This window comes from Centrocercus urophasianus, unplaced genomic scaffold, assembly GCF_019232065.1.
Source record: "Centrocercus urophasianus isolate 14NV4802_14NV808 unplaced genomic scaffold, USGS_Curo_1.0 seq_41, whole genome shotgun sequence".
Taxonomy (NCBI): Eukaryota; Metazoa; Chordata; class Aves; order Galliformes; family Phasianidae; genus Centrocercus; species Centrocercus urophasianus.
Genome location: NW_024884989.1, coordinates 1,578,699 through 1,790,049, shown reverse-complemented (window position 1 = coordinate 1,790,049; position 211,351 = coordinate 1,578,699). Strand labels below are relative to the sequence as shown.

The 211,351-nt window shown below is 49.3% G+C and overlaps 6 protein-coding genes and 2 long non-coding RNA genes across 18 annotated transcripts; 4 read left to right on the top strand and 4 right to left on the bottom strand.

Annotated features, from left to right (window-relative positions):
* Positions 1-1,857: 1,857 nt before the first annotated feature.
* On the top strand, positions 1,858-12,439 carry LOC122168230 (bMERB domain-containing protein 1-like). Its single transcript, XM_042833397.1, has 7 exons — positions 1,858-1,933; positions 6,620-6,740; positions 8,750-8,823; positions 10,284-10,398; positions 10,531-10,604; positions 11,028-11,178; positions 11,485-12,439. Exons 1-6 carry the CDS (start codon positions 1,858-1,860, stop codon positions 11,144-11,146), a joined length of 579 nt encoding a protein of 192 aa, XP_042689331.1. The 3' UTR covers positions 11,147-11,178; positions 11,485-12,439.
* Positions 12,440-16,828: 4,389 nt separating this feature from the next.
* Positions 16,829-20,048, bottom strand: CCDC42 (coiled-coil domain containing 42). The gene is made up of 7 exons (XM_042833206.1): positions 19,960-20,048; positions 19,539-19,644; positions 19,329-19,433; positions 18,665-18,862; positions 17,767-17,976; positions 17,271-17,429; positions 16,829-16,900 (listed from the first exon to the last, which is right to left on the bottom strand). Exons 1-7 carry the CDS (start codon positions 20,046-20,048, stop codon positions 16,829-16,831), a joined length of 939 nt encoding a protein of 312 aa, XP_042689140.1.
* Positions 20,049-59,644: 39,596 nt separating this feature from the next.
* MYH10 (myosin heavy chain 10) lies at positions 59,645-152,784 on the top strand. Of its 5 annotated transcripts, XM_042833372.1 has the most exons (42): positions 59,645-59,691; positions 61,543-61,920; positions 73,675-73,831; positions 92,136-92,163; positions 101,820-101,922; positions 107,297-107,326; positions 110,929-111,021; positions 115,837-115,900; positions 117,486-117,584; positions 118,529-118,672; positions 118,962-119,057; positions 121,850-121,968; positions 122,380-122,532; positions 122,938-123,111; positions 124,741-124,914; positions 126,094-126,208; positions 129,709-129,902; positions 130,251-130,372; positions 130,677-130,746; positions 130,844-131,004; positions 131,609-131,717; positions 131,800-131,931; positions 132,834-133,040; positions 134,258-134,395; positions 134,972-135,095; positions 137,398-137,569; positions 138,226-138,438; positions 138,555-138,699; positions 140,134-140,340; positions 141,347-141,451; positions 142,453-142,605; positions 143,079-143,327; positions 143,872-144,084; positions 144,526-144,738; positions 145,342-145,503; positions 146,905-147,033; positions 147,918-148,006; positions 148,153-148,276; positions 148,371-148,579; positions 149,709-149,817; positions 150,281-150,453; positions 151,162-152,784. In XM_042833372.1, the coding sequence occupies exons 2-42, from the start codon at positions 61,576-61,578 to the stop codon at positions 151,304-151,306; spliced, it is 5,961 nt and encodes a 1,986-aa protein (XP_042689306.1). In that variant the 5' UTR covers positions 59,645-59,691; positions 61,543-61,575; the 3' UTR covers positions 151,307-152,784. The 5 variants fall into 5 exon arrangements, with proteins under 5 accessions (XP_042689306.1, XP_042689302.1, XP_042689303.1 ...); XM_042833368.1 differs by lacking the exon at positions 107,297-107,326; XM_042833369.1 differs by lacking the exons at positions 59,645-59,691; positions 107,297-107,326 and adding an exon at positions 59,974-60,068.
* LOC122168220 lies at positions 75,613-79,262 on the top strand. The gene is made up of 2 exons (XR_006171211.1): positions 75,613-77,580; positions 78,907-79,262. It is a non-coding gene; the product is annotated as an uncharacterized LOC122168220 (long non-coding RNA).
* Positions 152,785-153,908: 1,124 nt separating the features above from the next.
* Positions 153,909-176,980, bottom strand: NDEL1 (nudE neurodevelopment protein 1 like 1). 7 transcript variants are annotated; one of them, XM_042833295.1, is made up of 10 exons: positions 176,903-176,980; positions 169,232-169,329; positions 167,707-167,860; positions 166,372-166,520; positions 165,158-165,294; positions 163,513-163,686; positions 162,688-162,779; positions 160,617-160,768; positions 158,705-158,836; positions 155,381-155,466 (listed from the first exon to the last, which is right to left on the bottom strand). In XM_042833295.1, the coding sequence occupies exons 2-9, from the start codon at positions 169,315-169,317 to the stop codon at positions 158,740-158,742; spliced, it is 1,041 nt and encodes a 346-aa protein (XP_042689229.1). In that variant the 5' UTR covers positions 169,318-169,329; positions 176,903-176,980; the 3' UTR covers positions 155,381-155,466; positions 158,705-158,739. The 7 variants fall into 7 exon arrangements, with proteins under 7 accessions (XP_042689234.1, XP_042689229.1, XP_042689231.1 ...); XM_042833297.1 differs by lacking the exon at positions 176,903-176,980 and adding an exon at positions 176,575-176,633; XM_042833301.1 differs by lacking the exon at positions 176,903-176,980 and adding an exon at positions 176,209-176,269.
* Positions 176,981-185,541: 8,561 nt separating this feature from the next.
* Positions 185,542-187,212, top strand: RNF222 (ring finger protein 222). The gene is made up of 2 exons (XM_042833339.1): positions 185,542-185,654; positions 186,366-187,212. Exon 2 carries the CDS (start codon positions 186,397-186,399, stop codon positions 187,027-187,029), a length of 633 nt encoding a protein of 210 aa, XP_042689273.1. The 5' UTR covers positions 185,542-185,654; positions 186,366-186,396; the 3' UTR covers positions 187,030-187,212.
* Positions 187,213-193,362: 6,150 nt separating this feature from the next.
* Positions 193,363-197,607, bottom strand: LOC122168197. The gene is made up of 2 exons (XR_006171205.1): positions 197,463-197,607; positions 193,363-195,260 (listed from the first exon to the last, which is right to left on the bottom strand). It is a non-coding gene; the product is annotated as an uncharacterized LOC122168197 (long non-coding RNA).
* Positions 197,608-203,956: 6,349 nt separating this feature from the next.
* On the bottom strand, positions 203,957-207,820 carry PIRT (phosphoinositide interacting regulator of transient receptor potential channels). Its single transcript, XM_042833439.1, has 2 exons — positions 207,787-207,820; positions 203,957-204,696 (listed from the first exon to the last, which is right to left on the bottom strand). The coding sequence occupies exons 1-2, from the start codon at positions 207,787-207,789 to the stop codon at positions 204,274-204,276; spliced, it is 426 nt and encodes a 141-aa protein (XP_042689373.1). The 5' UTR covers positions 207,790-207,820; the 3' UTR covers positions 203,957-204,273.
* Positions 207,821-211,351: the final 3,531 nt, after the last annotated feature.

Below are 211,351 nucleotides of genomic sequence, written 5' to 3'. Positions count from 1 at the left end.
TCCCTTCCCTTCCCTTCCCTTCCCTTCCCTTCCCTTCCCTTCCCTTCTTCCTCTTCTATCTGCTGACTTCAGTTGTACATTTCTCTGGGCACAGATACATTTCTTTGTGCATCACTTCTCCACTGCTTTTGCTGTGATAGGAATTACTTTTTTGGCCAAAGGCAATTTTTTTTCCCTTGAAATCAGATGTGTTGACACCATAACACTGCGCACACAGACACAGAGCTGAGTAGGAGCTAACTGTAAAATTAAGCTCTGTTTCACCTTTCGTATTAAGAAACCCTGCCTGGAGAAATCGAGCAACAGAAGAAGTGATCTCATGCCAACCTTATCAGAGCAGAGAAGGACGTTGTTGGCAGTAGGGCTGTGGTTTTGGACCTTTGAAAGCATTTCCAGCTGTAATCAGGTTGGGACTGCAGAGGGGATGATAGCAGTGAGAACAGCAGGCCTGTGCTGATGGGAAAAGGAATTCTGAGCCAGGAAACACAATCACACGCTGGAGTCGTGTTAATAGTGGATTGAGAGATGTGAGCTTGAATTTTTGACAAATCCCAAGGAAAAGAAGCTCATGGAATTATTTAATAACTCCCATCTTGTTATTCTGGCCAGACATACATGCCCTTCTGCAGGAATAGGCAGTTCAGTGCTCTTTGTGCTTCCCAGTACCTTTCCAGTGTCTGAGTGGATCCATTAAAACTTCTTTACAGTGGATTCGAGGACGTAGAGCATCTTCTGCAAGAGAGGTTTGTACACAACGATAGCATTGGGCAGAGCAGAGCAAGCAGTGTGTGCAATGGGTGTGCAAACAGTTCTGAGTGCGACTGCGCTGCTAAAGGTGATCCTGTGTTTTTGGGGAGAGCAAAGCAAACTTCTGGAGTGCTTTAAATGCAGAGCACAGCTGATCCAGGCACTCATTCCTTGTGGCCACGGTGAACAAGCATTGGGGTGGTGGAATCACCATCCCTGGAGGTTTTCAGGGAAAAGGCAGATGTGGCACGTAGGGGTATGGCTTAGTGAGCATGGTGGTTGTGTCTTGGTGGGTGGAATAGATGATCTTAGTGGTCTTTTCCAATCTTAATGATTCACAGAATCACAGAATGGCCAGGGTTGGAAGGGACCTCAAGGACCATGAATCTCCAACCCCTGCCACACGCAGGGCCACCAACCTCCACATTTGATACCAGACCAGGCTGCCCAGGGCCCCATCCAGCCTGGCCTTGAACACCTCCAGGGCTGCCCCGGGCTACAGCAGAGTCCCCATCCCTGGAGGTGTTCCAGAGGTGGCAATGATGGATGTGGCCTTGGGTGGGACATGGCAGATCAGGCTGATGGTTGGACTCGATGATTTTTTCCAAATGAGGTGATGCTGTGATTCTATGATCACTAAGATCCCTGCAAGGTTTTAGACCCATGCCCAGCCCCTGTGCTCCCAAAGTGCTGCCAACCATCTTTTCTTTGTCCCGCTTTTGTCGCACGGTTTATTTATCTGCAGCGAGCCGTGCCCCGCTGAGAGACACAAAGGATGCATTGGGCTGAACGGGACCGTGTTCGTGCTGAAGCTGCTCAAGTCTGTGGCACGGAACTGGAGAGGCAGGGGCTGTGGCTGGGCTGGGGGTGCGCGGCGGCAGAGGACACCCAGCCGAGCTCCGAACCGCCCCGAGAGAGAAAGAGAGAAAGCGGCCGCGGTGCGGGCGAAGGGCGGGGAGCGGAGCGGGGCGGCGGAGAACGGCAGAGGGCGCGGCGGGAGCGGAGCGGGGGGAGCCGGGCGGAGGGGCGGGGAGCCTCGGGAGCCCCGAGCCGCTCCGCTCCGAGCGGTGCGGACGGGGGAGAATCGAGGCGGCCGCAGCGCTCTGCAGGATGGAGGGGAAGCGGACCCCCCCCCGGTACGGCTCGCTGGAATCCACCCGGTGGCCGCCCGCCAGCACGGCGCCAGGTGAGCTCCAAACTTTCCCCCGGGTGGCTCCGCTGTTGCCCCCTTCCCAAACCCCCCAACCTACGTCGGGTCGCGGAGCCTCGCGGTGCGTCTCGGAAGCGAGGGGAGAGAGGATGGGGGAGCCGCTGAGCCCCCCGCTGGGTGGGAGGGCTGCATGGGGGGAGAGAAAAGACGGAAAGAAGCGGATGGAGGGATGGCTGGGGGAAATGAAGTGGTGGAGGGGGGATGGAGCCCTCCGCACGGCTGGTGCAGCCCGGAGAGATGTGGAGGCACCGTGCTGTGGGCATGGCTGTGATGGGCAGCCTGGGGTGCCCGCACGGCCCTTTGCTGCCTTTCCCCACTCTGAGCAGTTCCTCCTGTAGGAAACGGGATCTGAGCCGGGTGTCACCCGCAGTCGAGCCCCAGGGCTGGGAGGCAGCATCGCACTCCGACATCTCCCCCGTCCCCTTCTGCTCCCATCTCGTTCTGCTCCCCACCAGACCTCTGCGTGCAGCAGGACAGCGGCAAGCAGCCAGAAAGGCAAAAAGGGGAGGCACAGAGCAAACTTCAGCATCCAGCTGGATGCGAGTGTGCGGGTGCTGCTCAGCTCCATGGGGAGCATCCTGAAGTTTTTATCTTCCTCTGTATCTTCCAGCACAGCAGCACTTATCCCTCCATCCTGCCCCTGCATGGCAGGTATCTGGGTGGGGGACCTGCAGGGATCTGACCTTGTCCTCCAGGTCTGGAGTGCCTGTGTGTGCTGAAGATGCTGCAGGCACCAGGGGTGTGAGCACCATATCACCTCTGCAAACACTGCCCAGAGCTGGGCAGAGAACTGCGATTGCTCTCATTATCACATATGCACTAATCAACAAGGGTTGGTTTTGATGAGCTGGATGCCCCCTGCTCACACTGCTTTTCCTGGCAGAGAAAACCCGCAGCTGAATTAAAAGACTCTTGGGACGGAGCCCAGGTGAAGACCTCTGCCCTCCCTCCCCAGAGCACTGCCAATCTATTGCCCATCTTTAATCATGAAAGAAATCACTTGCAACTCAACCCTGCACTGGCTGCTGCTGTGACTCATCCTGGGCTTGTTGCTGGCTGTCTAAATGTTTGCATCAAAGCCATATGGAGTGAGAGTCTCCAGCTATTATACTCCTCATTAACGATACTCTCTTCCCCTGGGCTGTGTGTGACGATCAGAACAGTCCCAAGTTGAAATCAAAGCCTTCTCCTGTTCTTCAGTTTGCCAGGTTGAAGCAGTGGCTGTTGGAGAGCTCTGTGGGCAGTGTGGGGCTGATGCCTGTGCCTGGTTCCATTGGCGTGTGCATCTGTGGGAACTGCACACACGTGGGTCATCCTGCATCCCTGAACGGATGCTCAGCACCACAAGCATGGGCCCAGATGTAAGGAGGCACTGAGAGTTGGGTGTTACAGACCCGTTCAGTAAAACCACCTCCAGGGAAGTCTTTGCCCAGCTGCCTGCTGTACCATGTGCCCAGGTTTAGTCCCTCCTGAGCTCTGAGTGTTCCCACTTCCCACACCTGCAGTGGATGCATGGAGCCCTGGGGACCCCAGGCTGCAAAGGGAAGCTGTGCTTTAGCCCATGTGTGTAGCTGGGGCTTCAGGAACTTGATATCACCCCACATCTGTCTGGAGGAGGCATCTCCTGGTCTAGTAGGGAAGAGCCAAGCAAAACTCAGTTGGTCTTTGCAGATTAACTTGGATCAGGAGGGAGCTCTGCAGATTTCGAGTCCAACTCCCTGCTGAAAGCAGGCTTAGCAGGTAAATGGAGTTGCTCACAGCCTTGTCCAGAAGGTGTCTTGGACCAACGATGCAGATTCCTGGACTTCTCTGGTAGCCGTTCCAGTTTCCGGAAGGGTTCCTGCCTTTTGGTCTCTTGCACAGATTCACTGGTTTCTCATGAGGTTTGGTGGATGGGTTTCATGCAGAAGTGTAGCAGTTTGTCCCTTTCCCTGGGTGTTCACACAGCCTCTGGTGTCTCTGGCCCCACTTCCAGAGCCCTTGGGCAATCTTGGTGTCAAATGCAGCATGAAGGATTGGCTGATGCTGGCCTCACCCTTACCCAAAAGCACAGCAGCAGCTTGGCATTTATGATCCCGAGGATTTTTCCCATTCCTCATTGAATTTAGAAGGTGAGAAGGTGCTTGGGGCAGATTTTAAGGAATCAGTGGGGAGAGTGCACTCCCCCAGAGGTCCACAGGCTTCCTTTTGCAGGAGCTCTCACTTGGAGCTGCCCCTTCTCCTGTTTTAAGCAGCTCTTTGATTAGAGCTCTGTTGACACCTTCCCTGGTGTGTCTGAGGATAAGTCTCACCTTTGGGACACAGAGTGCCACCCCATCACCAATGGGAGCCTCCAGCTCAGCTCCTGCAGCCATGGCTGTGCTGTGTGATGCCCACCTGCCCTTGGTTCACAGTACACTCCTAACCTTCAGCCTCTGCTGCTGGAAGTGACCGTGGGCAGAAATCATCCAGCCTCCTCCTCCCTTTGGTACACAGGTGAGGATTTGCCTCTTCCAGACGGGCTGGCTGCTGCTAATGAGGTTCTGGGATGAAAAGGGAGAAGGAGTGATGCTGACACCTGTTCCAAGCCATTGTGCTCACCCACTGGGAAGCAGCTGGCTGATGACCTGAGCCAAGTACTTCTGCCACCGATGATCAAAGATGTTCTGGGCTATTCCCTCACCCACCCAGACCAGCAGTGACAGCCTCCCTCCCCCAGACCCACCCCTGTGCTCCAAGATTTGTTCCTGGCTAATGAGAGCTGCAGTGAGCTCGTTTCTTTGTTTACTGGAGAACGTATAAAATAATCAGCCTTGTCATTTCAGCCTGGTTGCAGAAGTGACGCTGAGCAATGCAGCTTTTTCTGACAGATCTACAGCCACACTGAACTACAGCCGAGCCCCAGGGAGCCTACAGGCACACGGTGGCTGTTCCATCTGCAACCTCGCGTGCGTTGTTACCTGCTTGTCCCCGTCAGCTGCAGGGAGATGTGACCAGGGCCACCTGCCTGTCTTCAGGTGCACGAAATCCCCTGGGCCACGGGCATCCTGGGGTGGCTGAGCAGGTGGATGCTTGGGACAAGGGAGCTCAGCATCCCTCTCCCCTAGCAACCATTGTCCGGTCCCTTAGCAACAGCAGTCCGGTCCTGCAGAAACTGCATCCTTGGTCCCATAGCAACCACAGTCCAGTCCCCTAGCAACCCATTCAGGCCAGTAGAAAGCAGGCTAAGGGTAGGGTTTCCAGCACCCGTTTGCAGCAGGGACAAGAGCTGCCAGAAGGCAGCCCATCCCACCCCACTCTGTGCTCAGCTCACATATCCAGTGGTCCATCAGGGTGGGGCTCCTGAGAGCATCCCAACAGCTTAGGGTGGGGAATGTTTAAGGATTCCATGTAAAGGTGTTGGTAGAAAGTACCTGCATGGCTGGAAGAGAGGGAGATGTGCTACAATTAATCCTCATGAGTTTCTAAGCCAGAAAGAGTGGAAAGCTATTCCCCAAACCAGTCACACCAACCTAAACTACATATATTTCTGCTATTCAACTTTCTCCACCAGCAGCTTCAGAAACATGCCTCGCTGGGGACAATTTCTCCAGCAGTTCTATGCGATGGGTAGAGAACCACTGTGTGGAGTGTTCTGCCTTGTGCCTTCACAGCAACCTCTCCCTGCTCTACAGGGCTGCAGAAACTCTCCGAGCAGAGATGTGCCTTGTGGGGATCCAAAGGAAGCTCAGTTTTCCCCTGATATATGTGATTGTTAATGTTTCTCATAGCCTGGCTTTGCTGTAGCTGCTGAGCCCCCCACCCCCCACCCTGTGCTGCCTGTACATCACAGGAGAGCTGGATTAGCCACTGTGTGATGAATGCACTGCTGCACATCAGTGATAACAAGCTGGGTGATGTGATGCTGGGAGCTGGGCTGGCAGGAAGGTGGCAGCTGGCCTGGGAGCAGAACCTCAGCTGTCATCCCATAGAGCAGGCTGGGAGCTGTGGGACATCAGACTTTGGCAGAGACAAAGCTGGTGGTGAGAGCAGAGCTCTGCTTCTGGGCTCTCATCCTGCCTATCCCTGAACTTGCCACTAAAAAACAACAGCCTCTTTTTCCTGTGGTTGCTGGGATGGTTTTGCCTCTGGTCTGGAGCAAATGGCATCCCTTTTTCCTGACTCAGTTTCCCCAGGTGGGTTGCAGAGATGATGCTCAGCACTTCAGGAGATAAGGAAGCTGAACTGCCCTGCCAGGTACTTTGGAGGGGTTCACCCACCCTGCAATGGAATGGGAGCTGCAGTGGGACCTTCACCTCTATGACTTCTTGTTGGTTTTGTGTTATATGGGCCCTGGCATGTCCTGGAGGAGGAGGCAGACACAGGCTTGTGTCTCTGAGGTTGCTCAGCCAAGGGGTCTGATGCAGCTGCAGCAGTGAGCAGAGCTGCTCTGGTGCTCAGCTTTGTGTGGAGCACAAATAAAGGCAAAACACATCTGCCAGTAGCTCAGTGCCCCTGTATCTGGTGGTGACTTTCCATGTCGGGCTGTCTCCTCTTGCAGCTCCTGGTGGGTAGCCTGGAAAAGAAATTGAAGCTGCATGTGTAGCCTGGTGATGCTGCGTAGTGTCTGCTGTACAGCCCTGTTGTCCTCAGCACCTGGTTAACATCTGCTGCTGGCTGACGGGGCTCCTGCTTCCTTTGCAGAGGATGAGATCATTTCCATGGCTGACTCCTCCACCACTATTGATGACATCGAAGGGGAGCTCTTCAAAATCGAGAGGATCAGGGAGATCCTGGTGAGGAGGGAGTCAGAGCTGCGATACATGTGAGTGCTGGGAGCCAACCTGTGCGGATTGGGGGCATGAGTTTGACCGAGCTAAAACGTGCCCATGGTCCTCTCTGAGCACTATGTCTTCTCTGCAGATTGATGCTCTTGGGCTGGGCATGGGAAGGTACTCGAGGTTTGGGGCTCACTGCTGCTCCCTGACATGGGCAGCCACAGAACCTGAGTTTATCGTCGAATCGTATCACATCATGGGTGGGTTGGAGGAGACCTTATGGTCTCCCAGCCCTTCCTCCCCTTTTGGAGCATCAGCATAGAGGATCTGTGTCCACAGAGTGCCAGAATCAATGTGGCCCTGCCAAAGAGGCAGAAATAAAGCCACTGTAACACAGAGGGATGGTGACAAGAGAAAAGCCAATGTGACAGAGCTGCACGGCTCCTTTGGAGCCAATTGGTGCACACAGTCCTAACACTGGCTTAGCAGACAGGGAGGGAGCTGAGAAAAAGCAAAGGAAAAAGCAAGGCTCATTTGCAGCATGGAATAAACAATACTCTCAGCACTGGGTTCTGAGCCAGAGCCATGGAGACAGGGCTGCCAGCACTGCCCTGGGCTGACCCCAGAAGTGCTGGGCTGGCACAGGGAGCGCACACCACACACCTGGAGCTGAGGTGTTGTTGTTGGGATTGCAGGGGATTTCTGGGAGTCACAAAAGCTGAATTGCTTGAATGTTTTCCATGGCAACTGGCACCTAAATCTCACAGGTGCTGTCAAAACTCACAGCTCGTGGTTCTTCTTACCTCATTGTTTGTTTTCTTCCTTGGCTTGCACTTGGGAATCACCTACAGAAAACACATCCTGGGGTGGATACAGCTGCAGCATTCATTGCTTGGGTGTTTTGGGGAACAGCAGGGCTGCACATCAGAGCTTGAGCATCAGACCTGTGGTGTGAAACTATGGGAGCATCAGCTTTGCTGGGCAGGAGGAGCTGGGGCTGCCCTGCTGGGGGCACAGGAACCTTCCGCACACCAGGGCTACAACGGATAGGGCTTGGGGGTTGGAGTGGGGCGTTTGACACAGTGGGGGAAATAAAAGTCATATTTAAGGTCAGGTGGACTGTAGGACTCAGGGAGACGTACACCTCTGTTGTGTGCCACCATACAGGGATGTGAGTCGCCTTGTCAGTAGATAGCAATCAGTGTTTTCTTGTTGAAAATGTCAAACCAGTACATTCCAACGTTGCTGAGATGTCCATGCTTGGAAGATAATGAAACCTGCTGCAACGAGATGTCTCAGGTGGCAGAGACAACCCCAGCTCCAGCAGCAACGACCCGGCTGCTTGCCTTTGCTATCTCCCAGATTGTACTGAAATGACAACTTTTATTATTGCCAATTCATTACTTCTGCCAAGAGGAAAGGCTTCCTCCACTTGGGATGTTCTCCTCCTACAGCAGTATCACACAGGGTTCCTCTTTGTCGCTCTGTTGGTTTCCCTCTCTCTAATTAATATTTCTGGTGCCCCCAGCTCCAGTGTGACTCATCCTGACGGGGTGACTCAGCGAAGGGCTGCGGGATTACTGGAGAAGCAGACAGGGCTCTTAGCAATGCACACCGCACAGGGAGCCAGGGGCACATCTGTGGCAGCAGCTCGTGGATCCAATCGTGTGTTATCTGCAGACACGGAGCGTGAATTAGGGCTTTTGCACTGCTCACAGACGTGGAGCTTGTGAGAAATCTCAACTGTGTGGTGCCAGGTTGGCTGCTCTGCCATGTGCCTGCAGTGTCGGTGCATTGCAGCACTGGAGGCTTGGATGGCCTTGGGAAGGTCATGCTTCATGTTGGCTTCTTGGTAGAGCTTGGGAGGACTAATGAAGTCTGTCGGGATGAAGAACAGATCACAGTTCCTTGATTTCAATGAGCCAACAGCCCACACCCCATTTCCATGCTATCCATGCTATCGCCTGGCGCACATGCCAGGTTTTACTGAGGTGTTGTTGTCATTGATGAGATTTCTGCTTCGCTAACCGCCCTGATTCCATTTGTGTCTCTGCAGGATGGATGACATTCAGCTCTGCAAAGAAATCAGCCGGCTGAAAAAGGAGCTTCAAAAGCTCCTTGCCCTTCCTGGTAAGGCTCTGTAGAGCTGCACCCTGCCATGCGCTCAGCAGAAAGATCTCCATGAAGCCCAGGAAGCTCTTGGCCAGCTCCCACACTGGGATGCTCCCGGAGATGCTGCTGCTGAAGGCAGCAGTGAGAAGCTTGAGCTTAAAGTGCCCTTAGTAGTTCAAAGGGGTGGTCCTGATGGACTGTGACATCAGCAATTTGGAAAAAAGCAGTGTTTGTATGGAGGGTATGTTAACTCTGATGTGCTCTAACCCAGGAGTGCAGACCATTAACTATCCCCATGTAGCTGGTATGTTTGTGCCCAACCTGATGTTTCTGGTGGCATCAGAGTGAAGTGCCTTATTTGCACCAAAATATCACAGCAAATTATTTTCTGGGGATCTTTCTGACAACACAAAGGTTATAAGAAGTTCCTTCTACCCAGACCCCTGCAGCAGCACCTCCCATCAATACAAAGCAGACTTGAAGCTGCAGATCAATACACAGCTTAGGGAGCTGCTGAGACCCTGCCTGCAGGCTGGCTCCATGCTGTGAATTCTGCTGCATTTTTATTTAGCTGAAGGAAGACAGGAGATTGATCCATCCTGAGCTGGATTGATTTTGGAGCTGGCTGCTGAATTCAGAAATTGTTATTAAATAGTGCTACACAGGCATTTACCATTTCCACCCAAGCTAGCTGTCCATATTTAACACTCCCCAGCGCTAGCTCTGTCATCTTATAGAATCACAGAGTGCTTTGAGCAAGAGAGAACCTGTGAAGATCCTCTAGTCCAATCCCCAAGGATTTTTGTGCATTCTGCTTGCTGCTATATACTAGTTTGTATAGAACATGAGTTTGCATGATGTGAGAGTTTCCCAGGGCTTCACTAACTCTCTGCACAAGGAGGTGGTGGTGCCCCATCCCTGCAGACACCCAGGGTCAGGGGACGGGGCTCTGAGCACTGATGGAGCTGTGGGTGTCCCTGTTCAGTGCAGGGGAGTAGGACCAGATGGGCTTTGAAGGTTCCTATATGTGTGACACAAATGGGTCATGGTGCTCAGAGGCAGCCAGGTGGGGTTTTTGGGGCTCTCCATGGGTCAGCACCATGCTGGCACTGCAGCTGGGTATGCTGGTGTGGGAAATGTGGGTTCAGCACATCTTGGCAGGAGGATGACACCTGAATCTGACTTTGTGACCCTCTGCCTTGTGAAGCTCACAGTTACATCTCATAGTGCTCATCCCCATGGAAATTTCAGGGGCAAAACTCAAAAATCTGAGTTTGATGACACCAGACCTGGGTGGGTTGAGGTGAGATTTTTGCTTATTTAGCAGCCTGTATCTGGATCCTGGAGCCTACTTTGGGTTGGCTTTTACCCCCACTCTCATAGGCACTCCCAGGTGGAGCAGAGCACAGCAAGCTTGGCTTGGCTCAACTTTGCATGGGAGGGTTGCAGAGGAGCTAAATACACTTCTTGTGCTGCAGAGACTGAGAAGTCCAATGAGGAGAAGCAGAAGGAGGAGGAACTGGTGCAGCAGATCCACAAGCTGGTGGAAACACGGGATTTCCTGGTGGACGATGTGGAGTTTGAGAGGCTCAGGTAGCTGGGAACAAGTTATTCCTTGCAGTGAGGACAGTGCAAGCTTTCCTCAGATCTGTATTACGCTTTGACAGATGTTTCTGGATGCCTCGTTGCTCCTTTTCCATGTGCTAAACAATCTCTTTGTTGCAGGGAGAGAGAAGAAGACAAAGAAATGGCAGAATTCCTGCAAAGTAAGCTCTCCAAAAGCTACCTCCAGAAAGCAAGTAGGTGGTCAATGAGTTATATTCCTTGCACTGAACCTCCCTGGCAGTTTCTTCCCTTCCCTAAGCAGTCTGGTGCCAAGATTTCATCCCTCTGTGTAGAACTAGCTCAGTGTGGGGAGGTGCTGGTGCTGGAAACATCACCAGTCAGTAGAGATGCAATGCTTCCATACGTTTCTCAGCCAGCATGTCCTAGGAGATCTGGGATGAGCAGGTGTCACTTTGTGGTTCGTGTACTTCATCAGGCCCTTTCTAATCAGCTCCTTCCATTTCGTCATGCACTGACTAAAGCAACAAGTCGTGCCATCCATTCAGCCTTCCTCTGGGGCAGCAGTGCTGTGCTGAGAGGACCTTTCAGAATAAGCAGTGGGCTTATGTCCTTGTCTCCAAGAACACACCTGAAGCTTACAGTGCCTCTTTCTGTAGCTCCTGTCAGAGAGAAGAAAATGACTTCCAGGGGGCAGCAAACCTCCGCACCGTACATGACCAAAACGGGCCTCACCCTGCTCAAGGAGTGCTGTGGCTTCACCTGCTCCATCATGTAGCTCCCAGCTCCTCTGCATGGGACGTGACCACGGTAGTGTGCTGGGCTTTGTGACAAGGACTTCTGGGGGTGCTGAAGCTGCCAAGTGCGGGGAGGGTTGGTTGGCACTGGTATGTGGGACACACAAAAGAAGCAGGGTGTGAGGGACCACCTGGCTGCAGCCCTGCTCTGTGGGTTGGTCACTGCAGAAAAGTGTCAGAGCCCCACTGAGTCCTGAGAGAGGGTTTGGAAGAGGAGCAGTGGTCATTGCTGGGAGGATGCTGAGGACACGGAAGGAAGCACCAAGGGGATCACACACTTGCGACCCATGGTCTCCTGTTTCTTTCCTTTCCTGCCCAGGTCTCCAGCCAGAGTCCACAACCTGCTCTCCTCTGAGAGTTCCAACCTCCCGTCATTATTCACGCTTCCCACTGCAGCACTGCTACCGACGAGACTTTCCATGCAGGCTGGTGCAAGCTTGAATGATGGCATGTTTCCTTGGTGCCACATCAATGGCCAAACCTCCATGACATCAACAAACACTGAATTCCACCTTAGCTCAGCTTGGAAGAGATGTGTGCAGCAAACAAGAATATCCAGTGATATTCTTCACCTGGACAGGGCAACTAAACAAGCATTGGAGCTGATATGTGGGGAGCATCCACCATCCCTGGACATGTTGTTGTTGCAGATCTCATCCTTGGCCTTGTACCACCTTGTGAGTCTCTGTGGGCTGATTCCAAAGGATTCTTCGTGGGGAATGTCTCTGGTCAGGGTTTTGTTGTGCTTGCATTGGTTTTATGGCTCTGGGTAGGGCTGTGGGAGGGAAGGGCCATCCCTAAAGGCAACTGAACGAAGGGCTGATTTTTGTGAAGTTGTCACCTGAGCACAGACGTGGTGTGTTGAATTACAGGCAGATGAGCTGCCCTCCCCAGCTCACTGTTACTGGGTTCAGTTTCAGCTCCAAAGGAAAAGGAAACCAGAGCAAAGCAGGAAAGGAGAAAAAAATCAGAAGATCAGGGGAAAATGCAATGGGAAATGGAAACCAAACAGGAGATGAGAAACATGGCAGGGATGGTTGGAGAGAGCAGGTGAGGGACACCTGCACTGCCAGGAGGGCATTCAGCCCTGACCACCAGTGCCCACCAGTGCCTCCAGGCCTGGCACCATGACCAGCACGTAATCCCTGTGTGAAAGATCACAGCACCACGAGGTCTCCCAGTGCCTCAGATGCTGGTGTCCCCTCTGAGCATGTCAGCATTTTGATCCATGTTTACATGGCACAACTGGAGCTGCTAATGGCTATCATGACAGCACAAGGGTTCTTCTTTATAGGATGTGAAGAGCTCTCACATCTCCAAAACCTGCCTGCCCTGTAGGATGGGTGGCTCCACTAGGTGGTATGTGGGGGCCATTTGGTGGCTGCCCAAGAGCTCTGGTTGCCCCATAGCCAAGCTGCTGAGGCCTTCAGCTCAGTGCTGCTGCTGTTTGCTGCAGTCCTGAGATGGTGTTCCTGCCTGGGTCACTGTCCTGCATGCCCAGGTCAGTGAGATCACAACCATCAGTCTCATTTCCTTGCACCTAATGGTACATTCATCTCAATAAAACTCAATGCAGGTGGAACCCTGCTTTTGGTATCTTCTGAGGTCTCAATGTGAAGCCTCCTTACGTGTTGTGCTGTTGTTGGTGACCTCCTGCATCCCACAGTACCTGCCTGCTGTTCCCTGTACCCTTTGCTTTGGGGATGTGGAACCCTGGAGGAAGCACTGCAGGTCAGAGTGCTTCCCTCTGCTCTGCCAGCCCTGTGGAGCAGCACGAGGTGCCTCCACACTGCAATAAGGTGCTGTGCCTGTTGCTCAAGAAGACGGACCATCTTCAATAGCATCCAGCCTGGAGCTGGTGGGGCAGATGAGGCTTCTCTTACTCCTTGCTCTTTCATTCCCCGCCCTGTGGTTGGTTGGCTTCATCACTCTGCAGCCACACACATGGTGCAATGTGGGCATTGACTGTGGACAACAGACCTGAAGAACTAGAAAGGCCCTCCCTGTGCTGGCCTTCCCCTGGCCTTCTTTGGAAGGGGGAATAGCAGAGCCACTTTGCTGGCTTGGGCTGACAGGGAGCCAAAGGCAAGGAAGAGCTCTTGATTCAGTTTGACCCCCAAATTAATCCCTGCTTCCACCCTATGAGGCCCCAGGACCCAGTGCTGGTAGGGCAGGGAGGATGGCCAGGAAGGAGGTGGGAAGGATCCTGACTCACTTTGCTCTGTTGATGGCTGTGTTTGTAAGGCTGGTCATGGAGAAAGGCTGCAGTCCTGGCCGTATGATCCCAGTTGGCCTGTACTGAACTGACGGCAGAGGTGTGCAGCACACGGGAGCGACACTCCTTCATGTGCATTGATTTCAACCCAAACTAATAAATGTCTGTTGGAAGCTTCATTTGTAAATGTCTTTTCCTGCTTGGAACCTTTGCAGGGGTGTATCAGGTGGTGTCACAGCAGGGTGGTTGGAGCAGAACGTGAACCAAGTCCCCTAAAGCCAGGCTGCCTTTGGGATCCCCTAGTGTTGCAGGAGTAGAAACAAAAGGGTTGAGAAGCCTGACCCTTCTCTTTCTGGCTGGTGACCTAACATTTCATTTCTGGATCAGGCTGAAAAATCTTTGGGAAGGCAGGAGACTCCCTTTCTGGTTCATAAACACCTCATGGTGGCCATAACGAGGAGGAGAGAGAGGCAGTTTGGGGGCAGAGAAGCAGGACAGGCTTTGTGCAGATGTGTAGGACCAAGGAGCTCACAGTCACTCACAGACATGATGTGTTTTTACTCCAGTGACTGCTGAGGGGGGACCAGGCAGCTCTGGCAACCACATTCTCTCTTGAATAGAAACTACATATGCAGAAACAATGCTCTAATTTGGGTCTAATGACTCTCATGTCCGCCATCTGGCATCTGGTGATGCTTGGCATGCCAAGTCCTGGGTAAGTGCTAATTATGGGGTTAACAAGCCAGCAATGTTTTCTGAAGTCACTATGGAGGACAGCAGTTGGTGCTAGCATGGGTTGTCCTAGGTCCTCACAGAGCACCTAAGATGGGAGAAGCATGTCTCCAGGTGACAGCATCATGGGGTGACCCTCTGTGTCAGAGCCTGTCCCATCACTTGAGTGTGCAATGGCACCAGGCACACCTGGCTTCTCTGGACAGTGGAAATGCCACTATCACTGGTGGGGTCAGAGCAGGGGGACCTGCATTTCCAGCTCCTCCCACACTGATGGAACAGAGGAAATGTTAACAGAGTCCAGGTTAAACCAGTGACAACATTTCAGTGTGACGGGGATTTTCTGTCAACAGTCTGTGGATTTAGTCAATGCTTAAGTCATTTCTGTGCCAAGAGAAAGAAATCTTACAAAAAGAAAACAAAAAAAACAACACAAGACAAAACAAAAAAACAAACACCCCGACACTCAAAATCAAGCAACACAATGCAAACAAACCAAAACCCTGCAATTCTGCAAGGAAAAGACAGGCTATTAACAGACACACACACAAACAGTTGGCTGTATGCAGCATCACTGAGCTTAAACCCTGACATCTGATCAGGTAATTTTAGTTTTTGCTTCCATTTCCCACAGCAGTGTGAGTCACATTGCTTTTGCTTCACCCACCACCACAAGGCAGACGGGGTAGACGGTAGGCAGCACTGCAGTCATTGTGATGCTCGGGGAAACACCTTGCTCTCACACTTTCCCACCTGGACGCCTCCTGTGTCACCCCCCTGTCCTTACAATTTGGTTGGCATTAGGCTCAGCTCCGTCCCCCCACCCTGCTCATGCCAAAGCCATCCGGCAGGGCTCTGGGAATAACTCTTTTCCCTTCTGGAGATGCACAGCTGCTGGTTTCTCCCTCCAGTAGCCTGTTTGCAGTGGACAGCCTGACCCTGAGACTCTCCAAGGTCTTTCCATAATTACCCCATGCAGGCTCAGGGCTGCAGCCCCCATTTCCCTGGGCACAACCACCCCGTTCCCATCAGCCCCCAGCAGCTGCCACTGATGTTGGAGATGGTGAGGGGGTGGCCATGGGTGGAAGAAGAGAGGACAGCTGAGTCACCTCTCAGGGTGGGTATAAATGCTCCTGGTCCTTTTGGATGCATCTCTGCAGAGAGGAGATGCAAGGACACAAACACACAACCTCATCTCTGCTGGGATGAGTCATGAGATGACTTTTTCAGCAGCTTTTTCTATCGTCACCAGTGCCTCTACAAGACATTTACCAACCTCTGGTACCCTTGAGGACCTCACCAAGATGTGCTCTCTCCTGTAATTCTCTCTCCCTTCTGCTGCTGCTGTTTGGTCTCACTGGAAAGCAGAGCCCAGGATGCAAGGCAGTGCAAGATAGGAAGATGCAATGGGGGAAGGGCTCTCAGATCCTGCACTGGCATGGAGAGCTGCTGCCCAAGGAGTTTCCAGCAAAGACGCATGAGACTCAGCGTGGGAGTTTTGGTCTTTGCCTTGCAGGAATGCCAGTGCATGGCCTTATAACTGATTCTCATCTTGACCTGCCAGCTGGACTTTCTACCTTGATCTTGGAGCTGCACATAGCCTGGCCATCACTCATGAACCTCAGCCATGAACCTCTCCTTGGTGGCATACCATGGGGCAGCCACCTCAAGGAGCAGCCCACCCCTGCTCCTCCTTGACAGTCACAATCCCCATTCTACAGAAGGAACATAATGAAATCATTAAAGTGTGGGCACACGGTGGCTGCATAAAGTTGCAACATCTTTTCCTTGCCAGCTGGAATGCGGAATGCCACTCACCTCCCACTGCTCTGGTGATCTATTCAGAAGAACACAGGGCCTGTCTTGGCCCACACAGCATTAACACGTCAAGGTTTCAGAAAGAAATGAGCTCTCTTTTCACACACAGTAGCTGAGGAGCAATTACTGCCCTTGCCTCTGCAATTGAGTTTTTCACTGTTGTGTTTCCTTCTGCGTTTGCGTCGCACCGAGATGCTGCACAGGGTGATGTTCTGCTGCTGAGACCTGAAATCCAGTGTGAAAGTAGTCCTCTGTTTCTGTATTCATCATGTTAGGACTCACAGTGAACAAGCAAATGCTTGCTGCGATTCATTCATCTGGTTCATCCTTCACCTGTCAACACTTCTAACAGCAGCAGGGGGGATGGGTTTGGGTACACAGTGAGTGGCTGCGTAGGGAAATCCACATTCCCATAGGCACTGGGTGTGGTGATGCAGGAAAATCTCTGAAGCTCTCTGGAAGGACAGTCCTCCCTCCTTTGTGGTGTTCCTGTTGAATACCTCAGCTTAAACTGAGTGGTACGTCCAGGTGTGGACGTGAACCCCTATCTGAGCCTATATCCTGGGATGCTGTACTCTGCAACCAGCATCCCATCTGCCAGAGAAGGCACTGCTTGGATGAAGCTGTGGGATGGAGCTGTTCCAATGGTGCCAACCACCCCAAGAAACGGATCCATCTTAAAACATATTGTTTTTAATAGTGTGAGAAGGTGCGAGTGACAGTGCAGGAGAGAAGGGCAAGAAAGGTATGAAACTTCACTGACGTAACCTATAGTAAAGTCTACAGCATCTGTGGGGCTCTCTGTCCTTTTCTCACCCTTCCCACGCTGCTGGGCCTTTGCTGGCAGACCAGGTCAAGTTTGGCATCTTCCTCGCAGCCCCATAGGCATAACTGCATGCTAACGGATCTGTATGCTCTTTCTTTTCACTTCCATTAAGATGTCCATGAGGTCTTGGATAAACTGTTGAATCTAGGGTAGGGAAGAGAGATGGTAGAGCTCAGAGTGCTGGGGAATGTGTCTCACGGTAGGGATGGGAGCAAGAGGCAGGGGAGAACTTATTGGCCCTTTAGGAAGACAAGGGGTCAATGAATCCAGACCTTGGCCATGGGCTGACCCGCACATCCTGTCCCAACCTGCCAGCCTCCCACCCCTTGTCACCCTGCAGCAGGGACCCACACCCAGGTTTTCCTGATGTCTTCTGTCCAAGAGAGGACTCAGGTGAAAACGTTGGTATCTGCTGGGCATCTTGGTTTCCCTGGGCTCTCCCCTCCCTTTGGGCAGCTGAGGGTCATTACTGCTCCTCTTTCTGGGCAGGGAGAAGTGGTCTGGCTTGCCCTACCACGCTCAGCTGTGTGTAGCTGTCATCCACTGGCACATTCAGGCTTCTTTTCATCTGCTTGCTCACATGCTGGAAGAGGCCAAGGATGGCCATCTTGATGGTCCCCAGCTCCTGGCTTTTCTTGGCAGCTGTTTTCTGCATGTCAGCCCAGAGACACTGCTGAGAGGAGAGGAGACAGGCAGCATGTGGACATGACCCAGCAAAGATGCTGCCTTAGCACTAGAGACCCTGATTTGGGGAGATTAATTTCCACAGTTGACTGGTTTTCTGAGAAGATCACGTGCTTGCTGGAGGTGGTCCAGCTTGGCATGTTTTCACATGTTTCTCATCTCTCCGCTGGCTCCTGCAGCCCTCGCTCTGGTGGGTTTCACCCCATTTGTGACCTCTGGGAACTGGGAATCCTGCTGCCACCCTCCCACTCTCCCGTTCTGCCTGATGGGACTCAACTCATTCCAGGCCTGGGAGGTCTTCCCCTGCCTGCCCCATCTTTCCTCACCCTGGTGAGAACATCCCTTTGAGCCTGATGAGAACGCAGTTGAAGCTGATCCAGGTCACTGTTGTACTGCAGGCTCTCATCTTCATCATGCTGGCTGAGTTCCTTGGCTTTCTGCTTTGCTTCCTTAAGCCCACGTTCTGCTTGCAGCAGGGCCTTGCGCATCCTCACTAACCTCTTGTAGTGCCAAATGATTGCCTGGATCTCCTCAAACTGCAGCACAGTGGGGTTAGTAATCCCAGCCCTCCATCATAATGGTAAGTCTTGCACTGTTCATGAGGTGCAGCACCTGCCCCAGTTGGAATGTCTTCCCTCTATAATGGACTGCCAGCCAAGTTGGGCTGTGAGCAGTGCCTCGTCCCTGGTAACTTCTTGTTGTGCTCTTCCCAGAGCTGCCATAAGCAAGGTGAGGCATTGCGCCTCTTCTCCAAGGGGGCAGCGCTCCAATAAAAGCACAAATGCAACTGCCTGTGCTGATCTACCTGGACCTGGGAGGGGGCAACTGGCATCCCAGGAGGAGTGATGCATGGAATAATTCCCAGGCTTCCTTGAAAGGATACAGCCTGGGTTCCCATCTCCAGACAGCATTTTACTCCTCCCACACCATCAGTGTGATATGAAGCAGTGACTCAAAGTGTTCCCCATTCCACTCATCCCTGTGCCTTTTCCCTTTTTAATAGTTTTCCTTTAGCTTTCCCAAGCCTTCCCCTCCTTTTCTGGTTCTCTTCCTTTAACTCTGATTCCCTTGGCTCACCCTGGTTACAGGGAACCTTTTCTCATCCCATCTGAGGCCTCTGGGCTTGACCAAATGCTATGATTTTCCTGGATGTACCTTATCTTCTCTAGATTTAATGCCCAAGTAAGGCCCTCCCTGAGGCCATGAGCTGCCTTCCACACTCACCTGTGAGACCTTCACCACATCCTCCAGATAGGTTTCAAAGATAGAGTAGTTCTGCACTCTGACACTGAGTTTCTGGTGCTTAATTTTCAGGGCTTCCAGTACCTTCTTAGCTCTCAAGAGCTCACTCTCCTTTTGCATCTTCATCTTCCTTTCTTTACCAGCTTTCTTTAGAGCTTGGATTCGCATCTTATCATTTTCCTGTCAGTGTTTCCCCATCAAGACACACACATATATATGTGCACACAGGGAAAGGAAAGCAAGAGAAGAAGGAACTGTGTCATGCAGAAGTGCTGTGAGAAGTCGTCTTTCCCCTGGAACACATTTCCTTTCTGCTTAATCAGGCCATCTCATTAGCACCGGCACTTTGCTGTTGGAGACAAGCCTCTAGGATGGCATTTTGCTTTTCAATCAGTGGGGACAGTATGAGCCCTTCTGGGGGTTGCCTGGAGCCCTTGGGGTTCACAGTGGGGCAGGATGAGCTGGGTGCTGCACTGGCCCTCCCAGGGCCTTCTGAGTCTGGTACAAAGCTGCGAAGGCAGCTCAGGGCTCAAGGGAGATCCATGCAGAGAGGAGTTCCCTCTGCAGTCCTTCTTCCCAGGGGAGGGGAGGAGTTGGCCGTGCATCTCAGCGTTGTGTCGGATGGGCGGAAGAGGGGCAGCTGTACCTTTAGGGTCCTCTCAGATTTCTTCATGTGAGCCTTCAGCTCGGCCTCCTTGGCCCGGAGCTCCTTCCACTTGCAGGTGATGTCCTCCATCCTCACCCTGAAGGCCTGGAAGCACAGAGGGGACAAGGCTTGGCTGTCCATGCTCACTGCCACCCTCCAAAAAGCCATGGGCCATCCCAGCCGTGACCAGAGCCCTTCCACCTTTCTCACCTCTTCCTTATCCTCCAGAACCCTTTGCATCTCTTGGGCTTCTTTCTTCTTCTCCTGGAGGCGAATAAATGGAGACAGAGAGTCCTCCTCGGTCAGTTTGAGTTTCCTGCCACAGAAGCATTCAGTGTGGTGACTGGCTGGGCTCAGCACCTTGGCAGGATGCTGGCTTGCTGTGCCCCATCACCCCACCCAGGACCTGTCTCAGAGCTGGTCCAACAGCACGAGTCTCCCAGAACCGGGGTGGAAAGCTCTACGGAGGGGATCCCATGGAGACAGTGAGGAGGGGTTGCAGGGCTGAGGAAGGGAGGTGCAAGGAGAGGCTGAAGTGGTGGAGGTAAGGAGATGAGTGGGGGAGATAAGGGATGGGAGCTTGCAGGGGTGGAGGAAACAAGCGGATGGAGGGAGTGGAGGAGCTCCCTACTTGAGCAAGAGCAGCAGATTCTGCCTGTATTGCATGCTGAAATAGCCTGAGAGGTCCTCACTGTCCACAGTGGCCGTTGCTTCAGCCATTGCGTGGCCCAGAGAGTTCAGGTCTTCCTGGTGCAGCTGCTGCCCCGTCACCCTAGGAGCTGCCCTTCCAGCCCACGGCTCAGCAGTGCAGAGGAGAAATGCTCAGGAAGGGCTGTAGTCCTGAGAGCCTCCTGCTTCTATTTTCTTGGGGCATTCTATGCCCTGGTTGTGCCTACTGCTGCTGTTGGTGGTTGGTTGGCATGGAACAGGTTCCAAGGCAGTTAGAAGATGCTCAGGCAGTTTAGAGACCAAAGCGGTGTGATACCCCACATCCTCATGGAAGGGACTGCAGAGTGCATGTGGGCCCTGCCCCCTCTGCAGTCTGTGCTGTGCCCAGCTCCCTGCAGTGCTGGGCTGCCAGAAGGGCTCTGCTGCCCCATGGGCTTGGGACGGTGCCTAGTGATGACACACTGCTCCCAAAGGTCCCCCACTCACAGATAGCACTGACCTCCAGGTCTGCTCCTTCCACAAAACATTTCACCCTCTATGTTTGCCAAGGGCAACCTCTGCCTTCCTCAGCCCTAATGTGCAAGATCCATCTGCAGGCTACTGCATGTGAAATGCCCCTGCTCTGGTGGTGAGACTCTCTGCAGGGAGAAGTCTTCATTTTGGTTACAACCCTGACCTGTATCAGGGAAATTACTTTCAGGCAAACATCACCCTGTGCTCATTATGAACGGGGAAAGGCTGCCAGCTCTGTCTGCTTTAAGCAGCAGGAAGATATATGGTGCAGGTGGGGACCATTAGTTATGCGAGAGATGCTTCATTTAGAAACAAATGACCAAGGCAAAGCCAGGGATGCATTTGGCTTTTATTATGGAGGTTAAAATCAGCCACAGGTGTCTTCCCTGTGGACAGCACTGAGCTATTCCCATATCAACAGGTCAGGCAGACACCAGCTGGGCTTCTGGGGGAATGCAATCATTTCAGGGGAGAGCAGAGCAGCCTGAGGTGGCTGCTGGGTGCTGGGATCAGCAGCTCAGTCAGTTTAAGTTCTTTACCTCTATGAATAATTGGAGGCAGGCGTTTCCAAGGGAAAACACTGGCTGGCTTCCCAGTCTCGCTGAGAATTCCCCGCTACACGACACGGCCATACAAATGATAGGCAGGCTGTGGGGAGCAGGCGGTGCCATCAGCTGCCTTCCTGCTCCCAAGGCACGTCTGCCACCAGGGCTGCCCCTCTGCCTTGGCCTCTACAGTATTTCATTGCTCCCTTGGGGCTGCAATGCCCATCCATTGGGCAGTCCATGGGGTTTTTGCTCACCACGCACTGTTGTTTCAGAGGAAGCACGCAGATCCCATTCAGAAGATGCTGGTCCATCCATGCCTGTGGTCCAAGAGCTGTGATGGACAACGCCATGCCCTGTCCTGGTAGGTCCACTCAAACCTGGAACAGTATTACAGCTGTGGTGGAAGTGCCCTCAGATGCCTTTTTTTCTTTTTTAATGTCCCTAATCGCTGTTTGCTGCTTTTATCCTCTCACCAAGGTTTTATCTTTGACAAATGCTTCCCTCCTCAATAGACTATGCATTAAAAGAGTTTCTTCCTATCATGCTCTCCATAGCAACTGCATCAGCCTGCCATGAATAAATTACCTATGACTTGACATCTCTTATTAGAATGTAGAAAATGCCATATCTGAGTCACAGCAGCCCAGCAGAAAGCTCTTCTGCTCATCCCTCAGGTTCATCCCCCACCTTTCCACTCTTTGAAGGAAGCTACTTCTTTTCCTTTTAAACCCCCTGTACTCCCAAGGTCCCTGGAGCTGAAGGCAGACGGAACACTGACGCAGCCTTTCCCTTCTGGCCTGCAGAATAACCAGGTATAAAACACTGCTGGTGAATCTCCTGTAGATCTGGGTTTGCCTGGAGCCCTGGGGAGGTCCCAGCGCTGCTCTGTAGGCTGCTCAGCCCGAAGTACCCCCGATTTGCCTAAAAAAACTGGATTTTCCCTGGGATGGTGTGGCCACAGCCCAGGAGAGGGAGCACTTAGGAAACAAGTGTGCAGTCGCTGCGCAGCCCGTCCTGCCTTACCGTCGCCTTAGCAGAACTCCACGAAGCGTTCCTGTGCATGCAGCAGATGTGGGAGGAATCTGCTGATCCATGAGGGGAGGGGATGGGGGGACCCCAAGTCACCACTCCACACTGTGCTCCTCTGCTGCCTGCTCTGCATTGCCCAGCACTGCATTAACCCCAGGAGCTGAGGCTATAGGAGGTGCCCATCAGTGCCTCTTCCACTCTGCAGGGCGGTTCTCCATCTCCAGGGTTCCCCAGCACTGGTTTGTCCCAAGTCCTCTACTGCACCCCGACCTGGAGGTACCTGGGGGCTGCTGCAAGGAGCAGGCAGAGCTGAGAGGTGGTTCCCTGTCTCCCTGTTACCTCTCTGTGTGTTTCTACCTGTTGTTTCTCCCTGCTTTACCCACCTGTGTCCATCTGGGCTTTTGGCTTCCCTGCATGTCACACCCCTGCGCTGCCACGTTGGGTTTCTGCACACATCAGGCTATGGTGACTTGCCCAGCTTCTCTCTTGCAGTGTTATCTCTATCCTCATTGAGCAGGTTTGCCAAAATTGCCCCGGAATGAAATTGCATCTGGGTGTGTAAGCTTCACTGGAGAGGGCTGCCCCGCACCTCCCTGCCACACCTGCTGCCCCTGCTGCTCCTTCCCATCCTGCTGTTCAGCAGAAGGGTGTCTGCAAATGGCAGTGACACCTGGAGATGGGGAGGATTTGCTTCCAAAGAGCAGCAGCCCAGGTGTTTGGGTGAAGAAGGCAAAAAGGGAATGGGCTTTCCTGTTGCAGAAGTCCAATTCAACACAGGTGTCTGGGGAGGCTTCCATTTTAAGACCTCGTCTGCTTTATAGCAGGCAAGGACAGTTTGCTCTTTTGTGCACAGAGAGGTCTGTGAATCAAAAATACGAAGATGACTCGTCACAAGGAGCAAACCATGACTCAGTGCTTGGACATGCCTGCAGCACAGGCTGCACAGACCCTCGAGGTGTTCAGCACAGGGCTGCTGACACTGACCCAATCTCAAAGGTCCTCCTCCCACATTTAGCAGTTTTCCAGCATGTCAGGTTGTTTCAGGGATAACAAACTCCCCATTCCCTTGCATCAGACAAAGCTGTCACTTCTGTCACAGCTGCCAGAAAGGTCTTCCTTTCCTTCCCTTCCTTCCTTTTGTTCCCCATCAAAGGTTTGATCACAGCTCTACAGGAGCTGAAACACACAGCAGAGTCACTGCAAAGCTGGAGCTTCTGGGGTTTCTTGGGCAGCTTGCAGCTTTCTGGTAACCAAGAGAAACCCAAAGCCCTTTCCCAAGAGCTCTGTTCTGGCTCAGTTCTTTCCATTGGTGTTGAAAGTCTATCTGGTGGCAGGCAGTTGATGTGTCACTGAGCTCATCAGAAAAGATCTGGGCAGAAATGGGGCTGCGGAGGGATCACTAAACGCCTTCCAGAGGAGGAGGATCCCGGTGCAGGCAGAGCCCAGGAACAGCCATGGAAGGATGCATGTATCTCTGCTGTGGTCATGACTGCTGCAGAGGAGCAGACCTGAGCTGTGTGACGCGCCCCTGGGGATGCTCAGAGCAATGAGGTTGATGGGATGGGTGACATGCAGGGCTGCTGAATCACACCACCTAAACACGGATGTGTAGGGCAGGGTATTTCTGTGAACCACGAGCCTCCGTCGCTGCTCCCAGTGCTGAGGAGGGCACATTTTTGTGTGCTGCATTTTTCTGAGTGCTGACAAAGCAAGCAACACGATCAGTCAGCAAAGCCATTTCCATCGTGTTGCCTCACCCTTGGTTGTAGAGCAATGGTCTGATGCCATCCCAGCACGCCAGACACAGACCCAGGGGATGCAAGGGTGATGTGGGAGCTCCTTGCAGCCTGGAATCCCTCTGGAAAATGGATGCTGGGGGTTTGGTGCCCACCATCAGGCCGTGCAGGGCTGTGCAATTTTGCTGATCCCCAGCAGCCTCCCTGAGCTGTCCCTGCAGCCAGGCCGGCTGGGTTCTGAGGGATGTGTTAAGCTGCCATAATCCGTCCGTGATGCAGCAAGGCCCCTCGCCCTCAGCTGCTCATTCCCAGCCCTTCACACCCCCATGCTGGCAGAAGTGTTGGGTAGCCCTGACCTGGAACCATCTGCCTGGAAAACATCGTGGCAGGAAGGACAGAGCAGCTCAGGAGCCTGTTAGCACATGCATGGGTGGAAGCTTGTGTCCAGCACTGGGTAAATGCTTGGAGAGGGGCAGGAGGTGGTTCACATATTGGTGGCCATGCTGATGCCTCCAGCATGTAGATCTCCCCAAGTAGGGCTGATGTTGGGATCCCCTTAAGCACTTTGGACAAGTATAGCAGCTCAGTGCACTGATGCACAGCATCACAGCTTCCCTTCTTCCTCGCCACAAGCCCTGCAAAATGAGGACATGAGGCTCATCTGGTGTGAATGGATCATATTAGCATGTAGAAACCATTTAATAATTCACCTTGATTTGGTCTGACATTATTGTAATGATGGGTTCATAGCCCCTTTCTTTATTTCTGGCCAGGTTTGCTGCTCTCCGCCTTGTCCTCTCCTCTGAAACACCCCCCAGACCTCACAAAATGAACACTCCCCACACATCTGTGTCTTTTTTAACCCAGCCACTACTCTTCTGATCTATTTTCTCTCCTCCCCTCTCATTAGCTATCTGGTCACGTCTGGATGTCTATGAAGCTTAAGCTAAAAAAAGGAACCACCAAACTGTTCTGTATTCCCTGCATCCTCCCCTAGTAGTTCCTCTTCCCCACTGAGGAATGAGCTTAAGCTCTACTTCATCTTCCTCCCTGCAGGTGTTCTTCCTTCTGCCTGCACTGACTCTGCAAGCAGCAGCCTCTGCTCTTCCACTCCCATCCCACTCCCTCGTGCCATCCCTCCAGGGTCAGATTTGCTCGTGTGCAATTCTTCTGGTGCTCAGGCAGCCCTCCTGCCCTCACATTTCAGCTGAAATTCACCCTTTAACTTTTCCTTTCTCAGCCTTTGCTTGAAGCTGAAAACGATGAGTGAAAAGCTCTGACTGAAGCACCTTTTTGTTCTCTGCCCAGACCAGCCCCTTCCATCCAACCTGCCTCCCTCTCCATGCTGTGCAGAGGACACAGGAAAGCTGAGTGCATCCAGCTGCTCACCACAGAGCCAGAAAAATGAGGAGGCGATGCCATCCCCAGGCTCTGGGAAAAATAGCAGAGCATTGGAGAAGCAGGGAGGTGGGCAGCCGAGGGCAAACCCAGGGACAGGGGGCGATAGAGGCACTGAGGGCCAGCTGCATGACTGCCTCCTCCACCCCAACCCCAGCATCTCTCACGCACCCTGCTGCAGGGAGAGCAGGCAGAGCTGTGCTGGCCTGCAGGGACAAAGTGCAAAGGGAGGGCAAGATCTCTGGTGTGAAGCAGGGCACAGATGTGACATATGGCTGCAGCTCCTCTGGCCTTCTGGTCCCTCCCCCTCCTCCTCTTCTCCTGAAGTCCCCAGAGCTCACTGTCACCCCCCAGGAACCTTGGCAAAGAGGGACCTCGGCTGCCCCTAGGATCTGGGGGATGCTATGACAGGGCTGGGACCAACCCCTAAAACAGGGCTGTACTCCCCAGCTACAGTGTCTCTTCTCTCCCCTCCTCTATCTTGGTTCCACACGCCGCAATGGCAGATTAATTCTCCACCCCTTCTTCTCCTTTATCACCCCATCCTTCCCCAAAAAATTGCCCTCAAATGCCACAGCTCCATGAAAATGAACTGATGGGGGGGGAGGGGGCAGCCCAATGCAGGGGGGTCAGGAGGATCTCCTTGAGCTGGAGCACAGTGTGAGATCTGTGGGAAGAGCAGCTCTGGGGAGGAATGGGAACCTCCTCCCTTGCAACAGTTCACCCACAGCCCTGGTGGGATTTCTTGCCTGAGGCAGCACAGCAGCCTTCTTGGACTGCCTGTTACACACAGCAGCTCTGAGGACACCTCCAGCTCCTGGGGTGGAGGTTTGGTTGGCATCCCAATCTTCCATCAGCAGCGCTGGTCCCTGGATGCCTGTCCCTGGGGCAGAGAGGGAAACTGCAAGTTGTGGGCATGTAGCCCCGTCCATTGCTCCAGGGCACGGGCTGATGTTGCAGAGCTGCCCCAGGCTCATTGCTTTGTCCTCTGCTGAGCTCCAGCAGCCTCAGGGCTGGGGTTCCACAGGGCTGTGAGGATGTGGAGCCCTCTCTGGCTGCTGCCTCTATGTTTCAGATTGCTGCACTCGATATATAAATCAAGGGCCATGCTGGAAGCCATGGCCAGGCCTCCAGCCAGGGGCTCCCCACAGCTCCCGGCTCCTGCCCTCCTCAGCCGTGCTCTGCTGGGATGGACGTGCCTGGGAGGTGCGAGCGCTTGAAATCCTGCCCGAAAACAAAGCATTTCCCATGCTAGGGAGCCAGAAGAGATGACACAGCCAATGCTGAGCGCCGATCCTCAGCCTGATAGAAAGGGCAAGGCTGGGAGAACCCATCCTGCTCAGCACACCGGTACCCAGCCCATGCCCAGCACCCCATCCCATAGGCACATCCTCACAGCCCATCGCTGTGAGCAGCACTAAGGGCACCAGCACTGGAGGTTCTGCGCTGCCTGGAAAAGTCTCAGGGAGTGAAAAGAGGAGCTGTCCTGCAGAGTGCGGCACATCCTGATTCACAGTAAGGAAATGCAAACTATGCACGGGGTAGAAGAGTTCAGAACAAGCCCAAGTCTCCAGCCAGTCGTAAAAGTCTGGCCAAGATGAGGCACGAGGAGCTCTGTGTGCTCCTCAGCACCGCTCTGGGATGGGCTGAGGCCAAGGGAAGAGCAGGGGCCTGACCCTGCTCTGTAGAGCTCTGGAGGAGCCAGACACAGAAGTGCAGCCAGCATTTCCCTTCCAGCTTTTGCCAGCAGCAGGGCAGATGTGGAGCCCTGGGCTGATACTGTCCAGAAGACGTTTTTCCTTCCAGTCCATGGGGTTGCTGGAGGGGCTATAGGGGACTTATCCCTGGCACAGTCTGATCTTGGCAAAGGATCTCAGGAGGAGAAAGAGGTGATACAAAGAAATTAGCAGACCACTGTTTTCAAGCCGAGGAGCAGAGTACCAAGGCTCAGCAACCCAGTGGGCAATCCCCCAAGCCCTCTGAATCCTTAAAGCAAGCTGCAAAGCTGGTCAGGAAGGAACTTGCCTGGGAACAAAGTGCAGATGAGCACATTTCGTGTTTCACCCTGCCATTAAATGGAGAAGCAAGACCTGCCTGATGCTGCAGAACAAACCTTGGCCACCCTGGGAGGCTGTGCACACAGCAGGGGGTGGGACCTGTGCAAAACACAGAGGCTGAAGGAGAGCACTCCAGCCCATGCTGCCAGGGCCTGTCCAGGAGGTCAGGGGCAGGAGAAGGGCAAGAATTCAAGAGAAGAATGTGTTTGCTGTTTGCTTTTTTGGTAATATGTTCTAGGCTGTGGCTTAAAACTGATTCCAAAGTGCTGAGCCTGTTGTGAGAGCTGGGAGTGACCCACGGATGGAGGCAGGGGAAAAATACTTGTCTCTCTTGGACAGGCAGCTCCATGCTCCTTCTGCTCATCTCTCCAAACTGGGCAGTAAGTTGCTCCAGGGACAGGTTGGATCCCAACGCTGCGGGGTGTGAGGTCCCAGCAGGTCCCAGCAGCACCCCACAAACTGGGCAGCAGCTTCCCCAGCTGGAGCAGAACCCATTCCTACCCAAGGTGCCACTCAGGAGCACATGCTGCTCAGATCACACCTTCAGCAAACTCACACCGATGTTGGGAGGCCATGTGGAGACACAGAACTCACTGCCGGCACTTCAGAAGCTGCTGAGCCCAAACACCCTTAGAGCCATCACTGCTGGGGCAGGGAGCTTGTTCCGAGGGTCAGTAAGAGCTTAAGGAACCAGAAAGGTTGTATGTTTCTAAGTGGGGGTGTGTCTATAAGCATGAATAAGTGCTCTGTTTTTTTTGGAAGAGGCCCAGACTGGCAGGAGGACCAGAGCCAGTGCAAGGGTCGCTGTGAGTCCTGGGGGGAAAGACAGCTGTGCCTGTATCCTGCAGCCCTGTCTGCTTTGGGTCACCCTCAGAGCAGAAGCCTAAAGAGCTGTGAAGCCTCTGTTTAGGAAGAGAATTGTTCAAAGCATTCATCTCAACCATGAACACGATGTGCTCCGCTTGGTGACTTTCTTCCAGCAGATGTCCCTTGGCTGTCATGGGATGGAACAGCATCAGTGCAACCCCTACCAACCATATCCATGCTGGAGCATCACTGGTGCCTCGTGGGACAGCTGGATGGAGCAGGGCAGCCCTGAGGTTCCCACACCACCCATCCCCTCACTCCCACCCCACAGAAATGTGCCTGGGGAAGGAGCTCACAGAGTGGCCATTTCCTCAAATGCAGCTCAGGGCTGTGCCCCCACCTCGAGCTGCCAAATCTCTTGCAATAATCAGAGGATTTTCCCAGCTCAGAACTCTCGCTGCCAGACCTCAGCTTGTGCCTTTGTCTCTCCCTCCCGACCCCCTCCCTCCTGCTCACTTTGCCTTCACTCTGGAGTTGACCCCCCTTTGTGTTAGGGGTGCACTGGCAGAGCCCTGACCCATCGTGGCGTGTTTGTTTGCACGGCCCCAGGAGGGAAACGAAGGCGGGAGCCAAATCCGTGCCCACCGGCATGGAGAGCTGGCTCTGAGCAGGCTCCAGCAACAGTGGCTAAATTGTCCAGTTTTGGCTTCCGTCCCCTTGAGTTTTTCACCTCCCTTGGATTTAAGGCATTTGGGGCATCCTCTGTGTCCAGCGTGGCCTCCTCCTGCTGCAAGGACAGATGGATGGAAAGACAAACAGCAGGGAGGGGTGGGGATCGTAGAGGCTGTCCCACATCTTGGGTGGTAGAAGTGACTTAAGGTGAAGTCCTGAAGGCAAGGGAGCACCTGATCAGGGTTTGCAGCTCTGGGTGCCCATCACAGCCCCACAGCAGTCCTAGATTCAGTAGCGTCACCCCAGAGGGAAGGAGCCCATAGTGGGGATTTCACCTGGGACAGGAAGGGACAGGGACAGACCTGCATCTCTGCCCAGGCCCTGGGTGCCCTGAAGAGAGAGAGGAACTGGGATTTGGAGCACAGAATGAGGGGCAAGATTCTCTGAGCTCAACCATGGCTTGAAACACTAAACACCCAACACATCTGTGGCACTGCTGAAGGGTTTCCCTGCTTTCAGTACCTATCCCTGTACCCTCCTGGGTCCAGGCATGGAGCAGTGTGGTAGCCATGTCCATCAGGGACAAACCAGGGTGGTCAGCTGAGACTAACAGTGCTGCACAGGGTGAGACAGCATTCTGAGGATACCAACTCAGTTGTTCAGTCTGCAGGGAGTGAATTTACCTCCACGTTTCCGTGTTGGCAGGATGGGAGTTCATCATGAAAAAGCTCAGGTAGAAATCCTCCCTGGGTTCCATACCCAGAACTTGCCCCAGCATTGCAGTGCATGAGCCGCCAGGGGAAATATTTGCTCCTGGCACAGTGAGTTGTAGAAAATGCACAGGTCAGCGCCATGAGGTCATGCCCAGACACTGACTGCTGCAGGGCTTCATTAGTGGGAGAGGAACCATAGCCATCCCATCCCAATACATCCCAACCTATCCCTTCCCATTCCATCTGCATTCGATCACAACCCCTCCCCTTCCATCCCACTTGATCCCATCCCATCCCTCCTCATCCCAACCCAACCCATCCCATGCCATCCTATCCCATGCCATCCCAAAAGGGCTCTGCTTTGCTGCAGCTCTGCAATTTGCATAGAGCCCAAGTGGCAACAGCCCAAGAAAATGAGAGGCCTTGGGAAGAAGACACGTGAGGGGCCCACGTGGTGAGTTGGGTGGAGGAGACGGTGAGAACCTTTAGCAGAGAGGGGAAAATCCATCACAGGCTCCAAAACTGCTTCATACTCCTGGAAAGCTGGCAGGATGGGAAAGGAACAGGCAAAGGGAGAACTCTGGATTTTTGCTATTAAACTGCAAAGCAAAGCAGAGCAGAGTCAGTGTTTCCACTCCACTTGGAGTCCTGCTCATTTGGCATTGCAAACTGGGATGAAAATAGGATATTTTTGCTGCAAAACTTCTCAAATATTTCCCCTCGGAGGAAATTGGTGATATTGCACTGTTTAAAAGCAAACCTCTCCCAGCACCCTTCCTCAGAGGAGATGGCTTCTGAGTGGCCTGTGCCATGGTCCCATCCCTATGCCCTGCGCTCCCGTGGTCCTCACAAGGCTCCACATGTTGCTGAGGAAGACTGGAGAGCAGCAAGAGGGGAGGTCATTGTTCTTGTCCTGAGGCTGGAGAACTGGTTGAGTCTGTTCATGTGACTCATCCCAGAGGAAAGAAGCAGCTCTCAGGAGCCCCATTTAGCACAATCTCTGGGATGCAGGCCTGTCCTCAGTTTCCCAATAGCATTGCTTTGTGCCTGTACAGTCCTCTGGTGTCTGCTGCACCCGGGCTTGCTCAGACAAAGAGAAGAAGTTATCACCCAGCTGTGCCTGCAGGTTGTCCTCAGACAGCAGAGGAGCCAAACCTTGCTGCTGTCTGCTTCCTAACCAGTTTCGAACCAAAAGAGACATCAACACCAGACTCCAGGGGTCCAGCAGGAAGGAAAAATCAGAGACTCAACAGGGGTTGGTAGTGAGCAGATCTGCATCCTCCCATTCTGCTCCCACCTGGGCTCTCCCTGCCTCCCTGCAGAGCAGCACATCCTGCACAGCCCCATCTCAGCACTGGGCTCAGTTTTGCCCCTGGACCTGGCTGCAGATGGACACCAACCCCACAGGGCTGGGCCCATGAAGACCCACACACGTCCCACATGCTGGAGGTCCGCCACTGCCTCGGGCTGCAGAACCAAAGCCCAGATGCACAGCTTCGTGCTGGGAACCACTTTTAACCAGCGAATGGCTGTTTGCAGATGCAGGGAGACAGGAAACATCTGGATTGTCATGGCTGGCGGGTTCTCCATAAACACAGGATCCGTTCATTAAACAGCCCATTTCCCTTCCCTGCCTGCGGTGGGTGCTGGCAGCCTTTGCTCAGGTGCGATGAGCCCCAGCACCAGCTCCCCTCCAGCACTGCACACCTCCTCCTTGGTCAGGGCTCAGGTCTGGCAGTGCTGGGGCTCAGGCTGCCCCCAATGCCCCAACACTCAGGCCCAGCATTTGGGATCTCAGAAATCATCTTCCAGAGGGGGCAGAGCAAAGCCACCGCACGCATTAAGCGCAATGCTTTGGTCCCACCGCCTGGGATCCTCTGGGCTGGGTTTCTCCATGGCAAATCCCTCTCAGTGCTCCCTGAGGATGCTCCAGATGCCCCCACAGCCCGGGGGAGATGCAGCAGAGGAGTGACTGCCCGGAGTGTGCAATTCACCACCTTTGGACACAAATGGAGGATTTGTGAGGCCGCTGAATTAACCTTGAAAAATTCATGTCACAGCTGACTGCAGCAATTAGCTGCTTTTAATGAGCTGCTTCACCAAGGTTGATGCGCGGCGGTCCTGGAGGAAATCAGCATCAGCTGCACACGTCCTGCTGATGGGTGGCTGATAGGAACCGGCAGCCCCTCCTGCCTCCCCACCAGGAATTCCTGCATCTCAGCACTGCACACGGCTTTCCAACCCCAAGCGCTGAGATGAGGGCGTTGCTGGAGTGCTGGTGCTTTGTGGGACAATGGGAAAGGCAGGTGCTGGAAGGACAGAGCAGAGCGGCACTTTGTCAGATACAGCTGTGAGAATGAAACAATCTCCAGGGATTCCTTTGAATGTGGTGTAAAACAAATCCTAATAAATCTGATACGAATCTCTTTTAAGTGTAACCTCACCCAGTGCCTGCCCTCCATTTAGCACTAAGCCTCCTAATTCTCTGTTTCAAAAGTTCTAACCCCATAAAATACCTGCTGTCCAAAAATTCACAGCAGATAAATATTTACTCGCTGACCGCTGGAAGAACACCAGTATTTTCTTTTTCCTGCTCAGTGCACTGAAGCCTATGCTCAGTGCTTGCACTTAGGACAGCGGATACAAAAAGAGCTGCAACCCACCCGAAAGCCTTGCAGCAGATATCTCTGCCTACCAGGACTGCAGAAACAGAAGGGATGTGTGTGAGTTTGTCTGCAGAAGAAAGCTTTACGACACAGAGATCACTGCAGAAGAAGCAGGCAGCAGCCCATGGGCAAAAGGAACAAGTTTTGGGGGGAGCTCCTTTCTAAAGACAGCAGGCTGTCACTTCATAAACTTGGAAGCAGTGGCATCAAATGCAGCGTGGGGCAAAGCTGGGTATAACTGAGCCTTGGCAAATGCTGCAGTGGCAGAAGTATTGGAGAGGTGAGAAGAGCCATGCTGGGACGTTGTGGGGTTTTGCTGTGATTCAGCAGTGCTGCAGGAAACAAATCCATGCAACAACCCGAGGTCCAGCAAGTCAGGATCCAAGGTGCTGGTTTTGCAAAAGCTTTCTCATTTCTTGGACAGTGTCATCAGAGAGCGTCCAGGACTCACTCCAAACGCAGAGGATGTTGCAGTGCACTAAGTATGCGTGTGCTTTGCAGCAGAGTGCTCTGAACAAGGGCAGATCCTTCCAAGTTTGGCACTGTTTGTTCAGACCCGCTGAGCACCTCCTGGGACCCCATGTCCCATCCCCACATGGACCACCACCATTCCTGCAGTCCCACAAATCTCCAGGGCTTCGTAGAATGGATGGAGTTGGAAGGGACCCCTGAAGGCCACCTGGTCCCATTCCATGCACTGAGCAGGGACACCCCCAGCTCCACCACTGCTCACAGCCCCGTCCTTCCTAGCTTCATGGCTGCCAGGTTTTCTCCTGGTGGCAGCCCAAGCGTGGGGCTCTCTCCTTTCCCAGGTTTTCTTGCAAGAATAAAACATTCTTGATGTTTTAATGTCTCTGTTAAGACCAGTAGGAAGTGGACAGGATATTCCAGCTGATAGGACAGAAAACAGGCAGGCAAAGAGGCAGCAGGACGGCTTCATATCTTCAGCCTCTTGATAAGAGATTTTACAAGTATTCCCAAGGCATTTCTCCCTTGCTCAAGTTCTTTTTCTGAATTATATGTTTTATTGCAAGGAAATAACAGTCTTTTGGGCTTGTTTCTATTTATTTTTTTTAATTTCTATGTTAAAAAATCCAGAATTTTTTCCAATTTAGCTCACCTCCTCTGAAAACATGATTAACAGCAAGTTGACAGAAACAGCCTTTCCTGTGTGATTTGGGGGAGGAAGTATTTAGAAATTGCTCACATTGTCAAAACCAGAATAATGAAACCCAAATGGAAGTGAGATGTATCTGTGGTGAGAAAAGTCATACAGGAATAGGAATAAAGGTGGGCTCTGCTTTCAAGGCCAGGTTTGCAGCCCTGCATGCACCCCAAAGGATCTGTGATGGTGTTGGTGTGTGATTGCCTGCAGCAGATTTGTGCAGCCCCCACATTCCTGGGGTCCCCTCTACCTCCAAGCCCTTGAGGGAAATAGCTGTTCTGTTTTCATACAGTCATAGAATGGTTTAGGCTGGAAGGGACCTTAAAGTACTCTGCAAAGCCTGGTGCTCTGGTGAGTGAAGAGCAGACATGAATGGCAGTGGGGATTTAGCCCATGAACTCCTGGAGGTGGAGTGTTTTTCCTAGTCAGGGAGTTTAGGATCAGGAAAAGCCAACAAATGCCTTTGGTTTAGGTCCACTACTCCTTTGGGATGGAGCATCTGCCCCTCCTCCAGCTGGCACTGAGTGGCTTTGGCCCCAAACCCTACATCCTGGGGCATCTGCCAGGGCTTCAGCTCTGCCCCACAGCCTGGGGACAGGCCATGCACCGAAGCCTCCTCCGTGGGCTCCTCATTAGCAAGGCACTGTGTGCTCTCATCAGGGCCAGCCCAGCCAGAGGTATGAGGAGCATCCTGCTGGGGTGGGTGCAGCCCTACAGGGTGGGCGTCTGTTGGCAGCAGGATGGAGGGCCTTGCAACACCTCCACCGGTACAACCAAGAGGACAAAAGGTGAATTCCTCCCACCTCAGCATGTTTGTACTGAGCCGGAGACCTGCTGGCTCCATCCCTCCAGAGTGGCTCCCTCCTAAGCAGATTCCTCTTGCTTTGCCCCAGGCTCTCCCACCTACATTCTGGTTAGAGTAGCCCTCACCTGGGAACATCCTCCAGTATGTGTACAAGTGTGCAAAGACACAAGGATCTCATCTTGGTCTGTCCAGTCCAGGTTCCACTTTCCAGAGTGTGTTTCTACTCTGCTTGTGTCACTACAGAGCAGAGATGTGGGGAGTGGGATGGGATGGGATGGGATGGGATGGGATGGGATGGGATGGGATGGGATGGGGTGGGGTGGGGTGGGAGGGGGTGGGGGGGGGGGGGGGGGGGGGGGGGGGGGGGGGATGGAATGGATGACACAGGAGCAAAGTGGTAAGATCAGCAAGGGGCTCTGGCTGTGGGAGAGGAGAGGAGAGGAGAGGAGAGGAGAGGAGAGGAGAGGAGAGGAGAGGAGAGGAGAGGAGAGGAGAGGAGAGGAGAGGAGAGGAGAGGAGAGGAGAGGAGAGGAGAGGACTTCTCTCGGAGAAGAGGAGCCAAGTACTTTTAGGCACTCTGCATGGCCCTGGTTGGGTTATTTATAAGGTCTGAGGTCAGGATCTCTGGATCAAAATGCATTCATTTCTGCTGCATGTGTTAAGGGCTCTAGGACTCCAGGGCCCTGAGATCAGCTTCCAAATACAGCCCAGACCCTGCAGGCACAAGCCACCCTGCCAGCCCTGCTTGCATCCTACTGTGCCTCAGCTCATACAAGAGAAGCAGGTGTGGGGTGAGGTGAAGCAGAGCACAAACAAGCCCTGATGCCTACTGGTGCTAATCAAAAGCTGATGTTACACAGCCTGGCCAGCAAACATTGCTGGGGATCTGTGGGAAAAATAGGAGCTGCAGCACAACTTCTGCTCCAGCTGCTGCCTTATCTGCTGGAAACGTTATCTCATGCAAACTGGAGCTGGAGCTATTTTATTTTCAGCTGAGTAAAAATGTGTCAGTTTTATATTTATATATGAGGCTGCAATCTCATGGGAAGTCAATTTGCTCAACAGCAGAAATTCTGTCATCGCGGACATCAGTCAGTCTGGGAATGGGGATCTCCAGACCTGGGCTTGAAACTGGGGGAACAGCTTACAGTAATAACCATGGGGGGAGGTAGGGGAGTGAGTATATTATGAGTTCCTTCCAAAATGTGAGTACATTTAGGGGGCACTTAATCCCCATGCCACTTTGGACACCAATAGCAAAGTGGGAACCTCCCCAGGATGCTCTTGGTTGCACATCCCTGGGCACACCCCTGCAGAACAGGGTTCAAGACACAAACACAGACAACACGTCACTCCTAGAGGGTACTGGGGTCAACGTGGTCCCCTACATCCCACCTCCCTGCACAGATGTTCACTGGGCACAGAGCATCCCATGCTCAGTTCAGCCTACAGAACAAGGAACAGCCTCTGCAATATGGCAACCTGGCCAGATGGATGGGCAGTGTGATGGCTGCCAAGCCACATGGAGACCTTTGTGGCCAGACAGTATAGCCAGTGAAAGACCTACGGGGATGGGAAGAACATTTCAAGGGTTTTCTCTACCATTTCATCTTTGAAACTTCAAATAGCACAGGCTGTAATGGAAGGGGAAAGGGAAGGGGAAGAAGGAGAAGGAGAAGGAGAAGGAGAAGGAGAAGGAGAAGGAGGAGAAGGAGAAGGAGAAGGAGAAGGAGAAGGAGAAGGAGAAGGAGAAGGAGAAGGAGAAGGAGAAGGAGAAGGAGAAGGAGAAGGAGAAGGAGAAGGAGAAGGAGAAGGAGAAGGAGGGGAAGGAAGACCAGCTCTGTGGTAAAAATGGGAAATCCAGCTTCTCCCCAGACCTGCATCCCCATGCCATAGCTTCCCCCAGCTTAAGCCCCATTTATTTTCCAGCAAGCCACCTCCAAGCACAAGACCTTCTTTACCCAGCAGCCATTCATCCTCAATTGCTCTCTCCATCCTCCTCTTTCCTTTTCATACATCCCTAAATCCAAAATACTCCCAGATGGGGGTAACCTATCCACCCTTCCTCAGGGCTCCCAGTCTCAGCCCAGTTGGGCCTGAGCTGCTGGGATCAGCTGGTGGATAGGAATGGGATCCCTTCCCTTTGGATGCCTTTGCTGCCTTCCACCACTTCACTACTTTGCAAATAAATGACATTTCTTTCTTCTTACCCACAGCCTTCCTTTAAGCCTGCAAATGTTACTGGAAGTTTTTCTCCTTCCCTCCCTGCTCTGACCCACAAAGTGAGAATGTATTTACAGCCCTCCCTGCCATTGTGCAGAGCACACGGGCTGGGCTCGGGCACTATCATCTTGCCGGTTCATAATGCAACCAAATCCCTGAGGTTTAATGAATAAATCCAGGATGTTTTCTCAGAGAGACACTCCCACCATTGAAAGTACCCAAAGTGAGTTGGCGGCAGCCTGATTTACAGCCAAAAACACCAAGGCCACGCCAGACGCTGCTTCTTCCCTTGTGTTGGCTTTTTTTTTTTAAATTCTACGAGGGAAAACCAATTTGGGGGGTTGGCAAAGAGGGAGATGCTCGTGCAAATAACAGGGCTTGGGTGGACCCAGAAGTTCCAGTTTCACACGGTAAAGGGAGAGATGCAGCAGTGCGATCCCGAGCAGCTCCAAGGCTGACGTAAGAGCAGCCCCAGAGCTGGCTTGCTCACCACATACCTAATTTTCCCATATAAGGCCAAGGAGAGCAATAACTCTCCTGGCAAGCAGATCAATAAAAACAGATGGTGGGCTTACAATTAGAGATTAAGCACATACCAATCCAGAACAAACAGGCCATAAATCATACGTGAAGGAGGGTATTTATAGTTTAGATCGCATTCCTTAATTACTTCAAAATGGCCCAGGAAAAAGAAAAATAATACAAAACTGCTCTTTTCTGCTTTGTTCTCTCGTTGGTTTTGCAAAGCTGCATTCTTGTCTTGGCGGGGGGGAGCGGGGCCGTGGCAGCCGCAGGAGGTGGTGGGAGGAGCACTGTCTGCTGGGGTTGTTCCCATTTGTGGGGGCTGCCCTGGGTCACTGTGATGTGAACAATAGCTTTGCAGATTGCTCTGGCACCAAGAGATGTGCTTTGGTGCCACAGCCTTGCATTTCCTTGGTTTTGTGGGGAGGGGTGTGGAGCAAGAGGTGTGATCCCAACCGCGGCGTAGTCGTGATGGCCGTTGCGCAGGCACTGGCTGACAAGCGTGCCTAATCAGCGTGCAGAGAAGCTTGTTAGCTGCCCACTATCAGAACCAATCTGTTGACAGGCAGGGCTGGTGTCATAAATCAGGACTTCAGATCGGGAGGCTGAGACAGGGCTCTGCGTGCTGCCTGTGGGCGGTGGGCGGCAGCTCCGCACGCATTCCCAGACCTGTGGGACGCAGAGGGCTGGGGGACAGGTGTCATCATGGGCCGCTGGAGCTGACACTTCTTGGTCACACAGCTGGGTGGGCTCCATCTCGGAGCATCACTGCAGCAGCTTCGTGGGCAGCCATAAAGACAAGGACCAGGATCTTCACCAGTGGTTGATTAATTTACCAGCAATCAGAGAATCACAGAATACCCGGAGCTGGGAGGGACCCGCAGGGATCGTGTTTGAACAGGGTGTCACAGTCTGAAACTGATCCAGGTCTGCAGAGACCCAGCAGAAACCCTCAGCCCGTAGCATCCAGCAGGGGTGGTTGGAGGGCTGGTACCAACCCAACGTCTGGCACGCAGAGGATGCTGTCAGCAGTGCCTTGGTCCCACAGCAGGTAGGGACAGTTTGTACTGGGGCAAACCCACACTGCAGTGGAGAAACCAGATGCCCAGAGCTGTTTTTTGTTCTTTTTTCCTTAATTTCTCCTGCCATTACTCTCATCCCAGTAGCACACAATGTCCCTGAGACCTCACTACATTTGCAGCCCCAGCAGTGAGTCCATTCTTTCCCGGGGAGCAGCAGCTCCTATCTGGCTGCTTTCATCTGCTATTAGATCACTCCAGGAATCCTCCTTCAGCAATTAGGCAGCCTCTTCTTCCCTCCTGGAAAACAAACAAACAAAAAAAAAGAACTGTTTTGTCATTAAATGTGATAAAAATCTCCCCTTCATCTAGATTCAAGGAGAAGCTAATCAAAATATTTGCATAATCCTCACGATACTGCACTCATCAGGGCTTTTGTGGTGTCCTGGTTGCAGCAGGTTGAGCATCGTCCCAGCCCAGAGGAGGAGAAGATGGGATGGGTGCTGCAGATCCTGGAGCCCACAGGCATCTCATCTCCTATTGTCCCCATGGCCAAATCCCCAGGTTCTGTCAAGCAGCCCAAACCTTTGCCCATCCACAGATGCAGAGCTGGGGAGTTTATTCACTGGGCCATCTTGATGGGCTAGAGTAAGGGAAAGAAAGGAATTTTGATGTCTGTCATTCCGCAGTTTCTCAGGTGAACTCCAGCCACGCTCTCCCCAGTCCCACGCTGCCCATCCAGCTCTTGCACATCCCTCACTTTGCTGAGCCCATCCTGCTCAGGGCGTTGGGTACCAGCAGCCAGCACCGCCTGGGTGGGTGTTGCAGTGGTGAATCGCAGCCTCCCTTGGGTTGGTGCCTGGGTGCTCCTTCCTCATCTGTTCACATGCTGAGATTCGGAGTGATGGAAAGAGGCCAGTGGAAGTCTTGGCCAGTGGAAGCTGACGTTTCCCATGTCCCACTTTGTGAACAGTGCTGGTGTCGCAGACCCACAGCTGTAGCAACTCTGGACGACTGCACAATGCCCAAGGGCAGCCCTGTCACGGGGACCTGCTTACCACCTCTGGGCCACCTGTAGACCAGCAGATGTCTGTCCATCCATCTATAAATTCAACCATCCATTCACTCTGCTTCATCCCGCCATGCCCAACAGCTCTCGGTCCATCCCACCCAAACATATGCGACTTTTGCCAGTCATTTCCACAGACTCTCCTGATTTAAATCCCCCTGGTGGCCTCTTCTCTTCTGATGTGCAGAATTTTTCAGTAGTTTTCTGCCTCATTCCCCCACAGGAAGGCAGGCTGCCTCCTACAGCCCCGTCCAGGTCGATGCCATTGTCCTTGCTTAAATGTATTAGCATGGCTGTGCCCCTGGCAGGGCAGGTGAGCCACATCCTCCACAATGCTTTCCATTTGCATCCTCAGCAGCTGCAGTGGATCTGTATGAGTCTGTATGAGACACCTGAGAACAAAGACCCACGACAAGGTCATCTTTTTGGTTTGTTTTTCTAGGCAGCATAAATAAATCTGTGCTACTTTGCTCCTGGAGATAATGGCTCTTTTCCTTCATGCACACTATTTTTGGCACAAGCAAGAAGCCTTCATATCTTCCCCTATCTATGGAGCCCACTTTAAAATGTTTCAGCCCTTTATCTTCTCTTTTCCAGCCTGGAAACGATACCATACATCCTTTAAATTTATTTTTGTCTTATGAATCACAAACCTTTAAACAACACCCTGCTGGGTACAAAGAGCCCCTGCTCAACACGAGGGCCATACGGCCATGGCTCCCTGCTGTCCGCATCCAGCAGCAGCTCTGGCACACAGTCCACGTCCTGCTGGAGCCCAGACAAGGCTTTTTGATCCCACAGAGAAGTATTAGTTCAAGCTCTGGACTTTTCTCCTACAGATTTTTGTCAAATGCTCTTGAGGTGCACTGGAAACCATTCAACCTTCTCCTGTTGACAGCCCATTTGCAGATGGAAAAGATATTTCTGCCGTCTTGTGGGGGCAGTTTGTCAGCGCAGGTTTCATTAATGTTTAATTCATTAATATCGGCTTCCTGTAAGTAAAGGTGGGAAATATTTGTTCCAGTTTCCTTCTCTGGTGCTCCAGCAGCGCACGGCTCTCTCGGTCCAACCACGATAGGTATCAGCGTGCTGGGATCAGTGGCTTGTGGGGACATCTGGAAGTGCTTGGACATCTCCATGTCGCCGTCATTCCTGCTTTAAGTCAGGAGTTTCACAACCAAAGCCTGAATGTGGAGCTGGCAGGGGAATTCTTCCCAAAGGTTGCTCTTCTGCTCCTTACACATGGAGGTTGTAGGGTCCCTGCTTGTCGGTGGGACCTCTGCTCACGGCTCTCCTGCCCCACAGTGTGCTCCTGCTGCTCAGCACTGCGGCAGTGAGGTCTTCTCTCTCCAGTCTGCACTCCTTTGCAGTTTCATGCCCATACCTCCTGAGGAATGAGATGTGTTTACTCACTTTGGGGCAGTCTGTCTGAAGCCCATGCCTGTTGCACAGCTGTGATCCAAGCCACTGGGATGGGAATGCAACTCCCAGCACCACTCACACTCCAAGGCTCTCTGTATCCCATTTCCTCCTTTGTATCTTGTAATAACCTCTCACTTATTTCCATTGTAGGTTACTTATTCCACTATTTAACAGAGCCTTAGCCCAGTAGTTCTGGCTCAGACCCACGGAAATGTGCTCTTCTGCTACTTTCCACCTCCAAACATCACCCGTATAAAATGAAATGCCCCAAGCCCCACTGTAAATTTCACTATTCACCCCTGGTGCTGCCTGCCACCCAAATGCCAGAGAGGTCATTGCATCCTACAGGAGAGCTCATTGTGTGTGAGGTCACTCCTGTTTCTCCAAGCCCACCTACCAGAGCCCTGCTAATGCACACAGCACACACATACGTGGTGTGCCTCACCTCCCCCAGAATGTCGCCCCTTGAAAGCAGTGGAAATATTCCTCTTAGATATGCAGTGCATTGGGGTTGGGTGTGAGTGGAGAGTTGTGTCAGCTGCTTCCATGCAGCTGATTGCTGCACACTTCTCCCCTTCTGTGCAATGTGGGGTGATGCTGGCTCTTCTCTCAGCCCTTTCTGTTGAGTTGGGCACCACGGGGCTCTTCTGCCTCTTTACACAGCCCTGGCTGTTTCTCTGGTTGGGACAGGACCAATTCAGCCTCTTCCTTTGCAGCTCCTCTCCCTCCAGCCTGCTGTACTGTTGTGAAATCCTTTCTCCCAGCACTATTTTTGCTTACTTTCAGGATGTGTTCACTCTTGTAATACACTCAGCAAAGTATTTTTCAGTTTATATCTACTTGAATGCCCAGACCATACAACTTGCCATGGGAATGAGTCTTTGATGGCAAATCTGCTGTCTCCAGGTGGGCCTTTCAATTCACTGCCTGTATCTGTTTGTGAATTCACCCTCGGTTCTAACCTGGAGACAATACCTGCCTCAGTGCTGTCATGTTCTCCCTGCTACTGACTGCATCCCCAAGGAAGATAGCCCCAAGCTGGACCCTGTAGGAGAGTAAACTTCCAGCTGCTCAAGGAACTGCTCAGTGAGATCCCCTGGGACACTGTCCTTAAGGGCATGGGCACAGAACAAAGCTGGCAACTCTTTAAGGACATCCTTCTGAGAGCGCAACGGCTCCCCATCTCCCAGCAGAAGAAACTGAGCAAGGGAAACAGGAGACAAGCATGGCTGAGCAAGGACCTGCAGCTTAAACTGAGGAAAAAATGAAATGTACAGAAAGTGGCAGCAAGGATGTGGATCCTGGGAGGAATACAGGGCTGCTTCTCTGTGCTTGTAGAGATAGGCTAAGGAAAGCCAAGGTGCAGATGGAAGTGAACTTGGTGAGGGATATTAAAGATAAAAAGGAATTCTACAGGTACATAAACAGGAGGAGACAGGACAAAGAGAGCATTCCCTGACTGATCAAAGGTAATGGGAAGCTGTATTCCTCAGATATAAAAAAGCTGAGGTACTCAGTAAGTGCTTTGCCAAAGTCATCACAGGTGGTCAGGCTTCCCGTGCCTGCCAGGACCACTGAGCCTCTAGGTGAGGGTGTGCGAAAAGGTTTCTATCCCAGTGCAAGGGTGGAACAAGGCCGAGTCCTCCTGGTGTAACTGAATGCATGTAAATCCATGGGGCGGGATGATATCCATCCTGGGGCTCTGAGGGAGATGGCTGATGTGGCTGCCGAGCCGCTCTCCATCGCATTTGAGCAGTAGCGGCTGTGCGGTGAAGTCCCCGGTGACTGGAGAAAGGGAAACGTTGCTGCCATGGTTAAGAAAGGGTGAGGGCGGTGAGCCTGAGCTCTGTGCCTGGGCAGATGATGGAGCAGATCCTCCTGGAAGCTGTGTTAAGGCACATCCAGCAGAAAGGAGTGATTGGAGACCGCCAGCGTGGCTGCGCCAAGGGCAGATGGTGGCTGAGCGATGTGGCGGCCTTCTATGGTGGAGTGACGGCGTTGGTGGACGGGGCAGTGAGATGAGCAGAGGGCTGGAGCAGCTCTGTGTGAGGAAAGGCTGAGGGAACTGGGCTTGTTGAGCGTGGGGAAGAGAAGGCTGCGGGGAGACCTCACTGTGGCCTTCCAGTGCTTGAAGGGAGTGTATGAACAGGAGGGAGAATGGCTGTTTGTGAGGGTGGATGGTGATAGGAGGAGGGGAATGGTTTTAAACTGAGACAGGGGAGGTTTAGGTTGGATATTAGGAGGAAGTTTTCAGCCAGAGGGTGGTGAGGCACTGGCACAGGTTGCCCAAGGAGGCTGTGGATGCCCCATCCCTGCAGGCATTCGAGGCCAGGCTGGATGTGGCTCTGGGCAGCCTGGGCTGCTGGTTGGCGACCTGCACACAGCAGGGGGTTGGAACCAGATGATGCTTGTTGTCCTTTTCAACCCAGGCCACTCATTCTGGGCACCTCATCTGCTTACTCTGCACTCTTCTTCAGGGGATGGCAATGGCAGGGTGTTACCAGCCCACAGCTGGGCAGCCGGGATGGGGCACTGTCAGCAGTGATGGTGATGTACACCACCAGTGAGGAGGAGCTGCACTTCTTGTCTTGCTGCAATCGCAGCTGTGCCTCAGTGTGTTGCCCAGTGCCTCTGGGCTCCGTCCTCTTTGCACCTCCCTGCAGGGACTGGTGGCCATGCCTGGGATCCCCCATGGCCTGCTCTCCTGCAGGCTGAGCCACCCCAGCTCTCCCAGAATCCCACCCCAACCATTTACCATCCCTACATTCCCAATGGTGCTGACTGAGGAGGTGAGGGGATTTTGGAGAGGATTTTGGAGGGGAGGGATGGCGCTGCTGGGAGCAGCCCTGGCACACGGCCCTGTGTGCTGCCCTGTCCTGCCCTGCAGGTGGGCACAGGGTAGGATCATGAGCAGGGGTAACTGCTGCCCCCCAGGTTGGAGTTGACCCACAACTGTGGGCAGCCCCTCAGGAGTGAGCTGAACCACAATGGGAGGCACCCCCTGAGGTGGGAGCTGACCCACGGTTGGGGGCTTCCCCGCAGGTGGGAGCTGACCCATGACTTAGGGCATCCCCCCAGGTGGGAGCTGCACTCCCTGTCCTTGGACACCTGGTGCCCCAGGCCAGACAGAAGCCTGAGGCACCACGTAGGTGACGTTGGGGACAGGGAGGGTTTGGGTTGACACTGGCACTGCTCCGCTGCTGTTGGTCTGCATTGCAGCAGTGGCCAGTGGACGCACAACGGATCCAGGGATAATCGCGTCGGGTGTCGGAAGCACTGTCGGCATCCGTGGAGAAATTCTCTCTGTGGAGAAATGCCCACAGCGGTAATGCTGAACCATAAGCACGGGCTGTGCCCTTTGCTCTCCCAGTGGGTGCTCAACCCAGCCCATTCTATGATTCTGTGATTCCCACAGACCTGGGGTTGTTGGCCAGGCACAGCCCTGTCAATCTGCAGGGGTCACTGTGGTTTGGGTTTGTTCGCCCATAGCCAGGTCTGGGGATCTGGGTTTCTCATGCCTGCTCTGTGCTGCAGACCTTGCTGGGTACTTTTCACCTCCTAGCCAAACTGCACGGCAACCCTACAGCACAACCACAGCCAGCTGTCCACCAGCACACTGCACTCAGACCCAGCTCCAAGCCCGTTGGCAGACCAGAGGGTGCCCGTGTCAGGAGCACAGCAGATCAGCAGAACCTCCTCCAGCTGCATCTCTGCCCTGTGGCAGAGGGACTTAACACAGATGCCTGGCTTGGCAATGAAATCATCCTTCAAGAGGCAAACAGCTGTGCTCCCCCCAGACGTCTGCTGTGGGCTGCCGGATGGTTGAAGGGAAGGTCCTTGTGTGGATGCCAGCAGTGAAGTGAGGAGCCCAGTAAAGCCAAGAGAGCAAGAGAGGCCCAGCTCAAAGGTCAGACTCAGGTGCATCACTAAAGCAGCCAGGGGTGCTGCTGCTGCTTGTGCAGCTTCTGCTGGCAGGGTTTGGCAGGCAGCAAGCTGCAGTGCAAAGTGGGCTCTGAGAGCTTCACCACCTTCCTTGGTACCATGACCACGTTGTTGGTATTTTCAGTGTCAAGGGGTCATCCACTGTCAGGAAAGACCTCGTTCTCCTCCCCTGCACTTCCAGATGTTTTGTTTTATGTTTCCCTGATGGTTTCTCGTGCTCAGCACGTTTCTGCAGAAGAGGGTCAGGTTGGAAGCTCTCCTCTTTGCCCGAGCTCAGCCCATCTGTCTTGAAGCTTTCTGTAGTTTTCTGCTGTTTAGCAGCCAGACTTGGGGCAGGAGCACAGCTCAGCTGAGCCTGCTTATTGCCATCTGCCTTGGTGGAAAGGCTTTTTGGGTGCACAGGCACTGGAAACCTTTGCACCTCTTTTTGGCCTTTGGTATAAATTCCTCCGGCAATTGGTCTGCAAAGTTCTCAGCTTGGTTGCCATGGTTTTACTCTCTCCCACTACAGTGTTCTGCTTCCTGTCCAGAGCTGGGCACGGATGTGGACTGATATGTTCTGCTGGCCGATCTGCTGCTGTTTTGTATGCAGAACATCTCTTGAAATAGCATTTCTCTTTTGAACCATATTTTCCCCTTGGAGTTTCAGGGAAGTGACTCTGGTTGCTTTCCTTACTTAGCCAAGTTACTTCTGCCATTGCCATTTTGTTTTGAGATGGCATCTTCCTGAGCAACAGTCCTTGGCTTTTTTTCACTGCTTTCCCAGCCTGCCAGGCTGAATCTGCAGAGCTGGGAGATCGAAGGCGGCTGTGAGCCACCAAAGGCAGATGTTGGTGGCTCCAAGAAGTGCAACAGTGCACTCTGCACTGCCCACCGCTCCTGGCTGAGCTGACTCTGATCTGCATGCAGCTCAGAGCTCACATGTTTGAATGGCTCGCATACAGAACCAACGCAGTTCACTCTTTGGCTCACCGGTTCAGATGGCTTGTGTTTCTGCAGTTCGTGGTCGGCAGAGCCAGTGGTTTGGGGTCCATCTTTGATGTACATCTGCTTGGCTCCAAGGCCCAGCCGCATGATGCACAAGCACAACTCACTGACGTCATCCTGCAGCGTGCTCGAGGTCGGAGCCGTGCTGTCAGTGCCACAGCGATCTCTTCCAGCTGGAAGGCTGGCACGGGCTGGGGGATGGCTCTCTCTGCACTTGGTTGGGCTGATAAGTCTTCTGCCCTCAAGGCAAACATGGCCCAACAGACAGCTTTCTGAAAGCCCCTGTTCCCAGACGCCGTTTGTGCCCTGTGCTCTGTAGGCTGTCTGCCACTCGCAGCAGCAGCAAAGCTGGCTTCTGGTCAGATCTCTTCACTTGCAGAGCCTGGCAAGAGCAGGAGCACTGCCAAGAGGCGCTGTTGCTTTTGGTGGGCTTGTTGCCACGGCCGGAACCCTGGTGTGCCTTCATGGCCTTATTGCTTCTTCCCACCCCCCCTTACTGCCTCAGCTGCTCCTGGCTTTTCTGGCTGGAGTAAGATGTAACTGTGACTACAGGTTGATATCTGCTAGCCCACCTCTAACAGGAGGCTGATGATTTCCTTGGTAAAATCCCTTCACATTTAATTTTACTTACTCTCCAGTCATCCAAACTTTAACTGTAATGTGAAGTCCCAGCTTCCAGTCCATCCTTTTATTGCAGCTGTCTTTCTATGCTTCTGTGCCATATTTTCATTGATAGGAAGAGCGTAAGTACAGCTGTGTTGTAGAACACATAGGTGGTCGATAGGCCACAAGGAGCTTGTGGAGGATGAATACCTCTGCTGCTGTGCTCTACCATGGATGCTGTCCTGCGTGTAGAGGGAACATTCCAACACTTATTTTTTTGGACACTCCTTTTTTAAAACAACAGCAACAAAGTGGAGTCTCGCCTACAAACTGAATCAAAGGTCTCAGACAACGTTAAGAATTACCACCATCTTATCCATTCCACTATAAATTCCTGATGATCTGCAAGTCCTTTGAGGCTTCTTAATCCTGACCTGAGATCGCTCTGAGAGTGTGCCCAGCAAAAGCACAGCCAGTTTGCTTTTCCTTCAGTGAAATATCGAGTTCAGTCCATGCTGTGAATACCACTGAGCCAACACTGTATTCCTCCTGATTCACCCTTGGGTGACTGCCCCAGAGGCTGCGTTAGAGCAGCCTTAAACAGGTTCCCCACTGACCTCTTCTCCACTCTCCTATTTGATTCTCTCTCTGTACAAACTGGCAAAAAGCAATGGGCTCAAGATAATAAACTCTCCATAAACACAACCACACTGTGTTGACATTTTTCTGTGCTTCCTGCGTATGCAGAGAGTAAATGTTGTTTTTTTGGGGGGGCTGCTTAAAGGTGAGTGAGTTTTGCTGATCATTCCCTGTCTCTCTGGTTGGCGGATCAACTTCTGAGTGGGGAGCAAGGAATCCCTGTTGGTACGGTGCTGCTGTCTGCGCACTGGTTTTGTAGCACCGGTTTTGGTGGTTGATCGTAGTTCTGGATTGGGTTTTTTAGGCCACTCCTTCATGTCTTCTCCATTCTCACACAACCGCACAAGACACAGATTTCCTGTTGTTGAGCAGGAAGACGTTTGCCTTTAATAGTCGAGATTTTTGATGGTACAGGAGCAGCGCTCACCACCTTTGATCAGTTTGATCAGCTCCTTCAGTAGATTCTTCTGATCATCCCGATCTTCATCAGGTGTTTCTGATAGCACCACGGGTTCATCCCAGTTAATCAGTAGAGACAGTTTCTCCAGCATACCGTCCTGCTTCTTCTCCATTTTATCTAGTCTTTCTAGATATCTTGACATCTAGTCTTTCTTGGTGGATGAAAAACTCAGCATGAGCCAGCAGTGTGATCTTGCAGCTCAGAAAGCAAATGGTATCCCAGGATCCATGAGAAGAGGGGTGGCAGCTGGCACAAGGTGATCGTCCCTCTCTGCCCTCATGAGGCCCCAGCTGCAGCACGGCGTCCAGGTCTGGGGTCCCCAGTACAGGAAAGACAGGGAGCTGTTGGAGAGGGTCCAGGGGAGGGACACAAAGATGAAGAGGGTGCTGGAGCACCTCCCCTACGAGGACAGGCTGAGGGAGCTGGGCTTGTTCAGCATGGAGAAGAGAAGGCTGCAGGCTGAGCTCATTGCAGCCTTCAGTACCTAAAGGGAGCCTACAGACAGGAGGGGAGTCAACTCTTTGAAAGGGCAGATAACAGCAGGACAAGGGGAAATGGTTTGAAGTCGAGGGAGGGAAGGTTTAGTTTGGATGTCAGGGGGAAGTTCTGAACGGAGAGAGCAGTAAGGAGCTGGAACAGCTGCCCAGCGAGGCTGTGGATGCCCCATCCATCCCTGGAGGTGTTCACTGGCAGGTTGGATGGGGCCCTGGGCAGCCTGGTCTGGTATTAAATGTGGAGGTTGGCAGCCCTGCATGCAGCAGAGGGGTTGGAGCTTGATGTCCCTTCCAACCCCTGCCATTGAGTCTATGATCCTATGAATTCTTCCTGCACAGCTGGGGTGATGAAGCCAAATCTATCGCTCAGCCCTGGCTCGGGGCTGGGCAGTGGAGCAAGCACGTGTTCCCAGTTAGCAGGCAGAGATCCACCTCCTGCAGGGACTTCCGAGGCCACAGGCAGAACCTGCTTGGTGGAATGCTGAACATACCTGAAACAGGAGGTTGTGGAGGGCTGGGAAGGGGCAGGATAGGGAGGGAGAAGAACTTATGGGAAGTGCTGGGGGAGGATGGCCAGGAAGCTGCTGAGCACAGGGAGATGGACGGGAAAAAGACAAAAGCACAGGCTGAAGAAGCTGTGAGATTTGATCCTCTGCTATTCAGCCATCCCCTGCTGAATGCTCCCCGCTGCCTGTGCCTGGTGCCCTTAAAAGGAAAAAGTACATCCAGGGATGCTCCTTCCCTGTGTGAAAATGGGGCTGCTCACACAGCCTTCGCTCTGCCCTTCCTCCCCTCTGCCAAAGGCCTCCATTCCCAGCGCCCATTCATCCTGTGCTGCCTCTGTTCGAGGAGGAGTTCCAGCTCCTGGAAGACACGAATCTTCCCAATGTATCACAAGCTAACAAGCTTGGACAAAGTGCTCCAGATTTCCCTCCGGGGGGATTCAGCAAAAGCTGTGATTTATCACGTTCTGCATGCAGCACTTCCGCAGGCTGAGTGTCGGCCCCAAACTGTGCTTAAAATGTTCCTCCTGCCGGTTTCCTGACCTGAGTGTGACTCGGTGAGCAGGGTGGGACAGCGAGGATTTTATCCCTTCATTCAGGAGACCTAAAGCCCTCTGTGAATATTCATCATCTCTCCAAGGCACTGGAACACTGCTGCCACTTTGGAGAAGCATAAAATGAGTCAAGGATGGTGAAGTGACTTTTGTACACTCACATTGGAGTGGACCCAGGAATGTCTCTACGAATTTGGGGAGACCCAATTCTGAAGCAGGAGATGAGTTTTGAGGATTTTGCCACAATTCCCAAAGTTCCTCCAGTAATGGGATGGTGTCTCCTTTCATCCTTTGCATCCCTGGTGCAGAGCCTGGGCTCTGCCAAGGGGTTTTGCTGATGAGTCTCCAGCACAGAGATCCTTTGGTTGAACATATTACAGCTATGGAAGCTGCTGGAGCTCTGCCAGGGCTACCATGAGCAGGAGACGATGTGGATTTGTGGGCACCTGGACAGCATGTTCCCAGTGACACACAGTGATCGGGACCGGTGAGAAAGTCTCATCTATCTCCAGCTGCATAACTGCAGATCTGTGTGTTCTCCCTCAATCCCAGCTCATGTTGGACCTACAGTGTGCAAGCAGATCAGCCAACAGGTTCATCCCACATGAAAGGTGTTGCAGGTAAAACCAGAAAATACAGTTGTCTCGCCAGCAACCAGCAAGGCAACGACCAAACCTGCTGAGCGGGATGGAAACCGGTCAGGTTGCACCACTGAGCTCAGGGAGGCTGGGCTGGGAGCAAGGCAGCGGGAAGGTTTAGAAATCACTTGTCAGCCCACTTCCAGATGTGTGTTTGCATGTCCAAATGTCAGTTCGGAAGGCATAGGAGGAATGTGTGTGACCTCTCCCTGCTCTGTGTCCAGAACTGCCTGCAGCTCCTGGGCACGTGGAGTGCCTTCTGAGAGCTGCTGGAGCGGTGGTTCCTCAGAGGACTGGGGGTGATGGAGGGGTGAGCTCAGCTCATAGGGCTGCAGGATGAGGGAAGGAATCAGAGAGTCATTAAGGCTGGAGAAGACTAAGATCACCAGGGCCAACCCCTTCGCATTCCCACCATGCCACTAGCTCATGTCCCTCAGTGCCACATCTCCACGCTTCTTGAATACCCCAGGGACAGTGATTCCCCACCTCCCTGCGCAGCCTGTTAGTGCAGCAGCACACTTTCCAAGAAGAAATTGTTCCTGATAGTCAACATGAACCTCCCGGGTGCAACTTAAGGCCGTTACCTCTTGTCCCATCGCTAGATCCCTGGGAATCCCCTGCATTCTAGATGGGGACTGGGACGCACACAGGAGTGTTGATGGAGATGGCATCACTTGTAGGGCTTGTCCAAGCTCTTCCCTTTCAGTGGGTGATGGCTCAGCTCCAGTTATTTCTTCCTTCAGCTCCTCTGGGGTGAATTCTGCAATAGGAGCTGTGCCTTTGGAGACATTCAGCCTGGACTGATGGTGGCTCAGAGGTCTGGAGAACTCAGAGATATTCCCAAAAATGGAGGGGATCTGCTGTCCCCTTCTGCAAATCTACGGGCCGTTGGCTGGAGCTGGCAGAAGATGAACATGGGACACATGAATGCACAGTTCATCCCACGAGGGCTGGCAGATCTGTGGAGCTCCTCACCAAAGGACATTGTGGCTGCAGAAAGTTTTCATGGATTCAAGGAGATGCTGAATAAGCATCTGAAAAAAAGAGATCTGTTGAGATTTGCTAAACCAACAAACCACACCAGGCCCAGGAAATGTTGCATGCAGAAAGAATCCGGAGAGTGGGAAAGTGTCTGGGGAACAGACTGCATCTGCTTCTCCTGATGTTACTCCTCCCTGGTCACCTTTATTCTATTGCTGTTTCATTGGATTTTACCCGCGGTTTGAGTGTCAGCTCCTCCAGCAACATGGAACCTTCCTCTTTCCTTCCTGAGGTATCCAGAAAGAGAAAATAATGTGATTATAGGAATTGATGAAGGGAGGAGAAGTCAAATGTTCAAAACTCTTAAACTAGGGGCACGGGGTGGAGGAATACCAAGATAAGCTGCTCCCATGCTGCGTGCCACCCTCAGTGACTGCCTGGAGATGTGATGGCAGAGGAATAAGGATAATCCCAGTGTCAGGGGTCTCCTCCAGGGGATAGTCAGCTCCAATGGGGCTACGGGGCATAGAAGGGTCCTATAGCACAGTGGGACTTCCAGTGGATCAGACTTCCATGAGAAGGTGCAAAGATCTGCCTGAACCTCATCAAGAGCCTCTGCAGGAGGCCAGGCATTGATGGAGGCAGGAGGTGGGCAAACCAGATATGTGGTCTGAACTAACAGGAGGAAAAAGTCCTCCTGTGTCTTCAATTATATCAGCAAAATCACATCTTGGACCTTCCTTCTCTCAGATAAAGGTGGTGGCAGGGACCTCAGGCAGGGCATTGCAGCTCTGTCCAAATGGGGTTCCAAGCAGGATCTAAAATGTGTTGGATCTAAAATGTGTTGGAGCTTTCATCCCTAATTTATTTTGCTGATGTGTGACCACAGCTAATGGGAACCTCCCATGCAAGTCACTCCTCTTCCCTTTAATCATTTGGAGGGGCTCCTCAGCAAGCTGCCTCATGACCTGTAATGCATTGCAGCAAAACCTACACATCTGGACACAGTCAGCCCCATGTGGCCATCAGGACTGGGAACGGGACCCTCCTGTCCCTGAGCCCTGGGCAGGACAGCATGGGAGGACATGAGACGGCCCTCAGGGTGCTGGGCCAGGGGCAGGATGCACACAGACCTGAGGAGCAGGAGAGTTTGTGTTTCTCCTTGAAAGATAATTTCACTTCGTGGTGCTTTATTTTTAATATAAAAATCTGAAACCTGAAACATTTCCTGTTAAAGGAACCAAAGGAAAAAAATACCATTTTGGGGACCAAACTGCTTCCAGTAGGAAAGCTTTTGCTCTGCTTTTGCCTGAAGGAAACTGCAGACACGGTACTGAGGAGGTAGCGTCCCGATGGGGAGCAATGGGGCTGCATCCAGCAGTGTGTGTGTGGGAGGGGGGACGTTTCCCATTCAAAGCAATCTTTTCCAAGCTACTGAGATATCAGGTTTAATAGATTTAATAGAAGCAGGGAGCTGAAATTCTTGAGGCAGCTTTGGCAGTCTAACGAATGTATATGTTCCATGCAGAGTATTAGGGCAGTGTTACAGGGCAGCTCGGATAGCAGCAGTCTGGAGTGAATAATGTTACAAGTTCGTTGCTATTAACCTAAAACCAAGTGTTATAAATCCAGGAAATTTGGAGCTGAGGTTAAGCATCAAGGAATTCCAGGCATGCCAGGAATGCAGAGATCCGGCACACAGCACCTGTGGTGCACCCCGGGGGAGGGATAGGGGGGGATGGGGGGTTACAGCTGAGCAGCCCCAGTGAAAGCAGCTCCATGCAGAGAAACGGGGAGGAAAAACAAATGCATTTGCACAGAGCTCTGTGCATGGCTCTGGGTGGCTGACCTGCCTGCACACGCTCAGCCCGCTACACGTGCAGGCTGTGGTTAGTGCTCAGCACAAATGAGAAGCAGCGAGCCAGCGGACTAAAATGAGGGAAAAATGAGTTTTTGTGCCTATGGAGGGGATGTTTGGAATGGGTGGCGGGGCTGGGTGTGCAGAGAGCCAAACCGAGCACGTGGCAGATCCATGGCCTTTCCCAACAGCTTCCCACCAGAGATGCTGCCAGGTGGGCGTTCCTGCAGCAGGGCAAATCTGGCCACAGTAGCTCTGGAAGAGCAGCAACCGGCCCAGTAAAAACCAGCAGGAATCGGAGCAGCCTGGGAGGCTGGCAGGTCACAGGAAGGTCCAGCTTTGCTCTGTGCTTCTGCTGAGCATCACCAAAACACACAGGGACCCTGAGGCGATGCTGGAAGGGCTCCGGTCAGACTGAGGTGCTGGGGCACAGCAGTGTGTGGTGGGGGGCTCTGATGGAGGACACTGCTGCTTCCCACTGTCACTGATGATTTGCATGCAGCCCCGCACCGTGCAGCACCCCGATTAATGCCCGCTGACAGCTTGCTGTGTGATGCAGCAGCATTAACCCCTGCAGTGCCAGCAGCAGGCAGGCAGGAGTTAATTAGATTGGAATGCAGTTTAATCGCAGGTTTCCTGAGCTGCTCACTGCCTGCTCTTACAAAGCGATGGAAAATGACAAATATTTATCCCCACTGTGGCTGCAGCCCTTTATCTTCCCACATCACCATCAGGCTTTTCCAGCCCGGCGTTCTGCAGGGAGCGTGTAAGCAGATACTATATAAGGGTAAAAGCTGGTTTGGGCAGCTGTCAGCTTTTGCATTCGCTGCATTCCTGGGAGGAGAGGCCTGGGGAGGAGCAGTGGGGCAGGGGCGCTCCTGGCATCCAGGTGTTGCTTGGATAATGGGAGCACGATGCCCTCAGTGGGAACAATAAGGGTTTGTGGGCCCTGATGGGGGATGCAGCCAGTGCCAGGTGCCCCTCTGAGCCCTATAGCTGCTTCCTTTGAGAGCCTGGGTTGGGGGCTGGGAGGGGCTCTGTCCCCCAGGGTCACTCTGTTCCCTGCTGATGTACTAATGTCCCTGGGTGCAGTCTCTGTGCTGGCTGCTGGGATGTCTCCTCGCCTGCTGCAGGGCTGAGATTCGACGCTTTCTGTCAGCCTGGAGCTCTGCAGGCCCTCCTGAGCTGTTCCATCCTAAGGCAGTGTTTGCACCATGCAAAGCCACCACTTCTCAGTGGGTGCTATTCAAACACAGAACTGTGAAAGCACTCTCCCTCTCTACTCATTTCCACGTGGTTTTGCCCTGAAAATTCTCTTGACTCATCCAAGCTGTCCTGGAGGCATCTGTGGAAGCTGAGCAGAGAACGATGCAAAAAAGTGGTATTTTATTTTTCCCAGGATCAGGTTTAGTTTCCGCTCAGTGATGAGATTTGGTTCTGGAATAACCATGCATATGTCAGCTCACAGCACAGTGCCCCATCTGTGGCACCTGTGGGCTCTGCAGCTCTCCCATGACACACAGATACTCACACCAGGAGCTGTGCCCAGCTGGCAGAACACAGCAGGGTTCATCTTCCAGCAGGAGCAACCCTTCCAGCAGTGCCTTCAGCAAAGTCAAAGGAGACCAAGGTTATATCCAGGGTAATTAATAGCCTGCATGTTTGTATTGCAAACAGCCTTTTCAGACAGTCAGGCCCATCTTAAACAGGTGAGAAAAGGCACAAGTCCGATTAAATATAAAATCATCAAATCATTTGCAAATCGCCTTTATCTTCTTCCTAAGGCTCTGCAAAGCATTGTCACTATGGTGCTTGGCCTTCATCTGCATGTCTGAGCTTGGAGCACTTTCTGAGGAATGCAATTCTGGTTTCTTTGTGGCCTGACACAGGCTGCACCCACAGCAAGGTGGGAAATGGGAATGCTACCTGCATGGGAGCAGGAGGGTGTCATGGGAGTGGGGGAAAGATCACAGGAATGAGGAGATGGTCACGGAGATGGGGAGACTATGAGAGGAGTGGGGAGATTATCACAGGGATGGGAGATGGGCATGGGAGAGGGGAGGTGGCTGTGGGAAAGGGGAGATGGGCATGGGAATGGAGAGATGGCAGGCACGGGGCAGTGATCAGAGGAATGGGATGACCGTGGGATGATCACAGGACTGAGGATATGGCTGTGGGAATGGGGAGACAACCAGGGAGCACAGTGACGCTCACAGAAATGAAGCTGTGCTGGGGAGATGGCCACGAGAACGGGGTGATGCTGATGGGAACGGATCATGGCCATGCTGGATGCACTCTGCTTCCTGGGAAGCTGTGCTCTTTCAGCCCCTGCTGCCATTCCATGTTTCCTCAGGACTGGCATTTCAGTCCCTGTGGGAGCCATTTGGTGGTACCCAAGCCCTTCCAGCCCTTCCCTCTGTTTGACTCCCCGTGCTCTATTTTCAGGGCACACAACCTGCTGTTGTGCCGCGGGGGTTGACTGCTCCCACATCTGCTCATCCTTGCCCCCAGGGAACTCAAAGCAGAGATTGATTTTCCCATCCCCTCTCTCCAGCCCAGGGTTTGGCACAGGAGCCAAATCTTTCCCAGGTCGATGACCACTGATAGCAGAGTATTGGCTTGCTAATTAAACGGGTAGGGTTCAGTCAGTCATTAAATGGGATTGAATTAAATTGAATTAGATCATGGCTGGGGGCTACATCCCAGGGTGAGCCCGGCTGTCAGGGCTCCCTGCACAGCGTACCCAACTGGCACACGTGGGCTGAGATTTGCTGCGATAGGGGTGTGATGGAGGATTGCACCTGGCAAGAGCATCCTCAGGAGCAACCTGAATGCACTGCACTCATCAGTGAGCTTCAGGGGAGGGCTTCTCAGCTGGCCTCAGCCAGCAGCAGGATGCTGGTGTTGGAGAGCCCCAGCTGTCCTGCTCTGAAGCCAAAGATAAAACAGGAGCAGAGGAGGATTATAAAGACCAGCTGTGTTGTACAGACCAGATCTGTGAGTGTGGTATGATAAAACACTGCGATAATGGAAAGAGACCTCCTTTTCCCCTTTTATCTCATCCCTTGCACAATGGTGAACTGGATGATGACAGATATCCTTCATGCCCGAAGGACCAAGAAGTGATGCATCAGCACAAACAGAAAAGACTACGCAGCAAAAGAAGCATAACTCACAGGAATGGGATCCCACTGAACATGGGAGATACGGGCGGCCAGGATGTGCTCCTCTGGCCCTGATCTGCACTGTTCCATGCTGGTGGCACTGGGATGTGCCTGAACTGGGGGTACCTGGAGCCACCATCCCATCTGGGTTGTTCCCAAGCACAGCTCGAGCCCTGTGGGATGGCAGAGTCAGTACTGAGCCTGGAAGCACCGAGGACTACGAGCACCTCCCAGCCAGAATTTGGGTCTCCTCGTGGACACCTGGACGCTGGCCCAAGGGCCATGATTATTTATGTGAAGACCAGAGAAAGGTCAGCGTGCCAGGATGCTCACGTGAGCAGGCAGCAGCACGGCTATAAAAAGCCCCGTGATCACTTTCCAACTGGTGATTCAACAACAAATGCAAAAGTAATATTGAAGCCGCCTGCTGTGCCAACTGCTGGCTGTCGGCAGCAATAAAAATGCCGTAAATCAGCTCCAATTAAAGGCTGTATGGAGCCGGGCAGGAGGCTCTGGCTGAAGCTGGGAAACTCCCCGGCACGCCGAGATCACCGCGGCAAACCTGCACGCCATTACTTGCCGCATGCAATGGGTGATGGATGGTGCTGCAAGGCTGTGGCTTGCTTTGGGTTTTATAGAGTTGGGAGAGTTGGAAGAGCTGGTGTCTGAGCACAAGGTGAGATTTGGGAATGCTTTTCCTTCTGGAGCTGGGATGTACAATGATGAGTTCAGTTCCCAGTGCAGGTCCTGTCCTGCTCTGCCACTGACTGTGTCCAGCGGTCCCCTGAAGCTGAAAACAGCCTGGCCAAGTGTCCCTGCAGCTCTCAACATCTCACTCTCTCACCATGAGCCCTGTACCTGTGTCCCAGCTTTGCTTCTCCGCTCATGGACACAGCCAAGGCTTTGGATACCGAGGGCATAGGAGGGCATTGGATATGGGAACTTTTGAATGTGACGCATCTCAGAACAATCACTGGGTTTGCCCAGCTATGAATGGGACATTCACTTCAGATCAGAAAATGCTGTGGCAGCGTGGGGAGAGGGGCGAGCAGGACAGGGAGAGGACCACCAAGCAATAAATAGGATCTACTGCTGGGACAGCCAAGGTGGCTGCTGTGCACGTAGGAACAAATCAGTCGTGCTCATGGAGATGGTGCATGAGGAGCACGCTGCCAATGAACCCTACATTTGAAAGAGGGAAATCTTTCACGTTGGGCAAGGAAGATGTGACGAGCTCATCCTGCTGGCATCCAGGCACATAAATCACAGTTGTGCTGGGTGGAGGCTGGTTCTGGGTGAGGCAGAGCCCCACCAGGCAGCGTGCCCTGTACAGGTGCATACACGGGAAAATGCCACTGTTTTTTTCACTGTTTTTGAAGTCTGCAACACCACAGCTAGGCTGGGATAGGTGGTCTTCTGAGGTCTGTTCCATCTTGAAGTACCCTATGATCCTATGATGCCTCAGAAATGTTTCTTTCTGCCTTTTCACTAATGGCTGAATCCTTTCCTCTTAAAAACAGCACAGCAAATGGGAAGCACTGCTGCAATACGAGCAGGAGGAGGATCTTGTTGGGGAGCTGCCTGCTCCCAGCCAGCCAGCAGTGGCCAGCAGCTCCCAGCCCTCCGGCGCGGTGCTTCGGGGCCAATCTCAGACATGGTGAGCTGTGCGGGAGGAGGAAAGATCTGGCAGACACGTTCCTGCTTCCTGGGGAAAGGGAGGCTCAGGTTTCGGGTTTTTTAACAGGTTTGTGAACAAGCCCTCCTTTTCCTCGAGGGAAGAGAAATGCATGCCAAACCCAGTGCGGAGGGTGGAAGGCGAGGTGGTGAAAATCCTGTTCTACCTTCCCAACCTCTGCTCCTTGCCAACGGGACGGATGGAAGAAAGGGGAAGGAAGAGAGGAAGCAAGGAGCAGGTAAGCACAGGTCCCCACCCAGGTCTTGCTCCCAGCAGGATTGCAACAGGTTGATACGAGCCAATCTCATCCCACATCCTTCACGTCACCTGTTCTGCTCTGAAGGCGCCAGTTGTGCAGAACATCCCATGTGTTGCACAAGCCGTCACACATGGCCTCGTGCTTGTCGGAGGCTCGCTGGGACAGAGCAGCCGTCCTTCACTCTGCTGCTTGGGCCTCGCCTCGGTTGCTGCAGAGGTGGCTATTTTTGCTGATCTGACATCAGGTTCGCAGCAGCCTGCCCGACAAACCATTGTGCAATCCCCTTTGTGAGTAAGAAGCAGACTTTCCATTCCTGATTTAGCTAAGTTTTTAAACTCTCCAGGCCTAAAATATATGGTGGGTGAGACAATGAAGCTCATATTTGGTGCTGATCCATGCTGAGAGAACACCTCCTGTTTCGAAACGTTTCCTATTGACATATGCGATTAAAAAACCAGCATGGCCCTAGAGGACAGCACGCCTGGAGAAATAAGTGTAACCTCATCTTACTGTAATTTGTTACATCCTGGAAGGCTTTGAATCTCAAGCACGAAGCACGAGGCTTGAATTTTCAATTCCTTTCAAGCTCCTGCCGTGTACATGTTTACTACAAAGTCATTCTATTGTAGAATAACTTTTATTTTATTCCTACAAACACACTTGTCTGGGTTTTGAACCTATGTAACAAAGCTGCCAGATTTTACGCCAGCATTTCTGCCTTTTCCTCACGCCTTCTTTCTGAAGGTGTCAAAACACATCAAGCACGATGTGATCTCACCACTGAGATGGCCGAGGTGAGAACAAAACCTCCTTATTGCGTGGAGACTGAAGGGACGGAAAGAAACTGCATCAGCCCGGAGTTACAGCAAGCCAGGATTCAAATTAGAAACCAAATTCACATGGATTTTATTCCCACGTCCCTTGCCGCCACCAAGCACAGATCACATCCACGCATACACAAATCCTGCATTTAAATGTTTAATTTTGGCTCGGTATTGTTCAGTACTTGAAGTTACCAAGGACAGTTTGACCCAGAAAGGTGCTGAGCCGTCCTGCTTAGCAGGGCTGGGGGTCCCTGAGGGAGCCTGGAGCCAGGCTGCAAGTCCTGGAGATGCGCCCAAACGCTGCTGCAGCCAGAAAGCAGGGCAAGGAAGGGGACACAGGGCCCTGCAGGGAGCAGCCATCAGAGGGCACAGGATGAGGGCTGTTGGCTTCCTCGTGGAAGCTGGGAGGGATGTGACACCCAACACACAGCTGCTGCATGTTGGCCACCAGGTTTCTCCTTGCAGAAGTTTGCTCTCCCACCTGCACGGTCTGGTATTAAATGTGGAACCCCCTGTGGCAGGGGGTTGGAGATTTGTGGTCCTTGAGGTCCCTTCCAACCCAAGCCATTCAGAGCTGCGGCTGGGCCCTGAGCTGGGGGGCAAACAGCCCACGGAGGCTGCCTGGTCCCTCCCAACTCAAACCATTCTGGGGTTGTGAGATGGAAAATGCTTTCTACCTGCCCTTTCCAGACTTGTGGAGAAGACAACAGCGTCTCTGTGTGTTAAAGACACGCGGTGGGTGTGGGGGGTGCCTCCAGACACCGGTCTGCATATCAATAACGGCGTGATAAGAACAAGAACTCCGTGCTACGTCCCTGACACGCACTACGACACATCTGTGGGATCCCCAAAGGTTTTCCACAGAAATCACTTTCTGAAAGACAAGTCATCACGCAGCATGCCATAGGGCAGAGTTTTCTCCACGATGCTTCTATTTTTTTTCCTTTTAAAAGATGCCACATGCCTAAAAATGGAAGTTCTGTGAGCGCAGCAGCAGGACGCGTGTGCGCTGCGTGCTTCCACCCATCACCGCCGCTCTGTGGGAGCCGAGCGAGGAAGGGATGGGAGCCCACAGAGCCGTGACCCCAAACCCGGCACGGAGCCACAGCGCTGTGCCGCTCCGGGAGCATCGGGCTCTGCCGGGAGAGCCCTGGGCTGCCGCAGCGGGTCAACGCCCTCATTTCTCTGTGAAACAGGAGGGATCCCCGCACCTCCAGCGCTGCCCTCCGCGGGGTCGCCGCCCGCCGGGCCCGGGCCCTCCTGAAGGGGAGGCGCGCTCCCGCCCCGCGCTGCGGCACCGCGCGCACCGCCCGCTGCAGCGCCGTGAGCGCGCCGCGCCCCCCGCCGGACGTGCTGCAGCGCGGGGCGAGGCCCGCCGCGACAGGCGTGGTGAGCGCCCAGTGAGAGGAGAGTTTGGAGCAGAGCGGCCAATGAGAGCCGCGGGGTGGGGCGGGGCGAAGAGGCGGGGTTTGGAGGGTAGCGTGCGGAGGTTGCTATGGCCGTGGCCGCGGAGCGGCCGCACGGCGGGCCAATGGGCGAGCGAGCGGCGGCGGACGGACACGCGAGGGAACCAATGGGCGAGCGGCGTGCGGCCGCGGCGAGGGCGGGGCTCGCGGCGGCGGCGAGAGGGGGGCGGAGGGCTCGGTGTGGCGCTAAAGGCGCGCGGCGGGCGGGGGGCGGAGCGGCGCTGTGCTGAGAGCCGGCGGGCGGCGCGAGCTGCGGGGCGCGGCGGTGAGCGGCGCTGCACAGGTGGGGCGGAGGGCCCGGCCGGGGCATCTCCCGCTCCCGGGGGGCGGCCAAGGGAAGGGGGGCCGGCGGCCGGGTTCGGGGCGGCGGGGGCGGCGCCGAGGCGCGGGTCCGGCACACAAAGACCCCTTGTGCCGCGCGGGCCGCCCGCGCCGCGCCGAGGGGAGGTGGCCATTTTCTGCCGCTCCGCCGCCGCGCCGGGCCGGGCAACGCCGCCCTTTGTGCTGCGGAGGGGTCCCGGAGCGGCCCGGCCCCGCGCCCTGTTGTTTGAGGCCGGAGCGCTTCTCTCGGTTCCTTCGGGTTTTTTGGTTTTATTTTATCTTTTTTCTCTCCTGCCGTCGGCAGCGCCGGATCCCTGCGTGGGAACCGCTCTCATTTGGGTATTCCATGTAAATGCCGTCGTTCGCGGCGCGGGGCGAAGCGGGGCGGCCTTTGTTGTGCGCCGCGGGGATGGGAGCGGCGCTGCGGGGCGGTGGGCGCTGCGCTGCGCTTCTTTCGGCCCCGCGCGTCCCCGAGGCCCGGCGCTGCGGCTCCCGTCGGCTCCCGTCCTCCTCTGGCTGCTCGCTGCTTTTTCCTGGCTGAAAGCTGCGGTTATTCCGCACCGGGTCCTGTCGGCGTTTTCCCTTCTTTTTTCTGGAATGCTTTAAATGTTGAGTCATCGCCTCTAGGTTTGAGTTAGACGGTCTATAGCGAGCGCTCTGCTCCCGCACCGCGGGTTCCGTGCCTTGCGTTGAGCTTAGCCGACCTCACGATCCTTCTCGCCTTGCGCGGACCACAAGCGTTGTGCTTCGTGCGCCTTGGGCGCGTTGCGGAGCTGCCGTGCCGTGCTGCGGTGACGAATGCGGTTCGCAAAACCTTCTCTGCTTTCACGGCTCGCGGTGTGCTCCGGTAGTATTCAGCATCTGTAGCGAGAGAGGGAACGGTCAGGCAGATCTGTGCGAGGTGTCTGCCTTGACCTTGATGCTCTTTGGGCAGCTGCAGATAGGACTGCAGAGCCCACGAGCCCTGGATGTAGCAGTGTTGCTGAGTGAGGGTGCCGTGCCCTCCCTCCTAAATAGATGCACTTAGATAAAACGGGCATGCAGAAGCTCCCATCAGCAGTTTTTCATTCACCTTCATCTGTGAAGCTGCTGGAAAATCCAACATCAGTACTGAACTCGCTGCCTTGTGCCTCGAGGTAAACTCGAGAGGCAGGCATTCCTTATTCTTTATGTGGTCACGTCATTTGTTCACAGTTGGCAACGGAAGCGGGCTGTGAAAGTGCAAAGTCTTGGAGCTTTAGGATGACGATGAGCTTGAAGGCTTGTTGGAGCTTCTGAAGTTCTTGTTTGTAGTTGAAAGTCAACTCTTTGTTAAAGTAAACGGCCTGGTGTCACTCATTCTGCTCTTTACTGTAGTTAGCTGTGTGTTGAATGTTATTTATGTATCGTGTTTGCTATTCAGTAGAAGTTGTGCTTCCTGGTAAGCTGACGTTAGAATCACCTCTCCTTTTTTTTAACCACCAAATAAATATAGGTGCATGTTGTTCTTATGGTTCCTGCCATTGCTGCAGTGTCTCTCTCTGTGGTGTACAACTGGACTTGGTTTGTGCTGCTTTTTCTGTAGCGGGTCTGGGATGATATGTGAAAGATCACTGACTTCTGGATAGTGATTTAATTATTCAGAGGGCCACTGCTGAGAGGGGCTCCCAGTTGTATGGCAGTTTCATGCTATGGAAAGCCTTCACACTATGCCATCACCTGTGGGAAGATGCAGACGTTGGTGGCAGACCATTTAATTGGTGTCACGGCTCCGTTCGTGGGTAAGAGTGCAATGTGTAACGTGCTTCTTGCTTCTCTCCTTTGCAATGCACAGGGTAACTGATAGAGGACACCTTCCCTTCCCACAATGGCACAGAGATCTGGGCAGGAAGATCCCGAGAGATACCTCTTTGTGGACAGGGCTGTCATCTACAACCCTGCCACCCAGGCTGATTGGACTGCCAAGAAGTTGGTGTGGATTCCTTCAGAGCGCCATGGCTTTGAGGCAGCCAGCATCAAGGAGGAAAAGGGGGACGAAGTGTTGGTTGAACTGGCAGAGAACGGAAAGAAAGCGTTAGTCAATAAAGATGACATTCAGAAGATGAATCCCCCCAAGTTCTCAAAGGTGGAAGACATGGCAGAATTAACCTGTTTAAATGAAGCCTCTGTACTGCATAATTTAAAGGACCGGTATTACTCTGGGCTCATCTATGTAAGTACTAATTACTGGGTTCATTACGGTTGCTCGTTCAGCTGAAGTTTATCTGATTGCCATTCCTTTGCTTATTTGAAATGGAGGAAGTGGGTCTTGGCTTTGGTTTTGATAACGTAAATGCTTTGTGTCCTTTGCATTTAGATTAGCCCTGTGTCTTTTTCCATGCTGCGTGCAGGTTAGGAGCTCTGTTGTCATAAAACAAATAATAAAAATTTCTCCTATGGAAATAATTCTGCAAGCATCTTTCAAAAATAGAATGCTAAATGGCAGCTCTGGGTGCTTAGCTCATGTGGCTCATTAGAGCACTTGCCTCAGACATGCTTAACTGATACAGTGAATGGTATCAAATGGCTTGTTTGAACTGAGAGATTACAAAACCTAACTTTGCTGAATAACTGCTCTTTAATTGCTCATATGAATAAACAAGTATCTTGTTTTAACTTGCTGTCTATTAAAAATGGTAATAAGAGGCGAATTAAAAGCTTGGAAGTGCTAGGAATGCAGAATGTCTAATGTCAACTCAGTGGGCCAGGAAAGAATGTGTTCAAGTGCTTAAAATCAATAAGATAAAGCTTTCTTTTTTCAGCAGTTTTGAAGCACTAATTGAAAGATGTGGTTTATTGCCATCTTTCTTTCGAGTCAGGAGTCACAAAGGCACTGGGGCATTTCTCTGTTGAACAGCACTGAGTGCTGTCTGTGGCATGCAGCTCAGAGCAGCTCCTTGTCTCTTGGGCTGACTGCACAGTGGCTCGTAGCTTTTGGTGATACTTGGGCTCGACGAGCAGCCCTTCTATCTCAAGTGACTGGAACATCTGCTTAAACACTTGGCTCACTTTAATAAATGCTTGTTCTAAAGCTTAAATCCATTTTTATGTAGTTCTGCTAGTTAGTTGGCTCATTTCCCCTGTCTGCCTAGGCCTCAGAGGACCCTTGGTAATGCGTGGATTTAATAGATCTCCTCATACTTCTGTGTTCACTTCTGTGTGGGTTTTTGCTTTTTGCCATTCCGAGGCCTTCCACCAAGAGACTGAGCTCAGCAAAACATGCTTCTGGAATGCTTCCTCTAAGCTTAAAAGTAAACTAAATGGATAATTAGTAAGGACTGGATTGAGAATTAAAAGTAAACAAGTTGATAAGTCAAATATTCTATGTGTGTATCAGTCATAGTACTAGTTATGGAAGTCATTACCTCCTCTCTACCAGTATTCCTTTATAATGAGAGCTGAAAGGTGTAGACCTTACACTGGTGCTTGCTTGGATATTTAAGGGCTCCATACATCAGATGTAACCACAGATCTTTCTGGAGGCTGGCGCTGAGAACCTCTCACTCTTCATACAGGCAAATGTGCTGCTGTGTTACTTTGGATGAATGACAAACCAAAAAGCCCTCTGTCTTGCTCTTGTCGTACACAGGAGTTTGTGGTAGCTTACAGGTAGCTCACCTATTTCTGACCCTCTCCTGCTTCCCCAAATGGTGCTTTCTGTTTTCATGCTCGAGCTGTGGAGGCGCAGGCTCTGCGACTTGGTTCCTTGGCACTGAGGGACTGCTGTCACATAGGAGGATTACTGCATCCGTATGTTAGTGGTGACCTCCCCGCCCCCGAGCTGGAAGTTGGTTGGGATCAAGAAGCTAATGGATTTGTTGGCCTTAACTGGAGGTCTGAGCCACAGCAACATTGCTGGAGGATGCTGCTTTTACCCAGAATAGTGTGTGTCTGTGCACCCGGAGTAATTGCTTATTTGAAGTTAAAAGTCTGCTCACTTTGTGGATGGGAGGGAGCCACAATTGGAGGCTGAACGTTGGCAGAGAATAGGCCACAAGAATTTCAACAACAGCTTGAGCTGGTGGGATTTTTAGTGCAGTTCTGCTCTATCTCAAGGATCCCCCGTTTCCTCAGCCTTGCACCTGCATTGCTGCTGCTGCTGACTGCACACCCAGGAGCCGTTGCTATTGTCTGGTAACCTGCTGATGTGCATCTGGCTTGAAAAGCCAGAGTTAAGAGCTGATGAAGTGAATTAAAGGAAACTGACCTTGGCAGGAATTGGATTGAAGCATGTCTGGATTCCCAGGTGCTTTGATAATAACCAAGCTGGTGTTCATTTTAGTGCTGACCTTGAACAGCTGAGATAGCAACGATGAATCTGATGTGCTTTCTATTAATTGCTAGCCAGTAGCATACAGAGTTGCCTTTCTAGGAAGTAGGTGAGACTGTCCACTGGAGTGGAGTCCTTTCAGTCCCTGGAAAGGAAACAAGCTGTTAAATCTGACTGACAAGTCTAGTAATCTATCATTTACCTCTGCAGAATGAAACTAGTGGAGGAGCAGGGAGAGGTGACTACATCCAGCAGGTGCCGAGTTGCACGAGCTGAGCGCTGCTGCTTGTCTCATTGAGAAGGGTTCCATGCAGTGTTTAAGGAGGGATGGTGGGCAGTTCTGCAACTGGTAGCATCTCTGGTATCTGTCCAGTGGCATGATCTTGTGTGCTGTATCACTGTGCGGGTGGTGAGCATGAGTGGAGAACTGAACACTGGTGGTGTGTGAGAGTGTGTTGTCTGTTCTTGGTCCTGTCTTTATTGCTGCTCTCTTCATGATGACACAGAAGACAAAAAGTAGCAGGGTTTGCATGGGATCTGCTGGGAAGAGTGGTTGGAGTGTGAACTCTGGTGAGCCCAGCCATGTGGAGGAGACAATGATTTCATTTCTTCCTCCATCTTGAACATCACCTGTTCTGCTTCTTGCCATAAGGCTTATTTTCAGTGTAGCTGAAGAACATTAAGATATCTTTCCTGGAGAAAATGTATTATTTTTGCAGTTTATTCTGAAGCATACTATATTCACACCAAAAATGTGGCAAACCTGTCATTATGGCTTCTTGTACATGGACTTTTCTCCTTGACCCACTGACAGTTAAGCATGATCCCACACAGCCTCGAGTTCCACAGATGATCTGTGCTCATGCTGATTTTTATGGTGAAAATCCAAACCTTATGCTTCCCTAGGTATATCCACATTCCTTCTGGTAGGGATATGTCATGTGGATCTCTGAAACTCTAGATTGCATACTCTGCTCTGGAATGGCCAGCCTTAACCCTAGCCTCAGGCTGTAATTAGTAGCCTCTTTCCTTGCTGTAGATCAAGAACTGGAGGCAGTTGGTTGTGAGTGTAGCCAGGGGGATCCGCAAGAGCTGAGAGGTTGTTGGGAAGGTTTGGATCAATAGGACTTTGCTCAGACTGGTTGTGTGCCAGTTCTTCGTGTCCTTGTGCCTGATGAACTGCTTTCTCAGTGCTTTCTGAGGATGCTGCTGTAAGAGAGGAGTTTGCCTTTGGGCATGAGCTTTAGGTTTTTAGCTTGAGTGAGGGGACATCTTGATGTTTGCAGTAGTGTTCTACATGCAGGTCTTGCAAAGAGTTCTGGCTACCAGCTGTAGATCAGCGTTTCTGTTCACATCAGGTGACATGATTTCAGAGGGCAGGCTGAGGGGGATCTTTAAATCAAATGGCAAAATAGAGGCATCCACTGGGAAGAATCACTTGTAAGGTTCTGTCAGCTCTGCACGCTGCAGAGTTCTGCAGACCTTTGTGGCCTCAGTTGTAGGCTGTTTGCCTCGTTACTTCATGAGGTTCTGGGTTCCCTCTGAGCCAGCTTCTGGCCTCCCCACCGTCCAGCATGGTGTTTGAATGTAGGAATTCACTCTTTGCCTACTGACCCGCTGTGCTGTGAGCTGGGGAGCCGGGAGCTGTGCCACTCATGACTCAGACAGCTGTGGTGTCAGTTTGCTGCTTCAGAGCAGGGGCTGAAGCTGTGGCTTTGGCTGTCAGAGCTGTAGCTGTCACCTTCCGTTGTGTCCCCTGGACACAGGAGATATTTGAAATGGATATCCTGGTGGGGAGCGATGGGGCTGCCAGGGGAGATCACCAAGAAGGCAGAATTTAGTCTGGAAGCAAAATGCAGGGGGAAGAGATGCTGCACGTGATAATATGGAGGGGAAAATACAGAGCTGCTTTGATGGGGAGCTGCAGATAATGCTCCAGAGGAGTTTCTGGTGTAGGAGGAAGCATTTTCTCCATCTTCATTTGTGTGCTTCATTCTCAACAAAGCATTAAAGATCACAATTCAGACAGATTGTATATAGGTTATACATAGTCATGTCAGCTGTGTTCAAAATGAGGTTTCTGCAGAACTTACTATCCAATTTGACTCATGGCTGATGTGAAGAAGAGAACTGTTGGCATATATGTGGTTGGTTTTTTTTTTTTTTTTTTACCATTTTCTTCTGTCTGCTCTTTGAAAAAAGGGAGCTTCAGCAGGTGACTAATCATCACACTGCTGAGAGTCCTTCCATTTCAGAGCAAGATCTTACTTTTTCTTGAGCTCTGAATTGAATTTCGTGGCATGCTACACCACTTCAAGGACTGTGCAGAACAGAGCTCAGGACTGTTCCTGCTCACTTGAGGTGTTTGAGTGCTTTGGTAGGCAGCAGTCTGGATTCGGTTCTTGTAATATCTTGAATATTTAAGTCGCTCTGAAGTGTTTTAGTAAATAGAAATGCAACTGACTGCGGAGATCAGGAGTGTGAATACCTCCGTTCTGCTGGGTGGAAGGTAAGATGTCTGCAGTACTGCAGCTTGGGCAGGAATTGGGAAGAACAAGCTGATGGCTGTGCTGCTGAGGTAGGACTGCATGGAACTTCCCAGCAACAAGAAGCTCTGCTTTTGTCTCGTAGTTCCTTGGTGGAAAATGGAAGGGAAAAAGAGAGCTCCATGCCCAACTCACTAACACATATTTTGTTAAAGCAAAAAGACTCTAAGTAAATGAACTTGAATGGTGTGGATCCTGCACGAGTTTGACACACCTGTCTGCTTTTCTAGGAGAGAAGAGAGCTGAGTGTCACATCTGAGTTGCAGGGCTTATTTGACTGATGCATGTGGACAAATAGCTGAGAAGTTCCTAGAAAGCTGTGTGTGTCTGGTCGAGGGCTCTGTGGAAGTCCTGGTGTTTGAATAACTGAGGGGAGACACTGCAGGCCCTGAAGTATCTGCCTTGTGCAAAGATTGCCATTCCTGTGCCTACCAGGATGGAATGAAGGAGCTGCCCGTTTAAACTATGGGTGGTGTTGATCTGTCGCTAAGGCTGACCATCAGCATCTTGTAGGGTTTATAAAAACCATATTCAAAATCCGTTGCCCTGTGTGTTCTGCTCTGTTCCTTGCTCTCCTGAAAGGAGGGGTCGTTGCCTGCAGTTAATGTGGCTTGCTGATATTCCATAAGTCTTGGCAGTAACTGCTTCCTGACCTCGTTTGGTCACAAGGATTGGAGCAGCTGTCTGAGAAATTCTGTTGGTTTTGGCTTCGCCTGGTTCTGCTGTTCCTGTGGAAGAACAGAGGGATGCTGGGGCACATGGAGGAAGGGTTCAGGTTCAACTCTCAAGTCTTTTGAACTCAAAATATGGATCGTTTTCACCACCCACCACTCAGTTTCATTTTAGCAAAGACTTTTCCAAAAGGGTTGGAAGCTGTGCAACTCCAAGGGCTTCTGGAACTTTCCTGCTAATTACTGCTCTCTGCATATGCTGCTTTTTCCTAGCAGCAAAGAAGAAAACATGCTCGCTATTGTGGTTACAAACACTTCAGTAGATATTTCTTAGAATTACAAGTATTACCTCCATAATTGGTCTGCAGCCCAATTTTTTTTTTTTTTCCTATACTTTCCATTTTATTTAGGCAGAAGAGGGGGCAGAAAATGACAAATGAGCTGCAGTCCCCAGCTCCAGGGCCTGCTGTGCGGAGCAGGTCTCAAGCTGTAACCTGTTTCTTCTTATGCCACTGCTCCTGTGAGGCCAGAGCATAACCTAGAGCAGTCAGTGTAATTATATAAGCTGCTGTATTCTAATTGTTTCAATTTTTGTGCTGGTCCAGTTGGGAGAACTTCAGATCACTTTGTAACACACTGCTAACAACAGACCCTGCAGGAATCTCGAGTCAGTACCTTCACTTCATCTTCCCATGAAGATGACCCAGCTGTGTGGGCTCTGGTACTTGATAGCACGCAGCAGTGCTTGGGTTCAAACTGATGACTGCTTTGACCTCAAGTTGTTTTTAGATTAATTCAGGTTTGTGGCAGACTCAAACGTGATCAAGTAGACTCTTGGTGTACTAAAATCTCTCATCCCTACGCAAGAAGGAATACAAGGTCTGATGTATTCTCTGGTTCCTTTAGCAGTGGTAGCATAGCAGCCCACAGCGATGCAGTAGTTTGGATATGGACTGGTAACACAGTGCCTTTCTTCAGCTGAGTGCTCCATCCAGCAGAGCCTTTTGAGCCCAGTGCCTGCAGCAGGCAGCCTGAGGTGGGCCCTGCTGTACGGCTGTGCAGAGCCTGCTGGGGGATATTAATACTGCACTGCCCTGCTGTGAGCTGGGATCATGTTTTCTCCTGTGAGGCTCGGCATGGTTGGGGCATTTGCACTGTGCTCAGTGACACTGCTGTCAGTCTGAGTGGGGAGCTCTGAGCGGGGCATAACCTGTGCTGCCAAATTACATTGTTTATTCTCTTTTTAAACAATCTGAAGCCTGTAAATGTGGCAGTGTAGTGCTACTGAGCTCCCTGTCTACAGCACCGGCTGCAGAGAACATCTGTAGACAATGCTGTTCTCCAGTTTGGGCAGTGTTTTTGCTTTAATAGCTGTATATGTGTTCCCTTTGTCATCCCCACGGAGATCTTGCCCTTCAGCTGTTTGAGTAGCGGCCAGGGCTGCTGTCCTTGTCCAGCCCAGCTTCTGTCAGGCTGAGGCTCCTGCTGCCCTGCTGTGTCTTTCACCCTTGCTGGTGTCTCTGACCTCTGCTTGCTGGATGCCAGTAGGACTGAATTGTTTTAGCTAGAGTTTGTGCAGACATCTGGGTTAATTCAGGTGCCAGGCTGCCAAGTGCTCTGACTGGGGAGCTTGGGCTGGGGGTGATGGTGATGTGCCAGATGCTGTCTGGGCTGCAGCTGCGCATGGTGGAGGATGTGTTCCTCTCCAGGCCACAGCTTCTGGCTTCTCAGGGGCTGAGGAGCTCCATCCATTCTGTACAGTGTGAATTTCAGGTTACCTCAGTGAGTAGGGGAGGCAGGCTGTCTGTGAGAGGCTCACCCAGCTCAGAGGCTTAAGTAAGGTGTGGAGAGTGGAAGGCAGCAGCTGTGCAACCTAAGAAGGTAAAACTGGACAAGGGGCCGATGATGTAGTGTTGCAGCTTTCCTATCTGGAGGATGGGCCCTACACTTGCAAACATGGGATACAGGTCTTGTTTTCTAGGCAAGACACTAGTGGGTTACACTGCAGTTAACAGTAGGGGATGCCTAGAAGCTTATTTCAGCTTAATTATTGATGTAGTAGTGGACTATGTCTATCACTTTCTGCATTTGAGGAGCTGCAGATAAACATTGAGCCTGGGTACTGCAGCAAGGCAAACTGTTCCATTTCTCCCTTTAGAGAACTGACCTGCATCTTGCTGATGTGCTCTGAAACCATTCTTTACAGAGGCCTTTTTCTGGTGTTGCAGCAGGAGGCACCAACCTAGCCATCATAACAGCATTTTCCTTGACAGAAGAACTGCAAGGCTGGACTGTGAAGCTAGGGAGCTGTACAAAGGTTTGGGCACTATTGCCATTGTAAAGGTACACACACACAGTGATGTTTTGATGTGGCTTTAAGGAAAGACAGCACCAGGGAACCTTTCCTGCTCTGAAGCACTGGTACCAATCAGTGGGAGTGATCCTGTAGTCTGCAAGTTGAAACTTTCTTTTGTGTCTGAAGAGTTCAGATAAAGTGAGAGGTAAATCTTCTGTTACCTGTGTGGCACTGGTAAGCTGCTCTCCGAGAGACAAGTGATGATGCACGATGTCTGACAGATACGTATGTCTGGCTCTTTCTCAGGTTGCTTACTGCTAGGAATATACTGTAGCTTTCAGATAGGCCTCTGCAAGCAGGCTGAGCTCTGCAGTCTGGGGCTGCATACCAAAATCCAAATTATTAAGTGATATATTACTGGATTAAAGCTTGTAAGCATCTGGGAATATTCAAACGCCACAATTAGTGTCCTGAAGGAGAGTTTGTATACTGCACTGTCAGAGCCCTGCTTTGCTGTTTGTCTCTGGAGCCTTGCCTGGAGAGCATGCATTCCAGCAGGCAGTGTTGCTGTTGCTTGATATTGTCTATATCCTGTTCCTGTGCGAAGCAGAAATATGTTTCAAGCAGCAGGCTTAGTTTGCAGCTGATCACACAGTCCTAAGGTGAGTAAGCATCTATACTTCAGTTTTTCAATATACAGACCTAACCCTGTAAGCTGAAACTTGAAGTCTGGTTCCTCATCCAGGACAGTTGCTGTAGCTCTGCAGTGCTCAATTCTCATTCTGGTCTCCTGGCAGAGTTTGGGCCCTGGGAAGCAGAGGAGGCTCAGGGCATCACTCTGCCCTGCCTGGGTCTGAAAGCTTTGGGCACCTGCAGCAGCTGCCTGGGGCTGATCATTGAGCAGGGTGTCCATTTGTAAGGCAGGTGTAAATATGTATATGTATTTTCCTCTGGCAGGTCACAAAGGACTTCATCAAAACATCTTAAACAATCTCAACCTATTTATCTTGCCTTCAGGTTACATGTTATCTCTCCTTTGGGGGACCTTGGTGCCATCTTTCCTCAAATAAATGAATCTCTGTAGCATTGTGGTGTTTTGAAAGAAGTGTGACTTCAAATTCTGCAGGGAAAGGGCAGGAGAGTGAACTGAGTGACAGGTATGCCGGGCAGCAGGATGGCTGGGTTTGTGGTACTGCGTGTGGAAGAGCTCTCTTATGGTGGAGATTTAGTGGTCAGTGATACAAATTTATCCTCCAAATGAATGAACCTCAGCATTGGTGAAAGTGGTGAATAGTTCATTTGCTTGTTGGGGTCGTTCCAGATTCTCTGATCCTTGCAATTACTGCACTGGGAGGTGGTCTGGAAAGGCTTCCAGGTTAGGTGTCATCAGTAGAGCTCAGAAACTTGCTAAGTTTGTGTTTATAAGGCGTTAGTTAGACAGCTGCATCCTGGGTAAGGTGTATCCCAGAGAGGTGAACCCAGGTCTGTGGAGCTGGATAGCAGAGCAGGGCCCAGGTGGAGCTGGGTGAAGGGTTCCAGAACCACCTTGTATGAATGAGCTGCACTGGATGATGCCTAATTAACTGTCCGTGTGGCTGCAGTGATGGGAGGATGTGCTGGGGCAGAGCTGGGAGCTGACCTGGCTGTAGGAATTCTTTTCTCATGACCAGATCTCATCTGCAGTCAGCAGTGAGCTGGTCTTCGTCATCCAAAGGGACCATAGCAAGCAGCAGCTGTGCTGCATTTCCTTGCTGACTTGAAGCTGGTGGTTGCAGCATGGGTGGATAAATATGTGCCTTACTTCTTGCTATCGCTGCTTGAATGCTGGAATGATAAAGAGACTTATGGTGATCTTTTGATGTCTTCATGCTATTGGTACTGCTTGTAGATGAGTGCGGGTGACCTCATTTGGCTCCTTGGTCTGCTGAACCGTGCTATTAAAATAACCATCCTGCCTTCCCTCTCCATTGATCTCACTAGTGGCCATGATGCATTTGGTCAGGCAGCTCATTCTATTACTAACCAATTCTTTTAGGAATTTGTCCTCCAAGAGGCAATGCCTGCTCATAAGTCACTGCCAGGGCAGCAGTGCTGGTGGGAGGGGTGGTGGTAGGGCTGGAAGGGAGGCCGGAGAGGGACTGCACTCTCACCAAAGGCCCTTTGCTTATGTTGAGTTAATAATAAGTTGTTCTTTGTGCTTGGGTCAACTGACCTGATAACATCTGTTTCCTTTCTTGAGAAATACATACGTTATTCCCAAAGATATTTGGCTAGGTAAGGCACTGCAGTTCTTATCATCCAGCATATCAGAACAAAGCAGAGATTCCTTTCCAGTCAGGACGTCTGATGTAACACCAAGTTCTTTTCCTTTACTGATAGCTCCTGGCTCAGAGATGGCCTTCTGCCTGTACTTCCAGGATCCTTTGTGCAGAAGGAATAAAGTTCCTCCTCTTCCAAATAGAAATTGTTTTTGAAGTAAAAAATGCTGTAAGATTCTTGTGTTGTCTGCTTAATGCTACGTAGGCTCCCAGTGGCTGTCAGTGAACTCTGGGCTAGCAATAGCTATCCCTCTTCTAAAAGTCTGTAAAGGCAAGGCAGTCTTCCTGACCCACAGAGATGCTTGTTGCCTCTGGCAGAAGACAGTTGCTCTCTCTTGCTAACGTTCCCATGGTACTAAAGATGCTAATGGTGTTAAAATGTGCTTTCAGAACTTGGTATAAAAGAAAATCTTTCCAGTAATCTTCATTTCATAAGGAAACAACACTAGGTGTGGGTTTAGAAAGGGGAGGAGCCATTCTCATGCCTCAGATACCTCAGTTGAGGGAGATGACATGAGCTTTCTTCTGGCAGTGCACGAAGTTGTCTTTCTGTTACCTTGCCTTTGTTACTCAGGCCCTTGCAGCCAGTCCATGTTTGCATATCCTCCTACTGGCAAAGGGAGGACTGATTATTTTCCATCTCTGTATATTGATATGTGCAACTGCTGATGTTTATGTATATCACTTACGTGTGATAACTTCTGTAGAGCAGAGGTTGAACTGTTCCAAAGTCATCTTGATACTTAATTCATGTGGAAATGTGGGCCTTTGTGTATCGCTTGCAGTGTACACTCAATTTCAGTAGCAGTAAAAAAGAAGTGCCTCAATACGAGTGACTTCAAAGAGCAGTGTAAAAATTGTACTTGAATGTTTTGATATGTTGGCAGCTCTGATGATTTCTGTTCAGTATCAGCTCTAAAAGCAGGTGACAGAACGCTGTCTGCAGTGCCTGCTGCCCTGTGCCCAGGATGGGGGAATGGAAGGAGCAGCATCTCCAGGAGGAGATTGCTTTGGGCCTCTGCAGAAGGAAGACATGGCATCATAGGAAAACAGCAGGATAGCAAGAATAGTGGTTGGGAATAATAGGCTTTTTCCTTATCCAAGTTACATAATAGAATAATGATACATTAGCCTAAATAATAGGGTTTGCTCTTGCACAAAGTCTCTGCTCTCTGTCCTTATCAACCGCTGCCAGTCCCAGCTAAAGAATGTGTGAAGAATGTGATGTCCTCTCTTTGCTTCTTTAAACTCTGGTCTTGCACAAGTGGTGTCTCAGTACAATGTACATTTCTGTGTCAGTGCAATAACTCTGGAGATATTTAGTAGTTATTTTTCTCCTCTGTGTTGTGTGATAGGTAAAATCACTGTTCTCTATTGTAAGCTCTTGATTTTTCTCCTTTAATTTAACAGTTTTTAGAGGATGATTATAGGGTAAATCAATATTGCAGTTCTTCCAAGTATAAAAGTGAAAATACTTTAGCAGGCGTGCTACTGAAGGAGTAGAACATCAAAAGGTGCCCTTAATTCTTTAACTTTATAAGTAGAAAAGAGACTTAAATATCTGTGGGAAGGAGATCAGATGTTCCACTTCAATGTTTATTTATGTTGATTATCTTTAAATGACTTTTAATGCAGGTAATTAAAGAGCTTTGTAACAGAACTATAAACCAGTGGTCTGAGGATAGCATGTACTTAAGGTTCTCCAACAGAAAGGACCTTAATTTTGCTCTAAGAGAAATCCAAAATAGCCTGTGAAAAACGTCTTGCTCCTCGTGTTTCTAATTCAATTCTGTGTTGATTAATGAAACCTCTTTTTCTTTTTTAAGACCTATTCAGGGCTGTTCTGCGTAGTTATAAACCCGTACAAGAACCTCCCGATTTACTCAGAGAACATCATAGAGATGTACAGAGGGAAGAAGCGCCACGAAATGCCACCACACATTTATGCCATATCCGAGTCTGCCTACAGATGCATGCTGCAAGGTAAGGGCGTCAACATTTCTTACAGTCATTCAGTGAGCCTCAACTCTTCTATGCACTTAAAGCTCCTGAGTTTTGGAAGTTCAGCAGTGTATTTTCCTGCTGTGTTGTAGTTCTTAACACAATCTCTGTTTCCTCTTGTACTCAAAAAAAAAAAAAAAAAAAAAAAAAAAAAAAAAATGCTCTCTTACCTAGAGACTTCAGCTTTTAGACCAGAAGTAACTTGGAGCTTGACCCCTCATTGGTGTGTTTGTCTGCCTTACGGCTCAGAAGCAAATGGATGCCAATAGGAGGTGTGCTGTGCCAGCTGGGGGCACTGGAAGTTGTAATGGAAATACTCCCTTCCAAAAGAAAAAGAGATAAGATTGATGTCAAAAGTTGTAAGTGCCCTGGCATTGAGTGAAGTGAGAATGAGACAGTGCAATGAAAGGGGGAAGCTGAGGTGTAATGGCTTGTTTCTGTGCTCCTTTAAAAATGGTGACATCTTGGCCACTGGAGGTAATGGTCTGAAATGACAATGAGACACAGCCAGGTGCTTCACCTTGAAGATCCAGGTTTGTTTTTTACCACCAAACTCACATGAGGTGTATCTGTAGCAAAGTGAGCAACTTCATGGTGGACACTTGGAATTATGGAAAATGAGCATCTGGCAGATAAATACATTGAAATAAACACCACTGTGGTAAGTATGTTGAAAGATAAAGCAACAGCATCAAACTTGTACAACTGCACTGACACAGTGTTGGATGGTGCTGTCTGCACTGGTTCATGGCTTATGCTGGGGGTACCTTACTGATCCAGAAACACCAGCTTGCTCTATCTAGAGAAGTGCATGTAGGATAGAGAGAGGCCTGAAAAACGTGCTGTGTTCTGCTGCACGTGTGGCTGGAAGAGAAGCTATAGCCTGTCAGCACAACATGAACCTCTCACAACTCAGATCAGAGTCTTCCTACTTGGAAGACAAGTGCAGACTTTGGGGTTGTATACATACACACAGTGTAAGTCAACATCAGTAGTTCTCAAGGCTCAGATGCTCTCTGTGTATCTGTTCCCCAGTACCAATTTGTGTCTCTGGACTTCTTGCTGGGTGTACAAATTTTGTCCTGAATTTAGGAAACTAGGTTTAAAAAAAAAAAAAAGCTTTCATATGACAGTCTGTGTTTAGTTACAGTTGTTTTCTTTTCATACTGATATATCTCTGTGTTTTTCAGTGCTTACTTGCTTTGTGATTTTGATAGTGTGAATTTTTCTCTCTCAAAAGAATGAGGGTGTGGGTTGGAATTAAAATAGCTGGGGGCTGTGCAGCAGGACCAACGTGTTACAGAATGATTTCTTCAAGGTTAACAATGTGTTTCTGGTATCCTTCACCTGTATGGAATTGTTCCCTGGTTATTTTTGCAAGCGATTGCAATCAGGCAGTGAACTTTCTGTTGGTGGTTTGCCTTCACAATTCCTTTGCTAAGGATAAGTAAGAGCTCAGGAATAGGTATTGGCAGTTATACAGTAGGCAAATATTTTACTTTAGCAAATTGTTCTTGCCTAATCGGGTTAGATCAGAGGAGACCTCCAGAGGAAGGGAAAAAGCAGCCACAGCTTCTGATTTTTGTAGTGCCCTCAGTGAACTGTTTACAGACATTGCTGTGCTGTAGGAGAAAGGTGGAGTACAGAGCTCTGGAGATATTTGCCTGAAGTATGAGGCATGGCTATTTGTATTGGTGATTTGCCTGGCTTCTCATATTCTTGTGAAGCAGCGATGGGCTGTGATGAGAATGGCTGGTGAGCATTTGTGTGAAGTGGGATAAGTGGAAGGGAGGGGCGGCTCTGCTGCTGCTCAGTGCTGGGCTTTGGTTGCAGGGCCTCTAGATGGGACCTGCTGAGCAAAGCAGTGCTTGAGGGAGCTCAGTTTGAGCCTACAAATACCTTTAGCTGTTACAATTGCAGTTTGTCTAATCTTTCAGTATCAACTAGTACTTACCTTAATAGTAGGAGTCAGTAACAATATTCAACTTATTTTTTGGTTGCCAGTTTGCAGTACAAAACCAAGTGTGGGATGTGCCTGTCACTTGGTAGGGACAGTTAGGTTTTTCTTCATAGCTGAGGAGTTGATACAGTTCAATTTCCTTAATCTAATTATTCCTTACATTTTGCTCTAGACTTTGTCATAAACTAATGGAACAGAAAACTTGTACTGGAAGCTTTTGGCTAGTAGGATTAGGTCTAACCAAGAGCTAGCTGTCTTCATTGCAGCACTTCAGGTGAAGTCATGAGTGGTCTCCACTAACACAGCCTTATTTAAGCATAGTCTGACAACGGTGCTTCTTCTCAGCAGTTGCTAATGTGGCTGTAAAACTGTTTCTGTAGCTCCCATCCCGGTTTGTGCATGCAGTTGCTTTGGGAGGTGTAGATAGGATGGCAAAGGCAGAGTGAACTGGGGGTAGAGAGTTGTTATTCCAGTACTACTGCAAATAATTGTTGTGCTACTGTAGTTTCTTTTGATATAGATGACTACCGTGTCCAGAATTTGGCTTCTGGAATTTAATTATTAGGATTCAAAACTGAGATTGAAGCCATAGGAATGCTGTTTCGTTGGGTAATATGACCATAACCTCAGAGAATACCTTAACCATTAATTTAGGCCAATGAAAGCGGGTTGGCTGTGTTTTCCTGGCCCGCTCAGTGGTATTTTGTGCAGTGTAATCATGTTTACTTTTCTCGTAATCATAGCTACTAATTTTCCAGGTGTTGGTGAAATGTGTTTATGCTGATCACCAGGATACTTGGACCTGAGCTGTGTCCAAACAACCAGATTTCTTACAACACAATTCCTGTGTGCTGGTAGTAAAGGGCAGCAAGTAAACTGCTACTCAGTAGTTTAGCCCTTTTATGCCATTCATTCAGAGCTCATGATGAGAGATCGACTTCACACTCCTGCTGAGCTGAGGGTTGGTGTGTTGTGTGAGCCTTAATATTATCTTAAGCAAAAAGGAAAAAAAAAAAAAAAAAAAAGAAATAGACTTAGGTTGTGAAAGCAGAGGGGTTTTTTTGATCAGCAGAAACAGAACTGATGCGTGTGTCTGAATAGGTGCTCATCATCTTAGGCACTGCTGAAGTGCTCCATTTTGTTAAGCTGGTGATGTGCACTGCGTGTTGCATTTCACAGCACTCTTACAGAAGGGCTGTATGTGGGGAGTGCTGCAAACTGCCAGCCATAAAGCTGCTGCTGCGCTCATCCCCGTGAAGAATTTCCTGTTTGGGAGAGCTGTCATCGCAGGTCAGCTCTCATCTTGCCCTCCAGTGGGAAGCAGAATGGGCTGGAATTCGTTTTGGAATTTGTTAGTCGAGGAGGACAAAGGGGGAAGGAGGGGAAAGAGCAGGGGAAGCAGAATATGCTCAGAAAGCCCGGTTTCTCATTTCTGAGAGCAAATAGTAATCTGCAGAGAGATGTGACAGCTTACACTAATTCAACACAAGAAAGAAGGAAGTGGAAAAATCATTTTTAGGGCTGTGTTGCAGCTGGCCAGTTCAGTGCTGGTGCAGCTGTGATGTGCTGAGGATTTGAGGCGAGCTTTGCAAGGAAAAGCAAATCTCAGTGATTGCTTGATCTCATAAGCATTGACTTTCCTGCAAGGCTTGCAGTAAAGATTGAGTGCAGGCAGTCTGTGAGTGCCAGGCGGGACGCAGCGCGCTCCGATTACGGCAGCCCGGGTCTCTCTTCCGGAAGCACTCATTACCTGCTGTCCTGACCTCAGAAGGTAATAACCTGCAATTCTGCTTTACATGCTGGATTTCCCCTCTGCCTCCCCTACTAATTAGTTTTCAAAGCATTGTGGTGGGAGGCTAAGTGCTACTTCACAGGTGATTTAGTGGATTTCCCTTGTGCTTTCTCTTCATTTTCTTAATGTGAAGTTGAAGCAGTGAGTTCACATAACCCAGGGGCTCCCGGCTTATTGAAGCTGTTTGGCCCTAGACAGAAATCCTATGCATTCATGCATAGGGCCGGGGTTGGCATGCTTCACTGAGGAATCCTGGGCAGAGCTTTTCAAAGCTGCTGGGCGGTTGACATGGTCGTAAGGAATTGGTGTCCTAATCCCTGTGACAACATTGACCTTAATTCTGTTTGGTAATACAATTTGTAAGACTTGCTGTGTTCCTCTGCACTGCTGAAACGTACAGGCGATGAGCAGCAGAAATATGGATAGGAGCTAGGGTTTTCTTTAGGAAATGAATTCTGACTGCTAATTCCTCTATGACTATCTTTTTTTTCCTTTTTTAACAGAAGATGCTTGACCTGATTGTGCAGGCAGCACTGACATAACTTTCCTCTGGTGCTTTTCCCATATGAGGCTCTCCTCTCCTGCTGTACTTTTTGAGGAAGTGTGGCATTGTCTTCTTATGCCTCTTTATTCACTGAATCTGAAAAAAATACATTGTAGGATGTGTTGAGGCAGAGTTGGTTTGCTTCTGGTTGCTGAAGACCTGCTTGCCTGCTAATATTACTCTTGTATAATTATGCTTAGTCTCTCCTTTCTATGCCGTTTCCCTGAGGACGTCTTGGTCAGCCCTAAATTAGCACTGGTATTTTCAGACTGCTTTAATCCTGTTCCAGGGGAGCTTTATCAGAAGCTGTGCAATAGGTGAGGGGAGCGCTCGGTGCTGGAGGAGCTGGCACTGCCACTGCTGTTCCCTGCAAAATAGCATACTGACCTATATCTCCAGTTAATTCCCTTTGAAATGCTTCTGGGAAGTGTTTTTATTGTATGAAATAATTTAGAATAAAATGTGGCAATTCTTTTCTGTGTGTTACTGAATATTGAGGTGGCAGGGACAGGTTGCTGTGAGAGCGAAGAGCCTGGCTAGCATTCTCCATGGTGGGAACAGCACATCAAACCTGTTAAATGTGCAATTAATGTTGTTTTTCACAGTATCTTTTTTGAGTTATCAAAACCTCAGAGTTCTTGAGCTCATCACAAAGTGCAGGATGGCAGGAACTGAACAGAGCTAACTGCTTGGCAGATGTGATGGGAAGGATTTCTGGGCCTCCTTATCATTGCACTGCTTTGTGTTTTCCTTTTATCCAGCCAGGCTGGTGTGGAATGTGAATATTTGTGTGACAATAACATGGAAATGTGATACACGATGATTTTTAATGGCTGGAAAGAGGGATGGAGAATCATGAAGGAAGAATTGAAGCAGAATAACTGAAATCCATCATGCTGAAACAGTCTTCTGCCTCATTTCTGAGTTTGAAGGAAAATGAGAAATGCTTCTGTCAGCTGAACCTGTGGTGCAGTACTTCATTTCTCCTCACCTCTTTGTTCCTTAGTATCAGATCTGCTTCAGCTGGGGCTGTTTTGATGACTTTGTGCCATATTAGCACATCTCTGAATGATGTCAATAGCAATTATTGAATAAAGCTTGATGATGCTCGCTGTTAGAATGATTGTATTCTATCATTTGTATGTTAGAATGGTTGTATTGTACCACGTGTTTTTTCTCACCTTTAGTAGTGTATGAAGTTCTTCAGTACTGCAGTACTTGGACAACAGTTCTTAACCTTTGTCTTTTTCTGTGTCAAAATGTGTTTGGATCTCTGCTCTAATTGGAGCTCAACCTCAGGTTACAAACTTAATTAGACATAATAGTATTTAGAGTGAACTGCTGTTTTCTTAACTCTCAGTTCCTTAGAAGTGTTACTTGAAGTGGTTGGCTGTTAATTTTTTTGGCATGCCTTCAAGAAGGAGCTTTGGCACTCTCCCTGCCCCTTTCCCCGAGGCGCCGTGTTGCACAGCCCAGCCTGAGCCTTCTGGTCAACGCTGCGACCAAGCGATGGGAGCTTGAAGATCTGCAGAGCAGGCTGAGCTCATAGCTGGTTTGTGACTGTGCTAGCAGGCAGACAGGAATTCAAGAGCAAGTGCATCCAACTTATGAAATCATTTGTGAGATGATTCATTTGTACGTATTACTCAGCCAGCACCTGCTTCTGGTAAAACTCTATTCCACAGTTTTAGTTTAGATCAAACTTTATTTCAGGGTGGATGTGAAATAAACACTATTTTCTGCTTTTTTTTTTTTTTTTTTTTTCTCATTTGGTTTTATCCTTCAGATGCCACAAATGAAGGTATTACTTCCTGCACAGCAAAAGCTTCAATGAATGGTGTTCCTGAGAGCACTTTGCTTACAGCAGCTCTGCTGGTGATGCATGCAGTCATTTTCTTGGTCAGTCATGTCTGCGTTCCTCTGGAGTGCTGAACGAAGAGTCCAGTTGTGCTGGAACTGCCAGCAGTAGCAATTGCAGTAGCTCCTTTTTTATCCACCCTCCTATTTATTAAATGTTCTTGCTGTGTTCTGGCACAGAAACAAGAAGTAGGAGCAACTGCGAGCTCTTAGCTAGCAGAGAGGAATGGTGAGTGTTCTTCTGTTCTTTGTCTCCAGTAAGCCAAGGCTCTCATCACCAACATGATTATCAGTGCATCTCAGTGCAAGCTTTCAGTGCTTCCCTAGCTTCCTAATCAGGAGTGATGGCATCATCTAGTATCCATTCACTTGTCTGCCCTTGGTGCTTCCAGGCATTTGGCCAAATGGAAGCTTTTGGCTTTCCAGATGCTCAGGGGCACCAGGTTTCTTTTATTCCAAGGCTTTTTCAGAGTGCTGGCAAGACCATCAGCTTATGTGTACAAGGAAACTCAAAAGAAAAGGAAAGTGAGACTGCAAGCACCAGATTTCTGAGCACGGAGAAGGAACCGCTGACCTACTCGCTGTGGCTGTGTGTGGATGTTTGGCACAGAGCTGCCCCAGCACCCAGATGTTAGCTGCTGTCTCTGAGATTCTCTTTCAGATCTGCAGATATGATAGTGGTATGCATGATGTCTGTCCAACGTGTTGGTGGAACCTGTTCCAAAGTATCCAGCTAGCCTACACAGGAGTGTGTGCGTACGTGAGGTGGTGTGGGCATAAAGACTCAAAGGCTTTTTAGGGAGAGAGCGTGCCTCTCAGACGCACTGATCTGTGAATGAATCTGAGTGGACAGGAGGTCATCTGATAACAACCCACGTGAGTTTTCAAATGTAATTTTGGTAATTATCATAAGCACAGGCTCTGAAGTAACTGCAGTGTGAGGGAAGGCCCCATGTAGGTATAGATCTGGTTATGTGGCTGATCTTATCCCTTGTTCTCTGCTTTCTGTGGCTTGGCAGGGTCACTGCTGGAGACATAAACCAACCTGTGCTTGTGTTCATGCCCCTCGTTTGTAGATTTTTTTGCCTGCAAAATGCAAAGTGATTCTAAGATGACACTTGGCTTATGTGGATTTATTTTTTTAGGACAGCAAAAACAGGAGCCCAGGACGAAGGGCTGTACCTCGGCTCACAGCAGAGGCCACACACATGAGGTGTACGATAAGGAATAAATTGCTCTGGTAGTGCTGGAGCTCTCACTGCTTTGGCAGGAGCTTGTGAGGGTGAAACAGATCTGTAGCAATCTAAATTAATTGTGCAGCAATGGTTAAAAATCAGAGAATAGGATCAAAGTGGAAAACACTTTACTGCCCTGAACTTAAAACTGCTGCCCCAAACTTGACATTTGTACCTTCGGTGCTTTGTGCTGCTCCAGCCTTTCCCTCCTTTGGGAGGAGAGGAAATAAGTCAGGAAAACATTTAAAGAACAGCTGAAGTTATCAAAACTGTGTTCAGCATGGGAATGATAATTGAGGTCAAACAGAACGAGTCTACATCTGAAATGGCACAGGGAGGGGGAATGGTGCTCACATCTCCCACCCATCTCTTCCTATGCGAGAACAAAGGGTCATTAATTGGCAATCACAAGTGACCTGCAGAACAATGAGAAAACATTTCTTAACGGGGCAGCTAAATGGTAACAGCCATGTCTCAGGATATAGGGCTGCTGGAGTTCTGTGCTTCTTGAAAAACTGCTGTTGGAGTGTGATGGACCAGAGACAGAGCTCCTGTCTTGCTAAGTCAGTGCTTATTTGTGCCCTGCGTGCGGAGGCAGCCATGGCTGGAGCTGTGCCTGTGCTGTGACTTGGCAGGGCTCTGCTTGCAGCTGGCTGTTAGCTGGTCCTTGAAAGGGGGGCATCTCCTGAGCTATCCACTCTTGAAACCTCTTACAAGATAGTAACAGTGGCTCTTAAATATTCTCTGAGGACACTGTTTTGTATTTGTTACAGTGATCAGTGATTCTAAAAGTAACAACTTCATTGCTAGAGAGCAGAGCCGCAGTAAGTCCATGCACCGCATCTGAGACATCAGATATTTTGAGGTGAAGCCCCTCAAAAGACTTGTTATGGATCCTAGAAAACACTCATTAGAGAAGCATCTACAGCTGCAATCCAGCAGCTGCTAAACCATGCACTGAGGTCAGCTCCACTTATCCCAGTTACTGTGCTGGTGTGGGATGTGCCTCTGGGCTGTGTCCTGTCCCCTCTGTGACTGAGGATGAAAACCCAACTGCTCAACTTCCTGTTACAGTCAGAAAGCCCAGCAAAGTCCTCTGCTCTCTTTCCAAACCTGCGGAGTTCAGGCAGAATGGAGTAACTCGGGAAGAGCCCACTTGGTTCATAGCCAGTTCTCTTCAGTGGTTTGTGCCTGCTTAATTGTTTGGGAGGGAGAGGAGCAAAAGTGAATTAGTGAGCCTCAGTGGCAGATATTACTGTCAAAGGACCTCCGTGAGTTATTGTTTCAGTTGACAATGTAATCTTTGTCTAAACAAAATTGTGCTGCAGAGGAAGCAGAGCAACTTAAGCGGGGTTGCTGGAGATTAGAAACCACTGCTATGCTGAGCACTCTGCAGTCCAAATAAACCCTTTTCAGCCTGTGGTTGCCAGCTACCACTAATCTTAGGTTACTGTTAAGCAGTATGCAAATATCGCTGAGAAGTAAGCATAGGGATGGCCCCAGCAGAAGGTTTAGGAGTTGCTCATTTCTGCTGGGAAAGCTCATTGGGAGCCAGAGAGCAGCCTGTGTGTGTGATGTGAAGAGCTGTGAGCAGAACAAGCGAGGCCTGGCAGCTCCGGAACCTGGTGCCTGATGGGCTGGGACCTCTCACTGCTGTGGCTGTGAAGCGGAAACAGGAGCTGCTGGAGGCCAGTGGCTGTGTCCCATCCCTGCTGCCTGCAGCCCTTGTGCACGCTGTGGCCCAGCCCTTGTCCTGCAAGCTGTCCCTGCGCTGCCCTGTGCTGAGGGCCAGCTGTGTGCTGCAGTCCTCCTGAGCTGCAGCAGCTGCCCCTTGCACGGGGCTGCTTGCATTTGGCTTCCCATTAGATAGGATAAATGCACATCTGTTTGAATGGATCTGTTCAGGAATGCGTTGTCTCTTAATTTCTCTTCATGTACTTAGCAAATATGTTTTAACTTCTAAATTAAACATACAGGAGTCTCTCTTAATGGAAATAAGTGAAACTGCTGGAACACTGACTGTGAAAACATTGTTTGAGCTTCTTCAAACTTGGTGAGGACTAGACAAAAAATTCTTTCTGATGTATAATGGAGAAGCTGCCCACGGTCCCACAAAGTGGGCAGGATGCAGTCTGGCAGCTATTTGTTTTCTCCTTTTCTGCTGATTAAGCCCTGGCTAGCAAGTCAAAATAAATGTCACAGTTTTATTTGGGAATTTGGGTAATTTCAAGCTAACGTTGCAAATGCTTAACACTCAACTTCTAAAATGGTCTCAATTCTAGCTTGGTTTGTTTTCCCAAGGCTGGGTGCTGTTAGGTTGCACTGTCTGTGCTGGAGCACTTGTGCAGCAGCCTGAGCTCTGAGATGAGTGAGTGAGTGATTTGTGGCTGTGAGATGTGCAAGAAGTGCTCGCACCCAGGCAGCAGTGGGGTGAGCCCTGCTGGGGCTTGCCTCACCTCTGCCATGCTTCATTTAATGATCAACTCAGTGCATAAGGCAGTTGGTCAGCAAGCAGAACTGAAGCAGTTGTGATTTATCTCAAATCTGGCACCTTTTGGAATAAGGTACAGAACCACAGGTTTTTTTTGTTTTTTGTTTTTTGTTTTTTTTTTGCTGCTTCTGTTGTTTTTTAAAACTTCACCACTTGCAGAAACATCCACACAGTGCCTTTGTCAGTGCTCACCTTCATAGCGAAGAGATCCTCTCTCAGTCCTTTGTGAAAGACTTGGGCACATCTTGAGCCTTGGAGTAAGAGGTAGGAATTGACTTACTGGACTGCCAAAAGCGGCTTGTGACCATGAGCCTCAGTGCTTACTCCTGTAGACTGTACTCCTGTAGAAGAAATGTAACAGACAGTGCCTCTGTCTTGTGTTGTGCCATGTCAGAAACAGTAAACAGACAAGATCAGGAATTAGTAATTGCTTTAGAGATAGCAGTGCTGTTCTGTCTTCACTTGGAAGTGAAGGGTGTTGTGCTGGAAGAGGAGTTGTGCTGTAATTCTTTGTGGCCTGGTGTCTGAGCTGGCACAGGGGTGTTCTGTGTTCTGTGGGACAAGTGCTGAAAACAAACCGAGCACTGTTATTAATCTTAAAACCACTGGTATCTGGGGGGAGGGGAGGAAAGAGGTGCACCTGAATTTCATCTTTGAGGATAAATTGCAGTGTTATGCATTTCAGGACAAGTGAGAATCTCTCTGCAAGTTCACCTCGATCTCAGTTTCAAAGCCATTCAACTTGGAGATAAGAACTTACAGCTTGTCACTAAGCTGATGGTGATGAGGCAGGAAGAAAAGGGTAAATGCAGTTTCAAGGTGTATCCCTGCTTCCCTAAAGAGAAGAGGTCACTTCCAACTTCCAGTGGCACCTGTGTGTATGTGGAAGAATCCTGTGATTCTCCTGCTTGTCCTAATGATGTCCCTGACACCTCTCCTTTTTTGTTTTAGCTCCTGAGACCTCCTGGAGTGAGTTATCTCCTGAGGTGTGCTTTGGCTCCTGTGGCACTGGTGGATGGATCTCTTCTGATCCTTCGGCCACGTGGAGGTTCAGGTTCATTAAGGAGTTCATAATGGCTGCTTAAATTGAGGTGCTGTAACTTTCCCTGCCAGCTTCATAGTGTTGGCAAATTACATGCTTTCTGAAACATTCACTTGCGTGTTTAGTGGGCTGTTGTTGGCAAAATACTGTATTCCTATGAACTGTGAGGCTGCAGAAAGTACCCTGACGAACACGACTCAGCTGTGTTGCACAGCTGAAGGTAGAGGTGAAACGTAGAGTCTGCAGTGCTGCTGAAGGAATCTCCCAGGAGCAGAAGTGTTGGGGTGTATTTGCTCTGCAGTAAGATAGGTACTCAACAAAACACTTGTGCCTGTCATTCTTCCTGTGTTATGCTTTTGGAGATGTTTGTTGCAAGTCACTTCATGGTGTAAAGCGTTTGATAGTTTATGGAGTATCCAGGCAACATTTTAGTGATAAACACAAAATATAAAGGCATGCTTCGTCTCTGTAACCAGATCCTTTTCTGTGCTTAGCAGTCCAGTAGGACTTGGTTATTCAAAGGTTACTCAAAGCTTGGAGTTCAAGAATGGCAAGTTATCAGACCACCTGTCTCCTTTACGACCCAATCCTATCAATCCTAAGCAGCAAAATCCCTGTGGATGCAGGGTCCCTCTGCTGTAGGCAGTGACCCACTTTCATAAAACCTGTCAGGAATTCAAATTTTAAATCTCTTGGAATTGTCTGATATTTGAGCCTGCTGCTCTGCAGTGGAGGACAAATACCAACAGAGCTTCCAAACCCAACATCCACAACAAACAAGGGAATCAGCCAGGTAACCAAGCTTTTCTTTGTTTATGGACCATGGCACCTGAATGTTAAGTACTATCTAAAATTGTAATCCCTCTGTTTCCCCATCATCATGCTCTGGAGAAATAAATAGGAGGGGTGCTTTAAAATGGATCATCTGGAAGAGTGTGGCGCTGAGGAGAGATGACACTCGACGTAGCTGCAATGGAGAGCAGTTCCCCTGTCTGTAGGTTCCTGCAGGCTGAAGGGTGGAAGTGCAGCACTGCGTGGCCTTGTCTTTAACAGGACTTGGGAAAAGGTTAAAACCATGTTTGTCTCCTTTCACCTCTTCTCTGGAGTTAGCCGTGCTGTCTTGCACACTTCTGTTCACGTTCTTACCTAAATAAGGATTAAATGCTGAAAGGACGTGTGGAAAGGGTGGAGGGATAGCAAGACAGTCAGTGTTTGTATGAAGGCTGTGACTAAATGTCATCTCAGAGCAGGGAGGGATGCATTAATTCTGGAAGCAGGTAATAGGCCTGTGGAAGTGTTTTGAATGTGTATTTGTTATTATGATAGCTCAAAACCTGGCTTTCTAGTTGGGCAGTTTGCTGTGGCCCCGGATGGCTCTGCCTTTCTTGTGAATTGAGTTGGGAAAGGCAGATCTGGGCAGCTGCTGTACTTCAGTGTAGTAAAGGGGAGCAAGGCAGTTGCAGAGGGCGGGCATTCATTTGCTCACAAGCTGTGCTCTGTAGTTTGGTTTCTGTCCTTCAGTGCCACTGCTTGTGAATATTTCTAGGAAACTTGAAGACAGATTCTTCCTTTTCTGCTTATCTTCTACCACTTTATGAATGACCATAGTGTGAGCACAGCAGAACTAAGGCATGCTTTTAAGAAAAGCTGCTCTGTTAAAATACAGTAATTCCTTTGTAGGCGGACTCTAGATTGGAGCAGTGGCTTTTCTGAACATCCTGCCTGAACCAATTACCCAACAAATGCGTTTAATGCACATCTGGAACCTTACCCAGAGTTAGCAGGGGTTGGTTAGGGCTGGTGTGTGTAGGGGGGATAATCCTTTTATAACTTGGAGACAGAAGGGAAGGGAGGAATAAAACATTTCTCTATCCAAACTCTCAAACCTTTTGATTTTCTATACTTGTGTAGTAAAAAATAGATCCCAATGTTTATATTGATAGATTTTTCATACAGGAAAATATTGCAAATGTTTGGCAGCCAAGCAACAGCTTTGTTTGAGGAGGTGCCAATTGTTGTCCTCATACTCAGTGAGATGAGTGAAGTAAGTTTAGGGGTTTTAGGGGAAATAATAGCTTTCAAAACTGTCATTCTTGTCCTTGTATTCTGGTGTTTCTCCTTTGCTTCAGAGTTTGATCTGTTCAGCACTGGACAAGGTGGTTCCTACCAGGGCTGCAGCCTGCATCAGTCAGGTGTTAAACACAGCACTTGGTTCTTGCCTTGGGAGTGAGAGTCAGCTTCTGGATGGAGGGGAAGAGGAGACCCGATAGTGATACCAGTGCTTCAGTGCCTGATGCCTCCAGACTCTGAATAGTTTGGTGTCTGCAACTGATGTAACGATCAGCTGCTCCCAGAGGGAAAGACTTGCTCTACGTTGCCACATCTGCCTTGTGCTGGCTGCTCTCTTTCCTTTTATAGATATATTTTGGTAGGATAAAATGTCTGCTTGCGCAGCCCCTGATGTGCAGTGCAGACATGCTTGGGATGGAGGAGCTGGTGGCAGGAGCCCTCTGGCTGGGAGCAGCACAGAACTGAGCACTGAGTGTCCTGGTGGCTTTGGAGAGTGCAGTGCACAGGCTGCTGGTGGGGTGGGTGGTTCCATGCCTTCTGTGCACTCAATGCAGCAGTGCTGTGGCACAGGCTGGTCAGGGTGCTGAGCAGCTTGAAAGTGAAGTTCCATTGGTTGGCTCAGCTGCTTGAACTGGCAGGACTTGGACGTTTGGTTGCTGGTCCAAAGTGGAATGGACTGGGGGATGTGAGCAGGGGAAGCAGAGGCATTGGCAGCAGCTCAGGTTATCTCCAGCAGTAGGGGAACTTTAGCCCAAGGCTAATGTCAGACTGTGTTGTCTTTGTGCTTCGTAATTCCTCCATTCAGAAGGACGTGTTATTTTGTAGAAATATTGGCAAGCAGATAATTAAATTTTGTTTTTATTCTTAGGCTCTGTATGATTTTGGAACTTGTATTTCTAATTAGAAAAACTGTAGTAAGCTTTCCATGCAGCTTGAATGTTACGACCTTCAGTGCTGTTTGGAGACCTTGAGATATATTTAAATCCAAGCTGCAGCCCTCTGGAGTGATAGATTCCCATGGGACTTCACTGTTTGTTTAATAACAAAGGGTTGGTCTTGTGATGTGGGTCAAACTGAGTCAACAACTTGCTCTCTTCTTCATCCCCTCGTACTGCTTGCTTGTCCCTGTGCCTATATCCATCTCAATTAAATTGACTTTGTGCTAAATGAGTGCCTTTGATTAGTGAGCTGAGCTGCCTCCACCTGGGAGCAGAGCAGCACCCAGAGCTGCTGGGGCGGCAGGAGCTGAGCTGCTGCAGCAGAAGGGGAGGATTTTCCAAAGAAACCAGAAGTTATCTGGCAGGTACTGATAGAAGAAAGTGTTACTGACCCTGTCTCACAGATGCTTCTCCTTGCTAAAATTATCTGGTAAATCATGTGCTCAGAATGCATTGTGCCTTTGTCCAGAGTATCCATCATTCCAGACAGAAAGCCTATGGAGCCGTGGAAATGCCAAACTTGCTCGTCCTATTGATGAAACTGAGTGACTTGTATTCCCTGTCTCAGTTGCTATAAAGGTTGGAGGAGCTCATAGCCAAACTCGTTCTGCTTTTTGCTCCTGGAATTTTGCCTGCATACGCCATGGGATTTGTTGCATGAGTTTACTCTTTGCATATTTCTGCAAGTCTCTGTCTCGTGGTGGTGTGAGATGTTATCTCATGAAGGCCTTGCTGGAGAGATGATAGTTTTGGGCCTGTTTTTAAGAATCACAAGACTTAGAAGGAAATTTGTTTTCATAACGTATACAGGTTTCCATGAACAACCACTTCAGCTTTAAAAACAAACAAACAAGAGCAAAGGCTATTAAAATCACTGCAACGGATGGTAGATCTCATTCTCTGTCATAATAATAATCTGTTCTGTGGGCTGAGTGCTGCACTTTGTGTTGAAATTGAATCACAGAAAACAGCACAGCCTGGTGAAAATATTTTCACATGTAAGCACAATAAAGTGGTGGTGCTTCCATGCCCCAGATGAGTTCCCAGCGGTTCAGTTCTGTCAAAACACGGCCAAACAGATGCTAGACTGCTCTACGGGACCAGCTCTTTAGGAAGGAACCAGCTGCTTTGAAATCAAGACCCTAAGTGAACTGCTTTATTTGGGGAGGGGAAAGCTAAACCAAATGAACTGCAAATGAATGTTCTTTCTTAGTCCCTTTGCTGTGTCCAGATGGACACAGGAGAATGAATTTGGAATAACATACTGCAGAGCTTGGCAGCTTCCTTGTGACATGTGCCTGTGCAGGTTCCTGGACATAGAAAATGGAAGAGGTTTTGTGCACTTGCTGAGGTTTCTGGTAAGGTTAGGATACCTGCAGCTGCCTGGACTTTTAGATAATCTTTAGGATGAAAAACTCATTGATACTGCCTAGCTTGTTGTGAGCACGAGCTCTGTGTGGTAAACCCACAGCTAAAACGTGGAATGGTACAAAGCAGTAACCTGTGCTCACTGCTTTCTGCCAAACTGGTTTTGTTTTCAGGGCAAGCGCTACCTGTATTCCTGGCTGGTTAAGAAGTGATAAACTGAAGAGCTGTTCTTCAGAGGAATCTTTTTTGACAAACAGCAGTGACAGCATTGTGGAGAAGTTATTTTGGGGAAAACAAAAAGGGAAAACTGAATTACCTCTTTAGAAAACGTCATTGCTAATACTACAGTCGGGAAATGCTACCTTTGCACTCCACTCAGGATACTAACTTTGCATTCACTCTGCAGTTTCTTCTAAGTGAGGAGCTGACTGGTGCTGTGTTACCTTGGCTGTGCTGGCATGGAGATGCCAGTGAAGTTCTGCAGTCATGGTGCTGCCTGGAGGCAGGCTGGGTTGGAGCTGCTCCTCTTTCCCTTTGGAGCTGACAGCCCCGAGGCCTGTCTGACTGCAGGAGCTCTGGGCTCTGTCTCCTGCCGGTACCTGAAAGTTATTTCTGATGGAGCTTGCAAGAGCAGCTGCCCTCTATCAAAGCCAGAAGAACACAGAATTTTATAGACCACACTCTTAATATTTCTGCTGTTCTCCTACTGCTGTTGCCTGCTGCCAGCTTTTATTTCCTGCAGTCACAGCCTTCAGCCTTCTTTCTGGTGCCTCTGGACAGGAGCTGCTGCATACCAGGCACGTGTAGGAGGCCAGGTGTCAGCACTCATGTCAGCAATACCACCACTTCTTGAATCCCTTCATTCCCCCTTCTAATAATTTGGCTCGTGTTCCTATTCAGAACTGTTTGAATATTAGTTGCTGTCTGTGCAACAGGTAGGAGAATCACTGGTATCTTTTGTTCTTTCTGAGCACGTAGTTACAGGACGTTGAAGTGCAAATCCTTGTGTGCTTTAATGTTTTCAGTGAGAACACAAAAGTCCACCAGTTGCTGGTGGTGCAGTCCCAGGCCTCTGGTATAGCTGTAATACTGTGCAGCAGCATCTGCCTGCAGGAGTCCTTGAATCTGTGTCCTCCAAATGTTCTATTCATATACTCATTAAAATAGCAATGTTCTGCTTTCTTTGGCTGCTTTGTCTGTACTGGCCATTGAAGGCAGTTTGGAGCTGCTGTCACAAGGGGCTCTCAGCTCTCCCCCCGCCTCTGTGAGTTGTGCAGCTCTATGCTGAGGTGCCTGAATAGACCTGCAGCTCAGTGTGGCCCAGGCTGCTGTCCCAGTCCCCCCTCAGCTTTGTGGCACTGCTGACGTGAATACTGGCAAAGCTAGGAGAAGGAGACAGAACACATGCCTAGCACCACAGCCTGCTGTAGCTGCCACAACACTGATCCCAGCCCCTTGCTTTGTCCCCGCAGCAGCTCTGCAGCTTGAGTTTGTGCTGCTGGGCAGCGGGGAGGCTGAGGACGAGGCCTTCCTGAATGTGGGCAGCTTCTGGGGGAAGTGTGGTCACCTGCTGGTCCTGAGTGCTGGCTGAGGCTGTAATTATGTGTTAACACCTGCTGTTTCACAACAGCATCCTGAGCTTGGCTCACCTCATAGGTGAGGTGCCTGGTTTCATGCTGGCTGCAGAGTTGAGCAGTACCTTACAGCTCAGTGTAAGAATAGTTTCTCTGGACCTGTTTTGAAACTATCTAAAATGGTTTACACGCTCACCAGAAATAGTCACAAACACTGAGGTTGTATGCACAAATACAGATCTACTTCAGATCAATCAGGCACGTGGGGAAGGTGCCTCGCAGCCACTGAGGCTGTGTGCTCCTAGTGTGGGACTGAAACCTGTGTCCTGGAGGGAACTGTGGTGGTTCTCCTGCTGGTTGTTCCCTTCCTGGGCTCCTTCACAGCTCATGGTCAAAGAGAATGGGTAAGGGTTGGGTCAGTGGGGAGCCCAGCTTGTAGCTTTACATCCACAGAAGATAAAATGAAGCTTGACTTTGAGTTACTGTAAAGTGGAAGGTCTCAGTTCTCAGGAGGCAGCTGTGTTCTTTTGGAGTAAGTAATGAACGTCTGAAGGTATAAAAGCAGCAAAACTTTGTTGGAAACTTAAGGAAAGAAATGTTGAGCTCACTGAAAAACTTGGGCACAAAGAGGGAGGAGAACATCCTTCACTGCAATGCAATGCTTTACTTTCTGCAGGTATACTTGGATGTTTTGATTATAGAACTTTTAATATAGAGTGCATGATGAAATATATTCTGTTAAGACCCTGTAATTATGGAATACCTCTTGCAGGGTATGACCTGTCTTCAGGCATTCTTTCCAAAGGTCGTAAGCGCAGCAGCGGGTGTCACAGAAGCTGCACTGTATTGTAGAGCTCAGCTGTGTTCAGTATTTCCCTGGCTGTCCTTTTGACAAGTCTTTAGTGAATGAGCTGAATTATGGAAGCACTTTAGGCTTGCATGTTAATTAAAAAGAATAAAAAGCTAAAGGGGAAAGCTTCTGCTTGCTAAAGATGCTGGTGCTATTTCCAAGTAGTTATTTCTGGTCATTAGCATTGTGTACTTGAACTGTTTTCTTTCTTGATTAATACTTTAGTATTTTAAATGCTTTATCCAGTGGATCTCTGAAAAGGTGCACACAGAACAAAAGGAATAAGGTCAGCTTTGTCTGAAAGTGTTTAAGAACATTCGTAGTCTGCATTAAAGCAAAATCCTGATTTCATGACATCGTAAACTGAATGTCAGATGTGTTGTTTGCTGAGCAGTGTGTGTGAGAACTAAATTATTGAAGGCATCTTACTAAAAATAGTTTGAGATTGTCCTTAAATTGTTAAGCTGAAAAGTTGAATGTCTAAATGTTCATTTAAAACAAACTGTCTTGCAAATTACAGGATAACAGAGGCAAAACTAACCCTGTTCATTCTTGTTTTTTGCAGACCGTGAGGACCAATCCATTCTCTGCACGTAAGTGAGCTCTGCTTTTCACTTGGGCACTTCTGGAAGTTTTTGGTGAGAGAGGGGAAGGTCTCAGGTTAACATTGTTGATTAAAGCTGTGGTTGTTACAACTTGGTCTTCTGCCTTGACAAGCAGCAGGTAGCTGTTAAAGGCAGGATGAAGTGGTGTTCTGTGTAGGGAGATACTCTTAATAATTAATTCTCCTTATTGAGAGTTCTTACAGGTGTGTGTGGCACTGAAGAATTGCAGTTTCAAAAGTGTCAGTCAAGATGCATGAATCGGAGAGAATTCCCGAAATGTGTGTGTCTGTCAGAGAGCCCTGTTACAGCTCTCAGTGTAGTGCCTTGGGAAGCATGAATCAGTGCTGGTCTTGAAACCCTGCTGAGCAGCAGCAGCGCCTTTGACTTGCTTCAAACAAGAGAACTCTGGACAAGCTGATGCTAAGATTTCCTTCTTCGCTTCTGTGTGGGTGCCTGAATTTGCCCCACCCAGGAGCAGGTTTCCAGCTCCAGTGTAAGTGTGACGGGGAGCTGGCCATGAAGGCCGGGGTAGCAGAGCAATGCAAGTGCTGCACGGTCTGCCTTATGGCACTGCTGAGTTGGTCTGTCCTTGGGCTGCTGCTGAAAGGGGTGATCCAGTCTCACCTCCTTTCACATGCTGTGTTTGTGCTGCCTTTTAAGTTAGCACTGTGTGCTGGTGCTCCATCATAAGGCAGTTTAGGGAGGTAAGCTAGCAGAAAACCACCCTGACCACAGAACGCTGCTTTCCATCTGCTCGCTTCTCCGGCCAGCAGTGCGTGAAGGAGGGATGAACGTGAGGAAGGAAGGCAACAGGGAAATGTCACAGTTGGTAGCAGCCAGCTAGTTTGACTGGTTTGTGTGTTGTGAAACCACACCATGGCTGTGCTGAAGCTGCTTGCAATTAGCTGTCTTGGCTATAACTTGGATATACTCCATTATCTGAGTGGAGCAGGGAGGATGTGGTAGCTGCATGCTCCTGCCTTGACTGGGTGAGCAGTTGGCCATGCGTTGTGCCAGTGCATAGCAGCTGCTTTGAGGCCATAGTTGGTGAGGATGCCTGCTTCCTGAAATAGCTCGACGGTGAGATTGACTGCTGGGAAGGTTCTGTTTAACTGCCTGACTAACTGCTAGGTACAGTTTGTTCACTGACATGAAGTTCAGATCTTCCACCTACCTCCTGTGAAACAACCTTGACTACCAAACGAGAGGATCTGTCTTCAGTCTTGCTGATAAGGCTATGCTCTTTCAAACCATAGATACTATAAATACAAGCTGCACGGGCCTAGGGACACAGAAGCAAATGCAATTCTGTTGCTAAGGTCAAGGCACAGTCAGCTAATACAGACTTGCCTCGTTCTCTTGTCCCTTCTCTTAGTAGAACTTGTTTTTGTGATAACTATTTTACATGTGATGTACAAGACAGCCCTCGAAGCACAAATAAGATCCTGGAACAAAAAAAAAAAAAAAGCTTTGTTCTCTGCATGTTTGTGGATGCTTCATGTGGGTGCTTCAACATATGCTTGCCCCAGGTGAATTGTTTTGAAGTAGCTTTGTGGCTTTGGGCCTGTGCATGAACTTTGCACTCAATATGGTCAGCTGAGACCACAGCGATTGGAATGACAGTGCTGCAGGATTTACTGAACGTCTGATCTGTTCATTTGTAAATTGAAAAGTCTTCAAAATCTAGTCTTCAATTTTGTTACTGTCTCACCTGTGGAGTTACCATAAGCTTTTGATCCTTCTGAACTGAAAACACAATTGAATTCTCTTTTGTATCTGCTGCAGTGCGCTCAGCATGGAATATATGGGGCTTGTGACATGTTCTATGTCTTAGGTTCTAGGCAATTGGCATGCTGCTTAATGAACAGCACCAGCAGAAGACAGGATTTCAGTACTGCCCTGGAATGATATTGCAAAATGTAACATTGAAACTGCTAGTGCCATGATACTACACAAGTGTTGCTACCTGTGATTCAGTGTGTTAGATACTAATCAAGGCTGAACTTGGTAGAAGTGTGACAGCATCTGGCAGAAGCTGGGATTCCAGGTTCTGTTGGCTGTCTTGTTGCTTTAACTCATATTTATTTTTACTTTTTTACTGAAGTACCCACAGAGCAGTATGCAAAAGAGAAATCCTCATTAAAAGGATCAGTGCCAATGAACATGTATTACAGAGAAATATACATTGCTATTAACGTGGCCTCGGAGTTACAAAGGGTAAGGTAACAAACCTCCAAAGCGGCCAGATAAAATTCAGTTACATCTTGACTTTTGAGAACGGAGAGACGTGATCTGCTGGTCACTGGGTACAAGTATTCCGTGCTCTTGAGCATCATATTTCCACCACAGCCCAGAAGACTTTGCAATGCTGTCCAACCATTAACACTATTTGGATGCTGACTACAGAAGAACTTAGTAGGTGTTACAGACTGCTGTTCAGGTTAACCTTTTTCTTGAAATAATTTGTCTTAGTGCTTTTCTCCAAACTGGACACAGACATAAAAAGCAGCACATCAAAACCACATATATTCCCTTGCATGTATCTTTTGAACAAGTAGGTTATAAGGACAGCTGCTGACTACAGCACTGCTCCAGAGGTGGTTCTCCCATGGCCTTCGGGACAGAACTGTATTCTTTCATCAGGTTTGCATTTTAAACTCATTACGTGACAACTGGTCAGGTGGGGTATGAAATGACCTCCAGCAAGACCACGGCAAACTTGTTTGTATGGCTGACCAAAAGGACATCTAATATGTTTTTCTCAAGTGTGGATTAGTGTCCAGGACTCGTTTCTATTGCGTTACTGCTTCTGCATTGAAAAGACAAACTGGGCATTTTCCTGCCATGCCACTGGTTTTACAGGTCTTTAACTAAGGCAGGTATAAATACAGTAGGAGTGTGTCTTAACCACACTGGAGGTGGTTTCAGAAACTCCTTTGGCAGTTCATGAAAGGCTTGATGTCTTCTCATCCCAGACATGTCATCTCAGGACCTGATTCATCTGACTGACCCCAATCTTTAGTAAAGTTGAAGATCTTCAGAATAATTTCTCTCTTCCCCCAGGGGTGATTTAAGCTAGCTAGTGAGAAAGATCTCTTGCTTGTGCACGTGGATGGGCGGGGAGTTGTAGTGTGTCCGTCGTTCTCCTCTCTCCCATTGCCTTGACCCTAGCTGTCTTTATGTGCATCATGGAGGTAGGTCCCCCGTGTGGCTTGCTGAAGGTCTGCCTGGTCAGCATCTTCACCTTTGTCCCTACTTCCAGGTGATGCAGTTTGCTATAATTTTGTTCCCTGTTGTAAGGATCCAGGTCAGCTCTCAATGCAGCTGGAATGGCACTGTACCGAGTCTCACTCAGACTGCCAGGACAGATGCCCTTTTCCTCTTGACAATCAGGAGTGCTCTTTTGGAATGTCTTGACTGTAAGTCCGGATCTTTAAGAAATTCCAATCTGTTTCTTCTCTGGGGAATCTCTGGAATTGCAGTTATCTTCATGCAGTCAATGAAGTAAATAACTACACATCTAAAGCTGTCGTGAAACTGCAAAGGTGATTACTTAGTGTAATGTCTAACACTCTAGTTAAGTGGCTTCTGTAGCTGTGTTAAGAACTTCTTGATCTTAGACAGTATGTAGACGTTTGAGGACTCACACTTTGCTGGAGGAGTGACAGTGGCTAACAGTGCAGGGTGGTTCAGCATTTGGTAGAGGCTGGTCACATCTGTGTGACAGCACACGTACATGGGCAGTGTTTGTAAAGGCTAGGCTGATGGATGGCTCTCCAGGCATGCCTCTTGCTAGCATCTCACCGTTCTGAAGATAGCAGGGTTACTTGGAGGCTACCTCACTCAACCTAACGATCTGCTGACATTGTGTGAGGACTTTGTGGTCTGTCATCCCCAAAAGATGAGCTTTGCATAAACTGATGGTATGTAATCTCTTCTCAAAGTTGGACTCCACACCAGGAGTGGAAAAACACTGCTGCTTTCTCTGGATGCTTGTGTCAGCAGGACATCGTGTCCTTTGCCTAACATGGAGGCTGGAGAGCATTACTCACATTGCCAACTGGTGTGGTGGTTGTTCAGTTCTCCAATCCAGACTTGCTGATACGGACGAATTTTTGGTCTTGGTGTGGAAGTTTACGTTAAAGTGTAGAACAGTGTGCATTCTCTTTCTCACTGTTACTTCATTCCACCCTCTTCTTTTCACCCACATGCCCATACTCCATCTTTTAAGGAACCAAATACAGGCAGTGCCAGCAATTTGATGTTTCTTCTGGCTTAGAGGTTCACTGTAGGCCTAGCATCCATAAGAAATCAATTACAAAAAGTAGTATAACTTCATGCTGTGTGTATGCTGAAACAAGAACTCATACAGTGAGGTAGGATGTGAAATTGTGATGAGAAGCTGTGCAGGCTTTTCTGTCTTGAGAAGCTGCAGCTGCTGGAGTTTTGGGAAGTTTTATTGTTTTTCTTTGGATATTATTCTGTTAATGTTAAATAGAAGAGCTGCCAGGCCGTTGGAGGCTGATGACCAAGATGAAGAAATTTCTTCTGTGGTATATTAGGAATATGAGAAATATTCAAACCTCTCCTGGATTTGTTGTCTTTAACTGCAAGGCAGCTTTTGGAACTTCAAACATGAAAATGTGCCACATTGCACTTTTCTGAATCTAATAGATTCTAAATATGAGAATCTTACCACAAGCCTACGGTATTCTCAAAACTGAGACTAGGCTCGATAAACACTCATTTAGCAGATGCTTGCAGCCATACAAGGATATCTAATCTGAATTGGCTTCAGGAGGAGTGGTGGGGTGTGGAGGGAATAGAGGCTGCTTATTAAAGGACAACAGCAGCAAATACCAAGCATTTTTGTATACAACCTCTGGCCACAGTCCAGCTTGTAACATTCCCCAGACAACTGGTGTTGAGATGATGAGAAGCATCTAAAGGGGAATGGAGGAGCTGTAAAACAGCCTTGTAAACAGCAAAGCCTGTTAATGCCTCTTCTGTGCTAGTCCAAACTATCACTTACACCTCTTCATTACAGAGAATTAGTAGAGTGATTAAGGCATTCTTGTAATTGCAGGTCTCCACTGTAAATATCTGTTTGTTTATAACTGGCAGAAGATCTACTCGGTTGTGTCTGAGAATAAGTCTCTTTTGTTCTTTGCAGCCATTGTTGTGAGCACAAAGGCCTGTTGTTGGGCCTCTTACTTGCGCAGTCACTTACGTGTGTGCTCCCATGCTTGGGTGCCTTGGGCCTCTTTGCATGAAGCGAAGCGCCGCTGCCTGCAGGACTTCTGAGCAGCACGGCTTGTGAAATTGCTTGCTGAGGAGAACTGCTGCTCCTTCTGCCAAGCATTCAGCCGGGAGCACCTTCTGCTTCCACATAGCTGCCCATCCCTGAGCAGAACTGACACACTGAAACTCTTTGGGCAAGAGAAAGGTTTCGATCCAGGCTCCCAGTGTGCTGACCTCTTTGGTTAGTTCTTTGGTATTTTGAATCATGGAAGGATGACTGGTAATGGGATGTGTTTGGCACATTTGATCTGATCACCCAAAATATGTTTCAAACGCTTCACAAATGTTTTTGTTCAGCAGGAACTTGGTGTGTGGGCAGCAAAGCGAGGGGAAACCTCTGAATTTCAAAGCTTTCTTTGTGTGTGTGTGTGTGTGTGTGTGTGTGTGTGTGTGTGTGCACTCCTGTCCTGTGTGACTGGCAGTGCTGCATCTCACAGATGCTGCCTCACACCTGGTCTGCAGGTGGAACAGCTGGAACTTCAGGATGAGATGCTGGTGAGGTCCTGTGCTGCACTGACACAAGGTCACCTTGTGTCAAAGCTGCTGGGCAAGATGAGCGGCTGCTTCAGTTTGATTTTCCTTCAGAACAGTGTTTCCCCTTGGCACAGGTCTTCACAGCTGCAAGTTGTCCTGCTGGTGTAATTGCTGCTGCTATAGGCTCTGCTCACTGCTCTCCTGGAACTCAGATCTCTGCCTCTCTCCTGCATGCTGCCCCCTTGCTTTCTGACTAGCGGCTCATCTCTCACTGTGTTCCTTTGCCTGTCTTCTCAATGTCAGTCTGTCTAGCAGAAGAAATGCCTTTAACCTAAAGCTTGTGTAGTGGAAGTAGCAGCTTTGGGGGGGGTGGAAATAGTGCAGCTGGTTGAGAACTCAGTCGCTCATCACTGATTTTTTACCAACCAAATTGTAGCTGAGATGAATTTGCCTGAAGAGTACTTCCCTTCTTGAAAATGACAGCAGGTTTACATCCAGTGAGTTTAAAATCATGCAGAAGCTTTGAAGTGGTCATGCTAGCCAGTTTTTACCAATTTTTCCACGCAGGTTCGATGCTTATTCAAAGAAAAAGCTTTGCTGTTTTGTAGTGCTTTATCTCTAGAAACTATATTAATTTTCCTGTCAGGCTTCTTAACCATATCTGTAATGTCTGCATCAAGGGATAGCACCTTCAGTTAATTAATGGCACAGTGTTACTCATCCGACTGGAGGCCATTGCTAAAGATGGTCTGCTTGGATGATTCCACTTGATGTGCTTCTTGGCATGCTCCATAGTCAGAGCTGAGAGTTGAATTCATCTCACAAAACCTTGTTTTTGCTCATAATGGAATCAAGGCAGAATTAAGAGGTGAAGTGGTGACCCTGCTGGAGTCATTAGTGATGCTGCCATTGACTGAAGTAAGGCTAGGAGCTCAGCCAAGGGCTTTCATTGTTTAATTTATGGTAACATATTAATTGAGTTGTATTAAAACAAGGTTTTGAAAAAAGTTAATCTTTAGCTTTGTGATACCACTTACTCCATAAATATTGTACATAGCGTTACTGAAAGTTTACCTTTTTTGGGCAGGTTGGTAGAGGTAGAAGGCTTTAATTTATGTGTATAATTTATGTGTTTGACTTTCAGGGAAGGATCTAAAGTATGCAGATGTCCTTATTTCTATAAATGAAGAGGACTTCATCCTAAATCTTCTAATTCTTCTAGAGTGCATGGCAGCAGAGCTATCTAGCTTGGTATCTTGCAGGAAATATTTGGCATATTTGTAAGCTCCCAGAAGAGGAGAAGGAGGATGATAACATCCATCAGTATTGCTTTTGAATGAGAGCTCGTATAAAGACCTCTAAAAATCACTATTAGATCTAAAGGCTTTTTAACAAAAGGAATGTATCACAAGCTTTTGACCTTCCTATGCTGTGTGTATGCCAGAGAAGTGATTAGTGGGCTCCTAAAGCTGCGTGCTGTCCTTCTGAAGGCTGACATCTGGGCTGTGCTTGCTGTGCTATTTTCTTTGCACTAGGTGTTTCATCTGGTTCATCTTTTAAAACTTAATACATTGCTTTTGTAGTAGGTTGTTAAGCTCTAAAGTCCCAGCTAACTGTGTGTTTCCAAGCTCTGATGACAGTAAGAACAAATGGTATTGCTACAAAGTGTAAACGTTTGGCTGTGCTTATTTACTTCTGTTACGTGCTGGTACAGTTTATATTAACACAGCTTCGCCACCACGATCAAGGGGAAGCTAAATAAAGGGGAAGAAATAAAGCAAAAGTGAGAAGTAACCATGGGCATCTGAGGTTTACTTTTTCCTTCTCAATCTTCATGATTATCTGTTACAGTTTTGCAGCTTTCTGTGTGACGTCTCGCTGGGTAGAAATGGAACTTTCCTTTTTTTCCCTCTTTCTTTTAAATTCAGCAGAACCCCATGTATTTTCCCTTGTGGCAGTCCCAAGGTACTCAGCTTCTGTGCTGGGTATTGATGATTTCTTGGCAGAAAGGGAACCTGGTTACCCATTAGCTAATTCTCAGCGCAGTCTTTGTAACCAGCTCTTCAGATTATACATCCCAAGGTTTTTTGTATTGCATGCATCCAGCACAGCTGGTTTATTCGGTGAGTCCTGAGGGACTTCCCCCTGTCTCCTAAATGTTTTTCAGTAGTCCAGTGCCAGTGATTTCTACATGTTCTTATGGTGTTATTGTGCAATTATACTCATTTTCTCATGATGAAGGTCTGCAGCAGTGGGGTGGCAGTAGGTGGTGGCTGCCACGACTGCAATCAAGTGCCCTGGGTGACCCCCAGGCTGTGCTGCACATCCCCCTCGCATGGTGCAGTGCTCTCAGCTAACACAGCTCTGCCAGCTCCAACAGGCAGAGTGACCCCAGCATTCCCACCCAGCTCTTTCACGCTGCTCTTCCAGGCTGGCTTTGCTCAGGCACTGGGCTGCTCCTGGCCTGCTGGTGGAGCAGTGCTCACCTCCTGCCTGCTACCACAAGGTCATCTCTCCCAGCGCAGTTCTGTGTGGCGCCTGTGATGTGAGGGGATGGAGGGTGGATGGAATCCATTCTCTATGAAAACATGGGGTAATGTTGTCTGCATATGCAAAGCTACAGTTTCAGCTGCTGTGTTGTCCCATTTTTGTAGATGTTGGGTGTAACATGAGGTAGGGTGCTTCCGAGTTGCCTACCTGACCTGATTTGGAGGTATCCAATACCAGGAGGACACACTGCCGCAAAACCAACACGTGCAGCTTGGTTAGGAAGGGGTTTATGGAGGCTGCAGAAGGATGCACTTGGATCCCCCTAGGAAAATAAGTTTCCATTTAAAAACCTCAAGTGAGAAACCTGCAGGCAGGCAGCATGTATCCTTGCGGTTCTCAGAGCTGGTTGCTTTCTGGATGCTGGGAACCACCATTCAATGACAGAAGAGCTTCAGCTCTTTCAGTGCAACACCATGTAACAAAATGCCTTTTAGTTTGCTGTTCTTGACATGTGAGTCCCTGTTGCACTTGACATGAAATCTCTTTGCAGTGATTAACAGCCAGTTGCATCATTAAGGCAGACCTGGTAGTCTCTGTGAGTGGATTTATTTAAAATAACAGTCCATAGCATCATTTGTGTTTGCTGTGCTGTGGGCTTGGCCAAAGCTCTGCCTGTACTGTGTAGGCAGTTGAGTTTAGGGTACCCCATATGGAGACCTTCCAGTGCATTCTGATGTTCTGCTTTCAATCTGTCTTAAGAATAACAGTATGTCAGCTGCCTCTATTGATGGGAGCACCGTACCTCTCTGCACCAGTTCATTTCGTAATGAATGGATGTAGCCCCGTGGCTACAAGTGTGTTTGAAGCCAGCTCACAGACTGAGAGGAGCCGTGGAGAGTCTGAGTGCTCAAAGTGTGCCTTGCTGTATTTTGAAACATCTGGAGATGTTGAGAGTTTCCGTCAGCTTGGTAATTCTCATCACCAGGTCCTGGAATACGAGATGCACTAAATGTTTAATAGTTTAAATGTATGTATTTGCAGTCTGGAAAAAAATCTGTCTCTGGGCAAAGAACAGGTCTGTTTCTCATTACTTACAGTACCATAGGAATTCAGGCATCTAGTCAGAAGCTTTTAATCAAACAAATGTTACATATTGTATCAACATCCTAATGCTGAGGAGATCTTTAGGATGAAGGAGGCATTTTAAACAAATACTTTGCAGCTCCTTGCAAAACTCCGGGGTTTTGGTTGTAGATGGTTACTGAAGTTCTGTTGCACAGTTTGAGCTGTGAATGGAATGACTGGGGGTTGTCATTATCAAAGCATTGACAAACTGTTGAAAAATCAATTTTGAGGAAAATGTTTAAAATGTTTTGCAGAGGCGAATCTGGTGCCGGGAAGACTGAGAACACTAAGAAGGTTATTCAGTACCTTGCTCACGTTGCTTCCTCCCATAAAGGAAGAAAGGACCATAATATTCCTGTAAGTTGGGAAATCTTCTCTTTCTTTATTGTTCTACCAAATTCTATTGAAAATAAAATAATAAAATTAATTAACGATGAGCTGTAATGAAATCCTTGCATCTTTGATCAACCATTTTCTCTTTAGTGGCTGAAACGAACACCTAGCGATGGCATTTCCATTTCATGTCAGCTATTTAACTTTTGTGAGATAATAGGCTTTATGCAGGAATTACTATTAGAAACAGTATCAAAACTTTCTGATGCAGTAAATCCCAGTTTCCTAAAGGTATTTCATTAGCATGAACGATGGACTTGTTTCCTATCAGATGCAGTCTTTAATACTAGTATGTGTGAACTGGCTTGCATAGTATCATAGAATCACCAATGTTGGGAAGGTCCTCCAAGACCTTCCAGTCCAACCATCCACCCACCACCAATATTTCCCACTAACCCACATCCCTCAGTAAAACATCTGACTGTTTCTTCAACATCTCCAGGGATGGTGCTTCCACCACCTCCTCAGGCAGCCCATTCCAGCGCCTGGCCACTCCTTCAGAGAAGATATTTTTCCTAATATCCAACCTGAACCTCCCCTGTTGCCATGCAAAGCTGTTCCCTGTCATCCAATTGCTAGTTACACGTGAATGGGCTCAAATATCTATTACTATGAGCACTTGGAGCACTTTGCAGTGAAGTACTTACTTAACTTTACTGTCAGGCAAGTAGGTAGCTCTCACCTGTGCTGGTGTGTGCACACCTTTCTCCAGGAGTACCACAGGTTGAAAGCTTTCAGGGTGCATTTTCTGGCTTAGCAGCACCTCCTGCTACTTCCCTGCTGCATAACACTAAGCACTAGGATGCTCAGAGCTGTCAGTCTTCCTATGTCAAGGCTTGAATTTCTGGAGAAACAGATATTGAGTTGGGATGAATTTATGAAGAAAGGAAAGCCAAGGATTTGAAGGGAGAGAAACAGAAAGAATACTTTGGAGATAGATTTGGAGAAATCTAGTTGAAAGCAGGGGGAAACTTGAATCTTCCCTCTACTTGAAAGCAAATGACGTGGCTCTGTAAGTTACTGCTTATTCAAATTGTTGCTGGTTTATTGCACAGAGCAAATCAATGTTAGGTTTTCTCAGAGCATGTCATGCAGTCTGAATGGACTGCAGGCTGTCTCATCTGTCACAGGCCTTAAAGGGAAGTCTTTGCGATGGAGCATCAACAGTACTGGACAGATTTTTGTACATTACTTACTAGGGGTGTGTGTGGGTTTGCAGAAGGCTATTTAGAATGTCTTCCATAAGATGTGGTTTTCTGCATGGGTTCTGGCTTGTGGGAGTTATTGGCTTTCCACTGAATAACCTTGAGCAGAACCTGCACCTTTTACTATTTCTGCATGAGTAAAATTGTCCACACCTTTCTGGGGGTAAGGGAATTATGCAGCCTGGATCTGTAACAGCTATTCTTAAATATGCTGTGATAGCTTAGGGTGCCTCTGTTCAAAAGAGACTTCTGCAACCCAGAGACCTCCTGCCAGCTGCTCTTTTGAGTGGATCACGCTTGTAAGTTAGATGAGGTTGCTCAAGACTGCTGAGCTGTTTTGGAAAGCTCAAGGGATGGGGATTACACAGCCTCTATGGGAGCCCATTCCAGTGCCTGACCACTTGGAGCCTCATTTCTGACTGTGTAAAAGAGATTGGATATTGGCCTCATTTGTGCTGTGTTTCCACTTTGTGCCAGTATAGTTGCTAAAAGAAGCACCCCTTTGTCAGCATAACAATTCCTGTGGCCACTCACTGGCTTGGAAACTGATACAGGCTCAGGCTGTGCTCTTAATGTCAGCCTGGCTTCAGCGGAGATGAATATTTGTATGAATTGAGGGGATACAGGGAAAGGGGTAAGCTGGGTGCGACGTGTTGGTGAGGGGGAGGGTGAGCTGCTTTCTTTAAGGCAATGTTGGCAAATGCAGTTTAAAGCACAGTCTAACCAGGAGTTTAATTTCCTCCCCCATGAGATCGTTTGTGTTGGTGATGTTCATCCCCAGAGTTCTGAAGGTGGCTGTTGTGATTGGCTGCTTTGTGAACCATCGTTGGCATGATGGAGACTGGGGAAGCTTTTATTTCTCACATAACATAGTTTTACCCCCCCAAAAAGGAATAGGTCCTGAATGAAAGTTGGATGCTTTGACTGTGTGCTTCATTCACTGTTGTGCCTTATTAAGCACCAAATGAAGTATTTCTGAAACACACAGACTGTGTAAGCAAAACAGCTTTGGAAATGAATTTCCCTTTCTGTAACAACTTGTTTTTACTTATTGCAGACAGCACCCAACCTACATAACTAACACCCAGAAGTTTAGAAGTGTCAGAACTGGAGTTGTATACACGGCCCCAGTTTGTTCCTGTTGACATATTCATTGAAAACTGCAGAGGTTCAGTAGTGATCTGCAGTACTGCTCTGTACAACACTTGTGTTCTCACAGAGGAGATGCTAAATAGTCTTGTTAAATAGACTGTGAGTTAGGGATTTGTTTTTATCCATCCTCATAAATTACTGACACGCTTATTAGTGAGATATCTGAGTTCTGCATGGCTTTTTTTATGAAGCACTTTGCACGGTGATGAAGGAACAGTTATTTTCCCAGTGCTGTTCTAGGGTTACCTTCAGCCTGACAGACTTGTGAAGATGCTACAAAAACTCAGCTTCCAGTTGGGCGCCTCAGGTCTCACTGGAGTAACACTTCAAATTCTACATCACCAGGTGCGTTCCTCAGGAGCACGTGAGGAGCAGCACACAGAGCTGTACTGTCACTTGGAGCACAGCGTGGCCGTGTTTGGTATTCAGAACTTGGCTGCGAGGCTTTTGCCTCAGTAGGGCTCTCCTGTGCCCCTGCAGTGGGTTGGGTGAGGTCCACTGTGAAAGAGAAGCAGTATTAACTGTGGATCGTGGCTGAGCTAGATGATATCGAGTCTCTTATCTAGGAGTGGAGTAGGCTTTCTAGAGACACGTGAGGGAGGGAGCACTAAAAACATGAGCTGAAGGTGGGGTGGCAGTGAGCCTGGATCATTCACAGCGAGCTTGGTTGGCTTCACAGAGGGCACACGGGCTGCTGGGTTGGTGTGCAGCAAGGGAGGAAGCTGGAAGGTGTTTGTTGACAGCTGAAAACTTACAGCTTCACGTTCAACAGATTTGACCTCTGAAGACTGCGGGAGAGGGGGATGTTGAGAACTTTGCAAGTAGATCTGGTTCATGGTTTATTCAGTTGCTGACTGTGCCGTGTGTAGAGCAGCCTTACAAAGAGTCATGGTGCTTTAACTCAGCTGTCTCAGCCTGGAGGTGACCCACACTGTTATCTCCTGCTGTGCTCAGCTGCCCCTGGGCCATGTGTAGCACCTCCTCTGCTCTCAGTTATTTTTCTGGGTGGTGAGGAGATGTGGAGGCGACGTTTGAAATGAGAAGAAGAAAACAAGGTTGGGTAACTGGACAGAGTAGGGTGGGAAACCAGTGAGAGAGGGATTTGAACAGATTGAGGAAGAAGACATGGACAGAAAGGAGAGTTCTGTTTAGCTTTGTGACTCATCAGTCACCAGCGTACTGGGGGTAGGAATAAGAAAAAAGACTGGAACGTGTTAATGCATGTGTTACAGAGCTGCTTTACTGCAGTTGTGTAGTGAGCCCTAATTCTAACTCCTGCATTCTGCTTTGGTTTACAAACACCATGGGTTTAGTTGCTGCAAAATACAGAAATAAAGTAGAATGCATACCCAGCTTTCCAAAGGGATGAAAAAAGTGCTGCTTACTGCCCAGGGATCACTGCTAACTTGCATGTATTGCAGGCTATGTGGGGTTGGGGAATGCTGCCTATGGGCAGATCTGGACCCTATTTGTGGTCAGGTATTTGTAATCAGCAGATAATGTAATAGCAAGACTGAAAATAAGTAGCCGAGTTCTATTAATGACATCCATCACTACAGACTCTATTTCTACTCTTCTGAACCTGAGCTGGGCAGTGCCAGAATGAAAGGAATGCCTGTTTTCTTTCTCAGTAATCAATACAAGACCTCTATTTTCACTAAAATCTAGCTCTCTTGCTGATGCTGCTGTAAGCCTCAGAAATAGCTGTGATTACTTAATTACTGCATTGGCCTTTGAAGGTGAAATGCAAAGTTGTTTAATTTGTTTCATTAACTTCAGAAGAGATATAATTGGTTTTGGAGCACAGGACCTTGGGTTGGCTGGCTCATATGGAGGCTCCCCTTGATGAGGATTTCCCAGGTGTGCTGTAACTGCCCTAATTGAATGGGAGATGTTAAATGTCTGATGGTGCTCAGCCCTGTTCCTAGTGAGGAAATGAGACCTGGAGAGAGCAGTGCAGTAAGCAGCTAAGCCTCTGAGTTGTGCCTGTCGTTTCCCACTGTTTGAGGTCTGCTGGTCTTAGACTGCAATGTTGAACCTGATTTTCAGATGCCAGCGTTGTTTTCCAAGCAGGTATGATTGAGCTGTGCTGAATTCACACAGCTTATCTGAATGAGGTGAGGTTCTGGCAGCTGCTTTGAGGAACTCTGTGCAAATCTGTTTTCTTGCACTAAAGCAGTTCTAGAGCTTCAAACTAAGAGGCAATCAGTGGATACCAAGTATCTGACTTTGGTGTGGAGCTCTGTGTCGTACAGTATTTCTCCCCCTCAGGCTCTGTGCTGTGAAGCTTAAGTTTGGAAAACTTGCAGGTGGAGTCAAGAATATAATAATGAAACCAAAAACGCGTGCTGCTGCAGGAACTGTGCAGAGTTGAACTGTGGGTTTATTTCCCATTCATAGCCCCTTTCCTGGTAAATCTTGTAGGTATTTCAGTTTAAGATTTCGCTTCTTTTGATGCTTGCTCTTGAGTGAAAGAAACAAACCTGGTCTTGGTTGGAGGCTCTGCATCTGTTAAATATTTGATGTGCAGCCCAGAAATAAAACTTCAGATGTTTTAAGGATTGCTTTCCTTACAGGTTCTGCCATAACCTGCCTTATTCTTTAAGGAGTAGCGATCATTTCATTCATACAAAACCACCTTACTGGGACTGTAGAAATAGTTGTTTAGCATTATGGGTGTTTATTTGGCAGAACTGTGGAAAGCTGTAAAACAAATCACGCCATTGCCCTTTTCTCTTGCTGCTCAAGGTCCCTCTGTCATCTTGTATTGTATTTGAAATTAGTTCTTTGCATAAGAATGGGTTTTAGCATTTTGAGCATGCAATGGCAAGTGAATAACTCCCTTTCTAAAACCAAATAGTTTGTATGAAGTGAGTAGTATATAGTTAAACTAAACCTGCTGACATGAATAATGTGGGATGTGACTTGCAGCTGGAATGCCTGCTTGCTAACATGTGCGTTTGTTTGTTTGCAACGAGCAGCCCGAATCACCCAAACCCGTGAAACATCAGGCAAGTGGTTTTCTTTATGCTTTTAAAGTTATGTAGGTGACCTTCATCTCTATTTTCTGTCGATTTCCATTTATCTGCACAAGCTTTCCCCCACGTTCTATACTGTAATAGTAATTTCAGTAACTATTTAAGTGGCTTTGTTGAGAGCATGGGCTGGTGAAGAGCTTACAGGCTCCAAGGCGTTGCAGAGCACTGCTCCTCACACCATGGGTGTCCCTGTCCTGGAGCACCTGGGTAACCTCATCTTGAGCTGAGCTTCTCCAGGGTGCTGTGTGCATGCTGAGTTAGTGTGCCGTAAGGGAGGACAGCAGTTCTTTGTGCTAAATAAAGGATGGGGGTCATTGGAGCTGGCAAAATGCTTCTGGTTAACATATGATTTTCCCTGAATGTTTTTATAGCTGCTCAGGTAACCTGGTCAAAGCTTCAGTTCTCAGGTGTGTAGGGCTTGGTGTATCTGTTTGACTCCAGAAGTGGAGCATCCCCATGGCCCACCAAACTAGGTGGTGTAAGTGCCGTGTGCCTGCCCAGCTGAGTTAGCACTCAGTCCCAGCTGCTGTCATCTCGGGCTGGTTGGAGCTGCAGGCTCATGCTGCCCAGCCCTGTCCTGGGCCAGCAGCCACCCCACTCCAGCTCACCTTGCCCGTGCTGTGCGGCATTGCTTCTGAGCATCAAGAGGAGAATAAGATGGAAGCTGTGGGTAAGACTGGGGGAAGAAGAGCTTGTTCCCACATATCATGCGAGATGCATGCTCCAGTCTCTAACCTGAGATGGTAAGTGATGCCTCTTTGTCGTGGGCATGAGCTTTTCAAATAAGGAGAACGCTTTGCAGTGGCTCTGTGTGATACAGACGAGGCCTGGTAACTCAAGAACTGCCATGAGTTAAGTTAGCTGGTTGCATTCTCCCCCCATTTTCTGAAAGCTGACCGTAGTGCATCTCAACTCCCAGTGGGGAAGGGGAAAGGAGGGAGCTTTGGTTTACTGGAGGCAGCAGGAAGCCACACGGACAGCGGTGGTGCCTTTGCCAGTGTGTGGTAACTCCTTAAAGCCCTGTAACCCAATCGTGTGTCGGAGCCCCGTGGTCTCATTTTCAGAAGTTACAGACATTCTTCATATTTAACCTGATCCTTCCTCCATCTAAACCTCAGACAATTCAAAGTTGTGGGCTTTTTCTTTTTACTCAAGAATTTCCTTGTTCCAGAAATAAAGCACTGAGTTAACTCTCCTTTAGCTTAGACTCAGCGTGCAGTTGAACTGAATTATTTGTTGGCAGACATTTGAAATGTATCGGTGGAAACGTGCTAATCCAGAAGTGTTGATATTGCATAAACCGTAATCATTAACATCTCTGTTTCGATGTCATTTTGAACTACAGAGTGGACCCCTGTTGTATGTGAGTAGCATGTAGCTCCCTGCTCCCCAGTCTTCACAACGACCCAAGCCACTGGGATGCTGGTGTTTCTGAAACTGAGACAACAACCCGTCCTTATCTTAACGTTGTCCTGCATGATGTATTGCATGACTTCACTTTTTCCACGATTTCAATACTGCTTTTTCCAAGTTCTGGTTAGATGCCTATGCTGGAGATATGCCTGTAGACCAAACTTAAACTGTTTCCAAAGCACTGAATGCTTCCTTAGAAATGTTTTTGACTCTAAAGCAATCTATCTAGAAATGAAAACCACTAAATCCAGTTTAAAATGTTCTACCACCGTTCTTTTCAGCAGCTGTTCTGCACTGTGCAAAGGTTTGCACGTAGCAATGGCTGTGGAAAGTCCACGTGTGAAGGACAGCAGCAGAGCTGGCCGGGCTGCAGTCACTGCTTCTCACCTCTCTGATGGCACTGCTGAGTGCTTCCTTCAAACCCCCTGAGATAATCATAAAAATGCACTACAAAACTGACTGCGTTGTGCTGGAGAACACCAGTGGGGTGATTTCATGTTGCGTTGCAGGCGTTCCTGTGCACAAGGCTGAATTAGTGCTGTGGTGCACAGAAGCACTTAAAGCATGGTCAAAGCATTCTGGAGTGCAGAGCTTTCAGGCAGCACAGCGATGCTCTGTAGAAAAGCTCAATTCTGAAGTCAGTATGCTTTCTTTTCCAGAATAGATAGAATTTGAAATGTAAGCTGTGACATGCTTGCTGCGTTTAATATACGTAGCGTGGTTTGTTTCAAGCTGTGTGCAGCATGGTAAGCAAGCTTTTCATTTTTATTTGGTGTCTGAACAGGAGCTGCAGTGTGGTTGGGAGAGGGGATGGGAGGAATGGTGTCAGCAAATGCTTTTTCCTGTCTGACACCTCTGTGTAGGAATTGCTTAAGACTATGAACTGCTTACGTCCACACAGCAGCTGTAACAGTGATCTTATTTCCTTCAAACTGCACGTTTTATCGATTTAAAAGTACTCCTAAGGGCTGTGATGTTGTCAGCCCCAGCTGTGGTTCATTGGCACTGTGGCCCAAGTGTGGTCAGGGCTGAGCTGCATGCGTTTAGTTTTTCTCAGTTCTTTGGAGTCCATAGAATATGTAGTCCCAAAGGAATGTTTGGATGTAACCAAGTTCTGAGCAGGTCCTGTTAGAAAGCAAACAGCCATTTGTTTCCCGAAGGACTTGAAATACAATTGAGTATTAAAAATCAAAGTCTCAGGTGTTAACCTGTAAAATTCCTGTGTGAGAATCTGCCTCGAGGAGGTCTAAAGAGACTGAAGTTTCCATTCCAAAATGCTCAGTGTGGGGCCTGTGTTCATCTACACTATAAACAGTTGGAAAAAGCAGGTTTATGAGCACAAACGTCAGTTTTTGAGACTACATCCCAGAGAGATGCAGCTTCACTTCTAATTTTTTAAACTATCTTTTAAAGCAGGAAAACAGTGTCATACTTTCCTGTGTGCATCCGTGCCTCTGGGGCTCGTGGAAGCAGCACAGACTTCTTTTGTTAGCAGAGCTCCTCGTGGGCAGCAATTGTAAAAGCTGTTGTGCAATTTCCTCAAGATAAGTGCTTTGATTTCTACATCCATTGGCTTGGGCTGAAGGAAGCACTTAAAAAAGAAATATTAAAGATGCCTAGCAATTTTGGCAGAATTGGGCAGTTTGAAAATGATCTTTGCATTTGGTGTTACTCAATTCCCACTGTGCCGCTGTGACATACTTGTAGGTGCATTCAGGTCAGAGATGTTACAGTGACATGAGTGTGTGACTGATGGGAAATGAGCACTTCACCGATTTCAAATTCAGTGTGGAAAATGAATGTGCTGTCAAATAGCTAAAGAGAGTGAAAAATCTTTAATTAGTTTTTTTCCTCTCAGGCATTTGAAGTCTGTGCCTAATTTCATCAGCCCTAGATGTGAATTTTTGTTTTCCATCTTCAATGATTTGCAATATCCATGGAGTCCTGTTCAGTCCCCCCTGTGTGTGTATTAAACGAGCACAGAGCACAATCTTCACTGGATGGAAGAGACTGCAGTGAGGGGAGGGCTGATGACCTCCTGAAGATGGTCCCACTGCCACCAGCTGGGTAAAGTGACTGTCAGGAAGAAGCAGGATGTAGGAAGCTTTCACCACGTGCACGGTGTTCATGTCCATGTGCTATTCTGTTTGTGTGGCTTTTAGGGGGAGCTGGAGCGTCAGCTTCTTCAGGCAAATCCCATTCTGGAATCCTTCGGGAACGCGAAGACGGTGAAAAACGACAACTCCTCCCGCTTTGTGAGTGATCCCTTTTCTCTTGGAGTCTGTAAATCGCATGACTGCTTGTGGAGAAATTCCTCTTCACAAGTTTAGCTGGTACCAAAAGGTTTCTTCACTATTTCCTTGGTGGCCTCAGGTTCTGCTGTAATGCCTTCTGAATTGTGCTGGAGTCACTGAGGATGCATCTTTGTTGGCTTTTGACAAAACTTGCTTTAATTTTACCCAGTCTGTAGTGTCCACTGTTGTTGAGCTGCCAATGGTATTCGTAGTGTAACAGATACATCTGTGCCATGGAGCTGAACGGTGACTTGCATGCACAAATCACTGCTGAATGATGATAGAGTCTGAAGAGATGCAGCACCTCTGGGATTTGGCGGAGTGTGTTGCCTTCCTGTCAATAGCTGCTGATTGGTTTAGGGAGAATATCCTCAACTTATGGAAGAACAAGGCACCAAGCTTACATATAAAAACTGCTCTAAATTTCAATGCCCTTTTGACTGCTTTACTGAAGGGAAGCCAGGAAGATAGCATGACTTACATTTGAGGGCAGAGCACTGCTGTAGCTGATTGAGTTTGGATGGGTTGGTGCCTTCTGCTTCAATGGTAGGTGACTTCTTTTCTTGTGTTCCTTTGAAGCCATTGGTGGAATTTGGGGTGAAAAAGCTGTCTTCTGTTTTCAGGGAAAAGTCGTTTATAGTGCAGCTTTAAAAGTGTGTGGGAGGCATTAAATCTTTTCTCTCGCAAGAACTGAACTAAAATTTACAGAATAAATGAAAGATTTTTGGCTGCCTGATCTTTCAGCGGCTGCCTGGATTCATTTGTATAAAATCAGCTCAAGCGATGAGGGCTCTGGGGGGTTGCATGACTGAATCCTTCTGTGTTAGCAGTCAAGAAGGGAGAGCAGAGTACTACAGAAATTCAACTTTTTGATAACTTTATAGCCACGTTGGTTGCAGTACTGGCTGATACTCATACATGTTATGATAGGATTTATAATATCAACAGGTCTGGCTGCCCAGTAATTCTTTGTTCCGTTGCTTGAATCCATCAAACACTGCACTAACTTAACAAAGATACTTTTCTTCATGGAAGTCGTTAGCATCTGCTCTGTATTACGTTGAAGTCTGCACTGCCATCGTGGACATAATCGCTCAGATGGCTCCAGCTCTCTTTTTGTAAAGGAGCAAGTTTAATGCACTCCAGATGGTGTCGTCTTTATGTTAAAAAAAAAAAAGAAAAAAGAAAAAAAAACTACTCATAAAATCTTTAGCAACAGGCATTTCAAAATCCGACTTGAAAAATGTGTCCTCCCACAAAGTGGGAACTGCTGTTGTTCAGCACACACGGGCCTGACAGTCTAAGGCTGTTCTGATAATCCAGATAATACTGAAATGAGGCTCGTGTCAAGGCATTTTCTTCTTCCCTCTCCTTGACAAAATGCAGTGTTCTTCTGTATTTCCGGAAATAAATTCTGGAGGTTGCAGTGGATGGGAAAGTGGTCTTTGTTGGGTTCCTATTCCAGCACTGAACGCTGCTTTCCCCCTTGTGTGGTTTTCAAGAAGCTGTGTACTTCAGTGCTATAACAACAGTGTAAACAGAATTTGGTTGTTAGATACAGTAGTGGTGGTCATCCTACTGATGAGTTAAAGATTTCACAGCAAGATTTGCCTGAGCTACAAGGATATTAACATCTTGCCTCATGGGAGATAAGCTAGAGAAGCAGCCCATCCCGTGCAGACTTCAATGGGAGCTGAATGTCGAGGCTGAGGGTGTGTGGGTCTCCTCCTCTGTCTGCCTGCATTGCCTCCCAGTTAGTTTCATTCATGGAACTGGGGACTGGCAGCAGAAGTTAAATAACCTCTAAGTGTGAAATGGAGTAAAGCAGTTGCTAATTATGCCAGAAAAAGCTACGGGCTAGACATGATGTAGTGCTTCACGTTTGCTTTCACATGAAACGTGGCAAATTCAAGCCGTGTCCTTCTGAACAGGATTTGTCATCAATTATGTGTGTGAAGCTGTCCGCTGCCACTGCTGACACAGGTGCTGACACACGTTCCATCTAGCCAACGGGCTGTATTTCACAAAGTGCCAGTTTCCCCATTGTAACAGTTACAAGCATAGCCTTCTGGACTTGTTACTGCACAAAAAATTAAGTGCTTTAAGTTGAGCCTAGATATTCTCAGAAACATGAATTCTATTGCTGCTCCATGACAGGATGCTTGAAAACGTGCCCCACTCTTTACCGCAGCTCTGACTTCCCAACCACACTGCAGGTTAAGCAGCAGGGGCAAGCACTGAAGCTAATTCATAGTATTCCAACAGTTTTAAGAGAGCTTTGAGAACTCTGTATTAAAAGCTGTAGAAAGTAAGGCTTCAGCTGGTTTTACGTCTCTTTCGGTCCCTGACGTGGCTGGGTGAGAAGCATGCTCAGCCTTGTGTGCAAGTCTCTGACATGACTGGGCTTAACTGGGAAAGTTGAGAAGCTGAAGGTGTTCTGCTAAGTTGTAATTATTTGAATGACTTTGGTAATGTGTGCAGGTGTTGTAATAGTGCAGCGTGGCAATACATTCCAAGAACATCAACTACAGCGAGCCATCATTAGAACACATCTATTCTCCAAGCTTGTAGAGTGGAATTTTTAATGTGGAAATCAGTGGTGTGTTCCCTGAGCTAAATAGATCTGCCAAACAGGAATTCTTTAACATACCAATAAACCAATAATAGCAATAATCTGCCAGACCTGAGGTTTGTGAGGATTTGGATGCTGCATATCAGCAAACTTTCAGAAATCTGTCTCTTTTCACAAGAGGTTGGTAAGTGACTCTCTGCAGCTGTCATCCAAAGATGCACTTTGGTGGCTGTTAATAAACTGCCATTGATGCTCGCTGTGCTCCAGAACCTGTTTCTACGTAGGTAAGAGTATAGACACTGGATGTGATGAAAACAGAGATCCTGATGTGGTTGCTGAGTGTTCCCACCGGTTTCTTCACATTTGCAACCAAGGCAATACTTTACAGTTTGTGCTTTTGAAACCTGTAAGTATGGCAACAGTACTTTTAGAAGTGGTCCAGCTCCAAGCCAGAGGCAGTGGGGAACATTTGTGGCTGAGTGACAGGCCAGCCTACTGATGTGGCTTTAAAGTGTTTTAATTTGGTTGGACTCTGATACCTGATGTAAAGCACTCACTCACAGCCTCCTTCTTCCCAAGATCCACTGTGTGTGTGGGAAGTGTGATCTGTATCACAGAATCATTAAGGGTGAAGAAAGATCTCTAAGATCATCACATCCAATTGTAAGCCCATCACCACCATTCCCAGTAAACTACGTCCCTCAATGCCATACCTGTGTGGTTCCTGAGCACAGCCAGGGATGGTGACTGCACCACCTCCCCGCGCAGCCTGTGCCGAAGCCTGACCACTCTTACAGGAAAAAATGTTTACTGATACCCAGCCTGAACCTCCTCTGGCACAAACTGAGGCCATTCCCTCTCATCCCATCACTCTTACCTGAGAGAAGAGGGCTCCTGCTGCACCACAGCCTCCTGTCATGGAGGTGTAAGGGAGCAATAAGGTCACAGCCTTTCCCTCACCCAACAGGCGGATGACCTGGTCACAGCAGGAGGTCGGGTCGCTCAGACAGGAACTTTGTGAACCCTGTTGGCTGGGCCTGATCCCCTGGTCATCCTGAAGATAGAATTGTAGAATCACTCAGGTTGGAAAAGACCTTGAAGATCATCGAGTCCAACCACGACCTACCCAAACTACCTAACTAACAGCCCTCCACTAAATCCTGTCCCTGAGCACCACATCCAAATGCTTTTTAAACACATCCAGGGATGGTGATTCAACCACCTCCCTGCGCAGCCCATTGCAGTGCTGAACAACCCTTTCTGTAAAGTTTTTCCTGATATCCAACCTACACTGGCTCAGCTTGAGGCCATTTCCCCTCGTCCTGTCACTAGTGAGCAGAGACCAGCCCCACTCTGCTGCAAGCACCTTTCAGACATTGGAAGAGAGCAGTAAGGTCTCCCCTCAGCCTCCTTTTCCCCAGACCGAACAGCCCCAGTTCCTCCAGTCTCCCCATAGGCCACATTCTCCAAGCCCTTCACAGCCTTGTTGCCCTTCTCTGGACCTGCTCCAGCACCTCCATGTCCTTTCTGTACTGAGGTGCCCCAAACTGAACACAGCACTCGAGGTGAGGCCTCACCAGTGCTGAGCACAGGGCAGGATGATTTCCCCAGTCCTGCTCACCACTCCATTCCTGATCCAAGCCAGGATGCCGTTGGCCTTCTTGGCCACCTGGGCACACTGCTGGCTCATATTCAGCCCACTGTCCATCAGCCCTTTGTGGAGAAAAGAAGATGTACACTGAAAAGAGGAGTCTGTTCTTTCTTTACAACTGCTAGGGAAGAGAGGGTGTGAAGAGAGATAGCAAGCACCCTAGTTGTGGAAAAGGAAGAGTTGTGATGGTTGAGGTGGGCAGATAAAGCCTACGTGGGTTACAGCCTGAAGATGTGGGGATGGGTACATTTAGTATAGCAGTGCTGAGCTTTTATCACTTAAGGACTTTTGTCAACAGGAGAACTTGAGCTTCTCTCTTAGAAAAGTCTTTCATAAGTCTGTCTTACAGACATACCTAAAATCTTAGTGCTTTAACCTTCAGAAAATGTTCATGTGCATAGAGACGTGGTTCAAGTGATGAGTGCGTTGAATGGAGAAGATTTCATTTTGGCTTGTGTGAAATGCCTGTTATTCAATGTGCAAATGCCGTTGTTCTCAAATAGTTGTCATAATCCCAAAGTAAGTACTTAACAAACATATCTTTTCTCTACAGGGCAAGTTCATTAGGATTAACTTTGATGTTACTGGTTATATTGTTGGGGCCAACATTGAGACGTGTATCCTACTTAATGTCATATCAGCATTGGAATGCAGTGAAAGGTTACCTGATTTCTGCAGTCATTCCACCGTGTCCATCTCTTCCTTCGTTTCAAAATAACTGATCAAGTATCAGAGTCAGCATGCTTCCTTATGCTTAGAAACCGGATATCCCAGCGTTTAACGCTCTGAAATCCGCTGGATTTTCTGGCCAGCCTTAAAAGCAGGGTATGGGAAAGTTAAGCAAGTTATTTCGAGTGTTCTCACTCTGTGACAGTGGTGGAGGAATACACTGCTAATTAAAATTGCCCACACTACTGTGCCCAGTGCTCACTGCCCTCACTGCTGTCTGCCAGGAAGGAGGAGCTCAGCAACAGCCCTGGCACTGCAGGTGTCGTTGTACCAGGTCAGCTTCTGGTGTCCCAGGCCTTCTGGATAGCAGGCAAGGCCAAGTAACACAAGACCTACTAGCAGTTAATGCTGAAGCCTAGTTTAGTTTTAGCTTTGAGGCCCGTTTTTATTTATGACTGCCTAAAAACAAGTGAGAACACTTACACTAAAAGCCTTTCTCAAGTGGTTTTGTTTATGCTAAGGATGTGTATGTAAACTTTTTTAGTCTGTTTAGACTATTCTGGGGGAAATAGCAGCAGGGTGGTCATCAAGTTATGAAATCAAAAGCTTTGGTCAACAATACCTTGTGAATGTTATTCATAAACAGCAATATAACTCAGCTTTCATTCTGTGCCTACAAGTTAACTGCTTCATGTGAAGTGCAGTGTGTGTTTGCTGCTCCACAGAATGTGATTTCCCAGTAATGCTGGGGAATGCCTACAGTTAGTTATTCAAAATACAGTTTAATGCTGAGTGATTTTCTTTCTCAGTTCAGTATTTAGCACAGCAGTGATGGCAGCTGTTGCTTTTATGAAAATGCAGGTAACTGTTTTGCCTGGGGCTTTGTGAGGACAGGAGGACTTTGCTCTTAGGGAGTTGTTTTCATGGCAGGATCTGCCTTTGTGTCAGACATTTCAAGTAGGATATCCCATGTCTGTGTTACAGTTTGGGACATCAAAATGTGAAAGCATTAACACCTTGTGGCAGCTTATTAGAAGTTACCTGCTGCACATGGTTGAATTTGAAAAGTGTTTAAAGGCGATGGAGAATATCTTATGAAAATGCTGCCTTGTGAAATTGATAAAAGTTCTGAATGCACCTCAGCTGAAGTACTGCAGAGTTCAGCAGCTGCTGGGTTTTTGTTCTTAGAGTAGCACTGCCATCCTCAGAGAGGAATGACTGAAGAAGAATGGCCAGCTCCCCTCTCACTTAGGCTCCAGTTGATCCATTACAGTGGTTGTCAGCTGCATGCAGCAAGGAGATACAGGCACCATCCAAGCAATGAGTTTGCTGCAATTAAAGTGAGCTTCTATCTGAATTTGAAACCCCTCATTGAGCGTTACTGAAAGTTTGTGTTGGGTTTAGTCCTGTCATTACTATGAAAGTCCCTTTTGCTCCTTGTAGAATTACATAGCCTGCTTTGAAAGAGTTCTGTTTGCACAGGATGTTCTTTTTACCAAAAAATGTAGAAGATCCTTGACTAGCTGTGATCAGACCTGCTGGAGAAGTCTCGCGCTGTTCGCCAAGCTAAAGATGAGAGGACATTTCATATCTTCTACCAGCTGCTGGCTGGAGCAGGAGAGCACCTCAAGTGTAAGTGAAGATTCCCACTCTTTGATCCTGTTTCTTCTGTGTCCTGAGTTTGGTTTTTTGTTAACACAATAATGTTTGAACTGTTGTTTGGTCTTGAAACTGAGTTTTGAAAGAAGAGCAAAGGAAAAGGCCAGGTGGCTTTATTTTGAAATAACTTCTGTGTTCTGTCAAGCGTGCTGTCAAGCCACAAGCAGATGGCTGCTCCAAGGCAAAGTCCGCTTCGGGCAGGGTGGTGGCTTCGGTGTCCGGCCAGGATTCACTGAAGTGAAACTGCAGCACTTCTCACTGATTAATAATGAATCCTGCTGGCAGTGACAGCCAGACCCATTCCAACAGCTCCTTCTAACTGGGGGGAACAGCAGCCATTTTGCCAAAATACAACGAAACCCCGAGGCTTTCTCCACCCTTTGCAGTACTGTGTTGATCCTCTTTTTCTTTGGTACCTGGGAATTCCTGCTAGGCTGTGAGAAGTGAAGCTGTATGAAAGCACAGACTTCTGAGAATTGATCCATTCCTTCTATGTAAGAAAAATTTGTATTTGACATTTCTGATGTGGTTATCATCAATACCAAGCTCCACTTCTGCCAGTATCTGTTAATTTTCAATAGAGATGCTTGTTTTGGGATACTTTAAATAGGAATTCATGATCGTGGTAGACCTGAGTAAGGTGATGTTCTTTTTACAGGCATGATGCATTAAACAGCTAGTGTAGGTTGCTACAGACAGAAGCAAGAATCCCAGAATTTCTGCTTTTAGAATACACTCTGATGTTTAGAGTTTTAAAAAGAACGAATTACTAAGCTGGTATGGTGACATGCAGTCATATCTGAGGAACTTTATTTTTTTGTAAAGCATGGGTTATTCCTCTAGTGAAAGCAGAGCACAAGTGGGTGTGAATAGCAGTTATTTAGCTTGTTCTTCTCTTCTCCTTCCCCCCAATACAGCTGACTTACTGCTTGAAGGATTTAATAATTACAGATTTTTATCCAATGGCTACATCCCCATTCCTGGGCAACAAGACAAGGATAACTTTCAGGAGACAATGGAAGCAATGCATATCATGGGCTTTTCACACGATGAGATCTTGTGTAAGTTAAACCTCTTGCATTTTTAAAGTGTACTTTTTTCTCTCTTGCACACACTCACTACGTTAGCCACCAAATTTAACATTGCTTCAGTATCTTGACAGCCTGCAGCAAGCATTTGCTCAACATAAGCTTACAACTGAGTTAAAACCATTTGCTAAAAAGTGTAGTACGAGCTTCATTTCCTTTGTGAACTTGTACTTCAACTTTGGAAGGAAAGTGTCTTAAGAGGAAAAAATTGTGAAGCTGAGCCCTTTTCAATAAACTGGTCTGTATGTCTTTGTTGATACAGCAATGCTGAAGGTGGTGTCTTCAGTGCTACAGTTTGGAAATATTTCCTTTAAGAAGGAGAGAAATACTGATCAAGCTTCTATGCCGGAGAACACTGGTGAGTGGATTGCATTTGTTTGGCTTCCATTAACTAGAGCTGGGGTTTTCTTCCTATCATTTGTTAGTGCATATCTCTTGGAAGTACAGAGCAGTCTTCTGAGCTTCCTTGCTGAAGTTTTGTGCCAAAAAGAGGCCATGATAGTGATGGTAGTAGCCAAGGGGCAATTAGTAAAATTCTCTTCCATTCTTGTAATACAGACAAATTTAGGTATCCATCAACAGAATTTATGTTGTTTGCATTGCTTTAAAACTTTGGATAAGCATTTCAGTTCTAGTCTTGTTTATTGCTATCTACAAAGACTTCAGCACTGGGAGAAAGTGCGTGCTTAAATGGAGTTGTTTTCTTTGGTTCTTGACAGCAGTTTGCTTGCCAATGATAAGAACCCTTGAGCCAAGCACAACTTCCATAGTGAAATGGGGGAACTTAAGAATGCTTTGTTTCAGAAAATCTGGTTTCTAAAGTGGTATGGTAGTGTGACTAGAGACGAAATTCTCTTTTAGTGCCTTCACTGTAACGCAATCAGCATTTTCAGGAATTCTTCCTTCATTAAGCTGCTGAAATGGTTGTCAGATTTTTAACTTAGTTCTTAAGTTCTGGCCTTCTAAAAGTTGTGGTGGAAAGTCAGCTTTGAGAGCTGCCTTCAACGCACAGAGCGGGAAGAAGAATTCACAAGACCTGCTGCACACACACAGCTCAAATTCTCGTCCATCTTGTTCCATAATTGCCCTAATTTGCTGTGCCTGCTTCCTGCTTGTGGTGTCCAAAACTTGTGTCATTCCCCAGCAGTGGCCTTCTGCCCAAAGTGTTCCAGCAGGCAGGTATGGATTACAGCTGGGTAATCATTGACTTGGCATTTGGCTGGCAGTTTGCATTTGGGGTTTTTCAGGGAGAGAAAAAGGTTGGGTGTGGGATTGGTTTTTGGGCTGAGGCAACTCAATGGAGTTGGGTTTTTTTTTCCATTAAAAAAAAAAAGGGATCTACAAAAGAAATAGATGTTTCTTCTTTCCTGACCATCTTCACTTTTGCTTTATTACTATCAATTTTGGACATTATATCCAATATTGTACTTAAGAATTTTGATATATTTATGCTGTTGAACAGTTGTAACACTGGATATAAAATTCTGAATTTAAAAGAGAAGATGCTGAAAAGCTCAGCTGGGTAGTTGAAGCCTCTGGCTGTTGTCCTGCGTTTAAGAAGTGCTGTGTTGGTCTACTTGGTGATTCTTACCACATCTTTTTGAAGGCACTTTTTGAAACTGATCTTTACCAGCTTGTCATCTGTATTGTCACATCTCGCTGATGGCTTTCCTCAGTGTCCTGCAGAGAACTGATGGTGCTGAGTTTAGGTGTGTTTTGAATAGGCTGGGAAGACAATTGTGTGGGTGGTGAAGCAACCTGTATTTAGGGGAAAAAAAGTGGAAGATTTTACCCGGTGTCATTGATAAAGGTATTAAATAGTGCTGATCTACTTCTCTTTGGGTTTCCACCTGGGTGTCAAGCAGTTGACTGCAATGCTTTGAGTTCTACCCTCCGGCCTTTTCCTTGTCCACCAAGTGAACCGTGCATCATTTCCATGCCTCTCCACTTCAGGGACAGGGATGCCGTGCAGCACAGCATCAAACACTGTGCAAATCCAGGTAGATGGTGTCATATCCCTCATCTACCAGTGCCATAACGCCATTATGGAGCAGATCTCAGACATGATTGCCCTTAAGGAAGCCGTGCTGGCTGTCACCAGTATGGCTTCCCTTAGGGCATGTCGTACCTGACAAATGTCCGTGCATGCAGCTAAAGTGAAGGCAGTGCTCTGCTTGTGGTGCCACGTGAATTTCACCACAGCTGTGTTTGTTTTAATTTGTAGGGACAGGCAGAATCTTTTAAAGGAAGCGGTGTTTTGAATGCCACCTGAAGAAAAATATAGAGGAAGCTTTTGTATGTTGGTATCCAGATCTACTTTTAATGAGGATTTACAAAAACAGCTCTTTTTATTTCTATGATAAATCAATGAGGTGCTGGATTAGAAAGCTGAGGGTTTGAAACAACTTCCTGGACAGTGTGCAGGGCGTCCTGCTGCAGGGCAGCACTTACCAGGCCTAAAAATATCCACAGTGTCAACTTCATTTTTAGAAATCTGGAATCATAAGCACCTAACCTGTTGGAAAGGTGGTGTGGAAAAAGGATTGGTGCGACAAAAATATGCAGTGATGGTGTGAGTGATGCCTAATGTCAGATAACAAGGCTGACATCAGGAGTTTTTGCTGTCTAAAAGTGAGCTGCTCTTTGCTCAGTTCGAAACTTGACTGTGTAACACGTTGTACAGTGTGCTCCATATGGACTGTAATACAAACATGCATAGCTTTATGCTGACACCTGTCTGTACTGGAAAGGTTTGTAAGCGACCTTTAATAAGATGGAGTTGACGTGTGGCATCATGCTGTGTTCTGTTTTTTGTTTCTGGAGGTGAAAATGTTTCCACTCAAGACATGAGGATGTGTCTGCAGGCAGTGGTCTGCTGCAATTTCTTGAGCTCTAGCATTTTTCACATTTCCTTGAGGGAAGTCGGGGTCTTTCTGTAGTCACTTGTACCAGCTTTTTGAAGTCCTGCAGACCTGGGCTCTGCAGTCGGGTCTGTCCCCAAAAGCAGTGCATCTCCCTGACAGCTACTTTGGACAGCTGTTCAATTCTTAAGCCAGCTCATCGAATGCCTTTATTCAGCAGCTTGCTTCACCCGTGTTGCTGGCTGCTGTGCAGGATTTAAGTGCTGACATTTGTTACTTTTATACCCAGTCGCACAGAAACTCTGCCATCTGCTGGGAATGAATGTCATGGAATTCACCCGGGCCATTCTGACACCGCGCATCAAGGTCGGCAGAGACTATGTCCAGAAAGCCCAGACCAAAGAACAAGTAAGTTTGGGTACTGAAAATTAAGTGACAGAGTGCCCCATCCTGGTTAGCTTTTAATACAGAAAGGCGGTATTAAATGTGTACTGCCTCCAAATTTAAATTTAGTTTTCATTAGATGTTCTTACATGGTAGAAGTCTGTGGGAGACTATGAGGAAAATCTTCCTTTTCCTTGGCCTTCTGCTGGTTTCATCATTTCACTTGTTCTTATCAAATGCATAGAGGTCTTTTTATGCAGCAGTTTAAAATGACATCTCAGTAACTTTGCAGAAACCTGCTGCTTGTTTTCATTCCTCAGTGGCGTTAACTCCATTAAACTTCTTTTGTTACTCAGCCATCCTTGGTAGCATCCGTGTCTGTGTTCTTTTGATGACTTTTCCAGAGTCAATAAATCTTCCTGTTTGAATTTTCAGGCAGACTTTGCAGTGGAAGCTTTGGCAAAAGCCACCTATGAACGCCTCTTCCGCTGGCTCGTTCACCGCATTAACAAAGCTTTGGACAGGACCAAACGACAGGGAGCATCTTTTATTGGAATTCTGGATATCGCTGGATTTGAGATCTTTGAGGTACTTTACAACTTTAACCAGACTTTCTTTTCCTCTCCACGTTGCTGTGCGTTCAGGCTTAACTGTAGAACCTCTTAATGCGTGCATGTTCCAAGGCTGCAGGAGGGCTTTGTGTTTTGTATTGCAGTGCTCTGATAACCTGAATGATAGTGCCAGGAAGTCACACTCTGGTCTAAACCATTCTTCTATGTGTATGTGATGTTCTTGTATGTGATGGTTTGACAGTTGTTTTGCCTATGACATGCTAGTTTCATGTATGAATAATCCTTTTCCACTTGTCTCTACAGCACACTTGAATGCTGTGTAGTTTGGGGAATTGCCTCATGAAGTAATTTCCATTTTTACTTCCAAATGTGATAAATATTGACACTGAATTAACGTTGCTTCCTAATGCTCTTTTTGCAGTTGAACTCCTTTGAGCAGCTCTGCATCAACTACACCAATGAGAAGCTTCAGCAGTTGTTCAATCACACGATGTTTATCCTGGAGCAAGAGGAGTACCAACGAGAGGGCATAGAGTGGAATTTCATTGACTTTGGACTGGATCTGCAGCCTTGCATTGACTTAATCGAAAGACCTGTGAGTTTGTGCAGTAAAAATGCTCTAAGACAAAGAGATTCAACCTGGGGGTTTGTTGTTTAATGCCTGCAAATTTATACAGAGATATTTTGAATAGCAGTTGCAGAAAACAAGTTAATTTGAAGGATGGGTCCAAAGACTAAAATACCATGTATTAGTAAAAGGATTTATCCTGAAAGGATTTTGCCCTGATGTCAGCATAGAGCACCGTGGTATTAAGCTACTATTTTTACACGCTTTCCCTTATACTAACAAAGACTTCAGTCCTGTCACTTTCATGCTAAACCATGGCAGTGCATTATAGAAACTTTACTGTGCATTGGTTAGAAGGCCCTGTAAATAGTTCAGCAGTGTTTTAAAGGTGGTGTTACCACAGTGTTTTTATGTTCTGGTTGCCCAATATATGGAAGCTTAAGGCTTTAAGCACAAGCTGGATTCAGGAGTGGGCAGGGGTAACAAAGATCACCATTCCTAGAAGGTTTTCTCTCTTTCCACATTATAAGTAAGCCATCAAAATTATTTTGAACTTTTTAATTTACACCATGATGTTGTGGTTACTGTTCTGTACATTCAGCTGTGTGTCTCGGGTGCACAAAGTCATCACTGCTAACAATTCTGTGCATCCTGAGAAGAAGAGCTGTGCTCTTTGTTTGGTGCTGTTCAGTTTTTTCTTTGTGTTGGAGTAGGAGAAGGGAAGTCTCGTTTCAGTTATGACAGTTCTGCTCTTGAAATGCAAAACTTTGGAAAGTTTTGTCTCCTTGGAAGGTAAAATATCTTCCACAAAGGCTGGGGAGTGCTTTCAGTATTGCAGATGTTAAGTGAATATCCTATCCTCAATCCAAGTGCATTGAGTTACAAGAAGTAGCTCTTAAAGCAAATGTTGGTACTGTCCTAATTTTTGACACCTGAAATATTTTATGTCACGCTGTAGGTAAATATAAACACCTCTTCAAATGTGTTAGCTTCATGTTCATTAGATGCTTTAGATATACAAATATTTATGACCAGTTTTTCCATTGCATTCCTGTGTGCATCACTCTGTCTTCCCCGATTCTGTCAAGCTTTTCTGCAGCTGTACAGCAGGTGTTGGTTCTTCCCCACTTCATTTTAAGAACAAGCAAACCCTCGAGCAGGGTGCAAAGTGAGAGCTAAGCCTGCTGGATCGTTCTGGGTGCTGCTACTGCATATCAGCACAGGGGTTGGTGTGGTGGCTCAATACCCAGGGGTACTGAGTGCCTTTGGGGGATAATGATCTGCAGTTTTGCCCACATTAAAGCATGACAGTAACTGCTGCAGAAATAATGAGTGTGCTGCTGTGTACACACACGTTGCAGAGATGTTTGTATGGAGCTCTGGAGGTCATCTATTCCAGGCTCTGCTGAAAGCAAGGCTCTGGTCATCGCCAGATCATGTCAGCTGTTTGTGAGCACATCTCCATTGGAATGAATGGATGGAACCAGTCACAATGTCTTCGTGGAACTAGATTCCCTCACAGTTTGCTTTAATTTAAATCAAGTGTGAATCAGCTGGACACGTTTTTATTGCAGCATTCAGTGGGGTGTCTTAAATGCAAAATATTAAGAAAATAAATGTGTATTAAACGTGGACGTGAATCCATCTGTATTTCAGGCAAACCCTCCTGGTGTGTTGGCGCTGTTGGATGAAGAATGCTGGTTTCCTAAAGCTACTGACAAAACATTTGTGGAAAAACTGGTCCAAGAGCAAGGAACCCACTCCAAATTCCAAAAGCCAAGACAGCTGAAGGACAAAGCAGATTTCTGCATTATTCACTATGCAGGGAAGGTAAGAGAGTGATGTTGAGAACTTGGTTAGAAATGTTCACTTGGGGAAACTAATATGAGGTGTAGGTACCTAACTGAAGAAATACTTGTGCAGGAAGGTGGCCTCATTTTATTTCCTTGGGCATATTCAGAAGCACTCTGATGGAACTGTTGTTACCACACAGCAGATAGCAGTGATATATATTAATATTAGATTAAAATTTCAGTTCCCTTTAATTTTGCTGCCAGTTCTTAAAGGTGAGTTTCCTCAAGGTTAAGAGGAATCTATTCTGAATATCTCTGCAAGTTGATGGAAGTGCTGTAAGGCTGTGCCAGTGCTAACTTCTTCACTTGTGTTCCCTCCATTCAGTGGAAGGCTTTGCGTATCCCTGTTTATAACTTCATCTTTACTGTTGATTCAGTCTTTGTATTTCTGCTGGGGGATGGAGATCAGAAGCAGAGTGAACAGGTCCATGGGGTAACCATCCAATTCTTGACAGCATTTTGTGGAACCTCCATGATCATGCTGTCTGTACTGTAAGGCCCTGCTTGTAAGCAGATTCATGATTAGCTAAGCTTAGTCCTGGTACTGTTTGTTTGCTCTGATTTAGAAGAAACTAACTCTGTGAATTGAACTATCCTTTAAATTAAGTGTTAATAGCTGTTATTATCTGTTCGGTGTCACTGCAGCCGACTGGATAATTACAGTAAAAAGTGAAATAAAGAAATTGGATGTGTTGTATCAATATCTAAAATATTAGCTTAGAAACAATCAAATCATCATTTACTGCAGTTCATAGTAAATGAGCTGTGAAATGAAATATTACCTTTAGGTAATCAAAATGAAGTAAAACATCTTTGTACCTGACTACAGGGAAGTAATAGATCTGAAGAGGAGTTCAGCTGTGTCACACTGAGTGGGTGTTTGTGATACTGACAGTGCATTGCATCAACCTTCTGGGATAGGAGGCATTTCTCAGTTATTAACCAGCATCTGTGTGTCCTTCTGAAATTGTTTGTAAAATATCTTTTCCTGCAAGAAATACAACAATGAAAGGGTTTATGTAGAACTGCTACATCACAGTAAAAATCCTCATTTTTCAGCACATTCTTAGTTGACTCTTGAAACATTTATCTGAAGTAAATGAAAAAGTGAGTAAAGATAATATGCTCTGATTTATGGCATTTGGCTGCTCTGCAGGTAGACTACAAGGCAGATGAGTGGCTGATGAAGAACATGGACCCACTGAATGACAACGTGGCGACGCTCCTGCACCAGTCTTCTGACAAATTTGTTGCAGAGCTTTGGAAGGATGGTAAGAGATGGTGCTCTGAGTACGACTGGTTAGAGCCTTCTTGTGGACCAGTACCTGTTTCTGTGCCTGTGATCTCCTTACCCTCATCTGTACATTGTAGATACCTACGTTTTCTCTGTTTAGCACCAGAGGTACAGAAGAAGCTGCGTGGCTCATATGGTCTGTGCACATAATCCCATTTCTGAGTAGCTGCTTCTCATATTCATTATTTGAAGAGATACTCACTACTTGTCAACCTGTGTCAAATTTTATCTGTAATGTCACATCCAAAACTCTTAATTTGACTTGCTGCTTTGAAGTTCTGTATATAAACAGCTGCAGTACTACTTGCTATTAGCAAAGTGTCTCATCTTATATGAGCACCAGCACAGTGCAGTGGTGACTAATACCATGGGAAGCAGCATTTCCTACAATAAAATCCATTAGCAGTCATGCTAGTGCTTAAATATTGCATATTAAAATCAGACACAGTATTTTTCCTGCATAACTGCACATTGCTGTTTAGATAGTTTTATGTGCACTCTAGCTTTAAGTATTTCTTGCTGTTTTCACTGAAATAATCCTAGAAACAGCCAAATAAATACTGAGCAGGGACTCCTCTAGTCGCTAACATCACAGTGTATTAATAACAATATGCTTATCACATAATGTCTATAGTTGCTTACTCCAGGAAGAAAATCAAGCTTATAAGATAAATGATGCTGTAGGTTTCTTCTGGGTTTCCACCTTCTCAGGAATACTGGCTTGGCTCAGCTGCAAAGAGGTGTTCATTATATAATGAATACATATAAAGAACTTTTTGGTGGAGGGTCTATTCCTTTCCCTTTGAGTACATGCATAAAAACGAGTGTTTGGATCCGAATATTCAAAACCTGCTTCCACAGATGATTGAAATGTGCATGGAATATATTGTGGCCTAACAGCCTTCATAGCACGATTAAGTCTGCTTGCAATTGATGAACCTGTTCTGTATACTAACTGAAGTGTCTTATGTATCTGCTCTTCTGTCTTTCTGTTTTTGCTGTTTCTCTGCCTTAGAGATTCAGAATATTCAGAGAGCCTGTTTCTATGACAATATTACTGGTCTTCATGATCCACCAGGTGAATGGATGTAAAACCGTAGGCCTACTAAAGGCAGGGCTGTTGTATCTACAGGAAAACCATTCTTGCTCGTAGGCTTGCATGAACTTTTCATTTCATGCTCTATTTAGGTATACCTCCACCAGGCCGATGTTCTGAGTGCATATCTATTCAGTTGCTGCTGCATACATATAGCATCTATATTTTATGCATTGCAGATGAGAAGGTTTGTTGCTTCCTGGTTCTATGTTGAGATGCAGAATTGCTGCTTCAATAATAATTCTGGTAGCTCCAAGTATTTGAGACAATGCATAAGCTATATGACACTATCAAGCTTCTTTCTGCAGTCCAACATTGACAAAACTCTGAAAAGCTGTGGGACGTAGATTGTGGAGGGGAGGTGAAGGATCTCATAAATAGAGTGCTGCAGTGGTGGTAGTCAATGAGAAGTTTCTTTTAGATTTGATGGAATTGTCCTTTTACTAAAAACTTTGTGAAATGTTTCACTTTGTGGAAGTTGCACTCTTTTTTTCCCCCCAAAGTATTGAAATCAAACCATTTAACTACTTCTTAAAAAAAAAAGAAGTATTTAATCAACCTCTTCCTCATCATTCCCTTGTTCCAGTTCCCAAGTTTTGAAGCACGTGAAGTCTGTGCATTCAAGCCTTCCCATTTTTACTCAGAGCCCACTGTTTTCTGTACACTGCATGCTGTAGGAGGTGATATTTCCTAAGGTAATTACTAGACAGTGTGAGTTGAGAGACCTTTGTCTGTGGGTGATCCCAGTTGTGCTGTTGGATAACTGCTCTTGGCCTGAGCTGAGATGCATCTTTAAGCTTCTGTGAAGATGAGCAGCCTCAGTATAGTTGGTGAGAGACACAACAAGAAGCACAGTTAGTCTTCTACAAAATTGAAACAGCCCAGTGTCTCAGAGATGCCAAAGGCTGAGTGGGGTCCAGGCATCACTGGTGCCTGTTGGGTGCTCCATTCTGATATACTACAAATTAAGCTGATGTGTTCATCTTCTGTAAGGCTGCTTCCAGTAATTTCTCTCCCACTTCTGATGTAGAACTCAGTTCTGCTTGAGAATAAACATTTGGGATGTGATCTTATGAACAATTTTCCACCTACTTGCTCTTAGCTTTAATAAGCACCTTTGGTTCTTGCATTTCCAACTGCCTGTGGAAGATGTGGGCTCTGCACTACATGAGACTTGCAAGTGGGTATTCAAACTTGTTGCTCTGTATGTTTCAGCCCTTAATTTTCCAGCTTTGTACAGACCTTTGAAAACCAGATGGGTTCAAGTATGAAACAAAATACTGTAAATACTGATTAGTATATACAAAACTAATCCTGGTAGCAATTCCCTTTGCTTTGGTTTGAACGGATGTGAAGATAACCCAACAAAAATGTAAAGCCTAGATATAGCTGCTTCTTTCTGGCTGGCCAGCTTGTATTTTCTGGAGAACCAACACATCGTGTGTTTCTGCTCAGCATTAAGGACCCCAACTATTATTAAATGCTAAGCCACCCCCTTCTGCTTCTGAAGCAAACTGTTGAACTGATTGTTGACATGAATGTGGAATCCCATTTTTGTTCATATTTTGGCCGTAAGGTCTTACTGCTGGCAGTCAGATTTGCCATTTGTGAAAAGGAACAAACAAGCAACACACCCAAACAAAAGAAACCAACAGCAGGGAGATCCTCACCCAACATGTTTCAAAATCAAGGAAAAGAGTTGTCTCTACTCTGGTACTTCCTGGCAGCTTTGAGGTGCTCTGTGTCCAGTTTTCCTGTGGTTAAAGTGCTCTTTTGGCAAGGGAAATCTTTTCAGGTAGATATAAAAATTGAAAGAATGATTCAGAATTGCTCACTAGCGAAAGTCTGGCAGACAGGTTTTTTTTCCCCCCTCTTGTCACTGGAATAATACTATTTCCATCTCTTCTGTAAGTCATTCCTTTCTCTTCTTTGAGTATTCAGTAATAGTCGTGCTTAACAAGTATAGTTATCCGACTCTTCATTTTGAACAGCTATGCCCAGATAACTAATTCCAAATGGTCAACCCAGAGGTACTTCCTGCTGGAGGAATTCTAATCATTTCCAGTTCCTAGGCAACAGTCTCTCTTCTGACTGTGCAGGATGTGTGTTTACTGGTCATGTAGAACTGCAAGTAAAGAGCTGGATGTTTTAGTAGGTTCCTACTAAAGCTACACTACTCTGCTGTATAAGCTTGTGGCTTCTGGTTCCACTGCTTCTGCACAACGTCCCTGGTACATGCTGACTGCCTTGCCTACTGGTGGCATCTCCTGTCATTTGTCCCACAAAGCTTTTGCTGCTGCACTGTTGCTCTTCTCTCTTCGCATCTCTTTATCCTGACAAATATTAAGGTTCACTTCACTGTTTTCTCTTTGCCTTCCCAGTGGATCGTATCGTGGGTCTGGATCAGGTCACTGGCATAACAGAGACTGCTTTTGGCTCTGCATACAAGACCAAGAAGGGCATGTTTCGTACTGTTGGGCAGCTGTACAAAGAATCTCTCACCAAGCTGATGGCAACGCTCCGAAACACCAACCCCAACTTTGTTCGCTGCATCATTCCAAATCACGAAAAGAGGGTTTGTGCTCCAGTCCACTCCTTGAATTCTTTCTCTTTGTTAGCGTTGGATTTATTCACGCTGTCCTCATCTTCTCTTTGAAATCAGAAGCCAGGCTTTGAAAAGCTTTCCACACTGACCAAATATGGTTTGGGCGACCTGACCAAGTGGGAGATGTCCCTCCTTGCCCCGTGGCAAGGAAGTTGGAATTAAATGGTCTTTAAAGTCCTTTCCAGCCCTATCTCCGTGGTTCTATGAAGAAATATCTTCTCAGTATTCCCAATACATCCCTTATTTAGATAGTTGGCTGAGAAATTTAAACTGAATAGAAATTAAAGTGTAAAAATCATGTTTGTTTTGTTTATCCAGGCTGGAAAATTAGATCCACACCTTGTTCTAGATCAGCTTCGTTGCAATGGTGTTCTGGAAGGAATAAGGATTTGTCGACAAGGATTTCCAAACAGGATTGTGTTCCAGGAATTTAGGCAGAGGTAAGAATACATACAGTCTGCTGAGGTTTTTATTTTTAAGATGAAGTTCCTTGTTAAACACTTGAAGGGGGGGAACAACATAAAAAACAACACAGCTGAAACAGAATCCAAAACAGTTCTTCTGAAGTGGTTTGAACTTAAATGCTACAGGTTTACTCTAAAGAGAACAGATAAGTGAGAGCAACCTAAGCTGCATGTCTGGAGAGTCTCCTTTGCCACACACTTGTTGACTGTAGCTTTATGGCTTTATAAAAATGTTACTGGTTATTGGTGAATGTAAATATTTGTTACATTTGCCTTGAAGGTATGAGATCCTTACTCCCAATGCAATTCCAAAAGGCTTTATGGATGGCAAGCAAGCCTGTGAGCGCATGGTAAGTGTTCATGCCTGAATATTGTTAAAATGTTGAAAAGTTGAAACAAAAAAAATTGTTGTTAATGTAAAAATGATGTACATTCCTGTCCATTTAGATCAGAGCCTTGGAGCTGGACCCCAACTTATACAGAATTGGACAGAGCAAGATCTTTTTCCGAGCTGGTGTCCTGGCACACTTAGAGGAGGAACGAGACCTGAAGATCACAGACATTATCATCTTCTTCCAGGCAGTCTGCAGAGGATACCTGGCCAGAAAGTACGTGTGCTTTTGAGACTGGCTTTTCTTGTGGTCATCTTAAGCCTCTTTGTTAGGGAGCTGGGCTTCAGAGTTTCCATCTGAGGATTTTTCTTAAGAAAGCATGTTGCTTAAAGTATTGCAGTTATGTCCAAGGCAAGTAGGTCACTTTTACCCACCCGTTCTAACAACAGCTGCTTTTCTTAACCTTACCTGTGTGGCACATGTAGCTGTTTACAATTTAGCTACTGACTGCAAAAATCTCTCCTCCTGCTCCTTAAGTTCTCAGAAATACTTTGGAAAGCTGTTTTTATTTTTAAATTAAAGAAAGGTTCGTTGTTTAATTCACACTTTATCTTTTTGAGGACAAAGTCTGTTAACAGTAAGAACAAACAGCTTTTATTGTTATTGTTCTGAAAGCAGAGACTCCAGCTCTTTCCTAGCCTTTTTAATATAAGGAATGAATACTCATAAGTCAGATAGTCACCCAAACTCAAAAATAAACCTTTTATGGTCTACAAGTGTTCAACGGTTGGATAACCTTTAAAACAAGCAAGCAGAGCCCTTGACAGATGCTTTATTTAGCTGTATTTAACATTAAATGTTTTGCTTTCTCTGTCTTCAGGGCCTTTGCAAAAAAACAGCAGCAACTGAGTGCACTGAAAATCCTGCAGAGGAATTGTGCTGCATATTTAAAGCTTAGGCACTGGCAGTGGTGGAGGGTCTTCACAAAGGTTTGTTACATTCTGTCACTTTCTCTGACTTGAGTAAATAAGTGAATGCAGATTCTCACGTGTTCATTTTGAATCTTTGTAGGTGAAGCCTCTTCTCCAGGTGACTCGCCAGGAAGAGGAACTTCAGGCCAAGGATGAAGAATTAATGAAGGTTAAAGAAAAACAGACAAAAGTGGAAGCAGAACTTGAGGAAATGGAGAGGAAACATCAACAGGTTTGTGCCCCAATCAGCTTCTAGGGTATGGAATTTGTATTGCAGTACCTTCTGGGTGAGGGAGGCATCTGTGATCAAAGCACTGTTCTCATCAGGCAGGTTAACTGTTTTCTTAACACTTGACTAAAAGCTGAAAGCGGGAGATAAAAGCAAAGCATTCCTTCAGGAATAGAGACAGCGTATTGAAAAGAAAAAAAGGTGGTTCTGTTGTCATTTCCTGGTGTTTGGAAAACCTCAGTAGCAGCAGCAGCTTTTCCATCTTCAGATACGTTTTCAGGGTGAGGTACTTCCATCGTGTGCCAGTGCTGCTTAAGGCACAGGGAAACGATTACGGCAGTTGCTGGGCAAAGCTGAAAATGAATTTATGGTAAGACTGATACCAACTTGAAGAACAGCTGAAGGAGTATGTCAGTGGAGGCAGACCTGTATTTGTCACTGTCATTTGAGGCATGCTATTACTGTGGTGTGGATATCTTGAATGGGGGAATGTTAATTCATGTTTACACAGTGTTTACACAGTTTACACAGTGACTGCAAATACCAGTTCAAACACACTGCTCTGCTTCTCTGCAAGGCCAGTCCTGCAAAACAGGCACTTCCCTCCTCTTTGTGCTGCTGGTAGAACGGGGAAGTGGTGCAAGTGTCCTGCTGGGGTCTGTGGGGGGTGGGGACACAAAGGAATGAATATTGCTGTAGTGCTGCTTCTAGGGTTGGTGCCTTCTGGCCTGTGCTAAACCCTTGCTAGAGATGTTCATTTTTGCATGTGGACCAGGGAGTCTTGAGCTGGAGCAGAACTTGACATTTAGGTAACTCTGTAGTTGCCATATGTGTGTAGTCTCTCATGAAAGACTTCAGAATGTGAAGTTGCTACTGCTCTGCTACTTTTTCCTTAATATTTGCAGCTCCTAGAAGAGAAGAACATCCTTGCAGAGCAGCTACAGGCTGAGACGGAGCTCTTTGCAGAAGCTGAGGAGATGAGGGCTCGCTTGGCTGCCAAAAAACAAGAGTTGGAAGAAATTCTCCATGACTTGGAATCCAGGGTTGAGGAGGAAGAGGAAAGAAATCAAATATTGCAGAATGAGAAAAAGAAAATGCAGGGCCATATTCAGGTATGCTTCTTGGTAACTGGAAATGGAAAAGAATACAAAGGGAGCAGTTAAAAGGGTGGGAATGCTTACTTACCATCTCCACAGTATGGAGGAAGGTAGATCCTTAGCACCACGTGTGGAATGCAGTCAATTTGATTCTTTATTTCTTCTTACTGTCTCTGTAATTCCACAAGTATGAGAGTGAGGGAAGAAGGAGAAATGTAAAAAATGCAGTGTTGGATTTATTGCATGTTCAGGTGGAGGATTGATGGCAGCAAGCACTTCCTGGGTGAGCAGGAGCCTGCAATGGCTGCTTGCCTGCTTTCTTCTGGAGACTGATGGGATGATACCAGTTCTAAGGGAAATGTTTCTTTTCAACATAAATGTAGTGAAAATCCTTTAGCTTCTATGAAAGAAAGACAGCTTCATCTCCCTTGAGTTGCTTGTTTTCTCTGAAATGTTTGAAGATGAGTTAGATGTTTCCTTTTGGACATCTGGGGACTTCAAAACCTTTACTGATTGAGGGGTTCCCCAAGAGCTTAACTGTCTTTCAGCAGAGTACTTGGTGGAGAGACAAAGCCCACCTCCCTCCCTCTTGATGCCCTTTAGTAAGTATCCACGGATGAACAGGAGCACAGTACATCACTACTTTTCTGCTGGCATCGAGGTACTTGTGCCAATCTCAAAGCCATTCAGTTGTAGGATTGAGCTCTAGATTCATACAGAAATCAGAAATCAGCTCTAGATTCATACAGTTTACTGTGTAAACTGGTGTCCTGTGGCATCTTTTCCCCACCATGTGTGCTTTTATACCCTATTTGGATGCAGTATCCTAGGAAGTTGTTGACGTGCAGCCCAACCTATCTTGGTTGTAATTAATAGTGCTGGGTCCCATTTCCCCCTGTGGTGGATTGTTATTGTATGTGAAGAATTAGGTAGGTGAAAGATTGTGGTGGAGTGAGAACACGTTTCCTAGGCAGCATGCTGCAGCCAAATCTAAAATACAGAGTATAAAGGATTCCACCTGTGTCACATGACACTTAATTTCTTTACCAGCTTGCTGATAGTGTAGCTGAATCTGACAAAGTGAAAGTATTTTTTTTTTTTAGTTTTATTTGGGGCAACTGTTTGCTTTTTTTTTCCAAAATAATGTATTTTTTCCACTAAGTAAAAGAAGAAAAATATTAACACATGGGTAATCTGGAAAATACACACATGCAAATTGCCTCTCTTGCCAGGACCTGGAGGAACAGCTGGATGAGGAGGAGGGAGCTAGGCAGAAGCTGCAGCTTGAAAAAGTGACAGCTGAAGCTAAGATCAAGAAAATGGAAGAAGAAATCCTACTGTTGGAGGACCAAAATTCCAAATTTTTGAAGGTGAGGCTAGTTTGTTTGGTAGAGATTCTCCTCAGAAATAAATCAGAAATAAATCAGTGATACCAAGTGACAGCAGCAGCTTCAGATATTTTGAGAGCTCTGATAGCTTCAGAGTTTGTGCCTGAAGACTTGTGGGGTTGCAACAGGTTGAAGCTGAGACTTAAAGCTGCTTTAGAAGTGGCCTTTAGGAGGGTCACACTTGCCATGTGTTTCTAGTGCTCTCAGTCAGTTTGATGCAGTTTGTCATAGATACTGTTGTTCTTTGGTAGCTCTGCAGATGCTACCATTATTCTCTGTGAACTATACAGATGTTCTGAGACTTAAGTGATAAGCAAAGAAACCAGCCCTCCCAACCATGAATCCCATGTTCTTGGGAAACAGATGTTCATGCTTCCATTTTATTTCAGTTTATTCCAATTGAGCCTTAATACTGATGGATCAGGCACATGCAGTAACACCTGTATAGAATGCTCTGTGGGATCTCTGTGGATTTTGTGCCTTCAATTGTTTGTGCTGTTCAGAGACTCTTTGAGGCACTGAAGTTTTTCCCCTCCCACTCACTTCTCTCCTAACTAGGAAAAGAAGCTGATGGAGGACAGAATTGCTGAATGTACTTCTCAGCTGGCTGAAGAAGAAGAAAAGGCCAAAAACTTGGCCAAACTGAAGAACAAACAGGAGATGATGATCACTGATTTGGAAGGTTTGTTCTTTTACATCTGCCTATCAGCAGCTTTGAGGTCGTGCTGGAAAGGAATGGATCACTTACAGCAGTGTACAGATATCTGGTTTGGTCTTCTAAATGTACCCTGACACGTGCATACCTCAATAGCTGTTATTTGTTACCTAAACCTTGCAGGAAATGTTGTGCTCTTGCAAGGCTTGTTGCATCTGGCTCCTCCTTGTTGTTCTTCAGCTCACGTTACAGTTTTAAGAATCCATTTCATTTACAGATGCAGTCAGGAATTCGTGATGTTGCACGAATCCCTTGCTAACAAGGTAAAGCATCTGACTCTTAGGAATTCCTGTGCTTTTCTGTAATAATTTCTTAAAGAACATTTCTGAAGGAATGTTATTTGCCATTCATTTATTCAAAAAGAAAAAAAAAATTGGAAGCCTAAGCAAACATGAATTATTTTGTTTTTCTCAGTGTTTTGTATATCTGAAATGGTTCCATTTTTCTGTCCACTTTGTCTGGATTGTTCAACTGTTTTGTCACAGATTGAAGCTGCCCTACGTATGCACATAACCCTGCTTAATTTGAAAAGGAAAATAAATGTATGAAAAACCCCTGTGATTGTACATAGCTATTATACAGTGTGAGTAGAGTGCCAAGTTGAGATTGCAAGGCAGAATTACTCTGTGTCCTAATTTGGAAATAGTTTTGCACCAGCTACATGATGGCCTGTCTTGCCACTTTTAAAACTGAGGTGCTTATGGAGGAACACCAGAGCTGCGTGTTCCCTGTGTGGGTGGGTGTTGAGCTGATAGGGATGGAAGGAGGTTGATGTCCCTTTTCTTTAAAAATCAGCTTCTATGGCAGAGGCCAAGAGTTGGGAATGAGGAAAACTGGAAAATAATTCTGGAATCGTTTGCTTGACTCAGGATCAGTGGTTTTGAAGCTATTGGGCAGATGTGTTGGTTATGGTGCCATTCTGAGATGGATGACTGAAAAATGGAAATTGAAGCTGAAGTGTAAGGCACGCGATTTCTTGGCTGGCAAAGCACTATAGAATAATATTTACTCTTGGCAGTGGTTCAAGAAGCCTTAAAGCTTTCTCTGCCTCGGTCTTGGCGCTGTTGGGCACTAAAATTTAGACCAAAAAAGCAATTGATTTTGCTGTGAGATTTCTTGTGACTTCTCACTGTCTTGTGGCAGCGTTCTGAATAAAGCTCCTCAGAAATATGATGTGAAAACAGAAGAAAAAATGCCTTTTTTTTGTTGTTGTTTTGTAAGAAACTTTTTAGAGGGAGAGGATTTTCCAGAGAAACGTACTGATGGTCTGAATTACCCTGCGAGGCTGTGACAGATCATTCTTGAGCATCATGGCTCTCCTTCCATATAAAGAAGATGAGGGCCTGAACCAGGAGCAAGCTTAGAAAGTATGGGAAAGAAATCTATGCATAAAGAGGACCCACAAAATATTAACTAAGTCTAATAATTATGTTTATGCTCTTGTGTGTGGAATTGTGCTAAGTCTGCGCTAAGCATCAGTGGTTTGGAAAACTGCTGTGGCTCCAGTGTTACACAGCTGGCCATCAGCTGGCTGCTGAGCAGTGCTGAGGCAGCGACTGCCTGCTCTGTCACAGGCAGGGGGGTGAGGTGCATTGGTGGAGCACTGATAAGGGGATGTTTTTCACAAAGAAGTGCCTCAGGGCAGGAGTATCTCAACTAAGGAAGTTTAAAGATTGCAAAGCCTTGCAGAATATCCATGGGATGTGTTTGAAATATCCATGGGATGTGTTTGAAATATCCATGGGATGTGTTTGAAATATCCATGGGATGTGTTAGTGGCACAGATGCTTCCAAAAAACTGTTTGTCCAAACTTTCTTATGCCTGTACTTTCCAGTAGATGTTTTGGAGCCTTGCCTCCCCCTTCAGAAGCTGTTGCACACTGTCATTTTTTCCAGACCTTTGCTGATCTTCATTTTTGAATCCTTGTGCATGTGATCATCTGACCTGGCGCTTCAAACTGCTCTTCTGCCAGACCCCATTCCTTACTTTCTGTTAAGGCTGAGTTGTTTCTGTTCCCTTACTTCCATCTTTTTGCTTCCTCCAAGGTGGCTGATTTCCTCTGAACTTTTTCTGCATCATGAAGTTTTGCTTCTTTATTTTCTCTCTCCCAGTCAGCATTCCAGCTAGAAACTGGGTGAAAAATTGACTTAATATTAATTAAACTTCCACCCCTCCTGCCACCCTCTTCTCTTGTCCCCAAACCATTGGAGCATTATTAGATTTAAAAAAAAAAACAAAACAACTTACAAATCCTTGTCACTTCTATAGAGCGCCTAAAGAAAGAGGAGAAGACACGTCAGGAGTTAGAAAAAGCTAAGAGAAAACTAGATGGTGAAACAACAGACCTACAGGACCAAATAGCTGAGCTGCAAGCCCAGATTGAAGAGCTGAAGATCCAGCTGGCCAAGAAGGAGGAAGAGCTGCAGGCTGCTCTTGCGAGGTCAGAGCACAGTGGGGTTTAGGAGGGATGGTAGAAAGCTGCTTTCCATGACTGCTTTGTGTTAACTGTAATCATGTTGGGCTGGGAGCGTTAGCACAGACACCAGAGGGAACCTGTAGATATCAGTGTGCTGTGAGCAGGCATGGCCAAACCAGGATTCAGTGTTTTGTGTGTCCTTGCACTACAAAGGTGCAGCACTGTACAGGAGTTGGAGCTCTGGAAGCTGTTTGGTCCCTAGAGTTCAGACTCAAGAGGGAAAAACATTTAATTGTCAGTGAGTCAGAGTGCTTTCCATGGCTGGGTGGGAAACAAATGATCAGGGCTGTGTGGTAGCCTTGCTGGTGGAACAATCTGATATAGATGAAATGCATTTTTATTTTTTGAGTGGTGTTGCAGAAAGCATTCAGCAGACGGTGTGTTTCTGGGATGGTGTTGAATGAGATCTGCAGAACTGAAACGTTTGGATGTGAACTTGAAAAGTTGGATCGTTCTTACAGTGCATCTTATGGCACTGTGCTTGTCGAGACATTAAGAAAGCTGCTGCACAGTTTATCTGAAGTTTTACAGTGTGTTTTTTTAAGCCATTGCGTATGTAATTAATGCCAGGCTTACGAGAACAGAGAAAAATGATTGGCTGTTGTGCCTTTGTTTAACAGAGGAGATGAAGAAGCAGTTCAGAAAAACAATGCACTGAAAGTGATAAGAGAGTTGCAGGCCCAGATTGCAGAACTGCAGGAGGACCTTGAATCTGAGAAGGCATCACGCAACAAGGCAGAAAAGCAGAAAAGAGACTTAAGTGAAGAGTTGGAGGCTTTGAAAACTGAGCTGGAAGATACCTTGGATACCACTGCAGCACAGCAAGAGCTGAGGTGGGGTCACGTACCTGTGTAATAAAGCACTGATAAAATTAACCTGTCATTCACTAGAGATTAAAATGGTGTTTTTGGTTGTTTTTTTTTTAATTTCTAACTGATGTTTGCTGTAGGACAAAACGTGAGCAGGAGGTGGCAGAGCTGAAGAAAGCAATTGAAGAGGAAACCAAGAACCATGAAGCACAGATCCAGGAAATCAGGCAGAGGCATGCCACTGCCCTGGAAGAGCTCTCTGAACAACTTGAACAGGCCAAAAGGGTGAGCAGAAATGAATTACAGCAATGCATTGTTCTGTTTCTGGGTTTTACATAAGAATGTAACTGCTCTGGGACCTTCTGCTCACATCTGCAGAGCTGAATTGTCTTTATTTGTACATGATTACTGTCACAATTGAACCAAATGTGTTTCATGTGAATGTATTGAAGCTCCTGGATTTGGCGTCTGTGAAAATCCTCGATTGGTCCTGGGAAGAAATACACCTAGAGATCAAATCATGTGGGAGTTATCAGCAGCCCACATGCTTATTTGGTGAAAAGCAGTTCACAGCGTGCGTGATGAGCAGAGTGCTTCCAAACATGGACACTGTAGCATCAGCACTGAGAAATAAGGAGCTCTGAGTGCAGGTGCTGTGAAGTGCTTCCAGCCACTCCAACTCTGCACTTGTACTGGGAACTCCAGTGCCAGGTATGTGTGCAGCATCTGGCCCATCTGTGCAGCTCTTGCCTTCGGTGGTAACCACCAGCAGAGCAGGTAGGAGCAGGCACTCCTTTGTTATTACCCAGAGGTAGCATTATTTCTACTGGTGGGTGTTTTGTTCAAGAGCAGAATTATTCCAGTACTGACAAAAAAGAGCATTTAGCTTTTGTGATGGCAGTGTTGGTCACTCACAAATATATTTGTGGACAGTTTGTGAGCTGTAGCCCTATTTTTATATAGGGAATAACTCACAGGATTCCTTCACTGAAAATAACTGAATGAGAAATGCAGCAGTTAAACTGCTGGAAAATGAGTTTTTTTCACTGGAAAGTCTTGCATACTCTGCTTCTTGTTTAATAAATGCCAACAGCAGGGCATGAAAAATGAAAAAAATGCCCTGCAATCTTCAACAAGGGTCCTCTGAGAAAATGGTGTCAGTTTTGGTGAGAGTGGAACTGACAGAACTAATAATAAGAATGGGACTTAAAAATAATTGGCAGAAGAGGTGTTTCAAAAGATTTTTTTGACAAATATCAGTGCAGTGGTGGGAAGTGCTTTGCTGTGCACTTGCTGCCTGCTACGCCTACTAAAATCAGGGCAACTTCAGCTGATATCTTTCCTTTTATTTCTGTGAGATGAGCCATGCTGCTCTGTTAATGGGCACATTCCTTCCTACTTACAGAGCCACTCTAACAGTCATTTTACAGCACTGATGTCCCAGATCTTACTGAAGTCACAGAGGAGCCTTGTGATGCTCACTGATACCTGCAGTGTCGGAAAGTGGATTAACTGGCATTAACTCATATTTGTCTAACATACACAGAATGTTACCTGGCAACATGTTAAGCACTGGACTTGCAGCTTGCTGAGTGCTTGTTTTATCTTTGAACTTGTAAAGTGGATTTGCTGGACTGAGTTACAATTTTTTTGGAGCAGATTTCTCTATTGATACATGTAACAAAGTGTTGAATTTCATTCATTTTTTTTCTTTCCTAGTTCAAAGCAAATCTTGAAAAAAACAAGCAAGGCCTGGAGTCTGACAACAAGGAGTTGGCCTGTGAAGTGAAGGTGTTGCAGCAGGTCAAGGCAGAGTCTGAGCATAAGAGGAAGAAGCTTGATGCTCAGGTACAAGAACTGACTGCTAAGGTGACAGAAGGCGAAAGGCTGAGGGTGGAGCTGGCGGAGAAAGCCAACAAGCTGCAGGTAAGGCTTTATGGAAGTCCTGGGCTGCTGAAAAATAGGCAAGGAAGTGAAAAACTTCAGATGTCTGCAGGAATAACTGGGCGAAGCGTCCTTCAGAGATGCAGCTGGGGCTGCGGGAGTTGGGCTCCTGGGTGCCAGAGGTGGGCAGTGACCTCATCGTGTTGCTGGTGGGGACTTCAGGAGCCTTAAAGTGATGACCTCTGAAAAAAATAGCCCCAAAAGCTCAGGCTTATGTTCTGAGTGTCAGCTGTGTAATAATTAATGGTGTCTTCTGAGTGCGTTTGCATCCCGGAGACCAAATCCTGAAGGAGGCTTTGCCAGCTGCTGGCCTTCAGGTTTGATCTTGGATGGAGGGCTGAGCAGACTGGGCTGTTCTCATGTGGAGGTGCGAGCAAAATGCGCTGAAAGTCACTGGTTGCCTTTTGTGCTCAGAGTTGGGATCTTGGCAGGTAAGGATTGCAAGTCCCATTATTTGGGAAATAGAGAAAATGAGCAAAAAAGGACCAGGCTGACTTGTGAGGTGAATCAACATAATGCCCTTCAGAATGGGGATGGCCCAGTTCATTTCAGAGGAAGACTTCATGCATCCTCATACAGTAGCCCCTAAGAAACACAGTCTGAAGTAACTGGAGTTGGCACCTGACGTTGGTGGCCTTTGCAGAGGTGCCTTAAAGCCAGATGTCATCATGATAATCCTTGAATTCATGCTTCCATATAGTCCCATAATTAAGAATAACACTTGACTATGAGTGCAGAATATTGGCCTGCAGATACTGGAGTGACATATTCCATTAAATGGCATAGCTGCCCTCTTACACCACTGAAGCTCAATACTGGCATCCAGCTTAAGTTTACATTTAGTTTGTGATACCTGTATACTGGGAGCTACTGTTGTCACTGCATACCTGGAATCTGAGGCTGGTTCTGAAGCTCCAGCTCCCAGTGGGATGCAGGATTTGCCATGAGTCAGCTGCATGCTGTTACCTTGAGGCTGCTTGCTTTGCAGAATGAGTTGGATAATGTCTCAAGTCTCCTGGAGGAAGCAGAGAAGAAAGGCATCAAGTTTGCCAAGGATGCAGCTAGTTTGGAATCCCAGCTTCAGGATACACAGGTGTGTGTGCAGCAAAGCCTGAAATCTGCACTTGACCTTTGTTCCTTACCAAACTGCTGACTGCAGAGCAGAAAACACGTTTTCATTCGTGGCTTTGAAAGTCCACTGAATAGAATCTGTACTTCCTCTTTGTGTCCAGTGAAATATGATGTATGAACGACTGCTCAGCTACGTGTGAGGCCAGTTTTTCATGATCAGAGATGCACTATTTGATAGACAGTAACCTTCCAGTTTCTGTTCTGTTTTGTAGTCTGTGGGAGATAAGTGTTTAGTCAGGAAGAGCTCTCCCAAGTAGAATGTTGATGTGAATGAGATTCTTGAAGGATATGGAAGGTGCCTCGAGGTGAGGGCTGGTAGCATTTCTTACAGCTTAAGGTCTTAAAACTGCCTGTAGCTGTTGTTTATTTTAAATAATGTATGTTTCATGGCATTATCACTCAAACACATTTCTTCAGGTGTAGAAATGCTAATGGTGACTACCTGAATGATGTTAAGCACAAAGGAGAGTGAGGAAGGGGGCTGAGGGAAGGTTGCTACACCTTCATTAATTTCTATTACGACAGGTTTTATTACCACATGACAGCTGTTTTTTCAACTGACTTTTAGATTGCTGCAGTACAGCAAAGCTTCGGTGTGCTGCCACTGCAAGATTTACTGCTGCTTTTTTATTCCTAGGACATTTCAAATAGGTTTCTATGCTCGTCCTAAAGAGGAAAAGCAAATTCTAAAGATAATTTCTCAGCTCATCCCTTCTAAACAAAGGAAAAATATTATCTATGAACTTCTAGAATACTGTGGCATACATTCCCTTATCAGAAATAAGCTTTAGAGAGGTTTGCCCCAAGTGAACGTTTACTGCCTTATTGGAAAACTGAATTTCAGTTGTTTTCATAAGCGTGTCACTGAACGAGAATCTTGCAAGAAAAATAATTAAGCCTGAAACTCTTAATAGAGCAATGGAGGATGGTAGTCAAAGTGAGCTTTGAATATCTGTGTGACAGGAACTACTTCAGGAGGAAACCCGCCAGAAACTCAACCTGAGCAGCAGAATTAGGCAGCTAGAAGAGGAGAAGAACAACCTGCAAGAGCAGCAGGAAGAGGAGGAGGAGGCCAGGAAGAACCTGGAGAAACAGATGCTGGCCTTGCAGGCACAGGTGGGTTGTTGCACAAGGCAGGACGTCTGTAAGGTCTGAAAACTGGGGAAAATGTCATCTGAAGTTGCCAAGCCAGGCTGTGTGTGGTGTCTGTGGGGCTGTGGGTGCCCTGTCCCTGGAAGGGCTCAGGCTGGGCACAGCCTTCAGCAGCCTGCTGTGGGTGGAAGGTGCCCTGTTCATAACAGAGAATTGGAACTGGGTGATCTTCATGGTCCCTTGCAATTCAAGACAGCCTGTGGTCTAACTTGCAGAAATGGTGGATTGCATTTCTGAATGGTGCTTCCTGTGTTCTTCCCCCACTGCAGCAATGATTGGCACAACCAACTGTAATGGGCAGAACATGGCTCTGTTTTGTTTGCTGCTGGCTCACCATTTTTGTGTTACTTTAGCCAGTGATAGCAGCTGTTTGTGGTTTTGTAGTCTGGGCTTGACGCTTTTGTTAAGCACTGTTATCTTTTTCTGATACGTTTCAGTTAGCAGAGGCTAAGAAGAAGGTAGATGATGACCTGGGAACAATTGAAGGTTTGGAAGAGAATAAGAAGAAATTACTGAAGGATATGGAATCCTTAAGCCAACGCCTGGAAGAGAAGGCAATGGCTTATGACAAACTGGAAAAGACAAAGAATCGCCTGCAGCAAGAGCTGGATGACTTGATGGTAGATCTGGATCATCAGCGCCAGATTGTGTCTAACCTGGAGAAAAAGCAGAAGAAATTTGATCAGGTAATCTCATTTCCTGTCATCTTACTACAGTCTTTAAATGGCGTTTGCTTCAGTAGTTACTGCATTAATGTTGGAGATAGAAGAATCCAGCCAGAGCACGGTGGTTGTTGATGACTCTGATGGGAGCATCGTGCCCCTTTTATGGGTGGGCACCCCGTGAGCTACGTGTCACCTTTGAGTTCTGTTTCATCACGAAATAAGCTCCTTATGTGTGCAAAAGGAAATGATATTGGAACAGAAACTCGACTTAAAAAGCTTTAGTTAAGCTTGAGGGATTACAGTAAGAAAGGACAGGAGGACCAAAAGTCAAATTGAACACATTCATGTTGACTGACAGCTTTCTTTCCTCATCTCATCCCTGAACAGCTTCAGCTGTTTCCTTAACCAGCGCTCTGAGCACGTCCTAAAAGGCCAGAGAGAACTTCTGAAGGCTGGTTAAACCTAAACCATTGACCACTTGAATGACTGTAACACACAGGGCTGTAAGGAGCTGATTACAGAACAAGGAGATTGATTTTTCTGTTTGTGTGATTTTGTTGTTCAGATGCTGGCAGAAGAGAAGAACATTTCTGCTAGATATGCAGAGGAGAGAGATCGTGCTGAGGCAGAGGCAAGGGAGAAGGAAACAAAAGCACTATCTCTGGCTCGGGCTTTGGAAGAAGCCCTGGAAGCAAAGGAAGAATTTGAGAGACAGAACAAACAATTGCGTGCAGATATGGAGGACTTAATGAGTTCTAAAGATGATGTGGGCAAAAATGTAAGTACTTCTCCTCCTTTTATTTTGTTACACTACATGGGGGATAGCACAGTAAAACTCCCTCACTGGAGGGGATGTTTGACACGACAGAAAGCATTGTGTAACACAAACTACTCGAGGTATGAATGCACAGAGTCTGGAGGTAACATTTCAGGCTTAATTACGTCCTCCAAAGAGACCATGGAGGGCAGAAGTTGCTGGCTAAATGGCTGCTCGAGATTCAAGAGCTTGTCTCAGTGTGTTCTCTTTGTCACATTGACTGCGCAGCTCCTCCTCCTAATAATCTACACAGCTTTTTGTTGTTGTGCAGTTAGAAAAGCTTCTCTGCTGTTCTGATTCAGACATCATCACAAAGCAGAGCTGCTGTGTCCAGGCCTTCCTTCACTGTTACTAACACTCTTGTTTAGATAGCTGAGGGTCTGATAAATGCTTGTGGTTTAGGTCCATGAGCTGGAGAAATCCAAGCGAACTTTAGAGCAACAGGTGGAAGAGATGAGAACTCAACTTGAGGAACTGGAGGATGAACTGCAGGCCACAGAAGATGCTAAGCTTCGTTTGGAGGTGAACATGCAAGCTATGAAAGCCCAGTTTGAGAGAGATCTGCAAGCCAGAGATGAGCAGAATGAAGAGAAAAAGAGGATGCTGGTGAAACAAGTATGTCTGGTTTACTGCACTTCATTGCACTTCATTTAGGGAAGGGTGTGAGGCCTGTTGCCAAAGTTTTGGGCTTCCTTAGTAACCTACTACTAGAAAATAAAATCATTTCCTTAAAGACCCCACCCTATAAAAGATCTCTAGCATTGATCTTACTGAATAGCTGAGAATCTCTAATATGTGGATCTTGTAGAAACAAACAGCCTTGGAAGGCTTCTGAAGTTTTACAATGCAAAAATTGTCATTAACTTGCCTAGGATGGGAGCCCTTGATGTTAACATAAGGAGCGAAGTTGGTTTTTATATACAAAAAGAGAAATAACTCATGATCACTAAGTAGCTGAACAGATGAAATGGGAATGATTCTAACAGTGAGTTATTGTCTGTTTCCTTCTTTGTCAGATCAGAGATCTCTGCTTCCAATTTGTGGATTTGTTTTTTGCCATCTGCAATGTCTTCCCCTTAGCTTGCATTCTGTAGCCTCTTCCAATCAAGTCACATTCATTCAGTTGTGCAAAGGCCTTTTGGGTTCTCAGACCATTAGTTGGGACTTGGTGTTGGTTCCACTGCTGGCACAGATCTGCTAAATGCCTTCACCTCACAGGTGCGAGAGCTGGAGGCAGAGCTGGAGGATGAGCGCAAGCAGAGGGCTCTTGCTGTAGCAGCCAAGAAGAAAATGGAGATGGACCTGAAGGACCTGGAGGGTCAGATAGAAGCTGCAAACAAGGCTCGAGATGAAGCCATCAAACAGCTGCGTAAGCTGCAGGTAAGCCCAGCTCGTGAGCTGTGCTCTGTCCTCTGCTGACAGTCAGTCACGTCTGCTGCTTCTCATTAAACACATCTGTAGTCAGGAGGCAGCAGGAGTGTCGAAACTCGAGTGCTGGCATATCAGAGCATCCGGCCTGAACACAGCATCTCTTCTCATCCTTCTGTTGGTACGGAGTTCAGGCTGCCCCCATGGACTTCTGGCCAGTCGTGGTCTTTTCCTTTGTTTCAACACTTTTCTGAAGGATTTGCTGAATACTGCTTTACAGAGCACATTTTTTAAATTTTATGTCTTTGAATTTGCTGATTTGGGCTCAGCTGTTCCTGATTGCTGCTTCCTCAAGAACATCTTAAGGCATTGTCAGCCAAAAGCACTTCGGAGAAAAAGAAGGAGTAACTTCCAGTTGCTTTTAAAAAGCTCCAAGTTGCTCATTCTCCTTTGGCAAGAGATCCCAGTCCTTGCACTGAGGATTTATTTCCCATTCCCAGAAAAATATTCAACATTTGGTAGAGTTGAGTTTTGCCAAAGATTTCTCAGTGCCGTGGTCCAAAGCTGCAGAAGTGTGAGATCGTGGCAAGGCCACGTGAGGCACACAGCAAATTAAGGTGCCTTTCTGCCCTGTCCTCTCTGTGCCTTGCCAGTCCAACAGAACAGAGACAGCTCTGGGCCAGAGTCCAGGCTGTGGGTGAGGAGGGAAGGCTGAAGCAGGCCGTGCTGGTGCCTGACAGCATCGTGCTCCCCTCCAGAAGGACAGGTCAGGTAGAGATCTTGTTGCTGAGCTCTGTGTGCCTTCATGCAAGCACCCAAAATAAGTATTCTCGGGATTGGAGGCATTCCAAAGATGCAAGTCTAATTTAAATGCAGTTTCTCTCCAGCTTTCATGCTCTTTTAGTATCTTAAGTCAAACTGGTGCAGCTTAACACACACTGAGGTCTTAGCAGTGTGTGTAAGTAGAAGCTAAGCACGAGCTTCTAGCCTGTCTGTACAAAGTGGGTTTGGTACTGCTGCACTGAGGTCAGTTTTACCTTGTATAACTGAAATGCTTTTCCAGTCAAAGTACATAGATTTTTTTTCCCCAAATCACTCCAAAAGCCCTATCTTTTCCACGAGTTCCACAACGAATGTAATTGAACAACTCTTTTGAGTTCTTTTCTCGACAAGAAATATACCAAACAAATGAAGGAAAGCCCTACAATATCCAATAGGATATTTGTGATGAGGAATGCATGATGGAGACAAGAAAATGAAGTTAAATTATAAAAATAATTGAAGGTGCATTGAAATGGAATGAAGTCGCTCTGGGGGAGGGAGGCCTTTCCTCTAAAGGGTCAGAAATGCTTCAGAGCTCCTGATAGATCTCGTGGCTCCCTAATGCAGCGTGGCTGTGGGACTTTTCCGCAGGCTCAAATGAAGGACTACCAGCGGGAGCTGGAAGAGGCGCGTGCGTCCAGAGACGAGATCTTTGCTCAGTCCAAGGAGAGTGAAAAGAAACTGAAAGGTCTGGAAGCAGAAATACTTCAGCTCCAGGAGGTGAGAGTGAACTTCACCACGCTTGTTTTCCTTGGTAGAGTAAAGAGAAGGTTGGGCAGTAGGAGTGAAAATCTGTCCTACTGTGTTGAACAGAAATGGGAGCCAGGAGAGCTTTCTCTTCCCACCCCATCACCCTGCTTCCTTCAGCAGCTCTCTGGTGAGCTCGGGCTTCAGTGGAATCATTCCAGCTGAATCCTTTACTTCTCTGTCTGAGCTGCATGACAGCTTATGAGATATGAGGCCTCACTGAACTTGCAGGGAGGTTCAGGAGTCTCTGCGAGTTGTGGTGCACACTGTCAGTACTGACACTGGGGATTGGAAATGCAGAAATGCCAGGAATCCCACCATCCCACCTCAGTGCACCACTGAAGTCTGACTTTCTGCCACGTAATACAGCTTCAGATGTGAAATTCAGTGCTGTTTATTCTACTGTGCTGAAGCCCCACAGTGTGTTTTCTTTTCTTGCATTGGTGCTCTGTACTCTGGAGGTGTAAGAAACTCAGCTTGCTTAACGTAGTGCCCGTTTTACATTGAGCATGTAGCACACTGTGATCAGTCCAACACTGTCTGTTTGTTTTCTTACTTCTTACAGCTTCAGTGTTTCTGTTGTTCATGTGTTTTAGAGGCTGTGGATGCCCCATCCCTGCAGGCATTCAAGGCCAGGCTGGATGTGGTTCTGGGCAGCCTGGGCTGCTGGTTGGTGACCTGCACACAGCAGGGGGTTGGAGCTGATGAGCACTGTGCTCCTTTGCAACCCAGGCCGTTCTATGGTTCTGTGATTGCAGCAATATTACCTTTCAAGCATCTCCCAGAAGCATCTGCAAGGACAAACTGTTTCCAGGCCTTCTGAGATGCATAACACGTCTCTTCTGAAACCTTTGCAGGAGTTTGCAGCATCTGAACGAGCCCGCCGTCACGCTGAGCAGGAAAGGGACGAGCTGGCTGACGAGATCGCAAACAGCGCTTCAGGAAAGTGAGTCGTCAGCGTAGCAGCGTCTGAAGGGCTTCAGGCAGCAGCAGCTGCGGTGCTCAAAAGCCTGATGGCAAATTCTGTGTTCATTCGTCTTCGTGAATGCAAATCGCACTGAACGTGTGCTGAGCCCAGTGCTTCTCTCCTAGGTCAGCGCTGCTGGATGAGAAGCGCCGGCTGGAGGCTCGCATTGCACAGCTGGAGGAGGAGCTGGAAGAAGAGCAGAGCAACATGGAGCTTCTCAACGAGCGGTTCCGGAAAACCACGCTGCAGGTGAGTTGCTGGCGGTTGCTGTCAGGACAGCTCGTGCTTGGGTCGAGTGGAGGCTGTGAATGGCATCAAATGATCCGTTCCCCTCCTCTGAAAGGTTGACACGCTGAATTCTGAGCTGGCCGGGGAGCGCAGCGCCGCGCAGAAGAGCGAAAATGCACGGCAGCAGCTGGAGAGGCAGAACAAGGAGCTGAAAGCCAAGCTGCAGGAGCTGGAGGGATCGGTGAAGTCAAAGTTCAAGGCAACGATTTCTACTCTAGAGGCCAAGATTGCTCAGCTAGAAGAACAGCTTGAGCAGGAAGCAAAGTAAGGAAAAATCTGTGTGCTGTCAGTAGAGTGTCTGAGACATCCGTGCCTTAAGGTACTGTGGGGCTGAGGTGTGAGCTCACAGCTCCAGCACAGCTAGTAGGTTTTAGTATTTAGAAACCTGTTGGAGGGACTGACTTGAATCAGATGCACTGGGGCTGAAAGTTTCAGTATGTGCTCCTTGACTGAAACTGCTGATGTATTTCTTGAAGTTAACAAGTGATTGTGGTTGGTGGCCCTGCATGTGGCAGAGGGTTGGAGATTCATGATCCTTGAGGTCCCTTCCAACCCTGGCCATTCTGTGATTCTGTGACTGTGTGGACTGGCAGTCTCAGAAACCACAGCTGCTTTAGTAGGAGCTTCTTAAGACCAAACATCTCCTTGAGACATTGGTCTCTATGGGTTAGGCTTTAAAGGGAAGGAGGGCCACAGGGATGCAGAAGGACCTGGAGCTTCCCTCCTGTGAGGAAGGGCTTAAAGCTGTGACTGCAGAGCCTGGAGGAGGACTGGGGACACCATCTGTGCACACACATCCGTCAGAGAGGTGCAGAGAATGGAGCCTGGCTCTTGTCAGTGGTGCCCGGGAACAGGACAGAAGGCAGTGGGCAGGAGCTGGAATACAGAGGGTTTCCACCTGAGCATCAGGAAGCACTTTTTGTCTGGGGGTGACGGAGCACTGGCACGGGTTGTGGAGAGATTGTGGGGTCTCTTCCTTGGAGGCATTCAAAAGCTGCTGGGTATGGAAAAGCAGCTCTGATGGCCCTGTTGGAGCAGATGGCCTGCAGGGGTCCCTCCTCACCTCAGACATTCTTTGAAGTAAATCTTGTGCTGTGGACAAGTCGTCTTTCTCCAGACTGCTGCTTTCCATCTCAGTCCTCCAACTTTTTTTTCCCCTGCCTTGTCTTAGGAAGATTGAAAGTGGGCTGTTTTATCCCCACCTTCATTCCTCTTGGGCTTTTGGCTCAGGACCATGACATTGCTTAGCACTGCTCTGTTGAATCTTGCTGTGTAGAAGCACATCCCTGTGCCTCCTTTCAGCCCTCTGACGGTACTTTGCTGCTCAGTGCTCGTACTGCATGCTTCTAAAGCTGGTGCTCACAGCCTCCACGTGGCTTCTGATCCTTTCCAGGGAAAGAGCAGCTGCAAACAAACTGGTGCGACGCACAGAGAAGAAATTAAAAGAAGTCTTCATGCAGGTGGAGGACGAGCGCCGACACGCAGACCAATACAAGGAGCAGGTGGGTGGAGGGGCTTAGCTTGTGCTTGGGAAAGATGGGAAAAAGCCTGCTTTGAGTGGAAAGGCATCGTTAAGAAGCTTTTTAATGAAGACGTGAGGGAATCCCAGTCTCGATAGGTGAACTGGCAGAGTGGTTCCTTGCCTGCTCCCTGTGATAGCCCTGCTGTGCCCCTGCAGCTCAGCTGAGAGCCGTCAGGGCAGCGTGAGGACGATGCAAAGGCTGTTCTCTGCTTGATGCTTGCAGGAGGGGTGGCCCCATCACATCACATCACATATGATGATGTGTTATGCACATCTCTGAGACCCAGGAGTTGAGGGCTGTTCCCAGGAATCCAAATGGGAGTCTGCACTGAGGCTCCGTCTCCAGCAGGGGTGGTTGGGGCGCTGGAGAACCTCTCTGCCTTTCCACGCTGCAGGGCTGCAGCTGCTGAGTTTGATCCTTACAACTTGATTTTGTGTTTTAGATGGAAAAAGCAAATGCCAGGATGAAGCAGCTGAAGCGTCAGCTGGAGGAGGCTGAGGAGGAAGCCACACGTGCAAATGCTTCCCGACGTAAACTGCAGCGTGAGCTGGACGATGCCACAGAGGCTAACGAGGGCCTGAGCAGGGAGGTTAGCACCCTGAAAAACAGGTTAAGGTACGTGGTGCAGGAGTTGGCAGGGCTTCATCTGGGTGCCCTCTGACCGTGTCTGTAATGCTGCGTCCTTGGGGGCCGCTCAGCTGTGGAGCTGTGGAAGCAGAGCTGTTGCTGTTAGGGGATGGGCTGCACTGGAGTCTGCTGGGAGCTGATGCCTGAGCCTGGTGTGATGGTTGAGGCAGCTGCTGGCTGTGAAGATGTTCCTGATGGCTCTTGAGCCAGCGCTCTTCACAGCGTATATCCTGGGTTGGCTGGGGCCGGTGCCTAAGTCCAGCAGCAGGAGGCGACATGGCTCAGTTATGCTCTTCTAGTGGCAAGCACTGATTGTGTTGCTCCCAGCCGACTCCAGGGGAGCTTTTCACACTTGCAAAGCTCTGCTCTCAGCATTTGTATCCAGTACGGAGCGGGGCTGGAGGAGGGGAGGCCGCAGGAGGAAAGCCATCCCGGGCTGCTGCAGGGCCAGCAGTGGCAGGAGGGGTGCAGCGCAGCGCTTCCTAAGCAAGCTGCTTTTGAAGAACCCACCCTGCTCAGTGCGTGGTGTGAAATAAGCAGAGCAGCAGAACGTCTGTGGGCGTCCTGTGATGGGAGCAGTGCTTCCAACGCTCCTCCTGGGAACCTGGGGCAGCGCTGTGCCCCTGCAGCTCAGCTGGGAGCCGTCAGGGCAGCGTGAGGACGATGCAAAGGCTGTTCTCTGCTTGATGCTTGCAGGAGGGGCGGCCCCATCACCTTTTCCTCCAGCCGATCCGGCAGGCGCCAGCTGCACATCGAAGGGGCCTCCCTGGAGCTCTCGGATGACGACGCGGAGAGCAAAGGCAGCGACGTGAACGAGGCGCAGCCGAGCCCTGCTGAGTAGAGCCCCGCACACCGTTTGCATGCAGAGACCTTTACACCACAGTGGGCAGAGCGAGGAGGACTTTCCTGACCACCAGGCTGCCTTGTGGCCCTAAATCTGCCTTACAAAATGTCGGCATGCTACAAGGTTACTTACCGTAGGTCAACTATGTCTTAAGGCTCTCCAGCCTCACCATACTGTACCCCGCTTCAGATATAGGTACAACTGCTTTTTTTTTTACATATAGTAACAAAACGGGATCGTCTCTGTTCAGTGCATCTATTTTCCAGACACTCATTGTAAAGCCATTTTATAAAGCATCATGTGAAGGATGAAACTTTCTGTATCGGTTAAAAAAACCCCACGAAACTTCATTCCCAGAGGGTAGGTGGTTGGGACAGCCCCATTGGCATGGCTCAGCATGCTTTGTACAGACAACATCCTTCCATTTCTTCTGTGCTCGGGCAGCCCTGGCTGCACTGGGCCCGTTGGATCGTTGAAGACCAAACCGCACCCGCATCTTTTTTTCTCCTAACTGTTGTGATCGGCACACAATCAGGGAGTGAACTGTGAAGAGCCTCGGGAAGCGTTAGAGGGAAGCGTAGGGATGAGTGAGTAGTGTCCATTTTTAACCCTCAGAACCATTTTGGAGTGTTCTCAGCACCTGCTTCATCCATTAGTGTCATGCAGTACAGGCAAACAGCGTCACCGTTCCTCTCTGTACAGTACTTTGCAGCTGTAGCATCCTGCTCTTCCATGCCCACCAGCTCTGTATATATACACTAAGGCTAGTTCAATGTGAACACCAGTGGAAAACAAGCATCAGCACAGGCGCAGTAATTTATGAACTTCAGGACGGTGCCACGGCCGCGCTGCCAGCGCTGCACAGAGGGTGTTGCCTGCCTGCAGTTAACAAGCCAGTGGATGTGAATCCTTTTTTCGTTGTTGTTGCTGTTGTTTTTTATTTTGAGCAGTATTACAGCGAGTAGTTAGCGTTCTTTTTGTTTAAATAGCTGAAAAACTGACATTACAGAAAGTGCCTTAGACACTACAGTACTAAGACAATGTTACATATATAATTTGCCTATATAACGATGATTTAATGTATTAATTTTGACTGTGCTTCATATCATGTACCTCTCTAGTCCAAGTGGTATTATGGATATTAGTGACGATGAATCAGTGTTAATAGGAACCTTCCTCTGCCACGCGCCCAACAAACAGATACGGATTTCCTTTTTTTGGTTAAAAGCTTTAACATCTGTCGCAAAGGTTGTGTTGTGTGTTTGGGTATTTTTAATCAAACTGGCTGTTGACCACCAGGCATCTGACTGCAAATATCTTGTTTTCTTGTATACCCATATTTCTAGACAATGATTTTTGTAAGACAATAAATTTATTCATTATAGCTGTGGCCGCCTGCTCTGTTTACTTACAGGAAGAGCTATTTCTTGAGGCTGGCATAGACCTTAATAAATGAGAATATGGCTGGAAGCTGACTTCTCCCTTCTTAGTGTTTTGGTTTTCTGTTTTGCTCTCTTCTACCTCAGTACAGCGTGAAGTGTTGGGGGAGGGCTGAGCCTTACAACTTCCACGGAGCGCAGCTCTGGATCACAAAGGGATCTCAATGCCTCCAAACGCCTCCGAGCTCCAGTTCTGTAGCTGTCAGGTCTGACCTCTCCTGGGAGCAGGGAGAGCTGCGCCTGTTGCCTCCGCAGCCAGGACTGGCAGCAGGGGGGGTGGCAGAGCTGGGAGCTCAGTGCTGCAGCTGGGAGCCGTGGGAGCTGCACTGATGGGCCGCAACCAAGCGTGGGCTGTGAGCGTCGCATTGGGCCGGGCTGCTGCTTCTGTCCACGTGGTGCCCTGCCGCCAGCTCCTGCCCTGCTCCTCAGGGCTGCTCTCAGCTGTGCTGCTGCTCCTCCTGCTGCAAAGGAAGAAGCCTCACCGCCTGTGATCTGAGTGCTGCAGAGGTGGCGCTGTGCCCCACGTGTCACAGCCTGTGCTCCCATCTCCCTGTGGTACTGTGGCCACTCGGGCTCTGTGCAAGAGCAGGTTATTGCTGGTAGGGCATTTTCCAACTGACCGCAATGAAGGCAGCCCTGTCCACGTGGTGTCCCCTCTCCTCCCGCCCAGCACTTCTCCCCCAGGAAGGAGCTGCCATGGATGCAGGTGCGCCTCTGCCCCGACACCAGCTGCCAACAAGGCGTTTCCACGGGCTGCCACTGCAGGGCAGCAGCAGGAAGGCTGTGCTGTGATCGTGAGTCAGGAGTGGGATGGAGGCCATGAGTACCTGGGGAAGCACAGGGCTCTGCTGCTGGGGGCAGCGCTGGAGCAGGCACAGCTCTGGGGGTTGCGTGGGGTCCTGGCAGCCCAGCCAGCGCTGCCCCTCATTGCCTGCAGCTGGACACCTCCACCAGGAGCCCAAGCAGATTCCTGCCCCACAGCACGGGGAGCAGAGGTGTGCTCAGCCCCGCTGGCTCCATGCACCAACAGTGTGTGCAGTGCCAAGCTAAGGGGCAGGAGCTGCACAGAAGAGCGGTGCCTCCCACCCTGCCCTCCAGCTCAGCCAAAAACACTGCAGGACAAACACAGCCACCGCTGCCTCTTCTGCAAAATCCACCGATTCCACATTAAAAGAACTTTATTTTGGGAATATTACTCTCAGGTTTTGGTTGTTGTTTTTTTTGTTTTGTCTTTAAACCACATAATGCTGTGTGCCCACGGTGTTATGGTACACTGTCCTACTGAAACATGCCATATAGACTTTGAATAAATAAAGCTACAAAGCCCAAGTTAAGTTATGTACAAAGATCTTAGGCAAAGATAATATGTTTACAAACCTATGTACAATAAAACAAATGTAAACAGTCAAATGCAGCAGAGGATGCACAGGAAAAGAGGACCATAGGGGCCCTAAGGGCAAAGGGGGAAACGCTCCCACCTCTGTTCTGCTGGGGCCAACGGTTTCTCTCAGCGCTCGTAAATAAACCAATGTACAGCTGCAGAGCCGAGGAACGCGATGGACCAAACTGGGAAGGTTTTTTTTTTTTCCTCAGACCCCCCTGGGGTTCGTTGGTTCACATCAAAATCCACCGACTCTGAGGCACAGCGACAGAGAACTCGCACAAATACATCGCCTGAAAGACCCACAAGGAACACAGTCGCCCAAAACTGTCACAGAAGCCTGCAGGTGACACTGAAATCCTGTCCTATATTACAGAGCTGAACATGGGGCCGATGGATACAGGGTGCTGGGAGGAGGCAGTTCGTAGGTACTGCAGTCCATGGGCTGAGCAGCTTCCTAAAGAGCTGATGTCTGGCTGGGGGGGCAGAAGGGCCACTAAGGAGGGCAGAGTGCTGGGATGGTTCAGGCACATGGGAAAAAAGCTTGCTGCAGGCCCTGTGCCACAGGAGGAGGCTCAGCCAAGCTCAGCCCAGAACTGCTAAGGGCACTGGTGCTAAATGATGTATGCTGGGCCTTCCTCAGCAAAGCCCCACGCCAGCACCAGCTCTACCTCCATCTGCTGGGCTGGGGAAGGGCCTTATGGACACAGCCAGCTGCTCACCTGTCCAGCAGTGATTTCTATGCTGCATTCACTCACACCCCCAGAGCTCACTGCCAGCCTCCACTCCTGCTCCCAGCCTCGCTCAGTGTGTCTTGAGAGGTTTGAGCCCCATGGGGAAGGACAGCAGCTGGTTGGCTCAAACAGCAGGATGTGAGATCAGGCAGGGAGAGGCGTAGCCTTCAAGAAAAGCGGCAAATGTTTTTGTCACACCAAACCTAACTGAGAAAAGAGATGCAGTGACAGGTCGAGCAGCACCTGGCTGAGGTTCTGCATCCCCTGCAACAGAGCACTATGTGTCAGCTTGTGCAACACGTGGTACGGGGCCGCAGGGCACACCCACTACAGTTAACTCTATTAACAGGACACGAAAGGCTGCAAGCATGGGCTCTCCTCCAGCAGCACGGGCACTGCTGCACGCCATGGTGCAGGTCCTGTTCCTGCGGGGCAGGGAGGGGGAGGAAACCAAAACACTTCTCTTGTTGGGCCGAGAAAAGCGTCCGCGAGTCCAAGCACAGCCTGGCGCCGACTCATACGCTCAGGGGGAGCATGCCAGGTGCTGAGGAAGGTCTGGAGGCTCCCAGTCCCGGGGTCCCTTGATCAAAGCCGTTTACTGCCCTGAGAAGCAACAAGAGACAGGCAGGTCAGTACCAGCCCACCCTGGGGCTGAGCCCAGCCCCTCCATCCCAGACCTCCCTGCCGCACACACACCCAGGGGCAGCGCTGTGCTGACTGCACAGGGGCCACGCAGAGGATGAGGGGCGACGGCCTCAGGGGTGGCACAGCCACAGGCAGCTCAGCTGCCCCCCAGGCCCGTTCCCCACGTCCCTCCCTCCTGCCCAGCAGCAGCTGCTCCCAGCCTGCGGGCTCCGGGCAGCCCTCAGGGCACAGCCAGGCAGGGCTGGCTCCCCACCAGCCCAACTGGAGGCTCAACACAGGCTGATCCCAGCACAGTGGAGGCATCCGTCCGTCCACCTGCACACGCTCACACAGCTGCAGTGCAACCGCACAATGGAGAATGGGCTCAGTGAGAACAGGCAGCACACAGTAAAGCACAGCGGAGCTGGGGCTGTAGAAGGGCTCCGGGGCCTCCAGGCCTCCCCCACCCCTCCCTGCTGAGCCCCCAAACCCACAGCCTCCACCCAGCTGCAAACCACAAGCTCACCCCTTCCCACAGCTGCTCTCAGCTGCGAGGCACACAGCCCAGGGAGCAGCACACGTGTGTGACAGCCTTCCACAGCCTCCACCCTGTTTGGGTTTTGATCTCCTCAACTCGGCTCTGCACACAGCACCTAAGCTCGCCATCAGCCCAGCGTTGATGAGGAGATGCAGTTACCCCTCAACAGCACAGCACACCCACCCGACTGCTGCCCCCGTGCTCCCTGTGCCCAGCAATTACAGCGCTGATCCAGAGGAGCAGGTGAAGAACCTGAATGCCTGCTGGCAAGGTTGGCTTCCCATGGTAATGCTGCTGCAGAGCCCTCCCCACCTCCAGCAGAGCCTGTTGCACCCCGCACGGGGCTGTGGGGGGGGAAACCTTTGCCTCCTTTCCTGTTAAGGCTGAAATTTCAACTGACTGAGACACGACCTGCAATGTGTTTCAGAGGCAGGTGCCTCCATGCAGCAAAACACTGCTGGAAGAGTCCTTAGAGCAGATGCACTCTGCTATTTCCACGTGAATGAAGGGGCAGGAAGCCGACCTGGTCCCAACATGACTCTGCAAATGACTTATCAGGGAGAGAGCAGCTCTGCCAAGCAGCGCAGGGGAGAACGAAAAAATAAATGGGATTAAAAAGCAGTGGTTTGCTTCCTTTGGGAAAGAAAAGAGACATTCGAGGCAGGAATGGCAGTTTCACCTTTAAGGGATGCAACTCCTTTCAGCTCCTGCTCCGAGGCCCATTCAGCAACACAGGTGCCCCTTTTGCATCCCAGAGAAACATAACCAAGGCCAGAGGCCATGAAGCAGTCAGGCCCTCCTCACAGCTGCCACACAGATGTGGCAGGGCCCAGACTGAGCCACGGGCGACACCAACAGCTTCACGAAGCCCAGGACAAAAAGGAGAAGGAGCCATCGCTGAGCGGGGTGCAGCAGGGCAGGGGACACACACTACACACTGCTGGCCTCACCCCTGGTGCAGAAATGAAGATGAAGCAGCAGCTCTGATTTGCAGAGAGCTCTCTCTATGGTGAGTCCATCAGGGCCGGCGCCTCAGACTGATCCCAAGCCAACAGTCCCTGCTGGAAACATTCCCCCCTGCAGCAGCTCCTGCTGGGTGTTTCTGACTGCTGTCCTGACCACGGCACACACTTTGTGCCCATTTCCAGTTGCTCTCCGTCCTGTGATTGTTCCAGCTGGATCTTTACTCGTTAATCTGTATTTCAAGCTGTATTTCATCCTTAGTACAAGGCCTCTGTGGCTCTCTTAACTCTAAGCATCAAACAGAACCTCAACAGAACACTGTCCTGGAGCCCAATAACCCAGCCTGGCCCCCGCCACACGCACAGCAGGGAAGGGCCATCCCTGCTCCCTCCAAGGCAGGCCAACACCCAGCACAGTGCTGAGGAAGAAACAAGGCAGAGGACACACTGACTTCAGGATTAGCTGGGGTAAGAGCAGCAATGCTTCACCCCATCTCTCTGTCACATCCGACTCCATCAGAAACATGCATATATTTGAAGAGTTATTAAACCAAGAAAGCAAGCAGCACTCAACCTTACAGCTGGAACTGGTCACAGCACCAGAGAAACTTATCTAAAGCAAAGAGAAAGAAAGATTATAGCCTCAGGCCTCAATCATTGCCTATTAGTTTGTAGTGCTACGAGAACTACCTCATGCAGTTAGCATATCCACCAACTCTGCACCTCCAAGCACCGCAGTTAAAATGCATGCAGCTTATCATTGCAAATGAATTCATTTACCCATGACCAAGGTGGGGAATATCACCTTTTCACGCCTAGTGGAGAAAAAGTGAAACAGTTTATGCACACAGTGAAGACATTCTTGGGCATAACCCTGAGTTAAGCCACAGGGAAAAGGGTTTGAGTGAACCTCACCTAGCTGCTGATCCCTGAGCTCTGCACAAGGATGCTCTGCAGGGCAGACAGGGATCCTAGGTGCAGTGACTGCCACCACAGCTGCTCGCACGGTGGCACTGCCAGCAGCGTGCAAGCAGAGGCACTTCTCACTTTTAAACACAGCCCAGCAGATTCACAGGACTTGCCTCAGAACAAACAGCAACTGCAATGCTCTGATGCTCAAAGAAAAGAAGAGGACTGAGGGAGTTGTGAGCAAGGAGCTCGTGCCCCAAGGAACAAACAGCTCATCTTGGCTCGCTGCAGTCCCAGCTCGGCTGTCGTCGTGCCTCTGCGGCACCCATCAAGGTCAGAGGCATTTTATTCCCCAAGTGGATCGCAGTCCCTAACAGCTAACAACAATTCTAACTGCAAAGGAACAAATTTCCATCACAGAACACCCCTCAGGTGCTGCTCTGTAGGCCTGGGGGTGCACACAGAGCCACCACGTTCCTAAAGGAACCAGTCTGCAGGAAAGTGATCTTACACCAGACTTGGTAGAGCACAAAATAAAAACAAAACCCAACACAGCAGATAATTCCTGAGCCTTCCAATTCTTCTGCAAAGCTCGCGTGCAAGCCCAGCTGTTCTCCAAACCTCCCTTCAAACGATTCTGAGGTAACTGCTCCTATCCTGGCTTCCACACCTGCTTCAGCTGCCCGCCTAGCTCTGCTCAGCAAGCACAGAGCAGGAGTTTGATGAGACACGGAGGCTCAAACACTTTTAGCAACAAAAAGGCAGAGAAAGGAAAGCAAATGGAACCGTAATGACATGGCTGGATTACCTCTGGCACAATCCCACCACCCAACAACTGGCCGTTCATAAGGCAGCGGCTGCAGACTGGACCGGGTCTAGGAGCGCGGGTGGCTGTTTCAGGCTCCAGCGACAGTTTGGGGCAGGGAAGAGAGAACAGGGGCTGGAGAGAAAGGAGAAGAGGGGAGAAGAAAGGGCAAAACCTCGGCTCAGCCAACCGCTGTGATGCACTCAGGTCTGGTGGCAGGGCTCTGCTCTGCCCTCACGCACAGCGAGGCAGGGTTACAGTGTGTGCAGCACAGCGCTGCACCCGGCCCTGGGCCACGAGGGAGGCAGAGCAGGGCAGCTGTGAGGTGTGAGCTGCTGATCCCACGGCCTGCAGCACATCTGTGTTCAGAGGGGAGGGATGGGACTGCGTAAGGATCTCTAAGAACGTGCAGGTAAATTGGTCACCTCCATCACTTCCCCAGACTGTTAGCATCCTTCAAGTTTGCTGAGGAAGTGCACTATCAAAGGGACACATGTCTAAGCCTTTTTCAGCTACAGCCTGCCCTGAACTGCAGGCAGCCAGCCCAGATAGCAAGAGTGATGACAGTCAGAAGGTAATTAGAAGCGACTCCCATCCCACGCAGCCATCAGCTTATTACCATACCACAGTTCACTGTAGCCATGCTGCCTCCCAAGAACACTTCTAATCTCTCCCCAGCACTGCTCTGACAGCCTGCACATGAAATGGAGCCCATGGTGCCACCACCACTGCTGTGGTGATGCACAGACCCTGGTCAGCCTCCCAGTACGCAGCCAACCTCACAGTCTGCCCCATTTGCATGTGATGCTGACCTTGCTAAGTATGTGAACATTCCCTTTTCCAAAAGCAAGAAACACCAGTAGCTCTGAAAGCTCTTCTTGCCAGTTTCTAAGATGCAACATGCCCTGCTACCCACATAGCAACATGATTCAGCTCCCACAAGGAGGATTCCAGAAACCCAGCCTGTCTGCTTCTGTGTGGCACTCTTTTAAGTTGTTTAAAGCTCCCAATAAATGCTGTTTACAGGATGTGCTGAATATCAGTGTTAAAACTGCTCTGGCTTGAAGTCTAATAGGGAAGACTATTGCCAGCAGAGAGCACAGAGGGTGTTTTGCACATTGCCATTGAGCACAGGTTTCCCTATTGCTGGGTAACACAGGAGGAGAGCCTGGCTGTGCACCCTGCTCCTCAGGGCTGCTCATGCAACCATGGGGCCCTGAGCTACAAAGGACTATGGGAAAATCCTCCTGCTGAACCACTTCCCCATACCAGAGAGGAAACTCCAACTATGAGCAAGTCACAGGGTGGTTCTTCCTGCAAACGCTGCCTCAAACACTATGGCTGACACAGAGCAGGACAGCACAGGACAGCTGTCCCTTCTATCAGCAAGGATTACACAGTTAGCAACATGTGCTTTTTCACTGATAGCAGGGAGGAGAAGAGCAAAGAGGGAACCACTCTCCAAGGAAGCAGTGCTGCCCACTTAGTGCTCTTACTAAGGGAACCTGCAGCTCTGCAGTTCAGGCACTCCCCGCACACAAGCACTCCAACAGCTGTGGCAGCCCCACCACTGCCTGCTTGAGATTCTTGTGAAGGGCACAGTCACTGCACCAGAAGGTTTACGCAGCCACCAAGAGCTGGGGCAGCAGAGGGCAGCACAGGCAGTGACATCCCACCAGCTGAGACATCAAAAACTTGCTTTTCTCTTTGCTTTACAGTGGAAACAAAGGCCTGCAGTGGAACAAAGTGAAGCAAATTTGCCTGCAGTGGAACGCTGCTCCTCTGTCCCATGGAGAAACTGGCTGCACAGATTTGTCTTACTGGACAAAAGCTAAAAACAAGCCAAGGAAAACTTGTTTCACACAGCATCCTGAAACATCCACCCCCCTCAGTGTACAAACACATGCTGACTTACCCTTTGTCAAAGAAAGAAGTATGCCCTGCATGAGGGAACTTGGTGCCGTTGCTGCTCATCGCGCTGCTGTTAGCGGTCCCTGAAATGTAGGATTTCCGTGATGCCTGGTCCTTTGCAAAATTCCTGCAAGCAGCTAACTTGGATTCTAAGGCCTGTGAAAGGAAAAGAGAGGTGGGGAGGGAGAAGAGGGATTACTTTTTTTTTTTTTTTTTTTTTTTTTTTTAGGAGAAAGTATTTTGCTGCTCAAGTTCAGGCTTTAGCATGACCAGAAATCAGTATGGTCAGAACCCCACTGTGACCATCTTAGGCAAAAAATGAGCTAAATGGAAACAGAACTGCTGTCTTCTCCAGTCAGAAGCACGTAATGAGATGCTGATGCAGACTGCCAGGTGCAGTCCTCCTCCATTAGGGTAAGGACTTTACAAGAAATCAACTCTCAATTAGGTACCTGAAGCACGGAAGTCAGATGCTGGAGGTGGTAACTGAAAGCTCCTGTTCCAGAGTTAGAATGATGCTGGTGTAAGCTGACCAAAAAGCTCAAGGAGAAAAGCAGAATCCTCCAATTTCAGGAGGCACAGCATATTTGTAAAGTTGCATTTTTCCGCAGGAAAGTATTTTTCTGGTATTTCCTAATCACAGCCTGCAAAACTTCACCAGTTTCTTTATCCTCCCTGCTAAGCTTCAGAAGAGGTGCTACAGACCTCCCATAAGAGGGAAACAAAGGCAGCTAAGCCTATCTCCAGGGGTTCTACCTCATTTCTACCACATCCAAGCAAGCCTGACAAGTTTTTTTCCTCCTATACAAGGTAGCAGACTTGCCTCATCCACTGACTCCTAGCAGGGAGGGCACCAACTGAGCTGTCCATGTAGCTCGCTGTCTCACATGCCAGCAAGAAAGCTGAGGGGAACATCTTGGAGAGAAAGGGAGCCCCAGGCACAGGATGAGGCACCCAATGGGTAAGCCAACCCACAGAAACCCTGCACATCCTATAATTATTACTAAATAAATGCATCAGCTGGAATTTTGTATCGCTGGCTGTGTGTGTTTAAGAATAGGCTGGGAAAGAAGCACGCTTATTTGGCATTTCCTGTCCTCGCAGAGTAATCACATGGCATGTCATTAAGCTCCCTAAATCCCCTACAGACTCTTACTCACAATGATCCCATTTTAAACATGCCACTCTGGAACCCTGAGCCGTCCTGCTGCCCTTTCAACCCAGGCTTGATGAGCTCACGAGCTCTAAATACAAGCAATGATCTGATTTTTAATGTCAGATTTGGCTAAAACAACCATATTCATGTCAGCTATTTCTGTTCTTAGTGCAAACCACAAGGGACAGAGGAAAGCCAGCCCTGGAGGCTAGACACCAAGGCTGCCATGCTTCCACTCGAAACACTGCCCAAGGAGGCAAGCAAACAAGCTTCTCACCACTCACAAGTTGTGTCTTCATTCAGCTGGAAAGCCTGGCATCCTAAGCAACACCACAACAGATGTCAAAAGCACTTTTTTCCTGCTCACAGTTGTAATCCCTTTAGAGGCTCGCATTTCACTTCCCAATCAACTACAGATGGGAACACTCGGCTTTCTCCTGATTTATTCTTCCACTTTCTTACCAAAGGGATATTTTATTTTTTATAACCTATTCATTTAAGTTCTCAGTAGCTTCTGCAGATCTCCTCAGAGCCTCCATCTGCTATCAGCTCCCCTCCCACGAATAACACAATTGTGCAGTGGGTCCTAAGGCTGAGGTTCAGCTGAGTCCTGCTTTCACATGAAACATGAACAAGCATCTGCTAACGCCCAGCCTCCGTGCACCAAGAAAGTCTTTACTCCAAAAACAGATTTCATCTCTAAAAGCTGGCATCAGATCCTTAGCAACCCGCTCCATAAATCAAGATAATTAAAAAACAAGTGTTGTCACATCCCAAACACTAAGTGTGGACAGTTTAAGAGAGACACCTTAGAAACTCCAGCACTAATTCAGCATGAGCCAAGGCCTCTTCATCCCCCATATGGATGAACTCTCAGGGAAGGCACAGAACTGGGGACAGTTCAGTACACAGCACTCACCCCAACTTTCCGTAAGAGATCCCCCACGATGTTGAGTGCAGATATTCTAGCTGAAGGAGTAAGAGGGCTTGTACCAAATCCATTTGGTATAGCTGCAAACAAACACACTTCATTATATATGTGCCACTCCTCCACTATTTAATTTTTAAGTAACTCCTGTAAGGAGGTAAATCTTAGATCTGACTGCAGACTCTTTGTACAAACAGTAACACAGGCTGCAGATCACTAGCCACAGAGAAAAAGCTTAATTCCTGCCCACTGCCCTCCTGCCCATTAGATACACACGCAGAGTTCACGCACTCTCCATCTGCATAGCTGCTGCCTGCAATCCATCTAATCCAACCAGAGCTTTCTCTGGAGTCTACTTTGATTTAAAATAAATTGTTTTAATCCTCGTGATTGACCTGAGCCTTCCAGATGGAAGAGGACTAGGCTAATATCCCACTGCCTGACAGCACAGCACCCCGCAAGCACACGCTAACAAAGACGGCCCAGCACTGCTACCCACCATTTACCCACCAGGGAACTTCAGCTGAAATATTACCCACTGCATTTCCCTGCGACCCCAAATATATTCTACTGCAGAGTGCGATCCTCACCCCTACAAAGCAGTAGCTAAGCTTCTCCCTTTCTTTCCCACAGTATTAACTAATTACACTCATTAAATAGGTCTGACACTGCTCCGGTATTTCAGCACACGTTATGTAGGGATCCACACGTATCTGTGTTCACTTTGAGTTTACTAACAAGGGCCTTGTCTGAAGTTATTTTTCGACAAGCAGAACGTACTCCCACCCAATCAGGCACAGTTTCCAGGAATTATACCTTTGGGGGAAGGAAAACTATTTTCAGATCCTTTTCCAACAGGCGTAGCTGGCAAGGAGAGAGATGCCTGGACAGCTGAATCCATCTTTTCACAGTCCAGAGTTGGAGAGCTGGGCGCAGATTTGCGGGTGACTTCCTGCTGCCTTTCCCGTACTGCCAGCTCCTGCCGCAGGTCTGAGCACGCAGACAAAACACACAGCATGTCAGTGGCAGATTTCTCCAGCATTCCACAGAACAGAATTCTTGCAGAGAATACTCTGCAGTAATCAGTGAGTCACTGTCGCTGCCTCCCTCCAGCAGCAAAGCCCTCCATCTCAAATAAGGCAGAGCTCGGAAGGCAGCCACACAGTGCTGGCCCTGAGAGCTGCGTGCACCCAGAGCGCAAGGCTGGTGACCTGGCCTCACATTCCTCCCCGCTTGTAGTTTGAGTTCCATGGAAAATAGGCTGCAGAAGAACACAGCCACTCACAAATGCCTGCTAACTGCACTCAGCTGGGAGGCCAGAGAAACAGACTGATGACCTGATTTTGTTTCTAATTCCCAACGCTGCCCTTCCAGTTTAATCATCTGCAGGACTGCACACTAGCCAGATATTGGGAAGGGGTTGTGTCTGCTGTTTCTTGATTCATCAAGATGAGAACAAGCAGACTAAAGAAGTTCATAGCCCAAATGACAGAGGAAGAGCAGAGAAATTAGGAATCCAGTGTTTTATTCCCACTATCTCTCTGGACTGCTCTGTATCACCACCTTGCTGCCTCCCATTTCCACACAGATTTGCTATAAAGAACATCCAGCACAATTCAGCAATGGATCTGTGAAGTCTCTAGCAGAGCCCAGAGGCAAATCAATAATACATTACATGGTTGGTTTTTTTGTTTGTGTTTGTTTGCTTTTCAGGCACAGCCTAAAAAGGTCCTTTTTAGGTCCTTGCTTTCACTGAGAAATTGCTTCCAAAGAAATAGTTTGGAAAGAATGCTGAAAAACACTGATTTCTAACCTGCAGTGATGGCATGCTAACGCTGCTCCATCAGAGCAATCATGTTCCCCAACCACTAAAATAGAAATAAAGTTTCCCCCACGTTCTCAACATGAAACCTCTCAGGGAATTCCCAGCTCTTACAGCTCTGAGGATTATCTGAAGCATCCCTGATGCCACGGCTCTAACCACAGTCTTTATTGCCATATCTTAAAGAAGCCAGGCAACTTCCAACAGGTTCAGAAGGTAACAGCAGGCAGCATTTTTCAAGATAGTTATTTACCATTTGGCATGCATTTCCCTGTCACTTCCTGTACTTCCCCTGTGCCTTGTGGCACAAAGCCACAGAGAGGAAACTTCTAGAACACAGTTTTCAGCTCTATTAAATCTGTGGAAAGCAGTATGTTTTTACTCAGCTTGGTTAAAAACCCTGAAAGAATCTGACACTAATTTTACCCAACATGAGGAATTCTTTCCTCTTAGATTCAGTGGACACACAAAGAACACAGAACATACTGTTTATTAGCAGGTAAATTCCAACGCTTATATTACACATCCAGTTTCAATCTCATTAAGTGAGGCTTTCTATAAACATGAGCTTTGGTTGCTTCATGTCTCTGTTAGTAAGCCAGCAATGTACAAAGACAGAACTAATCAAGCAAGCCATACCTCTGGCTTCATCCTTTAATCTCTGTACAGAAACTAGCAGTGACTCCTTGTCATCCAGTTCGCTTTCTAGAAACGCGTTTCTCTCTATCGCCTGGTTCAGCCTTTGCTCAAAGTCTTCCAATGAAACTATTGTTGCCCTAGAAACAAAATCCAGAATATTAGATTCTTCAGCTCAGCTAACTTAAAAGTGTATTCAAATACATAATAGAGGAAAAATGTTAGCAGGACCTACATTCAAGATAGTTACTTGAAAGCTATGAAAATGCTTCTTAGGAAGGACTAGAGCTCCAAAGAAGAGAGTGAGATGAAAAGAACATGATAGCATCTAGCTCTCCAAGATGTGCCAAAGAGCTGGGGCAGAGCCAGCCTGGCACACCGAGCTCCATTTTTCCCAAGTCATTCTCCAAAGTCACGTATTTCGTGTGTCAGCTCTGGAGAAACAGGCAGCAGCTCACAGAAAGAAGGGCACTGGGATGCTTGTCCAGCGATATCAGTGAGACAACTTATGTGTGTCAGAAGTTAGTCATGAGGTTAAGAGTGCTGTGGAAACAAGGCCTCAGCTCTCAGATCTTACTGCCAAATAGCCAGAGGCTCATTCCTGGTCCCACTGAATCAATGGCAAAATTCCCATTCAGCAGAGCGGAAGCACGATCGACTCCAAAAACGGGCGTCTCCTGCAGCAGCCTGCTCATTTTCTGCACTTACACAGACCACATCTGCTCCCCACCGTCATTAAGCTGTTATGCAAGGAAAGAGGAGACTCCTTTGGCGTGTTTAATTTAAAAGGGACCAAGTAAAGCACCAGCTTCCTACTTCAAAGGGGCTTTGAGCTACAAGGATCACAAACGTAAGAGTCACTGGGCTGGCAGTATCAGAATTAGAGCACTGGCCTCGCTTGCACAGCTCATTGCTCACAAGAACACAAAGCACCCCGGGTCCCCCCACAAGCTTTTCTTCTGTAACGCAAAACTACCAGCTGATGGAGGTGAACTCCAAGGGTAAGTTGCACTTCACAAAGAATCAAGTGACTTAGGATTTTTTTTAAATTATTTTTTTTAATTATTATTTTTTACGTGTGCGTTTTTGTTCTCCTCCTCCACTCCCCCGTTAAAGGAATAATAAAATGATGAATCTGAATAATAAAATGATGAATCTGAATAACACAGACAAGATCCAGCGAATATTTAAGGAAATTAGAGTTTTGCAGCCTTCACCTCTTGGCACGCTCCAAGTCATCGTTGGCCTGCTCCAGCTCCCTGACATACTTATGAAGCTGATCTTTAATGGCCCGGGTCTGGCTCAGGTCATCCTCTAACAACGACACCTGCTTGTAGCTCTGTGCATACTGGTGCTCCAGTTTCTCCTGAAAGAGAGAGGCGTAGAGAGGGAAGTATCAGCAGCATCCACGAAGCAGCACGCTAACTGCAGTCTGCACATCTGGGACTGCAAGGCAAAAACTTTACAGGCAGGGGGAACTCAGAACATCAGCAAGGAACAAAGGATACGATTACACACGCTGCCCTGTGCACTGACTGCTCGTAACGACACAGCTGGCTGTTCAGCTGCTCTAAAGCCTCAAACATCTAGAAAACCAGAGAGAAATCAAACTGCACAGCCTCCCCTTCAGTGCCTCCCTCCCCTTACAACGACCACACTGTCACAAGAACTCATCTGACATCTCCATTGCTGAAAATCAGAGCCACTGCAATCTGTTACTGGACATCTCCAAGTTCACAAACTTATCTTTGAAAGACTGGAAGATGAATTCCAAAACATGCTCTCACCTGCACTAAGGGTACAGACAGGGGCTTATGGAAAAACCACTGACCTTAAAAGAATAGGTACCAGCCCTACAGACATAACTAGGACTGGATATGTGAACAAGAAATTCTCAAAATAACACTTCTATTGGGTAAGATCCCAACCCTTGCTTTCATAAAATAATCCAAGATCACCAGAACAAGTACTTTTCAGGACCCCAAGAGAGGCGAGAACTCCTTAATGGACAGACACTAACTAAAATTCCCTTTCTGGACACACACAGATCTTTATGCAGTCCCTGTCCCCACAGATAAGGCTATCAAGAAAAAATTAGGAGAATCCCCCCAAAAGATGTCACCAATCACCCACTGTCACATTTCAGTAGGGTGCCAAAAGACCAAGGAGAAATTCTGGGGAAAAAACAAAAACAAAAGTCCAGAAAGAGGACGAAATCACGGTCTGACAAAACAAACTTGTGTTGTCCTCCCTGTTGCTATGTGATGCTGCCTGTGTACACAACAAAGCACCACTTGGCGAAGCCTAAAGATTTCAAACAAACGAGCACAAACTCAATGACAAGTGTTTAATGACGTGAACAAGAAAAAGTCCTTGAGAAATTTCTCTGGTGTGCTGCTGGCCTTATTTGGAGTACATGCCATGCCCAAGAGCAGAGCTTAAGCAGATGATTCCTGTATGTCGTTTAGATCTCCAGTGACCCAGAACAGAACAGACAGCCTGAAATGATACCCACGACATATTTGAAGGAAGAAGTTACAGATGAGACCTACCTTCAATGTTTCCACTTCATATTTCAGCCTTTGGTTATCTGCTTGTAAATCTCTATTCCTCTGCTCAGCCTGCACTAGCTGCGCTTCCAACTCAGCTTCTAGTTCCCTGCTTCCCTCCTGAAATTCAGCCAGTTCTTCACGAGCTTCCTGGAAGCTGGAAGGAGATTTCATCAGTTCAAAATGCAGCATCTCTCAAGCACAAAGTTCACTGCTCTTCAGAAATAATTAGATGAAAAGGCAACAAGAGTTTTAAAGTGCTTAACCACAGACCTCTGCAGGGAAAATAAAAAATGGGGGAAACAGAGCAATTGCATTGTTTACCTACTAATAGAAATTCACCCCTTTATACCAAATAACTCCATTAAATGCACATGCAAATACAACCTATAGCAAGGCTATTTCCAGGATTCCTGCTAGTCTGTACCCCACTAGACTTCACTCTAGCAGACTTGAGAGAGTCACGACATAAAGCTTTTAACCTGCTTCAGGCAAAAACCAGCACAGAACAATCACTGCATCACTACCTGCAAATAGAAGTGTGCTGGAAAGCATTCAGGTTTGAATCTCAGGGTTGCTAAGTGCTTTGGTAGGAAGCCAGCACCTACCCTCCTTACACCACTGCAAGGAATTAAATGACTTGTAGCAGCAACTCCACATACTTCACTAATTACATTTTCATCTTTACCATTTGTAGCAGCTCTTTGCAACCAGCAGAGTTGGCTTTAGGAACCTACATCTCGATTGGCACCAGTGAGACCTTCCTGACAGACTTTCTTCACACAGCTCAAGGATCTCAAATGCCCACACCCTGCCCCCTACACCCAGAAGACAGACCCAAACAAAAAGCAGCTTGCACACTGGGCTCCTTAGGCTGGCTTTGCTTCTACTGCACACCAGTAACACAGAGTGCAAGAAAAGCGTTCTGAAATGTACGAGCTGGAAACCTCCAGTGCTGACTCCCCTCCCCCACAACAAACAAACAAACAAACAAAAATCAACAACCACCCCAAACCACAAGCAGCACTGAAGACAACAAGCTCACTTGCCACTTTTTGTAACCAAAAAGCCTTCTGCTCCACTTAAAAGACAGCAGAGGCAAACACAGGCAGGACTAAGAGGTATAACAAACACGCTTCAATATATTGCAGCCAGCTACCAAATCAGAAACTTCTCAGACCGAGTGCAAGAAGCCCAGGGGAACAGTAATGATGCCAGGCAAGCCCACAGGCAGTCTTACTGCAAAACATCAAGCTACTACTTAAGACAGCACTTTAATTATACAAAGATGCACATTATCATAAAAGGGCTCTTCTCTTGCTCTAACTTGCTCAGTCTTGAGTTCATGGCATGGTAACACAGGGAACGAAATACTTAGCCTCCACAAGGCTGGATTTAAAAGCTGCACCTAAACTGGAAATGCAGAGAGTCATTTTAATACATTTTGGTAAAGTCTCACAGAGAAACAGACTAAGCCACATCCTCAGTCACCAAGAACCAAATCCACTCTGAAAATATACAACAGTACCTTTGTTTGTACTTCAAGGAAAGCTCTTTCCAATAGGCAGTTTCCTCCTTTGGACTTGAGAAGGTCGGAATTTCCTCACTGTCCATGTTCAATATGACCTGTAGGATGCACACGTAAGAAAACAATTTTAGTATGATGAGGCAGGCAGAGCAACCCCCCACTGCTGCTGTACTTCAATGCTGCGCCCTGCAGACCTGAGACTGGCCTGTGAGCGTTAATGATCCCTAAGAGCCACCTCTGAGCAAAGACCAGCTGCAGCAAGTAACGCCATGCTCTGCAACCTCTGGAAATGCTCACGCAGCCTGAAACAAAACCAGAAATCTGGGCTATATCCTTTACTGACCACCGAAGCAGCAGTTAATGCCACTGGCACATTTAGGACCACCACTGGTAAGAATTTACAGCTATCACAGTTTCCACTTTGATTTGTAAAAGGCTCTTCCTACAGCGCACACTGCAACACTGTCTGCCATGGCTGCACAGAGAGCTCCCCACACACCAGGCCTCAGACACGGCTGAAGATGACGATGAGAACAAAGCAGTGGTGCTGGACCTGCACGCACTGCAGTACCCAGGGATGCACTCAGCCAGGCCCAGCTCCCAGCCCCAGGCAGCACTGTGTCATTTTCAAGCTCCCACCAACCTTCTTGCTCATAGGCAGCCATATTTTTTTTTTCTTTCCTCTCCAAAAAACAAAACTTAAAATAGATCATAAATCTCCAGAAAAGAATAAGCTGAAACTAACCACTATTGCAAACAATGTTTGTACCAAGCTCATCGCAGCGGATTAACCACTGCAGCTGACCTACAAGTCCTGCTTTCACATTCTGACAGTCAATAGCCAATGCTGTCCCTCCAGGCCTGAAATTGTCACACTGACATGTCCTGCATCTCAGTGACCCACATGTGAGACACCCAGAAGTGGCACAAAACAATGGCAGAGCTCCCATCAGCAGGCACAGCAGCCCATCCCAGAGGCTGGTGCTTGGCTCACCCAAAGGCAGGGCTGAACTGGCACACTGCTCTGCAGCTGCCACAACGCAGGGCACAGAACCAACCTTACCCACAGGGTGCTCAGTACACCCAAAAAGCCTCAACTCTCTCCCTGTTTACCTAACTCACAGCTGTGCTGCAGCAGCAGTCTGCCATGCACCAGGCCTTCATGCTGCCTGAGCCAATTGACCGTGCCTCCTTTCCTACACGGCCCTGAACTGAGAGAATAAAACATGGGAGGCACTACCATTCCTCCCAGCACATGTATTTTCAGTCCTGCTGTTCCTCATTAGATGCAAGTTACTTTGGGTGTATGTGCCTCAGTTACTGCACCTGTTACCAAGGCAGTTTAATGACAAGCAGGAACGAATCAAGTCCTGTGTCTGCAGTGGATGCAGGGCCCATGAATCACATCCTGAGCTGCCACTGTCTCACAGCCTGATGCATCAAGGCAGGCAGACATCTGCTGTGGCTCAGGCCAGCTCCTGAACTGCTATGCAGATCTGTGGGTTGAGGAAGAGGTGAGCAGTCGGTTACTGCTGCGTGTCCATAACATCAGTCCCCAGCAATCACACTGAAACCACTTCAGAAGTCTTCAGTCTCGTGGCTCTCAGCTGGCACTCTCGGGTCAGCCAGAAGCACATTTTCCCCTCATTAAACGAAACATATCATTGAACAGAGTCAGCTCCCACAGCTGTGCCTAAAGGTAAACAACCAGGGAACCACCCACCGCTGAATTCAGAGAAAAGTCAGTACGAGGAAGTACCTTACATCATTTCCTAGAAGCAGCACGATAACGTGTGCCTGGGTCCACGACTCCTTCCTGTCTGCTTGCACAAGGCACACCCTTGTACCAACGGCCCAGGAGCCCTGCAAGCAGCAGCAATCACTCTTCCTCCAAAGCAGCCCCCAGGTCTCCTCGTGGGACGGAGCCGACCTGCCACAGCCAGTCCCCAGCCTCGTCCATCTCGCTATGCAGCAACAGCTCACAGCTCCCCACGCTCCATGCTTTCCATCGCACCCAATGCTGCCAGCACTGGGTTTTGATCTGCCAACTGCACTACAGAAACACCCCCATCAGAAGCTCGTGCCAACATGCTAGCTAAGTATTTGTGCAAACAAACTTTTATCATTTATCCCCCACGCCTGGAGGACAAGAGAAAGAGGAGAGCACACTCACACTATACACAGTGGCTCTGAGCCGTAAGACTGCTTTAAGAGACACAGGCAGCTCCCAACCTGCACCTCTCCCTTCTGCCAGCCTTTGCCCATTCCCCCCACTCACGGTACAGAAAACCAGACCCATCCAAACATCCAGCAAAAAGCAGCTCCGCGGCGTTAACAGAACCTAACACACAACTCCCAACATCTGACAGTGGGACGGCGGTGCCCACGGGATGCCAGCGGTCGGACACAAAGCACTGCGCTGTAGCGCATTGCCTCGGGCATTGTGTGAGAGCTGAGCCCAGCACAAGCCCTTCCCATTCAGGAGCTCCTCTGCATACGTGGCACTTGCAGAATCAGGCCTTTGACAGACAACACTGGGGCTTTCAGGAACAGACAAGACAATGCAGCAGCGTCTTCCAGGGAAAAGGAGAGCAGGCTCATGCCGATGCCCACTCGGAATTCATTACAACACAGCTCAGCATTCACGCAGCACCCTGGGAAAACTCAGTTACACGGGCAGAACTCCAGATCCAAGCAGCTCTACAACAAGAGCTATGTTCAGAATGCGACGGCTCCTTTCAAGCCCCCCATTACACAGGGACAGAGAGACTCCGCACTTAGAAGTGGAACACACTGCGATTCCTCTGAAAAACTGGAGCTTGTGGGTGACAAACTTCACTGAATCGTGTTTTGGTGTTCTTATTTGCTTACTTATCTGGTTGTACACAACACCCTAATCTGGCTTCCCACTCCCCAAAGCATCCTGGCACGTGGGTCACTCAGTATTTTCCAGATACTAAAAGACTTGAAGTAAGAACACACAGCAGAAGTGACTAAGCTAACAGGTAAGCAGCACTCCCCTCGCGTGCTTCAACAAACCTTGCACCCGAGGCCAAACTGTTATTTTCATGGAGCCACCTCTCAGCTGAGCCATTAAAACACAAGCAGAAAGCGTAACAGAGAACCTTAAAAAAAGCTCCCCTGGCTCCCCATGTGACTGGAGGCTGGGTGATGGCTTGGATCAAATGTCCCACCAGAACACTAAGCCTGAAACACAACACGATGCTCAGAAGCTCAGACTCCCAGCCAGCCCTCCCACAGCTAAGAACCCACCCTGCTCCATTCCCAAAAGCCAGCTCCACTGGCTGACACATCAGGAGCTACAGAAGCACCTCCAAACCCACTGCATCCAAAGTGATCCTGAGCGCTGCTCACACGCAGCTGCGACTGCCCAATACCTTCAGGAAGCAAAGATGGAGAACTAAGAGGCCAAGCACTGTTACTCAAACGTGACAAGTCACAGTGCTGGCACTGCCACAGCCACAGTGTTTTGCTGACCACCAGAGGTAACACAAAGGTCAGCCGACCTTTGGAATTAACCGAACAACTGCCTGCAATGGGACTGGATAAACAGACCCTGCCAAAGTCACATCTGCCCTTCAGTTCTCAAAGTAACGACTGATGCTGGCTGTCACAGTCCCCTAAATAGGGAAGTGCCACGTCATAGCTGCAGTCATCCCTGTGCCCCAGGCCGCTGCCATCATCCTGAGCTGTGATGCAGAGCAGGATCAGTGCCAGCACAAGGCTGTCCAAACCCACAATATTTGCTTCTGCCCGTTTTACACCCTTTCACAGACACAAAAGCCTAAAGAAAACCCGTTTCTACCATTCCACACCTCCCCAACCCACAAGACCTGACAGGGAACCCCCAAGCCAAAGCATGGTTATGAATTTGAGCACATTTGCGCTCTTTCACTTATTAGCAAAGGGAAAGCAAACAATCAAAAGCAAACAAACAATCAGAAGCCACGGATTAGATTTCTCCAATCAACTCGCTCTTGTTTTTCTCATCCTGAAATAGGAGCCAGAGGCATTTTCATGTGCGTTTTGGAAGGCTGCCTGCTTCCATCGCTGCTTCGGAAAGTGAACCTCTGTCTTTTCCTGCAATACTATTTTTGAACTGAATGTTCTCTGGTGAACCACAACAAATGCCTCCTTGCCTCTTGCAACAGCAGCCTATGAGCTTCCAGGAAAAAAATAGTCTTAGAGCACGCAGCATCAGCACTATCCATAATAATGAATCCTGCTCCTCCTGTGAGCACAGCACAGCAGGCAGAAGGTAAGCAAACCCTACCTGCAGAACTCTGTGCCAGGTTCAGGCTAAAAGCCCTTAAAACAACCCAAGAGCAAACAGCTCAGCCTTATCTCAACAGTCTCCTGCAGAATCTGCTTACTAACCTCATACAGCAGGTATGCTTTGTACCATGTGGCCTAGACTTGCATACCTAGCACATAAGGTATCTGACGGGGGGCAAAACCCAACCAACCACACGCACAGCCCAACTAGCAAAGGCATCAGAATTCAGCACTAAAATCATTTATTTCTTTCACAAACAACACAGTCAGATCTCTATTTGTTCCTAGGCAACGCCACCAAAGCATCCTCGAAACGAAGACCTGAAGAGGTTGGCACAAGGACCAGCACCTGCAGCGATGGAGGGGAGGTCCCTGCCCATGGGCACGTGCCAGGATCCGGGGCCACCTGCAAAGCCCCACGTGCTGTGCCCACCCCAGCTATCACCTCAAATCCTTGCTACCTTTCTCTTAAAGCCCTGCAACACTGCAGCACGACCTGCCCGGGAGCAATGACTTCATCTGAGAGCTTATGACAAGCATAGCAAAGAGCCTGTGACAAAAGACAGCACGCAGGTCCCTGGAGCCTCCACATTTCTCAGCAATACCATTCCAATGAAAAAATTCCTTGGGAAGGCGGTGGCCAGAGGGCTATGATGCTTCTGGACGCTGCACAATGACAAGTGACTTAGAAAGAAAAGCACTTAATGCAGATTTCTCCTCAGATCCGTGAACTGCCTTTAAATCACCTCAAATTGAGTAGTACCAGGGAGGGGAAAACCTTTTGTAACACCCACCACCCACGAGTCACAGGGCAGCCAGGCCTTAGGGCACTTCAGCACACGGATCACAAGATGAAAGTTCGCTCTAATAGACCAAGAGAGTAAGAAGCACTTTGTTTCCATGCTTTTGGCAGTCCCATCCCAGGCACTCCTCTGGTGACAACTCTCCTTGTGGCACCAACGTCACAGCCACCAGCAGCCTTCTCTCCTCTCTTTTTTCGTTCCCCCCCCCCCCTTTTCCCACAGTTGAGGATTATCTCATGCCTACAGCCCCCATGTGCTCACAGAAAGCAGGGTTTTACCCCAAAAGGAGAGGAGGACATGGAGTGACATATTCCTCTCAATAAATACCTTCACCTCTCAAAAACGTGCAGAACAACTTTGCACAGAGAGGTGAGCATATGGGAACTGTTCTGCAGCTTGACCACAGCCCAGCCAGGCTGAGGTGTGTGAGGACAGAGGAGCTCTTCCAAGGCAGACCCAAGATTAATAATTTAAAGAACAAACCAAAACAGTCAACCACACCACTTAACCCACACCTCTCACAGTTAGCTGGCACTACCAGCCAGTGTGTCTGTGCACTGTCTGATGCATCAAGTTTAAATACAAACAAATAAATATAACAGCTTCCTATATTTCTTACTACTACAGATGCTAATACATTTCTAAGCAAAAATTGACCTTGGCAAGGCCACCTACCATCCACGAGATCCTGGAATTTTTTTTAATGCAAAATGAAATTGGCTTAAATATCCAAGGAGCATTTCCACTCCATTTCACTCAGTTAACCACAGAATTGCCACGGTTGGGGAAGGGACCTCAAGGATCGTGAATCTCCAACCCCCCTGCCACAAGCAGGGCCACCAATCTCCACATTTCATACAAGACCAGGCTGCCAGGGCCCCATCCAACCTGCCAGTGAACACCTCCAGGGATGGACGGGGCATCCACAGCCTCTCTGGGCAGCTGTTCCAGCACCTCACCGCTCTCTCTGTGAAGAACTTCCCCCTGACATCCAACCTAAATCTTCCCTCCCTCCACTTAAAACCATTTCCCCTTGTCCTGCCATCATCTACCCTTGTGAAGAGTTGACTCCCCTCCTGTCTGCAGGCTCCCTTTAGGTACTGAAGGCTGCAATGAGCTCACCCCGCAGCCTTCTCTTCTCCATGCTGAACAAGCCCAGCTCCCTCAGCCTGTCCTCGTAGGGGATGTGCTCCAGCACCCTCTTCATCTTCGTGGCTCTCCTCTGGACCCTCTCCAACAGCTCCCTGTCTTTCTTGTACTGGGGACTCCAGGCCTGGACACAGTACTGCAGCTGGGGCCTCACGAGGCACAGTGGAGAGGGACAATCACGTCCCTGTCCCTGCTGGCCCACTTCCTTGGGCACAAAACAAAAAAATCCCTCTCTGCACTCCTCACTGAGTCAAGCGAGTTTTGAGTTTCAGAAGGAGCAGAGCAGCCCTGAGTCACCAAGCAGGGGTGGAGAACAATGAGCTGCGTGGGTGAGGAGAGCCATCCTCGTCAGCAGGAGATCTTAATGGGAAGTCACTCAGCTGCAAGTCCAGCTCCAGGAGCTGTGCCTCATGTCAGTGTGCTCATCCCTCACGTCACGTCTGCTGCAATTGGGGTCAAACTCATCAAACTGTCAGGGCCTGCTGGGATGGGGCACAGCAGCACAGAGCCCTGCTGAGCACAGGGGGAGATGGGCAGAACCTGCAGTGTGGAATACCGGGCACACACAGACCCGGCATCGGCAGCAGCAAACAGCATCTCTGCCAGAGCAGCAAACCAAGCCGCGGCTGTGAGAGGGAAGAAAGGTGACAGCACGCTCCGTGCAACCAGCGTCATTAAGGGCGGGCGTTAATTGGCACCGCCTGAAGCCCCCATCCGCCGGTCACGTACCTGCCAGCACTGCAGGCCGTGCCAGCTCTCAGCACTGCGAACCCTAGGGCTGAAAAGAACGGAACGGAGGAACACGAGCTGCGTCTGCGGCCGGCAGGGAAAGCGACCAGCGGCACCGGGAGGGACGAGACCGCCGAGACGACGCGGGGCGGCGATTCCCGTCAGGGCCCAACGCCGCCCTCCCCCCGTCGCCCGCCCCAGCCCCGCGCACAGCCGCCGGGCGGCCCGCAGCCCCCAGCCCCGCTCCCCCCGCCCGAGCCCCGCAGCCCGACCCTCTCCGCGCCCGCCCTCCCGCCCGCCTCGTGCAGCCCCGCGGCCTCCTGCAGACGGACAGACGGACGGACGGCGCCGGCCGCGCGCTGTTACCTCAGGAGCCCGGGGTGGGGGGGGGTAGCGGCTCGCATAGGGCGGTGGCCGCGCGAGCAGAGCCAGGCCGGGCCGCCGACAGACAGGCAGGCGCATCCGCCAATGAGAGGCGGAGGGGCCGTGCAGCCGACCAATAGAATGCGCTGCGGGGCGGGAGCTGCCCCGTTGTCACTTTACAGCCAATAGGTGGAAGAAGCCGGGGCCGCAGCCCCTCAATGCCCACTGCCCATCGCTTATCGCCCATCGCTCAATGTCCATAACCCAGCGGACCGGCTGCTGACCGCCACGGCCCCCCTTGTCCCTGGTACCCGCCGCGGCCGCTGCTCACCGGAGCGCATCCCCTGTCACTGCCGCAGCATCGCCCGCCGCCGGCGGAAGTGCTTCATCCGGGCACCACGGTGGGCGGGGCGATGTCGTGACGTCACGTGGGGCGGGTCTGAGGGCGGGATGAAGCGTGGCCGCGCCCCCCGTGCCGCTTCTGTGCGCGGTGTCGGAGCCGGGATGTGCGCTGCTCCTACCGGCGCGGATCTGCTGCGTTTCCTGGTTTTCCTATTGCTAGACTCGGAAGTGGCCGTGGGCAGGGCAGGGACGTGCCGACCTCTTCCGGTCTCTGAGGCCGCGAATCGGGGCCGCCCACCTGTGGCGGGCTTGGAGCAGCGGCACATCCCGAGATGCCCACGCGGTCCCGTAGGGTTCAGCCCTGGGCTCTGTCGCGGTGTTCCCGTCCTTCACGGACGCCGAGTGTGGCCCACGTGTCCCAGCGGGCCGCCCGCCTCCCTTCCTGCCATTGTCCCCGTCAGACAAGGAAGTGGGCCAGCAGGGACAGGGAGGTGATTGTCCCTCTCCACTGTGCCTTGTGAGGCCCCAGCTGCAGTACTGTGTCCAGGCCTGGGGTCCCCAGTACAAGAAAGACAGGGAGCTGTTGGAGAGGGTCCAGAGGAGAGCCACGAAGATGAAGAGGGTGCTGGAGCACATCCCCTACGAGGACAGGCTGAGGGAGCTGGGCTTGCTCAGCCTGGAGAAGAGAAGGCTGCGGGGTGAGCTCATTGCAGCCTTCAGTACCGTACCTAAAGGGCGCCTACAAACAGGAGGGGAGTCAACTCTTTGTAAGGGTAGATAACAGTAGGACAAGGGGAAATGGTTTTAAGTGGAGGGAGGGAAGATTTAGGTTGGATGTCAGGGAGAAGTTCTGAGCAGAGAGAGTAGTGAGGAGCTGGAACAGCTGTCCAGAGAGGCTGTGGATGCCCCATCCATCCCTGGAGGTGTTCACTGGCAGGTTGGATGGGGCCCTGGCAGCCTGGGCTGCTGTGAAATGTGGAGGTTGGTGGCCCTGCATGCGGCAGGGGGGTTGGAGCTTCATGATCCTTGAGATCCCTCCAACCCTGGTCATTCTGTGATTCTGTCCCGCTTCCCATCCCAGTGCCTCAGGCTCTGTCAGCTGTCTGCTGGGACTCAGGCACAGCCCTCACCAGGTACCCCCAGGCCTCCATAGGGTCAGACTGACCTGCCCCACTACCAATTTCCGCTGCCTCACATCAACCCCAGCTTCTGCTCCATCTGCATTCTCTGCCCTCTGCAATTAGCTGGGCAGTCTGTCATTGGCGATGTGGTGTTGGAGGCCCTCATGCCTCCCTTACTGGAGGCCATTGCTGCCGGCAGTGTGGCAGCACTTGGAGCCGTCTGGGTCCCTTTGTGGGACATGTCCTGCATAAGCATGAGGTCATCGAGTCCACCTCGCTGTGGCACAACCATCCCCATGGTCCCTCTGCTGCCGTATCCCATCAGGCAAGCAGAGATTCATAGACCCACTGCATGCTTGGGTTGGAAGGGACCCCACAACCCCCTGGCCCACTCAGCTCAGGCTGCCCAGATCCAACCCATGGCTTTGTGCCCATCAAGGATGGGCACAGCTCTGGCCAGCAGTGCCAGGATCTCACTGCCACTGAGTAAGGAACTTGCAAATCACATCTGACCTAAATTTTCCCCTTTAAAGCCATTCCCTCTTGTCACTATCTGCCCATGTAAAATGTCATTCTCTCTCTTCTTTATCAGCTCTTTTAAGTACTGGAAGGCCACAATGAGGTTTCCCTGGAGCCTTCTCTCCTCCATATTGAACATCCCCAGCTCCCTCAGCCTGTCTGTGTAGGAGGAGCTCCAGCCCTCCTGGAGGCTGAGCCCAGTCCCCATTTGTGCTTGTGCAAATTTCCTGTACCAACCTGTACCTGGGTGATGCAGGTGCTGCCTGTGGTGCCTCCCATCCAACTCCTGCCTTTGCTTGGATGCTGGATCCTCTTGGCTCTCTGAAACCCCTTTTGAAGGCAGAGGGAGATGGAAGCATATAACTGCCAGCCCTGTTCTGCCACAAGCAGGGAGCAGCCAGTGGTGGCTTTGGGCAGATCGAGTGCCCATCACAGAGCCCTTGAGCCAGGTGCGTGCCCACCATTGTGTCCTGCGGCAAGTTGGGTGAACACCGTTCAGGTCTGGATCTGCTTGCATACCTATCACTCTCTGCAGCAGATTGGGTGTCCACCATGGTGCTCTTGCACAGGTTGTGTGCTCACCACTCAACTCTGGAACAGGTTGCATGCCCACTGTGATTCTGTGGTGCAGATTGGGTGCCCACCATTGAGCTCTGGTGCAGGTTGCATGCCCATCTTTGTTCTTTCAGTCAGGCTGCATGGCTGTGATGCTTTGGAGCAGAATGGGTGCTTACTCCTCAGCTTTGGAGCAGGTTGGGTACCTAACCTTATGTTCTGGAGGAGGTTTCTTGCCCATCATTCTGCTCTGGAGCAGAGTGCCCATCTGGAGAAGATTGGGCGTCTACCATCACACTGAGCGGGTTGGGAGCCCTCCTTGTGGAGGAGGTTGGCTGCCCATCATGGTGCTCTGGAGCAAACCGGTGCCCATCTTTTCTCCCTGTGCTGGTAGAGCCGTATAGAAATACCACACTCTGTCTGATCACGGTCCTTCACCCTCTCGGTGCAGCTCTCTCAATGCATCAAACCCCCTTTACAACACTCGTCCCAGTGGGGCTGTGCTTCCACCAACAAAGCAGCAGCGGCAGGGCTGTGTTTCCCAAGACGTCTGACGTGCCTGCCTGGTTAACACCAATTTTTAAGTCAATGTTTGCTTTGAGGTGGTTCCCGGCTGCACCCCATTGTACGCTGGAGCCGTTCCCAGGCGCTCGCCCAGGGGCCGGGCATTGCGGCCGCACAAAGGAGCAGTCATTTAGCATTAGCGGCCGCACAAAGCAGCCGTGGCCGCCGCCAGATTTGTGTTTCGCCAGCAAAAAGCCCCTCAGCTGAAAGGCTGCGGAGAGAAAAGAGAGACGTGATGTGCTGCAGCAAAGGGGGGCTCTCACGGGGGGGAGGAGGCAGCCGGGGCTGTCCCACGGTCCGGGGATGTCCTGTGGGAGGTCACTGTGGCATGGGATGAGTGGGGTGGGATGGGAGCTCATGGGGGCTGTGTCACTGCTCAGGGGGACCCAGAGGTGGGTGCAGTCCCCAGTGGTGCAGTGCAAGGGGGGAGGGAGGGGTGAGAACCCCCTGGGAGTTGTTTGTGGGCTGGGAAGGGTTTGATGCAGGCTGGGTTCCCATCATTTATCCTAAGAGCAGGCTGGGTGCTCATCCTTGTGCTCTGGGCTTGTTTGGGTGCCACCTGTTCTCCAGGGGTAGCTGGGCACAGCGCATCTTTTGCCACGCATTTCCTTCCTTCCTTCTCTGAGAGGGGAGAAGTACCCCTGGGACACAGCAGGGATTCTCCCCTTTGTCTTCGCCCTGGAGGAGAGCCTGGGACCAAGTAGCTCTCCCCGTCTCTGCTTTTTCCAGACAGCAGCACCCAGGCAGAGGAGCTGAGGGGGCAGATCTGAGGGCAGCTCAGCCATAGCAGGGACACATCCCCAGTGGGGCACGTGAGGTTATCAGCATCCTCCCTGTTTCTTCTTGGTACCACAAACATTGATCCTGTTCTCCTTTTCCTTAAGCAGCCAAAAGCAGCCTGGGGTAGCTGGGTTCTGCAGATCCTTAAGGTAATGGAGGCTTTGGGAAAAGGGAAAGCCAGGTTGAGGTGCCTGCCCTCTCTGTGCACCAGAGAGACCTGCTTGTGGCTGTGGAGCTGAGAATATTTACCCATGACATGAGAACCATCAGTTCATTGTACCCAGACTGTGCTCCCCCCCCTCATTCCAAATGCTGCCCTAACAGCAGCAGTGTTTCATTCTTGCAACTCAATGAGGTGAATTGTGGTTGTTTGAAGCCATCACCAAATGGATTTGGGCACCAGGCTGGCAAGGGGTGGCTCTCATGGTGATGGAGTGGAGCATCAGATCTGGGGCTGTGGGCTGGCACTGGTGGAAATGCATGGACTGGGAGGGATGAGAAGTGGGAGAACCACAGCCCTGGGTGGATTTGAGGCCAGGAGGACAGAAGCTAACAGGGATTTTCTTGCAGCACAAAGGCAATGAAGCCTCTTTGTGCTCAGTGACTGAGCCACGTAATCAATCCTCCCTTTATCCAACACCTCCCTGCCTCAAGCTGGTTGTATACATCCACACAGAGTCTTCTTTTCAATAAAAGTTGCTATTTTTACTAATTTCAGCGCTGCCTTCAGTGCCTAGGCAATATTTACCAAATTGTTGTGTTTGACAGACTGCCAGCAATTCCTGAAAGAGGGTGCACCTCTGTATGCCTTCTGAAAGCACAGCCTGAACGAACACCATCGTATGTTAGAGTTCAGTTTTCCTTTTATTGAGTCTTTTCTTCCTGTCCTGCTGCAAGATGTGTGCTGCAGATTGACCTGGAGGCTGTTCTGATTCCTGTTGAGCTGCCCCTCAGCTGGGGCTTGGAGGAAAATCTCAACCTGCCACACAACCAGGCAGCCAAAACCTCATGCAGTAACTCCTTTTGGTGCAGGATCACAAGCCCTGGCAGCTTTTCCTGCTCACGTTGCAGTGTCCCCAGCACCTTGTCCCCTCCCTGAGCCCTCCAAGGACACCCGCTACTCCCTCTGCTGGCAGCCAGCATGCACGGGATGAGGGTACCAACCCCGTCCGCATCCTAAACTCCTCCAGTGGTCCCATTTAATCCCAGACCACAGCAGCGAGGGGAAAATTCACCTTTGCTGGCCGCTATGATTTGATAGGCTCAACATGTTTCTCCAGACCCCAGCCCCATTCTAAGGAAGGATCTGCTCATCCTTGCACTTGCAGAATCCCAAACCCTTGTGCCCTGGAGGCAGCTGCCAGCCTGCCTCAATAGAGGCCTTCTTCTCCCCCAGCATCTGCCTGCTCGCTCCAAAGCCTCATTGTTTCTCCATTGCTCACATGATGTAGATTAGTACCATGGCAGCACCCCCTCCCCAGAACCATCTCAGGATGGGATGTGTGTCTGTGTACAGTACCAGTGATGAAACTCATCCTATTTGCTGCTGGATTTGAGGCATAGCTTGTATCTGTGGAAGCCGAGGGCTGAATCCAGCCATGAGGTGGGAGCTGGCACAGCCTTGCCCTACATCCACAGGATTGGGGCTGTTTTTTGGATAGGGACTGAAGGCAGGGTCTGTGCTGCCGTGGCATTGCTCACTGTCTTCAGCAGTCGGTATGAACTTAATATCTTCATCAGTGAAGGGATAGAATGTGCCCTCAACAAGTTTGCTGATGGCATGAAGCTAGAAGGAGCTGCCTGAATACTGTCCTTTGTAATGTGCTCTAGAGAACCTGCTTCAGGGGTGGTTGGACTGGTGGATCTCCAGGGGTCCCTTCCAGCCCTATGATTCTATTCTATGATTCCCTGATTGCATTGGGTTGCCCCAGCCCTGCTTGTGGCACTACTCCTGCGGTGGAGGGAATCTCTGGGCAAATAAGCCTTGAAGGAGCCCTTGGATACCACCCAGGTAAAAACCATAGGGCTGTGCAGCTCCATAGGAGTTGAGTGTTGAGCTCTTTCTTTACTATAAGGGTGGTGAGGTGCTGGAACAGCTGCCCAGAGAGGCTGTGGATGCCCCGTCCCTACAGGTGTCCAAGGCCAGGTTGGATGGTGCCCTGAGCAGCCTGATCTGGTATCAAATATGGAGGTTGGTGGCCCTGCATGTGGCAGGGGTTGGAGATTCATGGTCCTTGAGGCCCCTTCCAACCCAGGCCATTCTGTGATTCTGTGATTCTGGGTGGAACAGAAGCCCAATATTTGGTGTCAGAATAAGGTCCTGAGAGACAGCACCAGGCTCAGAGGCATTTCTGAGCAGCAGACAGGCAGCCCTGAGCTGTGTGCCCAAGTACTGCAGGTCCCTGAGCAAAGCAGGCAGGATCTGCTCAGCACATCCTCACCGTGGTGGAAAAACAGCAACCAGTGAGGGTCTGGGAGATATTCCAGCCTCCATCCCTTGGAGCTCTCACATCGAAATACCAGACCCTCGGCATCTGCAGGAGGATGGCTCACATCCCTTCTATCCCCCCCCATGGGCAGCCTCCCTGTGGGGACAGCACCTTCCAGATCATGGCAGCTCTGGGAATGAAGGCTCTGCGGTGGTTCAGTGCACCCTGGGCGCTTTGTTTCTTTTGGGCACTCAAAGCCCATCCGAGAGCACCACCTCCTGGGCAAGGCAAAAAGCACGGAGCAGACGGACGGTATGGAGTTACCCAGAAGGAAAATAACACCGATTTCCCGTTCTGAAGTCATACAAAACAAACATGGGAGGAGACGGGCAAACCTGGGGCCGCCCAGGCTCCCTCGGGGATTGCATGCCCTCCAGCCTGTGCATCTTTTCCAGACATGGGATTTTATTTAAACAAAAAAACATGGAGCATCCCTGGGAAAGTCACTGAGCTCCGCTGAACATCTTCTCAGGGATGAGGTTAAACAGATTTATTTTTCCCATCTTACCTTTACCTCCTTCTCACCAATGCCAGCTACTCAAGGTTTCCAAACTGGAAAGAGGTGGAAAGGGAACAGCATGAGCAGAAGTGCCTGTAAACCCTTGGATCTGCGGGTGAGGAGCTGAATATGAACCACAAACCCTCTCACAGTAAAAAGTTGAGTAAAACCTCCAACACTGGCTGCCAAGCATAGATAAGGGCACCATGATCCCTTCTTCTGCCTTTGAGAGCTTCTCCAACTGAAGGGTTCTCCTGGCTGATGGCTGAACTCCCTGTATAGGGAGGGGACCCAGGGCTGTGCTCTCCCCCAGGGCTGTGATGCTCCTCACTGCTGGAGCCACTGACCCTGAGCAGAGCAGGTCCCAGCTGTAGGCATGGGAGAGGAGCTCCCATTTCTACCTCCTCTACCTCCTCACTTGGAGAAGGACCTGGCTCTGCCCCTGAACCAGGTCTCACCTTTCTGGTACTGTCAGACTCAACTGCCACCCAGGAGAGAGGCAGCCGTGTATGGAATTGGGGCAAAGGCACCAGGAAAAGTCATGCATGGGAAAGAGCAAAACTGATGACACCAGAACCCTTTTGATTTTAGCATGGGCAGAGCAGAGCTGCAGAGGGAAGCAGACTTGTTTTCTCAGTGCCTATGTATAGAACAGTGAGCTCATAGTTTCCGACAATGGAGAGCATCCAAAGTATGGGAAACAGGAATTTCCACCCCGCCCGGTGCCAGCTGAGAGCTGAAGGTGGGGAGATGCCCAGTGCCCCAGACCTGCCTGTGCTGGTCCAGGTCACTTCTCCAGCACTGAGGACCTGGAGAAGCGATCAGTCACAAATGGGAATGTGCACCCAAAGGTGATGGTAAGACCTCAGCCCTGGGTCAGCCCAGAGAGTTCTCAACTTCAATTTATGCTCGCACCATGAAAAACAGGATAGTGAGAGGAGTGGATGTGGAGCAAAGGAGCAGCTCCGGATCTCCTTATGGTGGGATTTCATGGCATAAGAGGTATGAAGGGTACCAACCCCACACGCGGTGCTCTCTGCATTTTGGCAGCTGCCCTACAGCATGGGATGGCCTGGTAAGTTTGCACCCACCCTTTTTCATTCAGAAACCAACCCTGTGATGTAACTGCTGCACCCACGGGTGGCGATACCACTGCCCACGCCTGCCAGGGCTCGAAACCACCACTGCTGCCCATGCGGTGACTGTGGGGACCCATCTGTTTTATGCTGGGTGCCAGAGGTGCCTTAACACTCTTGCTGTCTCTTCTTACCCCATAGATCCTGGAGATCCCTGGGAATCTTCTTGTGACTGGAGGAGCACAGGACCAGGAGTGGCATCTCTGCACCATGTGAGATCCCCACTTAATTCCAAGTTTCTCCTAAACTATGATGGAGATGCAGGCCTCCCAGGACACAGGAGTTCCTTGGAACCCTTTTGATTACCTTGAGGACACCAGCTGGGCTGAGGATGCTGAAAGGATCCAATGTGGTGACAGGAACCATCCACTTGCAAACAGCTTTTGAAAGGCTCTGGAAGTTAAGAGAAGAATGGCAGCACCCTGAGAAATGGGGTAATGCCACAGAGAGCCTCCTCTGTGCAAGATTCCAACCCACAAGTGGACAAGTGGAGGGATTCCATCTGCCCACAAGCTGCAGCAGATGGTGCTGGAAGCCTGCAGGCAGGCAGGAGGCGACAGTGACCAGAGCTGTGCTGTCTGGGTTTGTCCACAGCCATGCTGCTCTTTGGACTGACCATCCAGCAGTGTGGGGCTGGGTGACACAGAGGGGAGCGAGCACAGAGATGAGACCAGTGTGGGGATGGGGAACAGAGATGTGTGGTTGTGCACAGAGCTGAGCCTGTCCCTGCCACGGGGCCCTGCTGTGTTTGGGGGCCAGCAGCCTGTTGTTTGACTCTGGGAACTCATTACAGGGAGGCCGCACTGTGCCACCTCTCCCTGCCCTCTGACGCCTTATGCTGGCTCCACACCCACTCCCTGGCAGGGTTCAGGCTTTAAAACTTGAACGGGTTCCTCCGCATTCACAGCCCGGGTGCTGCCCTGTCCCCGCTCCTGCCTTTACGCAACGCGCTTGCATGAAACGTGCAGCCACCACCTTGCTGTTATATAGGCACCCCATTCCCAGCCTGGACGGTGCTCAGCGCTGGGGACAGCAGTGGATTGGATAGAGAGGACCCTGCCCTGGGGTCCTGCAGAAGGTAGGGGTCTCTGGGGTGTGGAATGAGGGGCTCCTCTGGTTCTGTAGGGAGCAGCAGATCACTAAACCAGAGCGGGAGTTGGGTCCCTCTTCTTGTAAGCGATGGCTCCTCGTGTTGGTGCGGCCATCGCAATGCAGGGGATGGCTACTGGGCTGCCATGCCCACTTGTCCAGCAGCAAAACCTCTAGAAACAGCTGTGAGGATATCAAGGGTGACTGACGGCATGCAAAAAGGGGTGCAGATTGGATTTGAAAACACAGCATTGTCTGGAGAAACTGCCTTCTTCATAGAACTCCAGCTGCTGATCTACTCTTCGAACTGAGCGTCCCTCCTCCTTCTCCTTCTCCTCCTTCTCCTTCTCCTCCTTCTCCTTCTCCTTCTCCTTCTCCTTCTCCTTCTCCTTCTCCTTCTCCTTCTTCTCCTCTTCCACCTCCCTCTCCTCTCTTTCTCCCTTCTCTCTTCCCTGAATGCTCCCTACCCTAAGAAGTGCTTCAGACCAAGCTGATTCAAGACTCTGATCCATGGTGTCCCCATTGTCCCTGCACCCCTCTATGCCCCAGGGTGGCGCAGGGGACACACCAGGCAGCAGGGCAGTGCTGTGACTAACAGGCACACACTGCACTCCAACAGTGACCCGGCCATTGGGCTGGGACATCCCACACTAACCATTGCAACTGGGACTCCTATAACACCCCGTATCCCTGCTCACAGCTGGGAAGCACACGTGGTCTGCAGAGCAGGGATGGCTGAGATCTCACCCAGCAAGGAAGGGGCCCCAGCCGAATGCCCCGTCTGCTACGAGAAGTTCCACCCCCTGGAGCACACACATCGCCAGCTCAGCTGCGGGCACGCCTTCTGCCACGACTGCCTGGTGAAGTGCCTGCTCTCCTCCAAGCTGGACGGCCACATCCAGAGCAGCATCATCTGCCCCGTCTGCCGCTACGTCACCTTCCTCAGCAAGAAGAAGGCGCTGTGGCCGTCCAGCCCACGGACTCTGGAAGTGCCCCTGTCACCATCCTCCTTATCGCAGCTGACCAAACTGGAGAGCAGCAACGCCCTGGTGGTGCCCAGCCACTTTGTGATGCCGGTGCAGAGCTTGGAGCGGTGCAGCCCCACGGGCGCACAGGGAGAGCCGGCACGTGGAGCCCATATCTTTGTCATCAGCAGGTATGGGATGCCACTGGTGGACACGGACTGCTCCTCCCTGCAGAGAGAAAGCCAGGCGGAGACACGGAGCACCATGTCCTCCAGCTCGGCCCTGGGGCTGCAGTGCTGCCAGTCGCCCATCGCTCTGGCCGTGCTGCTCATCCTCACTGTGGCCCTGCTGGCGGCCGTGCTCCCTTGGCTGCTGCTGGTCAAGAGGGACTCACCGTGAGGAAGGCAGCGACTGTGATGACGGAGGATTGGCACTGATGCTGGGGCTGGCACCTTCCTGGAGAAAGCCCAGATGCAGTTCCAGGGGAAGTTTTCCCATCTGGCCAGGTTCCTGAAGATCTCTGGGTGCTCACATGCTAGAGGTGTTGCCTCATTTGTTTGAAATGTGGCTGCCTGGGTCCTGTTAGAGGGTTCCTTCTGTGTTTTAGTGGTATGGTGGGGCTGGAAGGACCCAACTCACAGCCCCCCCCCTCCCTCAGCCCTGCTCTCAGGTCCCCCAGAGCTGTCCATGCTCCTGCTTTCACCGTGTCTCTCCTGCCCTGAGCACCAGGGACAGGCAGCAGGCAGGGAGTGAAGGCATCAGGGCTGCATCGGGGGTGGCTTTGGGAATTCCATCCTGTCCCCACACCAGGGGGAGGTGTGGGCATCTGAGGGGTGTACACAAGATTTGGGTCCCCCTCTGTGCCCATTCCAAAAGCAGTCACAGTCGCAGTGACTGTGGTGCTTAGGAGTGCACCTTGAGGACCTCAGTGCTTTCACAGATCCCTGACCCACGGAGCAGGAGCAGGATGTCCCTTGCTGTCACTGGCAGGAGGGTGGCACATAGCTCCTAAAGTGAGAATCCCACTTGCTGAGCATTAGGGGGCTGCAGTGCTCTGGGCTCACCCAGAACATTTCAAGAGGACAAATCAAAACTGCCCAGTGTTAGAAAGCTCAGCAGGAAGATCCCATTTCAGCCCTATGGCCATCTGTGAGCAAATGCAGGGCATCACTCATCCACCTGTTTCCATACCTGTGTACCAGGTGCGATGACACTGACCCCTGCACTGGGAGACTGCTGGGGAAAAGTGCCTGAGACACTGCACTGGAATGGAAATCCTATTTCATAAGAAATAATTACCTGACAATGATGCGTCCCTGCCTCCTCATTTAATAATTGCCCGTGTTATTACTCTGGATATTGAGGAGGTACTGGAGGGTGCCAGGGAGCCAACCCCTGGCATATAGGGCTGCTGAGGGGCAGGCAGGGCTGGAGCCCACTTTTGTCTGCTGCTGCTGGAGGCCAGGAGCCACTTGGCAAAGGACTTCAGCATCTCCAGGTCGAGAGGGACATCCTGGGGGGTGGAAGAGGAGACCAAGTCTGGGGGTGCCATCAGCAGGGAGAGGCAATGCCACGGACATTGGGTGGGGCCAGGGGGCATCGCTGCGGGTTTGCCACAGGGTGGCACTGCTTGGCCGGAGCTGGCTGCCAGGGCTGGCACGGGGACAAAACCAGGCTTGGGGGGTGGCAACCTGGGTCCCCAAGAGGGGGAGTTACAGAGCGCCCCCGGGAAAGCTGGCTGTAAGCAGCTGCCAACAAGGCAGGGTCTGCACCTCAAGCTGCACCCACGCTCTCCTGCTGCTCAGGGCCAGCTGATGACAGGGACGTCCCTGTCCCCACATCCTCTCCAGAGCCACCAACCTCTGTTAGGGTCTGTGTGCATCTGGGATAGATATTCTCAGCCCTTCCTGTGCTGATGGACAAGCTGCCAACATCTTATTTTCTTGCTGTTAATGTCATTAAGAAGCCAGTCCTTCCTGTGCCTTCCCCTGCTGCTAATCCCTACGGAGGAGGTTTGCAGCTCCAAGAAAGCCAAGCCCCCAGGTGCTGCACAGCTTCCCCCAGCAGGACCAGGACCAGGACCAGGAGCATTACAGGGTGCTGAGGCCACTTGCAGCTCAGTGCTGAGTACTTCAGTGCTTTGATTCATCGTGGTGACCACAACACTGAGCCTACAGCTCACAGACATGCATTGGGTCATTGCCTTCTCTGCTGATATCCCACATCACCTGTGGTGGGGACACACATGCAGCCCTGTTTGGTCCTTCTGATGTCACCATCTGTCTGTGGACACAGTCAGTCGCTTATGGCCACCATCTCTGGACAACATCTCACAGAGTTACTGTAGGCTGCAGGCTCCTGCTTGCAATCTATGCTGGAAGCTGCTGCGACTTCTGGAGATGCCCTGGGTGCCCTGGCTCCATCCCAAACCCTTCTCCTTTTCTTTTTCTATTGCATGGGAAGGTCAGGATGTCCCATCCCTTATCCCCTGGTGACGCTGGAGATCTGCTCCCCTGCCACAGGGATGTCCCCAGAGCATGGGCTTTTTTTCACAAGCAACCACAGGTTGCCCAAGGCAGGAGCCCATGAGGGCAATTACTTTCTGAGTGTGTTGAGGACGGGGCTAATGACTTTCCTGCAGGTAAGGATGGCCAGCCTGCGTGCACACAAAATTAAAGGTCAGCTAATGGCCTTGGGGTAGCAGAAAGATCAGAGCCATCTTCCAGGCAACTCTGGAGGTGGAGACATACCCCTGGTGGGCAGGGGGTCTGCAGAAATGTGAGAGGAGAATGAAGAACTTAAACAATAGGGCAAGATGCTGGGAGAACTGTTGCTGGGATGGGAATGCTCTGCAAACGTATGGCAAGAAAAAAAGTCCCACTTGGGCTGGGAGAGGGTAAAGAGTGGCCTTTCCTTTGCAAGTATGTTCATGTGCTCTGAAGTCCAGCAGGCAGCTGTCTGGGTGCAAGGCGAACCTGGCTGTGTTTGACCTATTGGTGCGTAGCTTTCTGTACATGCTTTCATGCCCATGTATTTTATTTCCAGCAGCTACCAATACATGTGTGTGCCTGAGCTAAAAGCTTCCAAAGAGACGTTTGAACTAAAATCAAGTGGTTCACCAGACTTGGGGCTGGGGCATCAGTCATTCCCAGCGAGCTGCAGTACTGTGCATGCACCAGGGACTGCCCGTGGGGTGCTCCTAAAGCAAATGAAAGACCCCACAGCAATTGGGTCCAGCAGGCTGCATGATCCTGATGCAGCACCCAACCCTTGTGCTGCAGGCACTTCCAGGCACTGGCACTGACCAGGCAGGCACTCAGGGGCTTGTGCTGAGTGCCAGCTGCCGAGATGAAAGCAGGGATGTCTCTGCCAGCTCAGTGATTTTATAAAGGCCTGGAGAAAACTCAACCACCTGGCCTGGGAGCCTGCTGAGGGAGGACTCAGGTACAGGGGACATCTGCCCATGCAGCTGCTTCTGAAGATGCTTCTGAGGGTGCTCCTTCCCTCTGAAGAAAGTGGGGGTACAGATCCTACCAACAGTGTGCCTTCTGCCTTCCTGTAAAAAAACCTTTCTGCACTTCTCTAACTGCTATAGGACCACCAGCACAGGCACTACGAGGTTTAGTATTGTCTTTGTAGGAGGAGCCAAAACCACCCCAGTTTTGATCCTTCTCTCCCAGATAGGTATGAGTATTCAATGGGCAAAGAGTAGTTGGGTGGCGATGGGGATGGATGGGCACTAAGTGGATGGATGGAGCTTCAGCATGAGAACAGGGCACTAAATGGAGGTGTGAGGATAAAAGGCTGTGGGGGATGAATGAGCACGTGGACAGGTGTTTGCATTTCTCCCTGTTGGATGGACAATAGAGAAACTGGGCATGGGAATGATACACAGGACCCTATAAGATCACCTCTAAGCCTTGCCATAACACTGTGGTCCTCATGAACTCCCTCTGCAGTTAGATGGCACCTTGAGCTGTGCACACACTAGGGCTTTCCTGTCCTACCCAGCTTGTGGGATGTCCACGTGGAAAAGAGTGGCTGAAAATCCCAGGAGGCCGTGTCCAGAGCTGTAAAGGGGCAACCAGAATAGCCAGCAGGCTGGCAGGCACTCCTGATGCATTTAAGATGCTCTGCTGCACAGTGTCCAAACACTGACTTTTTCACTCCTGACTCATCTCTCACTGATGACTCCATCCATCACCCACGGCACGATGACTTTGCAGGTGGAGATGTTGTGCAGGCAATCAGCACAGCACGATGCTGGCTGGCCTACAGGGGTGCTGTTGGTCCCAGTGCCCCTCCATGTCAAATTCTTCCCTTTCTCTGTTTAGAATTGCTGGCTTAGTAACCCCCATCAATGTGTGATGGAGAACACAGCTGCCCTTCCTACATTAGCATTACCTTTGCCTGGTGGCAGCAGGTCTATGAACTCTGGGTAATGGCTACATAATGCATCATTAGCAGGAGAAGGTGGCACTTTTATGGCTCGGAGATGGGAGAGGTGGGAATTGTGCAGGGCCCAGGAGTGCTTACTGGCCAGGCATGCCAGAAGGCTCCATTAGGATTCAGCCTCTGAGAGCCCCAGTTCCATCAGCTGAAATCTCCACATCAATAATTAAGAGGAAAGCTCCTCTGAGCTTCCTTTTCTCCCTGCACCCAATCCACAAAGGATGGGGTGGAACTGGCCTGGGCTGTCCAATTGGTGTGGGATGTAGGCATGGTGACAGTGACCCAGCTGGATGTCCCCATGCCCGGATCTCTTCAGATAAGATCTTTCTGCCTCCATCTCTGGCACAGGGCAGCCACTTTTTCACATTGTCCACCTGTGGTGGCACACGGGACACAGCCCTAGGCAGAGCTCCCCTTCTGAAGCCTTGCATAAGAGTGGGGTTTTCCAGAGTTGGAATGGGTCTGGGGGTTGGAAGTGCACGAAGGGCTCAGCTGGTGTCCTGCTGGCACCTGAATGCCCATGGTGGGACCAGATGCTCCTTCCCTGGTCTTATTGCTTCTCCCATGAAGATCACAGACAGCTATTTTTTCATTTAAAAAAAAAAAAAAAAAAACCTGCTACAAAAAGAACCAAAAACCTTGAATAGCTTCAGAAACTCCGCGCTGATGGACCTGCATGAGAATTTTCTAAGAAAACCTTTTCAGCAGGCTTTGTGTTCAATGATGTGCCACTCTGCAACAGTATATAGAGCTGGGAAACACCCTTTCTTTGTCCTGGGAGTGACTTCTCTGCTGCTTTGTGCTGCCCATGGTCACCGTGCATGGGCAGATCTTGGCACACGTGTGCAGGAGCCCTTGCAGGTCCTCTGGGCAGCTGGGCTGATACCCACCCTGGGGTGTCAGAATGTATGCATGAGGGGTTTGTGCAGAAAGCCACAAGCCCCAGGGAGCACAGGGTTGTCAGCATCACACAAGGGATGCTATCACCTGGAGATGCTCTTTATCTTCTTGTCCAACCGCTGAGCAAGACTCGCCGGTTGCTGGTCCCAGCCACTTCTCACCCCTATTGCTAATGATTGAAGGCTTTCCAGTGAGTACAATTAGCTTCTGGCTAGCACTCCTGGATCCATTTGAAACCCAGCCAGGGCTCAGGCAGACATTAATGGAGCTCTGGTCATTAGTGGAGGCTGGGAAGTGAAGTGGCGCTGCAGGGGTGGCAAGAGGATGATGTCTTCCACCAACAGAACACTGCAAAACCACTGGAGTGAGGCTGCCACAGTCTTAGGATCTGGGGAAGTGCTTTCATACCCATGGATGGGGTGGTGCAAAAGCCTGTATTTCTGTGGCTTTCAAAAGTGCTAAACTTCAATCATCTTGATCTGTGGTGATTGGAGGTGCTTCCTGGGATCCCTGCAGACATTGCATGTCAGAGGAGGGCTCAAGATCAGAGCCTAACCTTAACATGGGTCAGAAATGTCAGCCCCATAGTTGGGTGAGGTTGGTGAGGACAATTTCCAGTCAAGTTTGGAAGTTCTCCAAGGATGGAGATTCCCTCAGCTCCCTGCAATTCCTGAATTCCTGTTCTGGTCTATGATCGCTCTCACTGTGATTTTCTTTTTTTTTTTTTTAATTAAAAAAAACCCCAAAGTTCTGTCCCACTGGATTTTTCCTCAGGCCCATTGCCTCATCTTTTTTTGTTGCACACCTCCAGAAAGAGCAGGTCTCCATCTTCTCTCCATTAGCAAGTCCTGCTGCATCCCCAAAACTAGGTTATTTCTGGCTGCCCTCTGCTTCCCAGAGAAAGCCAGGTCAGACACTAAAGGCCTGAGCTGCCCCAGTGGCTCTGCAGCTCAGATCCCCATGTCAGCCCAACCACAGCAGTGGTGTCCCCATGACCAAGCTCCACAGCAAAGCCTTGATTCGTCTCAGCACAGCAGAATATCAGCAGATAGCAGCAACCCATGGCAGCAGCAGTGGGTGAAGACAGCAAAATAAGCCTGCAAGTGGCAGTGCAGTGAGTGTGCAATGGGGTGGCGTCAGGGTGGTGTCAGTGCTGCTAGGTGTGCAGAGCTGCTGCTTCCCACCCCATTCATCCATCCATTGCGGGGCAGCTGTAGCAGTGAGCACTGGTGAGGCTTAAATCCCAGTTGAAGCCCTGCTCAGAGTGATGCCAGCGCTCAGTGTTACTGTCCTGGGGTTATGGACAGTACTGACAATTGCTGTTTCTGAAATGGCCACTGGTTTCGTGAGGATTTGTAGGAATCACAGAAGTCCTCTTAATCTGAGTTCCTTTGGTTTAATGACCTGTGGAGTGCCCTCTCCCACCACTAAATGTGAGTGCAGAAAGGCCAACACTGGCTGAACTTAGTTTTATTAAAAAAAAAAAAAAAAAAAAAAAAGGCTTGCAAAGGAGGAGGTCCCCCCATGTTTCAGAGAAGGGTTAATGCCACTGCTGTTTGCTATTGGTGCCCTGCCCCTGTGAATTATCCTACATGTTCTACCATGTTGTCCATCTGTCATTCTCCCATATGTAATAGCCACATGTGGACAGAATTACCACAGCCATAAATCCCCCTTCACCCCTCACCATCAACAGTCAGTAAATAAATGCCTTTGAAAGGGAGAGCAGCAACTTAACAAAGGAAAAAGAACCAACACAATGAAATAAAACCAGAAAGGTGACACCAAAACAGTTCCTCCAGAACAGAGCAATGCACAACAGCGTTGCAAGGACCCTGCTGCGTTTTGCAGTCCCAGGGTACAGTTTGATGGGTCTGATGCCATCCCTTGGTACAAAGATTCCTTGTTCCATGTTCTGGGACCCCGGGAGGAAGTTCCAGCTACATTTGAAACGTGAGTTACCTTGATGCTTTGAGGCTGTGGTGGTCAGGTGCATGCAGGACCACCAACCTCCATGTTGCTTCCCAGGCAGTGCTGAAGGTGGCATCCCCATCTCTGCCCTCCTTCTGCAGGTCTTGTTCTTTGCATGCTGCCCTTGGACCTGTTAACTTGGCATGAAACGGCGGATGGAGGTGGACAGAGCGCATGCTGTGCCAAAAGACATCTCCATCGCAAGGCTAGGGAGGTCTTTTTGTAATGGTGAGGAATCCATCCTGCACTGGGGCAGGGCAGCTGCACACAGCCTGTGTGGCAGGTCACAGCTCAACCAACAGCCAAGTCCTGATGCCAGTGCCATCCTGTCCACCAGCATCCAGAGAGAAGGAGCAATGGCAGCACCCACCTTCATCTTTGAGACAGGAGCTCTGGGATGGGAAACCACAATGGAGTGAAGCTGGATAAAGTTTTAAATAACTGGAAACTGATGCCTGCAATGGAAAGTGTGGAACAACCTATCTGGTATGTGTTAGATGTGGTTCCACACCACAAATGTCTTCAGGGTAAGCTGAACATTGTGTTGGGAATGCGGGAGGAGGAAGGCATGGATCTCTTCATCCCCTCTCACCTAAGATTTGCACTTGGAGTTAGCAGGGAGGCTTGTTTCTGCACTGAGCATCCAGTTTGGCAGCTGAAACACTGCATCTTTTCCTATCCGTCCTCAGCTTCAGTAGTTCTTTGAACTTAGACCTTCTGAGTCCATCAGTAAGCGCCATTAGAAAATGCCTGAGATCTCGGAGAGATCAGGTAAAATGTACCTAAGACCTCCATCCAGCCACCTTTTGTTAGGAAATCCCCTGTCCTGCCCCGTTTTGTTGTCTCCCTCTCCCACTGAGTGCATTAAAGCACATGTGAGGTCCCAGGCTGCATGTCCTGCTGGTGCCACGTGCTGTGAGCCCTGCTCAGCCTCTTCACACCCTCAGTGGAGCTGGAATAATTGGTCTGCGCTGCTGCCTGGATCCTGCATGTACTCACCAAGACACTTTGCAGTGGTTCTGCTGCTGCCAGGCAGCTCCTGCTGGGCTCTCTGAGATCATGGCAGTGGTAGGAGGGCGCTCAGAGGGGACAAGAAGGCATTGTTCAAAGGGTGCCTGCAGTACTCGTGCCCAGGGCGGCAGTGACGTGCTCAGCAGGTCAATACAGTGCATCTTGCTCTGTGTGCTTGGTGGCAGGTTTGCAATGGAAGGCCTTTTGTTGAAGAGTGGCATGATGGAGACCTTGTTTGGTGCTGTTCCTCTCCATCTGCTTGCTCCCTACATTCACAGTCTGATCCACTTCAGTCCCTTATAAACAGACAATGGAAAGAGATTTGAATACCTTAACAAATTCTGCTGATGTCTAAGAGACTTGAGATCTCCTCAATACGGACATATAAAATCAAAACTCTGGGACTCAGTTGATCCCCGGATAAGACACAGAAGCACCAGCAGGGGTGACAAAGAGGATGTGCCCAGGCTCACAAGCACAGCCACTCCACTTTGAGCTGGGCACTGTGAGGCTCAGGATCAGTCTGGGCAGAGGAACAAGTAGAGCTGCTAATATTTTGTCACAGGAGGACTTCTTGATGATCTAGCCACACCACCAAAACTGGGGGCTGATGTACCCCCCCAATGCCAGCAAGGTGCAGAGAAGGGCATTGAAGGCTATTATAAGAGGAGCCAAGGCTACTGGGAGCCATGGAGGATGACACCTGGGATGCACCTCTGCAGCATGTTGGAGTTAAAGCATCAGGCAGAGAGAGATGCAGTGAATTCTTTGCGGCAAGGAGCAGCCCAGATCAGGAGAAGGGACAGGAGGTGACAGGGACCTTGCACCCATTCCCTCTGGGTGTTGTCCTCGAGACGTGCCCAGGCAAGGGACAGACATTGAGTGGTGACAAAGCCCTCGGCCAGGCTTTGCGAGCTGGATTGAACAGGCTGAGCACTAGCAATTAAAAATCCCAGAGCAAATAAGGGAGGGTGTTGTTAGCTGCTGCCCTTCCTTGTGTATTGCTGCAGTATCCAACTAGTGCTTTTTACAGGCTCTTATCTGGAGGCGCATCAAGGAAATTCCTGGAGGAGGCAGTCTGAGGGGCAGAGGGGTGGAAAACCCAGAAACCTGATGGTTCGGGGAAAGCTGAAGGGCCGAAAGCGAGGCACCCCATCAGGTGCACTGTGACACAGGCTGCGTTTCGGCTGTCACCGCCCTCAGGATGAGAAACGCAAAAAAAGTTAGTAGATAAAGGGAATATTTTCCTTACTAATTGTGAAAGGCTTTATCAAAAAGTCACACAAGGAAGTATGTCCTGAATGGCTGATGGTTGGAGATCCCATCACTGGCAAACCTCCTGTGCTACATGCCTAGGGCTGGTGAGATGGCAGAGCTGAGGAGAGGTGAGCCCAGTCCCAGTGCTGGCAGTCTGGCACGTGCCCATAGGGATATCACTCCCATCTCTGCCTCTCCTTATCTCCTGTGTTGTTATAAAACCATTAGGTCCTTGGGGCAAGGGTTGTCTCTGGGGCATCCTGCTGTCATCATCACTGTTTAGTTGCCTGGCACACAGCTCTGAGCTGCCACTAATTAACTGGAGCAAATGGGCCCCAGCTGTCATGCCAGCAAGCTGATGGGGAGGAACACCCCCTTGGGACACAGGAAATCCCAGAACCACAGCATGGTTTGGTTGGAAGGGACCTTACAGCTCAGTCAGCCCCATCCCTGCTCTGGGGTGGTTGCCCCTCACCAGATCAGGCGGCCCAGGGCTAACTCATGGCCTTGGGCACCTCCAAGGCACCACCCAATCTCTATGCCTGCTGGGCTGTGCCAAGCCACCAGGCACAGCCTGGACCAGCCTGAGATTAAGGGAACATAATCTCAAATCTGGTGTTCCAACGTGGCACTTTGGACTCAGTTTCTGTGTGCTCAGCGTTTGTCACTGGGCTGTGCGTTGTTCCTCGTGACACAGCCTTTATTTGGCTTTTTGCAGTTCCCTGTTAGTTTGCTGGAAATATGCCCCCCCACTGGAAAAGCCCTCCCAACCTGGGCAGTCCTGAAACTGTGACACATGCAAAGAGCTGAGCTCAGCTTGGAGTACATCAGGTTTTGCTCCTCGCATCCCTGTTTGCTGCAGCCGCACTGTTCACACCAAAGTCTTGGAGCTAAGCGACAGCCCAGCTCTGAGTTGTTCCTACTGGCACTTTGTTTATCCAGGCTGCAGTTATCATTACCTGACTCTCTACCACCAGGAGCTGTTGCATGGCAGTCCCCAGTTCTCAGCATCGTCTGATGGGAAGACCAGAGTAGGTGCAAGCCCCACTTCCAATTTCCACCTAAACCCCTTCTCCGGCCTCACCCTCCCAGGCTCATCTCATCCAACCCACATCCTCATCCGTCATTAATCCACCCCACAGCGTTTGTAAATCTGGTGTTCCTCCTGCAGCACGGCTATCTCTAGCAGGTCCAGTTCCCCCAAACCAGCAAAGCACCCCTGTGTGTGACACCCGTGGTACCTTTCCCTGGTGTCCATGTGGGCAGACGAGGCTCGGGGAACCTCAGTCTTTGTGGATGCTCTTCACCAACGGAACGATGCTCTGCAGCTTCCCAGCTGGCGAGATAGCTCCTCCAAATGTAAGTTCCCATTTCAGCGTTGAGGGTCAATTAAAACCCAGCTCCCTATAGGGGATCTCGATGTTGAACGTGTACCAGAAGGCCCAGAAGAGAAGACTGAAGGCAAGCAGCAGCGCTCCCGAGTAAATAAAGAAGTCCCAGTAGCTGAGAGAAGCGATCAGCCCCACGAGGAGCAGGACCAGCCCCAGCACGTCGCACAGCAGGGCCAGCAGCAGCACCCCACCACAGCGCCCAGCCAATGCACGCAGGGCCATGCTGCAGCCCCAGCGCCAGCATCCCTCCCCGCCTGTGGCAGGAGGAAGTACAAATGTCACAACACACCTTGCAGAACAATTGGGAGGCAGCACGACACTACTTTAACCATTTCATGGCCCCGCCGTCGCTGCCTCTGCTTCTTCCACAGCAGGGCTTCCCTTTCTTTATTAGGAAACTGAGACACGGGACTTTTTCTGGAGTGTCAAAATGCACCTCCCTTGCAACCCCTCCCAAAAGCAGGTCTTGCTGGAAAGCCAGAAATCACACAGCCCGTGCCATCGCCCATCCCTAGAATGGGAACTGTCAGGTCAGTGGTGAATCACTACAGAAGGTGGGACTTCCCAGAGCTTGTCCATGAGCAGCTTGGTGGGATGCCGGGCTGATGCTCTCTGCTCCCCAGTTGCCGTGTGATGCTGGGGACATCCTTCCTCTCCAGTCAGCACATGATGGCAAAAAGAGCAATCTGGGGGTGATGGAAGCCTCTGGGAGCCCTTTGCCAGAGGTGGCCTCTGTGGGCTGACAGCCACCTGCTGTGGTATCTGCATGCTGAGCTGCACCACCTCGGGGCAAGTGCAAGGCTGGTACTGGGGACAGGGTGATGGCTGATGGCTGGAGTTGGGCACCATGTTTGCTGCATGGGTGCTAAAAGCCACTGGGCTCCTGCCTGCCACACCTACGTGCATCACAGAGCACGTCCCCATCAGCCTCTCCCCCCTTACCCAGGCTGCTGCATGTAGGTACTGTAGGCAGCATTGTGCTAATGGCAGTGTGAGCTGCTCCATCCCAAAATCACAGCTCTGCAGGCAGAAAATTTTTTCCTCCCCACATCTCAGAACAATGAAGGCTTTTGAATATGCAAATGAATAACTGATCTCTTCTTTGTGCATTCTGCTCTTCCAAGGCCTTGGGGAGGAGCTGCTGTTTGTCATCCCAGGATCTGTCAGCAGTGGGCTGAAGCACAGCAGCTTGCAGGACCTGGCCACCCCCTAACAGGAATCCTTTTCTGTGGTCTTCTTTCAATGGACTACAGTGACAGTGGAGATGGATGGAGGAGGTTTGTGGCTCTTAACTCCTTTGTTCCACTGCATTTGCATGAACACGCTGGAGGGCTAGTGTTGATGCTGCTGGAGATACCCTGGCCACAGTTTTACTGATGAGACTGAGCCCTGTTACTTTCTGATGACCGGGATTTTTGCTTTGTCTTCCTTTCCCACAGAAACATCCAGCTCCCCTTTCGTTTGCCTACTTATCTATCTATTCATTTTTCATCCAAGGTCATTTTCTTCTGTTCCCTGGATTTCAGAGAGCCCTTCCATATTCTATTAAGCAGTTTTCATCATCCCTCTTAATGCACCAAGACTTCTCTGCCCCTTCTAGCCTGACTTTCTCCAGTCTCTGATGCCCACAGACATCAGCCAGGTGGGACATCATGCATCGCATCCTCCAAAGCAAACAGCTCAGGTGGAGGTGGGACTGATGTAAGGAGCTGGAGTCAGCCCTGGCCTGCCCAGCCCAGCCCCATGCATTGAAAAGCTGTGCCACCTCGATCCCATCAGGCCAGAAAGAGTTCTTTTGGGCTGCGTTTCATGGAAGTTAGAGCAAGAAACCAAGCTGGCAATGGCAGCTCCCTGTTTTCCCCCAGGTTTGATGTTGCATAGCACTTTGTTGGATGCTTGAAGCCCATCTGGGATTTGCCCTGTGGGAAATGTTCTCATCCGGGTGCAGCTCTGTGGTGCTGAGCTCTACCAGTGCGTGAGAGCAGCGATCTGCCTGCGATAGCACTCACGGAAACGCGACACACGAAATAAAATCACTCCCCCAGGCTGGGAAGGAACCCAGAGGTTTCCAGAAGTTCATTCACCTCCAATTATCAGCTAAGAAAACTGCAGATATCTGCATTTCATTCCCCAAGATATTGAAAAACAAATAAATAAAACCAAGCAGAGAGCACTGCCTACCTCTTCTGCCTTTTTCTAGCCCAGTTGTGCTGCAGTTGGAAGGATGATGTTAGCAGAGCACGCTCCCGGAGGTGGCCCTGTACAGGTTTGCAGAAGTATGCAGCAAGAGTGAACCAGTTCTCCAAAGGGAACAATGAGTGCACGTCCCTCAGTTACACATGAGCTGGGCGCAGCTGGAACGTGAGCAGATGAATGGAAGCACTCTGACAAAATCTTGGGCTAGCAGGTGTCAGTCAATATTTATTTAACTGCAAAGTCGGGAGGCAAATCCTTAAAACAGGGCACGGAGTGGCTGCTTTCCCCAGGGCAAAGCCCTGTAGTGGGTTCAGCAGGTGAGAGCTGGCTCAGACCTGACCCTGCACTGAGAGCAGCTGCAGGGACGGTTTCCAGACTCAAGTTCTCATGTCTCACCCTGCTTCCTACTTTTACAGCCTTGGGGGGCTGACCATGGTTTTTCTGTCTGCACCCAGCAGGGACTTTCCGAGCTCTCTTCACCTCTGCAAACATTTGTCCTTCCCATACCTGTGCTCAGCTTTATAGCAAAGGAAATGAAAGCACTTTCTAATAAAATATTTCCTTGCACCCAGAAGGCAGGCACTGGCTGGGCTGCAGCCAAACCTGGGCGAAACCTCCAAGGACTTTGCCCAGCATCAGTGACACTGGCCAATTCTGCACAGGAGGTGAGAGGAGAGGAACAGAAGAGGAGAAAACCTTCTGGCACAAGCCAAGCTCTTTTCCATGGGCACGGAGGGCACAGACTGCTCCATGGACCACAGAAGCATGCACCCACAGCCCTGGCTCCCGCTGACTGAGTCTCTCCATCCCAGTTTCTTCAGGAAATAGTTTTCTATTGCCACTTCCCACCTGCTTGCAGGGCAGAGCTGCACGGCGTCCCCCACAGACCCTCAGGGCCTTCTGTGGAGCACTGTTACCTATGGGATGGGATGGGGCGAGGATGGAGGAGCTGAATTTCTCCATCAGCCTCTGCGGAGGCCTGCAGTCCAGCACAGCCACAGCACTGCCTGCCCCGGGGGAGCACGAAGCCCCGCCCACTCACACAGCAGACCACGCCCACAACCACAAGCCCCTCCCATTTCTCAGAGCCACGCCCATTCCATTGACCCCGCCCCCTTCAAAGGCCCCTCCTCTCCTGGCTCTGTGCCCCACGTGCCTGACCACAGCTAATGGTGAGCCGTGCTCACAGGGTGTTTGCTGTCGTTCAGGCTGAGTTATGGAAAATCAGATAAAAAGAGGAAAAATCCCAACTGCTGCTGCTGCTGGGGGCACACACGTGATAGGGCTGCACGGCATGGAATCCTCTGCTGCACTGAGCCAGTGCCTGGACTGATGGGCTCTGCCATGTGTGGGTGAAATGTAGTTTGTGTTCACGCTGCTGAGGACTGAAATAGGAAAGATTTGGGGTTTTTATGGGGGGATTTTCTGGGAGGTGACAGCTCAACCCAGTAGGATGCTGCCCTGCGGGGTGCTAAGAGGGGAGCACCTTGGGGAGCGTCCCACCAGCTCCAGGCTCACAGCGCTGGGGTCACCCAGACACACTGGGGAACATTTCCCCTCCAAACTGTTCTGCAGACGTAGTAAATTTCATGATGGGTTTCCTGTTATTTTTATAGAGCATGGAAGCAGATCACATTGGACCTAGCTTTAATGAGAGTTGGTCAGGACTGCTGTTGTTGCCTGATCCAGTATTTTCTTCACAACATGTGTCTGTTCTTTATTCTGATCTGAAGCATCCCAGTGGGATTCAAACAGGCTGCAGGGGGAGAAGAGATGAGCACAGGGAGCAGCAAAGCTGTGCTTTGTGCATACGTGGGAATAGCCCGAAGGCACCAGAACTGTGTGTGCAGACCTAGAGTGCCTCAGCTGTGTGCTGCTCCAGCAGCGACAGGAGGAGGTGCCCTGGGGATGGCCATCTAACACGGTGCTGGATGCCCCCTTGTTTTTATCATCCCTTTAGGGATCTGCTGTCCTAACCCTGCTTTGAACCCCAAGGCAACTCCCATCCCTGCAGCCTCCCAAGGCAGCGTGACACAGAGGTTCTCTGATCCCATGGCACAGCACAGAGACAAGATTTCTCTCCTCAGAGGCCCTGTGATGTTGGCTGGGCTGTGTCAGGGCATGCACTTGGTGTCAGCTTCCAGTGAAGCCTTTGTGAACATTTCCCAGTGCTGGGACTGATTTGCACTGCACACATAAATGCAGATCCCACCCAGCCTCTGGGTATCACTCAGGCGTTGATCACTCATACAGTGGAGTGTTCCCACCCTCCTGCTGGGCTTCTGTCTGCACCTTCAGCTTCAGCCTGAAAATCCAGCTCTGCCTTCAATTACTATTTACCTCTCTGACCCCTACAGCTCAGACAAGCAGACCCAAGCTCTGCTGACCCCTGCCTGGGCTGTTGCCCTAATCTTCATCTGTGCAGTCTTCATCCCCTGCTGACCCCTTCTTGTGCCACCTTCACATGCAGGGTCCTGGGCAGATCCCAGCGCAGAGCCCCAGGCCAACCCATGGCCTCAGCCCTGCTGGTCTGCCTCCTGTCACACCCCAGGGACAGCCAGCTCCCCTCCTGCAGCAGGCACGAAGCACAACAGCAGCAAGGTGAAACCCTTGAGATATTTCTGCTTTAATTAAATCAAATATTCTTGTTACAAATAACCAGCATGGAATCCTGTTACATTTCTGATCTCAGTGACTCCTTATCCCATCGATATTTCACCAGTTGTCTCCTTGGTTACAAGATGTGCAGTACAGGACCCCACTCTGTGTCCCCGTCCCTTATACTGCTCTGTGATTTCTTCCATGACAGCCCTGCTGCTCACCTGCTTTTCTGGCTGCAGTTCATCCTTGGGCAGAAGCTTGGGGTGAGCCTGTGCCCACTGCAGCTGAATCAATAGAGAACTAGCGTGGTGCCAAGCCAGCACCGAAAATAACAGCAGAGCACAGCTCAGAGGGATGAATGACTGAGGAGCAGGAGGAGGTTTGCTGGGTCTGCTGCCAGACCACACACCTCCAACACCCCGTTCACCAGCTGGCACCAGCGGGGGACACGTGTGCACTGCATGGAAACACAACTTGGGGCAGAGCCAAGCTGGGTCAGCAGGATGTGTTCCTCGAGCACGTGCATCTCGTGCTAGCTGCGGGCCAGAAGCTGCCTCTGCTGCTCCCCATCATACAGGGGAGCCAACATACCGCCAACCTTACTCCCATCCCAGGGGGAGCATCATGAGTCTTTGAGCTGTGGGCTCTTTGGGCCATATCTGCAGACCAATCTCTGCTTTCAGTGGGTCTTCTGGTGTTATCCGGAGCTCCCAGCATGTCTGTGGTGGCAGTTCCTGAGGGATGTGGCATCCAAATCAACAGGAAGTTGCTCTGTGCTGATGTCCACTGTCCAAATGCAGAGCAGGGTGTTGCAGAGCTGCTGTACGCCTTTACCAACCTGTCTTCATTCCCAGGAATGTCCCACTGCTTTAAGGGAGTGATCCATGGGAGGGGGTGGAAATGCTGCATGGAGGTGCAGGTGGGGTCTCCTCTCCTGTGCCCCTTTTCTGCCTCTGATCAGCATCAAACTGTGTCCTGCCCAGCCCTGGAGCTGGGTTCTCACCTGCATGGGGCTCCAGGCACTCAGCCACAGCTTGCTGGGCTGAGGTCTTCCCAGGTGGGATGCTGTGGGAGGTGAGCTGGATCTGAAAAATCAGAGTCCCACTCAGAATTAGAGGCAGAATATCATGCACCCAATTATGTTAACCTGGGTTTTGTTGTCCAGACAGAGTGGTTTTTTAGACTGGGAATTTTCATTTCAGGCGAAGCTGTGTGAGTGCTGCACCCTGAGCACAGAGTGAGCTCTGGCCCACAGCCATTCTGCTCAGCTGCCATAGCAGATCTGCGCTGAGGAATTCCCAGCCATGGAGCCCATGTCTGATCTTCCCAAGCTTTGGTGACATGTGTTGCCCATCCTGGTGGTCTCTGCTGTGAAGAGATCCGGGACCATACTGTCCTGCTGCCCCTCTCTGTAACTCTGGAGATGCCTCCTTGGACATCCCATTTTCCAGACGTGAAGTCCAGTGCTCACAGCAGCTTTACCCACACCGTGGTAGGTTGGCTCTTCTCCACTGCTGTGCCCTACAAAAGCTGCTGACGGAGGCTGCCAGAAGCTCTGCTTTCCCCTTCATGTGTTGGTTTGGCCATTGCATGGCACATGTGGGGTTGGCCATTGCACAGCATGTGTTGGGTTGGCCATTGCATGGTGAGGTGATGCGGGGCACTGGGTTCACCATCAAGTCCTGATCTCTTTTTTTCTGAGATTCCCTGGGCAAAATATGAAGTTCACTTTCATGCTGGGGATGGTACAGCATGTCCTGTCTTATAGGGAAGGGACTGGGATGAATTCCTCTAGGAGAGTACACGAGAACGCTTCTTTTTACGGCTAACATGACGAGTGGGGTGGGGCCTTCCTGGGAGGTGCTCAGCGGTTGAAGAAGAAGGACCTGAGGCTCTGCAGGAAGTGTGACTTCTGCCTCTGCTTCTGCTTCTTGCGGATGATGGGGATCCAGACGAGGCCACAGACAAGGAGCATCAGTCCCATGGACAGGAATGCAGGGCCGCACATTTTGTACACATTCTTGTTCTTGATTTCAAAGCACGACAAGGTGGTAATGACTGTTCCAAAGAGGAAGATGGCAGCTCCGACGGACATGACGATGATGGGCTTGTGGTAGATGTCCCACTTGCTCCTGGAGGTATTGGTCCAGACAGACTCGCTGCGGGAGCTGATGCACAGCGTGCTGGCCGTGTTGCTGGTCAGCAGCTCCTTGGACGGGGGGGACTTCAGGCTCCCATTAGGGCTCTGGGGGGGATTTTCCATGACAGCAGGATCTGAGGAGGAGACCTAGGGTGGACAGAAGAAAAAGAGCAGAGGACTGGTGCTGGAGGATGGACTGAGTGCTGTCCATCTAGTCATCAATGAGTGCATGCCCTTGGCCAAGTTAAAGATTGGAGAAAGCTTGGTGCTGTGCTGCAGGGAGAGAAGAGCACCACACTTATATGAGCAGCACATTTAAGGACAGGCGACTGGATCCTGCAGGGAGGAGGGCTGCCTGCCTGTTGTGGGACTCCCATTGCCCACCCCACCCCTAACCTTAACACCTGCCCTGGGGCAGGTCCCTTCCTTAGAGCTTCTTTACCCAGAGGTGATGAGGTCCTGGGACTGCTGCCCAGAGCTGTGGATGCCCCATCTCTGGAGGTGCACAAGGCCATGGGTGGCCCCTGGGCAGCCTGAACTGGCTTGGGGGAAGGGGAAACAGCCCACAGCAGGGGTGGGTCTGGGAAGGCTGCAGGAGGAATCTCAGCTCATGCCAAAAGCTGTGCTGTGCTTTGCAGTGCTGGGGTCAGCCCTGCGGCTCTCTCAGGAGCCCTGCCCCTGCATTAGATTTTCACCTACTTGAGGAGGAAATGCATTTTCCCAGAAACAGCATGACTTTAGCATGGGGAAATCATTATGATAAATGGGAAATGCAGTGCATTATGTTAACCACCGTTTCATCGGAGCAGGGGAAAGCAGGACGTGGAGCTGGCAGGGAGGCCCGCAGGGTCCAGCGTGCTGCAGGGCTGGGCATGCTGAGCTCAGCTCTAAGCACGGTGCAGGCTGTGAGCCTGATGCTCATCCAGGGCAGTTCATCCAAAACCCTGCCCAGGCCCTCAGGCACAGCAGTCTGTGCTCCCAGGAACACGTGCACCATGAGTGCTATTGCACTGGGTTTGCAGGTTTGCACCCTGCTTTGCTATGGTGAGGTGCAGAGGAGATGAGTCCAGAGCCTGGTGCCTCCAGCCTATTTTTTGCTGCTGCTGCTTTATGCTAAGGCTTGCACCACGATGCAGGCACGCGCAGCCACAAAACTGCTCCAGAGCTGAAGTCCTAATGATCCCTACCTGGGCCATTACAGCAGGTAATCCCTAGCTGGGCTGTGCTGGGCCCTGTGCCCACCCCAGGGTGCTGACACCCCCCTCATTCCTTTCACCCATGTTCCTTTCCCAGGTTTGTGGTTTGTTCTAGTGTAATTTTTGCTGTTTACTCCCACTACTGAAACACTCAAGCACTGCTGCAGAAATGCAGACCTGGTGGCACTGACATATTTTGTGCCATTTCAGATTTGCAAAAATTGGACCAACAAACAAAAAATAAAAGCAGAGCTCAGTGCTTGTATCCCTTCCATCTGCAGCTCTCCCCTACTCTGTTAAACCAGGAGAGGTGGGGCAGAGCAGGGCACTCATCCTGCCATCCTGATCTGCTATGGCCTCTGGTGACTCTCCTCCCAAGATTTCCTCCTTCACAGTCATGGCATTTCTTGTCTTTCTCTTATTCTAGCATCCATTGTGGAGAGTTTTTATGTTCAAGCCACTGTATGATTTTAATTCACTCAGCCCTGTTGTGCTGCCCAGGTCCTTGCCTGCAGCCCCAGCACTGTTCCCAGCTCCCAGCTCCCTACTCATCGATGCCCTGCTTACTATTGGGATACACTGAGCCCTGCAGAGCGCCTTCCTCTCCACTTTGCAGAGATATAATGGTGGGCTCCTGCAGAAACCTTGCTCTTCCCACCAGGCTTGCATTTGCACTAGTCTGGATTTGTTTTTCCCTTTTATTTTCTGGCATAACCATTCCTCTCACCACAATTTTCAGATGCTGATCATTTTTATAACACCTTGCGTGAGGTGCTGTGTAGTTCCCTTCTGTTTGCTCAAGAAAGGTTTCACTCTCTACACGTGGCCAGGAGTTTGGTTGCAAGCTCTGCATGTGTCTGCAGCTCTTGGGAGAGCTAATGTGATTTCAGCTCCTGCTCTGCCCATACTCCATCCCTAATTCATCCCAGATGTGCTCACATTGGAAGATGCATGATGCTCGTACTGAGCAGCCCAGCAGGATAATGCTATCAGGTTTCTCCCACATTTTGAATAATTATTGTTGTAAAGAGAGCATCCGCAGATGACCATTTGCTGCCTTGCAAATGCCTCCAGAGCACATCTCAGATATCATGGCTGGCTACTGCTGCCCCAGCTCCTGCAAGCACTGCTCATACCGGGGTCTTTCTCCATCCCTGACAGAAGGAGGAGTGATGCTTTCTCCCTTTTTGCTCTCCCAGTGCTTTGCACGCTGTTTGAGAATCTCATTTGCTGAGGACCCCAACAAATCTGGCTACAAGTGATTTAATTTTCCTGCCCATCTCTGTGTTCACACAGGGGCAGCTCTCTGCTCTGTCTGCTCTGTCTTTTGCCACAGAGGCCAAAAATCCCTGTGATACCTCCGAGTCTGAGAGCAGCAGATGAGCAGCCAGGACATGGGGTGCCACAGCCAGCCTGCAGATATGGACTGAGCCCCTTGGAAGACCCAGGGACATGCTAAGGCTGGATCTAGTCCCACAAGTCCCCAGCCTGTCCATCTCCTTTTCCCATGGGGAAGCAGCTCTGATTCTTCAGGAGCTTCTTACACATTGCTCTTATCTCAATACCTAACTGCTGCCCCTGTTCCCTCCGAGAACAGCAGAGCATCCCCAGCCCAGCCAAGGACATTTTTGGGGCATGGCTTTTCCTGATGTCCTGGGGTGCCTCAGTCTGACTCTTGGCTCTGCCCTCTCTACAGGACCCCCCACTCTTTGCTGGGACAAGGGACCAGATGCTCCGGAGAGTCCATGTGGGATGGTGGGGTGGTTGGGGAAGGAGGCTGCGTGGACAGGTACATGCAAGCTCATAGCAGAAACTTGTCAAGATGCCATGCCTCAGCCAAATTTAATTCAGCATCTATCAATCAGGTTCAAAAGTAATCAAGAGAGCAGTGCATATCAGTGAGCCAGCATCCCCAGGGCCCTCTCAAAATGAGGACGGTGAGCAGTGCGAGATCCCCATGGCCAGGGGGGCTGAGGAGCACCCAGAAGAGGGGCAGGTGGGGGTCACACAGGCGACCTGGGAGGACCGAGCGCCAACTCACCATGCTGAGCTCTGCTTCTGTCTGGCTGCACCGAGCATCCCCCGACGCACAGAAAAAGCAGCAGGGAGCTCAGGGTGCTCCACTTCCCATAGGTCAGCACAGAGAGGGACAGATCCCGTTGGGCTCAGCAGGCTCTGCTCTGGGAGAAGATGGAGGTGTGTACAGCCCCATCCTCCCACCTGCCCTTCCCGTACCTCACCATGGCTGGTGCTGGCCCTGTGGACAGGCTGGCTCTGCTCTGAGAACAGGGCTGGGGAAACGAGGCTTGGTGGCAGGGGATCGTACACCTCCTCCAAGCCCCACCACATCCGGGATGTAAGCCAAGCTGGAGCCAGTGTCCATTTGCTGGTGTGGTGGAGCTGGGTTGGGCCCAACCTCCTGCATCCCTTGGGAGCAGCTTCTCAGCATCGCCCGGAGTTTGGCTGGCCCCACCGATGTGCTCAGAGCCTTGATGAGCAAAGAGCACTCCTGAACCCCCTTTTGGGCTCAGCAAAAGGATGACCCCCACCCTTATTACGCTGCATCTGCCACCCCAGAACCAAACCCATGGAAATCCATCCTACTTACATGGGGGGGGCGGACGATGGCTGCCCACCACCAACGGTGGCACAGATGGAACGGCTGCAGCAGGGCACCCTGCCCTCCTCTCCCAGGCTCGCCTTCAGCCCTGCAGCCCTCTGAATGTTGTCTACTGGGCTCTGTTGAGTCTAATGAACGGTGGAGCATATCCCAGCTCTGATGAGCTCACCAGCCCATCAGGATATTGGTTAACTCTTTGTTTCCCCGCCTTGGGCTCTGACTTATAGGCAGCTTGCCTGCAGGGTTTGCTAAGAGGCCGCAGCTTGGAGGCAGTCCAGTGGCAGGAGGAGCAGGGTGGGATGGTTGCTGGAGCAGGGCTGCTGGAGATGCTGCCCCAGGCTTTGAGCACCAGCAAGTCCCTATAGCTGCTCTGGGTTGTGGTTGCCTTGCTTCCAATCAGGGGATGGTAACCAGTGTCTGCAAAACACTTGGAGGCTCCTTGCTGAGACATTTGATAGATGCAAGACATAAGCAGTTAGCTATTAATTAACATCCTGAACCCATTACTAGGAGAGGGAGAGAAGATGAATCCACGGATATACTTTAAAACCTTCTTACATCACTGTGAATCCACCTGGTGCAGGGAAAGGATCCAGCCTGACACAGGCATTGCTGGTGGCCAGGAGCCCTGATGGGGCTGTGGCCATCCCTCTGGGCTCTTTGTTGGTTTGTTGCTGTAGTGGTACCCAGTGCTGCACCAGGGACACAGGCAGGGAGCAGAGTGGGGTGTAACGGGTCAAGAAAATGTCACAGGGATTGACAGATCTTGTGTGGGCTGTGGGATGGGTGCAGAGCATCCCAGGGCAGTGCATGGGGCTGGAAGGAGAGGAGGAGGGCTCAGAAGGGCTGTGGGTGGATGCAGCTCAGTGGGGCATAGGGAATTCAGGAAGGAAAATCAGGGAGTGTCTGGAAAAGTGAGGTCCCTCTGCTTGGCTCTGTGCAGACCTTTGGCCAGACGTGTCGGGTTTGGACCTCATCAGCAAGGGACAGTGGGCTCACAGACCAGGGCAAAGGTGAGATGAGCTCAGCATCCTTGTCCGTCAGGACTGTCCACATCTCTTGATGGGAGGTGTGTGTGTGTTAGCTGAGCACGAGGGCCAAGCCCTGGGGGATGAGATGATTCCACTGCCCTTTAATCTGAGAGCCAGCATCCAGAGTAGCCTGGTGTTTTGGGAGCACTATATGTTGAAAACACTCTTTAGAACTGGGAGGGATTTGGATTTCCTAGTCCAGATTCAAGAGAGTAGATTATTTGTCTTAAAGAAGCAGTTAGGGGAAAAGAAAAAAAAAAGTAAAAAAAAGAAAACAAAAAGAAAAAAGAGATGGGAAATCTTCATGTTAGCCCTTCTGCTGAGATTAATTCCCCACTCTGCTCCTGCACCAGCTCCAGGCTGACCAGAACTGGTCCTTCCCCCTGGGAGCATCCAGCCTTGTGCTTCAGCCCTCTCCCATCATGTGTCCCATTTCATTTCAGCTCCCCCACATTCACCCCATACTCTGCAGGACCTCTGGTTCCTGCACCGACCCGTGGTGACGGGGCAGGCGGGGGCACAGTGCCAGGCTCCGGGGAAGGATCACAATCAGAACACGGGGCCCCTTTTTGTCAATGTAATTTGGCCAGGACACTGAGGCTGAGAGAGGATGTGCCCCCAGGTATGTCTGTGTGATGGGGAACATCTCAGTGAGTCATCTGGGAATGAAGTGAGACGGTGCTTTGTCCCTCATGAAGATGCTGCGGGAGAAAACCAACCCGGGGTGGGACCCCAGGAAGGACCCCTCCCATGGGAGCCCATCCAATCCAGATCCCATCTCACAGCCCCGCACTTGGAGCGGGTTGACCTGGCCGTCACTCAATTCTCCATCCGTGGGTTCCTGCTGCCACCTCGTGGGGCTGAGGGATGGAGGGACTCCGTGCGGCCTTCCAGCTGGAAGGGAAAATAATAATAATGAATAAACATACATATGTGTGCGTAGATATATACACATATCTATCCAAAACAAGCAGTGCCCAGCAGACCACACAATGACCAATACCAGCCAGTCCCTGAGCAGCAGCAGCAGCTCCCTCCTCCCCACCCTGACACGTACTGTTCAGCATGACATGACATGCCATCCAATACCCTTTTGGCCGGTTTGGCTCAGCTGTTCTGGCTTTTCCCCCTCACAGCAACTTGTGCATCCCCAGCTCCTGGCTGGCAGGGCGGCACAAGGAGCTGTAAAGTCCTTGGCTTAGTGTAAGCACTGCTCAGCAACAGTTCAAGCAGTGGTGTGTTATCAACGTTGTTTTTTACTCCTAAATTTAAAACACAGCATCATACCAGCTAAAATTAACTCCCTGTGGCTCTCTCTGTGTGTAGCCCTGTGGGGTGGTGTCACCTTGGGTGCACTGTGTTCCCTGTTTGACTTCTCCTTGGTGAAAGAGGAATGAGGATTTCATTCAACCGTCAGTGCCTTTGGGTGATGAGATGTGGTCACCAAACCACGCAGTGACAGCAAATAAAAGCATGGGGCCCAACTCAACTGCTGGTCAGGACAGGTCCCATTGACCCCCAGCCATTGTATTCCAAATGAACATGTGCTTGGGTCAGAGCTGGCATACTGAGCCTATTGACCTGTTCCTGGCTGGGATGGAGACAATGTGCAGCCACAAGTGGTATGTTCAGATAGACCCAAACAGTTAGGCAACTTCAGAGGTGTTCAAGGCTAGGTTGGATGGGGCCCTGGGCAGCCTAGTATGAAATGTGGAGGTTGGTGGCCCTACATGTGGCGGGGGGGTTGGAGATTCATGATCCTTGAGGTCCTTTCCAACCTTGGCCATTCTGTGATTCTGTGATTGTGGTCACCTGCATTGCTCTGGGTTGGTGTGCTCAGCAGCACAATGATGGATGGTAGGATTGGATTGGATTGGATTGGATTGGGTAGGATAGGGTAGGATAGGGTAGGATAGGATAGGATAGGATAGGATAGGATAGGATAGGATAGGATA

What these genes read in the sequence shown, in the direction of transcription:
- LOC122168230 (XM_042833397.1), top strand. Translation starts at nt 1,858, where the DNA reads ATGGAGGGGAAGCGGACCCCCCCCCGGTACGGCTCGCTGGAATCCACC. An exon ending in GAGTCAGAGCTGCGATACAT is followed by an intron (nt 6,741 to 8,749) that starts GTGAGTGCTGGG and finishes GTGTCTCTGCAG; the next exon opens with GATGGATGACATTCAGCTCT. An exon ending in AAGCTACCTCCAGAAAGCAA is followed by an intron (nt 10,605 to 11,027) that starts GTAGGTGGTCAA and finishes CTCTTTCTGTAG; the next exon opens with CTCCTGTCAGAGAGAAGAAA.
- CCDC42 (XM_042833206.1), bottom strand. Translation starts at nt 20,048, where the DNA reads ATGGCTGAAGCAACGGCCACTGTGGACAGTGAGGACCTCTCAGGCTAT. An exon ending in TTCTGGAGGATAAGGAAGAG is followed by an intron (nt 19,434 to 19,538) that starts GTGAGAAAGGTG and finishes CTGTGCTTCCAG; the next exon opens with GCCTTCAGGGTGAGGATGGA. An exon ending in ATGTGGTGAAGGTCTCACAG is followed by an intron (nt 17,977 to 18,664) that starts GTGAGTGTGGAA and finishes ACTGTGCTGCAG; the next exon opens with TTTGAGGAGATCCAGGCAAT.
- MYH10 (XM_042833372.1), top strand. Translation starts at nt 61,576, where the DNA reads ATGGCACAGAGATCTGGGCAGGAAGATCCCGAGAGATACCTCTTTGTG. An exon ending in AAGATGATGTGGGCAAAAAT is followed by an intron (nt 144,085 to 144,525) that starts GTAAGTACTTCT and finishes CTTGTGGTTTAG; the next exon opens with GTCCATGAGCTGGAGAAATC. An exon ending in CAGACCAATACAAGGAGCAG is followed by an intron (nt 149,818 to 150,280) that starts GTGGGTGGAGGG and finishes TTTGTGTTTTAG; the next exon opens with ATGGAAAAAGCAAATGCCAG.
- NDEL1 (XM_042833295.1), bottom strand. Translation starts at nt 169,317, where the DNA reads ATGGACAGTGAGGAAATTCCGACCTTCTCAAGTCCAAAGGAGGAAACT. An exon ending in TCCTTGAAGTACAAACAAAG is followed by an intron (nt 167,861 to 169,231) that starts GTACTGTTGTAT and finishes ATCTCCTTCCAG; the next exon opens with CTTCCAGGAAGCTCGTGAAG. An exon ending in ATTAAAGGATGAAGCCAGAG is followed by an intron (nt 163,687 to 165,157) that starts GTATGGCTTGCT and finishes CTGCGTGCTCAG; the next exon opens with ACCTGCGGCAGGAGCTGGCA.
- RNF222 (XM_042833339.1), top strand. Translation starts at nt 186,397, where the DNA reads ATGGCTGAGATCTCACCCAGCAAGGAAGGGGCCCCAGCCGAATGCCCC.